The sequence below is a fragment of the Syngnathus typhle genome, linkage group LG11, assembly GCF_033458585.1.
Source record: "Syngnathus typhle isolate RoL2023-S1 ecotype Sweden linkage group LG11, RoL_Styp_1.0, whole genome shotgun sequence".
NCBI lineage: Eukaryota > Metazoa > Chordata > Actinopteri > Syngnathiformes > Syngnathidae > Syngnathus > Syngnathus typhle.
In genome coordinates, this window is record NC_083748.1 from 8987599 (window position 1) to 9261796 (window position 274198).

Sequence of the window (274198 nt, forward strand, 5' to 3'; positions counted from 1 at the left end):
ACATTAACTTCAAAAAATAGCTTTCGTTTGTGTCATAATCATGGCGCTAGGTCGACTGATATCATTTGCATGATCAATAGGAGTCATTTTGGTGTGCTAGGTGGCATCACTGGCAACCATCTCATCTGCTGGGCCGGTGACAAGAATTGTAATTTAAAGTGCCCCTGACTAGAGAAAGCGGAACAAAATTAAATCCGTATAACACCAGGGTTCTTTTTTTAGTGCCGGGCCCAAATTAGAAATTTAGTCTCTCATCCTGGGATACTGACTCATTAATATTTATTGGTACTTTTACTTTGTGGGAACACACTAAAAGCGAAGCCGTGACCCAATTTTAGGATGTGACAGTTTAAGAATACATATGCACATTCTCGGATCAGAGAGAAACACTATGTACACATTTAAATGTAAAAAATAATGAAGTAGCCGACTAATATCTCTCTGGGGGATGTGACAAGAGGCGCAGATGAGCGCTTATGAGCATCAGAAGTGATGCTCGGGGACAGCAATGTGTTATCAAGATAGCAGAAGGGCAATCAGCATGGCTGTCCAGCCCGTCCATATGTTCCTAAGGTGATGTTCCATGATTGCTATTCAGCGCAGGTGGGCAAAAATGAAAGCGAGTGAGACATTTTGGAGGATTTTGGGTGTAGGTAGATTTCAGGGCATTTTCAACGACTATAGTGTAAGCCGTTCGTCATCTGTCAAGAAACGATCAGCAGGCAAGACAAGGAGAGTGAAAAACAGAGGCAGAAAAAGAAAAGCCATTTTGTCTCTGTCGCCCGATTAATTTGAAGAGAACTAGGAAATGCCAGCAGGATTAAACGTGTTACTCCCACATCCAAACCCGCCTTTTGCTTTCTCTCTCCAAGTTCAAATTAAAGGATGGGGTGGAGCAGGGTGGTGATGATGGTGGAAGAAGAGAAGAAAGGTGTTAATTGCTGGCCAATCAATAATTCTATAATTACTTTGTGACAAATGACTGGCTTGTGGTGCTAGGGTAGGTTCAGAGGAGGGAGAAAAGGGGTGACGATGTTAAAAGGGAATGGCCATGATCAGGAACAGAAATATTTGCTTTTGTGCCTGCAGGGCCCGGTTGCCCCATGGGATTTGTGATAGGGAATTTACGTCAGGTTTAAACATGAAGCGGGGGCTACTTTGCTGAATGGGGTGAGGGGGTGGGGGGTGGGGGTGCAAGAGCACATAGGAAGAGTCACGTGCACACAATGTCACTCGTAATGCACACTTTGCCAGTATTTGTTCTCACTTTGAGTGACTTATAGGATTCCTTCTGGTAGACCGTGTGCAGAGCGAAGGCGTTTTTGAGCTCAGTTGGCAGATCATCCTTTTTTGCACCATTAAATTGTCAGACCATTTCAAAGGAAAATAAGGCAGTAAAAAAAATAAAAAATAAAGGGCACATGAAGCCGGTGTGCGATTTTGGCCGGACGAACTCGGGGCGAGTGCCGCCTGTCACAGTTGACTATCTTCCAATCACAGTTTCATTATGCCAGTCGAGCATGAAGTGATGGTGTCTCCTTTGGCCGTAGGGGGAGCTTTAGGGCTGACAGCAGGTGGGCTGTCTAGAGATCTGTCCGGGTCAGGGCACTGTGACACTCGGCGCCCCCTAGCTGCTATGGCAGGGCGGGGAAGGGTCAGAGAGGCCAACGTGAGATTGATGGACCGCCTTCACTCTTGTCAAATCACCTGTCAGCAAAGCCCTGGCACTGAATCCATTTTGTTCTAAGCCACCATTAACCTTGGACCACTTGGATTCATTTCCTTCCTCTACGGACGGGGCCCTTGCTACTCTGGTCGACTACAGCTGCCAAGCTAGTTACTCGCCTCAACTTTTGTCGTGTTTGTTGAACTTCCATCAACACAGCTGGGCTGACATTTAGGCACACGATGGAGAAACGATTGGTTTAACTTTGTTGAGCCGTCCTGAGGAAAATGACAGAATGAATGAATAAATCGAGAGCTTGGCAAACATTATGCAAATTAAGCTGTTTTCATTTCTGTTTCACGGTTGGACAGCTCACTTTTGAACTTGAGCCTATTTGAAGTTGGGTTAGATGTCATTGGTTGTTCTGTAAGTGTAGAAACAACTCTCAATATTAATAAATGCACTCTCTAAAGACCAATTGCTGCTCATTAGGTGCAGTAGTAGATTAAGTGAATTTTCTTTTACGTTAAATTGTGCTATTTAAAACAACCCAAATTGTTATTTTTTAATTAAATCAACGATCAACAAATTTTACAATCGTCGTCGAACAAAATCGCTTTGATTCTTCAAAATCATTTAATGACTTGTGTTGAAGCGTTCAGAAATGACCTTTGACAAGATCTACGGGAAGTCATATGAGAGCTCTTCCTTGTATTTGGCTTTGAAAATGATCGATCACCTCCAGAGTTACAAGCGACTTGAGGTTGTTCTCTTAACTGCGCCACAAATTCCACTTTGGCTGAGCAGCTAACATCCATTTTCTTGCACTTTCTTGCATCAATCAATATATGTAGTGAGTCCTTCCTTTTTATAGAAAGCATGTTATAAAAAAAAAAAAAAAAGAAAGTCAAATAGTGCTCCAGTAGCTACCGCTTTGGGACCCATGAAAGTCCATTCTTGATCCTGTAATGAATATGACCCGCCTCAAGGCTGCAAAAACCAAACAACGACACAGTCTCACTTTAGAATTTTAGCTTAACTATGGTTTTGTTATTTATCACAAATGATGTGGGATTTCAAACCATGGTGTATGTTTTGAAACATGAAAGGTGGTTATGAGCAGATGTTTGATCATTTCACAAGCCTATAAAAGGGCGATTGGTCTGCCACTGGCTGCTGTAATACTGATTGATGTTGGGCAGGTGGGGGCCACTGCGATGCCCTCAGACAGACTCTGTTTATTTATACAGTCTGCCGTCTGCCCACCTTACCACCGCGGGGCGACATTTACTGAATTTACAGTCGGCCGGCGAGGTGGAAAAAAAATATGCTAATAATGCGGCACACCTCCGAGGAGAAGCAAAAGCCTCATTTCAATCCGAACTTTCCACGATCATATCGGGATTTATCGGGCTGAATCTTCTTGGCAATATTGCTCTCTATAGTCGCCATCTATTACTTGCTACTCTGTCTCCCGGGGTGTGCGCAAATTGGATGCAACAATAAGATGGCGTAATGATTGTCTTTGCATATTTGGGCCTGATTTTCAATCATGTATTTCGGATATTATTGTACTGGATACTGTGCCGCTTAAATTGCACTCCCCCGCAAGAATGGAATGAACATGCAAAATGTACTGTAAAAAGAGCAGAACATTTCTGGTACATGTTGATAAACTTGATGGAAATTTTTCATAGGAAGTTAAGTGAATAGTTGGAACAAACTGAATATTGGGGGGGGGGGGGTACTGCACCATATACAGTGGTCTTCATATTTAATGTCTCATTATCTCGCATATGTTTTTTAGTCATAGTCCCATATCACCAATCCATCACAGGCCCGAATGAATACTTTTCTTTCACCTGAGAAGAAACCACACAAGCAAAGTCCACATTGTAAATCCAAATGCCAGTGTTGATATTCGAACACAAAACCTTCCTGCTGCGTGACTGTACCACCCTGTCTACCTGATCCAGCTGTTCATTTTGAACACAAGTGAAATACAATTTCAAATGTTCCAGTGCACAAAGAAAAGAATATCCGAGCCGCCAGTGAGAGGTTGCGGAATAGCGAAGGCCATGAAGTTCTGTTCCAATTTCTGAAGCTTTGAAGCGGTCAATTGTTGGATGGGAGCTGCCTCGCAGAGCATGCAGTCTGTTCCACTGAGCACACAGTAGCTTAGGGATCAGCCCGTGTCCCTGACAGGAATGTGTCACTGAGAGTTGGCCTGTCCACTGAACAGAGTGGCGAGCCTCAGATCACTGGCATTGGCCCGCCTACGGGCTATTCTTTATGGCCGTGTCGCTGAGTGGCTGGCTGGCTCTCTGCTGCCCCCCCCCCCCCCCTCCCGGATGGATGTTGGGACAGCGCAAGCCACGGGGCTGAAAATCCTATCAAGGACCAGTTCCAGGCCCTTGCACTGAAAAGATGAAGCGCACCGTCATGCCAGGGGACACAGGCCAAACCTTTCTGCACCTCCATCACCAAGCCCAACCCCAATCCCCTTTTCTCTCTCAACTCCCTCCTCTTTCTTTGCTTCTACGGGAAAAGACAGCAAGCTCAACCAGCCGGAATATGGAGTGTGGCCTTTGGGGTCTTGTGGTCCTCGCTTGTTAAATAAAGGAGTCGACCGGCTGATTGATTGACCCTCGCCGGTGCCAGCACCTCACATGTTCCCCCTGCGCTAGATGCATTTTTATTCGGCCTTTGTTGACCAGACCTGCGTTAGTTTCTCTTAAATGCGGCGTTTGATGGATGACACCAATTTTCTGTCGAAACCCGGATGAACAACCCGTGCACCCCGGCCCTTCCCTCGGTTTCTCCTCAGGTAACCTCCGTGAAGGAACAAGAGCTTGCAAAATATGGTGTCAATCGAAATGCCACCGTGGAATGTTTCCTTGGTGTCTTGACTTTTTGGTCTTGACCCCACGAAAACATTTGGGTCACATGGGCATTCACTCAAACTGGAGAGAAAAAAACGTCCTGCTGTGATGCTACAGTGTCAAGAACAATTTCAAATTGCTCATCTTTTGTCAACATCAATTCGTTGCCATTTGCTGATACGTGAAAGAAAGATAGTTGAAGGTACTTCACTGGCTCAAGTGCTGCACTCGCTCGCAGATGGACACACAGGTGGGGAAAAAAGTGGGGGGAGGGCCCTGCCAGTTTTGTTTGCTCATGCATTACTTGTGTGTGGTGCAATGTGTGTGTGTTTGTGTGTCTTCTCATAACATCTGGACCATCCAGACATGTCAGAGTGAGAAGTCATCAATGAAGCTGCACTGCACCCTCCTGGATATTTGCAGCATAACATGGCACCAACAAAACTGTTTCTCCATTTGAGAAAGTTTGGATACGACTTCATACTTCTTTTTTTATATCTACACACAAATACATGGATGAGAGGACTGAAGATTGAAATTGTGTTTTCTTTCTTTCCGTACCAAATTGTCCTCCAATAGCTCAGGAATAAATTATCTCTGCAGCCTCAGATACAAACAAGATGATTGCAGAAAGCAAACTGACAAATATTATTGATCACTGCTAGACAAGGACAGCTAATCGATGGGTTGTGAATCTTCCCCACACTGGGCTTCGCGACAAGATCAATTTGAAGAAAGACGAGGCATCGGCAACTCGAGTAAAATAGTTTTGAAGCATATCTCCATGTTGTGCAGCGGAATACATTTGGAAAACAAATAAAAAGACTGAAGGTGGCAGAAAGAAATGCAATGCGTGTCTGAGCATTTAAAAACTAAAGTGCCGCTTCTGAATTTTTTCAATCTCACTATCTAGCTGTACATTTTTAGTCTCTGGCCTCACACAGTGAAGCCTCAGATGATTTATTGATCTGAACAGTCTCCTGTGAACCTGTGAAATTGTTTCATCGTATCGCCATTATCGTCCCATGATGAGTCAGGCATCAGAAACTTTGAAAAGTCCCTCAAGGGCAAATCTTTCAATAGTATATTATTTTTCATACATTGCCGACCTATAAACGCTCCAGCGTTTTTATTGGTTCATTTGTTGTATCGCCTTTTGACGGACTTGAAATTTGGTTCTTTTATCTTTTTTTGATGCAAATCTAAAATTGTATTCTCTTATCTTATTATTAAAACTGCTAACCATAGAAGTAAATGCATTGATTCAATCACACTTCAAGAAAAAAAAATATATATATAATAGAAGTTTACAAGATAGACTACAGTTAAAAAGTTTTATTGCATTCAAACAAAAAAAAAAAAACATGACACGGTCTCACTATCAGTGACCCAAATTACTCACACACGCCAACACGGTCAAAAAGCAATAAGCAACATTCACTTCATGATAGTTCTTGTCATAAGGCAAGAGTGTCCGTGACAGAAATAGTAACTGAGTGAGAACTGCTAAATATAGGTAGCGCTGTTTGCATGCAACTATGTCAGAGGTACACACAGATCCCACTGAGGTTAATGTTTAAGCAAAGTCCACAGTACGCACGAGTCGAAGGCAGATGGCGTTAACAAATAATAATAATGCAATATGCATTTGTGGAGGTAGCCTGGTCCAACTGTATTTAGAAACATTTCAATGGAAGCAAAATAGATCACAACAAAACATCATTGCATGCAGTACTCAACATAATAAATATTCATAAATTTTGTAACATGTTATAAGTTTTAAAAGAATGAAGTTTTTGACTTTGCATGTCTTAAGAAAATTGGGAGAAATTTCTGGGGCATTCTGTCTGTTTTGCATCACTAAGTAAAATATCACAATGAAATGTGAGCAATACAAGTCCTGAAAAACAGTACAAATTAGTATAAGCCACTTCAAGATATCACAGCTTTCATGAATTAATACACAAATAATAAGCTTATTTTCTCATGATAGAAAGGTAAGTGTTAATATTGTTTCTTAACAAATGAAGCATAATCTTGGTGAGGGGGGGAAATACTTTTGTAAGATAATTAAACACTATAAAATAAACTAGAAAGATCCACAGTACGTTCACTCAGAGAAATGAAATCCTTCGCTATTAGCTCATCAAGATTTAGATTTTTATTTTATTTTTTTTAAAACTCTGTCGCCTTAAACTGAGCCTCAGCGAGAAGCAACCTGAGAAAGTGTATCACATGTTTTTTAGCCAACAACTGTTTTGTTGCTGACAATGCAAACTCCTGCGTGGGGATTAAATCATTCTGAGCTCAGTTGCATATCTGCTAGTCGACTAAGAAAATTAGTTAGAGTAATCTGATTGAATGCGAACACATACTTGGACCATTCCTCTTGTCTTCTAAGTCCTCATATGCTTTGATTCACAGTAAATTCCTTTTGAAGGCATTTATTGACCATACATTTTCATGATGTCTTTCACTCAAAAGTGCAGAGGGGAAAAAAATGAAACATCCTTTAAAGATTGATGGCTCTTGGGTAAGCTTTTTAGGTTCGCTGAGTGTTTGAATTTGAATCGAGACCTGTTTGAGCAGTCTTGATGATCAAATATGTATTCGGATTTTCGAAGCGAGCTCTTGAACTTGGCATACCCTCGCTCGTTCTACACCCAAAGAAAGTAAGCAATTTCATCCAGATCGACAGGATAGTCTGTGAGGTGCAGAGGCTCTTTAATATCAAACCTCTCCCCTTTATAGCTTTTCCAGCGACCAGCTGGGAGGTAAATATCCCGTTCTTGCTTTCCAGGCTCTAAAACAGGAGCTACCATGAGATCGTCTCCAATAAGAAACTGGGAGTCTATTTTATAGGCGGTCTCATCACCTGTGGCGATCCACCACAAGGGTCGTATAATTGGGTCACCAGTGTCCAGAACCTCACCAGCCAGTTCCAAGACCCGCGGGGCTACGATACTCTGATGGAGAGCCGTGTATTTGCGAGCAATTTCAACAACCTCGTTGTCGTACGCCCAAGGTGGGATGGAAAACTGCATGGAGGGCATGAAAGCTGACAGCTCCAGCCAGCGAATATAAAGTTCCCGGTCGGGTAATGCCCGATTTCCATCGGTGCGGTTGAGGTAGGCGTTTCCTCCTATCATGTCAGGTAGGATGAATTGATAACCCAGAATGCTGATGGTAAGCACTGTGGGGATGAGAGATTTGAGGCCCAATTCGTAGCCCCAAACAGAGTCCCGATCAATGGGCCGGAAGAAGCACGATATGTTCTGAGATTGGTAGCCGCTACGTAGCTCGGCTCTGTCGTTATAGGGAATGGCCATTTCTGTGTAGCGTCGTGTGAAAAAACTTGGATCCCGAATGGGAGTTCTGGTGCTGAATTTCCACGGCAAGTAGTTGGTCTCACCGGCGTCAAACTTGAAAGAAGACACTCCGTACCTGGAGCGAAGGGAACGCAGCTGCGAGGCAAACCAATCGCGAGCTTCTGGGTTGGTGAAGTCCACGATTCCACCGATGCCGTTCCACCAGCGGACCAAAGCTGGCAGCTGGCCTGTGGGCTCCCGTACAAACAGACCCCTTTCCACACAAGTGTGGAAGTTGTCGGAGTTGTAGTTCACAAAAGGGTGAATCCAGAGGGAGACAAGAAATCCATCGGATTTGAGTTTTTGAAACATCAACGAGGTATTGGGGAACTTCATTGGGTCAAACTCAAACTCTCCGTAGCGGCGTGTGTAGCGATCGTCCAGCTCCAGGTGGCTGCAGTTAAAGTGATATTTCCGGATGTTGGCGGCGTACGTCAGAAGTTTTTCTTGATTAATTTCTGTCTTATGAAGCGCCCATGTGGACCAGACAGGGTGTTGAAACATGGCTTGGGCAGGAACCTTGTTTGGTTTGTTGAAGTATCGACGAACCATGTACTTGTGGATGGATGTGACATCCAAGCCGACGCAAACTCTGTAGCTAAGTTCGGCACATGGCGCCTCCCCCGGATTTGGCTTGAAGGGACTATCGTTGTACCTCGCTTGGAAATACATGGTCTTCTCCGTGTCGTTCCAGCCCAAGTGGAACGGTACGGAATTATTAATTTTGATAGCTGTAGCATTAGACGAAAGCCAATAGCTTTCCAAGATCCCTCCAAACTCGTTGCGATTGGAGTAGATGTCACTCGTAACAAAAGGTTTGGGGGACTGTTGGCCGGAGACGGAAATAGGCCAGTGCTGAATAGCAGACACCGCACCGCCATACCAGTGGGCAAACTTGTACGTCATTGCGTGTGCCACCGAAATGTCGGGAACCAGCTCCTCCCAACGCACACGGTAGCACTGCACCGTGTCCTTGGGTCGCACTGTCTCAATGAAGAAGTTGAGGCTTCTATCAGTTGTGCGTCCACAGCTAAGAAGCTCGCCTTCTTTGGTGCAAGAGTCTAAATCCAATGTCCCTGACCTGCCAACATGTAAACACATTTGAGGTTTATACAGGGTAGCCTGTTCTGGAGTTCATCAATGACGCGTTTACCTCTCGACAAAGACACAACTGAGAACGGGCAATGAAATTGATTGACAATCCTTGATCAAGGTTAACTGTGTCTTGGCACAGTTGATATAAAAAGTACACATATGTAGAAAAAAAACCAACACTTTTTTTCCATCAATCGTTTCTGAAGTTTGGATATTCATGCATCACTTTTAACCAAAACAGTGGCATGCACTCAAAGTTAATCAGAAGCTACTCACCTAAAATCCATTCTGAAAACAATTGCTCCTGCCTGGTTACGGATAATGTAACCATCTTTATTCAGATCCAGCAATTGAGTCTTGAGCAGCTCAGCTTTTCGGAGTGAAGCGATGTAATACGACCATGCAGTCACTGCTGCGATCACTAGAATCAAGCCAAGAACTCCTGCTCCGACTAAGGGTCTAGTGTCCTTGCTGTGTTTTTGCTTGGGGATAACATCTGTTATGGTGCCGCCCGCTCCCCCGGGTACAACCTGGTACATGACTCGTGCTGTTTGCCGGACAAATCTTTGGCTTGACACTCAATAGATCATGGAATTGTTCTCAAGGGAATCCTTTTTGTTGCTCTCCGATCTGTCATAAGAGAGAGATTTGATGTCAGGGCTACATTATTTTGACAGAGGATTGATTTCTGATAACAATCTGTTACTTTTATACACATCATGTAAACTTAAAAGGAAGGTTGGAGATTTAAACAGATCTACTCCCAATTACACAAAAGAGGAAAAGTTAGACTTTCCCTGCTGAATTTTAATCATACAAGTTGAACTGAAGTAGAGGCAGTAAGGGGGGTTTTTTGGCCGTTTCAACCGAAGGAGGCAGAGGAAAGCACGCCAAACCTTCTGCTTCATCAAGCAAAACAAAGCCAAGCTGGAAGTAAACGGACTGCTTTTGGCCAATTGAAAAGACGGAAGAAAAAGAAAAACACACACCAAATCTGCACTTTGCATGCATATTTTCTAACACTGATACAGAGAGTATTAACTGTGGATTAGAATGCACATCAGATAAAAGGTAATCCAGTGCTCTCTAATTCCCTTTACTAGTAATTACCAATTGAATTGACTGATTCCGTGTTCAACCACCCTTCGTATGGATTTTCCCCAAGCAACACAAGTGATAAGATAAAGCCATCATTAATTAACTAGCGCTGAAAACTGGCTGCGGTACCAAGGCAGGAAGATAGACAAACTGGGAAAAAAAGGAAAAATACAGGAGACAAAAGGTGCCTTTGGCTATTTATTGGAGGTCTCAGTGCCTAACTACGATTAGTGCTTACATCACATTTCCAACCTACATCTGATCAAACTGTTTATATGTACAGTTGAACCTGCACAACCTGCATGTGAACCTGCACAAAAAGCAAAAGAAAATCCAATTGATTTAAAAAGAATCCATTTTTAAAATAATCATTAGTGAGCAGCTCTAAAAATTTCAAAATGTGCAGCTAATCCACGTGATCGCTCTCCGAATGGATAATCGGTATCTGAATTGACGGCATAAAATTCAGATTGAAACAGCCCTATTTAAATTTTATTTGTTGCATTTCAGTAAAAAAATTGTTTTTATCAGTTTCAAGTTATTTCTGTAACTATTGAGAAAACTATTTTTTCTGTAAAAGAACCATACAAACAATTTTGTCCGCGTGTTAGTTTGTCACTTTGCACAATTGCTGAGTTGTGACTTCAGAGTTTCATCGATTATCCACCATATTATCTTCATCATTGTCCACCCAGCAAAAAAAAAAAAAAAAAAAACATTGATTTGTGAAGCCGCTTAAACAAACGTGCATAACCACGTTTGTGCTTTTATTTTGCATGGACAAAACTCGAATTATTTATGTTGCTGCTAAAATGTTTTTTTTTGTCTCTCAAAGCCATTGCGCCATTGTTAATCGCTCGGTTAGTCATTGACATTGACAAGGGACTTTTGTCCTCTTCTTTGTAAGTGGCGTGGTGTGGGAGAGATCATCATCTACGTTCCCATCGATTTTGACAGTGACAGTAAACACAAACATGCTGATGCATTCACAACGCAAGCTTGACAGAAATAACTGGATTTGCACAATAACGTTGACGTCATCGTGATAATTAAAACTTTTTTTAATGAAAACATCACACCGATATTGAACAATTTGTATAAAACACGTGCGACTTCCCACATAAACATTTTTTGACAGAGAAATTGAGGGCAACGTGCCAAACTTAACGGAGAAGAAATCATTCAAACTCGTGCAAGAAATCCCCGACTAGTGCAAGAAATCACTGATAATCGCAGCATATTCACATGTTTTAAATAGTCAGAACTGAAAGTTTTTCCTACCGAACCATGCAGAGACAAACCGGGATCGACTTGTTGTGCCACACACACAATTCGAAGTCAGCAGAGAGGAAAAAAAAAAAGTTTCAAGACATGTTGCGAATCCGCCTCGTCTGCACGCATTGAACCATGGGAGATGTAGTCTGCCACATTTCTTCCATAAATAATAACAATAAATTCGTTAAGATAACTATTTATTTAATTACAGCAATACTTGTCATATTTAACTAATGTTCAATATCGTCCCATTTATTTTAGTAAGAAGCGTCCAATATGAAGCTGCAGATTTTTTTATTTGCACTTATACATCTCCATGCCCAAACTCTCAGAATCTTCCCTCAAATTGTGGTCATTTTTATAAGCTTCATTGATTCAAACAGCAAATATAAAGCAGTTAAAATGATAGACGAAAAAAATATTTCCCATAAATAATGATCAAACATTTCAGTAAAGTCCAAACCAATTCTCAAATGGGTCTTTTTTTAGTGATGCTTGTGTTTTACTGCTCCCTTTAATTTTGTGTAGGCATAGTCAAAGTTCTGCAAGAGAAAAGAGAAAGAAAAATACAACAATACAAACATATTTTTCATTAACCATAAAACAATAAGCTGCATAAAACAAAAGAAATATTTAACTACTATAGATATTTGTAAAATCAGAACCTTTAGTAAAATCCGTGTATCAAATCTTATTAGATTGCGCGTGATACCCAATGATGGGTTAGTAGCTAAAACAATGTGCTTACAAATACATCATATCATGAAGGTGTGACCATACCTGTATTGCATAGTAAACAATGCCCAAATATGCCATGATGCAGCCACCCAAGAACAGATCAAAAGCAGCAGGTTTCACCCTGTAACACACAAGTAACAATTTGGTTTTTAGCTCGCCTTATTGTATTAAAGACAAATAAATAAAAAACATATGCACCTGTACATCACTATGGGCTGGCTCATTTGATCAAAAAATGTTATATCAGGGTCCCTGCACGGAAAAAAATGACACTTTGTGAGTCAAATGCAAACCTGAGTGCAGGTGAGCACCCCAAATATCTTTTTTTACACGAATGTTACCTCTTGTCCTGTCTGAAAGTGTGCCTGTGGACTTGCTGTAAGTATTGTTTGAATTCATGCTCCAGCGAGTTGATGAGCAGGATGTGAGCAGGCTCTTTATCCATCAGCTGCGTGGCTCGGGGGACTGAAGTCAGGAAGGACATCAGACTGGATATTCGACTGTCGTACAAGTCCTGCAATAACAAAAGTCAAATATTGTATTAAATACTGTTCAACTGTTCCAGACATCCAAAACAAAGATGTAACGTTGCTTTACGAACACTAGAGGGCACACACTATTTTTATGAACGCTAGAGGGCAGCAATTCATGCTGTCAATGAAACGCTTACCAACCGGCCTTTGAAGAGCTGAACATCTTGTGGGGAATTCTTAAATAAGACCAGAATAACACGTTAATACTGTATATGTAGTGGACTATAATATTGAAGAGGATATCAATAATATTTAATAAATGCTAAAAAAAAGGGATCCACACTTTTGTCCAACACATTTTTCCTCACCTTGTCAGATAAATGGTACAAGTACCGTGCCAGCGCTTCTGCTATGATGATACCATTGCGCTTCATTTTCTGAAGGTCCACTTGTGAACTGTTAGAACACATTTTTAAAATTAAGAATACAAGACACTCAACTAGGTGAGTTATACCGGCCGGCACAACCTGAACTGGCCACCACCCGATTGCAGGGCACATAATAACCCAAGCACTTACATTCACACTAATGAACAGAATAGAATGTTCAATTAACTTATGGAGATAACAAAAATGGTCTCATAAATAAATAAAAAAAACTCAAGTGAATTTCATCACAGTGAATCTGAAAATACAGCCCAATATATTATTAACATGTAGCCTAAAGTGCTGAATTTTAATTATTAAATGAAAGGATTTTTCATTCTTATTCTCCAGCTGCTATGCCTTTCCCGAAGGACACAAAATTGACTCCTGTCACCCAGTTCTTGATGATCTCGCCGCACACATTATAGCCGCTCCAAATGATCATTAAAAAAAAATGAGAACCTACACAGTGTCAAGTAAGGAGCCCCGTAGCTCAGATTTGGGGTCTTCCAGGTGAGACAGAGTGAATCCTGGTATCCTGCGGAGGCTATAGCGCTCATGCTCCCAGGCCACCGTTGACTCGACAAGGTTGATCTTTTTATGAACCAGTTCTGTTTTCACCCACGGGAATCTGGACGAAACCACCTGAGTGAAAGGAACACTATACTTTACCCAAAGATACATTTAAAAATAATACTACAATTGATGGTAAACATGTATTATGATTTTATTTACCTGCTCCAAATGTTGAATGAATGCATACATGGGAGAGTCCGATTTAGGTGGACGAGACACGTGCATGTACAGTTCATCCCCGTTAGCCAGTGTATCCAAACACAGCACAAATGCCACATTGTCATGAAGGAGGCTAGATTCTGGTAGAAACGTGGATTTTAATTCAAACTCATGATAGGCTGTGTTCTATCAAAGCAATAAGGGGTCAAAGTTCACCACAACTCACCAGCATGGTCCAGGTTCTCTTCGATCCACTTCTTGGTGCCTAGGAAATTGTGTTTTCCTCCTCCGGTGAGAGAGAATAATAAATGATATCTAAATGACAAAGCAAGTAATTAGATTTAAATGTTGCATTCTTAAGGACAACTTTTGAATTCCTTACCGTGGTCTTGTGCTCGAGCTACTATAAAGTATTTGGAAGAGGCGTGCCAATTCCAACAAGATGATGACACCGCTTCCATTCGAGTCGGCTCCATATGACAACCACTGTGTAATACAAACACATAAAATGGCTTTGCATTGCCGATGTCCATTCTGCTCAGTTTCAGCGCTGGATTTTTTTGTAAATATTTACATTTTTACGGTAAATAACTCACCGGTGCCAGTCCATATGAATCATAGTGTGCGGTGATCACAATAGTGGGTATGTCATCACCGGCTCCAGGAAGCACTCCCTCAAAGACACAAGTAGAGTTTTATATTTTATATTTACAATAAACAGGATAAAAAGTTTAAAAAAAAATCTGCACCTACTTCCAGTGCAACCAGTGTTGTGTCTGTAATGGCCTTGATAGGGACGTTGTTGGTCACTAAGATCTGAAAGGCTGTTGCTGTTACCATACTTCGAAAGACTGTCACAGATTGAAACGGGTTAAAACTGGGTTTATTGTCAGTGCGTTCTGTTTTGTCCGTCACCTCGAACGAATATGGATGAAGTCCGTGCGGATGCGGCCTTCTTCACCTCTTCGTACATGTGGAGCAGCTGCTCATCCTCGGGGGCCACATACACCGGCATGAGAGTCTCCTTCATCAAGGCGAGTCTCTCGCTCATCATGAAGGACTGGAAGGCAGTTTACAGAATAAATCGTACGATTTTTGTGAGTAGTCTAACGAGGTAAAACATCTACCTGGATTACTTCGGGTGAAATATTCGACATATTTGTTGGTAGAAGGATCAGAATGGCGGCAGCATTTTGTCTCTGAGCCTCAGTGTATGTTTTGGAGGTGAAGTCCACTACCCTCATGATGACACAGCGCCGCGTCAGCACCGGCTCATCGGCCGCCCGGGCCTCTGCCACCACGATGGCGCCTCGGCAACCTAAATATGCAGGAAAACCAATAAATGTTCAGATATCTTTCCAGCGTTAATAGTCACGTGATCTTTACCGTGATTCTGTTTTGCCAGGTTGTATTGTTGCATCCTGTAAGCAGTGAACTCATAGGAGGATGCAGCAAAAAGAGCGGAGCCATGTAGACAGTTGACACAGAGCAGCAGCACTATGACAGCAAAGTGCAAGTCCAGCAGGAGCATGATCCCACCCGGTGCTCTTTGGGGTCTACAAAAGATTGCAGGCCAGGCTACGCATGCTGAAACGCCATTTGTAGAAATATACTAAAAATACATTTTCATAACCTGTCAGGGTTACAGAACGGGACGAAATGCTGGATAAACTTTTTAAAAAATTATATATATGTATATTTGGGTCATAGCGACACATTGCTCACCTTCAAAGATACAAAATAAAACTATCAAGAAGTTGCTCACCTTTCTCGTGATAATGTTCAGTGCTGTCCTGCTCAGTACAAACTATCTCCTCCAGGCTCCAGGAGTCGAGGTAAGCCACAATTTGCCATCTGCTCCAAAGGGATCAGCTCCAGGATAATCACACCGCCCCCCCCACCAACATGGACACGTGTTGCAGTATTCTGCTGCTCATCCATCTAGCCCATTTCACCATGAGATGGCCAATCACAATCAAATTGTTGATGGATGCAGAAAAGTTCAATATCAGTTCCAGAATGTGCTTATTCACGAATGTGTATCGATATTTTTATCCTTCACAGAATGGTAATACTTTATTGTAGTTGGTATGTTGTACTCCTCTGCAGCAGACTCAGTGAGATTATTATTTTTTTTATCATTTTGGAGGAACAGATGTATAAAGTGCAACGAACAAAAAGGTGGCATTTTCATATATTTTTATCATAACAATAACCAACAAAACAATCCGTGTCTCAGATAGCTGTTATTTATTTTTTGGGGGGGGGACATTTTGCACTTAACACAGAACTCGAACACTGTTTAATCTAAACGGAACCATTTTACAGTCATCATATTAAGCGTCCGACAAATAAAACAAAACTTGAATGAAAATATTACACATAGGTAGCTAAAAAATCATTTCAAATGTACAACTGCAAATAAATAAGTGTTATAAATGCATCGTTATGGACAAAACATGGTATCAAATGAGTCATAAATAGTGTTATTGTACTTATAAGAGGACTGACACATCTTTTACACAGTCTAATTGTTCGCTGGAGACAAAACTAACAAACCAGATGAAGTCAATCCCAGCGATTCCAATATTGGCACCTCACGAGTGTGATTCTACTCCAACGGCGATGACACATTCTATAATGGACTTACGGTATCGTGTAATGAATATTGGATTTGATTTTGCCTGTACATGCATTGCACTAAGTGCAATTTGTCGCTTTCAGTAGACCGCAATAAATGTCCGAACAGGTTTCCTAAAAAATATTGTTTGGCATGACGGTAAAACGGATTACCTTCACTATACGAGTTGTCGTACGAGTTAAATGGTCAAGAGGAGTTGGTGGGCAGGAAGTGGAATAAAATTGACATTGTTTTGGGGAAACTTGGAAGCCTTGGTCGTTCGGGTCATTTTTATCAGAAGGGTTTCCACACAATACTGCTAGCACAAATCAGGAAATTGCTTCAACTGAGTGTAAGTGGTAAATATAACGCGGACGTGTGGAAAAAGGCCACTGGCAGTGACGTCACAAAACTGTGGTAGGTGTTATGGAGGTTTGGCCAGAATATAGTGTACAAGTTGGATATGTACAAAATAACAACAAAATCACACTTGAAATAAAATCGAAGAACATATTCCTCAAAAAAGGAAAGCAAAAATTAAAAAGAAAGAAAGAAAACGGTGGCCACCGAGGTCGTGTGAATTACACGTCAGGATTCACAGCAGGTAAAACAAACGAACAATTTCCGAAAACCGGTAAGGTTCTCACGAGAAATTAGTAGGATTTGGTACAAAAAGTAAACCACAGCAACCGGTAGAAACCTCTTGAGACGAAATTACAGTTCAAATAAAATGTCATAAGCACGAGTAGCTTTGAAATGATAACATTTGTTTCACGAAGTATTGCCTATTTTCAGCGAGTCATTTTTCGGAGTTTTATGGGGGTTGTCGCATGCACACAGAACTCACGCGTGCATGCAAGTTTCAAATATTTTGTACCATTTCCTGATAAATTCTCATGACATGATTTTCCCTTCATATATTTGCTGCTCTGTGGCCAGTTCTCCAAAAAAATATGGTGGTGAATGATGTCCAATAGAAGGGAATAAGGAGTCAATACGAGTGACCATTTGACAGTTTCAACAGGCAAACATGCAAAACATATGTCTTCACTTCTTTTCTTTTTTTTTTCTCTTCAATTGCAACGATGAAACAGACACTACGCTGGGGAAAAACTAAGATTTGAACTACCTTCAGTGTTTTACAGTGAGAAGTTGAACGGTTGAGGCCTACTTCTCTGGGTATATTCTCACACATTCAGTAGACATCTTTAAATTGGACACACATGAAGACAAAGTACAAGAAATCGTTCAGATGATCCCTTATCGCCAGAAGAGGTTTAGTCTTTCATCCAACGGTTTCTAGTCAACGGTCCTAAATGGTCCATGTGAGTGCAGGGAAAAAACAGAAAAAAAAATCACTGTAGTGATGATCAAGTTTTCTTCAAGCTGATGTTTGTGCCATCATTGCAGTCCCAGTTGAGCACACAAGGCAGAAGGTGCACACATCCAACCATAGGAGGAACGTGCACAAGATCCATCGGTGGTACCTACATCCGTCGCTGACTGACATTTACAGACCTTTCCTTTTTTTTCCTTTTTCCTAACAATGGGCAAAGTGTTGAACCCACTCTGTATTTTTTTTCGACTGGGAGCGGGGCGGTGCTACTGGATCTGACACGCCGTGGAGGGAGCGGCTTGACAGCACATGCAGGTGGGGTTGACCGCTTTGGGCGGGATTAGATCCAGGTCCTCGTCATCTGGGATCTCATCCAGTCGGTAGCCGTCCTTCAGGAGCTGGATGTTGAGGTCCTGGTTGATTTGCTGCAGTAGACACAAGTGGGACTTGAACCATGTTTTGTCAAAGAGAATGAAAGCGATTCGGTGCCTTGACAAAGAAATGTGCATGGGAGCTTTGGAAGTCATGAAGTGTGGTAAGAAGAAGGACGGAGAAGTAGAAAGGAACAGTGGTAGACAAATACGCTGTATCCCACCACCCCCAGCTAGTCGGGTCGGTGGAACCGGTAAAGGGCTGAAGAGATGATGGGATCTGATGACCGGGTGGCGATGTCACCAAATGATGCGGCTAACACGGTGACACTACATGAACTCAAGTATAATGTGTGTATAGATACCTGGTCCCTCAGACATCTCACCTCGGCTGAGGAGTATCCCGATGATGAATACCTGGACATGTCGAAGTCGTCGTCGCTGAAAACCAAAGATTGGTTTTAAAATGTTTGCTTGCTCTCCATTAAAGAAGACTGAAGGCTTAATGTTACGTGTAGAAGGTACGGCGTTCTCAGACAATAAAATGGATTGAGTTTGTTTTTCAGAAGGTTATAGAGAAAACAGGACCAGTCTTGGAAATATTTACTGACGCACCCTCAAGTTCTCTCAAGTTGGAGCAAAGTGAGAAAACAAGACAAAGCGCTCCAGACCTGTGTGGATGCAGGCCCTCCCTCTGAGCTGCTTTTCCATCTCCAAATCCTCACCCCGCTATCCTCTAATCCTGAACCCTGAGAGAGGCTTTGCCCCATTTTCTGTGGATCCGACTGTCCCACCTCTCTCAAGTGGCTTTACCGACACGTTGAAAGCAACAACATCTTAATTCCCTCTTAAATTTGTCAATGCTGACATTTATATGACTAGAAGGTGAAGGGAATAATCGGTGCATACCTGTCAGTGTCCAGTGCTACGAGGGGCTTCTCATCTGGGCTCTGGTCTAATGAGGAGTAGCCTTTATTTGGCACAACCAACCTGCAGGCAAGCAAACAGCACGTTTATTTGTGTTCTTCTGTGGCCATTCTATTTATTGTACTCAGACAGCCAAGGGAAAATACAATTAATGAACACTATGACTGCTCCACTTCCTGTAAATCCTCGGTCATTATGAACACAGAACATTTGCATGCCACAAATCACCATTGTGTACTTTCAAACAGCTGCTTTTAGGTGTATGTTTATTTTTCCAGTATCTGGGCATTCAATTCAGTTCCAAAAAGGAAGTGAAGCATTCTAACATGATCAGTCTGCCTCAGAGAATTTGGCATCACGCCATTCGATAGCCTTTCATATATTTCCACTAATCCACCAGGGAGTGGGATTAGACAGAACCTGTTGTCGATAGTGTGATAGTTTTATGCGCTGACTCTCAGCTCAACATTTACTCACACGGAACACAAAAAGCTGGATGCAAACCTATTACGTGCTTGTGCGCTGTAGCTGTTATTTATTCTGGAGTGAATGGGAAGGAAGTTGTTACCTTGTCCTAGCATTCTTCTTAGGTTGTTGATTGACGGGACTGGCCACAGTGCCGTTTTTCACTGAACCCTTTCTGGCGAGGTCTCTCTGTTTCTCTAGGCAACCACACGATGCGAGGTCATCAGTAAGAGTGACAATTAATGGCGGCTTAATCGCTTGTAAAGATGGCTGAATGGATATCCAACGCAATGGTAACAAAAACTAATAACTTGGGAAGTCAGACGAGTCCTAGTAATGATTCCAAATGATGATTTGCACTGTGTGGTTATTGATACCTATTTGGACTTGCAGCGGCGAGGGTTTGTAGTTCATAGCCACTGTCTCTCCTTTGGCATCAGGGTCAGCTTCTGAGTGGGAGGAGGCTGCCGGATCCTAGAAAAATGATGGCGGAGTGAAGTATCCTGCTTTATTGTACGAGCACGCACATTTCAGAACATTCTGATGCAGCCTTCCACCAACACAAACATTGGTCCGGATGGTATAAAGCAAAATCAGCTTTCCTCAGATGCCATTGGTGTCCAACACCGCAGCACTAATTGCCGGAGGACAACTTTGGCCGCGTGGTGTGCGCCATCAATAGGCCCGAGTGTTCTGCTGCCTGCACACTCCTGGCTCTAGTACTTTCTCCGTGAGCGCTGATGGCATGGCGGAGAGGAGGCCGTGGGAGAACAGAGGGGGCTCCTGTTGCAGCTGAGGCGTCAACAGATTGGGAGAGGGGAGCGGGGTCACCCTTGGCGTGGCCTGCTCACAGAGTTGCACATTATGCTCATTCTAAAGCCTTCCACTGTTGCAACAGCAGGGGTTCCAAAGATCATTTGCATACCGCAAACAACACTGGAAGCCTCACGACATTCAGGAGTCATCACAGCTTTTCTTTTCTTTTGAATTGAAAAATAAACCAACGTCTGCTGGGATTACAGCCACTTTGAAACGGAAATGACACAATCTCCTCATGTATCGGTTTCATTACCGGGATCTTGCTTTACTGGTCTTCCACAAGGCTGCTGACACAGCATCAAGTCCACCGAGATAGGAGGATTACACATCATGGCTTCCCAGCAGCCTATGGGAGTGAGGCTTGACTAATCTGACCATGAATAGTAAATGTACTACATTATACTACGACAGTTTCCGTCCCATGCTTATGGATTTCATAGATGCAACATTTACTAAAATTGCTATAACATTGGCATATCCTGAAGATATACTCACTGTGTGTGTTTGTGTGTGCGCGTGCCCGTATGAGTGCGTATGTGTGTAGCAGATGTGAAGTTGACTCAGTCAGAATGATAATGACGTGTTTAGCATTACAAAGGCCGTGCCATATGTACCACTAACAATCAGATAGGGTAGGGATGTAAACTGAGGGACTACCTTATAAAATAACAAAAAATGCTCCGTTTGAAGAGTAACAAGCTACATGCAGTGCTTTACATCCCACACATTTTTGGAAGTATTTTTGCCTTAGTAAAGGTTGGGAAGATCTGCCCAACAGAACAGCGATCAGATTCTTGTGACTTCCTTCCTGTTACTAAATGAGATTTGTCATGTGACATATTTAAAAATGGAAACGTGGGCAGCACGGTCGCCAGCAGTCTGGAACAGAGCGCCTCTTCATCATGTGGGCTTGCACCCAAATAACACGTCACCAAATGATGAAATGTGGGCGCAGGCCATCAACAATGATGGACCAGCGTTGTTTTCAAAGACGCGATTTATGCCACGCTTAAGGATGAGCTCGGAACATACGTTGTTTACTCGTTCGTTGTCATCCAAGGAGGGGCGAGACTTGGCAGCGATGCTCTTATTCGTTTATCAATCTGACGTTATCGTTTCTCCCATCCCAAATACAACCGGAGATAAGCTGCAGCAGCGGTCGGATCGAAAGCTAGCATGAATATAATGCAAAAGACACAACTCGACAAGAACGTTTCCGATCGTATTCAATGGGCCGATTAGCATAAAGATGAGCTTTTGCTCGCTTACCAAAGGCTGCGTCTCTCCGTTGACAGGAGGCACTTGGAACCTGTCGATTTCTTCCATCATTTTTGCACAAACGTTTTTTTTGTCACGGATCAGTATTAAAGATAAATAACGGTGTGTGTCTAAGTGTCCCGATTTGAGATGCTCCGTTGCAGCATTATAGCGGCTCGTTTTCCTCCATCCCGACAGAGGTGACTCGACAGCAAAACAGCAGCACCGCCTAACTTCCGGGTTGTTTAAATATTCATGAGGATCCCACCCTATCAGGGACAAGTGCGCAGTGAATCCAAATGTCTCGGCGATATTATCTCTATTATTGTTTTTCTTTATTTGTTTGTTTATTTTAAATCTCTTTTACAATTTATAACTAAAGTAAATTAAAAATCCATATCTAATTGACACATCTATCAACGACAGAGGAAGAGGATTCGTAAATATCAGAAAATAAATAACATTGTTACAACAGATTTGATGTGGAACAACATTGCTTGTTACAACACAATTAGTGTAGATGTGCACTTATTGTGTTTGCTACAATGAAAAAGCTCAAATGTGCAGAAATGCATGACAGAACCATGGTTATTTTGAGGATAACTTGCTTAACCTTTAAGTGGGTCAAGCAGGGGAATTATCCACGGGTGGCAGTAATGCACACTGAGTTGTTTGCGAGCTGCCAGAGAGACACTCGAAGAAGCTCTATTGGGACCGGAGGTCGTCTTGGCAACCGGTATACAGCAGGCAAGCCAAGCCTGGCTTCACCTGGTGGAACTTTCCTCTAAAGTTTTGTCCAAGGTTGACTCTTTTGGAGATGCCAACCGATAATGTTGCAGCACCTGGGAAAAAGGTAAGGGAAATGTACAAAGAAAGAAAAAAGAAATACCAGCTTAGTTGATAAAGAGTGAAGTTACTAAGTAACAGTGTAATTGTATTAACATACTTTTATTTGTATATTGTGCAAATTATAATATTTGTAATCACATTATTTTTCATTTTACACCTCATCAGAAGGTACCTGTTGCAAAGTTACAAAAAGCTACCAATAAGAGAAAGGTGAGTCATCTAAAACACATATACTTCTTAAATTAAATCTATGAAAGTAAATGATGGGGAAAAAAATATTTCATTGCAGGATGAAGAAGATGACTATGGTGATTATGGCTGGGAAGAAAGGACTCATGGCAAACCTGTTAAACCCGCTGATCAACTGGATCTCACTGATGCTGTAAGAGAGTTAACATGTATACAATAAATAAAATTAAATGGCATTTTAACATCATATTTAACTTCATATTTTACCCAGGATTCCATGAGCTCTGTTTATTTCTGTGTAGGAGTTGAATGAGGAAGTCACAAGGATTCTGACAGCAAAAAATCCACACGCGCCACAAAACATTGTCCGATACAGCTTCAAGGTCAGACAGACACTACAGCAGACAATACCAGAATAGAATGGCTCTTCTTATTTTGCTTACTTTATGTTATGTTTCCAGGAAGGTGCTTTCAAGCTGACCAGTGTTGTTGATCAGCTGGCTGTTCACTTTGTCTTGGATGGTTGTCTCATACATCAGGACTCTGATGAGGCTCGCAGGCTGGCAGCCAGTGAAGACCTCTCTGAAGGTGCTCAAGAAAATCTTTTTGTCAATTCGGGTGTTATTACAACTGCAGGCGATGCTCCTTATGTTTGTGCAGAGCGCTTTATTGACTACTGTAGTTCATATGTTCTGCCATCAGGTGTCACTATCAACATGTTGTGAAATTTAAAAGAGAAATGCGTTTCATGTATGATTTTGTTTTTGACTCTGTGCAGCAACAGTTGATACCGGAACAGAACCGGATGAGGAGAAACCTGAAACATTGGTAAAATAAAAAAATATTTGAATAAATATGTATATTTTTAACTTTTGGTTCTAGTAATTTTGGGATCTATAATTGTGGTGAAGTAAACTGTAATTTCTTTGTTGGTTTTCTATATAGGATACATCTGGTGATGGAGGTGAAGAAGAGGATGCTGGAGAAGATGACAGACCAGACAGTGCTTCTTCCAAAACAAAGGATCAGAAGCTAAAATGTACAAACCAGTTCAATTTCATCGAAAGAGCTTCCCAAACACTCAATAATGCAATGCGGGTAGGAATTTAAAAACAAAATCGTCTCTGACAATGAAAGATAATGTAAAATGTAGCCAGCATGCTTCAAGACTTCAAGTTGTGTTTCCATGCAGGACAGAAGCTGCCAGACCGTACCACCTCCACGCTGCAATTATTCGGCCAGCGCTAATCAGGTCATACATTTTCCGACTTCAATCTGCAGCAGACGATGTTCTCAAACACTCACCTTTTCTTTTGTCTGTTCAGTGGGAGATATATGATGCGTACACGGAGGAGCTGCAGAAACAAGAAATGAAGAAAGAGAAGCAGAGAGCCTTTCAAACAAAGAAAGATGGGGACCAAAACAAAAAGAAGATTGTGAATGACACTCCGGTAACTCAATTTATTTTCTCTACATCTACTGTATATCCATCTATACTTATTAATTAATATATCCCTCGATTAACTATTTTTCTGTAACGGTCAGGCTAATTTTTATTTGCCAGTCAAGTGTGTTTTTATATCAGCAGAGTGACGACATCACCCAAATGGCCACGGCAGTCACACTATTGGAAAGAATGGTCAATCAGAATACATGTCATGAAATAGCGCAAGGTGCGTTTATTCTTTCACACATTGCAATATGTCACACTGCTACTAAAACGTTATCTTCTTCGTTATGTCCTTTCAGATTTCAAGTTTTTTGAGGACGCGGCAGATGAATTTCGAGACCAGGAGGGCACTCTTCTCCCCTTGTGGAAGTTCCAGTACGACAAAGCCAAAATGATGTGTGTCACGGCACTCTCCTGGTCAGTTTACTCACCAACACGTCAAACAGATGACGAAGCAAGATGAATCACCAATGCACCTTATTCCACAGGAATGAGAAATATCCTGACCTTTTTGGTGTGGGATTGGGATCTTGTAAGTCGGTGACACGAGCGAATCGATACTCTGACTTTCTGAGAAGCGTACGTATGACTCAAGGGACGTTTCATCTTTCCCGTCTATTGACAGATGACTTCAGCAAACAGGGCCGCGGGATGCTCCTCTTCTACACGTTGAAGAACTCCACATTCCCCGAGTACATTTTCCCGACAAGTACCGGCGTCCTGAGCCTGGATATTCATAAGCGACATTCCTATCTGGTGGCTGTGGGTTTTTATGATGGATGCGTGTGTGTGTACAACTTGAAGAAGAAAAGCGTGGAAGCTGAATACAAGAGCAATGCTAAAACTGGCAAGCACACTGATCCTGTCTGGCAGGTGAGCTATATCATATCCAAAAAGGTCAATCGGTAAAAAGAAAATGCATAGATATATAATGTACGGTATTTTGTGATGACTTTTCGATCAGGTACGATGGCAGAGCGACGACATGGACAAAAACCACAATTTCTATTCTGTGTCCTCTGATGGCCGTGTTGTGTCTTGGACACTCATCAAGGTGTGCTTAAGTTTTTATTCAGTTTGAATAATATCTGATGCAAATTGGCTTAGATGAACTCATGATCTGATCCTAGTCTTTGTTTCTTGTTTTAAACCGATGTTAGTTTGTTAAGTTTCTATGCGCCATGTTCTTCTGCTCATTATAACCCAATGTGCTGTTTCAAAAGTGTGAATTCAATTTGAAATCCCTCATCCCTGTTCAAAATGTTGATTGCTCATTGAAATTGAATGAGTCTGCATTAAAGCACTTCATTAGACCGTAGGGCCTCTTTTCTTTTTTTATGACAACTGAGCCAATAAATGTTTTTTGCAATGTGTGCAAGTGTTCACAATGATTTTGCATGTCTGCAGAATGAACTAGTCTTCTCTGACACTATCAGGCTCATGCTGGATGATGCTGTGTTCGATGGTCCTGAGGGAATTCGGGGGCGTAGCGCCGGTGAGATTTTACACTCTTGATATGGTAACTTAGCGGGGCTTGTTTTTTTCTAAATCACAGAATGCTTTATGTTCATTAGTCAGGTCATTGTGGACTGCACATTTAAGTGCTGAAATAAATCACATCATTCTTGTCTACAGTTGGCGGAACATCCTTTGATTTTCACAAACAGAACGAGTCTCTTTTCGTCGTTGGCACCGAGGAGGGTAAAATACACAAGGTGTGTTGAAATTCATTGCAGCATCCGAGATTTGGCTGTGGGTGAAGTGCCAATGGTTTGAAATACAGCAGTTGTGCACACAAGCCATAAAGCTGATTTAGTTGGAGAGTATGCACTTTCTTTGGCACCGCTCTCAGATTTGCAATCCTAACTGTGAAGTTCTTAAAATTAGACTTTTTTTACAATTCTGTTTTCAGCTATCTTTTGTATATGGTAGCTTGTCTCTTTGGAATTACGGGATTTATTCTGGCAACTGGTGATGCGTAGTTCTCACAGTCTCGCACTATTTGTTCTACAGTAAATTTTGTTTTCCATTCCCCAGTGCTCCAAGAATTATTCAAGCCAGTTCCTTGAGACTTACATTGCCCACAACATGGCAGTGGACGCACTCAAGTGGAATCCTTACCACCCAAAGGTTTTCATCTCTTGCAGCTCGGATTGGACCATCAAGATCTGGGACCATACTGTCAAGTAAGATGGATGAAAGATTCCAAAATCAGCGAAGCTGTATTTTTTTAAATGCATCTGTCATTAGCATCATATAAATTGGGCAAGCCAGAAAAAATGAGTGAAAGCAGATTTGTTAAAAATCTTTCATTCTCAGCTGGGATCACAAGGATTCTGATTCTTCTCATTGTTGCTCAATATATATATTATAAAGACAGATTAAGTTTGTAATGATTACCTGATTATTTTCTTCAGCACTGCCATGTTAACATTTGAGCTCAGTGCTCCAGTTGGAGATGTGGCATGGGCGCCGTACTCCTCCACTGTCTTTGCTGCCGTCACCACAGAAGGATTGGTAAGAATCATTCCAAAGCATCAATCTGAGATGAATATAACATTTTAGCCAGTCAGTCACCAAGTCATTCTTGGTTTGGTTGCCATTACCAAACATCTCCAAAAGTAAATATCCAACACAATTAAAAAGATGTGAAGATAAAACTGTAGTGGATGAAGGTCATTTTCACTGAAACATTGGACTCTCCCTTTTGAGCTGTTCCTCAAGTATAAAGGCCAGGCTGATATTGAGAAATTGAACAGTTCAGATTGTGTTCTCAAGATCTAATCCAGTGATTAGATTTGTAAATGTCATTTTCTGATCGAAATGTCACCCGTAAATCCATTAAGAATGAACTGGCCGCACAATCATTCTCTTGGCTGGAATTGAGAAGATTAGCTTGGGAAGATTTTGCTGAAAAGAAAAATAATAGAAGCCCATCCTTTACTTTCGAGAAATTCCATCATTTTAAGTTGCAAGCGCATAATGTCACCATATTCATGCATGACATTTGTCATTTCCTATGACATCACCTTGACTCATTCGGACTGATAGTTTCTGTGATTATATGTGTTTGTGAGGATAACAGCTTGTCTGCTGGCCTGAGACGTGAGAAAAAAATGCGTTCTGGCAACACAACTCGGTTCCTTTTCTTTTTTGTGTTGTTTTTGGCAGATTTCACATCACAGCTGACAGATGTGGAATTGTCACAATAAAATATCAGTGGGCCCAAGTGAGATTGTTCTGAAAATCCCGTTTCAGTTCATTTCCTTTTGGGTATCCTCAAGTTAAAAGAAAATGGATGCAATCACGTCACTGACCTTTAAACAATTCTTAGAAGACGTTACTAGAAAGGCACACATGAATTCACAGCTAAAGGGACACAAGTGATGACTGTGTGTGTAGTCAGTACTCACATCTCGTTCGCAGGCAAGTGACCCAGGCGCAATCATTCATCTGCTAGCTTGAAGGAGTGGGCCGCAGAGTTCACATTTTATGTCGTGTCGTCCACCTCAGATACTCTTGAGTCGTCTTTCATCCAGACTTGACAATTCAGTTGATTTCCGTCCGTATTGTTACGCTGTACAAACAGCTGGAGGAGGCGCAGTAAAAAAAAAAAGAATCATGGTGGTAGTCATTCTTTTCAGAACATAGGAGTAAAACTCCAAAGGCTAAGAAGATACTATATCAATGAGTCATTCACAATTGCATTGTCATTTTTGTTTTCATGATAGCTTTCAATCATTTTGCGTTATTGCGCAATACTGTTCTCATCATGTTTCAGGTCCATGTTTTTGACCTGAGCATCAACAAGTATCAGGCCATCTGCCGGCAGCCCGTGGTGGCAAAAAATAAGAGCAAACTGACTCACATTGAGTTTAATCCCGTCCATCCAATCATCATTGTGGGAGATGACCGAGGCTCCGTCATCACCCTCAAACTGTCCCCGAACCTCCGCAAGAAACCAAAGGTAACACTCAAAGAAAGACAAGAACAAGTGGTGCAATGGAAATAGATTCAATTATAATAATCCTAATGTATGTTCAATCTTACAGCACATTGTAGGCCATACTCATAAACTGTTCTCCTAAGCATCAAATACAGAATAGACACACACACAGGCCCATGGCACATCATTATTGACTACAGTCCTTGAGAATACATTTGGGGCCTAATTATAAAGTTCAGCACGGCTAACAATGCTCTCAGACCTCAGCATGGCAACCGGCCTTGAGACACAAGCACCCACTACAAATATTATTAACAATATGCTAAAAACCTTGACCGAGCGGCCCTTCAGAAATAAAACGGAAAATCAACATTGGAAAAATTCAGGTTATTCAGGCAAAGTGTGTGTCATTCAGACGCAATTATTTGAGGTTTAAACGGAGGAGATAATGAAAGAAAATGGGATTTAAATGAAGTTTGCAAAGTGTCTTTTATAATCTAATTATCTGATGTAGTAAACTAAGCTGGAGGGCTGAAGTCACCGCCAATGTTGTTCACAATGTAACGTGCGTCACATTCGAATTTGTAAGGATACTGTCATGCTGTGACGAGGGTAATTTGAAAGAAGCAAAAACAAATATTGGTAGAATATTGGAGCAAATATACACTGTGCGTGTGTGTACATAGCGATGTTGTCATGCCAACCAAGGCAGAAATTATAATCAATATTTTACAAATCCGTTTTTGATATGCGTTGTAGGTCTTGTGTTTTTTTTTTCATTGTTTCCAATACACTGACTACAACCAACTTAACTGGGTATGTCATCTTCTGGTGTTTACTTAGAAAAGGCCATGTGTGTGTGTGTTTGCAGGGAAAGAAAGGTCAAGAGCTGCCCGAAGGTCCTGAAGTGGAAGTGGCCAAAATGGAGAACCTACTCAATCTACTGAGGGACTCAGAGCAAAGCAGTGTGAAGTGACCTTCATGGTTTCCTGGGAAAGGTTCATTCAGTGAGTGTCAACACTTATCACTTTTGTTCCTGAGGGCAATTGTTGGTTTGTCTCTTTGTGAAATGGGGAAAATAATAGATTTTTTTCCACAAATGTCATTTAAATGATGCTGTGGAATTCTTGTGATTAAATTGAAACGTTTATAAGAAATTAATGATAGGGGCAAATAAGATTAGAAATGCTAGATGAATCAGAATGAGATTTTTTTTTTTCGTCATCGAAGAAATGACTCAGATTCAATTATAAAATACATTTATTTATCTACTTGTTACATTACACAGGCAACACAGTGGACTGCAGTGCACTTGAGCAGTGATTCACAAAAGGCAATTCCGTATATATTGTTATGTGTGGGAGAGCATTCTTCTAAGTGAGCATCAAAACAAATTCAAGATCTTCAGAACAAAACCAGGACAAATTATATGATTGACTTGCACGTGCAGTCCTGGGCAACATTCCAGTCAATACCCAAGAGTCTTTAGACTTCAATGTAGAGCTTGGCTTTGAGTCACCATGCTGCGGCTTGGTTATGACGCTCTTGTTCGGTGAAGCACCACTCAATGTCCTCCTGACATCTTGCCGTGGACACATGCAAGCACTCTGTCCATTAGCTGTGATTTGTTCGTTCCGCTGCTCGGATTTTGTGGAAGAAGGATGCTCGTTCGTGTTGCTTTGACACCGTGAAACCTGCTCTCTCGCTGTGTTTACTGTTTTGTTCTGTTTGTTTGACCGCGGCCACATTATAAAGACAAATCTATTTAGGATGCTTGGCAGCTAGTAAAAGGAAGCAAGCCTATATAAGTAGATGTTTTCTCATTCAGGTTAGAGTCAGTGGGACTTTGTGCAAGGTAGAAGCAGATGATATTGTGAGGAAAAGAGTACTCGGGCACCCCAACATCGTTCTTCAGTTTCCTTTCTATGGCACACTGTCTGACAAAATACTCATTCATTTCAAATGATCTTTGCCAATGTGCCAAAAATTGTATTTACCGTAAGTCCGGGCCGGACTTTGGACACGCCTGCTGCCGTGGCTCAATATTGGTCCCTATATAAGGCGCACCTGATTATAAAGCGCACTGTCGGCTTTTGAGAAAATTGGAGGTTTTTAGGTGCGCCTTATAGTGCGGAAAATACGGTACTTTTAAAAGTAGAGGTGGTCATTGATGTTGAAGAAGACACGGATATAGTGTGGCCTCTTCAAGCGTTATGTAACAGCTCCCGTAAGGAGTTCTGGCACACAGATTGCTTGGATTTATGAGTGACAATGGCGCACACGTCCCCGTTGTCAGCAATATGCTGAGATGAAATGACGGGATATATTTAGAAACCACCTACAGCATTCATTTCCCTCACTTTGTGTGTATTAAACGTCGACTTCTATACATCGGAGCTATTTGTTGGTGGTTTTAAATTCACAAAGGCATGCCTAATTATTGCTTTCCCCAATCGAGTTCGGGTGCTTCCTGGCACTTTTTCCTCATTGCTACATAAGACTCCTCCTACTGCAGTCAGGAAGTCAGGAGGTACTTTTCATTTAGAGGCCTGCCTTCTCCCTCACTGGGAGACAGAACCATCAGTCTGTCTGGGCTGGAAGGGACCCTGCATGCTCGATAAATGACAAGACACAAGAGGAGGAGGAAGAGGGCAGCAAATGCGTTACACACAATGGCCACCAATGCTGCTGTGGACAGTGCTGCCACACTCTCTTTAGATTCCATTGTAGGATCCATAAGTCTTCATGAAGCAGCCAGTTGTGATTGTTTGTTATCTGCAGGGTTCATTGTCCACATTTGATATGCTAATAAACAAAATAAAGTAATTGTTCTTCCAGGCAGGGCATTTTACTTCCACTTGATTGACAAGGTTCGAGATTTCAAATGTTTGCTGGTATGGCCGACTGCGCAGAGGCTCAATCGAAATACGGCAGCGGATGATTGCCAGTGTCTGAAAGTGATGGAAAAACATTAAGCAATCAGAATTAGGCTGGTATAGAATGACACATACCTGGAATGCTATTTCAGGAAGTCGGTAAAATGGGAATAGTGTCACTGGAGAGAGAAAGCAAATTGAGCAGAAAATGAGATGGCAAATTTGTGCTCTTTGCTTGATATTAAATTATGGAATAAAAAAAACCCAAATAGCAAATGCTCCTTTTATATTCTGCAGAGACTGCATGACTTGGTTTGCTTAAAACGTCTGCAGGTGTGAATTTCATCTTCATAGACCAAACTTGTCGGTCTTGCTTGAATAAATTAAGTTTATCTAACCTAAGTAAATCAAATCCTCGTTATTCAGTTAAATCAACCTCAATTAATTACAATGACCCAACTTGACTACATTTAGCGAGACCGTTCATCATTGAAAGAGATTTTCTTTTCCCCCCAGCATGACTCCACTATATCTTCCACATCACTATCTTGGGAGGAGTAATAACCAGACACAAGCAGAACAAATATTTTTTTTTTCTTCTAATTTTAGCAACCTGAACAGCTGAGTGAAATAGCTGTGGGTGCCACTGCCAACCACATGACGCTTTGAGTCAAGTATGCGTTTGTTATTATCGTGTTTTGTAGTAAGGCCATCGCTTCAATTCAGTGCTGAAATTGGGACTGGCCTAAATTGGAATTAAATTTGCACTGACTCCAGTTACAGCACCCTATACAAACATCTCAAAATGTTAATGAAAGTCAAACTGATTAGGAACTTTACCCCAAATCTGGTGTCATTATTTTACATGTGTTCTCAGCAGAGCAATTTGGTGTGAATTGTCATTAAAGTTATATTAAAAACAAATCAGGAGGCCTGCCTAATTGCCCGAGATAATTGGTTTTTGTCTGATAGTGACAAAACATGTTAACAGTAATTAGGCAAACCACTCGAGCCAAGAAAAAAGATCAAGTTTGCTCTAAATTCATGAGGGCCACTCACTCTGTAAGAAAATGTTCCAGCTACTCACTCCCATGAAAAGCATATTAGAAAGACGCATCCCCAATGGTCCATCAAAAATGATTTAAATGAAAAAATATTTTTTGCTGCAGATCATGCATCTTTTTTCCTTCTATTTGATCAAAAGCTAACTGCATATTTGTATAATAGTTGCTTACTTACCGAGCAGGCTCTTCTGAATGAACATGCAGCTTTTGCTTATGTTTCACTGGCCACCGTGTGTTCACGTGGATCCAAGTGCTCTTCGCCAGATTCTCATGCTCTTTCCGTTTGTGTGCTGCCCGCCCCCCATCTCCATCTGTTCATCAAACACAATCAAAGATGAGGCAGCATCGCTCGAGGAGTTGTGTGATGGCAGAGACGGACGGAGAGCATGGCAGAGAGAGAGAGAAAGCGAGAGAATGGGAAGCGGAGGCGGGGCTGAGTTAGAGTTAGTGGGTGTCAGCAGTGATATCAAGCGCAAAAGAGAAGGGGAACAGTTTGAATGCAATTACATCAGGATCCTGCTGCAGCAGTTGTTATGGCCAACAAGCACATTGCAGTGCAGAGGGCTGACAAAACAAGTTCAGCACAGCGGAGCATGTCTTTAGGGAAAACTGCAATTAGTGATGATTTGGATCTATATTTAAGACATACAAACACAACAAAGCTAAGAACTCATGATAATAAACACTTCTCTTCCTCAAGACAAAAAGAAGCTGATAAAAACTGCAAGCAGGTCACCCCAGTCACCATCTATCCATTTTCTACAGTCCTCCTCGGGAAGCGAGGAACTATCCCAACTGACTTCCAGAAAGGGAAAGCAGCCTACACCCTGTGCTGATCACTCCTCAATCATTGGGCACGTAGAGTCAGACTCATTCTGTCAGTGAATAGGAGCGTAACCCACGCTGTCAGACAAGTTGGACAGCATGAGTGGCCCCTGACTCATGCATTCCTAATCACTAATCCCTCACAAACCTGACACATCAGATGGATGGTGTCTAAAAATGTGAATAATCTGCAAAAGATGAGCTATTATGTCCAATGATAACTTCTATTTGTGTAGTTTGACAACAAAAAAGACAACAACAGAATGCAATTGTATAAAAGTTTGCATCATTGATGATGATTTGTATCGAGGTCACCAGCGCAGAACGCAGCGGTTATGTTTTCGGGTCACTTTTCTGCTTCGTAATCACACCAAATTATCCAGCAGGTCATGAAGGAGCAAAGCAGTCCCAGACCATTGGATTGCTAACACCATTTCTGACTGTGTTTATTTTACACCAAATGTAAGAGTGCAAAATAGATAAATAAATAAAATCCAAAATGAAATACACTAAATTGTGTCTGTATAAAATTCTGCCATTTTCTATAAAATGAACTGTGGCGGAAAAAATGCAGGCAAAAAAATGCATCGAACATGAATATTTTGCAGTATTAAAAAAGAATTGGCACTGTAAAATGAATATGATGACACAGCATACAGTATGGTAGTGCAATAAATAAAAGGTTATCCTTTATTTTATAGCTCGACTGTACCGTGGCCCTGGGGCCTACTGTACACTTCGATGAAGGGAGCGAGCGCCCTCCACTGGTAGATAAACACAGCCCTGCAAGCCACTGCATTGCATCTTCTGCCAAAATCATTTCCAGAAAAAACAAGACCTTACTAACATTACACTATACCAGCAACTTAAGTCAGAAGTTATACCATTGGGGAGAAATTAGAAGTATCAAATAAAAAAATATACAAATTGTTTTCACGTGAAATACTTTATTGTGCTGTTAAGGCTCAAGTTCTCTTAGCAGACTGAGAAGCTTCTCCATCTTCGCTACTTCTGCCTCAGGGCCTTCAACCAAATCGCGACCTTTCTTCCCCTACACATGCACAAGCACACACAGCCAAATAGACATATACAAATCGTAACACAACGTCACTTTTTTTTTTTTTTTATTCTGATATGGCACTTTACCTTTGGTTTCTTGCGGAGGTTCGGAGACAGTTTGAGGCTGATAACAATGCCTCTGTCATCACCAACTATGATGACGGGATTGACAGGGTTAAACTCAATGTGAGTCAGCCTAGTCTTCTTTTTATTGACCACCGGCTGCTGGCAGATAGCCTGATACTTGTTGATGGCGAGGTCAAAAACATGAACCTGAAAAATAATATCAGAGTACTTAGCGTGCTGAACAAACAACATCCATATTGTGTGTTTAATTAAGCGGGGTGACGTTAACCTTTAGAATCTGCGTCCAAATCGTGCAGCTAAATTTTGTGGTACACTCGTGAGGTCTGATGGAGTGGTTTCAAGTCATTCAGTGAGCATGTGCTCTTCATGGACTGTATGTGTGGGTGGGTCAGATGACCCCCGTGTCAAATGTGTTCCCGCTATCTGTGACGGGCCCGCTGCACACAAAGAATGTACTGTGTTTTGTAGAGTACAGCCGAGCACAGACGGCAGCTTGTCCAACTCTGAAACGATGTTGATGTTGTTGTTTGAGGTGAGAGGCGGAGCCATGCTAAAGCGTCCCTTCATCGCAGCCGTACCGCGCACAAAACGGTATAGTTTCAAATGACTCTTACCAAACCATCTGTGGTGACACCAGCAAAGACAGTAGAGGAATACGGCGCCCAGTCCACATCCCCAACTGGTGTATTCAATTCAAATGCGAACATTGGGACGCTGGAAAAGGAAAGAAAGCCAAGGTTCACTCCCTTCCATGAAAACTTCCATACTAAGTATCACAAATAAACTATAAACAGTGTCAATTGAAAGTTCCAAATATAATGTAGCATGTCATCATTCGTGAAACAACCTGTAATCCATGTCCCAGAGCTTCACAGTCCAATCCGAACTGCAGGAGATGAAAACCTTTGGGTGGTAAGGATTCCACTTCACCCTATCCACTGCCATGTTGTGAGCCTGGTATGTCTTGAGGTACTGGCTTGAGTAATTTTTGGAGCACTAGATGATGAGAGAATGATGACAAAGGGAATGTTGGATACTGCTTTTACTATACTGGAAAGGGAAGCCATGAAAAGATACGTATTGTTATCAATCCACCAAAGACACAACAGCTCTAAATATGTTGAAGAAAAACTCTATTTAAGTAATTTAAGGTTGAGTATCGCCATTTTTTTACTCTACAGTCCTGGTTGCAGTGACAAAGCCCACACTCAGAAGACTAAATCAACTTTATGGCCTTTAGGCACAGCTGCTGTATTTCAGACATCTGACAGTTCATCTCAGCCAAATCTCAGTGGGTGGAATGATTCCTCCCAGCCTACCTTGTGTATTTTTCCTTCCTGAGTGCCAACTACGAAGAGATCGTCAATCTGTGGGTGAAAGTCAAAGGATGTGCCACTAGCTGCAGACAAGAAGTATATGAGGCTTAAAAGAGCAATCCACGTGACAGCCAACAAATGGAAAGCTAATTCAACTTTGAGGAAAAATTGTGATTGCTACAATGTCTAGAACACTTTCAAAGTCACACAAAAAGTGAAAACTCACCGTTGGTAAGATCCTGAATGCCTTCTAGCCCATCAGACACAGTGTAATCTAGTGCTAGTCTGATAGCATCGGTGAAGACAAGCTCGTTCTGTGGACATTTAAATACATTGTGATGCACTTTAATGTCTTAATCCAGTTTTGTATAAATGCATGTGTATGCATTGTATAAATGCATATGTATACGTATATATATATATATATGCATGTATCATAGAATTTCAAATTCAGTTCAATATTTTTTCCAGTAATTTCTCTAACCTTACTGAGCGTCCATGACACAACTCGGCCATCCGATGACACTGAATAAAAATTGAGGCTCTTGTCATTCTGCCAGCGAACCTGATTTAAAAAAAAACCAAATGGCTGAATGACTATTGAAACAACTAACCAAACTTTTTGTGAGTTTGCATTTTTGATGCACTTCCCCTACCTGCCACACGGGGTCAGTGTGCATGCCATTGTTAATGGTGCTCTTGTACTGAGGGTCCTGTCCTTTGTTTTTCAAGTTGTACACACACACGCATCCATCATGGAAACCGACTGCCACAAGGTAGGAATGCTGCTTATGGATATCGAGGGTCATGACCCCAGACCCTGTCGGGAAGATGTACTCGGGGTAGGTAGAATTCTTCAACGTGTAGAAGAGGAGCATCCCGCGGCCTTGTTTGCTGAAGTCATCTGCCGTTGGAATGGATAGAAGTTGTCTTAATTGAAGTATGATTTAAAGATGTAAGTAACTTTCCTAGATTTTTTTCTTTGTCCCAATTTTGTTTTTCTCTCTAGCACGGATGGTTTTCATAATGATAGAACATTTGTGTGAAGGCCTTCGCCTTCACACAATTAGCAATGATATAATTTGGAAATATTCATATTTAGTCACATGTATGAATTTTGCAACAATGTCATAGCTATCAATTTCAAAACCTGGTGAAATCCGTATTTCTAGGTCAAACTTTAAAACAAAAAGACCCTCAGTGTGGGAAAATGTGTTAAGGGACACAAAATTCCATCTCTGATTACAATTTGCTGCTAACCAGAGTTGTTTTTTTCACCTCAATATTTCTTCTAGACTTACATGATCCCAGTCCCACACCGAAAAAATCTGGATACACGAAATTCCTACGGAAGAAGGTATATTATTAGTCCTCTTGAGTAAAGTGCTTACAGTAAAGTGCTTGATGATGTGAATGAGCAAACCTACCAGCAGAAGGCAGTGACGCACATCATTCTGGCTTTGTTATACTGGAACTTCCACAGTGGGAGAACAGTACCCTCCTGCTCCCTAAATTCATCAGCCGCATCCTCAAAGTATTTGAAATCTGAAAGGAAATACAAGGCGAGAAGAAATAATAGTATTTACGTATTTAGTAACGTCCATAGACAAAAAGAATAAACAGTGAACACCTTGTGCAACTTCATTAAATGTGTTCTGATTGACCATCCGCTCTAATAGCATGGCTGATTTGGCTACTTGGGTGATGTCATCACTCTGTAGAAATAAAAGACAGACCAAAATGGACGATAAACAGATTGCAATCAGGTCCAATGCATAGTTGGTGTGACTCACCGGTGTCTCAATGAGTATCTTTTTGTTGATGTCATTGTCCTTATTGTTTTCTCTTTTCTGCAGCTCTTCCATGTAAACGTCATATATGTCCCACTGCAAAGGCCAAACAAGAAACATCCCAATATTCCAAAAGTGAGTATTTCTAAACAACTCAGATGTATGAAATATCTTTTAAATGAAAAACAATCGGAGAATTCTCAACCTGGCAAGCGTTTGCAATGTAGTTGCGGCGTGGAGGAGGAATAGTTTGGATACTTCGACCCTGCAGGAAAATATGAACGGACCTTAATTGTGCAATCGATAGTTTTATGTACTATAACAAACCCGCAGGTTTGAAAAGTTAGATAACTGTTGGGAAATAAAGTGTTAATCAAATGAATTGTCCTTTCTATACCTGCAGTGGATTATTGAGGGTTTGAGAGGCTCTTTCGATAAAGTTGAACTGGTTGGTAACTTTTGGCTCTGCTGGTATGTCGTCTTCTACGGCCTCCTCTTCCTCGCCTCCATCGCCATCCGCATCGCCATCGCCAGATCCTTCCTGTACGGACAATCAACAAAGTTTGACCGAGCATCTTTAAGAGGACATTATTGAGAGATTAAAAAGTGAATTGAAGATACTTGACATCTGCAACCCAACAAGAACGAGTACTTCAGATCACATGACGCCTTACCTCATCAGCAGAATCTTCTCCTTCCTCTCCCGTTGCTGGAAAATCAGCAAATCATTTAATATAAATACATCAAGACATTATCACGGTACGCCGCTAATGGAATTTCCCACCGTCTTCGGTGAGTTCCTCAGGGGTTGTCACACGAGTTTCATCAATGTCTTGATGTTCGAGACAGCCCTCCAAGACAAAGTGAACCGCCAAGTGATTTACAGCCGTGGTCAGCTTGTAAGCAGCCTCCTGGAAAAGCGGCGATGAGACGATGGTGATGACCATGAAGGATAGAAAAGTAGACACGATAAAGTCACAAGAACCCTTACATGAAATTTGTAGTGGGCAAGATTTTGCGGGGCATGTGGATTTTTTGCTGTCAGAGTCCTTATTAGTTCCTCTTTCAGCTCCTGTCAGGAGAGAGGGGAAAAAAAAAAAAGCCAGGAAAATTCAGTACATACTAGACTTGAGTAAATTTGCTCGTACAAGTGATAAACTGGTCTTACAGCTTCCGTGAGTTCCAATTGATCTGGAGGCTTAATAAGTTTCCCCGGATCTTCATCTTCCTGAAATACATAAGTGATCAAATTGTTCAATATTTTTGTCGATGGCTTGAAATGTTAGTTGTGTTGTCAACAATGATAATCATCTGCAATGCATGCAACTCACCTTTTTCCTGTTTGATTTGAACGACTTGGCAGGGTGCTTCGGTCATGGCAGCACATTGCGAAAAACATCGAAAAAGACGGTTAGGAGTAGTGTTACAATTAGTCTATTTGTTTTCATTGACACTTTTAAAGGAGAGCATGTTAAAAGTCAAATAGAACTTCAAATAGACAGTATGGTCATCTGAAAAAAAGGCCACCACTTACTTGATCTTTGCTCATCTTTTCCTATCTGTATTTTTCCGCAAATGTACCACAGCCCGTGATTAACTGCAGTTCTTCCTTTGAACTCTTTTGAGGATGACATAATAAAGGTTTTGATGACATGCAAAGATGACATGATGTTGATGCCACTTTTTTGATAAATATGATGTAACACTTAGAATAATACGATTTGTTTTCATGTGTGGGGGAACCCTACTCGCCCCATCATAATTGACCCTGTAATTGATCATGTTTACAATGGATAACTGGTTGTCTTTCTGGTTCTATTCCCTGGAGACCCCTGAGGAACCCAACATGGCTGGCAGTGGATGCTTTAAGGCTGAAGGCCTCCACACCACAAGATTTCCATCTCTTATTTGGACTGCTTTATCTTACGTGGGACAAGAATTGTTGTAAGTTCATTTCATCTTTTTTTTCAATGTAACATTTTGTCGAGTAGATGCACTTACAGATAATAGACAACAGGACAGATGTATCTGTTTTGATTCGACCGGTGGCAGTTTTTAGATAATTACTCGGCTTGATTGATTCCATCGCTCTAAAATGAGACTCAAAGTTCAATCAAGCCTGACTTCTTGCATCTCCATGATGTAATGGGTCATTATTCAAAACACTGTTTCTATAATGGGAGGTTGATTACTGTTATTATTCAGTCAAGTTGCTGCTGCTGCTACTGACAAAGCTTGAGGGGGGCGCGGGGATATGCAACGAAAATCATGTGGCCCAAGAGGACATTGAGACTATAATAATGATAAATACGGTATACTTGCAAGATATTATACAAAAAACTTTATCACTGAATGACAATAAATAATCAACACAGTATAAACACCAAATAAACAGACAAACCTGAAATTAGAACTGAATCATTCATTCGTATTAGTTACTCAATGAAACATCAGATCAATAATGGCTTTAGAAGTGCTTTCCCAGTTCATGTTTTCCAGTAGGAGCAAACCACTGCTTACTGGCTGGAACGTGTTACGAGATATGTTCGCAAGAAGGCTCTATCTTGTGCTAATGGAAGCAGCTGCCTTGACTGACCTATTTCAGTGAGTCACAGTTGCACTCTTCCAGCACACTGGCTATTGTGCAACTGTAATGTTTCAGGTGACTTGAGGCAAAAAAAAGAAAAATAAATAAATCCTTCACATTCACTATGCTGGTTTAGAGCAAGACAGTCTGACCATGTTTCTTGAAAGCTGGAGGACACTTCTATAGGTGATAACTGAAGAGAAACACTTGAGTTTGATTTTATCAGACTGAAATCAGACTCCTATCCAGTGCTTTCAAAATTAAGACACCTAATCCTTGCTCTCGTCTTATTTTCAGCGTCTGCTACTTTTCACCTTGGTGTTACTTCCTTGAGACGGATTGCACCTTTTATGTCATCGCATCTAATAGTAGCTAATGCAACAAAACAACTGCTGGCAGTACCAACTTTTTGAAAAATTGGTTATTGGTATTTAAGAATAATTTCCCTCTCAGTCTCAAAGAAACAATTAACACCCTGAATGTCCCTTTTTCTTCTTGTTAAGAATCAGCTTTACCATCTGACAGTCCAGGCTACCAGAAAGAAAGCAAACAGGAAATGTGTTATATTTAGTCGAGGATATGATATGACATATCAGACTACTGGAACATATCTCAGCTAAGTTTGCAAGTTTGGCACTGGAGCCATTTTAGTCTGCCAGAATGTATGACGCTAATCAAATAGCAAGACTGGGATCCATTTTCTTTCATAAGCAATTGTTAATAGTGTAAAAATGTTCCTAAATCTTTGTCTTGATTGACAGCAGGGCGTAAAATACATTATCACAATACAATTTACAAAACATATTTATATCATCACAGTTTATTCTTCTCATTAGAAACAAAAATGATATATTGTACTCATGTTTTATCCACAGGCACACATTCTCGCTAGATAGTGTATATACATTATCAAAATATAATATACTATTCAGTCAATAAAATATCGACCCTGATATTTTGAATAAGATACTATAGGCAATGTCTTCAGTCTTCACAATATTCGGCCACAATGAACAACAAAAGGAGATTTGTGGACTCTTTCACATTCCCGCCAGCTTCCAAATATACTCAATGCTAATCATCAGATAGCCTAATAAATTAAATAAACATAAAACTCCTGTTTTGTCTACAAGGAAGGACGGGGGGGTAAACAGGATGAGATGTGACAGGTCACATGTAAACGTAAATGTAGCACCTCCAGCTCTTTTGAATCGTTGTGGATGCCATCCTACAATCAGCAGTTTTGTTTGTCCTGCTCAAGTGTTCCAAAAGTTCCTCTCCTTTATTCCCTCAGACCAAATGATTCATCTGGAACACAAACAGAAAGAAACACATTGCCTTATTATCGGAAATCAAAATCCCTACCTGCAGTCCATGTCAGCTAAATAAAATTCTTACACTGGTGAAATGCACAGTACAGATGATAGTGATGACGAGTAGGCCGATGATAATGGAAGCAATCGCCACATAGAGAGCATTCTTGCCCAGCCGCCTCGAGCCATCATAGTCACCATTATAATGGCTGTTCCTAGACTGAGGACGTCACCAAAAAATAATAATAATTAGAACATTTCGGGTTATACAAACACTAGAACATTGTTTGAGTTGCAAAAAATAAAACTATTACTTAAGCATTGTAGCTAATAAATATATAAATAAATAAGTGACAGCATAAGTGGATGAATGAACATTTACAATACATGTACAGTTAATAAATGAAGAGATGAATTACATTTCTATTAGGTTTTTGTTTGTATAAAACATACCATAATAGAGAAGACCAGAGCCACAACATTGACAGGATATGCAGGACAAAAACAAGCGAGCATAGTTAAAATGAGGTAACTTCGAAGTGGTGGTTCCTTTTCCTCTGTTGAACTGTTATCACCAAACTGACTCTCACTCAGTGAACTATTCACCTGCTGGTTAAGCACTCCAAGCGCCATTTTAACCAACACCTAAAAAAAAAGGTCAGAGGAGGGAAAAACCTCAGAGGAAATTCTCAATGACTAAATTCGAAAGTCCAATAATCCTGATATGAAAAGTTTGACGCCGCAGATCGAGAAATCTTGTGTTGACGATTCCGGTCCGCTTGTAACATAAAACATGAGAAGAGAGGGAGTAAGGACGGCTGAGGAGAGAAGGGTGAGGATCACTGACCCTATTGGCCTCCATCCAGTAGAGGAATACAACTGTCTACACGAGCGCCTCACACAGAGTGCCCACAGCATCAAGAAATAGTCCCCCCCCCAACAAATAATACAACAGAACCCACACAAATGCATACTTTGGAATAATTTATTAAGATTTTAAAATTGAAATGATATAGGGGGGGGTCGTAAGAAAAGAATTGTTGTAAAGCTTGGCTGAGCCAACCTTAATCTTTTGTGACCTCATGTAAGGCGCTACAAGCTCAATTCAAAGCATCGGCCCCGTTCCAGACATCAACACAAGACGATCGCCAATATACAAGGGGAACAAGGTGGCAACACAGAAAAATATATCTTTTTTTTTTCTGAAAATAAAATCTTAATGCCGCAAGATTATCCACACACCCCTGTTTCTACCAATAATAGCACTATTTTCATTTGTAAGGTACAAAATAACTTATTGCTTTATTGTAAGTTAAAAAGTTACAGTGTAGGTGTCCAGCAGTAGTATTGTGTCGTGTCCCAGATGGTTTGACAGGAATGACTGGCTGGATGAGGAAGTGGCTTCAAGTGTCTTGCTATGCTCAACATGAAACAAGGCTGAACAAACAGGTCACTTGGTTTTTTTTTTAAGTTTGCTTTTGTTTTTTTGCACGTTGAATTTGTTCCAGCGTGTGACTTTGCCTTCCAGCCAGCGTTTGTCTCCAACGAGACCCTTTATCAGAACCGACTGGGACCAGACCCTGTTACATTTCACGTTCCCTGCCCAAACCCCCTCCACCCAAGATTACATGGAGCAGCAACTGTATGTAATCAACAATTATGTGGAGAAGCACAAAGCCATGAATACAAAATAAGAGATGTGAGGGAAGCAGCGGAGACCAGTGCAACAAAATGGAACAGGGAGATCAGATCAGTACCAAATACAGGCAAGTGGAAAGCTCCATCGGTTGCCAAAAGTAATTCCATATCATATTTGATCTAATTCTCAATCACGCTCACTTCCACGCATTCACGTGGACCTTCAATAGTGAGAAGAGAACAGAACAGAATATTATTGAGATATTTCCCACATTTTGTTTCTCTCTATATTCTTCATTCATTTTCACGGTGCCTCGCCGTGTAAACACATAAAAAGGGAAAAAAGAAAAAAAAATTAAGAAGTAAATGGTGAAAAAAAAAGTCAAGTCAACCCAACCCAACAAAGCCCTGATTTTTCCGATTTAGGTTTAAAATAACTCCACCAGCTTAGTCCATTAAGTAGTTTTCATGCAGATGCAAGAAATCGCTTTCTCCACCATTAGGGCATAAAAAAAAAAAAGGGGGGGGGGGGGGCTTAACATAGCCGCTGCTACCAGAAAAGTATTTCAAATGTGATGATTTTGAAAAAGTATTTGTCTCATCATCGACAGTGCCACACGCCACGTCGATGCTGCGGATGAATGGCCAATAACGTACATAAGAGTCTTTTGTAATAAGTAGTGAGATGAGCACATATTTCATAATTGATGATTTCCAGTGAAACTGAAGTGACCCTCTGCGAACCAACCAATGACATGCCGGCTGGTTCAGTAGTCCCTCGCCCGCCCTTCCCCTTCCCCTTCCATCCAAAAGTCTATGTACAATATTTTACAGGAAGACATAAAAACATTGCTTTAAAACCAATAACAGAATAAAATACCTCACAGATTATCATATTATGTCAATAATAATATTACAAAGGTTTTTTTTTTTTTAAAGACTATCAAAATATACATTTTTTTCCGTATTTCCTTGATGCTTAGAAAAACGACTCGTCGTTGATTTGTTCTTTTTATGTTAAAAAGGATTTTTGAGGAAAAGCGTGCCCGGGTGGTGTTTTATCAGAAACAGCTGTCGAGGATTTCATGAAGCAACATAACACGGTGAGATACAATAAAAATTAGAAAAAAATAGTCCTCTCCGGCTTTGTCAAATGACAAAGGTTTCACCGGAGCCTTTTTTTTTGTTGCAGTTTTCTCAGTTTCAAAAGAATATTGGTGGGAGGCAAATGAAGATCCAGATGAGGACACACTGGGATATTATGTTCATGTGAGATTAGTACAGCGAAAAAAAAAAAAAAAAGTTTTTAAAAAGATATTCAGTCGGTGGGTTTAGCCACAGGACAGCCAGGCGGAGCTGCGGCCAGCCAATCAGGTTGTGCCGCCAAAGGGCACTCAGCGTTTGATTGGCTCATCAGCAGAAGAGAAGCGCCCAAATCATCGATGACTTGAGTCGTCTCAGTGGTAGCCGTTAGTGAACGCAGTAGCAATCAGAGGACCCTGAGGATAAACACATTGAATGCATACCAGTTAGCATCCAAATAAACAAAAATATAGTGCACAAGTTTTAACATGAATTAGTGACATACCCCGAGACTGTGGCCGAACCCTGTGCTGGGGGCGGGGCTAGCCGCACTGATGTAGCTGCTTACTCCTGAGTCCTGATTTGCTGCAGCGTACAAGTCAGCCATTGGTCCAGGGCTGCTGGTACTCAGAAATCCAGCTGTGCGAGAAGGGGTGGCGCCTAGCCAGCAGGGGAGATAGATCAATCTTAAACACTCATCAACGGGTTTAAAAACAGAACACACACCTCTAACGACTGCCGCTGCCGCCGCTGCCATTGGTCCGTATGCGGTCAAGGGAATAGCTGATGGGGACAGAAACGCACAGATTTGCTGAACAAGTTCCAGCAAGCTCAAACAGCTGCTCAAACATCAATCCATCAACAGATTTCAAACCGAAACCAAATTCAGCATCACTTTCTTAAAACACAACATTGAGGTGAAAGTGGCTTCTGAGTGAAAGGTGCAAATACATGTCATGTTCGCTAGAGGGCAATATAAACACAGTTGCCCTTATCCATTGGTTCTTAACATTTTGGAGGTTCTGGATCCAATGCTTAATTGATATAAAATCTGACTTCCAAATTAAATAAGGAGCAGTTTTGTAAGATGTTTTCGACCCAATAAATTGCCCCAAAATGTCAAGCTCTTTTCCCTTAATATTGCATCAATTGTAAAAGGGCTACAAAATAGGACCACAGGAATCTCTGATCACTAATGTTGATCACTGCTGAGTCAGCATGAAGTCAAATGTTGGGATTCGACTGTGGGCTGTTAAATATATCGGGTACCGACTGACCTGTCAGCTCAGGGGGATGGGAAGATGTCAGGAAGGGGGTCCTCTCTAAATGGAATTCTAGAAACAGAGAAGGTCAAGAAAGAGCGCTCTGTAAATATAATCACCATCCACAAGCCGCTACAACGGGACACTAAGATGAAGGCAAGATCACAGAGCATAAGCGTTTCACGAGAAAACATCTAGTGTGCAAGGCAAGGCAGGAAGGTGGGAACATAGGAAGAGAAGGCGCCATTCTGCCAAAGGACACAAGGTTACATAAGTGGAGAAAATAAACAGAGCAAAAGATGTGAGCAGATCCAAAAGAAACTGAAGACGTTGAATTTTGAAGATATTTATAGATTCCGTCACCTAATGTTAAAAGTGACCGTAAGCAACCACATCTGCATTAAACTGGAACACGCGTATCACGGCCGTTGTTGTTCAAACACATTTTATGATCTCAGTGCACTTTGCAGCTGAGTCAACTACATGCCGCAACCCGCATCCTTTGGCTTTTCTTCTCGGTGACTCGCCTGTGTAAAGTGAAAAAGGGTGTACACACACACACACACTCACCTGGGAACTGGTAGGCGTAACCAGGCGCAATTCCAGAATAACTACGGCTGGTGTAGGTGGTGGTCTGGAAACTTGGGTAGCCTAGAAAAGATTAAAAAAAAACAGAATGACTATATGACGACAATCTGCTAGTATGTGCAACTGGATTTTAATCAAAATTTATATTTTTGATTCCACAGCAACAACTCCGACTGTCCTCTAGAGGGAACTAAACACTAATATGTTTTGTATTGCATCGTACTCTTGCAGTGTGACCCCATGAGCATGGTTTCTTTTGTAGGTTAATTTGAAAAACATCAAACAAAACAAAAGAAATATGTTTTTCATTAGTATTACACAACTGTATTTTTAAAACCAATCCACACACTAAGTTTAAACAAATTAGTCTCGTACTATAAATGCAAATTACCTATCCATGCATTTTCTATGCTGCTTAACCTCATTAGTGTATATGCACAAAACATCTCGGAGGTAATTTAAGTTCTAAGTCGTACCAAGCATGCCAATGCCCAGCATGAAGGCGTCCATCCCATAGGGCATCACTCTGGATCGACCTCTGGCTGAACTTGTTGGCGTCATCACCTCCTTTGGCTGCGCTTTCTTACACTCTACCTATAGCACACAGGGGAATATGTGTTCAGTGATGCTCAAATTAAATGACAAAAGCATGTATTTTGGCATACAATATTTTTACAATCCAACCAAGATGAGTAGAATGCAATATTCTGAAAGCACGTTTGATATCGATTAGGAGTTATTTCTCTATGTTTGGTATAGTTGTGTATTGTTATAATAATTGTGTAAAATATAAGAATGATTCTAATTTAATTCATAATTCGAGATAAAACTAAATATTACTGTAGTGATGAAATTTGAGTGGCATCTATAGGAGTCAAGAAATACAACTGATTCATGAAGCAAATTTGAAGCTTTATTTTTTTATCACTACTCGATATATAGATAAATATGATTAGCCCTGGTTAAATTGTGCAGTTGTACCTTACGTTGTGGGTTGTGTGCGGATGTAAATGTTGATGTGTGTTATTTCTTTTCTTGCCTACCATTTTATTGTTGATCTCATGGAAATGAATCTCACACACTTTCTCGACCACATCTTCGTTTTCAAAGGTGACAAAACCAAAACCTGAGAGACACAAAAACACTCTTAGAATTCCATAGACTTTCTAAAATTGCATATAATCAAGATTACTTTTGACATGAATTCAATTTCTCAGTTCCGATGATACATTCGTGGAGCAAATGGGTCTCGATCTTGCTTGCAAGGAAGGAGCAAGAAGACTATTATAGGCTGATGACATACAGACAGGAATAGACTGGACAGGAGTGACGGCCGTCCATTAAAGCTGTCCTCGCCCTTCATCACAGCTCTTTGCTAAGGGAGGGAGGCAGCAATACGAAACCAACGTCACATTGCTCTCCTGTCAATCAGCTGTTGTTGATATGGTGCTTCTTCCACACCTGAATTAACCTCCACCGGCCACATCTATACCTCCTTCCTACTTTCCCTTCCTTCCCCCTTATTCCTCATTCATCTCATTAAGTCCCATCCTCTCCTGGAACCATTCTGACCCTTTATTGCGACCCTCAGCGGGCGCAGCACTTCATCCTCGCTGGGAGAGGACAGAGATAAATGAAGCAGGGAGCAGAGGAGGCTAGAAAGGCACATGAATATGCCTGGATATATATATTTTTTTCTCCTAGTCCCCCACAAGGACTCCTTATAAGGTCGTGCACAGCAATTACTTTAATTCGTGTACGTGTGTGATACTCTACGCACCTCTGTGTCTGTTGGTTGTTTTGTCGAACATAAGCATGGCATCGTCGACCTGCGAGAACAAAGCAAAGATTTGGATGGGCTTTGACATCAACACACACGCACACATCAATTCGCAGCATGGGGTGCCATTGTCCCTCTTTAGCATTGGAGCAAGAGGGGAAAACAGATGGAGAGGGTGGAGGGACAGGGGAGGGGTGACAGGTGACAAAGGAGAAAAGACAGAATGAGGTCCAAAAAAAAAGTGATGGATGCTGTGTGTCTAGCTTAAAATGCACACTTCTTATGACTTACCAGAAAGCTTCATGAAGAATCACAACAAAAAAATCTTCCCTCTTCTATCCTCTCATTTGCTGCTCGTCTTTCTCTACAAAGTTTACAATTGCCTTGGAGACGTGAAGAATTTCAATTAGAAGAACGCTGCTCCCCTAACCTCGTTACAAAAGGGGGGAGGGGTGAAAAACCCCAATGCTGAATAACGTGTGGATCAAAAGAGGACAAAGTTTTGACTGAACAGGGAAAATTTGCTGACAAACATTTTGCATCTGAAAGGGAGTGAACAAGGGGCTTTGTCAACATGCACTCCTTTTCTTCTCCCTCTACTTTCCTATTCGCGCTCACTCCACCGCCCTATTCATATTACTCCCCCTCCCCTTTTTCACCACCAAACCCCCAACCACCACCCCACCAGCCCTTTGCTGGCAGCAAAGTTTTGAAGCCCCTTAGTGTCAAGACCACTCGCGTAGTCTGATCTTAAGGGCGGTTTGCAAATAAGGCCAACTAAAACGAAATTGGTTTCCTATTTTGATAATATCCAGACCGAAAATCCATATATTTTTAAAAGTGAAAAAAATATATATACAAACAGCAGTGTGTCATAGTCACACGGCGACAGACGCAAGTGGAGAATGATCACATGCCTATTTTCATGTGGCAGCACTGAAACTCAAACCAGTGTAACGTGAGTGGAAGAGGCCTCAGGATGACCAGGCTGTCTGATTTCTAACCCTCACCACAGATGATGAACCCAATCGCCACTGGAGATTGAACTTGCCCATGTCTGCGTGTTTTTCATAACACAATTGAAACAGTTTGCGAGCTAGATGTGGTGATGATGCTAACGGAGAGGAGCAAGGTTGCTTCTGCAGTCTCCATGACCCCTTTGACTCCCATCCATCTCAATATATAGCACCCTGCGCTAACACACACACACACACACACACACAGCGCCCCCCCCCCCTCCCTCCCGCAGTCCTTCATTGAGTTTATTCTGTCCTCCCCTACTCTCCGCTCTTCTAAACTCAATGACACAGCAGAGAGCCCAGGGAACCGGACAGGCAGTAAGTGGGCAGCTGCAAGCCATGTTATCCAAAGACTAGAGTTACATGAGCAGTTTGAGCCCTCGTTAGCATGTGAACCGCTTATGCTAGGTTAGCATGACATGCTGATTTTAAGCGGAGGCCGAAATGATTCTCACACACAGACGCAAAAATGACATATTGATGTAAAAATAGCAAACCGCCGAAGATCACGCTGCACTATTTCATTTAAGGAACTGTATGATCTTACGGCGGCCCCTTGCCCTTGCCAAACCTAATAAGAAGATGATCTCCGATGTCCACTACCCAGGGTGCTGTAAGACAATCTGATTGGATAAACTGTGGGAGGACACAGATTGGCTTAGCAGCGAGCTAAGTCTCGCACGACTCAGCATTTTGCCAGCGTCATTATTGGAGAAGATCGAGACGTGAGGGCCACCTGAATTGTAGTAATGAAAAGTATTCCCCTTTCAAACTGAAGCTATTTACGTGAAGAAAAAAGCGTTCAACATAGAATATGAAGTGTGGTGTTCACATTTCTCCCTCTCTGCTCTCTCCTCACATCTCCCTCTTTCATCCTTGCATTCTCTCTCTGGACAGCTCTCCAAACAGGCCAGCAGACAAAGTGTTCAGTCAAGCCTCCTAATTGCTGGCTCATATGGGTGAGTGGAGTCCCAACTTTTCCCGTCTGCCCTGTCCATGCTGCATTTTTTTTTTTTAATCTCTGCCACTCTATTCTCTATCGACGACTAATGTGTATCCAGGGTTGGTTGTTGTTTTTTTTCCACTGGCTCTCTGGTACTACTAAAGCATTTTAGCAGTCATTTTGCCTCTGTGGTGCTTTAGAGAGTTCAGAGAGGAATGGTGAAAAGCCTGAAAGAGGGATTTCTTTTGGACCATAACCGCCTGTGTGAAATCTTAATGGAATTACTTAACTTGGAAATTCCAGTCAAAAAACACATCTCAGATCATACAGCCAGCCTTGGCAAAAGAAAGAATGCAGTCTCAACTCTCTTTTGGGTCGAGGCGAATTACAGTGCCTTCACCTTGGGATTAAGTCAGAATACAAACATGGCCGCTACAGACATACAGACTCGAAGTTACCAACATACAGAAGCTAACATTTGTTCAGTGTGGATACTGCAAATAAACTCACACATCCGACACATTCGATGAATAGCCATTTCCCTCCACTCTGATGAAGCAGAGTAGTATCGATGTGCTTTCAGAAGTGTACTTACAGAAACAAACTTCAGAATGCATCAAAGAGGTGCAGAAAATGCAGTGCAATCTGTGTTTTCTTTTCGAGGCGGTGCCACGGTATGAAAATAAACAGGACAGCGAGTCCTACTCCATCCCAACCTGCACCTTGTAACCAGGCTCAGATAATAAACAACAAATACCTCCTGCTCAGCAGGAATGCACTGTGGGATTGGCGCTACGCATGATACAGCTTTGCTCTCATGTGTCCAAACAGCCCAAATGTTCCCTTATTCTGTGGAGGTCAGTGCTGTCCCTCATACGAGGCGTGTGTAAAGTGATTCGTCTCAGAGCCGCGGACTTTTTTGGGAACATTCGAAAAAGCGTGGCATATGACACAAGTGCCTGAAAAATAAGTTAGCACGCATGTTGACCTACAAGACGTCTAACAATATTGGTATTTCTTTAGGACAATAATCTAATCTTGGGGAATTTAAAAACAACGGACAACACTGCAGTATATACACCAGGCCAGGAAGCCATATCGGTTTGTAAAGAAACTGAGCCTGCCTCTCAGTTGATCCAATACTTATCGTCGTTAGTTACACAATATATTGTGAAGGTTTCATGACAACACAAAACTCAAAATGAACGCAGAGTTCCTGTAAACATCCGAAAATGCTGTATTGTGCATGCTAGCTCAAAAATAAGCAATGTCACTTTGGAAAGAATAACCATATGCATGTACACAAACTGCTGATCCAAATACATTCTGAAAACACAAATTTGTTCCTAGCAAGCTCCTTGGTTTTTTTTTCCAGTTAAACTGTAACATGAAAGTGAAACTATATATGATACTATACTTTCTTGCTATATATATATATATATATATATATATAATTTTTTTTCTATATATGCGCATTCTTCCCAAATGTGTACCCTACAGAACTGAAAAAAATTCCTTGGTGGTGAAAAGGCCGTTGATGACTTCATTTGAATCAAATCAGCGCCTTAAATATGCTTAGAGCCCTGACTCATAGGGCAAGTGCAACAAACAACCTAATAGTCCTCTAGCACAAAACAAAATCCAATTTTAGCAGACTTTTTGACAACGGACTCCAGCAACATTTGTTGGCTCACTGACTACGAGTTCTGCCCTCTTTGTCTACACAAATGTATGCAAGCTCACCTCTGCTCGCAGCCAAAACTGTGCCGCTGTCACACACGCCTCTTTCCATTCATGCAAATACACACTTCTCAACCCAAAAAAAAACCAACAACGCTGGATTACTGTGGGACAATGGGCAAAAGCAGGTCACCACAGCAACAAGCCATGGCACTTGATCGTTGTGCGTGCGTGCGTGTGTTTTTGTGGAAAGGGGAAGGGCATCTGTAGTACTGATTTTTGGGGTAAAATGCATTTGGGGTGAGTGTGTGTGCGTGTGAGTGTCAGGGGGTGGGGGTTAAAGGAGCAGCTGTTGCATTTGGTAAGTTAATAAGAGAAAGCCTGAAGTCCTTAAAGAGTTTTTGCCCCACACCCCCATCCAAAGTACAGCACGCTAAAAAATAAAAAACACAACCTCTTACTGCACGCAAGCCTGATACTTTTGTGCATTTCTGGCCCATCGGATTGGTGTGTACGTGTCTCCGCCCCCTCCCTGCCCATTCAAACTCACATTTCTTCCTCACATCCCAACATTCCTCCTTTTCTCTGCCCTTCAACCCTTCCGAGCTCCCCTCCCTCTCGCTCCATAGGGGGTTGCTTCTTCCCTTTCAGTCCCCCGCCATCTCCCTCACCCTCCCCTCTCTGCTTTTTTACCCCTCTTCCTCGCTCTCCCTAGCCACGCATCTGTCTCCGCAGCATGTGTTTGCCTTGCACCAAATTTCATTCAAAGAAGCAGCACACTCAGCGAGATATGATTAAAAATTGGACAAGAACAGACAAATCATTAATTGTATCAAACCGCATTGACCTTATTCCCACCCGTCTTACTGATAGTTTGACAGATGGCTTCGAGATGAACAAAATAAAGGAAGCAAAGAAATGTAATGCAAATGTCAATTTTGACGGACAGAGAAAAGGTCAAACGTAGAAACAACGTCAAAGGAGAGGATGTTATCAATGACAATGCACAGTCGGCATCTTAGAATTTAAGAGTTCACCTTTCCAAATTGGTCAAAGTATTGCTTGACGTCTTCAACGGTGGTGTTGACCGACAGTCCTCCGACAAAGATCTTCTTTGTCCGCGTGACCAACTAGAAGCACAGAGAAAGAGAAAAGCATTCTTTTAATCACAAATGTGACTTTTTTTTGGTCCTTTTACTCACTGATCAAATTTCTGTTTCTGAAACCTTTACTTAATACTCAGGCTGCATGAGCTCAATTTGATGTGTGTATGCCCAGGTTGTGCACATTCTGTGTGTGCTCATTCATATAAGTGCACAAGTACGGTGGTGTGTGTGGGGGGGGGGGTCAGGGTGACAGGGTCACAGTGTCAGGCTGGTCAAGTGGATTGCTGCCCCTCCTCCATCATGTGACCGAGGCTAATCCTAACCAACCCGAGCTGACCGATTACGACTGACACATGACATCACTCGGGCTCGGCCTTCCGCGTGCACTCACCTTCGGCTGAGCACGGCGAGGAAAAGCCACTTTTGGGTCGATCTGTACAGGGAGACATAAGGGAAGATGGCTTGTATTTAGTCAGATACACATTGGCAACATGTTCGTAGATTCTGAATTTCAGATTCAGAGTCCAGTTTATTAGTAAACTGTGTAGGCTATGGTTCTACTGAAGCGGCGTACGGGTGTATTTGATGATTTGGAGCGGGTGACATTCCTCACTCTGTCATTATGTGGGGAACCATTTAGTCATTTGTGAAAATGTGACACTAATTACCATAAGTGACCTTATTAGCTCTCATTGATAATGATTTCCTCTTAGTGTATTATAATAGTGAATTTAAATAAGAAATGGGCCTAAAAACATAAATGACTATGAAGCTATTCTAACAAGCGAGGAAGCATTTTGTATGCAAGAAATCATGCCGCCATTCCACGGATAAAGATAATCCGATAACATGTTTTACTACTAATTATAATTTCTAAAATCGTGATATCACTATTTGGCAATTGAAAATTGTAGTGCCAACCGTTCAAATAGAGAAAATATTGGAGGTTTTTGACACCACTTTTGACGTCACCAATTCTTGATTCGATTCTTATAGCCATGCGAGGAAATAGAAATAACAAATAAAGCTAAAACAAGTAGACATTTAAATTTTCTACGATTTACAGTTCCAAGATGATTGCTCCTCCAAGAAACAAGCTGTAGCTAGCGCATATGAAGGGCAACACTTCCAGAAATAGAATGTATGCTAATGCCCAAGCATGTATAGTAGACCCTTGTTGATGCAAAGCCCCCCCAAACATCCAAACACACGGGCGTGGTGAACAAGATACACATTAAGGCATGAATAGATTGGCTCAACTGCTCATGTTATTCTCCCTAGTGTATTAATAAACAAATTCATCTTGACCCCTAGACAAGATGACATTCCAGGGTCCGAAATGAACACGCGTGTAATATTCCGATTTTCAGACGGATCGTTCACACTGACAAATCCAGACAACCTCCATTTAGGATTAACAAGATTTGATGTATCCATATTTTGCCCCCCTCTGGAATGTGCGAGCAGCTTGGTCAAGGTTATAGATAAAATTAGAAGCAAATGAGTTTTGAATGAGCCGGCCTGTAATAATGCTAAATATGCAAAGCCCGGTCTGGCATTTTAAATTTGCGTGGAATCTTGTGTTATTCTCACTCAAGCCAACAAGAGATGATTTTTAGGTCACAGAACCTTGTAGTGTATTAAGGTCTTAGGCTTCCATCTTTGTTCTAATAATTGGATGTGTGAAGAGAAAGCCCTTGTGTCTCACACAGGCGTTGAATTTATATTGGCAAGCAAAAGGAGCCTATCAAACAGCCAGACAACACGCACTCCAGAAGTGAGCAATGCGCTCCGTACAAGCTTTTCTTCAATATTCACACAATGCACTCATCTCTCTCCTGCCTTCTGATGCCAACTCTTCAGACCAAAATATCCTTGGAGGACCTTTAAGTGTCTTTGCGGCCACTAGGCTGGCTAACTACCATGCAGCAGCAGTGCCCTTGGGAGGGATTGCCGGGCGACTTTGCAGCTTCAAGTAAGACAAAGACGAGAAGCGTCGTGTCACCTCCAGCTGGTTCCGACCTTAGTGACAGCGTGCAGCAAAGGTGACAAGGACACAGACTTTTGGCAATGGGAAGTGACCACATGACATTCCTTCCAGGATTCAAATCTAATATTTAACGTGGGATTATCGGCTTTAAGATTACAGGTGCCGACCAACTGCTCATTTGACAGTTTCCCCCAAATATACCGTCCTTTTCGATATATAAATGGTTTGACCAAAATGACCCGAATTCAATATGTAACTACTTGGAGCAAAGGGCACGTGTACTTCTGAGTTGAAACACGGGAACACAATAAGTAAGTTAATAAGTATGTTTATGTGAATGAAAAACAGAAAGTCCCAATTGGAAGAGAGACTGGTCACAAGGCCATGTTTAGAGAAAAAAAAAAAAAAAAAAAAAACGATTTGTATCCATCCTATTGACAAAAGGAAATACTATTTGTTTATTCTCCCAAAAAATATTTTTAAAAAATTTATCTTTTCATTGTAACAACATTAACGGAAATTAATACCTTGTGTTTGGGACAGGTCTAAATTTATCTTAAATAAATGAATGGTAAATTTGATTACTTGTTACCTTTAATGGGATGGGAAAATATCTCTGAATATATTCATGCTTCTATGCCAGTGTTGTTTTGAGCAAAATAACATGAACGATATGGAGCTCTTACAGTACACACAGCCTACAATACAAATTGCAGGTTACCAACTATGACTGGGTTAGGCCTAATGCATTTTATTGTACTGCTACTATGACTACTACAGTCATGCCATGCTGTTAAAAAAAAAAAAAAAAAAAATCATTCCACTTCAGCGAGAAAACAGAATGCATCTAACATGTAATATCTACAACTGGCTGTACTCAAAGGAAGGCTACAATAAATGAAAACTACAGCATCTATTAAGACTCCCGAAGTAGCCTTGAGGAAGACAGACAGGCCACAAAAGCAAAAAGTAAAATGGCTTAGCCAGGTCACTATTTGCAACACTCAGAAATAGCTCTTCACATCTTGAACATAGAGGCTTGGCATTTGAGAAGTGTCTCGACCACGTAACGGTCAACTGGTGAAAATGTGTCAAATCATGTACACTGCAAGAAGAAAGCAATTCTTCTTCAAAAGAGTTATAACTGAGTGTTCCCGTAATGCTCTGACTAACACCCTGCTTCAGAACACCCAACCTGTGCTCTAGCTATGCAACATGATTTTTTTTTTTAGTAGTTTAGCTTTTAAGACTAATCTACAACCAATAGTCACCTCACATGGCCCAGCGCGTGTTCACCAGTGTAACAGACTGAAAAACAAAAACATTTTTTTTTTTTAAACAGAACCTCAAACTAACTAGCATATAAAATACCTGGTGTGGTGCACCCCAAAAAAAAAAAAAATTCCATCCAGTACCATAATGGGTAATATAAAGCGAGGGGAGTAAATAAATAAAAAAAAAATACACACACACAGAAAGAAAGGAGAAAGCATTCATTTGGAAAATAGAGTCGGCTCATGAGAAAGTGGGCCTGTCCGGTCTAGCGGTGCAGCGGGGTCGTCCCAGCAGGCAGCCCCTCTGATTTCATTAATTAACAGGACAAAGAGTACAAAACAGATGGGCCCGTAGAGGAACTAGGGCTCCCGTGCTACCCCCACAGGCCCACATACAGTATGTACATACATACACAAGCAACCTGATCATCTAGCATCAACAACAGCGCCAACGTACACGAACGTACATACCCATGCTTTAACTCGCTCGCTACTACAAGTATCATGTAAGCAACTTGTTAAGACCTGACTGTAGTATCACGTTCAATCAAAACTGCAAAGAGCTAAAGGGGTGCCGCAGGGTTCTGTATTGGGTCCCCTCTTATTGTTATTTATGTCAGTGATTTGTCCAAAGCAAAATTGCATTTCTGTGATGACGACATTGTTTTTTAGTCCTATGGATCAACTGTTTTTCAGGCCGTCAGATCGCAGCAGAAAGCTTTGGTAACGGTCCAGCAATCATTAATTCACTTGGAAGTATACTCTCGACAAGCAAGGCCTGCTCTGACCACTCCAAGGGTGAGTCACTGTTTACAGGACAATATTAGGACTGCTATCTTCATATGTTTGAGTCTTAATTACTTTCGAAAATACTGACTCGGAAATTGTCTTTGGTCACAAGATTATTAATTACTTTTGTTCCCCTATGCTCGTACGGCATTGGGTAAACTGGCTTTTTTTTTTACTCTGCTCCTTATGCTATGCCACAAACAGGCTGGAAGCTAACTTGTTAAATTGCTTTAGGTACTTTAAATCCAATTGGAGAGTTTTTGACACAAATTACACAATTTTTCATAATGTGTTTGTAAAATTCTGTGTTTGGTGTGTAAATGTATTTCAAGTTTTATATTAGTTGCTGCGTCTTGGCTAGGACACCCTTGAAATAGAATTCTTTATTTTAAACTTCTTGGTTAAATACAGTTAAAATGAAAACATAATGAGACAAAAGTATAATGAGAAACTTTGTTTGGACCCAGCAGCGTCAGTCTGTACGGCTCGACAATGGCACAAGTAATTGTTTAACAAAGCTTACTAATGAGGACCCCCTACCCAAATCTAGCAAACCCTATGCCCTTGTAAGCCAATGAGGTCTTTGCTTTGCCAGGCCGGGCTATCGTGTGAATGGTGGCGTGCACATGTAGTGCCTGGATCCACCTTCAGAGCCCCGTCCAGGCTTTATCCGCACATCTGAGGCCACGCATGGACCTCGGAAGCCCAATCCAGTTTGTTTCCTTCAATCCGATTAGTTGCTTTTCAGATCTATACTAATTACAGCAATCCTCCAACCCTCCTCTTCTCTTCCACCTTCTCCATCCTCCTTGTTCAAGTCTTGACCACGTCAGCATTAACCGCTAATCTCCAGTCCAGCTCGGGCCAACAGTCGGCCGCTGCTAACCAGGTGTTAGACTAGTAGAGAAGTGCACGGCAGCTGGTTGGAGCATATGCACTTTCGGCGCGGCTGCGGATGAAAGCATTTGTGTCGAACGGCCAATAGCAAACAAAATAAATAAATAAACACTGCACTTTAGTTGGTTTTTACTCCAATAAGCAAAAATGACCCTTTTTTATCATCCTAACATATTGCATAGGACGACTAATAGCAATAACTCAGTGGAATTCAAAATAATTTTGACTAAATCCACGTTGAGACAAAGTGGAGGGGAAAAAAACGGATCCCACCCCGTTCTTCTTTTCCCTAACTGCTTCCAGTGAAGTGTTTCTCTCGAGAAAACAAATACCAGTTGTGCCCTTCTCCTGTGTCCAGAAAACAGCACACCGCTGCCCCGAGGCCATTTTCTGCCCTGGCAGGAAATCTAACCAGCAACAACTTCTCTCTAAAAACAATACACGGCCTCCTATTTGTTGTCGTGCTACAGAACATTTACAGAGCTCGATTAAAATCAAACCTGTGGCCCATCTTCTAAAACAACGCTGGATGTTATCAAAACTGTAAATGTTTCATATGAAATGTAAGAAACCGTGTCAAGCAGGACCTTGCACCTGCGATTGTAGCCAACTTAAAAAGACAGCAGCATTCTGTTCACATCTCCTCTCTTTTTCATATTTTGTACCTTAAAGCATCTGTTCTCGCACAACAAAGACTTGGCTTCATTTGGAGACGGCTGAGCTTCAGATAAATTTTATCCGTTCCACTCAGGAATGTTTGTCTTTCATGTAATTCCCATCAAACTGCAGAGGGCTGCCTGCCCTGTTAGCGGCACACTGTGCATATAAAATGCAAATATTGATTCAGATAAATTGTCTAATATAATGTCTATTAGATTTCTTGACTTAGTCTCAAGTGGTAATATTAATAGTGAAGATGTAGCACTCATGTCAACAATGTTTTAATATCCCTCGCAAATTTGAGATGTCCATAAAACTCAAAAACGGAACTGTTTTTTGCATTCAAACACAGCCAACTATTTTGAGGCTGTGTCTCACAAATTAATTGTTTCGAGTTTTTGACATATTTTAGAGGACAACGCTTAGCAGCAGCAAGGCTCTGCAAGACTGCACATTTAAAAGCTTCCTCCTCCAAATAAGCAGTCTCATCACATCACACACATGGATGAGCGCTCCAACAGTGGTTTGAAATTTGAAATAACACTTCACAATTGCTTGGAAATTGTTACCACGCAAAAATACAAACTACTACTTCCCAATTTAATTTAAATACTTTCAAAAGAATTGTCCATCAATAGCCCTACTACTACATGCAGGCACACACACACACACACACACACACACACACACACACACAAAGTTGGTCTTAATGAATGCAAAATAGCCGAGATGTTGTTATGGCGACATAAATCCCAACAGGCTTGTGTACTTACAGCACTGTCTCCAGTGGCTGGCGTCACCCCCGGCAACAGGCTTGCTCCAACAACTAACCACCGCTACCTTTCTCCACCCTTGGGCCCATGCTGTGCCACTCATTTTCACTTTCCAATCATCCCATTGTTATGTTTGTACATATGGTTAGGAACGGCCGCGAGCTGACGACAGCCCATCTACATGACCAAGACAGTAACATTCGCGCCTTCACACAGATTTAAATGGAGTGTCACAGCATCACACATGTAGGTTGTGTGTGACACATTTCTGAACACTGTTGAGTGCCCACATGTTTCATGTGTAGGAGGGGAAATTACATGAACAGTGACAGTAATTAAAGCTGAACTAGCAAGCATTAATGAGCGTCACTCACAGTCACTCTAAACCTCTTTTCTTTTGCTCACTTTTTTTTTTTCCACAAGAAAACGTTTTCGGCCAAAGAGAAACTCTGCAAAGGTTTTGCATGGGGCTCCAGTGCGACCCCATTCAGGTCCCCCCAGGTAACCATGGCAATGAAGACCAAGAAAGAACGCTTTCATGTTGGTGCCGTGAACCAGGATTTGGAGGGGGAAATGAGCAGAGAAGGGATGAAGGGGTGGGGGGTGCTGCTCCAGATCGTACTCCTCAACTTTACAAGCCATACGGTGGGCGGCTAGATGCAGCGAGGTGGGAAAACACACAACACGCATTCGGAAAAGTTACTAAAGTCAAAGAGGTGGGACTCACTGTTTTGGAATCCAGCTCGTGTCTGTTTTGGGCCAGCACCTTTTCCACGCCGGCCTGGTCTGCGTATGTGACGAACCCAAACCCCCTGGGAGGGATAATAAAGAAGATAACCTCAATTTATATCTCCCCCGAGTGCAAGAGAGCATGTATGGGTGCAATCTCGTGATTGGGTGTGCAAACGCCTCCTTCTTACCTCGACCTTCTGGTGACAGGATCGCGCATCACCATACACTCCTTCACTTCTCCGAATTTGCAGAAGTAGTCTTTCAAGCCCTCTGTAACATAATCATTTTGATTGTGAGATGATAGGATGGAGGATTTATACTATTGTGATCATTAAACACATAGCAGCTCTTTAAGGACCTATACACAACCAACGTCGCACTTGATGTTAATTGTTGTTTGGACACCATTGCAGTCACTATGATAATAAGATTGGGGGGGGGGGGCATAGTGGCGGGAATAAACAGTGTGCAGCGCGCATGGCTCCTGTGAGGGTGCACGGAGATCTGCAGTAAGCAAAACAACACGCCAGCGTGGCCATCAACGTGTAAACTTGTGAAGGTAACATCGATCGTTTCATATTAAACATAACGTACAAGTCGCTCGGTGTGTCTGTATGTGTCTTTCAGCGCTAATCTCGAGTCTCGGCAAGACTAAATCCTAAATGCTGATCCTCATGGAACAGAAAGGCAAACACTGAACTATTTTACAGTTGATTTGCAGCTCGGTGGAATCCGCACACGTTCGTTCGACTGCTGTGTGCGTGCGTGCGAATAAAGTAGCGTGCGGGACATCTCACCTTGCGTCGTCTGCCAACTCAGACCCCCGATGAACATTTTGCTGAATGGAAGAAACACAAGCCGTAAGTCACATAGGGAAACACGCGTGTTCTAGAAAAGCACAACACGGCAGCGAAATGAGAAGTGAAAAGTGCGGTAGGTGCGAGCGATATAGCATCATTAAACTAAGACGAAAGCATCGGCCATGTTGCGAAGTCACCAATGGGCCAGCGGGGCCGTTATAATCCCCAAGAGGACGAGAAGGGTGACTGAAAAGAGAGCGATTTTTCCTCGCCGATGGTGCAGAAGTTGGAGCAAAATGTGGCCTCCCGGAGGAAGATGGATGTGGAAATAAAAAAGAGTGCGTCTCCTCCGCTTAGTGGATCCATCCCACACACAGAAACATGCACACACGGCGTGCTTGTCTTTTGTCTCGGCTCCGTTCCCGCACTCAACTCAACTTTAAAGTCCAAGGTGAACTCGAACCGGGCCGGATAGGCCTGGCGGAGGCTTTTTACCAGGGGTCGTGGGGGGAGTTGTCCATGACGGACGACAGGCTGCTCGGGCTCCCTTCCGTGTCCATGCCGCTCTCCGCTGCTGTATTCCCGCACTGAGAGGAGGCGAGGAGAGCCAGTAGTGTAGCTCCGCCGCTTGCTGCTCCAGACTCAGGGGCGGGCATGAGCAAAGGGGGTGGGGGGGGCAGGGGGGGTGGAGGAGCTTAGTAGGAGGAGGAGGGGTGGTGAGCGTCACACACACGCACACACACACAGAGGAGGAGGGGGGAGGCTCCGCCCCCCATCCTGCCTGTCTTTATTCACGGTGCCATTGGCGCGATCTCACTAGTGTTTCCCTCCGCTCACGTCATTGGCCCATCACAACGTGACGGCCCATGAAGGCGCTTTTGAATATTTCCCCTCTATCTATACCCCAGCCTCTCTTTCTCCCTCCCTGTGTAGCATTAGCATGAAGAAGAGGCCATCATTCCCCTGCATTATGCCAGAATAATCGAGAGATGACGTGGAACAACATAGTGGTGTGGACTATATTTAATACAGTTATATTTTTGTTTTGATGCATTAGAGAGGGAAAGTCATGGTTTCCTCTATTTCAAGGTCAAGTGTATGGTGGACCGAGGCTACTCTAGTGTGGTGTTTGTGCCCAAAGACAACATGACTCCAAAGGAAAACATCTCCTTGGGACATGAAGTCTGCCTTTATATGTCTCGAGGAGTGAAAAGGGTCCTTCTTTTTACATTTGGCAGCAGGTCCTGTAATTTCTTTCCCCCCAGTGATGGTTGTGGGCCTTTCAGTAGTTTCTTGCATAGCATTACATTCACCTTTACTTTAAAAAGAAAAAAAAAAGTACCCTCATGAGTAGCACGGTGATCTGGTGTTTAGCAGCTCTGACTCACACACTTTTGAATCTTGGCTCAAGTGTTCCTGTGTGGTGTAGAGTTTGCATGTTCTCCCCTGAGCATGTTCATTTGAGGACTGACAACATGCAAATGTTGCCCTGCTATTGGTTGTTGACCAGTCCGGCCTACCTCTCACCCAGTCAGCTGGGATTTGCGCCAGTTTACCTCTGACCGTAATGAGCAGTCACTATGCAATATATGTGTAGTTCTGGTTGAAATAATAGGATTTTTTAGTCATTCAGGTTTGGATTTTCGAGTCGGACATCATGCAAACCTTGGCTAAGGTCTGCGCTTTGTAAACAGATCTATTTTTTGCTCAATTTAGAGTCTAAGTTGTATCAATTGAATGTCTCGGCCAAAACTAAGTGGACCGGGATTAGTCCCCCAGCAAAATAACATTTGACATAGCAAACTCATGAGATCCAACACAAGAACAACATGGAGATTCTTGACTTTAGTTTTTAGTTTAACCTAGTGGTATAAATATACAAATGTATCAATATTATACCAAGCGAACAACACTTTCCACGCCTTATAGTATGATTCATAATTCTACACCATACGCAAACAGTATCGTGCTTTTTGGACTGATCCACCAAAATTCAGTTGGCACATCCCCCCCACATTTGGCGAAGCCTACTAGGTTGCTTAGTTGGTGTCAGTTGCTTTTATCAATTAACTGTCATTTCTGAGTGCCCGTTCATTCAACTTTTCTCTCTGTCATGTTCAACTCATTGATGGAACCTGCGTCATGTGTGTGGAATAATTCCTGCTGGCCAAATGTGTGCCAGGAATAGTATCCCAAAGTGTGTGAAACTAATTATAAATGATTTGTTGCGCCATGGAAAAATTTAATGCAAGTATGGAAATACATTTAGGTCAGATGTCCAATACCCGCGAGCACACCTTTTCAAGCTCCATCTCTCATCCACTACTTACACAGCCAAAGTTCAACCTAATCTAACTCCATTCCGGTCTTTACTGGTCCTTATTTCGTCTTGCATTTACTCCTGCGGTGTCAACCCCATGTGACGGGCAGCCCTAACCAGCTAAGTGGAAGATTAGCAGCATTACCTTGACGTCAGCTACTCTTTCAACCGGGGAGAGTTTGGTCAGCTGAGAGCCGAGCCGAGCCGTCATTTACCTCGGCTGCTGTGACCAAAGTCGAACAAATCACGATGAATTTAATTTTGCTCTCAAGACAATGTGAACAAAAGACCTAAATTAGACTTGGACTGAGTGTGCACCTGTCTAAAAAAATAAAGATAATCCTGTATTGCATGAATGTGTGCTTGTGCTGCTTAGTGCAGTGTGTGTGTGCGAGGCAAATCAGGGGGAGGGTGTGACTGTGGCCCGGTGGACCATAGCAAGGGAACAGTATGTAGGACAGGGCCTTGCACCATGCAGCTAACCTATCCTGTTGGCTGGCTGGGCGTGCTCAATTTCTGCATGCATGATCAATGGTACTGGATTAAAAAAAAAAAGGTGGGGGGGAGTCAGCAGGGTGGTGGAGTGGCATGAACAAGTTTGAGGGATTTGGAAATTATGGTAAAGTAGAAACTCATTTCTCTGTATGAAATTACCATCATAGGATTTTAAACTAAAATTTAGTTCATGAATTTACACAATTTATTTCCATTTTCAGACCCTTCCGTGGCTTGTGCTTTGTTGCCACTCCTCCACCTTAAAACACTGCGTTAGTTTGTTCAAACCAGTTCTTCAGACCTTTTTTTGTTTTCTTGACCACAACTGACCCACAGTGAGGACCCATTGTCTCTGTGTGAACTTTGACCTCTTAGTGCCTGGGACCTGTGCTGCACCGGCCTTAGGGCAGTTGGAAAGAGAGCTGAGGAAAAGTCAGAGAAAAAGACTTTTCAGCATGTGATTAGCCGGCGGCTGTGACAGAGTCGCTTCTTAACGGTGGTGGAAGCGGGAGACATCATTTGTGTGAGGAAAATGTAAATCGTACCTCAAAATTCAAATGACGCTAAATTCAGAATCTCACCAGCTCTCGGAAAAATCATATCTAAACTCGCACAAAACTTCAGTGGGCAAATCGTCACCATCTGAGACATCTGTTTAGTTCTATGTGTTGTCTCCCCAGGCACATGTAATGATCCTTCAAGTTATCGGTGAGTAAACAGTTGTTTTTAAGTTTTAATATACAGTGCAAGATAACACTTTTTATATTTCATATTTTAGTTGGGAAAGTAAAAGAAAAACAATGCATGAAGTCGCATCGCCTTCTGAAAGCGTCCCTCTTTTCTTCTTTATGTGTGACGCCTACATCAGGTCAGTAAAGGGTGAGTAGTTTTCATTTATTTTCTCTTATTGTATTATTATGCTCTTATTTTGCTTCGTTTTACATTTCTGTAGCAAATTTGCACTTGGATGAAAGTTGTAGGTATGTCAAGTATATAAAATTACCCGCACAGTTAAAGTAGACATGCCATACATAGTTTTGACAAATGTTAACAGTTCCCAAGCATCCTAAAATGTCTGTGCCGTGCTTTCATCAAAACACCACAAGGATAAAGAATTTTAGTATACTTTACACACCTTATTTTTTGCGTCGCTGAAATCAGACTGGGGTGGCCTATGTCACCATGACGCCAAACGCAAACGTACTTTTTGTGAGATGTCTAATTATAAAGTCTTATAAAGTTTCATCTTTATGTCCCAATGCTTCGCCCCCCCCCCCCCCCCCCCAAAAATGTAGTGTTTGAATGCAATGCAATACTGCAATATATACAAGCTGGAGGGCCGCCATTGAGTGCGCCATTTGGTGTGGGTATAGTTTCAAGCTGACAGGTGGCGTGGCCAAAAAATCATTACATGCGAGAGGAAAGGGGCGGACTCAAGCACACCTGTGCTGTAGCCAAGAACCCAACCTTGCCACTCCAACCACAACCCCACCACCCCCCAAGGGAAGGTGTGGCAAAGAAAGAGAGACAAAAGGAGGAGAGAAAGCGAGAGGAAGGAAGAGATTGTCAGAGAGCTTTTAACCGCCGATCGAGGGTTGAGTTAACCTTTTATTAATCATCTGCACACAAAACAAACGTCTGGAGTGGCGCTGCAGGAAGGCTCTGCAGAGACTTTGCAAGGTGCTTGTGAACTTCCTCTACTCATAAATACACAACAGCTCTTAGTAGAGTATTTACCCTGATGACACACCACTATTTCTGTCTGAGCGTAAGCCCCTGTACACTGTAATATCACACACTTTTGGGGAAAGCCCCCCCTCCCCTGACTTTCCCACATACACAATATATAAGCCTAGTTATAGATCAACAGAAAGTGCAATCTTTGCAAGTAACAAGGAAATAAGTGTCATAACTGTCTATTCCTTTTACGCATTGCTAAGTCACATTTGAAAAACTCAAATAGACTGCTGTTAGTAAATATTGGTTTTAAAAAACAAAGCTCAACATCTGAAACCTTGGCGTGATGATCGATTCAAACCTGACTTATCGCAGTCATATCTGAAAATCATATCAAGGTTCGCATAGTCCAAGCAGACCAGGAGAAGCTTTTTGAAAATTTAAAAGAGGGCAGAATGAGCCTCGTAAAATCTTCTTGATTTGGATGTTGTTTATTTACACTTGTTCACCCCTCTATGTTTGCTTCTGCCCTAAGACCTTTTTATTCCGAGGATGGGGGGGGGGTGATGTCACCAAATCAGTTGCTGGAAATGACATCATGATACATACAGATGGAGTCATGATGTTGGAGAGCATCGTGCTACCAGCCTGCGGTGATTCATTATCTCTTTATCGGAACATGCGGGTGATGTTTGGTTCAGTGGCTGTCATACCTGCACCTCTCTCCAAAGAACCTTACAAACACACAAGTGAAAGTGTGCTGTGTCCCTGCATCTCTTTTAATCCTTTTTCCACTCCCCCCCCCCACTATTTTTTTTTTCACTGGACCTCTCAACGCCATTCCGAGCGGCTATTTATAGGAACCTACTGCCCCCTCCCTCTCTGTATGTCTCCCTGCTTGAGTGCAGATCTACTTCAAGGAAGCTTCACCTGCTTCTCACTTCTAATCACAACAGTGTGTGAATCACTCAACAACATACATGAGAAGGTGTGTGTGCGTGTGTATAGTGGGAGGAGTGGGGGTGCAACTCATTTATCCCACTTGTCCAGTTGTTTCCGCCGAATGCGCGCCGACCCGCCACCGACTGTTATTCCACGAAGGCTTGGGAACACGTAAATCATCCCCGGGAAGTCGGAAAGAGTGTATTTATTGCCGTGCTTGTGTTTGTACGCTAATTTTAACGGACGTGATGTTTTTGTGAGATTGATATGCACAACATGTGGTTCGGTCGAGCGCAGCTGTTTTACTTGCGTGCTGCACTTTGTGCCGGGCCTCCAGCGAGCTTGATGAAAAGCTGTGGTTATTGATTTATGAGATCACACTGTAATGGTGCCCTGCTTTGTGGGCTAATTGGCAACTGACACGTTGGGCTTTCGCAGTCTGCCTAGTCATGCTTTATTTGAAGGGTCTCATGTTGAATTATGACACCGAGTACAAAGCCATGAAAAGGGTCCCCCGGGGACAAATGGCCGCCGCTTGTAGTGCTCCTCAGCGTTTCCAGGCAGTTTAATAGTTGTTGTTTTTTTTCCACTGTTCTCTGTCCACTACCTGGCCGGAAGCAATTGGCTCGGTTAACATAAGCGTGTTCAGCCAAGCAGCCTCTGGGGTCTTTGCGGAACATAGCAGAGCCAAATGGGATGTGCTACAGGCAATATACTGCACATGCTACAATCAACTCAATCATGATAATCATTAGCGTATCCTTTATGCACTCCTCGTTGTCTGATTTTATGCCTCACGAGTGATTACGGAAGAGCCTATAGTAAGTCTTATGGTATGGTGAGAATGTAAATGGCAAACTACCATGTCAGATAAAAAGGAAAGATGGGAGAAAAGATGAAAAATGAATTGAATGGGGGAGTGGACAGGAAAGGGAGCTTTGTCAAAGCGTATTTCAATGTGTGTAGAGGGAGGACAGAGCAGAGGAGGTCCATTGTGGATCTTTGTGTGGCTCAGATTGTCCTCATCTCTGGGAAAGTGGAAACTCAACCCCGCTCTCCAGAGATCTGGTTACCAGGTGAGAGAGGCCGGCAGCAAAGGGGAAAACAGAGCGAGAGAGTCGCACAGGTGGAGGAAGAAAGACAGAAAGGGGACCATGGGATTTCAGCCGTGAACACTGGCATGATGCAGGAAATTGAGAGAAACATGCACAGATGTGAGGAAACACTAGGAGAATTACATTTCAATTCCACGATGTCCTTTTCAAAAATATGTGCTAGGATGTCGTTGACTTGATGTGCCCTTTCTAAATCCAAACTGTGTGTACATATGACCAGCATGTCTATTTTTATTTCAACAAACTGACTACTGTCGTCTTTTTGAGACCCAAGCAAGAAACAGAATTGAAACCAAGTGCGCTCATAGAATGATTTGGAACAATACTCCCCCTGGTGGCCACTACAGGAATTGACCTTTCCATCAGCACCAGGAATTTATCCAACAACCTCCTCATTCTGTTCCACATCTATCAAGAGCCTTCAATGAGCCTAATATGCACTCTTTCTTCTTGAAATGTTCATTTATTTAATTCGATTTAAATGTCATTTGTAATCTGAAGACCAGCATATACATATAATAATAACGAGAACAGATTAAATTCTGACAACATATATTGTACACTGCTTGTAAATTTGTTATTGTGAGATACTTTTTATCAGGGTTGTTTAAGTCTTAGTATGTAAAAAGTACACAAGTAGAAAACATAACACTGACTGAACTCAATTGTCTGTGTGTGTAGCCTGTGTGTGCTTTTGTGTGAGTGGGTAAAAACACAATAAATTGCGGGCAGGGGGTAGCAAGACCGACCATGTGTGTTTGACAGCAGTTTTTTTTCTGGATGGCGTCTCTATTTTCCCCTTGGTATTGTCTGGAGTGGATTGTGGGGGCGGTAGCGCAGAAGAGCAGCTGCTTCTGACAAATACTGAGAACACACTGTGACACTTGGAGGTTGAATACATTGTTTTGGGTGTTTGTTTTGTGGGTGTATGTGCATGATTGATTGAAAGGACAGCTTTTCAAAAAATAACTAAAATGAAGCTTACTGTATTTGACACCTCAGTCACTGCTGTTCATATCCTGCGGGATCAAATGCAATGGATGAAAATGATAACCTCCGTTCAGTCATTAGCTAGACCACTTATCCTTTGCAGGGTCACTGGGGAAGATGGAGTCCATCCCATCTGACTTAGGTGAGAGGCGATTGCGCCTAGAATTGATCAGCCATCAATCATGGGGCAAAGTAAGACTGCAAGTCGTACGCAATATTGCCTTTTTATATTTACATACAAGTGCATCTCAATGATTAAGAATATCAGTTCATTTATTTCACTAGCTCAATTCAGAAAGTGAAACTTATAACTCACTGTGTAATAAATAAATATTATACATGATTCTAATTGATTGAGATATGTGTTTGACGTGTACATAAATGTGAGTGTGCATGTGTATCCCGTGCAGTGATTCACTGTCTTCTGTTATAAGCATAGTCCGCCTTGTTGTGCATGACCAGTCTGTTCTCCACAAAATAAAAGCTGTCAGAGCGAGTCTCGTAGGGGCAGTTCACCATCTGACGAACTGAAGGAACAAAAGACAACACGAGCAAATTAGCAAAGTCGCTACTTTCTTATTTCTGAAGAGAAATTCCGTGTGGGAAAACAAAGCAAAAGGAGGAGCAAGCGTGGTTTCATTTGAACAACTAAAATGAGGCTTTAAATTCCCCTCAGGCGGGTGTTGATATGTGCATGACGCGTTGGAAAGGTTATTGATCGCGCTGATCTTCCCTCCTCTCCACAAATGCGTTCCTTAGGGAAGCTACACTGGAATAATAAAAAAAAAAATCCAGTCAAGTGGGTCGGGTGTCTTCTGAAAATGACAAGCTGTTGAGTTCCCGTTTTTTGTTCGCTTGTTTAGAGAACAATATGCACTTTGAGTATCCAGCGACTTCTTTTTTTTACGAGTCCAAAATAATCCTACACGAGCATGAAGTGAGTCATTTGTTATGGAGACTTGTTACTTGGCTGTGACAACGATTATGGAATGGTAAGAAGGCAAAGGGATCGTCTAACAAAGCTTGTCAAGAAAAAAAAAACATGCAAAATGTTGGATGTCCTGTATTGTGACCCTTTTGTTTGCTTTGTCACAGTCCTCTTTTGTTGAATTCATTGGAAGGTTACACCACCACTTTAATGTTCCGATGATGTCATCCTATAGCTGACGCACCTATCTCCATCCCAACTACACACGCCACGGTGGAAACCCAACTCAGAAAGCCAAATACTGTCAAATATGCGTTACGGCTCAAAACAGTTCTGGAATCGCCGCTATGTGAACCGCTATATTGGCTCATCGCAGCAGTGCACTTACCCAAGCTCTCGGACAGCTGAGGAAACTCGTAGATGTGCTCACAAGTATTCCGACTGTTCGGGATGCAGAAGCCAAAATCAAAGTCGAAGCTTTTCAGTAAGCGATCTCGGAAGTAGTGCCGCTCGATCATTCGGAAATTGCTGAGAGGTCGGTTCCCGACTGTGAATTCCACTCTGGTGAGATAGAGAAGATGGCAGGCTAAGGTCACGGTTTTGTGCGGCAGAGTAGATGATGTAGTCGTCAGGTTTTTGTCGTTGATGATTCGGGCACTCACGTGGCTCCCACGGTCATCAGACGTAGAAAAGCCGGGGTGAACTGGTAGTGTGCAAAGCGGCCCGCGCTTGCATCACTCGCTCGATTTTCGTTGTCCTCTTCTGCAAGCCATTGAGGCAAGTTTTCATTACTTTGTGAATTTAAAAGTGAGGTCATCAAACACAGGCTGTGCAAACCTGAGTGTGGCGGTTTGGCGATCTCAAACAAAACAGAGCCCGTCTCCAGGTCTCGGATCTTGAAGCGTACAAAGTCGATGTTGTAAACATTGTCCTCGGGTTTACAGAGGTAGCCTGCAATTACAACCGACAGTTTTATTCAATCCACAAACCGCGAACATGTCATATGTAAAACTGGTCATAAACTTATTCTGCATAAAGTAGTACCTTAAGATGGATCCCAAGAATTTGGAATAAATGCCCACCCTCACCCATTACTGGGGAATTTTATTTTATTCCACACTTAAATTCAAACATGTTTTTTAATGACAAATGTTGTGCAATAACTCGAAATGGACTTTAATTTTCAACACTGCGAACAGTTGCTCATATTGGGGCGATAAAATGTCTAATTCCAAGAGGCTCTGCAGGGAGTCAAACCTTGTGTGGCCACCCGCAGTCCAAGGACATCCTCCGGCGTGACGCATCCGTTCCGCGCTTGCAGGTCCTCCTCAGTGACGGGCCTGGGGTCCACCTGATTCCTCCGTGACTTGAGCTTCTTTAGAACCCCTCCACCCGGCTTGCGGTCCCTTGGTGGGCCGGAGATATTGTCAGCTACTGGTGCGTCGCTGTGGGCTTTGGCTCCCTTCATTTTTCACTTTCTTCTTAAAACCTTGTCTGGATTTTTTTTAATTCCACACGAAGATGGCGTTGTAGATTGCGAATGTGGAGGGGACGACCAGGTTCCTGTGTTTGTATGAGCGTGCTGTCCTATTGCCATGACAACGCCAAAGCTTGGGGCCGGTGTAGAGGTTCTTGAAATGTCCAGCAGGGGGCGTTGAACATTGTTACTAGATGTATTATCAGAAATACTGGATTGTGCTTGGACTTATTTTTGTAAATAACATATTGCCTCAAATTAATCGAATGGTGCAACGTGATATATGTCAAATATTCCTCAATCATGGGTCATTTGAATTGTATCTGTGCGTTTGCTGCTCTTCTATGTACAAAAGGCAAATTAACCTTGTGGAACAAACGTGTGCAATGCAAATGAGGCCTTTGAGATTGTTGAGATGTTCCAGGTAGCCTGGACAGTCCCAATGAAGCACACATAATGGATGCATTTGATTTTCTCCTAAGTAGCAGTGAACCTTCAATGAAACCTGTTTATCGGGTTCACAAACCAGAGCAGTATTGTCATTTGAGAGCAAGAGAGACAACAGGAGACATCCAGTAAAACTATTAAAATAAAAATGTCTTTATTTTGTATGTAAAATATCATTGTGCATACACTAACATTTCTGGATGTTTCTAGTTATCTGAGCAAATCAGCTGGACTAATACAAAGTTACTGTTGTTGTGTGATGAGTCACTTGGCCAATGTCTTGGATCTTTGAGTTCAACTAATGAAAAATGGAGCAAAAACAAAACTGTTGTTCACGGTGTAATCCAAGCGACGGAATAAAGATCGTTTTTAAAATCATACTTTTATTTTGAAGTCTCAAACTGTAGTTTCCGCTCTCACCGCGCATCTTTAACCTCCAACGTTTTATTATGGGTCGAGCTCTCCGAGCCCGGGGAGTGCGCAGGAGGAGGAGGACGGGGAGTGTTTAGAGGCGTCCACACATTGTGACGCCTCCTTGGTGGGAATGAGGAAAAAACAACGAGAAGCAGACGAGACGGTGGAGAATAACGCAAGTTTATTTTGACCGTTCATAAATTCTTCCCACGGCCTTCATTCGGACCTATCTACATGATCGCGTGAAGGTAAATGTAACACGTTATTTACATCTATACGGAGCAGGTGCACACGTTATATTTAAAATTTAATTGAGCATATTTTGATGATTTTAACGCGTTGTCAGACCGGTCTGGTTGTTTAGCTAGCAAAAGTTACACAAACTTAAATGAGTTTCTCCACTGGTAGTTCAATGACCGATAGTTCACGGTTGACGTGTTTATCTGTAACTGATTAACCCACCCACAAAAAAAGCTCAAGCTTTTATATTAGTGTGTTACTTTTTACAATTGTGTCTTTATGGTCTTCTGAAGGGACTGCATCTCTCTACTAAAGCAGGTGAGCAGCGAGTGAAAAGACGGCAGGCAAACAAAGATGACGAAACAGAACGATTTCCCCGTTCCATGATTTGACTTATGTCCCGAATACGCATGAAGTATTGATCACCTGTCAAATTCAGTTGTTTGTTTCTCACGCTCACCTCCCAGATTTGATTTGGAAATGGGTGGCTGCTGTTGATGTCATGCACCTAAAAAGACACCACCTATCTCCATGCAAATCAAACAAAGCTCTATGTAATTGTGATACAGTGTTCAAAGTTCAGACACATAAATGAACCTTTTGGGTGGGGATCAGATATATCAGTCGCTTCCAAAACGACTGACAGGTCAAACCAGATGCTGCAAACAATACCTGCGGAATTTGTAGTGACACATTTGGAAACGCCACTTTGCACTCTGTGTAAGCACACCGTCACTCTTGTGAGGAGTGCCTGCTGTTGGCCAAAAGGTTCCCATGGCTACTGCATGGACCCTCACACCACTTTAGACGCTTAAACATTTGGATCTCTCACTAAACTGATTTGGTCGGACTGTGCGGGAAGCTGGTGAAGTGTTATTTTGTATTTTTAATAATATTCAGATATGCAATAGGGTTTGTACATACATAGGACTCTTTTTCATTACACCAAAATACTTTGCAAGCAAGAAGAACCGCTTCTAACTAACATACGTTTAACAAGCCTCAATTGATGTCACTGTTTGGCGCTGACCAGTAGAGGGCCCAACAAGTCTGTGCCTTAAATGAGCTGCAGAGGAAATCAGACAGGAAGTTCTGTCTGCCAAGTCTGTAGGAGTTCCTATAATGACTTCCTGATCTAATTGACACTTTGTATATGATGTCCTTCAGCCGCCGGTTTAGACAGCTCTTTGCTGTACGCTACACCATTAAACGTTACATGTTTGCGGGTTTGGTAACCGGCAGTTTCTTCTAGTCCTATATATGAGTTTTCCTCTTTGTTTGATAAACGCTCTCACTTTCTCTCCTTTTAGAAACCCAATGATGCAGAGCACAGTTGACTCGTCGCAGGTGATAGACGTCTCAAAATCCAAGCCCTCGCTACCTCCCAAGCCTCGACTTGCTCCCAAGCCTTTCTCACCACAAAATAACACGATTCACTCCGTAAATGCTCCAAAGGTTGTTAATCTTTCCGCCAAGGAAAAGGCTGGAAAGCCCTTGGCTAAAACTGCCCCTAAACCCTCCCTGACCAAACCGGCACCAAAGCCACCTCAGCAAAAGTCCACAAGTGTCAATACAAAGGTGCAAACCAAACCATCCAAACCTGAAAACACCCCGCTAGATCAGAAAGAAGCTACCAAAACGAACCACAAAACCGAGACGCAGGTGATAACAAACGCTAAACCGAATGATGTTGAAAAGAATGATGACAAATCTCCAGCGACCAAGATCCAAAAGCCTGAAGAATCAGAAGACAATGATTCCTCAAAAAACAATGAAGCATTGCTGTGGGGCGGAACCAGGAAGCGCTTGTCGGTGGAGCTGACCTCCAAATTTAACTCTGGCGGTATCCCTCTACCCAAAGACCTCAGCAGATCGGCATCTATAAGTAAAGGAAAAGAAAATGCAAACCAGCCAAAACCGAAAACTCCAGAGCCGTCCACCACCGAAAGTAATGACGCTAATCTGGTGGAAGACGGCAGCGAAGGTGGAAGCATTAAACGCCGGATCAGTCTTTTATTCGACTCAAAGCCAGAGGTTGCTGTAAGGCGAGTGCAGCCCGAGTTTGTAAATGAAATAGCTGGTGTCAAGGAGAGAATCAAAAACTGGACTCAGGAAACCAGGTTAGTAAGACTTCTTTCCTCTAGCTTGCCAGTTTTCTTGGAAAGCACACATCTAGTTTTAATGTCCTGATTTTTTTTTTTATGTCACTGGGAAAGTATTTGTACCTGTACAGGGCATCCCTTGTTTAAAAAAAAAAAAAGTAAACAGAGGATAACAAATGAGGTCAAAAAGTGGAATACGATGTGGACCATGTCGCAAATGTTTAGAAGACTAAACAACTGTATGGATGCTAATAACGACGTTTTAATTGAATTCATCTCGTTTTTCCTCTCCAGCCCAGGTCCACCAACTGTGCCAACATTAGAGAAGACTCCAAAATTACCAGTTGCTTCTGAAAGAGGAACCATATCGTCTGACACAACTGAAAAACCTCCAACAGAACAACTTCACACATCGGAGTTGGACCGCACAACATCAGCAGAAGATGATGATGAGGAGGAGGATGACGAAGCGCCTCTTGCCGTGGGAGCGAAAGCTGAAAGCAAATCAGCGGAAGAAATGCTTGAGAGCGAGAACGAGGACGCCAGTGAGGTGGAACAATTGAAACATTTGGAATTTGAAAAAAGGCGAAAAACTGAGGAAGCTGAAATGAAAATATTCCAGTTGCAGGAGGAGAAGAGACAAATGGAGGAGGAAGAAGAAGAAGCCAGGCATATTCGAGAAGAGGAGAGCAGGCTGGAAGTAGAGAGAGAAAGACTTCGGCTTAAGAGGAAAGAAGAGGAGAGGCAAAGAAGGGAGGAACTGGAGAGAGAGAGGCTGGGGGAAGAGGATAGGAAGGAGGAGGAGGAGAAAGAAAGATTGAGACTGAAAAGGGAACAAGAGGAGAAACGGCGAAGGGAGGAAATTGAGAGGGAAAGACTCAGGGAAGAGGAGTGGAGGGAGGTTGAGAAAGAAAGATTGAGGCAAGAAGACGAGAGGAAGAGGGAGGAGGAAGAAAGACTGAGACTAAAAAGGGAAGAGGATGAGAAGCAGAGAAGAGAAGAACTGGAAAAGCAAAGAGAGGAGGAAAAGAGCGCAGAGATGGAAAGGATGAGAGTGAAAAAGTTGAAAGAGGAGAAGCAGAGAAGGAAGGAACTGGAGAAAGAAAGCCTGAGAGAAGAGGAGAGAAGGAGGGAAGAGGGAGAAAGACTGAGGCTAAAGAGAGAAGAAGACGAGACTCAAAAAAGGGAGAAACTGGAGAAAGAAAGGCTGAGGGAAGAGGAGGAGGAGGAGAAAGAAAGATTGAGACTGAAAAGGGAACAAGAAGAGAAACGGCGAAGGGAGGAAATTGAGAGGGAAAGACTGAGGGAAGAGGAGAGGAGGGAGGAAGAGAGAGAAAGATTGAGGCTAAAGAGAGAAGAAGAGGAGAATCAAAAAAGGGAGCACCTGGAAAAAGAAAGACTTAGGGAAGAGGAGGAGGAGGAGGAGAAAGAAAGATTGAGACTGAAAAGGGAACAAGAGGAGAAACGGCGAAGGGAGGAAATTGAGAGGGAAAGACTCAGGGAAGAGGAGAGGAGGAAGGAGATAGAAAGGATAAAACTCAAGAAGTTGGAAGAGGAGAAGCAAAGATGGGAGGAATTGGACAAAGAAAGGCTGAGAGAAGAGGAGAGAAGGAGGGAGGAAATAGAAAGATTGAGGCTCAAGAGGGAAGAAGAAGAGAGACAGATAAGGGAGGAAATTGAGAGGGAGAAACTGAGGGCAGAGCAGCAAAGAAGGGAGGAGATTGAAAGACTCAAGTTGAAGAGGGAAGAAGAGGAGAGACAGAGAAGGGAGGAATTGGAGAGGCTAATGGAAGAGCAGATAAGGAAGGAGGAGATAGAAAAATTGAGACTGAGAAGGGAACAAGAGGAGAAACGGCGAAGGGAGGAAATTGAGAGGGAAAGACTCAGGGAAGAGGAAAGAAGGAAGGCTGAGATAGAAAGAATACGACTCAAGAAGTTGGAAGAGGAGAAGCAAAGATGGGAGGAATTGGAGGAAGAAAGGCTAAGAGAAGAAGAAAGAAGGAAGGAAGAGATAGAAAGATTGAGGCTGAAGAGGGAAGAAGAGGAGAGACGGAGAAGGGAAGAATTGGAGAAGGAAAGGCTTTGGGAAGAAGAGCGGAGGAGACTAAGGAGGGAAGCAGAGGAGAGACAGCGGAGAGAAGAATTGGAGGACAGACTCAGGGTAGAGGAGAGGAGAGAGGAGATAGAAAGATTGAGGCTACGAAGAGAACAAGAGGAAAGGCTCAGGGAAGACGAGAGAAGGAGAGAGGAGATTGAAAGATTGCGAGTGAAGAAGTTGGAAGAGGAGAAGCAGAGAGAAGAGCAAAGGAGGGAAGAGATAGAAAGATTGAGGCTCAAGAGGGAAGAGGAAGAGAGACAGAGAATGGAGGACCTGGAGAGGGAAAGACTGAGGGAAGAGGAGAAATGGAGGGAAGAGAGAGAACGATTAAGGCTGAAGATGGAAGAGGAGGAGAGACTCAGAAGGGAAGAGTTGGAGAAGGAGATTCTCAGGGAAGAGGAGAGGAAGAGGGAGGAGATAGAAAGATTGAGGATAAAGAGGGAAAAGGAGGCGAGACAGAGAAGGGAGGAATTGGAGAGGGAAAGACTGAGGGAAGAGCAGCAAAGAAGGGAAGAGATTGAAAGACTCAAGTTGAAGGTGGAAGAAAATGAGAGGCAGAGAAGGGAGGAATTGGAGAGGGAAAGACTGAAGGAGGAGGTGAGCAGGAGGGAGGAGATGGAAAGACTCAGGCTCCAGATGGAAGAAGAGGAGCGACAGAGACGTGAGGAATGGGAGCAGAGGAAAGAGGAATCGAGGGTGGCACAAGCCCTCAAGGAAGAGCAGTCGAGGACGCGACGCAAGATGGAGAAAATGCAACAAAAGGGAGACCTGGAGAGGATGAGGGGGGAAGAAGAGAGAAGGTGGCAGCAAGGCGTAGATGACAACGACCCTAAATATTTGCCTCCGACTACCGGCATGGTTTATGACAACTTCTCGGTCGTTGGGACGAAGCCTGCGGTGGACGTCGGACATTTTGATGATTTTTCAGTCAAGCCAACTCGATGGGGCTCACAGCCTAAAGTGGACGTTAACACGCGGGACACAACAGTGGACATTCTGATGTCGCGCAACGTCGGCGCTCGGGAGAGAGATATACGAGACAAAGTGAGGGCCGAAGGGCGTGTTGAGCCAAAATCAACCTTGGCGTTTCCGGAGGTGGAGGAGGACCACCGAGAGCCAGAAGAGGAGTCTCAAGAACAAGAGCAAGAGTTACCACAGATCGGAGGCAGATATTACAGGCATGAGGTAAATTCAAATTCAATTCTAACTTTGTTTATGATATGGTCGGATAAAACCGGGGTTAGGCTTTCCCCCCCATGATTCCTAAAAGTGTGTTTGCCACAAATAGAACATCGCCCAACGCCAGGTTGGGGGAACAATGAACAGTTTTAAAAATAAAATCAAATAAACTCAAGAAAGAGGTATTAGAGCAGATGAAGACGTTATGTAAGTGAGGTAAAAACGCAGAAATGATCATAAATATTTCAGCGCTTTTATAGACACCTAGCTGTCGTAGACATTAGAAAATCTTGTTATACTCGCTTCGCCTGGTTGCACCGTGTCCTAAAGAAAAACCTGTTGTGTTTTGTTTGGGTGTGAATGTGATCGTGACTAATAAAACCGCACCAGCCCGTAATGTACTCGCCATTTGTCATGGTAGTTAATGATCATCATGATGATCAGGATCATATGGTCTGTGTCTGCGGACATTTCTTTTCAAATAAATAGAAAAGAAAATTCAGATCATTTGTTATTCTCCACCTGGTTGACTTTTAAGTTATGGTCTGCATCTGTGTGGTTTAGACTTAGACATCTTAAAGGAAGTGGGTTTGGAACTTTTTTTGTAGCTGTTGCGCCACTGCTCTCCCTCGGTAAACATTTTGTTCAAGCAATTGTCATTTTAAGACACTCACTGCCATCGCTGTTATTGCCGTGCAAAATCAGATCTTTGAATTTTGTAGTCAACAATATTGTTTGCAATGAATTGCTATCTGTAGTCACCACAGTGGCTTAAAAGCATTGTACTCCTCCTGTCTGTAGGGGGCGCCCTGGAACAACAGGTTCTTCTTAAAAGGAGAAATATTTTTCCCCCATAATTCCAAACAGTTCCCATGTTTCTTTAAAATGTCTCTGTCAACTTTTCTGAACCCTTCCTAACTGTTGCCCGCTACAAAGTGTTGAGTTGAGTTTTTTTTATGAGCCTGGGAGAGATTTAACTCCGGTCAACACAATATTCATAGACGTGAAATCAGATCTATTGAAAGTTCAAAGCAAGCAGGGACAGATCAGCTCACCTGCCTGTTTGAACATGCATACGTTTTTGCCGAGAAAGCTGTGGGCTGTGCTGCACTGTTCTCTGCGGTTCTACACCATGTACTCTGCGTGTGCGTCATCGTGATACTCCCTCGGTCCTGTTTGCATGCTTTAGCAAACAAGCCCTAACCCATATATGCAGTCGGCTATTATCGGATAGCACTGCACATGTTGCATTCACATTTGATGCGGGCCGACACATTTGTAGATGCGGTAGAGCAGGGGTGTCAAACTCATTTTTATTGCAGGCAGCATCATAGTCATAGTTTTCTTCGGAGGGCCATTATGACTGTCAACCCAAATAAATGTACTCTACAAAGTAGTTTTGAAATCAGAGACAACTCAAATATTTTTAAAAAGATGAATGGTAATAAAACTTGGTAGCAACATCTCTATTAGTGAAGACAATTTGTAATTTTCGTATTGACACATAAAGTCAACGCAGAATTTGTCTTGGCGGCCCGTATATAATTACACTATGGGCCAGATTTGGCCCGCGGGCCAGAGTTTGACACCCCTGTTAGGGCGTCTACCTTATCCACATAGGGACCCCCAACCATGTTTGCTCCACTAGGGGGCAATGCTGCTCCTAAAACGAAATCTTTGCCTCCCACATCATTTTATTTGTAACACTTTTAAGAATGTCTCGCATTTTGTAGTCGAAGACTAAATTGCCTGTTATGTCCTGACTGTGTTGAAGCGAACCAAGAAAAGATAGAACAAGTTTTAATGAGCAAGGTGTACAGTTGAGTGGGCACTGTACATTCTTTCAGGCTACTGACATATAAAGAAAGACAGACAGACAGATAGGCAAGTGTGGTCATCATGTCCTCATTTGGATCTGGCTGAAAGGCTAGCGTGTCATTATGACCAAACATGGTCAACCTACGTGCTGTCTGTCCATCTCTCTCCTCTGCTTTGAGTCTGCCCCCCCCCCCCCCCACACACACACACACACTTCACGACACACCAAAGAGGATAGGCTTCGCTGCGGACAGGAAAGTTCACATGTGACTTCCATACTAGAGCTCCCATTTGCTCCAAGTGTCACATTCCAAGAGGATTGCTGGTGAAGCGTGCTCCCTTGAGAGAAGACCTGCTTCAAACAGTAAACTAAACAACATTAGAACCCGAGACTTTCATTACTTTTTGTAATCTCCCTTTCAAAGCATAGATTGTATAAGATAAGGGGATGACCTGACCTGGACTCTTGCGTTTGGATGTCTTGTTTTTTTTTTTTCCCCCCCTCCCAAAAGGATACAGAGTACAGTGTGGAATGCAAATGATACTGCCTGTTTCTAAAGAAGACTCAACAACAGATTCTGCTCTTAAAATGAAGACACCCTAGTTGCCGTGGTGACGCAAGTATCAGGGCAGCAAGTTATATGAGCTCTTCGACCATGCAGTACTTTGGAGGAAAACTGTCAGCTGCCCAGCTTCATGTGGCGGGCTGGGCGGGCAGCGTACGACGCTCCTATCAAGAGGCTTTGGCGTTGGTCTGGAGCGCTGCAGAGAAGGACAAAGAAACCAAAAGTGCTAGCGCCAAAGAGAGATTTCAGAGAGCAATTTTGCCTCTTCGTAGTTTTGCCCGCCGTAGCAGGATATCAATGCATCAATTGTCCGTCAGAAGTCAACAAAGATCCACGGACATCTGCTCTGTAAGAGTCTTGGGCCACCGATGATTTAGTTTTTCTAACCTTTTTAGACCGTGGCCATTTTGATGCAGGTTCTTAATGAGTGCTTCCAAAATTGTTCCATGTAGGGTACACAATGCATACCAATGCTAATGAAAATATGAAGCAGTTGTAGTCTGTTTCAGGAAAAGAAAACATTATCTGATCAGGTCTTCCGGATGTGCTCTTTTATCAGTTCCATGCATGGCCTTTCCCTCCCTGCGGTGTCGTGTGTGTGTGTGTCATAGATAAATCAGCGGACAAAGTGTAACAATGTGACAATATAGTGTCACACAATGATGGTAAAAATTGTGGCCACTAATATGGCTTTCTTTATTCTTCATGGCAAAGTAGATGAAATGCTAAACAACTGCGAGCTGGCATATTGAGCTAAAATAATTTAAATTGCTCTCTGATGTGAAGACGCTTTGTGGCAGTTCCTTAATGATAAAGTCAGAGTAATATTTTGCATTTAATTTTGGTGTGCTAACATTTAGCATGTGAGAACAAAGTGCAATGATCGACACACCCATAGTCATTGCGTAATAAATGGACACAGGTTGAAGCGCATAATCATACGGAGGCCAGGTGGTGTTTTGTATCCAAGTAACAGTATCACACAGCAAAACATTGCCATGTCCCCCCCTTGACAGGTTGCTTTCATTTGGAATGTGCACATGTGCACATACATTCCAGCTTGTGGGTGCGACACATTGGAACTTAAGGATGTGGATTTCTGTATCGTGTGTGTGTTTGCCTACAAACACATGCTGATGGGAGTTATAGTGAGCACAGCCTCGCCTCCGAGCTGCTCATTAAAAGACGTATGCTTGGCTGCTCCTCGGCCCTGTCTCCCTTGTAGTCTGCGGTTCTTGCTCCACACCTATTTCATTTTTTCTTTTCTTTTTCTCCTGTTCAATATTATACCATCCGAGTGTGACTAACACGGCTGACGTAATTTTGTTTTGCGTTTTTCTATGGCTGGTAGGCAAGGGAAACTAATTCACACACAAAACAATAAAATATCTTGCCCAGAGTGATCCTGGAGCCTTCTACAGCTGACTAGCCATTTGCACGGCAAACACACTGTTGATGTTTAATAATAATTTACTTCTTAGTTCCACTTACAGATATTCCTTACCTTTTCTTCACTTTTTCATCTTCTAGTAAACATGCAAAAACCAGTAAAACAGCATTCAAGTCATGCTAAGACAGAACCTCTCTACATCTCATGTTTGTCTTATATGAAAAGTTTACACAGCCCTGCAGTTTTTGCAGTATAAGAATAATACAGGCTTGGTGGGATTTATGACAGGGTAGCCACAAGCAGATGGAGCAATTGATCTATGACCGCTGTCTATACAATTTGAAACCACCGATATGGCACAAAAAACATCCCAAAACTTCCATCCAAAAAACATTCACATTTTTTTTTTTCTGTGTGTCCCTCAGGATCCTGACAGCAGTTATCGAACACTTGGACATGGTGAAGACACTGACGCTTTGATAGATGTGGAGGCAGACAGGCCGCATGCAGCCTATGACTGGAGATCTAAAACTGACAGGTAGTGTTTAGTACATTCATTTGAGATGAATTTGATGTGAACTCATTAGGGGAGCGGCAATTTAATAATATTTATGTAAATTATTTCTCAAAGAAAGTCGAACTCAAAGCTGAGATATTTCTGTTGATGCAGCTCATAAGTCACTCCCTGCACGTTCGAGCTCCCTACGCCCTCTAGTGGCTCCAAGTGGTTAGCAGCACACAACTCAAGTTGCAAAACGTTTGGCTTTTAGATTTGAAAATGAACAGCAATGTATGTGATTGCGTTGCAACAAATCATTTGAAGGTTTTCATTTGGGAGCACTCTGATGTTTTTTTTTCTGACTGATTTCCAAGGACTGCTTTTCAACCAAGTCCCAGGTCTTTCACTGATTCGTTTGCTGAGGCCTCTGACGATGTTGATACACCCAAACTTTTGCTGTCTCCTTTCCCTGAGGTTAGTGATGACTTTGCTTACACACCTTAAACTATTAAGGGAATCTAATTTACCAACTTTTTTGTGTATCACTGTGTATTACGATGAGAAAATCCTTTACAGGCAATATTGTATCTTATAACATGTCTGCGATACAACTTTCATTTTTTTCTTCAGTTGGTCCACTCCACGGAGTTAATCAACATATATTGAAGCAAAATGTCTTTTTCCATTGCATAGAGCTCCACCCCGCTCCTCGACACCAGTGCACAGAAATCCAGGGTCAACCTGGGCAAGAGGCGCACCCGATCGCATCCATCACGTTCAAATCGCTCGCAACCATCTGTGGTAGAGACTCCGGATTGGCGGTCTTGTGACTCCACAGGTCATCCTTAATCTCTTTTTCCATACATGCTTCATCATCATCATCATCACATGTCTCAACTTGTTCCTGATTTCAGAAGGCGGGCAAATGGAGTCCGACTCAGAGGAGCAACAACCAAAACAAAGGATACTCTCTTCTCCGTCTGTCTCCAGAAAGGTCCCTGTCTTTCCTGGTGTGAGCCCATCAAACCTCATTGTAAGTTCAAGGAGAGCTCATTTAAACGTATGTCTTCGGATTTCCGCTCTGTTAGCCAAAATCTGAACTGCACCGTGTTTGTCTATAGAGCACAAGTGAGTCAGTTTCCTGACGCTCACCAAATATTGTATGTTTTACAATATGTGGGAATATGGAATACATCTGAACTGCTGTGAAAACCAAAATGTTTTTCCTATCTATCTGTGTGACCCCAAACGTCCCGGGACACTTTTGGGCCCCAACCCACATGTTGTGAACCACTAGTTTCATAAATAATCGCGGTGTGATGCTACTGTACTTAACGCTCCTTCCTCCTCAGGCTCAGATGAAAAAGAGAGCAGAAGGACGAGAAGAGACTGAAGAAGAGAAGGAAAGTCCAAATGATGAAGTGGTGCCATCTCCATCTCAAGTGCCTCGCTCTCCCCGCCCTCCCCGCTCCGCCGCCCAGCTTGCTGGAGCTGCACGAGTACTTCCACCCATAGGAGCCACAGATGGAGGGTAAGCGCTGCAGAAAACAAAAGATAAGTGCTGAGTAAAGAATAGTTTTTTTTTTTTTTTTTCTCCTCACAAAATATTTCTGTGCGTCTCTCAGTGGGGTCCCTCCGACTTGGCTGAAAGAGCTGAAGTCTAAAAAGCGTATCAGTCAACATGAAGGGGAATGGTAGCTGAGTACCATGTGGCAGGTGAGGACTAAATTGAACGTAAAAAAAAAAAAATGCTGTCATCCTGGACGGTGAATATCTCCGTCATCTTCATTAATCAAATGTTTGTAAGCAACAAAACATATGTAGCTTCAGATTAGATTTAGAATCTTGATTGTATCTGGGCGTTGGTCATTTAACATCTTCCTGGACTGTGTTCCCTGTAGGAACCACCGTGCAATAGGGCCGAATCCATCCATGTCAAATGTTTGTGCCAAGAAACACTTCACCAGGGTCTATATTTTGCACTTAGGTGCCTTATTTTGTACATTTGAACCAGATATGATATGTACACAATGGAATTCAGAATTTTTTTGAGTCGTCACAAATGTTTTGCTAAGGTTGCGTGTCATTTTATACCAAGTACATGTTTGACCTAATGCTGCAAAGTCAACTCGTGATTGTCAGCATGACATAAATTGAGTCTTTTCTTTCTTTTTTCTTTTTTCTTTCTTTCATTCTGTTCTTCTTTGTTGTTGTCAACTTCTATTGACTGGGACCGATGCCATTGCTGCAGGCAAATAGAATCACTCGTGTTGTTGATAGAAATCACCCCTTGTTATTATTCGTCATTAGATATCTTAAGGTGAAATCTTTGCACTTAAAAAAAAATATGGGTCTGTAAACCCTTTATTTTCTTCTACACATAGAAGCAACCAGACAATCATTTTCCTTCCTTTCAGAATACAATAAACTCATCCAAACAACTCATGAAAACATCGTGAGCTTGCAGGAAACGGAGGAATGCTCTTATGCTACCACACTGTGTGAATATGTCGATCTACTTGAGATTTTTTCAAGTGTCTTTGTTTACTAATTAAAAAAAAAAAAGACCACCGGTCATTACTGTAATATGCAATGTGTTGCGATTTATTAAAAGCTTTTCTATAAAATATGTTGAGTGCATGTTGTTAATTGCAGCAAAACACACACATGACAATTCAGTAAAAACTTGCCACAGCGTGCAAGATGAAGAACCAACCATGAGGCAGGCAGATGTGGAGCAAGTTAGCTGGGTGGGGTTCAAATTGCTGAGTGAGACAACTCGACTCATTCTCCCGGATGGCTGGCAGAGCATGTGCCCGTCATAGGATCACGGTCGGGATGGCGGCACGGGCCGAGCCGGGCGGCCTTTGCCAGGGACAGAGGCCAAGCCTATTGAGAAGCAGTGTGATGGACACAATGGATGCGACAGACTTGCTGCATCAACAGGCTTTTTGCTGCTGTGGCCAGAAATAAACCATAAATACCCCCCTGGCCTCCACCAACGGCTCGCCAGGCCTCCACACCCTCACACTAAGACAGACTGACAAGAACAACGGGAGACGGCGAGACTGGCTTGTACAAGCTGCCCTGACACAAGCCATCCAGGTGAAAAGAATCGAGGTTCAAGACTCCTATAAAGTTTGTTTTTATTACTTTCATGCCTGCATTGGAATGCCTGCTTCAAAACGGGATGTATTAATATGTCATTTTTATTCTGCTAAGACGACTTGCACTATCTAATGAGATCCAATGCAAAAGCTGTATCAAAAATGTTGCCTTTGGAAATTGTTTTCACCAGCATACAGTGTTGTTAAATTCATACCGCTTTGACCCATGTCAATCAAAAATGAACATTATTGTCTGTTTCCACTCCATTGTTCTTGGTTTGGATCTCATGTAAGTGTAAATGACTGTAGTTTAGCTGAATTCACATTAGCCATCAAAAGCGTAATAGAATCGATATTGTTATCTTCCAGTATAATGCAATAAAATTAGTTTAGCAATTGCTAAATGCAACCATCATTGTACCAAGTATAAAATATCAGGCAGCAACAGTGTTGTACCGTTTGTTTATAGTTATATTGTGACACATCAAATGTTAAATTCTATAGCACCAAACTAAGGAAAATGACAGATCAACCAGGAAACCCAGACCAGTTCCCTGCAGAGAAGGGCCAAGGAGGAGCCGGAGCCTCATATAAGGTACCTAAATGACACAAACAGAGTAAACAGGACTTGCCCGAAAAGGACTTGGTCATTGCTGTTACTACTTGTATTCTAGCTGTCACTTTTTGAGTTTGAGAACTTTCGTGGAAAGAAAGTGGAATTGTCTGGTGAATGTAAAGATGTGCTGAAGAAGATGGAGAAAGTCGGCTCCATCATTGTGGAATCTGGACCGTGAGTGATTCTGTGTGTCCATTGAGATATTGAAAACACCTAACAAAAACATGTCACGTATTTTCTCTCGTGTTTCAGATGGATTGGTTTTGAACATCCACGATTTGTGGGAGAGAAGTTTGTATTGGAGAAGGGGGAGTATCCCCGTTGGAGCACTTGGACCAACTGCCAAAGTTACTTTTGTCTGAGCTCTTTCAGGCCCCTAAAAGTGGTCGGTATTCATAATGCCCATTAATATTGCAACGACAGCAAATTCAAACGTCTTTCTCTCCAGGACAATGCAGATCACAAGCTGCATCTGTTTGAGAACGCAGGCTTTGAGGGCAGGAAGATGGAGATTAATGACGATGATGTTCCCAGTCTGTGGGCTTATGGTTTCCAGGATCGTGTGGCCAGTGCTAAGGCCATCAGCGGCACGTAAGATACAATCTCCTGGTTTTGGATGGTTGCAATTGTTGGAGAGCTGTTATTCAGTCTGCTGTGCTTTGCCTCTTAAGGTGGGTGGGCTACATGTACCCAGGCTACAGAGGACGCCAGTATGTGTTTGAACATGGAGACTTTAAGCACTGGAATGACTGGGGAGCCACGGCGCCTCAGATCCAGTCTGTCCGACGTGTGAGGGACATGCAGTGGCACAAAAGGGGGTGTTTCATTGCAACTACTCCTACTCCTACTCCTAATCCCAACCCTAACCCTAACCCAAACCCTACTCCCAATCCCAATCCTGTTCCTAACCCTACTCCCATTCCTAAACCATCTCCAAACCCCAAATCACAAACCCAGCCTCAAGCCTAAACTAAGACCACAAATTCAGCACCACTTTACAGCTCCTGGGACAAGCCCAAGCCACTGTGAGATTACGACGACTATAATTACTGGCATTTGCAAGGATGAGACATAAATTTGTGATCACAAATAAAGTTGTTACCCTGAATTTATGATCCTTTGCACATTTCTGCATGCATTTAATTATATGAATGTATACGCTTCAATATAATTAAGTGCAACTACCACATTTTCAATCATAACATCAAAACAGTTTAAGAACAGTTGTAATTAAAACAAGTACAATGAAAACTAGGTGCATTGAATGACTATAGAAAGGCAAATAGCTTTTGCAATGTGGTACTGTTCAATAATACAATAATTCACTGTGGTTTCATTGTTATGCTTTTTATCGTTATGAATGAATGTCATTTCCTTGCTGCGAGGCGAAAGGACAACTTGATTGGTTAAGAATATGAGCACTGCCCACAAACAGAGAATTGACCAATCACAATCCAACCCATCGAATCACAACCCCCGAGATGGGCGGGGAACGCGCAAAATTTAAAAGTTTACCGGAAGCAATAACGACCAAGAAGGAAACAACGGATCGTTCTATATTTTAAAATGTCTGTAGTTCGTTCGTAAATCGGATTCCTTGCATGGAGGTTCCGTGAGTAGCTCCACGCTTTGCGTTTTATGTCTCTCAGTGTGAATGAAGACGAAAGTCAAACTTATATTTAGTTAGCTCATGAGCGTTTTCGATAACTTTCTATGCTGTGTTTACATCGGTACCCCTCGTTTGTTGCGCTTGGGTAGTTCATCGGTTGATCCACTTAAGCATCACATTTAAAGATAGCTTTCGTTTGATTGATACATTGGCTCAGGATATATATTACTGAGGATGTTGAAGTTCAAATACGTGAGCCAGGGAGGCCTTAAAACGACGCCGACCTCTGCGGACCCCATCACCATCCGAAGTTCAAGACTCAACCAGCTGTTTCAGGTACCCATCCTACTCAACTGCTCCCAAAATATGAATAATGAACAACCATTAGTAACTCGTCTCTATGTGTATTTCCACAGGGTCGCCTCAGCTTGAATGGGCAGCAGGGAGGATGCATCTTGAGTCGGGAGGAGTTTGTGGACTCGCTGTTGTTACTGTACCAAGAGTGTAAATCCCCTGAATTGATGAAGATACATCATGTGGCCAACTTTGTAAACAAGTGTAAGTGCACAAGTACCTCCACCTTGTATGATTGTCTTGGATTGACTGCCAGTCAATTCTAGACAAATAATCTTTCACACTCACGTTGAAACCTATTGGTAATTGAAACTCTTCAGTTAATGAACTGCAAATGTTTTTTTGCGTGTCGGCAGTTTCTGACGTGGTCTCGGAGCTCCAGTCCTTGCAGCCAAGCCTTGTCGACTTTGAGGTGCGCGCTGTGGTGGGACAAGGTCGCTTTGGCAAGGTTCAAGTTGTACGGGAGAAGGCAACGGGGGATTTTTATGCTTTGAAAGTCATGGAAAAGACAGTTTTACGCTCTCAGGAAAATGTAAGTACAGCGAGTCATTATTTATCTGATTTTACTAAACCTGGCTTTATAATGCTTGATTAGACATTTTTCTCAATTTGTGCTCAATTTTCAAAATTTGTCATAAAAATTGTGTCATCATTGAACCTCAGTCATTTGGCCTCTTATAGTTACAATGAAAAGCACTTTGATCAAGTCAAATGTTAAAAAAAAAAGTTGTTTTGAAATAAGAGCCACTTAGAAGCGATAATACAACCTTTATTCGACTGAAGGAGTCATTTTAGTTTTTTTCTGAAAAAAAGTGTATGAGGCAAATAAACACAAATGTATCTGTCGATTGTCTGGATTATTTTGGATGCAACAAAAGAATACAATAGTGGTGAAGTTTGCTCAGTTGCAGTCAAAGAAAATCCCACTGGAGGATGCTGTGGAGTTAAATACTTGAAAGTGCGGATACATCATTTCACAGCATGTGACTAACACAACAGCTCACAGACAGAATAGTACATGAGTTATGACGGGAAGAGAACTGAAGTGAACAATAAATGAGCAACAACTGTGATGTGTAAGAAATGCTTCTGTCTTCAGGCAATGGATGTCTATTCCTGAAACATTAAATAAAAATGCCACAAAAAATGTTGGCATTATGCAATAGTCAATGTTTTATTCTCAGTTTGAAGTAATTCAATGTGTGCATGTACTTTTCTTGTTGATTTGATATTTTTTGCAAATTCTGTCTACCATTTTGATTTAGATGGTTTTTCATGAAGAGGAGCGACGCATTCTGTCTTTGAACTGCAGTCCCTGGATCCCACAGCTCTTCTGTGCTTTCCAGGATGATGAGCATGTCTATTTGGTGAGATTGTCTTTTGAACCTCAGCTTCTACAACTACCATGACTGGTTTGCCATTACTATTACACTGAATTCATATATTCAGTTGCAATACATACAGTACATGATAAACATTTGATGTTGACGTTAAAAAAAGTAATTAAAAAAATACACATAAAAACACTCACACTTTATTTTGCATGAATACATGCTGTATCAAAATGTAAGCATCATGGTTTTGTGAAGGTTACTATTTTTCATTTCACAGCTGTGAGTTTCAGTACGTCAAACAACCAATAATAGAACAGCGAGATCAGTCAGAATAATACATGACTTGCTCCGGGAAGGAACCTGAAGTGTGCAGCGCGAGGAACAACTTGTTAAAAGAAGCAATGACAAAAATAGGCCCCCTGAAAAATGTAAAATAAACCTTTTCTTTTTTTTTTTAAACGCTAAAAAATGCTCCCTTGGTTTGGACGCCATAGGACACATTGATTAAAGATTAAAACAATTATGCTATTTGAAAAAATAAAATGTAGTAACGTGGACATTTTTACTGATTGTCAAAACAAATTTTTTATGTAGCCATTGAATTGAATTACAAAATAAGAGTGCAACCGTCCAGTATTTGTTAATCCCCGCCAGAACTGTTAACACCATTAAGACAAGTGAGCCGTCACGTGTTCCCCGTGTCTGCCTCCATTTTCCCTCCACTGCCCCTCCGTCTCACCCTGCTCCTCAGCAGAGCATGGAGGAAAATACAAAGCATCCGTCTCTCTCCGTGTGTTCGAGAGGCTCCCGGTCTCCCTGTTGCTAGGTAACACAGCAAAATGCTCCGGCTCATTCAGACTCGCCGACCATTCATGCACCAGGGGTTCTCCTCGTCTGTTATGGCTCTAATGCTTGCCGTCTTATATCTGAAATCAGCCTGGACGAAAGCCTTTCATCTCCGCTTGGAGACAACAGAGGCAAGAACAGGGGAGCCGCATTTAGATTTGCACTTGTAAACTTGAAGACTTTTTTTTTGTTGTTCACAGACAGGCTCGTTTTAGTTTTTTTTTTAAGAACAATTGTTTTGACTGCAATCTCACAGATCTTGTCTCACCACATCTGATGTTACATAATCAAAAATGAAAGCCACTCCAAGCAGGAACATGTTTTGATCACATACATGCTTCTACTGTTGCCCATTTTTCTAAATATAGTCCCGCTTAAGGGCATTTCGAGATGCATCCTGGAGATGCAGTCGCTGCATATTTTAGTCCCAAACAAACCGGATCCAAATCCCGTATTTATTTTCTGACTGCATGTAATTGTGTGTTAGACGATGGAGTACTTGCCGGGCGGCGACCTCCTGTCTCTGCTCAACCGATACGAGGAGCAGTTTGACGAGTCCATGGCTCAGTTCTATTTGGCTGAGCTGGTGGAGGCCATTCATGGTGTCCACCAGCTGGGCTTTGTCCACAGGTGAGCCGCCACATGATAAATGTCACCAGAGTCAAGGCCATAAAATAGAAACATATTGTGAATTTTCATATCCAGAGATGTCAAGCCCGAGAATGTTGTCATCGATCGAACCGGTCACATTAAACTGGCAGACTTTGGATCGGCTGCCAGGCTCACGGCTAACAAAACGGTGAGTTGCTTGTAATATTTGTCGCCTGTAATAATGACTGTTGTTGATGGGTGCATCTTTGTGATGAATTGATCTTCCTCCAGGTGGCCACTCCCACAGTGCCTGTGGGAACCCAAGACTTCCTCTCCCCTGAGGTATTGGAGGCCATGAACGAGGGCTCTCTCAGCACCTACGGCGTGGAGTGCGACTGGTGGTCCCTCGGGGTCATAGCCTACGATATGATTTACTCCAGGCTTCCTTTCTCTGACGGCACTTCAACGCGGACCATCCACAACATCCTCAACTTCCAAGTTCGTAACATTTGGAAACGTTCTGGCATTTGCCAAATAACCAAAATTATCAGGACAAGCCAATTGTTTGGATGCGTGATTCAACTATGAGGTGATCCTTATCTGCTTTTAGAATTTTCTGAAGATTCCAGAAGAGCCACCCGCCACTAAGCAGTTTGTCGACCTGGTGCTGAGTTTGCTGTGTGGAGCTCAAGAACGTCTGGGATTCCAGGGACTCCGATGCCACCCGTTTTTCTCCACGGTGGACTGGAATAATTTACGACAAGGTGAGGAGGAGATTTCCCCCCTGACAATGTGTTGATTTCATAGAGAGTCCAATTTTAAGTCTTTGAAAATAATAAAAATTGGCTAGAGCTTTGGATATGATCTCAACTTTCTCATGAAAGTGTAAGCAAATAATAAAGGCCAAAATATTGGAAAACAGTCAAATGTTTCGCCTGCTGGGACATGCTCCAGCTCACCGGCACCTCTAATGAGGACGAGCAGCAAAGAAAATTGATAAATGGATGACGTAAAAAGTGTGAGCGGTCGTCAAATATTGGAGATCGAAGTGTTTGTTCCGTTGTGCTCGGGTTTACTCACAAGCAACACACATTGCGTACCTCGCTGTTGGCAAAGATCCATCTTTGTCCTGAGAAGTTGGGAGGTGGAAGAAGAAGAGAAGCCAAGGGAATTAAGTCCGTCAAGTTTCCATGTTGACTTAACAAAAAAGAAATATAATAATAATCGACGGCTGATTGCATTGGCAAGAGAACATAATGCTGTTTTGATGAACAGAGAAAGACTTTGAAGAGGTTGACATTTTCAGAGATTCAGTGACAAAATCACACACGCACACATTTTCATTCAAGTGCGGTCACATTAAAATGCGCAATAATATTGTGATTCCCGAGCTATTTGCAGTGACGTACTGTTTTGAGATGAATCAACAGTTATTTTGGGCAGCTTGACGTGACTCCAACATTGATATGCCGCCCCTCCCCTCCCCCTTTTCCCCAAACATCCTCATTGCTGAATTTTAATTTGAACCACTTCATCTGAAGACTATCAGGCAATGTGTAGAATGATCATTCAGTTTGTTTTTTTATTTCTTTCATTGAATTCCGTCCACTGTTTAATAAACTAGAAAATAATGTGTATCTATAAACCGATTTAGTCTTCAGCTGTGGTTTAAGCTCGCTTGCTCGCTCTGCTGCAGTAAGAGAGGGCAAGTGAGCATGAGAGCGAGCGGGCGTGAGGAAGGAGGGACGAAGGCAGCATGTGCATCAACGTGCGACTTACCGCACTCTCGGCGCACACCGCTCAGCGAGCTTCCTCCTCCCCTCTGTCTTTCCTCCGTCTGTCTCCCTCCCCTCTCCATGCCCCTTTTTTTAACGAGCTTCTCCGCCTCTGAAAACATTCCCCTTGCCCTTTTTCGCTCCCTATTCTAATTCTTTCCCCCCTTCCCCGGCAGTTCTCCCACCTTTTGTTCCTGCGTTGCACGCTGAAGATGACACCTCTAATTTTGAGGAGCCGGAGCTGGCAGCCCCCCGGCCAGCCTCAGCATCCAAGCGAGGAGCTCCCCCTGTGGGCTTCCAGGGCAAGGATCTCCCCTTTCTAGGATGGTTCTTCAGCAGAGCACTGACAACATTGGCCAAATCTGAGTAAGTTCAATTTCTTTATTAATCTATGTTTGGATATTTTTGTTTGAAACACACACCCTATTTTCTCATGTGGACATTTCACGTACGCCTATTTGATACACCTTTGTTAATTAAAGACTCCATGCTGCCGTTGGCGTTTGCTTAGACTCCACATTTCTCATTACCTTGACAACACATTCCAGATAACATGCTTTTAGGTGACCGGACACTTGGTGTTATGCCTGTTGAGGCTAAATTTTTTTTTTTTTTTTTCGGGCCATATGCTGTGCATGAGGAGGATTCACGTAATCTTGCATGTGTTGCTTCCTTTAAAGTGGTTCTTGTCTTTTTTGTGTCTTGAGAGTACATGTGGTTGATCCAATGCCCGGCGAGTGCAAATTCATGGATCAGAGGCTGCGAGCTGGTGTTGTCTTGCCGTCGTTGCTGATTGGTATGCAGCTGAGTGTGTCAATGAGGTTCGCTGAAAGGTGGACCACCCCCCACCCCCTCCCACGCGTGCGCGCACACACACAGCGACATTCCCGCCCGCTCTGTTATTGTGCTGTTTAACGGCATTCTGACTCCAGCATGGGTTTTGGGACCGTAATTATCCCTCATGCTATTTGACTTCTTAACCTCCGCTAATAATCCAAAAGGACGTGTTTGGCTGTGGCTGCCCGTGCCAGCTTGATCATGCCGGAGACTGCGGATCATGACAGCTGCAGTAACGGAAAGGAAGGAAAAGGCGTTAGCAGATTAGACGGCAAAAGGGATGAGAGCTCAGATTGGGGGGGCATCTATTTCTATGGTGACCACTATTGCTATGGTGTTTTTCTCCCCCGATTCACCACCCCCATCTTTATGGGCTCTCATTGCCTCATCTTATTTTCTTCATCTTTAAATGTCTCCTTCCCTTGCCATTACGTCTCCTGCTGTAAGCTACTGATATATTTTGCTCGAGTTCAATTAAGTGGAGATAAGATGTGTCACATCAGTGTGTGGGCGCATGCACATGCATATAAATGCCCAGAAAAAGGAAGAAAAAAAAAAAGAGAGAATTGAGCCCAAGAACGCTTGCCACAAAGATAATGCTAATAATGTGCTTTGGGGGTTTGTAGAATCCTTCTTTTGTTGTCATTTTTGTTTTTGGTGAATGTGTCTGACTGCTCATTAGTACAACTCAGCAAAATCCCAGAAGCGCTGTGTCTCCAACTCCGAAGATATACTCTGTGTTTGACGGGATTTTTTTTGGAGAGGGTGGTGGGGTGAACAGCTCGTATGCAGTTTAATCTTCTTTTTCAAATGCTTAATAAGGTGGAAAATTTCACGACAGAAGACCAATATTTGTTTTATTTTTGTCAACGCACCTATGAATTGAATGTGGAGGGAAAATGTCCATGGTCAAAGTGGTTTATGGTTTACCGTCCAATATTTAAATGAAGAGCTCAAATTGAATGGACCATCAGGTCAAACCGCCATGAATGAACACAGCCAAGATGGCCCCACAGGGAATGATCACGGAGTTTTCACGTGGTCATACAAGAATCCTTTTTCCTCACAATGTCTTCACTTAATTGCCATGTCCCTGATATATGAAATGATAAAAGTGAAATAGATTTTTACGTCATTTAAATCAAACCGCTCTTTAAGATGAAATGCTGTAAATAAAACTCAACCGTACTTTGGCAGTGATTCTTTCACGTACCACTAGAGAGAGCCCCCGTACCACACTTGGAAAGTCACTTTGATGATAAACGGTAATGAATGTGATTTGTTTTGTATTTTTAAAGAAGCGTCGCTCGTTTCAGAGGATTTGAAATGAGATCTAACATCTGGTGTGTTTTTCATATGATCTATATCTATAGCTATCACCCACTATAAGCCAGCAAGTGGAATTTGTCTTGATAAGGAGTACTGATTTGTTATTGATTGGATGTTGTCACTGTCTTTTGGTGACTGTAGGGTAGTCTCTGCTGGCCTCAACTCTCCTGCTAAGACCAACTCCATGGAAAGGAAGCTCCACCTTAAAAGCAAGGAATTACAAGAAACCCAAGACAAATGTCACAAGGTGAAACGTTTTCTGCTGGTATCGTTCTATTCATTTACACTGCTGCCATTATAGTATTTACCCCCGATAATCATTAAATGTACAGAAAACAGGGTTGATGAGCATAGTCTAACAATAAATGAAGGGTGAATACAAGCCCCCATGTAAACTCTACAAAAAGCTGCAATCATTTTCCTTTCTAATAAACCAGGAGGGGCGGTGCAAAAAAAACCATACCCCTCCAAGCATTGGTGTTTACGGCTTCTTTTCTGTTTATTGTCACTGTGCCCCCTATAAATGGAGACACTCTTCTTCTAAAGTGGCCTTTATTAGCTATCAGTCTGCTCATAACTCAGCAGTAACCCCTCTAGACATCCTAGACCTCCTTATTGTTGAGTTACTCACATAAGAAGTGAAGACTGGGCTTACTGGGCAGATGCAATTCGGCAAGGTTACATAAAGGGCCATCACACCTGTGATCTAAAGACACATTGCTACGTTTTAATCTCCCAATATGAGATTTATTCATTGAACTTGTCATGTTTTCAGATGGAGCAGGAGATCTCCAGGTTCCAACGCAAAATGACTGATCTGGAGTCAGTGCTCCACCAGAAAGATGTGGAGCTGAAGGCCTCCGAGACTCAGAGGAGCATCCTCGAGCAAGACCTCGCCACCTACATTACGGAGTGCAGTGTGAGTCATACAGCACGCGACGGGAGATGTCTCTGTAGATGCGAGAGAATCCTTCGGGACGTTTTGCGAGTTACACAAACATCCTCCGACCGCTATCGTTACTAATCAAAAACAGAGGGAACACAAATGAAACCGAACCACGCTCTCTAAAAGTTGCTTCACAAAATGGCGTGCTCTGTTGCCCTGTATTAAATAAATATTTCTTTGAGCCGTGATCCTTGCATGTGCTGCGTTTGCAGAGCCTAAAGCGGAGCCTGGAGGAGGCACGCGTGGAAGTCTCTAGAGAAGATGACAAAGCTCTGCAGCTGCTACACGACATCCGTGAACAGAGCAACAAGCTGCAGGAAATTAAAGAGCAAGTATGTGTAGACGTTACATCATCGGGAGAAGCTCGGGATTCCGGTTTTTTTTTTTTGCATTAGCTACCGCAAGACGACAGAGTTCAAAGACCACAAGATTTCTCCATGTCACTGCTTGTCTTGTAATAATGAAATAGCTGAAGTGCAACCTTGTCAGCATTTCTCAGAGAGGCCATCACCTCTGAGGCTTCCCTTTGTTCTGCATACTGTAATCACAAAGGTCATCCCCGCAGATGGCATCCCTGCAAAGCACAAAATTAGAGACTTTGATCATTAATCATGACACAGTTGTCTCCAGGGGAAGATGGTGAGGGGAAGATAGTGATTCCACGTTTAGGATCAGCGATACTGTCCATATTTAACTGTGAAATACAAGACTTATAGTCTTGAAGAAAAACAACCTCTGAAAAATCATCACTGGTGATCAAGATGAAACAAAACGAGTGTTTCTGCCCGACTCCTCAAGAAGGATTAGCACCATTAACCGTTACAGATTATGTAAAATGTTTAATCTCTATGTTACAATCATTGCTGCAGTGCGCTGCAGCGTCTATAGCTTGCTGCACAGTGAAACATTGTCAGCACATCTTTGTCTGTAAAAGCAGGAGAGCAGCTCACTCGCTTTCATGCTGTTGCAAACAAGGCTCTGAAATTCCTTCAGATGCATAAAAGCACACAAAGCATTGATAAATAAAATAGTGTGGTCCCCTCCAGCATTTCAGTTGTTCTTCCCTGAGTACATGAAAGGGGAAAATTGCAGTAATAAGAATCCAGTACACGGAATGAATGCTTTTTGACACTTGTCACTCTCAACTAAACTTTTTCATCTCCGTGATTGCATAATGGATGTTTTTTTTTTTTAAAACTCCATGAGATTCTGTTAAGGATGTCTTTTTGTTAGGAGTACCATGCCCAGTTGGAGGAGATGCAAGTGACCATCAGGCAGCTGGAGGAGGACCTGTCGGCCGCACGCCGCCGCAGCGACCTCTATGAATCGGAACTTAGAGACTCAAGACAAACCAGCGAGGAACTCAAACGAAAGGCTGTAGAGTACCAGCAGAGGATTCAGAAGGTACACCAGCCAAGAAATGCTTCTCTTGCCATGTGACACTGTCATCATTGGATCAAGTGTGGTTCAACATTGTTTATGTTTGCAGGCTAAAGAGCAGGGTAAAGCCGAGGTAGAGGAGCTTCTGTCCAAACTGGAAAAGGTAACGTGAGACTCGGAGTGTTCTCCTTTAAAAGTGATCAAATTGGAGTTATATTTAAAACTTGTGTTTCCTTCTCAAGACAAATGCGGAGCAACAGGTGAAAATCCAAGAGCTCCAAGACAAACTGTCAAAGGTACATTGACAAAAGATGACTAGATTATTAAAAATTTGACCGGAAGTACATAACCAAGGTCTTAAATCCTCAGATACCCCACAGACTGTATTAGGAGTGCAAATGCCTGGTTCAAGTGTTTCAGGAACTCTGTCCACTAACAAGCCTTTAACCCCGTGACCTCCCTTTAGGCAGTGAAAGCAAGCACCGAAGCCACTGAACTGCTGCAGAATGTCAGACAGGCCAAAGAACGGCTGGAACGAGACCTGGAGCGCTTGCGAGGCAAAAGCGACTCCAGTGACACGCTCAAACGACGCCTGAGAGAGACAGAGGTACCACTTTAGACAAAAATGCTGCACTTTGCCCTTCTTATTGCCAAATATTTGTTAGTATAGTTCGACTTCTCATCTGACATTGCACACTTCATATTCCCTCTCATTTGGTTGTTTTTGGTGTGTAAGCAGGAGGGTAGGAAGACCCTGGAGAACCAGGTGAAGAGGCTGGAGATGGTTGAGCGCCGGGAGAATAAGCTCAAAGAAGACATTCAGACCAAATCCCAGCAGATCCAGCAGATGGCCGAAAAGATCCTGGTGAGAGACCTACAGATAAGGCTTCCTTAATACCCTCCCCCGCTCTCCACCCCACTGCCCAATTCTGGTTATCTTCATCGAACCTTACTGTGAGCACATACTTGCACACTGCACGGGCTCGCATAAATGGCAGCTTATCAATCGTGTACATAGACCGCAGCACTTAAACGGTCTCAGCATGAGCAGGCGCAGCTACAGCCGCTTTGTGGATTTCCATCTTTTCAATGTGAGTTTCTCCATTTCTTTTTGTTGTGAATAGTAGGTTTGCTTAAACTGGTGTGTGAATGTAAATCCTAACAAAATCTAATTGTGTCTATTTTTGATATACATTTTGGAAAATGGTAGCTTGTGTTATTGATTAACCTCAACTTTTTCTTTACAGGAACTGGAGGACCACCTGAGGGATGCCCAGTCTACAGCACAAAGGATGGAAACTCAGCTTGTCCAAAAGGAGAGGCTGTATGAAGACAAAATTAAGGTAGCGTTATTCCGATGCTGAAAGTAGTATCTCCGGGATTGAGCAAACGCTAATACACCGTGTGACTTTGAATGTGCCATGTACATGCATTGACTCTGTCTGGATCAAGGTTCTGGAAGCCCAAATGAAGGTGGACATAGCTGACAAAGAAAGCCTGGAGGCCAAAAGAGCGCAGCAAGAGGAGGAGTCGAGAGAGAACTGCAAACTTATCAGCGAGCAGAAAGCGGTATGAAAAAGGAATTTAAAACTGTTAGTATGAGTATTGGGTAATGTTTAAAGTAGCAAAAAAAATTGTGATGTGTTGGGTATACATTTTGCGTGTTTATAAATGAAAGTTGATGAACATTCGCAGCATTACTTCAGCCTTTCATTTCTTACTCTACACAATATTTTACAGTACGTATTGGAATGAACACTTTGAAGACCGATTAAATTGTAGTGTACATCATTTTGCGCCGGGCTAAGTCCTAATCTGGCTAATGTGGTAGAATTGAAGCAGTTAAGAAGCTTTTCATCTTCTGAGAGTAGAAGATTCAAGCCACACCTTCAATGAAAGCTAAGAAGATTTTACTCGAGTGAAACCTTCTGTTTCCTCTCCTCAAAAATGTTTCTGCTAAAATTTGGGCTGGCCAGAACTGATATGACTTTGGACGTGTCTGGTTTTTGTGTTCTTTGGCTTTTTTTCCTCTTTATATTGTCTCATCTCTTCCCATAGACTATTAACGCCATGGATTCAAAGATGAAGAACCTGGAGCAGCGCATCGCTGAGCTGTCAGAGGCTAACAAGCTGGCTGCTAACAGTAGCATCTACACCCAGAAGAACATGTTAGTTGGCAACATTAGATTCTGTTTTTAGATAAACAGTACAAAAGATATATATATATATTTTTGGTTTTATTAGGAAAGCACAAGAGGAAATGATCTCAGAACTGCGACAGCAAAAGTTCTATTTGGAGTCTCAGGCTGGCAAGCTGGAGGCTCAGAATGCCAAACTGGAGGAACATCTTGAGAAAATCAGTCAGCAGGAGCAGACCAAGAGGACCCGTTTACTGGAGCTGGAGAGCAGGCTGCGGGAGGTGAGCCAATAGGAAACAAACAAAATCTTTCTACTCGGGATTAAGTAATGCTCTTTAGCCGTCTCTCAATGTAGCATTACATTACAGTATTAATGTCCCCAAAGCGGATTAAAGCAGTTGATCGGCCACTGAGCCGATTCAAATCTTAGATCAATTAATATACAGTCAGGCTCAGTTCTGGCAATACAATAATGCTGATTTTGAGTGAGACAAAAACTGTAGTTTTGATCCATTCTTTATAACATTCCACCAAATTTAAAATAAGCAGCTTTAGTACCGGCTCTTTTTCCTGGTTACTGCAGACAACCTGTTGGTTGAGTGCTGCTTTTCTTCCTCCACACTTTCCTTCCAACTGAGAACTGATGCTAAGTGTGGTGCTGATTGCTTACTTTTCTGTATCGTCAAGCACATGTATACATAAATGCATAAAACCCCACACTCATTACAATCATATTTTTTATATGTGACTGCATGAAAAGGTGTAGTTGTTTTCATTAGTTATAATAATAGGGTTCATAAAGCCAATTTGAAGCTTCATATCCCCATCATTATCTTATTAACCACTCCAATACAACCACCACTTTCACATAAATTGAAACGTATTAGGAAACAGTGATAATCATATGCAAATATATTCCATCTCAGGTCATGGTGACACTGCAATAAACACACATTTCCTCATGTCCTGTTGCATTTCCAGATGGGCTTAGAGCATGAAGAGGAAAAACTGGAGATCAAGAGACAGGTGTCGGAGTTGACCCTCTCCCTGCAGGAACGCGAGTCGCAAATAAGCAGCCTGCAAGCAGCTCGTCTTGCTTTGGAGAGCCAGTTGCAACAAGCAAAGACTGAGTTGGAGGAAACCACTGCTGAGGCCGAGGAGGAGATCACTGCCTTGAGGGTAAGACGGCAAGTACACTTGAACAAATTAGTCACATTACCATTACATTACTAGCTACAATACATTGCACATGTGGAATCAGGCAATACGGGAAGAAGTACCATCACTATTCTCACATCGTAGTCCACATTTCAAATGTTGGTATTTATTTCCCTTTTCTCATAGAATCACAGAGATGAAATTCAACAGAAGTTTGATGCCCTGAGAGACAGCTGTTCAGTAAGTGCTGAGTCAAAAAAATATTTCAAAATCATCATGCTAAATCATTTTTGCCAAAATACAAAACGTTTGTGGTGGAATCTAGGAATATCACTTCATCGGTTGTCATCGCCGGTTATTTATTCCACTGCAGACTCAAGCTCTTTTTGTCACTTCAGGTGATCACTGACCTGGAGGAGCAACTTACCCAGTTGAGTCAGGAGAATGCCGAATTAAACCGGCAGAACTTCTACCTGTCCAAGCAATTGGATGAAGCATCGGATGAGAGGGAGGACCAACTGCAGCTAAGCCAGGAGGTGGACCGGCTGAGGAGAGAAGTGGCAGACCGTGAGATGCATCTCAACAATCAAAAACAAGTAATGTTGCCTCATATTTGATGGAACAGTTGTTGAGTTCACCTCATCGTGACTCTTCTGTCACAAGAAATGTTGGCAGGCCAGCATTGAAGTTTTCCCATCTGTCAGGGGTTTTAAATTAGTTTTGTTCAAGGGACCACCACCATTATAACCAAAAAGCATGTGAATGATGCTTTTCTCAATTTGCCATCTTGTTGACCTTCCCAGAACATTGAGACACTGAAGACTACGTGTAGCATGCTGGAGGAGCAAGTGGTGGAGCTGGAGTCTCTGAACGACGAGCTCCTGGAGAAGGAGAGGCAGTGGGAGGCCTGGAGAGGGGCCCTGGAGGATGAAAAGAGCCAGGCCGAAAGACGCACCAGGGAACTGCAAAGATTGCTGGATAACGAAAAACAAAACAGGTGATGGGACAACAGTCTTGAACGTATTTAGACTTTGACATCTCCGCGCCATTGGTGTGTTCCTGTGCTTTTCACAGGTTACGGGCAGACCAGCGCAGCACAGAGTCACGCCAAGCAGTGGAACTCGCAGTCAAAGAGCACAAGGCTGAGATATTGGCGCTGCAGCAAGCCTTGAAGGAGCAGAGACTCAAAGCCGAAAGTCTATCTGATACGGTTAGTTGGCACAACTGTATTTATAATATTGCCTACATCCAAGATGAACCTAACTTCTACATATCTAAAATTCAATACAGTCATTTCAGTTTTGCCTTTGTTGCTGCAAAAGTGTTGATATAGCGGGCATTGTCTTGTTTGCACAGCTCAATGATCTGGAGAAGAAGCACGCTATGCTGGAGATGAACGCTCGCAGCTTGCAGCAGAAATTGGAGACGGAGAGGGAGTTAAAACAGAGACTGATGGAAGAGGTAGAAATTTAGAAGTTTATTTCTGTTGCCCTTTAATCTCCTCATGGGCCACTACGAAAATATCAGGAAAGGCTTACCAGAAAGAACGTTTTTTTAATAGTGTCTGCCGCTATTTTCACAGCAAGGGAAGCTGCAACAGCAGATGGATCTCCAAAAGAGCCACATTTTCCGTTTGACCCAGGGTCTACAAGATGCTTTGGACCAAACCGACATGCTCAAGACCGAGAGGACCGATTTGGAATACCAGCTGGAGAATATACAGGTGCGCGGTGCAATATCTTGGCAATCGAATGAGATGCTGCTCGGGAACCATTACGGCTGGTATTGGAAATTCCAATGATTCCGAGGAGATCTAATGTAGCTCTAAATAAGAAAAGTGATCTGGGCAATGTTCTCCAAGGGCTTTAAAATGCAGCTTTATTTTGCAGGCTGTATATTCCCATGAGAAGGTGAAGATGGAAGGGACCATCTCGCAACAGACCAAACTCATTGACTTCCTCCAGGCCAAAATGGACCAGCCCACCAAGAAAAAGAAGGTGGCTACAAAATATTTAAGAACCATAAAATTAAAATAAGCTGTTTTGTTGCAAATGAAATAATCATCTCTATGTTCCCTGTGCCATCAGGGCATTTTCGGGCGACGGCGCGAAGATGTCGGCACGACCACAAATGGGGCATTGACTCCTCAATCTCAGCCGACAGTTCCCTTGCAGTACTGTGACATGAAGCTTGCTTTAGAGAAGGAGCGCTCGAGGTGTGGAGAGCTGGAAGAGGCTCTTCAGAAGATGCGAATTGAACTACGATCCCTAAGGGAAGAGGGTACGTTGTAATGTTTATATATGTTGGCTCACATCGGTGTTAATTAATCAGACCTATTATTAATTCCAGCGTTTCATAACACTATTTTATTTGTCTAGAGTAAGTGAGATGTTCAGTGTGTAGTCGCCATTTTTTTTTTTTTTAGTTGAGATGTATATTTCCTGAGTTATACTGCCTCTAACTACTATTTCCTTTGATTTTCATGAAAATACAGCCGCTCATTTCAAAGCGCAGGATCACATGTCGACTTCCACACCAGCCCAGGCCCGCCATCAAATCCTCATGTCGGCCATTGTGAAGTCCCCAGAGCATCAACCCAACCCTTGTGGGCTACTTAACCCCTCAACCCGTTCAAAGGAGTCTTCCACACCTGAAGGTGACACACACACACATCATCTATGTTACACCAGTTTTCAAGATCAATTTTAGACTGAAGGGGGAATAAAGTTTTGGTTCAGGTTCTAGTCGCTGTGATAATATTTGTAATCTTGCCTGGCTGGGCCCGTTTCAAAGGGGATGGACAATGGGTGGATCTGAACTGGTTTTAATGAAAATGCATTGAAAGTAGCCGAATGGAAATGTATCTCCTCCAACCAATCTGCTTTAAAAGTTCTATTTCTAAAGTTCCCCTAATGAGTTCTGAAAAATCCTCCTATTACAAGAATGTAATGAAAAGTGGACAGAGCGATGGGTGACGACTCCATTGCCCTTCTTTGGGATTCGGGGCTCGTACTGCGTGTGTGTATGTGTGGTGTGTTTCATTTTCACATAGCTATTGTTAGACTGCTATCTTCTTTCTGTCTCTTCCCTCTTATTCGTTGCAGAAAAGAGGAGGGTCACCTTTGAAAGTAAGTTAGCGGTCAGCCATTCCTTTCTTACGTTTTCTCAAGTGTGCCTCCGTGAATTTTTTTTCCGTACCTCCATACTTCTTTCTGTATGCATTCCATTCTGATTGGCATGCATAGTGCTAATTTTCATCAGTAGAGTTTTACACCCAAAAAACGTATCTTTTTTTTTTTATTTAATATTTTTTTTACCATGCCACCCCACCTCCCCCCCTCCCAAAAAAATATTTTCGTGAAATGCCTCCTTGCAATCTCTTTTTTTTTTTTTTAAATTGCAGAGTTTGGTCGTCGCGTGAAGGAGCGAATGCATCATAACATCCCCCATCGCTTCACTGTGGGTCTCAACATGCGCGCTGCCAAATGTGCAGTCTGCTTGGACACTGTGCATTTTGGACGCCAGGCTGCCACTTGTCTAGGTTTGTGTCTTTTCTTTTATGAAAGCAGAGAGGGATTTATTAGCCAGTCTTTTATTTTAGGCGGTTGTAACCAGCCCTATATGAAAAATCTTTTCTCGTCAAATATAGGAATATTGTTACAGAATTTACCATGCAAAATCTCAATAATAATATAACAATTATCTGAATGTGATACCTTGCTTAGTTTGTGCCTGACTTTTCTTTTGTCGTACCTTAGAATGCAACATGCTTTGTCATCCCAAATGCTCACCATGCCTACCAGCCACTTGCGGCCTGCCAGCCGAGTATGCCACCCACTTCTCGGAGGCTTTATGCCGAGAAAAGGCAAGCTCCCCTGGACTCCAGGTCAAGGAAGCTAGTGGGCATGTTCGCTTGGAGGGATGGATGAAACAGCCAAGGTTAACGATTCATTCTTCCTGACATATTGGCCCATGAACATTAATGTGCCACGCTATGTATTTGTATAATATTTCTATTAATTTTTTTTTTTTTGTGTGTATTGTACAGAAATGGCAAACGTGGTCAGCAGGGCTGGGAGACAAAGTACGTGGTCCTTGATGGAACCAAAATATCAGTTTACGACGCAGAGCCCAGAGAAGGTCACTATCATTTTCCGCATATATTATAGAGACATCAGCAATAAATCAGGACCCAGTACAAAACTGGTTTGACATGTTCCTTTTAGACTGTGTAAATGCGGAGGAGGAATTTGAGCTTTGTCTACCTGATGGAGAGGTAACTGTTCATGGAGCTGTTGGGGCCTCTGAGCTCATCAACACTGCAAAGTCAGGTAAGGGTTCATTGCCAGCTAATTTTCAAGTATATCTCAAGTATTGAATTTTCCGGCTGTTTGTGTCCAGACATCCCTTACATTCTGAAGCTGGAGTCACATCCGCACACCACTTGTTGGCCAGGTCAGTCGCTCTACTTCATGGCTCCCAGTTTCCCGGACAAACAACGTTGGGTGGCTGTACTGGAGTCTGTGGTGGCCGGTAGCCGCGGAGCTAAAGACAAAGGAGATTCGGAAGCTGTAAGTGCTAAAGTTCTTTTTTTTGTCATTTCTAATAAGCCAGTGCCTTTCTGTCTCCCCTTCCCTCTTCTCCCTCGCTATGCATGTTATCACCAACCACGTCTTCTCTTTGTGTGTTTTCATGGTCCTTGTTAATGTCATTATGTGCTGTGTGTGTGTGTATCCCCATTCAATGCGGTTGCGTGGACCATTATAGGCAGGTGTTTCTAAAAGACAGAAGAACCTATCGCCCCTGGTTCAGGTACAGTAAGAAGCTGCACGAATGCTTGGGCTTCAGTGATCAAACCGGCTGAGCATGATAGTTGCCGTACCTGTCCACAAATAGGACACCATCACGGATAACTCAGAACCAGGCTGACAAATGGTTCCGTAGTCATCGTTTGAAGTTGCCAAATGTGCACTTAAAGTAATACTGTGCCAAATGCATGGGCCTGAATGGAACTCTTCGACATTTTTGGCTGATAGCATGCCGTGGCTATGCATGCTTGTGCAAGAGCCGTGCTGCTTCAGCTATTCCATTGAAATACACTTACATACTGTTTGCAACCTTATTGTACCTCGGAAACAGATGGGAAAATAAAAATAGATGACATTATGTGGAAATGACAAAGTTCTCCCATATATTTTTGTAATGCTTGGACACTGCAGTTCAATGAAGAGACTAGATAGCTCAACATATCTTGAAAAATCACAGCTTGTTCCTGCGGCCTTTTTTGAAATGCAAATGTAGGCAACCTCCATAATTTGTTACATTTATTCATTTGAAGTAATCATCCATTAGGCTTATGTGCTAACTTAAATGCATGTGGCGTAAATGCGCTTGCCTGCTCATTTATTCCCTTTAAACTATGACTTTCAAGTCAAAGCCATCTATGATGGAACACTTCAATTCCAGCTGCTCCCTCGAGTTGCAGTGTCAAATCCAATTTGTATAATGTGCACATATTCGGCCCTGAGCAGAGTGTGTTGGACAGACAGCATTTCTGAACAAATGCAACCCGTATATAGATGTTTTTTATACAGAGCGCCAAATGTCTGTAAATAATGTCATCAATCAATGTCTTTTTATAAGCGCATATTGATCAATGGTCCCAGCCCTTCAATGCAGCATGCTTTGATTCATTTACCCCCCCCATATTGTCGTTATAGATGCTGCTGTAATGCTTTTGTGTGCACTTGGGGAACAGTTATAAAACTATAAATAGTCGAATGAATAATTGAAGTGCTGGAAATCGGAAGCAGCCCGACAACCGGATTTGTTTGCACAAAATGCAATGATACGGGAGAATTGCAAATTTTGTGTAAAATAATTGTGACCCATTATTTGTTATGTTCTTATCTGTGGCTGCATGTACTCAAACAACATGAAGCGGGGTCCTCTATTTGTTCATTAAAAATTGATTCGATGCCCGACTCGCTATCCCGCCTAACACCTCGTGCTTCGCTCTCCTCACAGAAACTTCTGGGCAACTCGTTACTGAAGCTGGAGGGTGACGACCGCTTGGACATCAACTGCACTCTGCCTCTCACTGACCAGGTTGAGCCTTAAACGTTTAGTACAAGCTTGTCGTGAGGCGCCGCGGCTTTCACGTGATTGACCATCCTTGTCACTCGCCTTAGATCGTGCTGGTCGGCTCTGAGGAGGGCCTGTATGCGCTGAACGTCATAAAAAACTCCTTAACGCACATCCCGGGCCTGACTGCCGTATTCCAGATTCAGATCCTGAGGGAGCTCGACAAGCTGTTGATGATCACTGGTTAGTTGCCTGACCCAGTCAGGAATTGTCTCTTAATAACCGTAATATATATTCATCCTGCAATGTGTATTTTATTGAGTGTACTGTAATGTATAGTGTATTTGAAGTGATTGTGTGTTCCAGGAGAGGATCGGGCCCTGTGTTTGGTGGAGATCAAGAAGGTGAAGCAGTCTTTATCACAGTCCCATCTTCCATCTCCACCTGACCTCAACCCCTTCATCTTTGAGACAGTGAAGGGGTGCCACCTCTTCTCCTCTGGAAAGGTCAATTGGATCATTTGTATCATATGGACTACAGTCATCAGTTTGCAAAATTCAAGTTAAGATGAGCATCACAAAACTTTTCATTTTTCTTTTTCACAGATTGACAATGGAATTTGTATCTGTGCCGCTATGCCCAATAAGATTACAATCCTGCGACTTAATGAAAGCCTCAATAAGTTCTGTATCAGAAAGGTAAGTGTGCATACAACCAATGCAATGTTTTTTTTCCCCTAGGAATGAAATGGGTGTACTTGATCAACTTTGGATTTTATTCACAGGAAATCGAAACCTCCGAGCCCTGCAGCTGCATCCACTTCACTGGCTACAGCATTATCATCGGCACCAACAAATTTTACGAAATTGAAATGAAGCAGTATGTGCTAGAAGGTTTGTCATCCACCACGGCCTCGCCGCTACCTTCTAGTGCTCTCGATATTAAATCGAAAGTATTGTGTGTTCGCTTCAACCTGACTCACGAATGCTTTATCTTCCTGCAGAGTTCCTGGATAAAAACGACGTGACGCTAGCCTCCGCCGTGTTTGCCGCATCCTCCCACAGCTTCCCCATCTCTATCATTCAGGTCACCACGACTCCTCAGAAGGAGGAATACCTGCTCTGTTTCCATGGTGAGGTGTTCTTTTCCGCGTGCGGGTGACTGTACCACAAGGCAAAAAATTGTGCAGTTGAGCAACTAGATTTCTCTCATCTGCAACCTGCAGAGTGCTCACAACATCCTGGAAGACACGCTGATTTATTTTGACTTGCCAATAAAAATGTTTTTATTGCAGAGTTTGGCGTGTTTGTGGACGCGTACGGACGCAGGAGTAGAACCGATGATATCAAGTGGAGTCGCCTGCCACTATCATTTGGTCAGTGAGTCTTTATTGGATTATAGCGCATTTTTTGAAAGGCTCCTCCAATGAGCATGTCACGTGACGTTAAGTGGGTGTTTGACTTTTTCAGCTTATAGAGAGCCATACCTGTTTGTGACCTACTTCAACTCTCTGGATGTGGTTGAGATTCAGGGACATTCATTTGGGTAAGCTTATTTTAAGAGGCCGACCACCACGTGGTTTCTGGGGCCGATACCAAGTTCTGAGTTTCTCTACTCTTTTCAGCTCCCACTCATACGCTCACCTGGACATCCCAAACCCACGCTACCTTGGCCCAGCCATTTCCTCCGGTGCCATTTACTTGGCCTCATCATATCAGAACAAACTACGAGTCATTTGTTGCAAGGGCAACTTGATTCAGAACCAGGATGGTGGAGGAGACTTGCAGTACTGCGGCTCAGGACGCAGGTAAGGACTGTTTGGTTTTACTTGGGTAATGGACTCACTGCACTATTTTTTTTTCTTCCTTTTGCACGTTGTACTGATGCAATGTGTTTATTACAAAGTCTGGGTGGGTTATTTGTAGTCGGTAATTAAAGCAACAACAAACATCTATTATTTGCAAGAGCAGCCAATAACCCTAAAATGAAAATGAGCACCTGTTTAATTAGATGAAAAGCTAAACTAAATTCATATAAACTCTCATGAGGGAAATCCAAGAGCCAACTCTCAGAGAGAAACCCTCGCAATTGTGCCGAAGGGAGAAAAAAAAATTGTGTGGGAGTGACCGGTAACGTTGCCTCTTTAGTTCGTCTCTTGTTTTTGTTGTCTTCACTCATTTTGGTGAGGGTCGGTCCGCCACAATGCTGACATTGGGGGATACTTGTGTAGTTGGCACTGCAGGGCACAGGTTGGCACGCACCGTTGGTGATGGTTAACTTTGGCCTTGAATTTTTTTCCCCAGTGACACCTGCATTTTTCTTTTTTTTCTTTTTTTTTTGCAGGAGGAAGAGATCATTTTTTATATGTGGTAAATAATGAGCTAACTTAAAAGAATCACTCTAAATATAAACTGTAAAGGTGGAGGGGAGTTAATAATCAAATAAAGACAACATTTTTTATTTTATCTGAGTGGTCTGTTACGACGTGATTGCTTTTGAGGATTCACATAGTGGCACAAACAGATGACTTGCAGATAATGTGGGATTGAGTCCTGCTCAGTGAATGGACACATGCATGTGAGTGTGTCCCTATCCCTTATAGCTTCTGACAATTTCAAAAGAAAACATTGAGTTTGTCAGTTGAATTGTTAGTCTTGACTGGTCCCCCAGGGTGCGCTTCCTTTTGTTACCTTCCTTCTCCTCCCTGACAGCCCTAACAAACGTGGGCCTCCTTCCTACAACGAGCACATCTCCAAAAGGCTGGCAGCCAACCCCCTCACACACGGGGAGCCCGGCACACCCCACCGCTACAGAGAGGCCCGCACCGAGTTCCGGCGTGACAAGTCCCCCAGCCGTCCTTTGGAGAGAGAGAAGTCCCCCGGTAGGATGCTGGAGAACCGGATAGTGGCGTCTCCCGGCAGAGCTGTGACCGACCCTCGATTAGAGCGCTCCCCAGCGAGGGGCATGGCGGACCCCCGAATGGAGCGCTCCCCGGGGCGTATGATGGATGTCCGCAGGGAGAGGTCACCAGGTCGTTTTGAAGAGCGCCAGAGGCTTCATACTGGTTCTGGACGCACGCCCATAAACCCCGTCACCAAGGTCCGTTGACACAAACACGATGACAAACTAGCTGCTTTAAAAGTGGCTTCTTTCCAGTCTTTATGGAAGGAGCCAGAAGCTCTTTGCAGTATTTATGCTAATTTAATCGGTCTCTTGGCTGTGTCTTGATATTTCGAATGAATATTTACGGATAGTCTCAGTCTTCTCATATTTGCAAGAAAGCACCCGTGTGTATCAGCCAAAATTCATAGTCTTGTTACTGCTTTGCGTAGCTGGCGCTAATTTACGTCTGTGTCCAACTGTGATGAAACTAGAATACCAAAACCCATGTGGTTGTTGTTGTTGTCGTTCTTCACTAATTGGATCCAATTATTATTAGCAGTCTCAAGACAAACTCATACAAATTGGATTAAAACTTACCAAAATTCTCAGTAAGATTCTGCTATACAGTGTCTTGCAAAAGTATTCACCCCCTTGGATTTTTGCGTGCGTGTGTGTATATGTGTATTTGACTGTTCTTATTACTGTTTTTATTGTTTTGTTTATAACAATAGTTTCGGAACTTGCACAAATCAGAGGTTGAGCACATGAGACTGGGTTTCATCACTGTATTGCTCATATTTTGTCTCAACAGGTATGGGACCAGTCGTCCGTTTAGGAGCCTCTTCTCCAACAGCAAAGTCTGTCTTGGGGAAAGGCTGAAGAGGATAAAATCAGAAAGAATGTCACAAGGAAACACTGCCACACGTTAGTTTTGATTGGCATCCAAGCAGGCAAGCCCGCCCAAGAAAGAACCAACAGATTTCGGAAGTAAGGTCATTTTTAGATGGATGTCCTAAATGCCATATGAACAACTTTTCAAGCAGGGTGTCTTTGCTGGGTTTTAGAGTAGCTCTGCTTTCAATTGAATGAAGTTGAAAAGAAAAAGAAACGAAATTTAAGGCAGTTCTGCTAGAAAAGCTCGGCCGTAGCAACGCAAACTCTCATGACCTTGGTAGCATTTAATTTTTATGAGCATCTGTGACTGTCAACACACAATCATTCAGAGCTAATTACAATCATTCACTACTAATCTTATGTTTGACTTTGCCAAATTGATATTTAAAAAAAAAAACCTGAACTAAATCAATAAAGCCGCAAAGCTGATGTTGTTGAAACCCCCCCTCCCCTTCTCTCCGAAAAAACAAAACAAAAAAAAAACTGCACTACCCGCAATGCCGAGCAGCCGTGGGGCAGGACCTTTCTAATCCTTCAGAATGCTATCTGACTGTAAATAGATAAGACATAATTTTATATACATATATGAATATATATTGAGAAGGAATTTCAAGGCTGGATAAGCCATGTCTATTTTTGTTAAAGAAAAAAAGTGATAACTTGCCTTCCTGAATGTCTACTAAATATTCTTTTAATACAGTATGTCCAAATGTCTCGCAAAGTAAGTGATCGCCTCCTGGCTCTGACTAGTGTAGCGCCTCCATTTGTCAATGGCAAACCTCAATTTAAAAAAAAAAAAAAAAAGAGGGAGATGAAAGCAGCATTTTATGATTCTCCCCTAAGGCCTATGAAACCCAAACTGGTAAACGTAGCATCTGAAAATAATATGATTTTGTGGCAATGTGAAATCAACCTATGTGTTTTCCTTCGCCTCTGCCTTGTTTGGGTTCTGTTTAAATTCCAGGATTCATCAAATGAAAAAAAACAAAAAAACACCTTTGCGCATTCTGTTTTTGCTGTTTTAAAAAGGCAATCCTGATAGTGTATAATTCCAGTGCAGCGCCCAAATCGAATATTATTGTGCTTATTTTTGATTTCCGTACGTGACCTGCTGTGATATAAGTTACATTGTGTTTACACAAAATAGATGCTGTATTCGATGTATTTTGACAAGTGTCAATTACTGAAGATGAAGACTCTTCAACTTCATGACGCCTTGATAGTTTTTAATGTAAAAGCTTCCTTGAATGTATTGACGTTGATGCAATTGGTCAAAATGATTTTTTTCTTATTTAAAGCAATTAACGAATCCAAACACACACATTTCCTGCTGATCTAAATACAGTGAAGCTCCGCTCTATGTGGGGGATTGAGACCGAGCACTACCGGGATTAGCAAAATTCCGTTGTCATACTGAATAAAATACTTATTTCCAACTGAAACTCCTTGATGCACGTCAACAGATTTCTTTGTCAACACGGCACCAAAGCAATAATGTTATTGCTTGCATCAATACTGATTGCTTTTGCCTGAGTACCAAGAAAAAATATTTTGCAAAATCCAATTTCCAAATTCCGACCACATGGGGTTTCACTGTTTAAAATAGGTTCTTTAGCCATCCTCGTTTTATTTTGATACTTTTAAGTTTTATATTTCATTTTTTTCCACTGAATCATAATTGCTATGATGCTGGGTATGATATTGATGTCTGCTAACAACAAATATTTTATTCTAGTTCCTTGTAGAGATTTGGTCACCGAATATTAAATATATTCCTTCACTTTTAACTTTGATTTGTGTATTCCTCTATTCCCTCACTTGGGCTTCCTTAATCACCTCAAGGCTTTAACGCCGTTGTGACCATTTGTCCATGTCCATTGTGTTTGAAGAGGTCGTTCTATTTATAGGCACGTACGTTCATCCCAGTACTCAGCCTCCGGGGAGACAATGGCCCTTCGTTGCAGCCACAGTAGCTGCTCTGGCTGCTCACAAATCACAAATGGAGGAGCTGCTTTCAACAATAGCATGCACCCCCACCCACCGCTCCGGGTAACAATAACTGTGAGCTGGCTGTCCGCATCATGCTTGTGACATGACACCCCTGACATCTGCTGCCGGGCCATCAACTGCGTTTATTTGACAGCAACTGTCGGGAGTGCCTGGCTTGAAATAGCTTGGGCACACATCGTGTCACCTCCTCACCTCGGCTTATTCTCACACACTGTCACTTTTCTTAACCTGGGAACCTTGAGTCGGTCTGAGAAGATCTGTTAACGAAGCGTTCTCACATTGGAAGCACGTGTTTATTCAGCTGCACGTACTCGAATGGCTACCGGTAATGTCGCCAACCTCGTTGGTGACTGCAAGCATGCGACTTGGGCCTCTTGATCTCTTTTGACCTTTTCAAATACAGTGGTTGTATAATTTTTCAAACCAAGTACCACCTAGTTGGTTCTCCCAAGTAGCACCATCAGGACCAACATGAAAATACAGTAGAGTAGTAGGCCCAAGTATTCATCAAAAACAAGATAAGGTGTTGATTCCTTAAAATTAAGCCAATGTTGGAATTTGAAATTGAATTTGTCTCAGGTTCAGATCATCAAAATGTACCTAATTAAATGCAAGCCATCCAAAAGACATCAAACAAAATGACCAACAGGGGGAGACAGAATGGAAACCTGATGGGTCACTAAAACAGCACTGCAATTTCTCTGATAAAAAAAAGAAAGAAAACGTACATAACAAATTATGCTGTTAAATTAAACTGTATGTTTCAAATTCTGGAATTTACTTAAAACCAATTTTATTATACTAGTAACAGCGAGAACTAAAATTAACAAAATCACTTGATCTTATTTACTGCAGTGGCAGATTGTGTTTCCGGCAAATGACACAAGAAACACATTTTTGTGTCATTTTAACAGTTGACATAACAACACCAGTGTCCTGCGGGCACAGAAGCTTCTACTTTAACCTTCAGTCAGCTTCAGATATTCTAATCCTGTTATTCAGTGCTCTGCCAGTGAAGAAGAAAAAAAATCTTGTGGCGGTGTGTCTATGTGTGAGAGTATGAAATACAGTATGTGGCCGACAAAGCTTGTCGACGCATCATTTACCTGTCACTTCCTAAAGAGGACATCGTTTATAAATATCATCCAGTGGAGATGAGAGCCGGGGGGCTACAAAAGGCCACCCACCTTCTCCCCATTGTTCACTGGCATCGTTGTTTCTCTCACCTCCCAGCTGCTCAGCCATGGTAAGTCACACTGTGTGTGAAAGGCGACAGATTCTGCAGATTTTTACACTGACAATTTAGCTGCATGACATTTTTTGGGCATTGATGATAAAATAGTCAAATTCAGTATGTTTGCATCATTACTAATGCTAATATGTATTATTATTTATAGAATGTAATTCACTATATCCCAGTTAAAAAAATCTTTATAACCCCAGTTTGTAAAAGTATCGGAGTATTTTCTATCATGGTGATAATAATATGCCTTGAGATTGGCTGGAAATTATTATGATATTTATCATCATTTCTTTTGGTTCACAGGCACCCAAAAAACCCAAGAAGAGGTCAGGAGAGGGAGCCAACTCCAATGTGTTCTCCATGTTTGAGCAGGCCCAGATTCAAGAATTCAAGGAGGTGAGTTCAAACTTCTCAACTAACTCCGACATGATGATGGTTGAAATGTTTTTTTTACTTTAGCCCATCGCTACTGATTTCTCAAAAATCAAAGTGTACTGCAAGCATGTTAAGATAAGGGGGGGGGGGAGGGGGCAGAGAGTTTTCCTGGCCAACGCGTAGCTCCTCCCCTGCCGTGTTTGGAGCACAAACACCTGTCGGCATTTCAGTCCATCCCAGCCTTAACAGCAGCTCCCTTTTGGTATGCGCTCGGCCATACATGCAGACGAGTGTCATCAGCGATTAAATTGCCCCTCGTGTGCTGCGTGCCGCGCTTAAGTCCTGTCCCCTGGCCTTTAGACACCAACCGCCACAATGGAGATGTTTGTTGCGTTGAGTTTTTATCAACAATCATGTGTGCGCACGGCAGGCATTCACCATCATGGACCAGAACAGAGACGGCTTCATCGACAAGAACGACCTGAGGGACACATTTGCAGCTCTCGGTGGGTTCTCGTTCATTTTATTTGGTGACTGAAAAATGTCAGAGTATGAGTTTTTTTAACAACTAGGGTTGAACTGAGTTGTTTTTTTTTATTGTTTGTTTTACAAATTCCTTTTCTAGTTTATTTTTCAAATACAAAACTCTACTTAATGTCCTAATGTCCTTTTATAGGTCGCTTAAATGTGAAACAGGAAGAGATCGATGAGATGCTCAAAGAAGCTCCGGGCCCAATCAACTTTACCGTCTTTCTTACTATGTTTGGGGAGAAACTGAAAGGTAGCAATTAAAATAAACAATTTTTTTTTTTGCATGTCAAATTGACTAACTGCTGTGTGTGTGTGTGAAAAGGTGCTGATCCAGAAGAGACCATCCTCAACGCTTTCAAAGTGTTTGATCCCGAGAGCAAAGGAGTGCTGAGGAAGGACCAGTAAGTGCTGACAAACCTGTGTGGAAAAAAAATAAAAATGCATTGCGTCATGTCTCGGCTGTCCACAGTGTGACACAGATGCTGACAACACAAGCCGATCGGTTCAGCCCTGAAGAGGTACGGCGACAATCCGCCGCTCCACATTGTGACCCGTTGAAGGAACATGATGCAAATGTGTTCTTTGTGTGCCTCAGATGGAGCAGATGTTTGCCGCCTTCCCTCCAGATGTGGCGGGCAATCTGGACTACAAGAATCTGGTGCACATCATAACACACGGCGAGGAGAAGGACCAGGAGTGAGCATCTTCTGAACGGAATGGACTGTGATTAGTTCATGCGGCGTCCATGCTGGTGTCGGAGTTCCTCTGCTGCAAGATAACGCGACAGGATCAAGACCAGAATGACCTTTAACACGCATTTCCGATTAGTCGCATCCTTCTCTTCTTTTTGTTATTGTTTTCAATGAAAATATCCATCCGGCGGTTGCTTGTTTGTCAAATAAAAGTTGTCAGAGGAATCATTTCTCAATCTCTCTATTTGAATCAGAATAAAATATTTAGAAATGTTGGCAATACAATAAGCGATATTTTTTGCCAATTTTCCAACATGTTGCAGCCCATACCAGTACCGGAAGCATAAGCAATTCACATTTGATTATTTTCTGCACAATCAATTTGGAGAAAAAAATCCTGTTTGAAAAAAAAAGAAATTGACAGACAAAATAACTTTAATCGATTACTAAAATAATTGTTAGTTGCAGCCCTAATATTTTTTGCAGTTTTACAATCAAATGCCAGACATTGTCATTTCCTGCTCAATGATTGCCTTGCACATTGATGGAATGAGTTCAGGATCACAAGGTCACTCGCGACAACTTTAACACCATGTTAGGTAGTGAATGTGCGTGAGGTAGCTCGATATTCTACAGAGATAAAGATGGAACCTTCATGCCCGCATTGATCGTGTGTGTCCATGTGTGTATGTTCATCGCAGAGTAGGAGGATGTGTGTTTTGTGTGCTGGGATCCAAATGTTTGTCTCCTGACGCAGAGGGGCTTTGGCTAGACAAAGGCCTGTTGTTATTTTAGTGCAGTGATGTGAGGAGGGTGGTTATACTAAAGGCGCGGGTGCAAAGCTCACAGCGGGATGCCACCCAGGCACCCGCTCAACCTTCTCACTCTTGCCTACCACACTAAAAACTGCATTTTAAAGGATTTTTTTTCTCCACCCTCGGTTGTTCCTTTTCTGTTTTCTGGCGTAGTATCAGAGCCATAACACGGATGGGGTGGGCTCACCTCCTCTGCAATGCAAGGACCAAGTATTTGGAAGACCATACTAAATTTTGAAAAGAATGATGCACCAAATGCTTCATTGTGTACAAATTATCTGTTGAATGTGTTCAGACTGAGTCAATATGGTAATTTAGGAATTATCGATTTATTTCTATAAATGTACTTTTTCGCACAAGAACCTTTACGACATTCATAGGAAATCACAATGTCTCATGTTTAGTTGGGAGGAAATTTAGGGAATAAAAAAAAGTTGCTAAAAATGTGCTCGATTTGGCACTAACGCGAAGCACGTCCTCAACGTGCCACTAGATGGCGTAGTCGCCTATATTTTCAGTTTATGGGCGGCAGCGGGGCTGACAGGGGGGCTGGCTCCTGCTCTCCTGTTCGAGAGCTTCTCCTCCCGGGGGCAATCTGGCCATGAGTGCTGTTTGGGAGTGTGCTCGAAGGAGGACTTGAAAACTTCGCTGCGTTCGTCCACCAGATTTGAGCGAGCGGACGCTACGTCGGAGGAAAGACCAACCCAAAATTGTGCTCGACGGAGGGGGAACGTTGCTGGGTTGTCAACAGCGTTGATTTCCGGCCAACATGGATGATTTAGGTAAATCTACTGCTCCGTTGCAATACCATGCGGGTGTGTGCGGGCGCTTTTTGCATCTTCTGCAGGCTTGTTTGTTTGAGGCAAAACGTGAAAATGTCTAAGTTTGTGTGCATGCAGTACGAGTTAACCAAGCTTAGAAAGGCCCCGTGTGGTCATTTAATTAAATGTTGCCTTCAGGTGCATTACGAAAAGTCCCCAAAATGTGCAGCCTAGAGTGGCCACTTAACGGTCCTCTAACTTTGAATTCTTACAGCGATTCATTATGACATATGTTGTTGAAGCACAAATGGGATGGCAAGAGTGGCATTTAAAGGGCGACAAAAACAATCAGGCATTTTAAAGTCAATAATTAACCAGACTGTCACAGCAGTGGTGCGTTTCCGTTTAAACCCAGCTGGAGTTCAAACCTGGACTTAAAATACGGCCCTGCACATTTCCTTTTTAGTCAGCTCCTTGCACCACATGTTCAGTCATTTCTATTTGGGCTCAACCACTAACTTGTGTGATCTTTCTCAAGTGTAAATATTGAAGTCAAATGCTCCCTCGTGTAATATAGAATCTGTGCTATAATTAAAAATGAAAATGTAAGCTCAGAGGTAAACTCATTAAGATCATCACTGCATGTTGGGACCTCTTTTTTTGTGGCAATGTAATGTTCAAGTCTGAGCTGTTAAGTTTAGAATTCATTTTAAAAGGAATTTGCATTCAACTATCAAACTATATCGCTCTAATAATTTGGATCCCCCCTCCCTGCCCAAGAGCAGAACACTTTGACTATCCTGATAAGGCCACGCCTGTAGTTGCTAACGTGGCAACTTGACACTTTACAAAGAATATTAGCCATTCTATATCCAGTCAATGTTTATGGATAGCGCCTCGGTTTACACAGCCCTCCTTGACGTGGCTGCTTAAAAAAAGAAGTGTCTCGCAACCCAGAAAACTGTCAATGTCGCACGATTGGAGATAATATTGTGGTTTCGGCTGTGATCTCAAAACCTTCACGTGTATCAAGCTTCGTGTTTCGTCTGCTGTCTGTTTAGAATGATTCAAACAGCTCCTTGGGAGGTAAAATTGTTTATTCCACCAGCAGGATGAGAACGCCTTTATGTATTTTTAGCAGAGAAGAAGACCCAGCAGCAACCTGAAACCTTCCAGGCCTCGGGACACCTCTCTATGCTCTCTGATCCCACCAGGCAGCTTTGATTTCTGTTCATCTACGAGCTGAGCAGGAGCACACGCTCCATTGTGGAATGCGGAGCCGTGGGAGCCAAGCAAAGTGTCGGGCCAACATGAAAGCATTGTGCCACAGCCAGAAATTAGAATTTGGGCTTACCCACTCGCTTCAATTGATGGTTTCAAAGCTAGCTGAATTCGCAGCGAGCGGATTGTAAATTTTGGTGGTCGGCGTTTTCTCTAGGCTGCAACTGAAAACATCATGATTTGAATTGCTTTGTTGTTGACACAGATGTGTTGAATCTTCTCGCGATGCTGCGACATTTCTCAAGGCAAACTTGCGTTGACCTCGCTTCCTCGCATTTTTTCTTTCCCCTCCCCAAATTGTACACAGACCGTGCACAACACACTGCTGTCAGACGACCTCCTTTCTTTTAGTTTGACGAGCGCTACTTCTCATCTCTGTTACTTCTCATTGTGATTTGCCACAGTCATTTTGGTGGCAGCGTTTTGAAGTTAGGCAACTCCCCAGAGCCTCGTCAGCTCAGACGCCGCCGCCGCAGCGTTGGAAATGTCACTCACAGAGGGGGGGTGGGCGATGTACTTCTTAAATGAGAACTGATGTAGCCTAGATACTCTTGAGTCTAAATTTAGGTTGAAATTTTGTTTACACCGATAGAAAAGCTGGAGAAATGACATGTGGTTACTTGAGATTACTCATTTTTCGTCTTATTGACGCTGACGTCTTTTCACGCATTCATACGTTTTCAATTTTGTCAATTTTTTTCCCCTCTTCACTTTTTACAATGCAAGTTATAATATCCACGCCCGCTAGTTTTTAAAAGCTTCTACTTTTTAATTCATTTTTTGCCATCAAACAAATGTAACTTGTGAGTTTTTGTCGGAATCCTTCCTGCAGGGTTTCGTCCATCTGTTTAAGTTTAAAGTAAACTCGCTGAAGGGCTTTGAAGCATATGTCGGTCCACACGCGCATATGCTCTTCAGATCACAGTTAGCTGGTGTGGACAGGCGCCTTGACAAGCAATCTCAGTGAGCAGTGACAGCTCCGCAGCCAGCCACGTCGTCTCACGTGAGTCCTCGGCACCTCCTGGTTTGATGTAGAGGCAGTCAAAAAAGAAATAACCTTAAAGATAACGACACTACATTCCAAATCCTGATATCCTAAAATCTCTATCGCTGCTTCCTTATATTAATTTTAAATGAATTAAGAATAAATAAATAAGGGTCTCCCACTGAAACACTTGATGCATCTGGCAGGAAATTGTTTGCAGAGACAACTCCTCATAGGTCAAAATCAATTTCTCCAATTTGTCATCACCTGTCTTGATTTCAGAGAGGATTTATGGCCACGGTGGTGTGCGGGTTGAGATAAGACGCTGCTCTTATATCAGAAAATGTTGGCAGTAAGTTGGCACACCTTTGATGAATGCAGAGCATTAAAGGCCTTTGACTCAGAGGGAAAGATAAGGCTTACCTCTGCCAAATGGTGAATAGCATTTTATTGAAGGCTTGTTGATTGTCCATACAGGCAAAGGTGTCCTACAGTATTGATTGAGATTTTTGAATACTTTATGTGATCTCCTGGGTTCCAATCTAAATTGTTTTTGTCCTGTTCTTAGAATCTGGCAGTTGAAGATAAGTCAGCGCTGTATAGTTTTTTAACCGTCCCATCGATGCGTGGTGGAGCTGACAATAGGCTCGTTTTCCATCGGAGTGATTTGCTTCTGCTTTGCAGTAACTGTCCTCTGACTTCACTTCCCCATGTCTGTCCTTGTCCTCCTGGAGGGGACAGAGAGCAGCTTGTTTCTCAGCCTCTGACCTACTTTAGTGGAGGAAATACACAAGCAGACCCAACTGATTGGATGTCGGAGCATAAAAAAAAAATATCAGGCCATCTTTCCACTCCCTTGTTCAATGCATCCGGAGAAGTGTTAGCATGAATGCTAAACAAATTGATTTAAAAAATATATACATGTTTTTCCAGTCTTTATTACCACATCAGAGTATGGAAAAAACATTTCGAACAGAAGCCATTTTTTGTGGTCCGAGCATACCATACAGAATAAATAGTAATTAAATATTCGGCGCATTTTTTTTTGTCTAGTTTTGCATGTAACTCCTGTATTTACTGAAATAAAAGATGGGAATTAATTATAATGTGTTTTTAAAATGCCATTTCTATTAAACTCAATAAGTTATCTGCCTCCAGTGCGGCGATGCCACTTATTATTATTATTATTGGCAGGAGCCAATTATTGATTTAAACCTCCCGTTTACTTATCATCGAGAGAAGCGACCTCAGGCCCCCTGCCTCGCACGAGTCATTGGGCGGCTTGCCAGAGAGACGATGTGAAGGATATTAGAGTGTCAGAAGGAGAGTTATTGCATCGAGGGAACGTCCATCGGTCTTCAAGACACATTATCCATTTGAGTTTTGTATTTTATGGCAAATCAACAAACGTCACTGCCTCGACCCACATGGAATTATATCAAATGCTAACATGTTACAAAGTAACCTGTGATTCTGTGGCTTCCTGTCCAATGTGACCCTCTATGATCTACTTAAGAGGACATCTTGTGTCTCCTGCAGGTTAAGGTCACATTGGGGAGGCTATTTTTAGCTCCTCTGTGTTTCATGTGTAAGCAGCGAGGCTCTTGCGCACTTTGTTGTTGTCTTTTTGTTGCACCTTGTGAGGGGCAAAGAAGCGCCGCCGTCCTCAGAGAAGCCCTCGAGGGAGCATCAAGTGCACGGCTCTTAGATTGTTGTGGTCCGAGCCCTGGCGGCGCTATCCGTTGCGTGTTATCACGCGGTACACCGACAGGCCTTCTCAGTCACAAGGCAACATGAAAGCTTGTCATATCGCATTAAGCACTCGCTCGCTTTTGCTCAACACGCTTCTCGCGCTGCCTCTTGAAGCGATCGTGTTCAGTTGTTCACCACTCGTGCGTTCACGTATGGACAACGAGCCGCGGCATGTCAGGAATTTCTCTCAGTGGTGTCGGAAATACAGAGAAGTGAAGGAAAGAGTCGTTGGTTGAAAGCGAGCAGCACCCATTGGGGAGATTTGACATTCGAGCGGTTTTTCCCTTAAATGTCATGACCTTTAAAAAGTTGAGACGAAGCTATTGTTCTTTTGGTTTGCCTTGAGCAAGAAAGGCAGCCCTCCTTAAATGTCTCAGCGCAATCTTGACTTCGGATCAGTCGAGGGCATTGATTTGTACGCACTGCCTCTCCTCATGTCCTGCACTTAATATTTGCAATTATCCTTCATAATCTGTCTTTTACTGTCGTCCGCCACAGCATTGTTCACAATGTACTCCTTATATGGTTCTCTTTCCATACCCTCCTTTGCTGCAGGCCACCGCCGCCTCCCTCCCTCTTTCTTTTTAAATCGTGTTGCTTTCATCCGCTCTCCTGCCGCCCAGATCTCGTCAGCCCCCTTTTTTATCTTCCCCTCACTTCCTCTTTCGCTTTCCTGTAATGAACCCCAGCACGAAGCAACGTCCGTGTAATTAAAATGCATACCATTCATCTCAGGAAGGGAGTCTCCTCAGTCTGCATCAACCCACATTCGAGCTTTGAGAGATGTGCATGGAGACAATTCCCAGTTTAGTTTCACTCACTGTCTCATTGCGTAGATTTCATTGTGTCGAGCACGCTGTGACCCGCCGTGTCACTTCCTCTGTCTTGTTTTACATTTACAATTTTACTGCTAGCCTTAGCACTGATTTCAAAGTACGTCTTATATATCTTAAGTCTTGTTGGTTTGTCTTTAGTTTGATCGTGAAGTCCAACTTTGATTTTCAGGTTAGAGATGTTTTTCCTCCCTTTACTGGAGGTTAATATTTGGACACAGGAGACGTGTGATTGTGGTATGTCCTCTTGGCAGAAGAAGCGGCCACACCTCCGTGTTTGTGTAGTTTCTGGATGGGCCAGAGCACGCCAAACACGCAGCCACCGTTCACCAAACGCACACATGCTTCAAAACATCCTCATCTCGACTTCCAAAATGCTCCATTGGCTTTGTTTACAACATTATTTGCACCACTTGGTAAATAAGCTGTATTAATATTACATCTGCCACCTACATTGTTCATTTAGGACAATTAAAATGGTGTGTAGCCTGAGGGTTAATGTTTTAGTACGAAGTTATTTCTGAGCTGAAAATTGTTTTCAATGACGGGTAAAGCCAGTTCAGACGCAGTGCTAATTTGATGAGCATCCCCTGTGTAAACCATCTGGACGAACATCTGTTGAGATGTTCAGCAGCTGCAGTTCAGCTTTGTTCTGACAGCAGCAAGAGTTGGGCCAAATCACACGAGGATTTTCCAATAAACAATGACTGCGTTGTCTTTTTGGCATTTACTCTTTGGTCCTTTTTAATGATACATTTAATCAGATAGAATCAACATTGAATTGAATGGCACAGGCACAGGAAAACCACACATGCGTAATGTAGCCTACTTGTCTAAAACCAACATGTTGACTTCCCCTTGTATGAGGCAGTACACATTTATGTATATTGCTCCTGATGTGAGCGATAATTTTATTTTGTCCACACTTATTTTCCTTTGGCTTCAGCATTGTATGCACTTTTGTATATTCCACAACAAAACACTTTACACTATGACTATCGGGGAATCTTTGCTGTGCGACCACGGCTGCCGGCATGTGAGCTATGCATGTTAATACTAACCCAGTTCAAGTCGATCTGCCACGGCTCAGCAGGACCTCTGCTTTTACTGATGATACCGTGCTATTCTAAGCGTTGGTTTCCAGGTCGTCAGATGTTCCTAACGTTACAGTTTTGATCTTGCTGTTGTATTTAAAGACCAAATTTGATGCTGTAGCCAGTGAGGATTCCATAGAAGGTCACACAGCAATTGTTGAACTACAACGGAGTCATACCAGGAAGAGGGGCGTGATACAGTGTTGCAAGACTCTTGTCGGTCATCTTTTCACATGCTTGTCGTGCTCATTCAAGGCAACTAGCTAAGTTGGTACTGGCATGTCGCTGCTGTGAGGTGAATGAAACCAAGATGCCCCTGCCATCAAATTGATCACCCCCAGACTCCAAGCAGATGAGGGTCAACGAATAACTCAAGTAGCTATAACAGTGTGAATGGTTCAAAGTATCATTCTTGTGTGTTTCCTTAGATGCTTTGTTGGCAGACCTTGAGTCCACGACATCCCACATTTCCAAACGTCCACTCTTCCTGTCTGATGATACGGGTTACGCGCTCCCTGTTGGAAGTCAGCAAGACATCTGCTTTTCACCGCAAGGCCCACCCATTCCCTCTGAAAAAACACTCAACGGAGAACAGGAAACAGATGTAAATGCTCTTACGTCTCATCATATGTAGCGAGATCAACTTAATTAATTCAATGTAATTTCGTTTAAATGGACAGCAGACTAACTTGTGACTTCCTCACTTTAGTCGAGAGATAACAGCAGCCCGCCTCAACCCACCGGCGAAGAGGACCATGTGTACAGGTAAGACACTTTGTTGAGCTTTTGTTTTGAAAATATTTGCTCTCTCGTAACTAATATGTTGCATGTTGGATGTTTCTGCTTTATGTGCAGTTTTCCTAATAAGCAGAAGAGCAATGACTCTTCACCTGCCATGAACCAATCCTTTGGCAGCAACCTGTCAGAGCTGGACCGCCTGCTGCTGGAACTCAACTCTGTCCAGCAGAGCACGCCCGCCTTCCCTGCTGAAGGTCATTACCTTTTTCCACTGAACAGCCGGTACTGACTTATTTGCAGTTTGGTGAAAGCATTAATCCCTATTTGTTGTCACTAGAGGAGGCAGCTCCACCTCTCCCTGCCAGCGTTGTGATCCAGAGTATTCAGGAGAACGGAGAGTTGGAAAAGTCAAAACGCAGCGTGGCAGTTCGAGGAATAGAAGACGCACGACCGAGTGTGGAGAGCCTTCTGGATGAGCTAGAGAGCTCTGTGCCCTCACCCACGTGAGAGAAATGAATCTGGACTAACATGGAACGTGGTCCTGACGAGTCGGCAATTGAATTTGAACCGTTCTTCTTTTAGTCCCGCTACCTTGTTGGTATCGGACGTGCAGATTGATGGACAAGAGGAAACACAATCACAGCAGCAGGCAAGAATGTCCGCATCCTCTGCCACACGGGAGCTAGACGAGCTGATGGCCTCCTTGTCAGACTTCAAAGTCCAAAGCAATGTGAGCATTTTTTTGTTATGTTGAAACATTAATTGTATTTTGAAGTCTGAAAACTAGATACATTTCTAAATCGAATGGCTCTGAGTTAAAATGGAACGTTTTAACAACCAATTCTGTGAGACCCGACCTTCCATTCTCTTCATCTCAATGTATTTTTCCTGCTCTTTCTCTTTTCTCCATCACTGTGTATGTCTCTGTTTCTACGTATGTATGTGTTACCGCTAGTCTGGCTCTCAAGTGTCAATGAACCAGGAAGTGGTTGACCCCTCATATCCTGCCAGCTCACCAATCATAACCTTCGACACTCAGCCCTCGATTCCTCACGCTGACTCTTCTGTGGATGTCGATCCCTTATCTAGTTCCACCACACCCTCTTGTACTCCTCTTCCGCTGGAACTCCACATAGACGAAGACGGCTGTTCAACCCCGACCTTTACCCCTAGCTCCACTGTCACGGTTATATCGTCTAAAAAACAAGGCGGTGGCATTGTCACCTCTGAAATTGCTCGTTTGGAGAGCTTGAGTGTCGCGAGTAGCCCAAAGCAACCCGTCGGAAGTGAAGTCGGTAGCTCATCCGGTCCATCAGTCACTCAAGCCTCCACTAGTAAAGTCTCAAGTTTACTGGAATCCAATTCAAGTAGTTTCAATTCAGATCCCGCTCCTCGAAATCCCATACCAAGTACACTTAGTTTGGCCAGTCCTAATCCGAGTCTTAGCCCCACCCTGAAAGATGACAGTCCAGCACCTGCACACCTCAGCCAAGATAGTATAGCCCAACAGGGTCAATGTGCAGTCACACCAACAACTCCAGAATCATTGCCAATGTCTTCTAGCCTAGTAACCGCTCCAAAACTCTCAGGTCAGATTTCAACTAGTGTTCCCAAGAGTCCGGTGTTAATTCCAAAGCTCGCATGTCCCTCTAGCACACAAACTGATTCACAGCCAGTAACACGTCCAAAGATTTCAAGTCCAGCAATGATTCGAAAAAGTGAAGGCACAAGTCCAAAGAGTCCCGCTTTGGTCATCAAAAAGACCTACACGGTTGCAGACACGAGTATTAGTCCCAGACATTCACCGGTTTCACCTTCTGCTGTACCGTCAACTAGCCCGCCGTCCTCCCCTCCAACCAAAAATGAAATCCTGAACTTAACCTGGCCCTGCCGGGAGCCTGAGTTGGATAATGCCCTGGATCAACTCTTAGCACCCGACTTCACTCAAGCGGATGAAAACCAAGCATTCGGATCTCTGGAGTACAGACCATGGGACGAAGACTATGGCACGTACCCAGATGTGAGCCGAGAGGGGACCCTGACACCCACGACCGAAGCCAGTTGGATTGATGAGTGTTTCACCCCCTCCACCTGCCCGGGGACACCGGATGCAGCGCTGGATCTGCCGACACAGCAGCCATCTGCCATTGAGCGCTTATCAGCTTCTGGCCAAGTAGGAGACGCATCAAATCAGCTCCAAAAATAAGTTGCTGGCATGAAGCAGATGTGGCAACTGTGGGAAATATCCCACAGAGAGAGAAGTTGCTATGTTTCGACACAAGCTGTAGAGCGTGTTTGGAATTGAGGTCATCGATGTGGTGTGATGCATGGAGTGTCAGTGCATTCGAATTGCAAAAGGCTCTTAAGGGAGAGGTTTCATTGCAAAAGGTTGACGGAATTACTAATAGGATGACTGCATGCTCCTACTCGCCTGAGTCAACAATTCTGTCGGCTGTAGGACCCCACCTGTGATGGTTAGGCAACCAGCAATGATGCAAACGTCAAGATTGAAACGTTTGTTCTGTGCAAGCAGTATTTTTTTTTTGCCCCCCTTGAACCTAGGCCTGCTTGCGCAAGCGCTTTATGATGGATCTGCGGTGTCTTGAGTCTCTGGCATGCCACGCCTGACTTATGGCTTTGTTTTGCTGTGATAGAAGAGAATGACTTTTTTTGTCTGCAAGAAATTCCATTCAGTGTGTGTGTGGTGCAAACGCATTTTGGATTACGGAGTGTTTGAGACCCGACATGGAATTGGGCGCAACCTCCACTATCATCTACTCTCCAGCTCAAGTCGGTTATACGTCGCACAAAAGAGACCGCCAACGTGCATCCCATGTACAAGGACGGAGTGCGGCGTAAAATGGGACCGGTTATCGTGAATAAGAGTCAGTCGCAAGATCGGCTCATTGAGGAGCTCCAGGGGAAACTGGGAATCGGCCGCCTGGAACGTCGGCGTAAACGGCAGCCGGACGACTGGCTGACGGAAGGCGTCATCGTGATGTCAAACCCGCAGCGAATACGTGAGGAAAGGGCCCCGCCGCCTGTGGATAAGGTAGACGTGAGAGACACGTAGCCGCATGAAAACACCCACTTCAAATCTAAAATTGGTAAATCGTCTGGGGGGACGGGACAAAAGTGGGAAATATTGCTCCGTAACTTGTGCACGTTTTTTTCGTGGCCACATGTGAGTTTTGTCTATCACTTCTCTATTGTTGTGCTCTACTTTTCTCCTTCTTTGCCGCATCCCCCCCTCCAGATCAACATCCCTCCTGAGTCTCCTGTCCCCCAGAGGAAAGTCCTCTCCCCTCTGAAGTCCCCGCCAGCCCCCAAAAAGATTCCCCCTGTAAAACAGACACCACCGCCACTACCGCTCCCTCCGCCCCCTCCGACGCCTCCGCGCCCCCGGGACCCTAGCCCACCACCTCCCAAGGAGCCAATTCCTCCCCCAAGGGAGCCCACGCCACCCCCTGTGCAGCTCCCTCCGTCACCAAGCCCCCCACCCAAGCCCATTACACCACCTCCTCCCCCCAAGGTCTTTGTAACGGTGTCCTGTCAGACTGACTATGACGCCGTCTTCCCACCTATGCAGGCACGGTTCTTTTTGTCTTTTCACTTCCTTCCTTTTTTTCCTCTTTTCACTTCCTTCCTTTTTTTCCACTCATTCTAATATCATTCAATTCACTGGCCCTTTAAGAGCCATCGCGAATTTGATGGATCATTGCAACTGCAGTTCATACCTTTTCGTATTTAGGGCAGCCACAGGGTTGTATGATCCTTAGGTCTGTTTTTGGCAGCAAGCTGGGAACGGATAACCTGAAACCCTGTCAGTCCAGGTTATGAGTGGCACTGACACCCAGGCTACAGAAACAGACTCCTTTTTTCTAATTCGGATGCATGACAGCACCTCGGGTTGTGCGTTGTGACCAGAGTTTAAGTGCTTAGAGGCAAGTTGAGCGTTGGCCCTCCGGGCCATGTGGAGGAATGGTTGGCTTGCGGTGCAACTGAAACCTCGTCTGCCGTATGACAGCACATTTACCATGACACTCAAAGCCTTCCCCACACGACACTCATTAACTGGTGCCATAGCTCAAAAAGAACTATACCAGTGTATCATCATCATACATAATGCACATTTAAAAAAAGAAAATGGTCCTTTGACCTTCAGCGTTCGAGATTTTTTTATATTTTTTTATTTGTCTTGACCATCAACACTGAACTGTCAATGCAACCAAGAAACCCAGAAAAAAAGCCTTTTTAACCCCTCGTACTAAATTTGGAAAACCTCTGTCAGATCCAGTCTCAGGGAAAGACGTCGCCAACCGGACCAGCCAAGCCCGCCAATAAACTGGACAACATGCTGGGGAGCCTGCAATCGGATCTGAACAAACTGGGAGTCCAGACTGTGGCTAAAGGCGTCTGTGGTGCCTGCAAGAAACCTATAGTTGGACAGGTGAGTCCATTATAGGACAAATGTGCAGAACTTGCATACGGTTAGTACCGACCCATTCGATGTAACTGCATTTATGTGCGCCTGTTGTAAATGTAAATGAGGTGAAAATAGGATTTTATTAGGTCCTCCAGTACATCATAATCTTAAAATGCTTGAGGATGCTGATGAGAATTATTTCAAGTAGTTGTTGACACTCCACTGCACACGAAGAATCGTCAAAAGAAACACTGTTACCTTTTGTGAATTTCGCTGAATCGGGCGTACTCCCTTGCAGCTCCTTTTTGATTGAATCCCTTGTGCGGGGTTAATCCCTCAGGTGGTGACTGCCATGGGAAGAACGTGGCACCCCGAGCACTTTGTGTGCACCCACTGCCAGGATGAGATAGGCTCCAGGAACTTCTTTGAGCGCGAGGGACAACCTTACTGCGAGAAAGACTACCACAGTCTCTTCTCACCGCGATGCCACTACTGCAACGGGCCCATACTGGATGTTAGTAGAACGCATACATGTACACTCCCGTACCATAATTTACTTACATATATACTCCATTGATGGGAGGATGTTGTTTAGTTATTTATTCATAGGCAAATAGAACATGGCCATCATTGAATGAGTGACTTTGTGTTTGCTATAGACAGACCCACTCATATCTTTTATTTCCATCATTAACACACACCCACACTTGAAGGGGAAGTGGACGAGTGGACTTGAACCAGGGAATGTCCAACATGAGTCACTCCCAAGATTTTCCAATCCACCGCCTCGGAGCTCGTTTGACACATCCACGGTTGACTTTTCGCAAAAGCACCTGGCATGAATACATTGAGATAATTATACATAACGGTATTGCTCAAGCTAATAATACCCAGTGCCAAAGATGAATCATTATGCTTTGATTCATATTTTTACTCGAATCATTACACATACAAGTACACACACTATTATCTTTATAAAGGCATTTTTTTGTTACAGCTCTTCTATTGGAATGTGTTGTAGTGTGTACACACTAATGTAATTTGTGTAATCGCTCTTGAGTTGGATTTCCATTGATTTCTAAATTCTGTTTTTCGTGCCAAGTCAGTCTTTTGTGTCCTTGCTCTCCCTAGTGGTGAGGTTATAAACTACACATTATTTATATTGTGTGTGTGAGTAATGTGTTTTATGAAACCTATGATGTATTTCAAATGATCCTGGCTGCCCAAAGTGACCATGATTATTGTTGTCGTCTCACAGAAAGTGGTGACTGCTTTGGACAAGACTTGGCATCCCGAGCACTTTTTCTGTGCCCAATGTGGAGCCTTCTTTGGACCAGAAGGTACTGGAGCACTCTGTGAATACTTCGCATGGGTAGATTCAGGTTGGACTTATCAATAAATCATGTCAAGGGTGTCAGCACGAATCGTTGCTTCCGTGCAGGGTTTCACGAGAAGGACGGGAAGGCCTTCTGCAGGAAGGACTACTTTGACATCTTTGCTCCGAAATGTGGAGGCTGTGCCCGGGCCATTTTGGACAACTACATCTCAGCCCTCAACTCACTCTGGCATCCCGAATGCTTTGTCTGCAGGGTGAGAGCGTCGACTCACTGGGTCTACTTGCAATTTACGAGGCGTCGGGTTTGATTGCGCTGTGTGTGTGTGTGTGGTTCCGCAGGAGTGCTTCACCCCGTTCATAAACGGCAGCTTCTTCGACCACGAGGGTCAGCCGTACTGCGAGGCGCACTACCACGAGCGGCGCGGCTCGCTGTGCTCGGGCTGCCTGAAGGCCATCACGGGCCGCTGCATCACAGCAATGGGCAAGAAATTTCACCCGGAACATTTTGCGTGTGCCTTCTGCCTCAAGCAGCTCAACAAGGGCACCTTCAAGGAGCAGAATGATAAGCCCTACTGCCACGGTTGCTTTATTAAACTTTTTAGCTAGACTGCGCACATTTCCTTGCTGGTCTAAAGGCACACGGTTTTTTCGTACCACTGCGACGGGGTCTGTCACTTTTGGCACCTAAGTGATTGATTTTCTTGCCTGTCCCAAAACTCTCAGGCTTTTGCTTATGGTGTTTTATCAGCCAGCCCAAAGAGATTTTTTTTATTTTAAGTATTAATCCTGTCAAGCAACAAAAGAACACAAATGATCTCTTATGTGAATTTCTGTACAGTAGATTTGAAGCCACACACTCCGCCTGTGTTCAAATAGTCTTGAAGGTTTGAGTCAGCTGTTTGACTGAACGGAGCGCAGAAATCAGTTTAGGCATTGGTGCGGCCAATTAGTGTGAACAATATTCACAAACCTCCAAGCAGTTGTTGTCTTTGTGCTCGCCAAGCAGATCTCTTGATGAGACTCTCACAATTGTCACATAGTGAATTTTACAATGTAGCGTGGCTTTTATTTTTCTACTCTCCACTCACTGTACGTACGTCGAAGAAAAAGATCAGATCTTGACTGGCTCCATGGTGCTTAGGTACCTTTTTACCCTATCGAATCTTTCTATTCTGCCGTTCAAGTAGAAATAGGCACGCTTAGTGATGTTTGACTTTTGGTGCATTTTGTAAAAAAAACAAAAAAATGCAGATATTTTCAATCTGTATTCATGCACAATTTATGGAATGACAACTAATGCATCAGTTCATTTGTTCCTATTTTTACAATTGTGAATTTCTCACTGTATTGAATACAAAAACCAAAACGGTTTATGCTAGCGCATGCTACTGTCATTTACATCGTTTTATAAGCACTAATGGCCAGCTGGCTTCACAATCTGAATCGACAGTAAATTTATAGCCTCTCGACCATTTGACAAAACTGTGTTTTGTTGATCTTTTGATGAAAATCTATATTTGAAAGTCACATTGCTGTGGCGAGAGCTGGCTCTACTGGCATGCAGGCTGGCGGTAGTCCAACCTGTTCTCTGCCATGCACACACTTTTACCAGCCTGTGGTAAACCACAAAAGTCAATCTATGATGTTGCTTCATTTGCCAAATGGTAGCAGTTGTTTGTAAGCCTCATGTATTCAGACATGCCTTTGTTTGACTCTAGATGCCGCTTGCTTGTTTCCCCCCTCCCTCATTGAGTATGCAAGGTGTTTCATGTGTGTTTTCTTATTGTAAGGTGGAGGATGCAACGTGCCAAATATGTCGATGCAATATGGTCGAATACACTGTGTGGTCTTTCCTGTGAGTTGAGCCTTTTTGGTGTGAATTCAAGGAGACTTTTGTCTGCTGTGATGCATCAACTTTCTAAATGTGCACAAGCACACTGTAGTAGATCAACAAAGGAGAGAAATGTAGGAAAGACCCTCTGAGCATTTGAGCTGACGGTGACTGTACACATCCTGCTGATTTAAAAGTTCACAGCTTTTGGAATTGTGTGTTTTCTCTTAGGCTGTTTGCATACAAATACTCACAGGAATTGATTTTTATTTTTCTCAAAGTTACCTCTTAGTTTCTGCCTGTCAAGGAAGACAAGCCTTCCTTTTTTTAAGTGAGATAAAACAATATATCAAAGAGATTTTGTGATCTTTTGGAATTTTATTTTCTAAGGAGCTTTGGCTTGCTTGGGTGCTATGTAAGATTATGATTACAAATTGACTGATCCAACCAACGCAAATAAAATCTGCTATTTCTGGCAAATCTTTGACTTTGGTCATGAATATTCTTATGATTCTATGAGTCTCAATATCAAGCTGATAAATACAGTGGATTGCACACAAACAGTCGGGCAAAAGATTGTCTACAAGTGCGTATTTAGAAATACTAGGCTCCATGTAAACCCGCTAGTGTCTACCTAGAGCTAGAGCGCTCTCTAGTGGACAAATTGTGCTACAACACCATTCTTAGTGATCCCAACACTGAATGAACATTTACTGTTTCTAGAGAAAGAAATGTTTGGTGTGTACAGGAATCGTAACTCTTTATTATTTTGTGACGGTCCAATATAAGCTGACTGCTAAATTGATCGGGCTCTGATACAAATAAATAATGACAGACGGATCGTGTTGATTTATGGTCATTTATTCCAAAAATATATTTCAGTCACACAGGTCATATGTCTGTGTTTTTCGAGCTAGAACATGACTAATAGCTGCAGTGACAGTCCAAAATGTTCCTCTGACGTGATATTATAACTTGGACTCGGGAGTTGGTGAGCATTTGAAGTTTTGAAGCCATCATAGAAAACTGAGGCCAGTTATCCACCACCTCCACATACCTCAGTCCCACCATCTTCTGAAAGCCCAAAAAGTCTTTTTCCGACACATGCTGACCTCGGATTTTGAGGCTTTGGAGTTTTGGAAAGAGTTGAGGGATTTGAGAAGGGATGGTTCTCAATGGTATTGGCCAGGTGTCTATGTGGAGATGGAGAAGATTGGGTACCTGCGACGCAACGGAAGTAAACTCTGTAGAAGTTAGATTAGGAACACGTAGCGTGAGCCGTCTCAGCGAAGCTGGGATGGAGTGGACGTATGTGTGAACGCTTGGACCCCTTTTAATGACTAATGTTGAGAGTCGAGGGAGGCCGCTCAGACATGCACTCAGGTTCTCCATGACACCATGATTATTGGCTAGACTATCAAAATAGACAGTGCGCCTAGTATAGATGAGAACCAGCGTCTGCAAGTTAGGGAGTATTTTCGTTATCCAAAGTAGGGAGGGATCACAGTGAATGAGTTCCAAACTGGACAGTGGATGTGTGAGTGAGGGCACTGGGAGAGATGTGGGGATCAAAGCTCTTTCCGCACAAGTCAATGACAGATGCTTCAGGCGAGGAAGGTAACAAAGTATCGAGGAAATCGTTATCGTACAGTGTTCCCTGATCCCAATGTCATGACACACCAGAGATGTCAGATTTGCAAAGTCCCTGATTGCACAAATCAAGTGTTGTAAGGAATTCGCGGGGTACAAAACTTGACAGATGCCGAGATGGGTCAATTTCTCCGCTTCACACACCACGGAGGCGTTCAGCAAAAGGGAGTTGGAGCTGCACCTCACAGCCAGATGCGTCAGTAGAGAAAAGTTCTTTAAATTGCCCAAGACCTCTTGAGTACTTTCCTCCATGAGCAACGAAGTAAGAGAGGGGAGGCCAAGAGCTAACTGCTTCCAGTCCTTCTCTCTGGTGCTCCTCATCACTACGTTACTGATTTTCCTTCGGCGCAGCGTCTCCCAGAACTCACGGTTGTAAGATCCTTTCGGGAAAGCCAGAACTATAGTCCAGTCTTTCCACAGCAATTCACAGTCGACAAGTTCCTTTAAGTACGTGCAAGTCACCCGCACGCTGTGCTTGTCTGTCACGCTGAGATAGCCCAGTACATGGACCCACACTTCTCCTGGAAGTTGGTGTAGCGTCATATTTAGGTTGGCGAATTATAAATTCACGAGCTGTATAGAATCTTAATGTTTTGGGAAACGCGTGTACGTCGCATCATTCTTCCACCCTGAGGCTCGATGCTTCTTCTTGTGTAGTTTATTTGGCAAACCCCAATGTTTGTTGAATTATCGCCATCTATCGGATGGTAGTATAGAGCAGTGTAATAGTATAGAGCAGTGTAGTAGCAGCATTTCTTTTTTATTATTGTTATACTGCATCTAAAAATCATGCAATTTGAATCTTTACTTTAAAATATATATATATATATATTTATTATTTTGAATTTTGGTGCAGCCTCAAAACTTTTTCGCCCTTCCTTACAAATGATTAACACTTGCATTGTCCAATAGTGGCAATGGTAGGCCCAAATGTCTGACGCGATTGGTCAAACACTTTTATATAAAAGGCGCTCGTTTCTTTCCGCTTCCTCTCTCTTTCACGCGACCCTCAGAGTAAGTCGCTCCTTACGTATTACAGACCTCCCTAAAAGAAAAATAACGTTGTGTATCCAAACACCCAGTTTATCGCCTCTCTTTGTCTCAAGCGTATATACATGTTTTTCAACTGCGTGTCGTGTTATACGGTCCTTCGTCGTTATGCCTGTTAGACACTGCTAGCACGCTAACCGTCGGCCAACCTTATTAGCAAGCGCTAGCAGTTAGCACGTGCTCTCCGTTTTACTTCGGTATTAGTCTCCATCGAAGTATTTACGTTCGAAAATCGCTGGTACAGAATAGGGACCGTGACATTTCGTCTTCCTAAATGAAAATGTATTTCTCATTTAAGTATTTCGTACAACCAGATAAGCTATTGTATGTGGCACAAGATTTAATGTAAAGAAAACCTCAAGAGTATCAAGTTCATGACGTTCATTTTAGTCATGCTGTAAATTTCTCTTAAAAATAGTAACACAAGCCTTGCAGTTAGTTATGTGATGACCCAGTTTAGAGTTACATATAACATGAAATGCAAGCTTTCAAACAAGCACTCTTTGATTGCAGGTAGTACCTTGTCTTTAAAACAGCTGTTAAGCGAATCCTTGGAAGCACTGCAAAGATGCCCAGGGAAGACAGGGCCACGTGGAAGTCCAACTATTTTTTGAAAATCATCGTAGGTATCCACTAGCAAGCTCTTTTATTTTTCATGCTGTTCAATATGCCTTTTCTGTATTTTGGACTGTGTTTAATAAAAAAAATTCATGTTATAGCAACTCCTGGATGACTATCCAAAATGCTTCATCGTCGGAGCAGACAATGTGGGCTCCAAGCAGATGCAGACCATCCGCTGTTCTCTTCGTGGCAAAGCTATGGTGCTGATGGGTAAAAACACCATGATGCGCAAGGCTATTCGTGGCCACCTGGAGAACAACTCCGCTTTGGAGAAGTGAGTTGTCCCACTTTTTGAATATCAGTTGCAGGACAGTTATGGTACAGCTTGTGTGGTGCTGTATTGTCGTTCCCCCTGCAAAAAGTAAACTGTTTCCAAGCTATCCCTGTTTGTCCAAACCTCCTGACAGCCAGGGACGCAAGGTCTCAGACATGTGTTTTTGATTTGTTCAATGTGAAAATACTTAACCTAACAGCAGTCTGCATTTAACAGGCTCCTGCCCCACATTAAAGGAAATGTGGGGTTTGTCTTCACCAAGGAAGATCTGGCAGAGGTCAGGGACATGTTGGTGGCCAACAAGGTAAGGCAAACACTTGCGCACACTTGCTCCTAAATTTCTAGCTATCCCTCGTCTGTCTGAACCTTCTGACAGCTGAGGGGTGCAAGGTTTCAGACACGCTTAAGTAAAGTTGCGGTTGGGCTTTATATTATTTTAGTTAGGGTAAAATTAACTTAAGTAACCTTTTTGGGATGATTCAGGTGCCAGCTGCTGCCCGCGCTGGAGCCATTGCCCCCTGTGACGTGACAGTGCCTGCCCAGAATACTGGTCTGGGTCCTGAGAAGACATCCTTCTTTCAGGCTCTGGGCATTACCACTAAGATTTCCAAGGGAACCATTGAAATTTTGGTAAGCTTGATTGAAGTAAATTGAATATATCAAAGTCGTGCACAAGTTTTAACTAACAGTTTGGTTTCCTATAGAGTGACGTCAGTCTGATCAAGACCGGCGACAAGGTGGGTGCCAGCGAGGCCACGCTGCTCAACATGCTGAACATCTCGCCCTTCTCCTATGGACTTATCATCCAACAAGTCTATGACAACGGCAGTGTCTACAGTCCTGATGTGCTCGACATCACTGAGGCATCTCTGCATGCCAGGTTCCTGGAGGTAAGAGAAAATGATTGCGCTAGCTCAGTGTGGTCAGTGTTAAATGTCTCTCATTGTCTCTTTAGGGTGTGAAGAACATTGCCAGTGTGTCTCTTGAGATTGGCTATCCCACGCTCGCCTCTGTGCCCCATACTGTCATCAATGGCTACAAGAGAGTGCTTGCCATTGCTGTGGAGACAGACTGCTCCTTCCCCTTGGCAGACAAGGTTTGTATTTAGAAAGTGGAGTTGGTGAAGGAGTGAGGTGATTCAGGTTTTTGTAAGTTCTCATGTTTGTCACACAGGTCAAAGCCTTCCTTGCAGACCCATCTGCCTTTGCTGCGGTGGCAGCGCCAGTTGCAGCTCAGACTGCAGCAGCTCCAGCTGCTGCCGCCAAAGAAGAAGTCAAGGAGGAGTCTGAGGAATCAGATGATGACATGGGCTTCGGGCTTTTTGACTAAGACCATGCTTTCAATAAAATGTCAAACATTGAGCCTTTTCATGATTCCTGTCACTAATGTGATCCCCCCCAAAGGAGCTCATTATTAGAGCTCTGTTTTTAAATGAACGTTTTGTGTACATGGACCCTCACTTCTCCTGGAAGTTAGTGTGGTGTCATATTTAGGTTGGCAAACTATAAAATCACGAGTTGTAAATCTGAAATTTTTGGGAACCGCTTAAAATGCTATTCAGCCTGCTGTCATGTCATTCTTTGACCCAGAGGCTTGATGGTTGTGTAGTTTATTTGGTGTTTGGCAAATCAGTGTTTGTTGCATTATCTTAAAGATTCAAATCGTATGATGTGCATTTAGATGCAATATAGGAAAAGAAAATGCTGCTTCTACACTACCATCCGATAGGTGGTGAAAATAGAATGCCCTTGTAAAATTACAATGGGGCAATAGATGAAAATGACAATAGAATAGAATGTCCTTTATTGTCATTTCACAAGGGCATTCTATTCTCTCCACCTATCGAATGGTAGTGTAGTAGCAGCATTTTTTTTCTTATATTGCATTTAAAAGCACATATTGTTTGAATCTTTGATTTAAAATATCTATATTTATTTTGAATTTTGTTGCGACTTCAAAACTTGGTTTCCACCTTCCTCACAAATGATTGACCCTTGCATTGCCCAATAGTGGCAATGGTACGCCCAAAGGTCCGACGCAATTGGTCAGACACTTTGCTATAAAAACCCACTCGAGCGTTGCCTCTCCCTCTTTCTTTCACACGACCCTCATAGTAAGTCGCTCGCAATGTATTGAGAACTTTGTGTACCTAAGTTTGTGGTCTGTTGGTTTTAAGCGTATTTGCATGTATTTCAACTGCGTGTCGTGTTATACGCCCCTTCGTATTTATGCCTGTTAGACACCGCTACCACGCTAACCATCGGCTAACCTTATTAGCAAGCGCTAGCCGTCTAGCACGTGTCTCGTTGATTTCCCCCCCTGTCCGTTTTACTTTGGTATTATACTCAATCTAAGAATGCATGCCCGAAATTCGCTAATACAAATTAGGAACCGTAATATTTCGTCTTGGTAAATGAAAATGTTTTTTTATTGTTTTTATTATTGTATTTATTGTTTTTAAATGTTATTGTATGTGGCTCAAGTTTAAATATATATATTTAAAAAAAACTTTGGGGTTCATGACCTACATTTTACAGTCGTGCTTTAGAGTTCTCTTAAATATAGATATAGGAAATCCAACTATTTTCTGAAGATCATCGTAGGCATCCGCTAGCTAGCTTTACTATTTTTCATGCTGTTCGTTATGCCGTTCCTGCATTTTGGACTCTGTTTAATAAAAAAATAAAAAAATCATGTCACAGGAACTCCTCTCCTGGATGACTATCTAAAATGCTTGATCGTCGAAGCAGACAATGTGGGCTCCAAGCAGATACAAACCATATGCTGTTCCCTCTGTGGCAAAATTGTGTGGCCACCTAGAGAACAACTCTTTAGAGAAGTGAGTTGTCCCACTTTTTGAATATCAGTTGCAGGACAGTTACGGTACAGCTTGTGTGGTGCTGTGTTGACGTTCCCCCTGCAAAAAGTAAACCGTTTCCAAGCTATCTCTGTTTGTCCAAACCTCCTGACAGCCAGGGACGCAAGGTCTCGGACACGCACTTTTGATTTCTTCAATGTCAAAATACTTGCCTAACAACAGTCTGCATTTAACAGGCTCCCGCCCCACATTAAAGAATGTGTGGGTTTTGTCTTCACCAAGAAAGACCTGGCTCTTGGACTGGGTTCTACTAAAGAAAAAGTCATGTTATAGCAACGCTTGGATGACCATCCAAAATGCTTCGTCGGATCAGACAATGTGGGCTCCAAGCAGATAGATGCAGACCATCCACTGTACTCTTCGTGGCAAAGCCGTGGTGCTGATGGGTAAAAACATCATGATGCGCAAGGCTGTGTGTCCACCTGGAGATCAACTCTGCTTTAGAGAAGTGAGTTGTCCCACTTTTTGAAAATCAGTTGCAGGACAGTTATGGTACAGCTTGTGTGGTGCTGTATTGTCGTTCCCCCTGCGAAAAGTAAACCGTTTCCAAGCTATCTCTGTTTGTCCAAACCTCCTGACAGCCAGGGACGCAAGGTCTCGGACACGCACTTTTGATTTCTTCAATGTCAAAATACTTGCCTAACAACAGTCTGCATTTAACAGGCTTCCGCCCCACATTAAAGAATGTGTGGGTTTTGTCTTCACCAAGAAAGACCTGGCTCTTGGACTGGGTTCTACTAAAGAAAAAGTCATGTTATAGCAACGCTTGGATGACCATCCAAAATGCTTCGTCGGATCAGACAATGTGGGCTCCAAGCAGATAGATGCAGACCATCCACTGTACTCTTCGTGGCAAAGCCGTGGTGCTGATGGGTAAAAACATCATGATGCGCAAGGCTTGTGTGTCCACCTGGAGATCAACTCTGCTTTAGAGAAGTGAGTTGTCCCACTTTTTGAAAATCAGTTGCAGGACAGTTATGGTACAGCTTGTGTGGTGCTGTATTGTCGTTCCCCCTGCGAAAAGTAAACCGTTTCCAAGCTATCTCTGTTTGTCCAAACCTCCTGACAGCCAGGGACGCAAGGTCTCGGACACGCATTTTTGATTTCTTCAATGTCAAAATACTTGCCTAACAGCAGTCTGCATTTAACAGGCTCCCGCCCCACATTAAAGAATATGTGGGTTTTGTCTTCATCAAGAAAGACCTGGCTCTTGGACTGGGTTCTCCTAAAGAGAAAGTCATGTTATAGCAATGCTTGGATGACCATCCAAAATGCTTCGTCGGAGCAGACAATGTGTGCTCCAAGCAGATAGATGCAGACCATCCGCTGTGCTCTTCGTGGCAAAGCCGTGGTGCTGATGGGTAAAAACATCATGATGCGCAAGGCTGTGTGGCCACCTGGAGATCAACTCTGCTTTGGAGAAGTGAGTTGTCCCACTTTTTGAAAATCAGTTGCAGGACAGTTATGGTACAGCTTGTGTGGTGCTGTATTGTCGTTCCCCCTGCAAAAAGTAAACTGTTTCCAAGCTATCCCTGTTTGTCCAAACCTCCTGACAGCCAGGGACGCAAGGTCTCAGACATGTGTTTTTAATTTGTTCAATGTGAAAATACTTAACCTAACAGCAGTCTGCATTTAACAGGCTTCTGACCCACATGAAAGGAAATGTGTGTTTAAATCAGACGCATATGTGCTCCTAAATTATGATACTGGATTTATTTTTAATCTGAGGTTAAAAATACTCTGACAATGAGTCTTTGGATTTTAAATCCAGTATGCTGTGCTGTTGTTCCCCAGGTTTATGTAAATCTCATTTGTCATACAGGTCAAAGCCTTCCTGCGGTGACCATTTGCGGCTGAGACTGCCAAAGAAGTCAAGGAGTCTGAGGAATCGGATGAAGACATGGGCTTCGGGCTGTTTTACTAAGACACCCATTTCAATAAAATGTCAAACATTGAGCCTTTGCATAATTCCTGTCACTGACGTGACCCTTCAAAAGGAGTTCATTATTAGGAGGTCAATTTGTAAATGAACGTTTTTTAAAATGTAATGTCATGGGGAAAATCACTACTCATTATTTGCATGTAACAAACTAAATTCTCAGGTAGATATAAGACTTATAAGTCAAAACTTTTAGTAGTTTACTTAGCAAAAATCATGACGTTATCAAACAAAATCAAAAACTGAAAATATTGTCTGGCCGTAATCCAGTCCATGGTACTAGAAAAATTGGTGGACGCCGCTTCATAACACCATACTCTTATTTTGAAGACTCATACCGGAAGTGGCGTTTAACCCCACACTGCTGTGACTGCGCAGCTGCAACACGGAAAAACATTCACTATGGCTGAGGTACGACGTTTTTGTATTTCTCTTCCTAGAAAAACAAACCCAAGAGTGGTCGTAGATATATCTTAGCAAGAGAACACTTCATTTTCATATATAGCTTGTGTAGGCAACTACGGTATTTACCTTAACTGTGTTTAATAACGAGCAAATTGTTTTACTAAATGTAAGCTAAGATTTATTAGCAAGGGTGAGGTGTCAACTCAAATAGTGCGATTTCTATGTGCTGCAATCAATGTAAACGAAGTTTTCGAAGGCTACTACAAAACATTTTCTATTATACTGCTTGTGTGGAAAATTAAACAAGTTGTGATTTGTTTGTGAAGACTCACAGTTTACAGGAGCTCCAGCAGCCTGTTGTCAGCACCAAGGTGTTCATTCAGAGGGACTACAGCTCAGGAATTCCTTGCAAATTTGTGACTAAATTCCCTGCCGAACTCGAATCCAGGGTACGTTATTGGCCTGTTTGGATGCAATCCATATTGAATCAACACTCACTTGCTTTTGTTCCTCTCTAGCTGGACAGGCAACACTTTGAGGAGACTATACAGACTTTAAACAACCTGTATGCCGAAGCAGAGAAGCTCGGGGGGAAATCCTACTTAGAAGGCTGCTTGGCCTGTCTTACTGCCTACACCATATTTCTCTGTATGGAGACCCAGTATGAAAAGGTAAGCTTGATTATTTATTTGTGAGTAATACAAGAAGCCATATCACAAGAATTTATCATGCAGTAATGGTATACTGATTTTGAACGTTTGAGCGCAGGTGTTAAAGAAAGTCGCCCGATACATTAAGGAGCAAAATGAGAAGGTCTACATGCCCAGGAACCTACTGCTGACTGACCCCATTGAGCGAGGCCTCAGAGTCGTATCCTGAGCTCATGTGAAATAATTGTTGCCAAATAGCAGGTTTTTTTTTTTTTTTGCAGAAAAGGCCTGTACTGTCGTGAAAAATATTTAAAATATCAACCTTAACTAACCATCTTTCAGGTTGAAATCACAGTCTTTGAAGACAGAGGTTTTGTCCCTACAAATTAAGCTCAGGGTATGTTTTTTTAAAAATATATGCCTATTTCTGGTTTAATTACAGTATTTCTAGAAACTCCAAATAATACCAATTTTGCAGATGCATTTGATTATACAATAATGTTCCCTCTAAATGCAATGGAATTAGAAATACATTGTGTTCTGCTCACATACAATCATGTTTCTTGTGCGCAGACTGGTGACCAACTGATCATCCAAACAAGCACTCAGATGTCTGCTTCTCCCTAATCAATGTATATAATAATTTCTTGCTTTCTTTTTTTATTTATATCCTGTACATTCCACTGACTATGTTCCTCTACTTTACTTTGTACACATGGTGATTGTTCTGTGCGCAAGGTGATGTATCAAGCTGATCCAAGACCGGGCCTTTAAAATAGTGCCAATGTGGACCATTAATATGCCTCCAATTCCTCCAATAGTTAGATCAGTGTTTTGTGTGTACCATCTTGTTGGTGAGAGTTGCTGTGAAATCAGATGCAAAATTAAGTAGTATGTAAATCGGGAACTGTGGTAATGTGTTAATTTTTAAACTGGAGATTTGTATGTATCTAAGTTGATATTTTTACAGTTTTATAAGCAGATCGTTAAAGGTGCCACTCTTAAATTGTCAATTTGTTATTGTAAATGTGGGTATGATCACCACAGAGCCGCTACTCATTCCACACGTGCTTGTTGATATGGGTGGTGTACTTTTCTTATCAACCGTTTATTTAAGTTTGTGTTTCCCAACTTTTGCAGCAGTATTCTACGGAATCTGGTTTCTCCACATAACCTACTTAACAAATACATGTGTGGTGTATTTTTATTCTGGAATCACCACACATGTATTGCCATAAAAGACATCTGACCTATAAAATAATAACGACAATATTTAAACTACATAGATACAATGGTTACGTCTGCCTTATTATCAATCCACACAAAGGTTTGCTTGCGAAACCTTGATCTAACTTAATGACCTTTGGTCTTAACACTTTTTACTTTCGTTATTAGTCAAATAAGCATTTATTGAATGTTTCTGTAATAAACAGTACATATACACGTAGTTTACGTTTTGATTGTGTTTATTTCAGCAAGACCTCCACGAGCACAAACCATACTTTGACATTTTGTTTGGCTTACGGCAGTCATATTTTGATATTTGGAGTGATGTAGTGCGTTTGTTAGATTTATGTACAACTGTCGTAAACTCTGTGTTCGCCTTTTTTCCGTCAGAAGAACTTTGGCGGCTCTCGGCACCCGTCTTATAGCTACCGTAAAAGACGCAGCCGGCATAAATAGTGAATATTATGGAAGTTAAGTCTGCGACTCAATCAATTGCTCTATCTTTTAAAAATAATCACATGTTTACGAATTGACATAACTTAATTGTTCGAGGGTTACGTTTAACGCCACTGTAGCGTAGCGTTAGCTACTCCGCTTGGTAGCTTCGCACGCTCTCAACTCAGTCATTTGCGTTTAGTTGTCTCGCTAAGCTGGTTTATTAACGTATTCAGTTCTTTTTATGCTCACACTGGCGTTCGCCTGCTATGATGGAGTTTATCTCCCAAAGGAAGAAAACACATTTGTGGATCAGGTCTTGGATGACCTGGAAACATACCAGAAGAGTAGCCCCAAAAGGTAGTACAGTTGGCTGTGTATTGTGACATGCATGTGCTGTATGACAATTAGTAATGTGTACTTATTTATATCACTAATAATGACTGCAAGCTGTTTTTAGTTTCTTCTTGTCAAAAGATCTCATGATGCCTGATCGTCTGACCTCTGCCTTTGGATTGTCAACTGACTCAAATATTCGTGTCCCCCTCTACTCCTGTAGTGTGCTCCTGTTCCCACCTCTATCCAGCAGGCTACGTTACCTGATTCATAGAACCGTCGAAGACCTACCGGAGCTCACCACCTTCTCTGTGGGGGAGAGCTGGTGTCGTCAGGTGGTGGTTTGCCCCTCAGCACTCAGGTATAACACAGGTCACAGGAGATCAATGAGCTGTTACATTGTTAGGCATTGCAGGTCACTTTGGCCTTTATTGGGTTTGCTTTTTTATTTTAATATATCTACGAAGATATGTTTTGTAGAGGTGAGGCTCAGGAAGAAGACGATGATGGAGAGAGCAGCTTCGGTCTGGACGAAGAGCCTGTTAAAAGTCCCAAAAGACAATCTTCCACCTCAACTCGAATCAAAGCACCCAGAAGGCCAGACAAGGCGCTTTACACGCCCAGAGCTGCTCGGCAGAATCTCCAGAGCCAAAACTCACAAGCCTCCCAAGGAGTCCAGGAGTCACCAACTTCAGCTTTCCTCACCAGTCTATCGAACTCCTCCTCCTCATCGGAGGGAAAGTCATCACTTGTATTAAAAGAAGAGTCAATTCCATTTGCAGCAGATGGCGCCCTTGTGGACAAAACATTAACGAAAGGAAACTTGAGTGCTCATGAGGATGACGTCACACTTTCCTGCCTGAGTAAAATGTGTCTTGAGGACAAACCTGCCAAATGTGACCTTAGTGAAGAGGTGGGACCATGTCGAATGCTTTTGATGACCTTCCTCTGCCAATGTGATTTTTCACGCCCCCATCCCTCTCCTCCTTTTACAGATCAAGACACACCTGCTAGAAGCTGTGACGTTTACCGTGCGGCATGTATGCAATGACTACTCCGCTTACGAGAATTTTCCCATCACCACTGAGGACTTTGCCCACGTTATCGAGATCTATGACTTCCCTGCTATGTTCAAAACAGATGACCTCTTGGATGCCTTTGCTGAGTACAGGTGGGGCATCCCTCATCTGTTAGGTCTGGATTTGGTAAAGTGGGCTAATTTAAAGCAGTATTTTTCTGTTTCTATATCAGTGATGGCGGGATGAAGATTACATGGGTGGACGACACGCACGCCTTGGGTGTTTTTGCCACTCAAACGGCAGGTGAGATCCTAAACAGTATGTTAAGATGATGCTATGTGGGAAATTGAATTCTGGCTCAATGCTAGCTTTTAAATAAAAAAAAAAAGTGAATTTGATTCTTTGTGTGATACAGCAGTGCACGCCCTCTCCATCTGCCACCCCTTGCTGAAGGTTCGAACACTCGCTGAAGGCAGCAAAATGGCCAAAGGCAAGGCCTTTAAACGACCAGGTAGAATTTTATTTCTCCTAAATTCCTTGTCTTATTTATGAAGTTTATCAGATACATTAGTTTTGTTCAAATGTTTTACCATTTGCTTTCCCTGGGCAACTCTGGTCCTCGAGGGCCGGTGTCCTGCATGTTTTCTGGATGTAGAATTATTGAATAAACTGACAATTGTGTTGTGCAGAGTTCATCCAGCCGATGAAGGAACGACCGAAGACAGACAGCGCTGTTGCTAGGCGGATGGTAGCCCGAGCTCTGGGCCTGAATAGACGAGGCCGAGGGAGAGGGCAGTGCATCTGAAAGCTTAAAGTGTGGGCAATTCAAGGTAACAAACAAATGTTACTTATTTGATTTGAATTAGAAAAAAAATAATTAAAAATTAGAACTAATATTTGAATGCTTAGCCATTATATTTATTTATCAAAAAAAAATTATTAAATAAAACATTTGTTGCCAGGGTACTTAGATAACGCAGCGCATGTGTAGTGTCACTGTCCAGTAAAAGGAATGCATCTTACAAGAGCAATCACATTTTGGTGAAGACACAATTTTGATTTAATAGAAGACTGAAGCTTTGCGACGTGCTGAACAAAATGACATTTTATTCAACGGCTCATTATTGATAATATCGAAGCACGGTGAATATTGTGACATTGAGATTTTTTTTTTTTATCATTTACAGGCTTTTTTATGTCATTGTTGTTGTTTTGTACAAGGCACTTTTCAGAGGAGTAAGCATAGAAAAAAAACCGAACATTAACTGCTGAATGTTCTGGGCTGGTTTAGTGCTCACAGCATTCAACACACAGCTTTAATCACAGAAATGCAGTTGTGCCTTTCACCATCTACCTTTACTATTGAGAATGTCAAATCTGGCAGGCAGCACGTGACTGACACCCTTACAAAATGAAGGGAACGAGTCACATTTACAAAATGACAACAAAAAATGCATTTTCACACAGACACATTTGAGGCTTTGCTACGGTCCCTGATAGCAATAATTTAACGGAGGTTGAGGGGATAAAACAGATCAGGGACAGTATGTGGAAAGTGAAAAGCAAAAAGTGAATAAATAAAACATTTGCAAAGGCGAGGTCAAGTATTTGAAATTCAAACTCCTTGGCAGAAGACACAAATACTTTAAAATGTGTCGCTTTTAAGTCCCCAAAGAAAATCAACTAGCATTACGTATGTTGAACTTTGACCTTTTGCGACTTTGATTGCTATTCATGTAGAACATCAATTCAAACCATCAATAAGAAGCAATGTAAGCGACAAATGTTTTTCCTGGACAAAATGGAGGTGAGGGTTTCTTGTGCTGACCACGCAAAGGTAATTGTTGGCACATTTCATTTACAAAAATATTTGGCTGCAATGTTCCCTGACGTAGTGATTAAAAAGCACCACATATTTAAAAAAAAAAAGAAAAAAAAGTACATTTCTACAAATACACCACGAAATAAAAGCTGTACTGCTTGTGGCGAATCGATGGAATAATTTACTGGATTGTTTTTCTCACAGTCAGTTTAAAACAAATATGGCTGCTTTTTACCACATTGTCAGTTTATCAGCAGCAAACCAGGATTTTATAGACATTGACATCTTTACAACACATTTTGTAAAAGGTTCTCTGTGAACTACTTAGTGTCCATTTGTCCCACGTCCTTAACTCTAGCCTCCTTTCTCCTTTAGTGGTTGTGAGACACTTTCTCCCCGCACTTCCTGAATGGCCGTTCATCTGTCCGTATGCCCATCCGTCCGTCTACCTGTGCGAAAGCTGATTGGTCAGCAGCCCGGGAAATGTTTCGACGCTTTCTGAACTCCGCGAGCCACCTGTGAATCCGGAAATATTAACAATGAATAGACGCCACTGATGAAGGAATCGATAAGTAATCGCTCACTCTGTAAATTTGTGGAATTATCGTCTGTACTTTGAAAATATTTTTTCATTCACTGTCAGTGTTATTCAGTTTGAAAAAAAAAAGAATGTTCTGGCTGGAAGAAGTGTTGGTTTCCTTGTCTTCATCGTGTTGACACGAGGTAGCAAAGAGCTCACCTATTTGACAGTTGTACATCCAGATGCGATTTCCGTCGTAGCGACTGCGGCACTTCATGATGTTGTTGGTGTAGTCGGATTCCGCAACCTCGTAGTTTGGGTTGATCACAACCTGCAGTATCGTGCAATGTCATTTGTTGTACAGTATTTGTGACGTTCGAGGCCATCATCATGCAACCACTTTGTCATCAAGATGACATTTCTGTCTTACCTGCATGATGTAGTCACCAGGTGGGACGTCTGTAATGTCGATCCACTGGCAGTCGATGTCATGCCTGTAGGTATCCGAGCAGCCCACCGTGATGCCCTGAGCTCCGAAGTTGGCGCATTCATATTTCTTCTCAATGCCTGTCAGCATTTAGATCAGAGTTGGTCATCATATGAAGTTGCTATGGCGATGTACTCATAGTTAGCATCGATAGATAAAGGGACATTTTTCGGAAGAAAGTTGTGTTTAGACAAGTTTGGGCTCATAGAACAAATTATTCTAAAGAAAATCTTTGAAGGCTAAAACAACAAATGGATGTACCTTCTGCACACCGTGTGTCCTCCAGACAGAAGCTGGCTTTGTGACCCTCTGCCACTTTAGTTCCATTAACAGTCATCAAGTCATAGTGGGTGAACACCTCCATGCTGTGGAAATGTCTGGATGTAGACAAGAAGAAAGTGTGTCAAAGGACCCGTGAATTAGAACCGAACTTGTTCAGTTGCGGCCTCACCTGTGGCATTCGTGCCAAGTCCACGATTGATGGCCTGCCCGCGGCCTGAAGTCTGACTGGCCATTGTTGTGGATCTGAGAGGAGAAGCGCAGCAGGCGGCGATAAGAGTTGTGGTCTGCCTTGTCGGCACTGCTGGACAGACACTTCTCCTCCTGGGCACACTGCAGGGCGTACATAGGTCTGTCCTCTAGGTAAGCCGTGTGCTCCACTTCCTGGGCGTTTAGGACCAGGTCAGGGGCCGCTGGAAAGGACACACCATCGGGATTAGGAATCGTGTGTACATTTAGCCAGGTTGAATTATTATGAATTATTCTTCATGCTGGACGTGTATGACGCCTCCTTACTCGGAGTACAGGATACCCCAGCAACAAAGCGTCCGCCCCCTTTAGGACATTGAATGTGTTTTCCGTGATGCAGGCACTGATCCAGAGCCAACTCAGTGCCTGAACATCTCACTCCACTCATCACCACATTATCAGCCGTACCATCGCTTTGCCAGAACCAAGTTTCCTGATAAAACAGAAGCACAGAAAATACCCATAATCTTTAAGTTGACACAAGAAGCTTCTGTTGTGGCTTGTTTTTTTGTTCTTCAAAGTGAAGCAGAGATGTTTAAATATTTATTTGTAAATTGTAACATATGACGCAAAGCTTGACTCACCTGGCCAGACATAAGACCACCCCCCCCCCAACCCCATATGGAAATATTTTAAGCCTTACTCAACATCTCACTGATAATGGATTCGCCATGAGGCAAAGCTCATCAAAAAGTAGACAACACGCGGCAAGGGGCGATCCGTTGTCCCAAAAATGCTGACTTTCCACGACCACATGGAAAGCGTCATTAACAAGTCAAACTTTCCGACATGACTGATGTGGAGGATTTAAGGCGTAGAAGGTCTGATGGAAAGGAAATCTCATTTTGCACGTGAGTTAAGAAACAGCACAGGCATGCTGTATCGTATCCCAGCAGACTGTACAAGGTCATTTTTTTAAACTAAAAAAAGCTTCCTAGATATAGTCATTCGTCAAACGCCGGGGTCAAGGGTCAGTTAAAAAAAAATTAAAAGCCTTACTAATAGCAACACCTGGATACTAGTGAACTGAAAATTTGTGAACTGAACTTTGAACTCATTTGTGTAGAAAATGAACTTTCCCAACACTGCCGGTGGTATTTGTTGTTCCAACTATTAACGGCGTGTGCATGTTGTAGCATTTAAAGTCCAGACAGCCAAAATGGAGCATGATTACCACCATAAGCCAAGTGGTGTTGCCTTGGTAATCAAGCTGAGTCACCAAGACAAATTAAGAGCACTGTTTTAAATTTAAACAACAGCAACATTAACTGCCTCTAACTTTGTTAACACTTGTGAGCTGGTTCGTGTTGACCTTATTTAATGCTTCAGCAATGCAGCGAATAGGTTGAGCTATGGCTGCAGTTATGATAATTTTCACCAGCAGAGGCTGCTGTTGCTCAGCAAAATTGAAAAGTCAAGTTCAAGGAAACATGCAGCCATTGCGTGCAAACTAAATGAGGGCTTGTCGAGAATGGAAGTGAGCATTACCTGGAAGGCGTGACTGGCATATCCCAAGCCTAGCTGTCTGCACACCACTATGGCTTCCATGGTTCCCCAGCTCTCACTGCACACTGCCCCCCACACCAGAGAGCCGTTCCTGTCTGTGAGAACCTCCACGCGGCCCTCGTACGGATTACGTCCGCCGGACAACCGCAGCTGTGATGAGGACAAACAGACACGTGTGTCCACAGGTTGCAAGTGGACGTACAAGAAGTCAAAAGTCAAGCCGCTTACTCTGTTCTGAAAGCCCATGGCAGGAACGTTGCACTTGACCGCAACGTCTCCGTCGTGGCTGCAGCCCAGAGCGTCCCGATTGAAACGACACTCCGTCAAAGATTTCTCAAAGCCAGAACACTCCACCTCGTTCATGTGCACGGGCCCGATGCCTGGAAAAGAAACCATGGGAAGAACATCCTTTTAAATCCAGAATGGGGACTATCCGCAATACGAATTGTAACAGCATTAATGGAAAGAAGAAACTTGATCTTTAGTTGACAGAAAATTCTGTATTATCATCGCTTGACTAACTGTTGGGATCAATTCAAAGACAGATGTTCAACTTTTTGGTAACTCAATTGTGAGAAAAATGCCTTATTGCAAAAAACATTCTTATTTTCAAGTAGAAAAGTGGAATTGCAGTATTCCACGATGTGTGCGAGTATTCCCAGCATGCTGGCTTTCTTCCCATGTGACTGAGAGGAATGTCCTTGGTGATGTGCGCTCGGCCAGAAATGTGCTCGCCACTAGAGGAAATAAATCAACGAGGAGTAGAACGCTGAAACTCAAAGTACACGACTCACTCGTTAAATTCCCTCCAGCCTGTCTTCCTGTCACCTGATTACATTTCATTGAGATTTTAAAGGATTTAGTTTGACACTAAATCCACCGTATCAAATAAATGCTTTCAATGTGTGTTTTCAGACACCCTCTAACAAATAAAACCACTCAGCAGGATAAAAAAAAAATCTTTAGAACATTTTTTAGCTTGTGGCCTGACAGACATGCGAGAGAGGTGTCTAGCTGGCTTGTCCAATATTATTATAAGAGATTACTAGTCTTTTAAAATGCTAAGGTTGACTTCTAAAATGATTATCAATTGCAATCAATGTGCAAATATGTATACATTTTGTTGTGGACTAAATTTGAAATATCTGCAAAGACGAAAAGGTTTTTGAGTTCCTCATCGCCCCAAACAAATACCAGCATCTAGTCTGTGTGTGGTTCCCTTTTGGAGCCAGAGCACAACTCAGGCAGTGTGTCCTGATATAATTCTTCCTCAGAATCTCACAACAGCTGCTTTTCTTTGCTGGAACATTTTGTACTCTCATCTACTCCTCCATTCACTGGGAGAACATGTGGATGACTAAGTCCTTCAGCAAATGGGATTCCTTTGCAATAGTATATTACGTTTCACAGAATCGGTTTCTGGAACACAATCATCTATTGTCATTTCTTGGCCTCTTATGCTGACTTCAGGTCTAGACTGCGATTTCATGAAGACAGCAGGTGGAGGGAGATTTTAAGGTTTTGTCCACAAGTTTCATTTTAACAGCTGGACTTCACTGGAACCCGTATGCATATTGGCCCTTTTTTTTTCCTTCTGGAAAAAAAAAAGAAGTGATTTTGGTGTGTACCTTGTCCCATGCTAGCACCAATCAAGGCCTCTTTGGCACTGCCGAAGCCCAGCTCCCGACAAACCACGGTGGCAGCTTGGATGTTCCAGTTGTCCTCACACACCGTGCCCCACTCGCCGTTCTTCAACACCTCCACGCGACCTTCCCCTATCATGGCTCCACCTTTCAGCCTCACTAGGGGTTGCTATGAGAATGGAACATTTTCAATTGGGGCTCAGAGCCTGAAAATTCCCATTTGAAGTTTACCTCCATTCTGTACGCCTTCCTGTAGCCCGTGCTGAGGCTGGGAGCAAAGGAACGTCCAGGAACGCAGCTGACCACGACAGGCATGCCCTGCTCACAGGTGTTGTTGCCCTTCAGCTCGATTTCCCTGCCCAGTTTGCAATCAGAGAGGTCGGCCTCGTTGCCAGTGCAGTTGACAGAGAAGCCCCAGTAGTTCTTCTTGCGTCGTTTCGCCAACAATCTGAGAGGGAAAAATACAAATAAATCATTTTATTTGTCATAGATGGATTTGCTCCTTTGTTTTCCCTCCCTGAAAAATAGTGTTGAATTTCTAACGTTGGCTCCGCTCAAATTCAGCTTAGCATCTCATTAAAAATTGCATGCATGTTTAATTTATGATCACTCACATTATTAAATTTATGGAGTGAAACCAATGATAATTAGAATAACCATTTATATTTCAGATGTTTCCAAAAAAACGGAAGAATTATGTCATAGTCTCTTTTAACTTTCTTTGGAGCGTCTCAAATAATTCGACAAGTTTGTGAGGAAATCGTAAATTGCTTTTGAGTCAGTTCACAGTACTGCTCTCCATATTCTGCATCTCAAGAGAGCAGTTCAAGTGGCCACTGCCAGGAGAAAAAAAGGAAATAAAAAGACCGAAAAAAAACACCGTTATGCAACATAATCAAATCAATTTGTTGGGCTGCAGCTTTTCGATGCGACGACATTTGAGGCCCAATAAGATGATGTTCTCGTGAAGACGTACTTGTAGGGCTTGTCGTTGTAGCGCTTGTCGGCGGGGAAGCCGTACATGCCGCAGATGACCCTGCTGTTCATCTCTGTCCAGTCCGCGTTGCAGATCTGCTTCCACTTTCCTCCGTCTTTCACCTCCAAAAAGCCCTCGGTGATGATAATCCTTTTTCGGTGAGAATACGTGGCCCTTATTCGCACATCCTCCACACTCACGGGTGAACGCTGATGAACAAAACGGATCACAGATATTAGTGTTGCATTCAAATGCTTCATGTCATGATTAAGCAACAATTTCACATTTCAATGATCAATGAGTTGCTGTCAGAGTTCATCAGAGTCAGTTGCAAGGTTGAGGACCATGTGTCCTAGGTCCTTCTAAATCAAGCTAACCACTGCCGGAGCTAGAGGGGGGCTGCAGTCGCCATTGTCCCCCCCGAAATGTGCCAGATAATTGACTTTAGGGCATTTTCCAATTTCTAAAATTGTTTTTCACATTTCCACCCATTCCTCATTGAGAACATAAACTCCGTTTCAATCATGTTTTTTTTTTTTTAAAGAATTATTTGTTTTGCAGACCCCTGAGATATCATTGGCCCCTTCATAATCCCCTTGGGCCTGTGACCTTAACCTTTTGGGTGGCTGTAACCTTTGACTTGTGACCCTGTTAGAAAAAAAAAAAACACCCTGCCATTGTTCATTTCCTTCCTTGAGCCTCAAGGGTTGGAGTAGGGTGTCTGCATATGGTTGAACCATAGGAGGCAAATTGAGGCTTCAGCTTTTTAGCTCATCCAAACTGCTGATCTTACTAAACATGATCCACTTTAGCTTAAGCGAACATCCAGGCACGTGTCCCAGAGGTCTAAAGCGTTTGCCCGCACAGTGGTTTCCTGAGATGGCGTCAGCCTCTAGGAATGTTCTGCTAACTCTTAGCGGATGAGGAGTAGGAGGAGGTCAATTAAGTCAGACCGTGACCTCGACCCTCCTGACTGCTGCGGTTTGAATGGGAGAAGCCGGTCTGTCATCAGGGGTTTCCTGCCGAACGTGGCATGACGTAAGGTTTTCCATAGTCCAAGTCTGGACCAAAAGGTGAAGACGTAAGCACAGATGAGTTTTCAATCCTTACTACTGTAGTGTTAGGGATGAGCGTTACTGATCATCAAGAGTAATGACCTTGGAATAATGAAGTTAATGAAGCTAATTGTATTGAAAGAAAGGCTAACTTCACGGCCATTGGTACCACATCAACTTTTTGTCTAACTTATTTTCTGCCCTTCGTTTTTTGGGGTCATGGCTTCAAATCTCCACAATGATTGATAAGGGTCATCAAATTGCCTGGTTTTGATGGATACGACATAAGAAGTCATTGTGCTTAAACATCAATGGTGTGAAATATTAGGTGTGAGGGCTAAATCCGTGACCAAAAGGCATTTGAGGTTCAGACGGGTGCTTCCGGTGTTACTTTTGGCTCAGGAGGAAGGAAACTGGTTGAAGCACAAATGTAGAGAGAGGAAACGAGCAGGACAGATACCCATAGCTGGATCCAGTTCAGACTCCGCCCCACAAAAAAAAAAAAAGCAGACCAGCAGACATAAACTCAGCCTAATCCTGTTTGGAAGAAGCCCAAATCTTCACACTGCTTATGTTCACTACTCACTCTATGAATGCTGAGAGAAAAGCATTCACACTCATGCTACTCTGGATCCAAAATATGATTACGTATGGGTTTTCCAATCATCCATATAAAGCCAAACGCAAACCAGATCAAAGATGAGTTGATGGACAGAAAAGCTATGGCACTGATGTCACTTTACACAACTCATCCCTAATTTCTGTCTTTGGAATTTTCAGTTATCCTGAATAATAACCAAATTATTATTAAAACTAGTCAAATTTATGTAGTGCACATCCAAAGGTCTGTTGTATGGCCCATGTATAGGCAAGGACGTAGTATACTAAACTGCTGACTCGGCATCTAATATTATTAATAACTATTCTAATATAAAATGTTAAGTCATTCTTTCATTTCATTATTATATCCATCTGCAATTATTTGAAATTGTCCAAGAAATTTAGGAAGGAATCGAAAAAAATAAAATTAGCAACGTGATATGATGCTCTCATCAGTATCAATAGTCATCTTTGTAATTCGCTGACTACGACCGTGAATCATTCATTCCAAGAATACGTCTTTTCTCCTCAAATACATTCCCAGTTTACTTTGGCCACGTGCATTTTTTTTTCTCTTGTGCCAGTCAGCTTGTGTTGCTCTACGAAGCCATTACTGAAATGTTTCCAAACTGTAGCGCAGACTTGTTATTTGAACTGCTCCGCACTGACCCCCCGCTGCCCACCAAGTACATATGCGGACATGAGACAGCGTCTCACGAATACTTCCACTACTCTTCGGTTCTTCCACTTTTTTTAACCACCAGACCGAACCTCACGTTTTTATGCACGTGAGATCCCATCACCGACCCCCCCCTCCCGAACACACACACACACAAACACCTACCCTGCCCCGCCTGCCCGTCCCCTCACTTACTCACTATCCCACCTTGTTTAAATATGCTCAATGCAAATCACCATCATACTATGGTGTAGCTGAAAAGCTCTCTTGCAAAGGCTTTCATAACTACGAGTGTCTGTGTGCGTGTCCGTGTGTGTGTTCTGCCATATCACTTGCATAACAGCAGTGTAAAAAGACACTGGGCAGATGATATAACTCAGTTTAATGGCCAATACATTTTACTTGAAATGTTTAGGCCAAACTCTGAAGTCTTCTGGAGCGCCTGCATATACAATTTATAGCAGTATTGCTCTTTTTCAAGGATTTGTCTCCTTTTTGTGTCCAATTCAGTCCACAGCATTTCTAACCAACAATTATGGCTGGTGTGTTACTTGACTGTTTTATGTTTACGGCATGATAATAATATCTCTCAGTATGGTTTATAAACAGCTTTTAGTGTTTCAACTAAGCATAGAGTGTAGGTATGCATGACAGAAAACCCAACTTTGGGTTGCCTAACAGTTCTGGGCCGGCCACCACATCTGTTGAACATGTGCTGATTTTGTCTATATATCAATCCATAAGAAACTTGGCTAGAAATAACATTTTCTTCCCTTGGGTAGGTTCCTCCTTACAAGCTTCGCACACTCATCGGACTTGTTGGAGGCATGTTCGGCTTTGACTCAGATTTCATCATTTGTTTGTTTTTTAATGGCAGAGAATGCCAGGATGGAGAATTTTTGTAAGCGGACACCATTGCAGCTTATGCAGGCGTGCAACCTTTAACCTCTTTAACACCAAGCTTTTAATGCCGCTTTCTATTATTTTCAGTGGCCCGTGTTTGGTTGGATCAAACACAATGAACGCTGTGGTGGGAACCCGCAAACCACTTTGGATGTTTATGTCTCTCAAGCAGACTCCATCTTATCGAAGGATGAGCTCATCGGAATTTGAGCCAAGCTGGGAAATATCTACTTTGAGAGGAACACTATAATAAGACAGTTAAAATTAGTTATTGGCAGGCAAGGGGCGATACATGAAGCTGACTTTCTGGAAACCAAAGTAAATAAATATGAATTGTCCTTTCAGTTTCACATTTCTAGGATTTGAAGGATGACAATGATGTGACTAATAGTGGAGCTGTGCCATGAGTACCACTTGCACAAGCAAACATGTTTCCTTCTTTCTCAGAGTTTTCCTCAAAGACCCCATCTGTTCTCATCTCCAACATCTGGAGAAACTAAACGGTGTAGAACTAGCTAACAAGTACATTGTTCGTGGAGCATGTCAAAGTCATTGGCTGTGATTCCGCACCTCGGGAATGCCAGACTTTGCTGAGGAAGAAAGTATGGCCTCTGTCCACTGAGGTCACAAAGATCCTCTTGACTTGAAGAAGTTGAAATGGTGGTGCTAATAAAAGCAGTAACTAACTGTTTCCATTTCAGAAAGAAGATGCTTAATGTGGTAATGTGGTCCTTTCAAAATATGATGTAGTATAAGGGCTTGTCAAATTCTGGAAATTATACCCCTCTAAAAAAAAATTCAAAGATGGATTAGAAAAAAATCATGACTAGCATGCATTGAGAAACCACTGCATGTGTTTGATTGCATCTCCGTGGATACAGAAGTTTGTGGCCGTGGAAATGATACCCACATGCTACATCATCCATCCATCTTCAGCATCATATTTCCTCACTTGGGTAGATTCAAACCCATACAGAGGAAGATACAGCTAGATCTGCTGTGGCGGCAAGCTCTCATATTTCACCTAGCCCAATTAGAGAAGAAGCCAAATTTACAACTTTCAGTATCAATCTTCTTCGAACAAGTCTTGCACTCGAATATGCACCTGACGGAGTGACTGGTTTTCTCCCTGTTTGCATTGACCTCCGTTTTAACTTTAACGTACACACGTCGCGTCCACTTTCCCGACTGAGCACAAAACGCCAATTCATGCGGTGAGTAAACACGCTGAAGGAACATGACTGGCCGTTGCTGCGGCACACGCTCAAAGAGGTGCAGCCACACTCGGGCCATTCCTTTCTCCTGCCACTTGAAAGGCCTCACCCAGGCTGAGGAAATATTTACAGGGTGGGGGACTTAACGGCAGCAACACCCCTGGAACTGTAAACACACAACAAATAAGGAACCAGAGGGTGCTGTATAAATACCCCTCCTGTAAAAAAATAGATAATTAGAAGCATTAGTAAGCTGTAAAAAATGGCCCAACTGGATATACACAGATTTGCTTCTTTGAGGTGAACAGCTGTAGCTGCTGTTCTAGACAAGCATTTCATTTGACATCTATTCTGGTGCGAGTGCCATGACAAACCCCGTTAGTCTGGCTCACATGGGAACCCCCTGCGTCAGAGGCTTTTCAGACATTTCCTCCCTGTCTTCTATCACGCCTACATTGACTTTCCATCTGGTATGAAAGGTGTTGACGGCAGCCAGACATGATGAGCTCCCCCTGCTCACAGGGTGGGAAGCCTTCTCAGTATCTCCAAAGAGGGGGGGTGGGAGGAGAAGATTATGGGCCAGGAACATGCCTGACAAAGTCATTACTTGACTTCGGCAGAAAATCAGACCTGCACGTGCAAGATGACTCAGACATTACTATTCTTACTCAATAGAGAATCTGGTTTTATGTCCTGACCAGTTCATCAAAAGCCTTGCTTGGTCATTTTAACAATGCATGACATTATGCAGTGTGTATCGAACCTACCGCATCGCTGTTGGCCTGATTCCGCATAAACCTGAAGCCCGGAATGCGCTGCTGGGAGCACACCACCCCGACATCTTCGGAATGTTTGCAGTCGCTCACACCAAAGCCGTTGTGGCGACACTCGGCGAGACTCTTCTCCCTCCCGTTGCAATCCACATTGTCGAGCCAGATTCGGCCTGCAACGGACACAAGCAAAGAAGTGATTAGATGGGGCTTCCAAAAGGTGACCCTGCTTTTACACCTATACACCAAATAGTTGACTGACTCGGGATGTTTGGTCACCTGCCAATACTTGCAGAACAAACGCAGCCAAGTTCAGTGATGGCTTATGTTGGGCAGCTGATTCATCTGAATCAACTAAACCATTATAAGCAAGCAAACCACCAGACCGCTGGTCATTCTGACAACAACAGGATGTCGTGAAACATCCTGACCATTCCAAAAACGTGACTCCATGTAAGACTGTCCGTCAACTGGAAAAAAATTTTAACGTCTCAAAATATGTCTGTTTCCCAGTTTGGCGTCCGTCAGTGATATTACTCTTAAATTCTTTTTGCAAGTCTTACGGGGATTGAATTTAGAGAGCAGTTAGCTTTTTATTGCCATTCTAAGTTGCGCAATGTTCCCAAAATCATCTGAATAACAATCAGATTCTGTGCCGTAGCAGCTTAAGCAAGTTACGACCTTAAATGGCTTCTCCAAAGTCATCTCCGTTTGTTTTACACATTGAGGTTGCAAATGTTTTATTGTTGGCGGCTAAAAAGCATGTAAACAACTCGACATGGGAAAACAATAACGACTACTGGTTGTCTACTTTTTTTTTACTTAATCTATTTAAAAGCATCTGTTTTTCTTCTCTTTTGGTCCGTGATGCATTACTCATAATGATAGGAGATGGAAAAATCCCCTTAATTACTTTTATGGCCTTGTGTTTCCAAAAACAACAGTAAGAAAACAGCTCAATTGTTTCCATGCAAACTGATACAAACAGCTTGCAGGGTGTTTCCATACACACCTCGCTACCTATTTTCATCCACCCACTTAATAACCACTGTGGCTTAAGTTTCGTTACTGATTGCTTTTTTAACGACCAAAGTTAGATCACAAGATACTTTGTTAGTTACTTTCAAAAGACTTTGACAATTCAGGTGAATACAAAAATAGTAACTCATTGAACAGTAATTTTAATCAGACTACTATACTAGATCAACGCGTTTGATTTCTAGTTACTAAAAATGATGCGAAACATGTTACTGGAACCATCACAATAAACAGCCGCTATCATTTAAAAATCATCGTCAAGCATATGACAATGATCAAAATATTTGGCTTCCATCTTGATACACAAAGCTTGATAGAGTCGAAAAAGTTACGCTTCAGCGGAGCAAATATGTAAGCAAGTACGTCACACGCAACTGCTATTGTTTATAACAAGGGCTCCACTTGTTTAGCTCAAAGTGTTTTGCATATATTAGGTGTATCATTTCAAGCATGTTATTTCAACATTTAAGCATGGCTGCCAGCTCACATTCAGCAGCAACTGCTCCAGAGGTAGGAATGTCATCAGTTTGTTTTTTCTTTTTTGCCACACCCTTAACCACACACACACACACGTATGGTCAGTGCTGATTGCCATGTCTCAATCGCTTTGCTTCGCTGATGAGACAAAGACAAAATATGCAAGCCTAACCAACGACATGCTGGCTCTTGGCTCCTGAGTGGCCTCCTCCGGCCTTTGGATTGGAAAATGTGAAATCAAATGCACGTGAAAGGGTCGGCGGGGATTTTGCTTACCGTGTCCCTTGCCATACTTGGCTGAGGGTGTCCATGACTCAGCGTCCACAAAGCCGAGTTCTCTGCACACCACCTGGGCAGCGTAGATGGAGAAGTCATCATCGCAGACTGTTCCCCACTCGCCGTTGTAGAGAACTTCTAGTCGGCCCTCGTGTTTCTTCCGTTTCGCTCCGACTAGACGTAGCTGGATAGCTGGCGTGCCTGACTCCCGTTGGGCATTGCACAGCAGCCATGTGCAGAGCATGATGCATAAGAGGCTGAGGTCCAAAGAGCTTATTGCTCGGCGCAGCATGATGCAGCTGATGGGAGAGAAAACAAAGAGCAAATTGCAAGATTGCTTTTACATTTGATAACATTTCCTAAAGCTCAATCTTTGATGCTTACTAACGTGCACTCTACCAAGGCACACTGAAGTCTGACTGTTTTTATGCTTGCGGGCAGTTTGTTCACATTTTGAGCCTTCTTTGTACACCTTCCAATCTATTGGATGCTATTTGGTGATGTTTGAATATTAATTATTTTCCATATGCAAAACGTTAAACTGAGGGCTAGAACGGATCTGGGCAAAGGGATGAGAAGAGAGCAATTTGTGGTGTGTGGAACTTTGAAGGAGTGAAGTTTTGTAAAAGTTATGTTTGGCTACGAGTAGCCTCCTCCTCAGGCCTCAACAGCTTCACGAGAATCACTACCAGATTTTTATCTCAATGTATCCCAAAAAATTACATGTGGCTGCAAGGAATATCTTTTTTGAGAAAGATTTGAGATAAGTAATCTCTCTTTCTATGACAGCCTAATGAAGAGCAAATGTTGGCTCCTGCAGAAAAAGTGCCACCCCTGTCATTTATCTCAACGACGCCCAGAGGTTCTGCCACTGAGGTTCAGTGGAAAGTCTAGCCTGCCTCATTATTTCATGACCAACCATGCAATTGTCAGGAGGGACACAGATGCCCTCAGGGAGGAATGTTTCAGGACTTCAAGGAAGGCGAGACAGTGAAAGTGGGAGGCACAGAGGAAGACCTCCACGTCACTTTTAAGCGAGGGGGAGGAAATGGTTTTAGGGTTGACGTCATAGCAACTGTGGGAGCACGCATGAGAGCGGAACCTGGAGAAGACATTCAAAAAATCAGACGTACTCTCTTTGGCTTCATCATCTTCTTGTGGGAGGACTGTGACACCTTTCAGCCATATATGGACTGTGAGCATTGTATTTTAGTTTCATGGATTTTGTATGATCTGCAGAGGGATTTTCTGTTCTGATACATAAGGCTTTTGTATTAAATATAGTCACATGATAGTGTTAAGCAAGGATACTCCAAATGATCATTGTAGGTGACAGCAACAAATGTGAGGTGATGTTTGTAAACTGTTTTACATTGAATTTATGAGTAAATAAATGAGTATAACGGTTGCGTTTAAAATGACCAAGTTCAGTGCGTTGTCCATTATATGATAATAAGTGACATAAGTGGACTGCAAGGAGTCCAGTTTGACCAGGTGCCACTAAGAATCTAAGTTTCGTGGGCTTCAATTTGCAGCTAGACAATTAGAATGAATAAATTAACAAAATATCATGCTATAAGAACGAGGGGCAAGCAGCAAAACTTATGCAATTACTTTTTGAGTAACACATGAGACATACAAAATGACCTCAAATATTGCAAGGAAGATCAATCTTACTTGTGCAGAAGAAGGGTCCTCGACTTGATGCGTTCACCTTGTGTGAGCCTTTGAGGTGTTATGCATTGCGTCTTCGTTCCTTTTTGTACTTTTGCTGGCGCTTCTCGCAGCTCCCCTCACAGCTGGCAGCGACCTCCCGTCCCACTCCTCACGCTCATGGCAGCCAATCAGCGGCGGCCTCAGCATCCTGACCCCGCCCCTCTCATCCCACCCCCGCTCCAAGCACCACCGGGGTTACACAAACACACCAGAACTTGGCCCTGCATCCATCATATAGGAAACCTATACTGTACTTTACATTCCATTCTCCGTGTAAATGTACGGCTTGTGTTTTTGTGTTCCTAATTCTCTGAATTTCAATGTCTGGGGTTTTTGTTTTCTTCAAAAAGACAGACTGCGGGTTTACAAAGTTTGTTGAAGTTAGAGTTAGACCACATCCCATAATGTCCCCACTAGAATCAGACATAAAATTATAGGATGTTGTGTTTTTGTGTGGCCGAAAGTTCAAACTTCCTCCAGCTCCCAATGTGTCCGATTTTTGAGAAATAAAATACGCTCAGATTATTGGCGTGTGTAACTCTCTTTAGCTAATAGGAGAGGAGAGGATTATTACTTAAAACATTATCACTCAACAAATATAAATGTAGATTCTTACCTGCATCCAAGACAGAGTTAATTGCATGTTTGTTTCTAACGATGTTATCAATGTGAGAGTTCAGAGGCCTCATCTTATCTGTGAAGTCAAGTCGCAACAGAATTGTAAAGGCTGCAACACATCACCAACCTTTCACAGGTAAGTGACCACCTTGCCTTTTTGTAACATTTCCAAATTCAAATACCTCAGACGTTAGTGGCCGAACAAGGCTGCGGCAGCAAGAAAACGTGGTGTAGTAGTCTGTACGATGACAAAAAAAAAAAAAAGCCATTGGCGGCTGTTGTTAGCTTAAAGTGAGCATCTGCTGGAGCAAAGTTGTGGAGTAAAACAGCAAACACTTTTTATTTAGGAATGCACAAAATATACCTTTGAGTATACAGGAGTACTAATTCCATATACAAACAACAAGGCTTTTCATCAAGTATAAAATGTACAATATTTTTATGTTCAAAAATTCACTGCAACAGAATGTCATTTGTCATTATTTTTTGGCAATAGATTGTGCTGAAAAGACTCTTCCATGAATCAGACCATCCATCCTTCCATCCATCACATGACTTCTTCTTCATCTTCCCTCGGGTTCAATCAGACCTGAGAATGCCGTCAATGCTGGAACGTGTTTGAACAGCAAATACACATTGCGTGCAATCACGTGGAAGTGGATGGACGTGCGAGACGTGCACTTTGGCCACAAGAGACGAATGACTGCATGAGGAGCTTACGGTAACACGTGTTTTTCTCTTTTTACAAAATAGACACAATAAAGGCACACCGTATTTGGAAAACATGATAGTGACAAAAAATGATGGTCGTGCTTGCAAACTTGTGAGCAAGAGGTTGCATGATTCAGTTTTTCCATGTGCTCTTCTTCTAAATGATCCCACAAATGTCGGTGGAATAAAACTCATGATGTCATTACTTTGCAAAGCTGTACACTCTGACTCAATAAAACAGACAACATAAAAAAATAGTCACTACCTTATATATGAAGTCTCTACAAGCCCACTTCAGCTCAGGCACTGACTGACTGACTGACATGACTGTATTTACAATCAGGCAATGAAAGGTCGTGACCTTTCATTACATATTTGGATGACATCATGGTGATAAAATATTTTTTTTTCCCACAATAGTCAATAACCTGGAAGTAAAACATCCATAAGCATCCATATTTCCAAATTATACACAATTTTGTGCTTAAGCACTGCTCTAGTTCAATATTTTAGTATGAGGTATGCAACCATGTACAATATTTACTCCAGATACTTGAAGTATATTGATATGCACGACAATGGTTTGTGTGCTCTCTTAGAAGCGGACATGACCTCTTATTCCGTTCCCATTTTGGCAATCAGTTCATCACAGATCTTTGTGAGCTCCTCAATCTCCTGATTCTGTGTACACACACAAAAAAAAGTCTCATACTTTTTACCGGAATACTGTAGCGCTCGTTAAATGAAATGCTGCCCTCTTGTGGTACATACGTATACTGTATCTTTTTTGTAATTTCTCAAAGCGGTCATAACTCTCAGTACATATAGGTAAATGAAAGGAAAATTTTCATGCGTGAGAGGAACTTATCGATGGAATTTTAACCTACCCTAATACTGAAGTTAACTCATAATTAAAGTAAATATTTGACCTCTAGGTCATAAAGATAAAGCATCATTGACATTGCAAGCTGTGCTTAACATTTTTTTGCGCCATACCTTCTGAAGGACAGCTCTCTCAAGCGAGTCCACCTTCATCTGTTCCTTCCTCAGGCTGGCGTTTAGTGCCACCCCCTCCGCGCTGGCCTTGGAACGCACCTGCGCTATCTCCTCATTGGCCCTGTCAGAACATGTAGAAGAATGAAAAATTTGCACAGCCAGAAGAAAAGATGATCTAACACACACACGAAGACTGAATTTGTGCATCTGACTTTGTAGAGGTGAAATTTAATTTTTACAACCCCCAAAAATCTTCAAAAAATGTTGATGAACATTGACTATAATGTTCCCTTCAGAGATGGATGGAAATATGGAAAACCATCTTGGAAAATAGGAAAATACCCAAAATTCAAGTCAATTATCTGTTCTGACACCTGCAGGGTCCAAGCACATTTCTAGCTCCGCCACTGGACAACACTAAACACAAATCTCACCGATCCAGTTTCTCTTCTGCGTGCACTTTGAGGGTTTGGTAACGCTGCTCTTCCTGCTTGATGCGTGTCAGGTAGTCCTGTGCACATTTCTTCAGGACCTCCTCATTCTGGAGACAACAAGCAGCATGCTGACGCAAGGGTGCGCTACTCAATATATTGTGACATTAAAAGCTCTACTGACCTTCTTGAAGCCCTCCAAGACCCCCTTCATGTTTTCATAGCGCCTGAAGAGGTCTGCGAAGGAGCGCTCTACAGAACTGAGGTCGGCCAGGGCCTGGTCCCTCTCCATAGTCAGCTGTTGGACCGACTTACTGCTGGACAGCGTCTTCTGCTCCCGCTCATCCTCTATAACAAAGATGATGATGTTGACTATATAGATTGGTTGACGACAACGGTGACATCACAGAGAGGTGAGGTACTACCTCTGGACCTGCCATGCTTGTGAAGGCAATACAAACACAACCACTAGGTGGCAGTGACTCACCAATCATCTGGGCAACTGTCTTCTCATACTCTGCAACAATTTTCCTGTCAACAAAAGAGTACAGCGTGAGCAGTGTAAGTCTTTTTAATTTGAGTGGATTTGTGCTTGGTACCTCATCTCTAAAACCTCAGCTCTGCTTTCCTCGTACTTTGTCTTCCACTCACTGGCCTCGATCTCTTTTGTGATTATCTGCGGCGAGCAACAAAGGGCATGAAGATGTATGATTATGATAATGCGTGGATCGAGTCTGACTCCAATGAGAGTGACCTACCTCCTCTCTAATGAGGGTCAGCACTGCAGCCTTGTCAATCTCAGTCAGGGAAATTTTGTCTCGGGACGGCGCCGCTGCGTCACTGCTGCATGTTGTTTGTGTCTCACACTGTAAAAGATTAAATATGAGCATGACTATAATGTATCTTCATGTTTGATCAGAGGTATGGGGAGCTTAAGCAGCATCCATCACAGGCCACATAAGGAGACACGGAAGTAAGCCCACGAGACTTGCAGGAAAGTTAGATGAAGCAGCGCTGCTCAAGTGACTCCAGCAAGTTCACGTTCATATTCCGGTTCACTGCCCCAGGACTTTTTTGTGATGCATTTGCAATCTAATGGTACTTAAATTTGCATCGATTCGCATATTCAAATCTTTTCAAATCCTCTGCGTGCAAGCGTGTTTGTGTTAGACAGACACTGAAAGAGAGCAACCATTATAAAAAAAAAAAAGAGTGACGCATCTCACTGTGGTATTTCTAACGACGATAAACATGAAAATATATTTCAACGATGACTACGGTTCACTTACTTTGTCATCCTTCATAATACATGTGTCCTTCTCATCTTCATGATCCACTGTCTCCTGAGCTATGAATGGGAACATAACACAGTTGCGAATAAAGTAAAAACATTGGACTAAAACATTGATAAACTAATGTACAACATATATGTATATATTTCACAATATAGGCTTGGTAACACTTTTGTATCAGTCTTCCTCATGTCTAAGTAAATGATGAGAAAAGGTATTGGTAGATAGTATTCTGTCATGCTGTGACATGTGGATGGAAGAAAAAGAAATCCTGTAAAGTTACCATCTGATACAGGTGTTTCCTCGATTGTCTGTTTTTTGACAAATGTATCGATACATTCAGACTCTTCTTTCCGCAGGTGCTCGTCTTGCATTGTTTGCCCCATCATGCCGGTGGATGCCAGCTTCTCCTCATCAGTGGCGTGGTGAACTGGTTGGGAAATCTCTGGTGAGCAAACGACCACCTCGTTCTCCTCCTGAGCACAGGATTGTTGCGATTACTATACCGTAACACAATATTCAGTGGTTGAGCTAAATAATGGATATTGTTGAAAGAGCTGAGACCCTCTCAAATGATCAAATTACCTGCTTGCACATGTCCCGCGTTTGCGATTGGCTCTCGTCATGTTTCTCAACTTTACAGGGATTCCTGTGAGACAAAAACAGTGCGGACAAACATGGTGAAGAAAGTTCTGATCTTCAAAAGTAGACCTCCTTAAGATACAAATTATACTTGTAAGCATTAGGTGCTTTGGAAATGGGCCAAATTGAAAAGGTCATGGGGGAATTAGTGGCTCCTTTTATGGTCGCTGACCAATCATGTTGATCATTTAAACTGTCCGCACGCATGCTTAAAAGAAAGCGGCAACGATAGTACTTACAACAGAAAACAGAGAAACTTGGCTTGTTCAGATGTCCTGAGGCCGAGAGAAGTATAGATGAAAAGAGGAGATATAGGGGTTGCGCAACCAGAGAGAGACAGAAGGATGAAGGATGGTTATTTTCATGAGGGTAGGGGGAAAAAAACAAATGTGAATGAGCCAAAGTGTTTTTCTTAGCATGGTAAATAGCAGAGGCAAAACATGCTGCGTGCAAAAAGCTCAAGGCGGCGTTTCCTAACAACAAAGACTTCCCACAGCCTAAATATAGACAAGTTGAGGAATCACACCAATGACCACTATGCAGCGCTAAGTGCTTGGAATGTGTCCAAAGTGTTATCTGCTACTCAACCTCCCCATGAGGTGATGTCAACAACAATTTAGCCTCAAAAAGGAAAGTAGGGCTAAACTTGAAAATGGAGGTTTGCTGGGATTCTGTTGAACTCTGCCACATTCATAGGTGAAGACCACTTACTCGGCTCTCCTCTCTTTGCTTTTCTTGGGAACTTGACGAATGCTCTTCTTTCCCATCGGTTGCTCTGTTTTCTGTTTACTTTGGTCCTTGGTTTTCTTCTCACACTGATTGGAACAACTGGACGAATCCTCGTTGCTCAAGGTGTTGGAGGGCTTGAAAGGGTCCACGGAATCGTCAAAATTGTTCGGGTCGAAAGTGAAAGAGCCTTTGGGGAGGACGGGAGAACTGCTCAAAGTGTTGCTGGTCCCGAATGGATTGAAGTTGGGGTCGTCCCACTGACTGGGGTCAAAGTTATACGATCCTTTACTTGGAATGGGAACGTCGTCCAGGTTGACAGGCACAGTGGTGTCTGAAATTTGGACATTTGTCTCTGGTGCGTTCTCAGAAGCCGATTCTGACACTGCAGGTTCCGGTGCCGGTTCGGAAGGAGTCTCTGCCACTTTGGGCCTCACTTGCTTCCTGGGTTTGCTGGTTGTTTTTCTAGATCCCAATTTCTTGGGAGGTGGTTTGCTAACCGCCCCCTCGTCCGGCCCAAACTCCAGCCTCACAGGTTTTGCCTCTGATGTAGATTCTTCTGTCGGTGCTGCAGCACTGTTGTCTTCAATTAAAGAGCTGCCGAGCGGCTCAGGTCTGGGGAAAGTTATTGAACTGCATGGTGGTGGAGAATTTTGGATTTTGGGTCCGCCGCTAGTGAAAGGATTGAAACTGTCATCTATCTGGTCAGGGTCAAATTTGTAGGAGGCTTTGGGAACAGGGATTTCCTCTTCCTCATTGGTTTGTGCATCCTCCTTCTGTGTCTGCTTTATTGACAGGGATGGAGGTGTCGATTTGCGTGGTTTAGTTTTTGAGCTGGATTCGGATTTTTTCGTGACATCACTGTGCTGTGGTTCCGACTCAACAAGAGGCTTCTCCTTTGAGTGCTCCAGAACATGGCTTGGAACAGCTTCAATGCTTTGGATTGAGTTTGCCACGGGAGCAGGAGAGGAAGCTGGAGCAAGATCCAGATATGGTTCATCAACCAAGACGGGATCTGTGTTTCGGGGTGGTTCTGGTGATGGAACTGTGCAGCTCACCACTTCAGGAACCAATGTCTCTTCTCGGGGGGGTTCTGGTGTTGGAAATTGGCAGACTTCAGGAATCAATGTCTCTTCCCGTGGGGGTTCTGGTGGTGGTGCTGTGCCCGTTTCTGGAATTGATGTGACTGGGAATGAATCAGGAGCAGGTTCATAGTCTAGCGGTTTTGATGGGTTTTGTTGTGCTTCGAGATGCTTGCTGCTCATTCCCAGGGGGTCTTGCATGGGTATGGCTGGTTCATCCTGACCCATGTCCAAGAGTAAATTATTGTGGTACCCGATTGGAGCTGTAACCATCAGATGCTCCTCCTGATCTGCATCTAAAACAGAATATTCAAAACATAGTTACGACTGCACATTTAGTTTCTCCAATCAGTTCAGAGCTCAGATGCACAAGATATCTGATTGGTTCTCTGAAAACAAGTCACTAGGCTGCCGACTGTTCCATTTGCAGCTGTTGCTATGGTAATGTCTTGCTATGAGATGATGGCTGTGACATTTAAATCAACTGCACTGGGCGATAATAAATAAAAACACCAGAGATAGCTTGCACAGAACAACAGCGAGCGAGAGAGCGCTTTGATGACGCCAAAGACAGCACATCAACATATTTGAGTATGCCTGTCATGGTGGCCATGTGTAATATTATGTTGCCAGGAGACAACAGCCTGCCCGGGTTTCTTCTACTTCTCTTCACCAGCTTGCCAGAATCATTTTTGCATTCCTAATCAAAATCCATGTCACGATCAGTCAAAGGCACACCGACGGACACATTGCAGTGATTTCCAATCTATGACTTTGCAAAAATAACAACAGCGGTCTTTCTGTTAATAAATATGCATGTAATATTTTGTCTGTAAGGTTGATTTAGTAATCATACACTTATTATTGTGGGGTACAATATTAAAAACAATTATGCCTGTGATTCCATTTAATTCTAAAACATTGCTAACTACAACCACAATGATTATTTTTTTGTTTTTATTTTAATGACTAATTATTCATTTAATTCCCAATTTATTAACCCATTAACTGACCCTGTCAAAAACCTTTTTGATTGTTAGTGTTATCCTATACAAAAAAATGAATAAAAAATGGTCATGTTTGGACCGATTAGGATGGCGTAATGGTAATTTTAGATGGCCACAGACAAATACAGTCCCTGGCATGACAAAGACGTCTTAGAAATGCTTTAGCTCCTGTCTACTCAATACAAATACACACAAACACGTGTGATGTATGAGGTTGTTGAGTCATTAGGAAATTCTCTCCTGTCATTGTCTCTCCTCACTTTGCAATGTACTCTATGAAGAAATGCTGGTTGACTGGATTCCTCTTTAAAAACAGTCTCAGGCGTGCACTGAACATAAAAAAATCAAAAGGCAAACAAGTGTGACGGAAGCCCCCAATCCTCATCCCCTCCTCCCGACCCCTGTCAGCGCGCAGGACAAAACAGGGTGAACTAAAGCTTTTGTTGAACCTGTTGAATTCCAGAGCAAAGGCGATTCCCACACTCTGTCACAGACGCTGCCTCTTGGCAATTCGTGTTAAAAAGTGACAACAGGTCTGCCAACCTTACTTAAACACTGTTGAAATAAAAACAGGTCCTAAAAACAATGACAGCACAGGGTCATTTGGTAGTCAAAATAAAGGCAGGTGAAAGGTAAATCCTTAATGGGAGCTGGAATGTGGTGGGCAGGTACATTCCTGACCCAGCCCGGCTTCACGTGGATCCAATTACAAACTTGATCCGCCGTGTGTGTGCACGGCGGTGGAGCTGATTCAAGTCCATGTGTTTGAAAAATAATGATGCTATTCTATGATGTCCAACATTTCCAGTAACATACTGCCAACACGCAAATGACTCGTGAAGAGCACTTTTTTGCTTCGCCTGCCAGCGTGTTGCGTTCCCTCACCTGTTTTGTTGTCAGCATTGCCACTTTCCAGCTCTTCTGGGATGACCGGTGGGCCGCGGACAGGAGTCGCCGCCTCGGGTGTGTCGAAATGACCGTCTGAGTCAGAACTGATGTAGCCAGAGGGGGAAACAAACAAACAAGCAAATGACGTTAGAATCAATCCATTCAAGACTGAAAGTTCATTCTGTACTGATCCATGTCTATATCAAATTTGCTCTTTCATCTATTCCGATGTCACAACAATGTCGCCATTTATCAGATTTGCCCCTGAGGAAAGCCTTTTGGCTAATTACAACACTTGGTACCATTTTCACGATACAAAATTATTTATGTTGCCAAGTTGTAAAATATTCAATGATACAAAAGCAGTAGCACATCAGGATCTAAACATTGCACCCTAGAAAATGAGTGTTTGTGAGACTGTGAAATTAATTGCAGAAATGTACTTGACTTCATGGTGACAGGAAGTAAATGCAGCACAGACAGAAAGAGGAAATTGGCTGACCTCCTCTCTTCCTGTCACACCGCATTCAATATTTTCCTTTCATTTCCAAAACATGAACCTTTTACTAAAGATTAGCCAGATTTGATATGTTCACCACCACATTGTGGATGTTGAAAAAAATAATAAGCGGACAATATCAGTGCCACAACGCCCAAAACGTGCGCCGTGTTTGTGTGAAGGATTCATACCTCTGTCTACACTGCTTACTTCTGTCGACTACAGAGAAAACATTGCGTTCAAACCACAGCCATGCCAGAAATGTATCAGCGATAATCAAACAAACGTGTTCTCTTCCTCAACAAACGTGAGAATGCTCTTCACTGTTTGTTGTTGAGGAATTCTCATCTAAATTTCCCTGACAGCACCCACACACAAACACACGTGTGTACACACGTGTCAATACACATCCCTCGCTGCCACAAGTGTCCAAAAGAACACTTGCCTGCAGCCTTGAGATCTCTCTTCATCCTCCTCCTCCTCCTTCTCCTCGCTCCCCTCCTCTGCTCCTCGCACCGCCGTCCACGTCCACTTGGCCCATGACACGGGTGACAACCAAGACGACATCTCCTTTCCCCTGTGGCACTCTCGACTCAGTGCTGGGTGGTGAATCGCTCACTTGGCACCAATCCCTTTTGCTTTTTAAATTTCCATCTGCCTTCTCATCGCCCTAGAAAGACTGTTTCCTCAGCATGGTCCCCACTGGTGGAAGGAACCATTTCTACTAAAGCGTTTCACCTCCACTCCCTGAATGTGCCTGTGCTTTTCTGATCAGCTGGTTCTCTAACTGCTCACTCCTGCTAACCCCCTCCAAGCTTGCACAGCAGGCTGCTCCATTGAATCTAAACCCGGGCGGGGGAGGCAGCAAGCTTTCAGTGCACAAGTCCATGTAGGTGTTCTTTACTGAGCTCCATGTGTTGCCCTGTGGTTGGAGAATGGTACAACCCTTCAGTTAGCCGTTTCTCTCTGAAGCAGAAGGAGGAGGGAGTCTGGAAACAAACAGTGAGGGAGGAGAAGAAGAAGGAGGAGCTTTGAAGCAGGGGTTCCTCACTCGGTTTCGGAATGTGGGGTTGCACCTAAAAACAGTTTTTGCAACCCCCAAGTGGTTTAACAGTTGACTGGCTTTGCTGTCAGGAGACAGACTGGAGCGACCAGTTTAGCATCACCTCAATAAATGCAGTGGATCAGCTCTTGCATATGAGTTCACCCAACCAATCAACGTATGTCCCTCTGGGAGTTCTTCGGGAGGATAGGGTATCAAAGGCTGTACATTCTCTGATGCACGTCAATTGTGGCCGCCGATGGACTGGCTGTTCGGGAATCTCCTGAAATTCCTGATGGCCACCACTTCTGTGACTGTCACAACATGTTGAAATGCAGTGTTTTAGAGCTTTGTTATAACAATACAAGTGGATCATCTGAGTAGATCACACGTACTAGGTAAGGTTTTAAATAGTCAGGAAAGATTTAGCCACGTATGGCAGCTGCGCACAAGTTTCCATCACTAAGCAAGAGGTACACGTGGCTCATTTAGAGGTTCCACTTTGGAGCACAGAGGGTGGAGTTTGTCTTTATTTACTGTCTGGGTATGCAGAGGCTTCAAGGCGATTGTCTAGAGCTTGTTATTGCTGGCTTGTAACAAATAAACACTTGAATTGGAACGTTAGGATCAATTTGTGACTTCATTTTTAGGCCACTTCCTCATTTGTGACTGGCGTAGTCATAACAGGGGAGTTTGCTTCCTTAGCGGTGTTTGTCTTGTCTAAAAATGGCATTGATAAACATGAGGAGGTAGCATAAGGAAACTGCGTGTGCCTCCTGATAAAAGACCTTAAAAGCTGTGTTACCAGCGCTGCTGTAACGAGTTGAGATCTGGCAAGAAATCTGGAGCTTGCACAATGATCTGTACATAACTAAAAAAAGTCTCAGATTTCAAATTCTGATGCTGTGGGAGGAACCCGTATGTTTTTGTTTTGTTTTTTTGAGGAAATAGTCGCCAAAGCCAACCAATTGGACTTTCTCTCCATTGCAATCTTTTCCCCAGTTGAAACAACCTGAACTGTGCTTGAAGCAGAACAAGAACAAAAGGCATATTCATGATAAGGCGTACAATGCAGATGTATTGTTGTTATAATGATTGACTTCACACTAAATCCACATCCAACATGCACAAAGCATTATTGTAGGCCTATATTTTTCCACACATTAGTGGAGCCATATCATATGTTTTCAGTGGAATAAATCAATAAAAATAAAGCAGACACACACAAACAGTCTGATCTCGGGAAATACACCGGCAGTGAGCCAACGTGAGATAATTTTAGGGGGTCAAAAAAATAGAGATGCTACTGAGCAAGAGGAAAGAATTGGTCAATATTCAAGGTATGTGTGTGGAACAAATGAGGTAGTATCTCACCAGAAAGTTAAAAAAAATACAGACTTATTAATAAAATGACAGTAACAGCTCCTTTTAGCAAGCTACGTACAGAATGGAAACTAATGAAAATTATATTTGATCAGGGATTCAAAAAGTAGGTGTAGAACAGTGTCCTCTAGTGGTAAGACAGTAACATCGCCACAAATAGCTCACAAAAATCTCCAACATTTATTGTTATCTTCCCAAATATACAGAAAGCGTCATGTGTTTGTAGTTTATAAACCAATAGAAGTTTGAAACGCAATTAACTTGAGATGCTTTTCAAGATTTAACGATTGCGTAACTAACACGTACAGTAAACTGAAGAGTAATAACGACATTGCTCGACAGATGGCGGTAAAGCCTTTGCAACATGCAGTTTAGCCGGGAAACGGATGTCCGCCAACCGCGAAGAAGAATAGTTTCCGGTGTGGGTGGTTTGTTTTCTGGTAGTTAATGGCGGTCGCGTACAGCGTTGTCTGTCCACATCTTCACGGTTTCCATTGTAACTGTCTAATTGTAATCAAACATGTACTCGGGTGTGTTGAGATTGCGGGCTAGTTACACGATATTTATGTTCAACTTTCAGGTTGGCTCACGTGCCGTGGGGTTTGGAAAGACACGGTTTAAAGCGAGGCGAAAACGACGCAAACGGTGAGACGGCATTTATGCAAACACTATGTTGTCTACGTCATTAATACGTGCTACCAACTGGCTTATTACATCCACTACTCCTACGTTCTTTATTTTCGTTGTCCACGTGCACGGTGCAAATATAATCCTTTCCATTCTAGAGGACCATGGAGGACGAAGAAGGAGAGAAAGCCAGCGGGTGTGAAGTAGCCGAGCTGCGTCTTCAGGTGGAGTCGTTGAAAGAGGAGCTGAAGGAGTGCAAAGCCGAACTGGCCAAGTTGCAGAAGCAACTGAGCAATTCCGAGAGACTGCAGAGGAGCACAGAGAGCTACAACGAGGATTTGAGAAAACAGGTTCGAATTTGCATTCCGTTCACAAGCTGACAAAAATCCGTTTTGGTTGACACTAGCAGAGATACTACACATACCCAATTGTTTGTTTTTGTCAATATAGAACTTCCAGTACATCACAGACCGATGTTTATCATTCTATACGGTTTATAAGTTTGAAAACACCTCATATGAGTCCAAACTTGTTACCACGTTCTTATCTTTATCACAAACATGCACAATTGATATTTGCAATGATCCGATTGCAGGTGGATCAACTAAGTGCAGAGATTCATGAGTGGAAGAAAAAAAACAAAGAGAAAGTTCACGTTGAAACTCAGACCGAAGAATATGTTTGGACTGAAACAGGTATCGTTATATCTTTATACTTAGTAATTGGCCTATCCCCAAGGGTTAATAAATTGTCTCAATTGGTGTTCCTTTTCTTTCCAGACTATTATAACTACTACTACGGTGACCACGCTCAGAACAGCGTGGCTGCGGTCTCCGAGGAAAGTCTGGAGACCACTCAAGCGGTGGCTGCGACTGGTGGAGGTGACTCGGCAGAGGTTGCAACAGTGGTGCCGGCAGACACTACAGCAGACACAACTGCGGATGTGTCTGCTCAACCCGATAGCAGTGTGGGAGTCACAACCGAGGTGTGTGCACGTGCCTCAAGAATGCTCATTTAATAATACTCAAACAGATTTTCCGAGAAAACAATCCCATGTTTCTCTTAGGCAGGTGATGCAGCATCCATTGCCGACATGCTAAGAGCTACCGCTGAGGAGGCCATGACACAGACCGGCTTTGTCTTCGACGAGACAACTGGCATGTACTATGACCACAGCACTGGCTTCTATTATGACTCGGTTCGTAAAGTTTTTCGATTCTTCAATTTACAATGCATGGGTTCAATTGAATCAATTATGATTTTACCCACTGGTGACATATTAGTCATGGCAGCGGAAAATCCATTCTCTGTCACTAACACGTTACATCTTTGGTTCGACTCATTTGCCTACGCATGATTCTCGCCTCAGGTCAGCCAGCTCTACTACGATTCCAGCACGGGCTTTTACTACTATTACGACGCAGAAAGTGGACGGTACCAGTTTCATTCCAAAGTTGAGGTTTCTGCTGCGCAGACTGGTGACCAAGATGATTGTATGAATGAAAAGAAAGGCAAATGGTTCAAGAGAGGTGGGAAGAAAAACACACTGTACAGTGATAAGGTGAGTGAGCGATCTGGGTACAATAAATACGAGTTGACTGCTGGCTTTTGAGTGACCATCGCAAACGGACCATTTTCATTTTTAGGATTGCCTTTCGGTCTCAGTCTTTAAATCATGCCGTCTTCCCTGTGTGTCAAAACGCGAGGCTAGCTGACTAAAAGACTATCCCTCCGACCCAGGTACACGAGCTGACTAACTCGTTGGCTAATATGAAGATTTTCTCAAACTGGAACACTGCTTGCCACAGAGGTACATATTTTCAATGACCAACACGAGCGTCAAAGTTATAGTAATGCATTTCTTGTCACACCACCTGAAAATGCATTTATAAAACAGGATGTGGCGATTTGTTAGCTCGTTAATTAATTTCCAGGGTCTTCCAAATATAGTGGTGTCGTATTAACACGCCATTGCTGAGATTCAAAAGGTAAGGTAAATAGATTGATATCACATTAGGTTTAAAATCTGGTTTCAAAGGCGAGGATCTCCAAAAGCCAGCAGTCTTCCTATCAGTGAATCTCATTGGACAATCTAATTGCTAAATATATTATGGCAGGAGTATGCATATGATGAGTTCAAGTCGGATGAAGAAGAGCATCAATCAAGGCGGGAGTCCCGAAAATCAAGAAGACGATCTCGTAGTCCCGAGCCACGCGAGAGAGACTCCAAACGGCGCGGGGAGAGAGACAAGTCCTCCTCCTCCAAGAGAAAGAAGCATAAAAGTGGTTCAAGCCACGATGAGAAGAAAAGATCAAAGAAGAAAAAGAAGCGATCCAAGTCGTCGTCGCGCAAGAAGGACCGAAGATCCCCAACTCGGAGCACCGACTTGGCGGGTAACAGCGAGGCTGAGGAAGGGGAGCTCACTGAGTCGGAGAAGGAGCAGTGGGAGTCTCCGCCTTCTGCGTCGCCTTCTCGGAGTTCACCTTGCAACCACAGCCCGGAGTCCGAGATGGAGACTCAGTGTCGGGCAGGTGAGCTAGCGACGAGCTACTTTGGCACTTGCGGCAGGCACCTTTAAGTCCACTGACAGGAACCAGGAAAACCTCATAAGTGAGGTCAGGTCACTTGGACCCACACTGCCCGGATGAGTTTAGTGTGGTGTTGTTGATGTGCCACTTCAGTAGGTGATTTAAAAAAAAAATGTATAAACTCTCATGCATCACTTTGTTTCTTTTTGTTTTCGCAGAGCTGTGGCCACCCTGCGTGAGAGTCACCGTGGTCCGATCTCCGGTGCTGCAGGTTGGAACGTTGTTTATCATCACAGCTGACTCTGCGTCCACCATTGGCAGGTGTGTTCTGTCTCATTAACAAGAGGGAAACAATCACTTAGACTTAAAGCGAAACCCAGGGAGATGCGCGCCTTGTTTCAAAAATATGAATTTTCTGTCTGTTGCAGAGAGAAAGACATGGATCATGCAATTCAGATACCAGAAATGGGGGTCAGCAAGGTGTGGTTCAGCCTTTTGAATGACAGCAGAATTTACAATGATGAAATTGATGTTTGACAATTGTTTGATTGCTCCTAGTTGCATGCTGAGGTGTACTTTGACCAGCAGCTGCAGAGCTACATGATCGTGGACCAGGGAAGTCAGAACGGAACGGTTATCAATGGCAACAGAATCTTACAGGTGAAGATCTGCGATTTATAGCCATAAGTTTTTTATGGGGCTTTAAAGATAACACGTCAGGGACTAAGCCCTGCAGCAAATAACAAGAAGAGACGCCCGTACGCAAAGGTTGGCAACTACCTTTAGATGCCACAAGGTGGCAGTAGAGCAGTTTGTCTACTAAACAAAGCTGTCGCCTGACTAAATGAAGCTCCTCCCTTCAGTTTGCTGTAGTTTTTGGGTATCAAGACGCCACGAGATGGTGCTTAACAGTGAATTAATGAATTTCTCAGCAAATAAAAGACACCACCACTTGTTCACTGCCGTCCGTCCACAGCCCAAAATCAAGTGTGAACCACACCCACTGACTCACGGCGACGAGGTGAAGATGGGAGACACGGTGTTGTCCTTCCACATCCACGCAGGGACCGATACGTGTGATGGCTGTGAGCCTGGCCAAGTGATGGCTCACCTCAGCAAGCACAAGAAAGAGGAGCCGCTAGGTGAGCTTTTTTCCCATCTGGAGAAACTGATTTTCTCTTTCAAATCATATCCATTTGTTTGAATTGCTGTATTTCCCCATAGGGCCAACTCTGACCAAAGAGGATAAAGAAGTGCTGAGACAGAAAGAGCTCAAATCCATGAAGGCTAAATATGGCCTCCAGGTAAAATGGTGCTACATCTATTTGACCGTTCTCATTTTTGTACACCATCTCAACTACTTTTGCCGTTAACAGAGTAACGAGTTCGAAGATGGCAAAGCTCTGAGAAATCCAAAGTATAAGGACCGAGCTGAGTCTCGACGCCAGACTGTGGGCAGCGAGGGTCTTTTCCAACAAGATGACGCGCCTGCTTCTGTTCATGTGTAAGTTTCCATTCACAAACTGCAACTTGTGGGAAAGCCAAATGTGGCTCCATGACTTATTTTGAATGTTGTGCTCTCAAAGGGAGATCAGCGAGGTCAACAAAGGAAGGAAGATGTTGGAAAAGATGGGCTGGAAGAAAGGAGAAGGGCTGGGTAAAGAGGGAACTGGAATGAAAGATCCGGTGAGAGATTGGCTCACATTTCTGTTTGATTTGTATACCCAAAGATTTGTTTATTGATATTCTGCTACTGCTACTTCTTCCTTCAGATTCAGCTTCAAATCCGAAAGGCCCAATCAGGACTGGGAGCGTGCACTGCCATGTCTGTGGACGACGCCTCTCTGACCAGAACCAAATCCCAGAAGAACTGGGAGAAGGCTCGCGAGAGATTTGCTGACTCGTGCCAGGCAGATGCGCCGTCATCCAAAACACAGTGTGCCTCCCCCAAAGCTTGGGTCAAAGCGGAGCCTGAAGCTGCCGGCCCTCACGCCGAGGCTCCTCCAGAGACCCAAAGTTAATCAGAGCAGACGGATTTGGAAGACACACATCTTTGAAATACTGCTATGTGCAAGAGAAGAACTCAGTGTAAGGGTCCAACTAGCTGCAGTGCAGAACTTCCACTTAGCGCTCGAAGCAAATATTGACACACTGAGGTTGTGAGGTCATACTGGTATGAGAGGAGATAACTGGAGACACTCTCAGATGTTGCACAGTCAACACTTAGGAGACAAGTTCTACAGAAGTCATGACAGTGATAATGTACTGTGTATTATTAGAAGTAATATGATGAAATGTTTTGCATTTATTGTAGGGTGATTTGCACACACAGCAGTCAGCTGCTGTGCGTCATCTCTGTGTTTATTTGAAGTCTTGCTGAGGGTGTGAGAATGGTTGCATGTGCTCACTCAAACTGCTCGGCCACACACACACACACACACACTAAGGTAGTACTGATCAATATCAGGACAGCCACAAGTAATGTGAAGTCTGTAAAGTGGAAGAATTGCGGTCTCATTGAAATAAATGAAGTGGTAATGCAAAGTAAGACCCATTCGAATGAGGTTCAGCATATGGAACAGGCGTCAAGGTGACCGAAAAGACTCACGTGACACTGTTAGTGAGAGTCTTGCCGCTGGGACCCGCCGTGCTCTTCTGACTTATCGTGCCTCCCATTTTGATCTCGCTGTCGTCCAACCAACATGGACGTAACCTCCGCTTTTCCTGACTTGAGACTGACGTGCGCTTCTATGCTGCTTGACGCTGCTCTCAGAACTCTCTGACACTTGACAGGTGACTTGCTCCCTCCCTCCCTCAAACAATCGCCTTCTCGAGTCTCCTCCCTTATCGTATGTGCGGCAGATAAACATATTACTGTTAAACATGGGCGGGACCATGGCCACACTTGCCTGACAGCCTTGCCGTGACTCACAAGATTAAAAGGGATTTTTTTTTTTCTTGTTTGGTGATGGCTGCCTGTGTCTTGGGTTGGATCTGGATTGACCAGTTTCAGACATTTCCGGAACAATAAGTGTCTGTTCTACAGCCTCTTTACAGTGAATTATGTTGTAAGATGATTCCTTCAGGACGACATCAGCTGATAGAACTGGTTGAATAACCATCCTTTGTTGCCGGAGATGGTTTATCCCAGTCACGGAAGCTATTGCTGTGCAGTTTGACTAACAAAGTCAATAGAATTCATTTGACACCTCTAAGTAATAATGTCTGACTTCCTGAGGCAATTTTGCATGTCTGCTGGAGCACAAACAATTTTATAATTAAAAATCAGTATACTTCGCTTGTGTCTTGCACAGGTTTTTACAGCTCCAGAATATCTCTAGTGCAGTGCTTCTCAAATAGTGGGGCGCGCCCCCCTTGGGGGGCGCGGTGCTATTCCTGGGGGGGCGCGTGTGACCCTGGGGAACAGGCTTTTTTTTTGGCAGTACTAGAATAAAGTGTAATTGCGCGTTTACTACAGCAGGGGGCAGTGGCGCTCTCATTGTTACTTCTGTCACGTTTGCGACAGTGCAACATTTTACGACTTACAAGACAAGTTAGGATAGTCACGGTGGGGAGGGGGGGCGCAAATAGTTTTCTTCTTGCTAGGGGGGGGCGTAACAGAAAATAATTGAGAAGCACTGGTTTAAATAAAGGTTAACCTAAAAAAAAAAAAAAAAAAAAAAAAAAAGTGAACCCTGAACTTTGAACCCGCGGTGACCCCGTGGTGACCCCGTGGCCCCGCGGTGACCCCGCGGTGACCCCGTGGTGACCCCTGGGTGACCTTTGAACCCTGAACTTTCAACTCTAGTAAAAAATCGAAAATGTGCACATGACCCCGTGAACTTTGAACCGACCTTTGACCCCTGGGTGAACTTTGAACCGTAAACTTTGACCTTTGACCCCTAGCTAATTACGTTTTTTTTTTTTTTTTTTTAAACCGGCATAGCAGAACGATCCATGGTCTTCATATGCCGCGCTGTCGCCATCTCCTGGTCAGTTAGTGAAATGCTTTTGCTGATGTTTTTTTTCTCTCAATTAAAACAAATCAATTAGCCAGTTGGTTTTCTTTATTTAATATCTATTATCAGACAAAACCAAATTGTGAATCAGTCACCTAGGCTATAGCAGAACAAACAATCCATGGTCTTCAGATGCCACGCTGTCGCCATCTCCTGGTCAGCTAGTGAAATGCTTTTGCTGTTTTTTTTCCCTCTCAATTAAAACAAATCAATCAGCCAGTTGGTTTTCTTTATTTAATATCTATTATCAGACAAAACCAAATTGTGAATCAGTCACCTAGGCTATAGCAGAACAAACAATCCATGGTCTTCAGATGCCACGCTGTCGCCATCTCCTGGTCAGCTAGTGAAATGCTTTTGCTGTTTTTTTTCCCTCTCAATTAAAACAAATCAATCAGCCAGTTGGCTTTCTTTATTTAATATCTGATATCAGACAAAACCAAATTGTGAATCAGTCACCTAGGCCAGTGCTTCTCAAATAGGGGGGGGGGGGGGGGGCGTAACAGAAAATAATTGAGAAGCACTGCTCTAGTGTGTCTTAATTCTTAGCTTTGAGGAATAACGCAGCTCAAAGGTCATGTAGAAAAAGCGGGGTCATCCCCTCTCATACCACACATAGCGTCACATACACATCCCTAACCAGACAAGGGGCAGTGTTGTTGTGCGAGACAAAGTAGATGAGCTTCTCCAGATAAGAGTACTCTGTCATCAAGTTATATTTCACTGATAAGTCCAGTGCCACTGCTGAAAGACATTGAATTTTTTTTTAATTGCTAAAACACACAGAAAATTACATTTTCCTTATCTGTTCTATGACCACCATGGTCAGTATGTGTTACAATATGGGAGAGAGCCATCAACAAAACATGACAGCACAGTCAGCAACGCAGACTCACAACACGGGTCATGTGGGCACTGACATCCACCAAGAGATGACAAAAGGCTACAAATAGAAGAGGGCGGGGTGAAGTTTCTGCTGTCACTGCAGAACTGAATCCTGAAATTTCAAACTATTCTATCGAAATCGTCTTTGAGTGACCCTGAACAGGTCACTAGCCAATATAGGGCAATAATTCTTGTCTTTTCCTTTATTTATTATTATTTTTTTTTTACAAAAATCAACTCAGTCAAAAATGTATTATGCAGGACTATGCTGGCCCTCAGCCACAAAAAAATAGACCTTTGTAGTAATAGGACAGTGTAAGACTCAATGCAAGCGCAACCAAACATTGCCACCCAGTGGTGAATGGTGATATTGCAGTTTTAAAATATACAGTACAACCCTGAGACAGAGCGCAAGAAAGAGGGAGAAAAAGAGAGAAAAGGGAGAGATTGTGGCTGTCAATTGGCCATCCAGTCGAGAGTCTGAAGTCTACAGAGAATTCAGTCCTTGAGCATTTGACTGCGGTGGGCAGGAAGTGGAAGGGAGGGCGTCGAGGTTTAAAGCTCCGGAGGTCACATGTTTTCATCCTTTTTTTGGGACGCTGAGAGGAAACGTTTCTCATTCCAGCTACATTCCAGCGATCACTTGTTTATTCCTAATAAAGCCCAATGGAAGTTTTTATTCATAGAACCTTGATGGGTGCAATTAAGTGTTAAACAGCAAACCATGGCACATGCGTGTAAAAATCTTTTTGCATTTATGTTATGCACATTCTAAACACACATTCTAGTATGTATGGCTACTGTAGAAATCTTGGCTTCAGTTGCTATGAGTAAGCGAGTGTGTCTGAGCTTCAGGGTGTGTCTCCCTAGCTGTGACCTCATCTTCCCAGAAAAGACTCCAGAAACCTCAGCGGCACACTCGCCCACATGATGCAGTCACAGTTTGCCTGTTCATTCAACAAAAGCATCTGAATGTGTGTATGCGCCAGAGGAGCATCCTGTTTATACAGCCCAAGTAGAACTTGTTCAAGTTCTACTGCACTTTTGTCCTGCAGTTACCTGTCAGTGTCCAGTCAGCTAATAAACACGTGCATACACACCATAAACTGGGTCAACTAGTCAAGGGAATTATAGCTTCATGAAAAGAAGCTTTGTGTGAAAACAAAATAGAACAGCTCCCACATTCTTGAAAAAGCATTACCAACAGTCCATCCAATGGATGGTGTTGATGCCCAAAAGTCATCACATCAGAACCAGAAGGCATCACATCTAGCTTGTGTAGCCAAATCAAGTGCCAATAGACCCTACCTTGGCTTGTCAGAGGACATCCGTCGAGAGCTTGTCTCGTCCTGGAGGGAGGAGAAAAAGTCCTCGGCGTGAGCTTCCGTCAAAGATGCGCTCCGTGTGCTTGTGTGTGGTGGTGGAGCTCGGTCCATGTGGCTGCAAGGGAAATAGGAAATGAAGCTTCTAGGCAACAAGCCACGGACAGAGTGGCCTTTAAAGAAACAGCAGTCACGCTCCTAACACACCTAATTGTATATAATAATAATAATAATAATAATAATAATAATAATAATAATAATAATAATAATAATAATAATAATAATAATAATAATAATAATAAAACAGCACACACTTCTAAACTGCAGGTGAATTCCGTGGTTTAACTGAATGACATTAACATATAAAGCACAGACCATTGCATATAGAGCAGTCACTGTCGCATCAATATCTAGTTGTTAAGTAACTCGAACAGATGCAGCTTACTTGTTGGTCCAGCAGAAGCACCTGTAGCTAGAACCAAACTGTGGAAGGAATTTTACTTTCTAATTCCGGATTCCCCGAAACATACGGTATTGTGAATCTAACGAAATAAAATGTGTTTGACACCGTTACAATGGCATATTTGATCTCGTATTGTTAAACACCATGCAATGGTGCTCCGCTGAAGTTAAAAAAGAATAATCTGGTAGGTGTCTCCCTCTGGTGGTTATATTCCAGAATGTATATTTGGCAGAACTGTGCAACTCTACTTCGAATGAAAGACAAAAAACCTCTCTGAACTCCAAATCTCAGAACTGTGAGGCAGATATGCTCACCACTATTCCACTGTGTTGCCCCCCCCACCCATAACAAAATAAAACTGCGCTAAAGTACAGTAATGAAATTAATATAATTAGGGTTAAACAATGGAGTTGGTATCAGTTTTAAAGGTATGGACTTAGTGCAATAATACAGAGGGTTTAATCACCATTAAAAAAACAAAAAAAAACCCCCGAAAGTTAGTTGTACAACATTATACTGTTCAATATGTTTCCGAATTGTCTCCCAGTAGCTCAATTGTAGCGTCCCAACTGGATGCGAGTGGGAAACGCGCTCGGCGGATGCAATGAAGACGTTACATCACTTGCAGTAGTGATGTGCATTCCAGTTCTTTTAAGTGAACTGAATCCTTAGAATCAGTTAACTCAAAAGATTTGTTCAAGCGAATCGTTCAACGAATCCCCCCCCCCCCCACACACTGGTCTGTTTATTTTATTTGTTTTAACTTCAATAACACACAGAACTAAGCAATACACCAGACAAAAACCAATCAAGTAAACAGACGGTAATGTCGACAACGGCAACGCACACATTTTTACAACATCCTGTGGGAACAACAGATGCATCAAACAATACAACTACCCCCCCCCCCCCCTCGTCCCCCCGTTCGGTCGTGAGTGAACGGGAAATGTAATTCACGACTCTTCGTGAACGGGAAGTTACATCATTTTCTTCTTCGTTTTGTTTTACGGCAAGATGGCACCAGCTTCAATGCGCATTACCGACACCTACTGGTTGAAATCATATGAACTGAAAAAAAGAACCAATCACTTTCGGAAGTGATTCGTTCACTGAAAAGAAAATCGTTCTTTTGAACGAATCGTTCACTCACGAGCCAACACTAACTTGCAGTGCAGCATGCAGCATGTAGAGGGGACTGAGGCAGCTTGGCCATATTGTGCAGCAGTTCCTCTCATCTCCTCTCATTCCTCCTCACAGCGGCTGCGTCACACGTTAAGGCGCTTGTGTGAATGACACAATCAACAACACACGTCCCCGTTTAAGGAGGGAAAACCACTGCAGAAATAAAGTCTATTTTTCAAAACAATTCGCTCGACTGACAAGGTGAGTGTTCCGATATTTTATATTTTTGTGGTGACGCGATTAATGTGATGATCCCCCCCCCCCCCTCCATACGGTCCACAAAGGCAGCACCTCAGATCACTGTAATGTTATTTATGATTCGTATATTTCGGAAGAAAAGCCAATTTGGATTCAGTGGATGATTTATATCACTACAATAGCATGTGATGCTTGATATGAATAATAAAGGCCGGTGCATGACTTCCCCCTCCCCCTCTCCTCTCCTCTTCATCTTCCTCCAGGTTGGTGTGCGCACAAAATGGTTAAACTGGGAAATAATTTCAGTGAGAAAAACAATGGGAAGGTGGCTTCTGAAGACGGATTTGACACAATCCCCCTCATCACACCTTTAGATGCCAGCCAGCTTCATTTCCCTCCGCCAGACAAGGTAAAGGATTAGATTTTATATAATAAACATTTCAAGTCATGGGTGGATCTTAGATATGTGGATATCTAGAGCTCTATTTCAGGGATGGGGAACCAGGTATGCAAATTAAAAATAAAATATTTACCACTCTATGTATTTATGAATAAATGTATATCTATGTATATTTTATCTATCTAAATATGCATAGCTTAATTATGCATATATTCTACCTGTATGTGTGTTTCTAGGTGGTGGTGAAGACAAAGGCGGATTATGACAGCGAGACCAAGAAGGGCAAGATCAGATCTCCCAAAATCGCAGAGTTCTCAATAAGCATCATCGAAGGGGTGTCCGAGCGACTCAAAGTAAGATTCCTGCTCTCTGAAATGTCCAAAAGTAAAAGTAAATTTGCTGTTTTTAATTATGTACAATACCCATTTTGATATGCAAAGTTTTCCTCGTTTATTAACTTGCATGAAATGCTAAATTAGTTAACGATAGCAACTACAAAATAGAAAAAATAAAAAATACTGGTATGTGATTCTTGGAAGTTAACCAACATCAAACAATTCTCTTAAATAAGGCCATCGATGGGAATAACTCGCTTACCTGTTGCATCATTATTTATACTCAAAGTGACTCTGACCCACTTCCAAATCCTGTCGTGCGACTTGACTCAACAATCCATCGTCCTCACCGATGATTCACCTGACGCTTCCTTTAGCCGCTCGCATTAAATCAGCTGCTGCCATGGTGATGGCCTCCCAATAGCAGTTTCTCTCCCACCTCGGTGGCTGGCAAACGTGCACACTCTTTGAATGGGAAAATTTGAACATATGCTGGAATAAAACAGCTCTGAGTCAACAGATGATCTTATAGTCAGATGTGATCAAAACCTCTTTTTGAGTTCCTGCGAGCTTTGAAGTGCTGCAGGGAGTCCTCGCCTCTTTGATAACCTACTGTTGCGTTGCTGTGTGTGTCGGAGAAAAAAAAAACAGTATTATGTGGTGTCAGTTTTTTTTTTCTTCTGAGGAAAACTAAAACCCAAAATATTACAGTATCACTGCATCTACCTGTTGTCTCACCTGTTGCCTGATGTCCTGATTGTTGTGTTCCTCGTCCAGGTGACCTTGCTGGTGATCTGTGCTCTGGCCTTCTTGGTGTGTGTGGTGTTCCTGGTGGTCTACAAGGTCTACCAGTATGAGCAGCCATGCCCTGACAGCTTCGTCTATACGGTGTGTAGAATAACTATTTAAAGATATTACGTGGTATAAATGTTGGGTCTCCTGAGCAAAGCAACAGATCCAGGTGTGAAATCCAACAGTGGCAAGCCTTCAGGGCAAGCGAGGCTTTCTCTGCTGACCTACATTCACAACCTAAATTCTATTCTTGGTTCCACAATATGGTATTCTTTTCTTCCCAGTGGTCTATTCTCTTCATTTCAGAGTTCCGCTCGACTGCTTCCAGTTAATGTGTGTTAAGCGTTTATGTCCAATGAGATTTCCGCCTCTGTGTTGCCATGCCAATCTAATCTGCCCACCCCCTTCGGGATTTGTATTAGCAACGAGATGACTTCTTTAATGAAAGGTTAATGTTTATGACTTTCTCTCTGTGGAGCAGCAAGGTCGTTGTATGCCAGCTGGGATGTACGGCGGCAACTTCCCCCACCAGGGCCCGGGGAGCCGCGGGCGCCTCTTCACCCTCATCAACCACTACAACATCGCCAAGCAGACCATCACTCGGTCCGTCTCGCCGTGGATGACCATTATGTCTGAGGAGAAGGTCACCCAACAGGAGACGGAGACGGCGCAGAAGCTGGCCTAACCGATCGGGCGTGGCCTCGCCCGCCGAGGGGGGAATCAATAATATGGTTGTGCCATTCAAGCAAACTCAAGTCCTGCTTCTAAACGTGCCCGAGGTGCTGCGCTGCCTTCAAGGTCGGCTGAATGTGTGGAAATTGGGGTCACGTTTACAGCAAGATGAGCCTTCAGCTGGCTTTGTGGTTTGTTTGAATAGCATATGCTGTTATTTATTGATACACAGCTGAGTGGCTTACATACATGTAAAATCGCCACACACGCGCACACACACTCTTGATGTTAACTTTGTGCATAAACACACGTTAGTCTTCAATTTAGTGAAATAACTGTGAACGATCTCGTTTGTGACACTTTTAGAGAAACATGCACGCGCGACAATTAGAATCGTACTTTGCTTTTATTGCTTTCAAATAGAACTTGTTTGGATTAATGTAGTTGTCATGACAACAGCAACGTTTGCAGCATAAATGCCAAATTCACAAGAATAGAGGGGGGAATCGTCGACACCACCCGAGGCACTCTTGACGATCATTTCAAAGCTGTATTTAATACATGTATTCAATAAGACAGCTTCTGCTTTCTGGTAATTACGTATAGTGCTTTTTAAGACCTACTAAAATGTTGTGAGAAGAACTGTCTGCACCAGCACCAAATGTATTTTGCACAATTCTAAGTTGTGCACTTTAACCCCAAACTGCTTTTCTTCTTTGTCGCTGTATCAACTAAGTGTATTTATAAAAGATGATCACCCTTTTTGTGAACACTTGATTGAAGCTAAAGGCTACACATAACTTTTACGCTGCTCGACCGAATGTTTTTTGGCTTTGATAGTAATGACGCTGTATTGTGCAACCGTGTGGATTTTTAAATGTCAACAGATGGCGAGTGGAAGCCATCGATTTACTGACTGTTTTAGTTGAACAATCTGAAAGTAGTTGCTTGTCCTGTTGTTTTGTTTTCCCGTACATCTGTTAAATGGTCACAAATGCCTCATTTTCATACAGTGTAATAAGTCAAGTGCATTTGCTACATTCAATGTGAAATGACAAATTGAAATAAAGTGCCCACCTTTCCCACCAACAAAAGGTGTTGAGTCTTTATGCTGATTTGTTGATTTGAAACTGTCACCATTTGCTGGAAAAACTACTTTGAGGTCAATGAAGTGCTTTTTCTGCCATCTTGTGGAATCAATGGGCAATTTCTTAGGGAGTGGTGGCGGCACTGTAGATGTACCTCAATGAAAACGTATCATCGTGATGAAATTGTTTCTGTCAGCAAACACTAACCAGAACAAGCCTCGTTTTTTTTAGCTGCTCTCAATCTTGTCTGAACATCTGCCAGTACTTGGAAATACCATCATATCACATTTAAGCCCTGAAGTCAAGAAAGATGGTAGAAAATGTTACAGGAATTATCTCGGAGATGACAATATGAGTTACGAGCTGCTTTATTAGTCATACGGTCTGCTGCTGAAGGCAAAGCATTGTCAGTATGACGGTGAATTTGGATTTATGGATGCATAATTATTGTGTGTGTGTGGGGGGGGGGGGGGGGATACAAGTGCAAATCTTGTCTGAGCGGGAACCTTTGCATGCATTAAAGTTGTTAAGCTGCAACGGGAAATATCTGTTTTCCAGACAATGACGTTTTCCTTTTATCAAGCCTGCCCAGATCACCGTGCCACCCGAAAAGTGTTCATGGTGCTGAGGTGCTGAATCCAAGTGTGGCTCCACCCACAGAAGCTGCCTTCCAACTTGTGTTAAGCAGATAAATAACTGGTGAAGAGGAGGCCACAAAAACCTGTCAACAGTCTGTTGTCTCCAAATCTAAAAACTCCGTCCGGTGATGTCATCACGTGACTGTGCCGGACAGCCTCCCGGTGTGCCCGTTAGCTGTCGTACCAGTCGAGGAAGAGCAGCGAGAAAGAGCACATGACCAGGAAGAAGAGGATCCACACGCGGAAGCCGGCGTTGTTTTTGATGGCCTTGTGACACAAACAGAAAATGGCTTTCCATTTATAACCCACTCGGCGCGAGAATATAAAGCACACGTGTTGTTTCTGTGAAGCTCACCTCCCGTATATCCTCGTTGCCTTCTTTAACGTTCTCTGTAGTGCCAACCACCAACTGATGAATGTTATCGATTTCAGTCTCCTGCCAGGACAAGCGAGGAGCAACATGTTACTTTAAGGAAAGAGAAAAAAAACTCATATGCAGGAACCAGTCGAAGTTGTACTGTCGCTTACTTGATGGAGAACTTTCTCAGAAAAGATTTCCTGCAGTCTTGAGATTTCTACAACCTTTCCTTCGATTTGCCTGAAGAAAATAAGAAGCTAGAATATTTTCCTCTACTCTTCATTATGGAGTGATCTATAACATAGGTAGCCATTTTGATATTTTTAAGAGGTAACAATAGTAGTTGGTGACTCACCTCACTTCATCTACCAAGTTGCTCATTTCACTGACCAGCCTCTGATTTTCCTGCTCAAACTGCACACATACAAATGAAAAACAATCAGGAAACCGTCCTGCATGCCGCAACAGAGAAATGATGCGAAATGAAATTTCAAATACTCTCACTGAAGTCTGAGGAGCCACATACCATTTGGATCTCCTCAGGAGAGAGCTCGTCCTCCACTTTGCCTTCGTCCCATAAATTGACACTTTGGTCCAACGCCTCTCTTGCACTCTTGTCTAAATCACACAAAGAGTCTTGACAATTGCAAAAAACATGGAGATCCCAAATTCCCAAACTCTCAGTGCAATAGAAAAAACAAGTATAACAAACAGAATTGAGTAACATACCACCAGAGCTTTCCTCCTTCACTGTCTTTTCATTCTTGGGCTCCTCATCTGCCATTTTCTCCACACGACTGTGCAGCTCAGATCCCAGGCGTGACCTGAAATCAAGACTCTCCTGTTTATAAATCTGGAAATGAGGATAAGTAACACTCGCAGGAACAAATACTCACAGTCTCTTCTTGTCCACCATTCTCTTGACTCTTATGGCTCGCTGCTCCGAGTACAGCTGACACACTCCTTTGAAAGCGACCCAAACGCGCACGTTCAGGCCAAAGCAAACATTTTAATGTTACGGAGAAGCAAACCTCTTTTTGGAGTGGCATCAACTCACCTTTCAAGTACATTTCAATGAGGTCCAAGACTGCACCCCTGTGCTCTTTAGTCTGAGCTGATGTCACCTGCTTTTCAGCTGGAAGGAAAAGTCATGTGTATTTAAAAAAACAAAAAAGGAACAAAGACGATCTAACATGAGCGTAAATGCAACGCACCATCAGTGCGAAGTTGTTTGATGGCCTCGGAACACGTCCTCATGAAGATTTGGGCATCCTGGTCAATCTGATCGCGTTCGTTGTCGGACATGCGGGTGAGGTCGGATGAGATGAGACTGCGAGATAGAAACACGACAACAATCCTCAATAGCGGAAGGTGAACGGGTCAGTCAATAAGACGGAAGCACGGAAGTCAGATAGCAGGAACATTTGTTGCTGGGGTTTTCCCACCGCTTTTGAAAACCAGGCTCCACCTAACTACCGTCATCTTGCGGTTGAGTTCATGTGTGGCTCTCGAGACTTGCCGGGAGGAAGTCGAAGCTTCAGTTTTTACGGGACGTTAATCTTTCTCCGCTCGGTCGCACTCGGGCGATTGACGACGACTAGACTGGAGCCGGCCGACTGCGACCACACGGCTTGATCGGGCTCAGCAGAAGCGTCAAAATTAGCGTTTTGTCACATTTGCTGACATTTCCCACAGTTGGAAGCTGAGGCTTACCTGGCGGCGCTCACATAATCCTTCCTGTGTTGCAGCAAGAAGTCTTTGAGCTTGGTGATGTTAACGATCTAGGAAAACGCAGTGAGAAAGACATAATTCGGTGTCAGTACAAACATGTCAAAGCAGCAAATTACCTAGAAGCAATTTTCTTCCAGCTAAGCGTGACTAAAACGTATAATCTTGCGCTTTATTGGAGATGACAGGTGACCAATGTCCGTCCGCGGCGGTGAAGTCACAATATTTACCTTTGACGATTCATCCGCGCACGGGCGCACTAAATTCAAACTTGCCATTTCCCCGTCAAACTGCTCAAATAAAAAGGCGAGCGCTGGCTGCCAGAGTGCTTGCAAATAAGCTTTAAATTCAGGATGTGTTTCTATTTATCGCCGAGTGTCTATGTGTGGAGGGAAACATGCTTCAATTCAATATTTGCCCCTGTAATTCAGTTAAATATGAAAAAAAGACTCAATTGCCTCCCCGTTTGCCGAGTTGTGCTGGTGGCGCTGCCCCTCACACAGCGGGCTCTGTTGGACCGCTCACAAGACGCGAGTCGGACAAGCTGAGGATTGAAAAATGACACAATGGCTTTGACTGTGACGGGGGTCTGCGAGCGCGGGAGATTATTATGATAGCATAATGTCGTCGGCCTTCAACCTTTCCGCTCTAACAACACCAATTATCTAATTGCCCGGGCTGTAAGCGGTAATCTGGCACCAGCTGTCTAATAATATCTCTAAACATCCATTCCGGCATCACATCGACTTGAAGTGAGGTTTTATTTGAGCTGACTCGGCAGGGGGGGGGAAAAAAAGGTGTCAGAATCTACCGGGCTGAGCAATTTGTTGCAGACATAGATGCCCTTTTCTTGCTTGCGTGACGTATGACACGGCTGCGGGTCGCCCGCTAACCCAGGCAGGCTGACCCTTGTAATGATACAATTATTTGGGGTCAGGAGTTAATTGTTGTTCGGAGCAGTTAAGCTTGGGAGGGAATTAAAGGGGGAGCTGAAACGGTCTTTTGCTTCAAAGACTTTCTGTGTTGCGGGTTGTCGACGGGGAATCAGAAAAGCAGACGTGATGCTGAAACTGGTATTTAGGAAAGCTCTCGGTGTTCTCACGCGTTTTTAGTTACTTAATAGCACAAAAGACACGATTCTTTGTTTTCTCTTAGTGCCTTTTGTTTTGAAGTTCAGTAGAACTGCTGGAAATTAAACGTTGCGTTTTTTAATATTTAAAACAAGGTCCAGGCTGTGTTATTGGAAAAGAAAACAAAAAAAACAATGAGAATATACAGGAAATTACATCAAGCAAGCAGACTTGCATTCAAAAGATGACTTCAGTGAAATAATCTAGTCCGGCGTGTCTGTATTCATTTGATGACCAAGTTAAATTTTGTGTTTTCAGATTTTACAGCGGTTCACTTCGAGGTGTATTTCAGATGGACAAGTTGTACTACACAATTAGGCCAGCAGGTTGTGCTAAATCCCCAAACTAGAATGAAATAAAAATGCCTGGCAAGGATAGTGCGTGTGAGTGTGTGCGTGCGTAAATGTGTGTGTGTTGAGAAGGGGTGCAGCCGGGTGTGTCAGGAGTGCTGCTTTGGGGGTTGAGCTGTCTCCAGTGTGTATACATTGGGGCTCGGATTCCCAGCACAAGCTCAAGGGCTTGCAGGGGGTCAGAGGGATCAATTGCTCTTGTAATTTAAGACTATAAAGAGCAAGTAATTCCTCAACAATGAGGAAGGAGGTGGCCGCATGTGTAGCGATGAACATGCAACACGGCGTGCGCGTTTGCGTCGCTGCGTGTGCACGTACGTGAGTCAGCTTGCAAGTCAAAGGAGACAGTCTGCCGGGCTAAATCTAATCTCGACATCATCAAAGACCCCCACTTTACCTCCTCGCTTTCTCGTTGGGCCTGCAGCCCTGACTGAGCCCAAACAAACCATCAAGAGGGATTATTATGAGCAAGACAAGAGAAAAGGCTTAGTTTGCATTTTTTTGACCCCCCCCCCCCCTTCAAACAGCTTGAATGTCTCTTTTGTTTTGTGAAATCCAGGTAATGGACACAATTAGATGACGACTAACTTGATTCAGTTGAAATCCTAAAGGCTATTTATATTGACGCCATGCTATGTTGGATTCAATTAAGCAGGTCTGATACAGAAGGAGACCTTAGCAGTGCTGACATGTTGATTTTATTCTGAAGTCTCCCATGGGCTTTGGCCTTTATTTATTTATTTTCCCCCCAACAACAACTAGTGAATTGAGCTCTTCGACTTTTCCAGCAATCTCCTGTGAGAATCGAGTTGTCATAGAGAGGGCACTGCATGAAAGGTCTCTAAATTTCTTGAAACTGTCCATCAAGAAAGATCCACAATTGGATTAAACATTGCCATCTATTTTTTTGGTCCTGCTTAGCTATATTATAGAACACTGCTAAAATAGAGATCAAGATTAAGTACGCCAAATATTTATTTGAAGAAAAAGACAAAAATCTATTCTAACAACACTTTATTGAAATCATAAGCAAACTCTCCCAATGTGACAACAGTTCTCCACAGACGGCCACAATGAAAGATGCCAAAGAGCGCCTGAGGAGCCAGTTTTGGAATGCCGATACTAAAAGCACAGCAGGGAAGCCGGCACTTCTCTCTACACACAATTTAACAATTTTAGAGTGACCTCCACCATTTAAACTTGAGAAGGGAAGCATGCTGTGTAGAGAGGGACTAGGTGAGCATTGAAACCAAGATCACAGTGGCCCAGAGCGACCCCTTTGAGGCCAAAGCCCCCCCGACCGAAGCCAAATGCACGCCTCACCGCGGTCGCTCTCGTCTAGTTAGGAATCCTGTTTGGTTACAATTTCTTTTTAAATGAGCTGCATTTTAGTGGAGAAAAGCGCTGTGCATTTGTCAAATTCAATATGCTCTTTCTATTTTTGTGACGCTCCAAAGGGCGTTCTGCATGTCTAGGAGGGCACCGACATCTGTTACACATTTGGTGCCGGCCGTCAACATTGTTGCCGGGGACCTAATTTAATATTTTCTCTGTTTTGATCTTCCACCTTTAATCACTGGCTCTCGGGAGGATCGTCTTTCCTTAAGAAATTGTTCGAGAGTAGAAAGCAAATGTTATTCCAGTATGTTTATGGAATGGCGCATGTGAAGAGAGGACTCGCACACAAAGAAAAATGCTTGGCCATGTCAGACGTGGGAGAAAACCGCAATGGAAGCGTGAGCAGTCAGAACATTCCGAAGTGGCAATTTAAATTTCTCCGCCGAGATGGTTGCCGATGATATGTGCAATGCGAGCGAAACAGCGGTAGGGGGGGAAGAGAGCGGGCAAGCCGCACCGCAGGAACGAGTTGGGTTTCTTTGAATCAGCATCACTCTGCTTTGCTTTTATTAAACCACCATTTCTAATACTGATGTAACATAACAAAAACTCGGTTGTTCGGGACCGAGGTGAGCCGGCTCATGTTTTCATGGTTGACATCAGGCACAACTTAAAGTCCAGACTCCCTGAGGGAAATGTAAAGTGCTTCTTCAAGGCGCCTTTGAAGAGGTTTGTTTTCACGGAGCTCATGTTAGGCAAAGGACTCCTTGCTGTATAAGCAGCCCTCGTGACATCCAGAAAATCCTTTAGTTGGGGGGGATGATGATGCCAATCGTCCTTTGCCAACCGTTGATATATGGCTGGACTTTTTGGCCGCTCACAACAAAATGGTTCTTGTTTAGGTTCCTGTGCTCACGCTTGGCTATGTTGCATTTTCTGTTGTGTTTTTCACTCAATGATGAAGACAAAGTCTTATTTTTAAAACTAAGAATATGACAGTAGACATATCACACAGAATAAACACAAGTAGTAGTATCATAGTGAAACAATGTTTCTCAAACTTTTTATACCAATTTCCACCTCCAAAATACTTAGCTCTCCAAGGAACCGCATTATGATTAAAATTAATACTGTAGCATAATAGGGCACATGTTTCTTCTTCTTTTGGGGTCAATACTGAATTGTGGGGCTTCAGGGAGATTTTGGTGCTTGAGGTGTAAGTGTCAAACACAGGTCATCAAATCAATATGCAGCTTTCACAGGAGGGTTCTGCAAGCCGCTTCCCAGCTGGAGAATGCGGCGGGTAAGTTGAACGCTGCAATAGCACAATCGGATCCAGTATTAACAATATCACCCGCCGATACGGATGGGGTGGGTGACTCTTCCAATATATATACTGGCCCACTTTTGACACTTTGATATTACAGGATATCTTTCCCAGAGATGACTTGACATAAGCTAAAACTTACTTTCTTGAACAAATAGTATCTCATAAAAGAATCATAGCGGGTGTCAGCCAAATAAAACGGATCTATTTTCAACAGACAATTTCAGAGCATTTATTTTACAAACATCTTTGGTCTTTAGCCATGACAACTTGTCATGATAAAAATCCCGAATAGAGTTGCTTTAAAATTGCCCTTGTGTGAAAAGTCATTGATCAATCAGGTCTTTGCCAGAAGCTACAAACTGACTTGTCACCTGACATCTCAGTACATGCGAGGAATGGAAGTAAGAAAACATAGAACAGGACGGCAAACTTCGTATTATCAACGATCAACATATTTTCCAAAGATTATCTGAGAGCGATAATAAAATGTAAATATTACTTGCAAATGGATGTTAGACAATGCAATAGCTTCTTCACATAGCCTAGAAAAGTTGAAAAAAATGCATTGCTATACTGAAAGCGTAAAAAATATCAGAATAAGTAAACATTAGTTTTGCACCACCTCTGTGTGTGCCTGTAAAAGAGCAGCGACTCCACGATGACGCTAACTTGAGCACGCAAACACCAGATACTCATGCAATGAAGATAACGTTTTAAATGTGCGTTAAGCAACACCGCGTGCAAATATCTAAACACATTTATTAAAAGAATGACAGTTTAGTCGTTTAATGTGCGAGTTTGTGTCGGCGCTTGCACGGTTAGCTTCAGTTAGCTCCAGCAAAGACTTACCACTTCTTTCGCCTTCAGAGAGAAGGCATTCTTGGGTCTGCTCCGCTTGAAAATTTCATCTTTGGTAGAATCGAAACCGATCCCTATCGCCTTGTTTCTGGTTTTGACTGTTTTGACACTAGCTTTGAAAAGTAGCGTTATATCTACAGCCATGTCTGAGCTGGTTGCAGCGCCGGGGAGTCCGCAAGTAAACAAACTGACACGTCGCCCGGATGTGACGTCATTACCATGCGACGACATTTACACTCAGCCGGAGGAACAGAAAGGCTTAAAGTCCCCACCAAGGAGGACATTATATTTGAATATTATATATGCATGTGTTTAGCCCGTTACGAAGATACGCATTGCCGTATATTAATTTCGAGTTTCTTACATTTTAAATATCAGTGTGGTACACGGGTACAAACTCCAAGAGATAAACCGATCTGGATTCGCGACTCAATTGCAGTGATTTATAGTTTTCTGTACTGTATTCCAGTCATATAAAAATCTTCTTGAATTAATTAATCATGCCACTGCAACTTGAAGCAATGTCAAGCAGGAAGCGTCGACCCAATTGGACAGACCAGGAGTGTTATCTTCTCGCTCAACTAGTCCACGAAAGAAAAGAAGTAATCCGAGGGAAGTGCACCAGTGGTTTATACGATAAGCGGCAGGCATGGGACGAGATAACACAAACTATCAACTCAGCCTTTCCACAGATGCAGCGAACTGTGTCAGACTGCAGCAAAAAGTGGGAAAATCTACTGGCAAAGTCACGGGAGGAGATCAAACGACAGAAGATGCACACAGGTACGGATGAGTAAGATGCGCAGCTTCTTGTGCACTGTGTTCCAAATTATTATGCATATTGCATGCATAATATGCATGCATATTATCATTTAAGAAGTGAAACATATGCGAGCAAACCTTTGCAGTGGTCTCAGAAATAGTTTTGAAAACGGTTTTGTTGATAAATTCTGCAGCTTTATAATGTCCAGATGCATGGTTGGTTATTTCTAACTGAGCTCATAAAATACATAAATACATTAAAAACATGGAGCACTGTTAGTCCTTCAGTATATCTGTGTATTTAGAATGCCACATACCGTATTCAGTTTACTAAAATACAACAAATTGTTTCTTTTTACAGAGGATGACCTGTCACTGAATCAGTTCAGTGCTTTGACCCAGATTGTGATTTCTGTGATGAACCCTTCAGTCCTACAACAAGATGACGACGACTCTCAACCCTTTGACTTGGTGGAAAGTCAACAAAACAGGTGTTCTATAAATATATTTGTAATAGTAAGTAATAACTAAAGCTGAATGTTAAATGGAAACATTCTTCTTTTTCAGTGGCACTAAAGATGGAAGCATGTTCACAAGTGGCGAACAATTTAAAGCCAAACATGAGCAGGCAGATTTTGTGCTCCCGGCCTATGGTGCAGATCCATCCTCGACGTCTCCGGGACAAAAAATGACCCCTTTTTCTAACTTTCCTAAACAACTCGCAGTGCAGTTTAGCCCTCATTATCCCGCCGCCTCTGGTGAACAGTCCAATTCTCACTCTTTTCCTTGCACACATGATGCACACTGCGCCACTTCACAAGAAAGGATGGATTTGGAAATGTCTGTGCTAAGAAGACAGGAGGCAGTCCTCAAGCTTCAAGAAGAATATTATACACTCAAAATTCAGCGGATGAAGAAGCAAATGGCAGAATCACCTCTACAGGACTGAAGAGTGGTGGAAACCTGTTGTCATTTTGTTGTGGTTTGGGTGCTGTAAATGATCCTGTTATTGTGGTCCGACACTAAATAGTGCACTTGTTTGGATTGTTATTAATAATTTGCCTCTGCAAATACGAGGAACACTCACGGTCTAGGGACCAAGCCCTGATTTTAAAATTAGCAAGTTGTGTAGTGTTAAAATGATTGTCTTTTTTAGGAACTCCAAATTTAAATTGTCTTTTGGGGCGTGATAGTTGGAAATTATAATAAGAATAATAAAATCATGTTTAAGCGCCACCAATAGTCGCTTATCCAAATCATATTTTCTAACAAGATACATTCAACTACATTATTTAATCTGTCATGTAACGATTACAAACATCTAGACTGACATCTAATATTTTGCGATATTTGGATTTTGCATTTTTGTTTTGTTAATGGCTAATAATTGGTTATGTAAAATGAAACAACTATTTTTATGAGAATATAAAAAGCCAGTCGGGTCACATTCAAGTGAAATCCAAATATATTTGCAATTTGTATTTTGAAAATATGAGATGGAAAACACCAATTCAACAGAATGTTGCACTGACTTATTGTGGCCTGGTGCTTTTCTCACGAGGTCTACTTACAAAGTACTTTTTTTGGTATGATATACATGCACATATTTTGAAACAGGAAATTGGGTTTCATGCTGCTTCATAGTGTTTACTGTGCAGTAAATGATTGACTTAGTATATCAAGATAAAAATTTGTTCCTGACAAAGTAAATGGAGTTGAAATTATGTCCAGTCTAGACAAAAAACTGTTGGAATTTGTGCGTGATAATTCTCATAAATCAGTGTATTTGTGAGTGGATGAGCCTCACACTCAAATGTAAGCTTTGTAGCCAAGACTATTTGAATAAAAGGCTCCCATTTGCTGTGCAGTTTGGTCATTTAATTTAATGTGTTAATGTTCAGTTATGCATAACCGAGTTCTGCCAGTGTTTCTAATTTTTTGCTTCTTCAACTTTTAAATAAAAAAGCAAGCAGCTCTTCACATACCAGAGTATTGATGTACATATATTGTATATTAATGTAAAATGATTTATTTCTATGTAAAAGAAAAGACAGAGGCCATTGTTCGGCATTCCTAGATGCTATCTCTTTCTGGATGGAGTGTCAGTGACAGTATCCATTCCTCCCATTCCTGACAGCTGAGCCATGTTCCGGGGTGTCCTCCGGGCAGCCCACTTAAGAGCCTCAAAAGAAAGCCCTTAATCTCCACTTTCTCTTTGTTTGCACTACCATCACAAATGTCCGTCAGGTCTGCTTTATCTTCACAGGGCCCGTCGAGTGGCTATCTGACGTTGTCTTAATGCTATCAAAGGTTCTTATCTCAGCTTTGCCTGAGGATGCGACAGACTCCCCTGAAAAATAAAACAGCTCTGCTTAGCGTTTTGTTAGATGAACATCAGGTCTTCACATATATGAGCGCTCTTGGTAATGGCATGCAGTTTTTTCCCATGGTAGGTTATTTAATAGGGGAAAATGAGACTTGTTCCACCAGTGAGACGGACACCCTGCTCAAGGCAGTTAACAGTCTTGAAAGAGTAGAAGAATGTCCCACAGCGCGGTCAAACGCGGAGTCATGACATGGGAGTTGTTGCCTTTAAGTTGGGAGCTTACCTGTCACACCCTCCGGCCTTCCAAACAAGCCCCCAGACACGTCCCTCCCTCGCTTTTTTAGGTGTACCTCTTCTCAGGGCCAAAGTTGAGGAAGACTTTGCCATGGAGTAAAAATGACTCATTTGGCTTGCTTTGCTTGGGGTTGATGTCAACAAGGCAAACCAGAAAAAGGCTCTTTCAGCCCTGAAGAAAATGAATTGAAAAGAATTGTGGAGGGATTGTTTTGATTGAGCTCCAACTCATCTAAAGGTCTTCCTTTGTCATTCAATATCATGCTGCTTTGATTAAAACGAGAACAAAACATGGATGGCGCGCACACGCACACAAACAGCACAGAGCATGGCTTTGCATGACAGAGTGTAATTGTTTTATACCACCATATTAGCCTGTACCCACTTTCCGGATCGGAATCAGTTTGTATTGCATGCAAGGTCACGTGCATCCAAGTTTCCCGGAAAAAAAATAATGTAAAACATATGCGACGATAGGTTCAATACACATGTTGCAATCGCAAATTAAGATTTTCAACAATGCATCTGCTGTTACAAATGTTCACATTTATTTAGATTAGAACGGGCAATGCCCATTACTAAAACGACCTCGGGCACAACACGCAGTGGATTAACCACAACTGATGCTTTTATTTAGTTGGTGAAAGGAAATCTGAGAAAGTTTTTTTTAAAGTCCAAGTCCCTTCTTTCGCTTTTTTTTCCAAATTAACTTATCCCTAACCACAAATAAACTATTGATTAAAAACTACGTTCAGACACGGACATGTCAAAATATGATCAGTTGTCTCTCATCCAAGCAAGACACACACACAATGCTTTCTTATTGATTGCTACATTCTGAAACTGCAATTGTGTGTTAGTGTTTCATATGGCCTCACTAATAGAGAGCCCACATTAGAACATACTGGATATGCCTGACTTGATCATTTTCCACAATGCTCTTCAAAAAAAAAAGAAGCCATTTCTGTGCCAATGAAACGGGATCCTCTTTGTAATTAAAGCCAGAGAAAATTGGATCATTTTTTGCCTGGACAGCTTTCACATTCCAACCTAATATGGCACTTGAAGCTTTTTGAAGTAGCTGTATTGCTTTCCAAAATTATACCTTTCATCAGTCAATCATTTAAAAAAAAAAAAAATGGCAAGTTGACATTTTTAGGTATACCCATGTTATCAAGATAAAACCAGAGTGATGGTAGAATTCAAAGTCTTCAATTATACCTTGCGCTATCTCGTTTTTCCGAAGATGACAAGAACATTTTAATGTCTATCTCTTGAATAGAACCTATTCAAGTTTGTTCTTGTGGAGATGAACCTCTGGTCTGTAAAGTCACAAAAAACTTCAAGAGCAAAACCAACACCATTTATCATCATCATACAGGTATGAGCATTCGTTACTAGTTTTGTGTTTATCTACAGTTTCTAATTGTTATTCAGTCAAACAATAAAAAAACAAAAAAACGAAAAAAGTGCTAAGAAGAAAGTTCGGTTTTAGATGACTCACAGGACAAGTTTTTCTTTTTGCATTTCCTCATCACGACTGTCATTAAAAGTTAGGTTGCTTCCCTTTCTCAAGTGGCTCACATTTGTTGGACGTTTACACTCTGTGATCTGTGCAGAATCATCCAGCTACGGGTTGTCAGATTTGATGCTGACAAATATATGTACACTGACACAAAAGGGTGGGAAAATACTTCATGGAAGTCGTTCACTGGGCAGGTCGCACAGCTTCCCATTGCCTCATCCTCAGTGGACACACGTCACGTTGACATGACTTTGGGACTTATAACGTAATGTGATGGAATAAATGCTCAGGGAGCATTCTTTCTGCAACACAAATGTAACTTGTCACCTTTGACTTTGCAATGAGGCGGAAAGCAAGCAATAGTCGCTCTCATGCATCTATTGGTCTTTGGCATTTTTTTCCTAATAATTTCTGTCGTCAAGCCAAAAAGATGACTACGGCCACATGGAAGAAGGAGAGACTAGTTCACTGTTGAGACAGCATAGCTTGACACTCCCAGCCGGTCCCTTGAGTCTGACTGTCTGAAGCTGGGAAGGCTGCAATAGGAGAAGGTCAAGCAATGTCTCGAGCCAAAATCCAAGTGATTGGTGAATTAGAAAAGTACATGCAGGATTTGAAGAGGAAATTGTTTTAATGGCAAACACTCAATAGCGTGTAATTATACAACCTTGGAAGATGGTTGATTCCGTTTTGTTAAAAGGTTATTTTGTCCATGTGTCATTAGAGGAGGCCAGGAAACCACCATCAACCCAAGAGAAACCACGTCAAACAAATATTATCTTCCTTCGTCCTTCAACTATTGAGCCAGCATTTCCTACTTGCAATTATAAACAATATCCTGCTTGAATATGAGAATATAAATGTAGAATCAGTGCAAGTAGTCATGTCTCCTTGTCACATTTGGAAAATATATAATTCTGAAACATGTAAATGTGCACAAACAGCATTCTCCGCTGTCACCTCACATTGGTTTGATTGGCGTGCTGGCCGATGGTTTATTTCCACTGAAACGTCTTCACACAGGACAGAGGCTTAGTCATTGCTTTAATACTCGGAGCTTCAATAGACTTTCCCATGCCTCGCTATAAATTCAGCCTTTTATAACCAACACATGGACGAATATCAGCCCACTCGGTGTCAGAGCGCGTGTCCCGGCCAACCAACACCACACCCCGTTGGAAGAATGAGAACTCTGTGTGATTGATAGTCACTTCTAATTTAGCTTCAGGCATTTTGTGTGTTTCCCCCGTTGAAATATAGGCCCCTTAACGAGACCGAATCACAGACGTGGGCAGGCCCAACGCTTTGAAATCCAGCAATCCTTGAACCAGAAAATAATCAAGGGGACTTAGGCACGCCACCGTGGCCGGAAATCCACTATGCATGCTGGTTTCAGCCGTGACCATTTGAGATCGCAAATTTTTGCCTTTTAAAATACACTCCAAGTCAACCACCAGTAACCAAGTATCCCACTTGGCTTTATGTAGAACACTCAATTTGTGCTTCCTCTAAACTAAAAGTGGATGAGTAGTCCCTCTGTTTTTTATTTTTTATTTAGGCGGGGGGTTGACTTTGTGACGCACACACACATATACAATAAGTCTCTTTTAGGCATGCGGTTTGCCATCATAGCTTAAAGCACATCATAGGCATGGCTACTTTTCTGCTCGTCCAGCACAAATTCTCTCGCGACATTTTCCCCCGTCTGTTATTTCTCCGTGTCCTCTTCCACTCCGAAGTAAGACATTGCGGTTGAGCGTTTACGCCAAGTCTCCCCACAGCTTGTCCTGATTACTAGGTAGACAAGTACCCACGGTACGACGCAACCAGAACCCTTTGGTCTACGTTTCCCTTCCCTCAAGTCTCCAACTGATCATCTCCGAGGGAAGATTTTAATTATTCCTTGCCATGGTGGTTCAGATGTGTTGTTCCGACATCGGGACTGTACACAATCTCAATCAGCTTGTGGGAACACGCAAAATCTAATCACATTTTGAATAAACAACACTGGACCGCATGTTTTTATAATCTTGATGTCTTCAGAATGCCAACCCAAGGTTCTTTTTGTTAATCTTCAGCTTTACTTTCCCCCCCAAGCCTCCGTTCCTTCTGATCACAGTTTTCCTTCTGATTTATATGTACAGTTTACTGCCTTCTAGCCAATTAGCAAAGGCAAACACAACAATAATCAGCCTCTTGGCTTAATGGACTCCACCTCTTCAGCGGTAAATACCAAGTGACTCAAAAGTGTATTGTCATTCAGAAAATCCTGCTGGCTTTAGTCTTTATCAAGTAGAAAGAAGACCTTTACAAATGGAAAACCATACCCCAAAAAGAAAAAAACACAAATTGTCAAAGTGCGAGACAAAGAGGGATACTACAATGGCTGATGAACCCTCAGGCAGATTATAGTTAACTGACCTAGTTAGTCATTACAGGTTTGTTGTTATACACAACATCTGTTGTGAGCGTACTGTATTATTTATATTTGGATTGCTTTAAGGAATCATACATTTTTTTGTCTTTCCCTAGAGAGAAATACATCAGTTATTAATGTAAAATGATGTCTTTCTGAGCTAGCTAGTTAGCAATCGAGGATCTAATAAAGTGACAATTGACACTTTTAAGTGACAGTTTGCCAGTTTTAAGTGACAATTGCCACTTAAAACTACAAACTGTGAAAATGATATAATGTAAAAAAACGGATAAATGGACGATGACCATGTCAATCAAAATTGAGGTAGATTATAATTATCTTTAATATTTCGCAAGAAACGAAGAGAACTTTTCAGCATTAAGTTGAGCTTAAACGTGTGTTGTTAAACGTGTTTGTACAGCATACTGTCATTACTGTCAAATGCATCCAAACAAATCCATTTACGACATTTATTAGTCAAGGTATTGTTCGCCAGCGGAGTAAATTGACTTTATTGCCTGCTGATAAAGTGAAGTAAAAAGCACGAGGGGGCATCATCACAATGACAAAGGCCCATCAATAGACAGTAGCATGACAAAGGGGGCATGCAGTAAATGGCGAAATGCTTTGCATGTAAATCATTCTAGTTTCCTTGGCGTCATGTGAAAGTATGCGAGAGCACGCAAAGCATCCCAGGCATGTTGCCGGTATGGGAAGGCCCTGACGCCAGACCGAGCGGCGGCGCCATTGTCAGTTTGTCCATCCAAGGAACACAGAAACGGGGAGGGGTGGCGACAAAGGGAGGGACAGGTCGCCAGACACGCCACAATAAAGGATGAAAGGAAAGCGAATATGATGTAAAGGGAGAAACGATGGAGCGAGGAGCGGCAAAACAATCCAAAAGGGGGAGACAGGTGCCTGGAGGTTACGTTGGAGACAGAAGGGTGAGGAGGGGTGAAGAAGGGGCAAGGCAGGAAGATGGATGAAGAAGACCCCCCGCTGGGTAACCGTCTCAGACTCCCGTCGCAGACTCCTCTTTGCTCCCGTGAGCACAGTGGGAGAAAGCAAAGAAAGCAGTTTTGGCCACATTTACACAATTTTCTAGTTCTCCGCCCCTCCCTTAGCGTTCCACTTTACCAATGGTTGGGTGCTGTGTTTTGTTAGTTTGCAGGATTCACCCCAAAAAATAAAAAGACACCAGCTAAATACAAATAAAATAAATAAAATAAAACTCTTGAATCTATCATATAGAATTCCACACAAACAACACAACACTTTACTTTTGTCTGCGGAATACGTACGTACATCTTATGTTTTGGCCATTTCAGCCGGAATAAATACTTTTCCCATACCCTCCACTAAAAATAGTATTTTTTTTTCCAACAGTTCAAACACTTTTTAAATTCTTTCTCAGTTTTCAGGGTCAATCTCCCGAAGCGTCATTCGGAATTGTGAGCATGAGGCTCAGGCTGGACATTGAAATGACTCATCCTAATTCACGAGGGCCTTTATGGGGTTTATCAACATTGATGGAAAGGATATCTGGGTCCCTGTACCTCTCCATATGGCCTCCCTCCTTTTGACTGCTCAACATTGGAATAAAACGGTGTAATTAAGTGGCAGTCAAAGTTATGTGGGTGACAGTCACGGTGGAGAGAATTGTTGTTGGTGGTGGAGGAGGGGGGGGGGGGGTCACCATGAGATGAATGATGAGAAAAACATGGGGAACTCCCCACTTTGCTCGACATAAAAGTCAATTTTCTCACAGCTATTTAGTGTGGAGTTGCGTGAAGGGCTGATCTTCATATGTATTCATAAAGTTGCCACAAACTAAGTACATGTGGGAGTAAGTTGAGACAAATCATGATTTCACTGTGCAATATTTTTCAAGACATTTTGGTTGCGTGCCTTAAGATTTCAAACATGTCTTGGGTCAACGAAGGTTGGCAAAAACAGATTTTTTTTTTTTATTCCATTAACTTTTCCTCCATTCTAGTTTTTCATTGGGGCACAAAGCCACACCAAGGCCATCAGCTTTGGAGGCTGATCGTGATGCTGTTACAGCAGGAAACATCACGAGGGCAGCGTGGCGTGCGGTAGGTCGACACTCAACTGCATCAAAACAGGAAACGACAATCACGCGACACATCTTCTCCTTCCACCACCAAAAACTTATCCAAGATGTCGATTTGTTTTTTTCTTTTTAAATGGGCGCTTCCAAAGCAAGGCCTCCCTCAAGTCCGTGCACCTCGGAGGAATGTGAAGAGTGTGCTGGTGGAAGCGAGCTGATTTAGCTGTCCTTTGATGCTCCCTCTAGTTAGCCGTCTCCCGCTGAGCTCTGACATCCTGTCAGCATGAAAGCTCTTCTCATCCCCCGGGTTTGTCACTACATGACCACAAAATGTTGTTCATGTGGGTATGTGTGTGTGTGTGTGTTGGGGGTGGCTGAACTAGAAAAAATGTTTCCTATGCAGAAGGAACTGAACAGAAAAAGGGACCCAAGGGGAACACAATCATTTGACTATGATCGAATGCCAAAAGCATGGGCCTGGTTTGACTTAATTGCCTGTGTTGCCTTATTATAGATGTATTACAAATAGAATGTTTCAATAAATAGTGGCCAAGGGGCGTTGGGAACGGAATGCGGTTATTGTCAGCGGTAGGTGGGGAGATGCAGCTACGCAGAGGGAGGCCTTTATTTCCATAAACACATTTTCAGTTAAAAATTGTGATCCATCCATCCAACTCTCTCTTTACCTTCCTATTTGTTTAAGGTTTATCAACATCGTCACATTTGCAGTATGCAAATTTCCATTAGCCCATCTATGGCATTTACAATAACACTGTAAAATATGTAGACTATTGGTAACATAGAAGAACAGTCAGCTTTACTGCACAGGTAAGTGCATCCATGGCAAGATGGAAGACAATCTAAAAAAAGGGCAAGGTTAAATGCAGACAATTTATACACTGGCAAGTGGAATACAAGTGGAGGCAATCCCCATAATGAGGAGACAAAAGGAAGTCAAGCTTCCGAAACAATTAGGCCTACTACAAAATAAAAAAAGACAGGAAAAAGAGCATAATTGCCAAAACATTCTGTCACTCGGAATCTATGTGTCCACACGACAAGATTCTGAAGGAACCGTGCCTCTGGCGACACTCGTACTAAACTTTTAATGCACACAGAGATGACTTCGATGGATTTGTTGACCGTGCAACATAGCGGTTAGCATGTCTGCCTTACTACGGTACACATGCATTACTTTAATTAAAGGGCTGTTAAATGACACCAAACTATTCACTAGGCTAACTTCAAAATAAACAATGAGCGATTTTTACATTGCAATCATTTCAATTATGTATATTTTGATGTTTTCATCCTTTGATCATTTTATAGTCACATAATTATCTCATGCTCATCATCTCATTTTGTTTTATTGCACTGTTTAGGATATCGGGACCTTTGAACAAAATGGGATGCCCTGGGGATTGGGTGGAATTGGAGGTAATTACTTTTTGAGGTCATTATGAATTCTAAAGTAATCCTCACAGTGATTGTCATGTAAATGTTGCATGAGATTAGTCCAAAGTGAAGTGAGGTCTCATGACACCTTAATTGTTCTGTGGGTTGAGGTAACACACATCAAGAAACAAAATGGGGTAAAAATGACGGATCATTATGTGCTTGTTTGAGCTTTGATCAGTCAAATAAAATCTCTTCACCTGTTCACATTAAATATCATAAAAGGTGTTGCATGTGATAAAAAAACAACTTTTGCTATTTTTAAATGCTGGCCCCACAATTCCACTTTTACGTAAATGGAGGGCATTTTGACATTTTATTTGTTCAACTGAAGCACAAAAGTCTTCATTTCAAAATGTTTTAAAAAAATATGATAATTGATTAAAAGTGTTTGGACCACCATTAAATGCCTTTTAAAAAAAAAAAAGTTCTATCCTTTTTCTCAGCCCAGCTAAAGGAAAAAGACAGGCAGAATCAGCCCTCTTGCTTTAGCGTTGCAGAGATTGAATAAACAGTTGTAATTGCCACCGAGGTCAAATTTTGTTTTGACTGCTTGTCATCCGTGCGCCGTCTGATGTGTTTTTGATCTGCAGTCGGGCTCCTTATTCACCCTTCAAATTTCAGCTCCACGCAGACAACAAACCACTGACTGCGCAAGAAACTGGGACACACACGCACACGTTCGCTCAAATGATGGAGTACACATTTGCTTTTGTTTGCTGTGGTCGCCCACTGACCAAATCAGACACAAAGCAGCATTTAATGTGTTAGAGGAGGAAAAAGAAGATAAAAAGAAAGAGCCATGAATATGCTTTGCATGCAATATGTACGTAAACATCTCGATCAAAGTCTCTGACTGAAAGAACGGAATAGATTGTTAGTAAAATGTAATTTGATTTCATTATCTCATTGTAATGAAAAGTTCAAGTGGAAAAAAGTCATAAAATTTTATTCTCCCGTGGTGGACAGCATGCATGGCCAGTAAAAGCAAACAACTGGAGTACGTTTATATTCGTGCAAACAAATCACATCCAGACCACGACAATAACGACGAATGCTACAGTGTCACGTGACTCATCTTGGTAGTGCATGGACAAAGTTTTTCAAAGCCTTTGAGTTAATGCTTTGAATGTAATGTGAATAACTACCGGCTGATGTCGTCTCGTGTTCAACATAATAGATACATTTTCAAAATTGAAATGAGGAAAAAAAAAAGAAAGAAATATCCACTACTAAGGTTGGAGACTCCAAACTTCAAAGCTTCTGTAAGGATGAGTGCCAAAAGTCACCCATTAGTTATAAAAGCAAAGCTCCTCCCGCCTAGGTTTAATTTGTTTGTAATTACTACGTCAGAGTTTTAATTAAATGGATCCATTAATTCATCATGATCCGCACCCATTGCTCCACCCAACTTATTAGTGGTTCCGTGTAATCCAGTCAACAAACAAACGGCAGTCAATTCGAGGATCAAAAGACAAAAATAAAACCAACACGTCTAAACAATTCTTTTACTAAATATTTTAATCACCATTTTTTTTCCATGCTGATTCTGAATCTGCTCTATTTTTCTGTCATAATCAAAATATGATAGGTAGCATAGTAAAATACTTATGAAATCAAAAACCAACAGGTAGAATGTTTTTGTGTGAAAAGTCAAAGCTATTAATTACAATGCATGGTAAAATCCAGAGGATGATTGTTGACCAAAAACCCCAAGTTCCATTTTCTATTTGAATTCAGACAATTCAGAGCTTCGTGATTGACTGGCGAATAACGCGTGAGATGGTTCTGTCAGTCCTGACATCATCTGACCCAGGTACATCTGACCTTGTCAGCAAGTTCCCGTCAAGCCCGTCGTTTCAGTAGCCGAGCTCGACCCGAGTCGAGCCGAGGTGAGGTTAATGCCTGTAGCGACATTCAGTCTGCTTCTCATTTTCAACCTGCTGGATCATCTCTCCGTGTTTAAAGGTTTCTGTCAAAAAACAAAGTCTCTTTTTCTCCCCCAAGTCATTTTGACATGTCAATTACTTTGGATTTACTGTTATTAGTGTGATTGCTGCAATAAATCCACCCTATGAGTTTCCCCATTCAAGCAGACTGTCGAGACTCCGGGATGCCTGACAGGGAAAAAAGTGCAAGTATTTTGGTCCCTCCCTGTCGGTGAAAAGAACATATTAAGAAGTTAAGTACACTTTGTGCGTTTGCTCTAAATTCTGACAATTTAATTCAGGCAGCATTAGGAAAATTCCATGTAAATTCATTAGCGATAATCTGCTGTTTAGTCTTTTGAGCGTTGCTTATCAACCAGCATTTACAGCCTGACGGGCATGAGAAGGTTTCAACCTCTAAATGAGGCATAATGACAACCTACGGGCAAGGCGAATGTTAATAAAAACGGCTGACAACGGCACAAGGAATGTTGCTACAATTAATGAAACTTACTAGCCTCTCTTCTGTCTGGTGCCAAAGCACATGTGGAACCTCTAAAAGCGTGTGTATCTGGCCCAGCGAATTACCCCCTCCAACCAGTCACACCGGGGTATCAGGATGCAGCCCGGACTGAAGTTAAAAGGCCCAATGAGGGCCATAATCCCCCTAAGAGCAATAATGTATACACACAAGCTCTCGGACGGGGCTTGTGCACGCCCAAACACAAAAATACACAGACAGGAACTAAGTTGGACTGGGAGATCACCGATAGCCTAAACAATGTATTGACAAAGAGGCTGAGGTCGCTCAAATTGCCTGTAGAACTTGAAAGTAGCACAGTGGCGCATTTTCATGAATCTTGAACTATAATATAAATAGGAAAAAGGAACAAGAGTCAACCCCGTAAAGCAACATGGAAGCAGACTGGAGGCCTTGACCCGAGCGGCTCCGGTCACAACAACCTCTGGCAGTGGTGTCACCGACTCTTGTTTAATTTTTGAGTGATTGTTTGGTGAGGAATGCGGAATTAAATAAGATGAAGGTTTACACAAACTGTGTGATGATATATGCATACACATACAATTACTGTATTGATGACTAATTACAGTTGCATAAGCCACGCTGGAAAGCACACTAATTATCATATGTCATTTTAACAGTACACTTTCACTGTGAATGACTAGCACACCAGTTGCTATGTAATTATCTATAATTGTGCAATTAAGAAGTTAGATTCGTTAACTGATGTTTATTAAATGTCAACTGTTCAGGGCAAATGCTGTCCACTTCTCTGGGAAAATACACATCACACCCACAAAACTTTCAAATTTACTTTGACGCTCCTATTACAAACATTAAAAATGTACCTAAATGTTTGCATGAAAAAAATAAAATAAGAATAAAAAAATGACAATAATAACAACGATCACTAAAATTGTCATTCTATTCATAAATATAAATGTATTGTAATTTTCCACAAGACTAAGAAAGGCTCATCTTTTTCATCAAGTCGTTCATTTAAAGATTATGATTAATGCTAAGCTTTTCTAAAAGTGCAGTATACTCAAGAGGACTGTTTGTTTTAAGGTTTCATTCCATTCAGCTCTACGTAAGAGGTCACACGGAACACCCACTCGATTATTATAATGAGACATATCAATTATCATAGAGACACAATGCTGAAACAATAACATTTTTCCCCCCTGTGAGTGCGATCACATAGCCGCCATCGTTTACCGGCTGAGTGAGGCCCACCTTAGCGACCAGCAAACAGAGCCCCGGTGGCTCCACAGAGGGTGGAGTCCTCAAACAACATAAGCGGGCCCCCGCAGCTCACTGCAATTAACCTTATTGAAGCTGTCAGTCAGAGCGATCCCACACTGACCCGGCGTGAACATCAAGGAGAAGGTGCCAGCGGGGCGAGGCGAGGCGAGGCCTCGGAGCCGTTTGGCCCTCATATGCTGTCTGCAGCTATCTGTTACGGCTTTAATAATAGTGCGGACTCTTCGTCTCTCCGTGGGTCTGAAGATCTCTTTTGACTACTTTACTTCTCAAAAGTTTGGACGTTAAAAAAGCAAATCAATAGATATCATTGTTCCAAGGAGTAGACATGTTCAAAGAGAATGGAAAGAAGATATTTTTAATGGAAAACATCTTCTAGCTGTTATATTTGAAAGACAAAAACAACAACAAAGAACGGTTTCATTGTACACAAACAAACGAGCCAAAGCTTTTGTGAAAAGTGTTTGCATGCAGCTAAAAGCAATAAAACGGCGTTGTTATGCCAGTCAAAGGTATTTGTGGGACTAATTGCCTTCATTTTCCTCCTGGCATTTTGATGGGCCAACACTTAGCTTGGGAATTTTTATCCGCTTTGAACACCATTGTCATGAAATCAACCCGTAATTGTTCTAACCCGTGGGCACTGCTATTATTATTTTCCAACACTCACTCAGTAGCCCTGCCAAAGATTTATGTTTTTTTTTGTCAGGCAAGTGCAGACCATGAGCGCTAAAATTCCTTCATAGATTATTTTTGAGGTTGCTGTAAAAGCTGAATCTGCTCTTTTTCCGTTTTTAAATAACATACTTTGTCTTGCCATTTACAGTAAAAACTGTGACCCAGTTTTGTGCCATTTAAATGTGATCTTGCGCCTCATCAAATTATTTCAGGGTTAAACCTATATGCACAATTAAAATAAATTGAAATACTGCTCCAATCTATTCTTAAGAATAGTTACGTCAAAAAGTACGCGGCTGCCATCTTCTCTGTTCTTCTTTATGGGCGCTGCTTTCTAGCACTCCCCATCATGTTGTGGTTTGGTAAGAAATGACTCTTACGTTACGAGTTTAAACCTTTTTAATTATTCTTTTTGTGCACAATCAGGAATTGTTAGTAATTTTGGCAACAAATTGCTGAGTTGTTTCCTTGTTGGCAATTCTCTTCTGTGTTATGACACATCATTGATGTGGAAAAAAACATTCAACTTGATCTTTCTTCTCTACTTTTAGTGTTCTGCTGTGACACATGTTATGTTTTTTTATGGACTTTTTCAGAGGCGAGATTGTGAGCAGATAATGTCGCATTGGAATCTCCGGAAGATTATTTAACAAAACGAATCAGATTTTATCTCCGTGCGATTCTGTCATGCCAGATTTGATGGAGATAGTAGTCGTTCTAATGCATTTCATTATTTTTCATATTTTTTTCCAGGAAGTGCTGTTTTAAATGAATCATTTTCAAAAATCCATTTTTACAATCACTCAGAATTCACAATGACTACAATTTCTGTCTTTTTGCGGCCGTTCTCTTTGTGAGGTCTTCGCCTCACGGTCTTATTTAGACGTACAAACACAACAAATCTAATCAAGATGCAAACACAACACTGTGTTATTGATGTGTTATGTGCATAAACACACGTTCCGCACATGGAGCATTCCCAAACCAAGTATATTTCAATCATATGTGGCATATTGAGTTCAATGCCTCTGTGATTCACAAAGGAGATCACAGGATTGGAAGATTTATTCCAGAGTGGCTTTTAATTTAACACAATGACCAAAACGACAAATCTTCAATCACCAAGTGGCTCGGCGGCACAAAAGCAAGCATTTTGTGCACAAGAGCGGAATCAAACGCACACGCACAATGCCGCAGCCACTCCGTCTCTTAGTCATGAGGCAGGGTGGTGCAAATCAAACGCTAATGACGATATAATGGTTCATTAAAACATGGCATGTTCTGTGTATGCAGATGTATGTTTGTGCATGTGAGTCACTGAAGGAAGTGCATGTGTGTTTTTCTTCCCAGACTAACCTGAATAGGTGAGACACTCTGGCACCAGCCTCCCTAGGCTGCCCTGAGGGGAGGTGTACAGTGTTGCAGCCTGCTAACTGAGGTATGCGCACGCACACATACACACGCACGTGCACGCACACATGCACGTCCGTACACACACACACACTCACACTCAGACGTCTGTTGTCCTAGTTCAAAACTCAAGTGATGCCAAGCTAAATTAGCACTTTTAAGTGTATTGTAAGTAATAATTACAGTAGGCCGGATTATATTCTTTTCAGCACTCAAGTAAACCTTTTTGCTATTTGCGTTCACGTGTATACACAGCACGTGTTACACTTCACTCACCGAGCGCTCGGTGCGGCCGTGGCAGACATTCGGGGTCAGGTCTCTTCATGTGTTTGACATTATTAGCAGAGCTACCATGTAATCCAGACACAATCCTCGGGCCAATGAGACTTTACTGGGGGGTATAGGGTGACGTTTATGGAAGCTATTAGGCAATAATGGAATAAACTCTCCTCTTGAACATATTTGGTCCCTGGAGGCTTGTCGCCGTTCACTGAATTTTCCTTAATGAGATACCTTGATAAATTTTCATCTCTGAGTAGGATGAATCCTGTTTTGATGTTTGATGCACATTACAAAAGAGAATATTCCCAGAATACAAGCAGCAGGAGGGACGGAATATGATCTTCAACTAATTTATGAGGGTTTTATTTTGATTTATTTATGAGGGTTTTATTTTGGTATTTTTGACTTTTAATCCGATTGTAACTAGGTCAACGGTCGCAATCAAAAGCCATCAATAAGGCCCAGCTATACAAGAACGCTTTAAAGCTATGAAGATTGCGGGCGTTGCGTCGTCCTTGCGACACCACAGCAATTATCCATCATTAACGTCTATTACACAATAAGTTATTGGACTGCTCATCATCCCTGAAGAGGCCAATTACATGGTAGCGTGCCAAGAAAGGTGTGTGGGAGACAATATGTTCTGAAGATGACAAATTTGTCTCCATTCCCTCTCGCCTGTCGTTCTTTTTTTTTTTTTCAACTACCGCACCTTATCTGGAACCTGACTCCTTTTTTTCCCCTTAACTTCATAAAGTGTTGTGCTTGTTTAAACGTGTGAGTAATACAAAAACATGGCTTAAAGACCTGTTTAGATTTGTGAGTAATAAGAAAATATGACTACAAAGGAATATCCTGCATTCTGAATCTGAAAATCTAAATATATTTTCTCACAGAAAATAATGTGAAAATAAAATATCCTAACATGCTATACTATAAAACGTTTTGTCAACTTCAACATTTAACATTTAAGCGGGTAGGTATGTGAGCGTCTGCGAGGGTCCATTCGGGGGGCTCTGTGAGAATATGGCACGGAGGCTAAGCTCCCCGCTCCACTGGAACGTGTTTTCCTTTCTCCATGTTTGGACACACAGCAGACAAGTGGAGGTTAGGACAACACTCCAGTAGGAGCCGAAAGACTTAGCCGACAAGTAATTAGGAGCGAGGTCAAGTTGAGAGAACTAAGCTCGGTAATTCCCGCTGCAATGCTGCAATGGGTGAGGTAAGGCCTGACTCCAAGAGGATCTGAGGGCAAGAGAAGAACACACAGCCCGAGAGAAGCATGAGGGAGATGAAGGACAAATACGGTAGAATGGAGAATTTGAACTAAATCATGAATAATAACATTTTACATAAATTGTAAAGCGGTCAAATTTTGTATGGAAATCAGTTCTTCTCATGCCTATGATTTACACACAACCGTAATGTATGGATTTAAGTAAGCAATCCATTACTAATACCATCATTATAAAAACAAACAGGAATAAATAATGCCAAAGTGATTTAGCCCAATTTATTTTAATGCAGGCTTGTTATTGTTGTCGTTATTAGGCGCATATATGTAATTTTATGATTAAATAAAGTATGTACTAAGGTCAGCAATTACGTACATCAGTCACATATTAGTCGTAACTACAAAATAGAGAAATTTGCCTCAAATTAAGGTTGTCAAAATTCTGTTATTTTAATACACACAAAAGAAATTGATCAAATCATTCACAAGTAATGACAAAATTAAAAAGGAGAATATTACTATTATTACAATAATAATTGAAAGAAAGAAAGAAAGAAATTGCACAGTCATGGACACTAGTAATAAAAATGCTCTCCTGAGAAAACACCTCCCTGCTAGCCCTACAATGACCCCAACTCCACTTTCATGTGGCCAAATCCAAAGCTGACCGCAAAAGCCACAACACGCTCATAAATCACATACTGATGACATACACAGAGATTATAGTTCATTCTTAAAACCAGAGAAAGAATAAAACATGGGCGGGAAAAATTGTGCATAATGTTAATGTACAGATTCCTCTACATTAAAATATATGTCAAAATGGCTTTCATCACTGCAAAGCAGCTTCGTGATCATTCATGAATAATCGAATTTCTCGTTGTGTTGACGACATGAAGATTTCCCGTTTCCTGTGTTGTTTTTGTTATTGCATCAATGGATTAAATTCAGAGGCTCCTCATTGGGGGAAAAATCTGGGGGTCCGTTCATTGGGTGTTCATTGATGAGGCTAATGTGTGTGTTTAAAGTCAATTAGAAGAGAGAGAAGCCAAGCTTTAGGGCAACTGTTGATGAAAGACTTGCCTGAAAGTACACGGGGGCGGGGGTGGGTGTGGGTGTGGGGGGGGCTGTTTTCCATTTGTTCAAATCGCTTTCTTACTCAGCATGCAAGGCACACACAGATACCTGCATGGATGTTCTTTATACTGCACGCACATACACACACACTACTCTCTCCTTCTCAGTGGCCTACACATGCAAGTCATATACTAAGGAGAGAAGGCCTGGCGCCCACGGAGAGCGGCCCTAAGAAACCAAATCCACTTTATCAAACAGCCAGATGTCATTCCCAATCCTTTTCGGCCGGACGCTACGTTCACCAGGCAGCAGCAGCAGCAGATGGCACGTCTTGACGTTCGAAATGATGTCCATTGCCTCGCTTTTGGGCACCGTGTTGCATGCCATTTGCATGTTAAACACGCAACATGCTACGAGGACTATTTTGTTTTGGTAATTTACAACACACACTTTAGTATAGATTTTATTTTCTCCCTATCAAAGAAATGGAACAAATGAAATCAAATGTACAACCTGCACAGCGAATCAGCTTCTATAACAATAACAATGTGGTAATTTCCTGCACAAATATGAATTTAATAAGGTATGTATTATTGCCATTTAATTCAATTATTTCTTAATTTAATTCATGCTCACTAACTAATAACAGTAATGTGATTGTGTTGATATGTCTTTTATATTGGATTGCACAATGTTGTGTCTAGGGAGGGAATGGCCCCTCTTTAAAAAAAAAAAAATAACAAAGCCTTTGGCTTTTCATTGTGAAGCCTAATATGATAATTAATGTTCTTGCCAATCCAACAGAGCCACTCAAGTGTAGCCCTTGCAAATAAGGCATGCAACAAAAGGAGCTTTGCGCAAACCATTCTTCATTACAAAAGGGTCACGAGATGCCAAGCTAAGCAAACACATTTCAAAGTGCAACAGCTCCCTTGACGACTAGATTGAACAGGAAGTTAGCGGTAATTTGCTACGGGTTCTGTCCAGTCTCACAACTCCCAGACGTTGTGTCGTCCAATTAGAGCGCACTCACAAAGTTGAAATGGATTCCTGCCATCCCCAGACACTTGATGATTGACTCCGCCGTCATTTGTTTACTAAAATCACTCAATTAAAGACACATTTCTCTTTTAATTTAGTAATGAGTGTGTCTGACTGCATCATAAATCCTGGCCATAAAAACATGGATGAATATCAAAACTAAATGCGAGGTTGCTTTTAGGGATTGGGGACAATGTGGTTTGAATAAAAACAAGCTTCTTTCGCGGTGATTGTGTAACGAATTACATTTCAAGCTTTCCCCATTTTGAAAATGAATGTCGTCTTCAGCGGGAGAGAGACATTTTAACCCATTTTCATGGCGTAATGAATTTGTTCCGCTTAATAGCTTGGCAAAGACTTGATTGTACCATCAACATGCGATCAAATCCACACACAATCAATTACTGATTGGTGGCCAAAACAATCCTGCCATTGTCTAAATAAGTTACATGGCTCCGGTTGTCACCATGAAGACAAATTTCACGTTGAGGTTTGCTTAAATGTCTTTTGATTTCCACAGATGACTACTTGGAACCGACTAGATAATTTCATGGGAGGAGCTTTGAATTGCCAGAATTTATTAAACTGAAGAATGCGCATTTGATTCTCTACAGCGATTGAGTCAAAAATGTTTTTGTCTGTGGTTTTTATGTATATATTTTGGCATACAGAGATATTGTAAAAAAAACTGGAATATTCCTTCCAGGCTGTTATTTTAGCCGTCGTTTAGCTGTTGTGCAAATGATCCTTCGGGCATTAAACATGATGAATGAGAGAAAAGTAAAACTTCCTAAAGTTGGGCAATTGAGAAAAGTTGAGGGAAAATATGCCAATAAAGTTGGACAAAAACTGTCAAGCCTGTATGTTGAGTTCTTTCTTGCATTTTAACATGTTTTTCAATCACAAGAAAAGTGACAACGACACAGCAAGTAAAGAGCACGACAGTCAGCTTTTGTTGACATTCACCGTATCGCCTCCAGAATGGTGGATGACGACGCGGTGCCGACGTAGCGCACGAGCCCAATTTTGCCAACGTGCACAGGAAACGGTCTGCAAATTCTGACCAAGCTCAAGGTGACATGCATGGCTAACATGGTGTCTCCTTACCACCTCTTCACATCTTCATCCCCTTTTTTTCCCGCTTTGTTTGTTTGTGTCCCTGATGTTTTTATTTAAGGCATCAAAAGAGACCCCCCCCCCGGCAACCCACACACCCCCTCCCCTTGCAACATCCCTCCCCGAGCCCCCGAGCAGCCACGATGATTTGTAAACTTCAAACGAGTAAAGAGCCCCAGCTCGGGCTCCTCTGCTCATTTAGGTAATTCAATAAGCCAGAGGGGACAGGAACAACGAGGCACGGCTGCCCCCCTCCTCCTCCTCCCCCCCGCTTGGCGGTGAGCCCCCACTCTTCCGAATGAAATCTCTGTAGACCGTCTGCAACAAATGTGCGAGCTGCGACCGTCAATGAGGAAATCATGATTCTCCGTCATGACCACAAACACGTCACATTACTGTCACATCTCTAAATGAGATGATGACTTGCAAAAATGCAGAACTTCCATACTGGGTGTCTGACTCACATGCAAGTTTTGACACACGTCCATGTAGGCTGCAGTCATTTACGGATTCTCCTGCCTTTAGTTTTCAAACTTCAGGCTGTTGTAGAAGGCCTCGTGAAGGGAAATGCCTGATATGGAGCCTCTCAAGTCCAATTTGTGGAGTCGAAGAACTTGTTCTGTTAAGAAACAGCCCATATGCGACCAAAGTCACAAATCCACCAGTCTATCAGCTCGGTCAGAACTTGGCGTGCTGATGATAGCACAGAAGAGGCGAGACCAAAGGAGATGGGCGCAGTTAATGATACAAACACACACACACACCTCACCCGCCCTGCTTGGCGAGACAGAGGACTTGTGTCGTAACACAATGGTCCAGCAGCAGAAAGGCTGGAGGAGCAATAAATCGCTATCGTTATAAAAATCACGCAGCAACATACTGGGCCACTCCCGTCACCTAGCAAATCTGAATCTGATAACACACACACACGGCCCACTACTCCACATCACACACAACTTAATGATGCCCCACGGAAGCATGCAAAAGGCTGCTTTTACTGGCACCACAGTCCTGACCTTGCCTGACTTTTCAAAAAATTGAAATCAGTAACCGAGCCTCTGGTTTGTGATGCACATATCAATCCCCGAAGCGAAGACGATTGCACAATGCATTTTCTGAGAGTTTTGTAAAAAGAGAAGCAATGTAGCCACTTGCTCTGGCTCCTCTGGTCTGGAGCAGCCCACCCCCAAATGAGTGCAGTAAATTGCCCATTTTATCTCTTTGCTGTCAACCATAACCGCAACAGCACCATAATCATCTGGGGAAAGGGAGGGGGAGAGAAAAGAGCAAAGAGCAAAAACAATTTAATTGACTTTTTTTTTTCACACAGTTGTGCAAAACCGGTTTGAAGGATGCAATTGCCGAGCGCCTTCCGCAGGCCGGAAAAGCTGACGAATTACCTCGGCATCAATGATAGTGGCTCATCACGGGCTGCCACGCGGACAGCGCCAAAGCGCGTGATTTGCTCTGAAGGGGAAAAACAACTCAGGGAGACGAAACCTATTTGGATTTTTGCAGTTCAAATATTTGGACTTTCTTGGCAAGACCTCCACCGACCAATCCTGGCAAAGCAGGGATCGAGGCTGCGTAATTGGTTTAATTGTCAGTGATTACTCCGCTGTTTTTGCGTGTACCAAGTCGGGGAGGAGACGGGATCTGGGTTAATGATGTGTTTCCATCTTAATTAAATGCTTTGGTCCGCTCTGCTTAAAGCGCAGGCTGGACGTGCACATGCAGAAGTCATTTGCAGGAGACTGGCACAGTTGGACGCGGAGGGTGGCCGTCTGACACGACATGAAATGAGTGAAAGGAGAGTTCAGTTGTAGATTTGTTACGTTTTGACATACTGCAACCGATGCGACAATGAAACTTAACACTGGAGTGCGTAAAAAGTGCAGTAAAATGAACATTTGTGGGTACTGTATAAAAAGTGGGGGTGGTTCGAGTGTTATGTTGGAGCCTGTAAATGTCATGTTTGCGTGACGGTTTCCTTTTTGGCCTTCTAATTGGTGTTGGGGGGATTTGGGTTTTTTAAAGAGGAGGAGGAGTTTAAAAAAAAAAAAAAAGTGGTTAAGGGGAGTGTGAGGTTGGGGGGGGGGGTTAAGCACACAAAACTGCCAAGTTGCTTCGAAAGCAAACTGGATTCTGATGTTTCTGCAGGGCTAGAGGTGGAGAAAATGGGGTCACACTGGAATAATAAAGCAAGATTTTATTGGAAAGCACTAAAACAAATATTAGCCAACACATTATAAGGGTTACACTTGATTGTTCAAAGCTGTCAAGGCGTTACAGGAGTGACCGTTAAAACAACAGCTTTTGTACAAAGATGGATTGTCGAAGATCTTCTCTCATCACACTTTTCGGTTTGGATTCTTTCACGACGTTATTCTACACGGCTACTGTCCACTTTGCTGCTGTAAAAAAACAATTTGCCCAATTATGGGACTCATAAAGGCGCATTCTATTCGATTTTAAAAGAGCTGTCAAAATGTTCTCGTCATAGTTATACTATTATAAATCTAAAAGCGTGTCTCTTTCACACTCCATCTTTCATCCTCTCTCCACCCAGCGAGTGGGTTACTCTACTGTTTACAATATTTCAAATTCCCACTCAAGTGTTTGGCTTGGCATGTTGCGCGGCCTTTTCCTTAGCAATTACAGGCTTGCAGGCTTTCTCAAATGGGGCTTTTGAAGAAATAACACTTTTCTCCCTCAGCGCGAGGGAAATAACGGAGACATTTGGCCCATAGTTTACGCAGTCAATCATACGCGTCCACCTCAAGCTATGTCTGACGCATTTGGCTACGAAAATAGTCCCGTAGCTTGTGACTCTGCGTAACTCTGTGAATGCTTGTGAGGGTGTGTGTGTGTGTCTGTCTGTCTGTCTGTCTGGGTCTGCGTTGTAGAACGCAGACACAGACAGACACACACAGACACACATAGACAGACACACACACGCTATGTTAGAACTAGATTAATAATGCAAGCAGTAACTAGAACTGAGGAAATGCAATGCAGTATTTAGAAACACACATTGACATCACAGTAAATTGCCCTCATAAAAAATAACATTATTCTCTTTACATCCTATCCTTGCATCTTTGTTGTAAATATAAAAATGTAGATGTATAAAAAATAACATTATTCTCTTTACGTTGTAACTTTGCATTATTTTTTTTTTGAAATAGCTGAGTTATGCTTGTGGAACACTATGTTATCACTGTACATATTAACGTGGGCACTCCCACATTCGTAAAACATGCGTTGTGGGGTTAATTGCAGATTCTCAACTCCGGGGTGTGCCACACCTAAAGCAACAAGTACTACGTAACACCAGATACACTAATTAAGCGTCGGTCATGCAAAGTATGTATTGAATGTTTGCAGAACAAATAGAAAAGCGACATCATCCACAGAACATGAGCACCGGGCGGGTGGGGGGGTGGGGGGGGGGGGGGTTGTAGTACATGAATAGTCTAAGAACAGTTGAATCGGTTGTGGTTTATATAAGTAAGGAGTCAAGATGAACTTGCACATCCTGTTATCAGGAGAGGAGAAAACGAGCGTCGAATTGATAAAGCAAGTGAAACTCATGTGACTATGAAGGGAAAGTGCTGATACAATACATTTCAACTTTCAGACGTAAAAGCCGAGCACTATTCTGGTCGACGGCATCAGCATAATTGCACAATTACTCAGCTAAATGTTCTCTCTGAAGATTATTTGATGCCGGGTTCAGATGAAAGGCACAATAACATCAACATTAGTCGGACTTGTATTGTCAGGGGCAGAGAGAGGTGGGGGACGCCTTTGGAGATGTGGTGGTTGTGTGTGTGTGTGTGTGTGGGGGGGGGGGGGGGGTTGAGTTCCTTAGCCTGAGGCTAAGAATGGCCCCTCCCTCCAGTCTTCCACCCACACAAGGGAGTTTAAAAATCCCATTTACTCTGACTGGAGCCAGGAGTTGGCTTGAAAAGGCCGCGGACAAAAAGCAATTTTCCACGGAACAAAACCATTACAATGGTTCCTCTTTGATCTGGGCCCCCCTCCCATTCCACTCCTACCAGTGCCAATTGAACTTTGTCACCATGCAACTGTCATCTGCCGAGGGAAAGACCTTCTAGGCTGAATGAAGCGGTCCACAGCAATTTAGCCCAGACAGCACTTTGAAGTGTCAGGGAAAAGTCCAACTCCAGTCCAGAGTCTTCTTTGAGTGGTCCGTCTCTCCCTTTGCGCTTTCTTTCATTCTCTTGCCAATTGCTAATATCCAGCACCAACAGTCCCGCGGGGCAGCCAAAGAAGAGCCAGGACATTAAACATCCAGCACCTTTGCATTCTCCCCTTTCGGACTCCCTCCCTTCCTTGCCTTCCAAGTAACAGAGGCATGCGGCGCTGGCATGTGGATAATCAGCCATGGGGCCCCCGCGACATCAAAAGCTCGGAGAGCCCCTAAGAATACAAATGTGAGGCCTAATGGTACACTTCATTAATGTCCTCCCCATCAAAGGCCACTTTACTGACTTGGGAGATTGACTAATTTACACATTGTGGGAAATTGCTCCCAGCCATGCGTAAAACTGCCAAGCATTTATATAGAGAGAGTCGGAGAGAGGCGGGAGGAGGAAAGTGGACGGGACGGCCTCTGGAGGAGCTTGGACTGAGTCAAGTGGCTCCAGGCCAAATCACACATGTACTAGTGTCGAGCAACAGCGTATAGCTTAAAGTTGACTGTTTTTCATCAATACACTTGTTTAAGGTTATTATTTTGTGGGTTGCTTTACTCGATCAGAAAGATGAAAAGGGAAGCAAGGGCGGTTCACCACAGCAAAGACACGCTATGAAAACAGTATTAATATGGCCATCCATTTTTATATTTTGGCTTATTTGTATCAGACACCCAAAATGTAAAAAAAAAGAATTAACTACTGTGCAAGATTAAATTAAACAAAAGCAAATACTTTGGTCCATTTAGCTTTAGGCTGTTTCCGAATGGATGAGTCATTCCACTTCTTGGTGCCCTTGAACTAAATTACACTTCGCACCACTTACATTTTTATTTATTATTTTGGGTAGCATTAATGGTTACAGCTGGGATAGGCTCCAGCTCACTTATGACCATAATGAGGAGAAACACTATAGAAAATAGGTGAATGGATATTTGTTGAAGGAATAAATAGCGGTGCTTAAAGATTAATGACTCTGGAAAAAATCTTGATAGCTTATGATCTCAATTATTAAAACAGAAATCACGTGTGAATTATGATAATCTTTCGGGCAACGTAGAGGCAGAAGATGTTAGATGATCTAAAATTCAATTGACGCACCAGTCAAAATGTCAACTTCAAGGCTCGAACACCAATAAGCGATGTCATGGTAGCGACATCCTCTCCTATTAGATGTTAAAGTTTATTCCCATGGGTGTAACCCAGCCAGAGGCAGAACAAATCAGTTCAAATTCACAGCATTGCTTTTGGAGTCAGTGTTCTGTTCCTTCAAGAAGACAAAAGCATGTTATCGACTTCAAAACACCCCCCCCCCCCCACACACACACACACATCGACTCCCACAAAGTCATATAGCTGTCATCAGTTATTATTACGTGCTGCAGCCCACCTGCATGGCCAGCCAGCATGTTTTATAACCATGTGAGCCTGGCGTTGAAGTGACGCCATCAAATATGTTTTGTGGCTGGCTTGCATGTATGTATGTCTCGTTTGGCTTACTCTCCGTGTATGTGTGTGTGTGTAGGCCGGCTTTGGATGCCGACACCTGCGATACAGTGAGCGTCTTTCAGCGGAAAAATTATATGCTTTTAATTTGTCTTCTTGAAACAGCCAAGTTCCGCACGACTGTAACGTTGAGGAGAATGTTAAAAGTGTGTTGAGTGTCTGTATATGTAAGCGTAGCCTTGACATAAGCAAACACAGCGCTTTGGGTGTAACACCTGTTTATGTTGGAGACGGAGCAAACTGACAGATTTTCTGAAGAAGTTTTCAATGTAGCCAGAAAGTGGTAATGAAACTTTTTTTTTCGTGGGGGAGAAGAAAAAAAGAAAAAAGTGCTTTGCTGCCGGACTTGGGGTTGCTGGCAAGAAAGGGAAAGCCTAATGTGTCTCCGCTTTGCATAGTTTTGTGGTCGGGCTCAGGCCGCAGCAGCACACACTTCACTCATTGGCTGGTCAACAGAGGCCATTTGAATATCGTGACTAATTCGACCAATTAAACTGTCACAGGCCTGTTTTCAAAGGGCCTTTTTCACAAGTTGCTCATCCATAATGCTCGCCTCTGTTGCCCAGAGCTTTGACTTTAACTCACTCTATTCACAGTGAAGCAGGATCACAGAGAAGGTAAAAGCGACGTCAGATGAAGGGACAGATTTACAACTCCAACATAAAAACGTCTGTACAAACACTCCAAGATGCTCTCAACTGCTCGTAAACCAAAAGATGTCAGTTCAGACACAAACTGACAAAAGGTAAATAGAAACTTAATATAACTTATCAATAATTTCCTCCTCATGTGTATCAATATCATGTACGCTGTACATAAGCGAGCACTCACTTTTCAGTTTGAACAGACTTTTTCTCAGCATAGTAAAAGAATAAAAAGCAGGATACATGCAGGAACTGTTCTGAAAATCTGTGTTCATCAGAAGCTACAACAGACGAGAATGGAATCGAGTAGAAGAACTGAGTTCAAGTTTTTATTTTAAAACGGCAACTTGGCTTAATCCACCTCAATGCAACAATATTTATATTAACACATATATATTGATTATATTCATCGGAGCGCCATGGTTAGATTAGTGAGGGCACATATTGTAAAAAAATATATGTCTTGAGATTAGAGTTAGACATTTTGTTAATGAATTGCTTCATTCGGGTTCACTTCAAAATGTGTGACAACAATGAACAGAAGTTAATAGTCACGTGAACATGATCACATGATTTTGCAGTTATTTTCCACTGTCAGAAGAGAAAAACAGCTGACAAGACTGACTGAAGACCAAAACTGTGCTGTGTGGCTTCTTGCCATTTCTGCATCATTACCCCCAATTAATCCTGACACTGTTAAAATTATTATAATTTTGGAACGCAAATTAGTGTAGATTTGCTGCCAGCGCAGGTGACTAATGATAGGTTGTTCATTTGATGACCTCGATGAACTGGTTACGTGACTCGTCACCCCCAACGGCTGTGCAATTAAACCGCTTGATTATCCAGAACAATCGCGTTAGCCTACCATTAAATAAATGCTGCTCGACTGCTGTGGGAAAGTTCAGATGAGTCATGCGAATGGATCACTCCTTCGTGATGACGCCTTTTTTATAGGACAGGTCCAACCAAACCCCCGCAACGGCTTTCCCGAGACACAACAGGCCCAATGGAGACGTTTGGGGGGCCGAATGAGGAGGCGGCATCAATAGACCGGACTCGGGTCTCCTGAAGCTCAAAGGGAGAGCTTGAATTCACCTTTTGTCCAGCCCTCAACGAGACGCTGGGGAGGCAGCGCCAATCTAGCCCGCCGATCTCCAAGCGAGGGAGAGCCACACTTGGATTGAACTAATGCGCTGCTCCTTGTTGAACAAATTCACCATTGTGGCTAGTTAGCCTGATACTATCCACATACCTGCACTGCTCGGGGGGAATGCATATGAAAAAGGCGGCCGGCAGTCTGTGCCAAGACGACGGATGGAGTCGTGAGGAAAAAGGAGGGGCTCCTCTTAATGGGTCACAAATTCACATTGAGAGGAGCCACATCTGCATTTTATCAGCAGGGCCCAGATAATGTTACAGGGGACGATTGTCTGCAGATTGCCCATTGGCTCTTTCCAAGTGGTAAATTATTGAGCAAAAGCAGAGCTGTGTCCAGGATGATGTCGCTATGGAACGATCGTCTGCCCCTCACGGGGGCTGTCAGACCAACACCGCTGGGGGCAAATCTTTTTCAAAGGAACTTTGGAGTGTTAAGCTCTCCAATCATCAGACTTTCCTTATTTGCAATGTTCTTTGTTTGTGTGTGTGAGCTCCTCTCAAGTGTTTTTGTCACACAAGAGCGTTCTCGGTTTATGATCCCACTGAGCGTGACCAGAACACCGTTTATGAAGGTACACAAGCTACAAAAGTAGGAAGAGTTAGCACACGCGACCATACTCTCCATTTTCGAATGTGTTTTCCGTTTACTGGAGATAAAAGATAAAATGCTCCAGTTTGAGATATTTTGAAAGCTTTGGCTTCAGTCTAACTGCTGTCATGTGAATGAGCGAAGAAAAAGACTTTATTTCCAAACAGTCCCGTACAAACAGCTCCGTGGAGAATACTTACTTTATTATTTACTTGAAAACATCAAAAGTAGCATTGCTAATTTAGCAGAAAGCCGTTATCTGAGCAGGCTGGGCCTCTTCCCATGCTTGACCCACAACATCCTCTGACACATCTTCTCCACAGGGAGCTGTGGACGTGGGGGCCAGCGCGGTCTAACAGTCAAACAAGTCCCGAGGGGCATGAGAGTCCCCGCCGAGACCCCTTGTCTCTACCCTCCACTTCATTACCATCCCCTCCCCGGTCTCCGCTTTCATCTGCGGTCTGTTCCTGGCTCCACGTCGCTCGCATCCGGGAATATGGGGAGGGAAACAGACTACAAACGGATATGGGAATCGGCAGAATAAACACTCTAACGAGAAGGGGATTTTCATATCACTTTTAAAGTCTTTCTATTACCATTGAAGTTGACCCAAATTCAAAGAAGACACAATGATGGATGATAAACTTGTCAATTAGGTGATTGAATCATTATGCTGTCAAGGGATTGAGTCAATACAATACAGTGAAACCTCTACAGGGGAATGCCCTAGAAGTGGTACAATTTGCAATTCAACCAAAATAAGTCACACTAGAGTTCAAACCGCCATTGTTGCAACGATGACGCACAAGATCGATCTTGTTCGGCAGACATGAAAGGATCTAAAGGGCATCTATTCTAGACTTTATAATTATGAAGAGGTTAAACATAGTAAAAGAAGACAATCCACAAAAAAGGTAAAACAATTCCATTAGTCTAAAATGGAGCTCTTCGTTTTATCTTAATGATGTGATTATAGTCACCAATTTAGAGTCTAATGGTGTGCATAGAAAGACACCGGAATAAACAAATTATGTCGGATGGACATGATAAGGCACACATACTCGTCCATGCCCATTTTCTCGGAGGTGACACGTATTCGATGAAGTGGAATTTCTCAGTCGCAACACTAATTTGTCGTAAAGAAAAGCTCATTCTCGTCCCGTAAATAACGTGAAGGATACAGTACAATTGTTTCTTTCCTCAAATTTATATTGACAGGGAAAAATATTTCTGGCCAGAGATATGAAACCAATTCGACCGATGAGAATTTGCTAACTGAGGATGAATGATTTACAAGTTTAGCATCTATTGGGGGCAGCTTTGAAACATATTTTCCCCTGTGATACTCGCCTTTGATTTGTCAGGCACGCATACATGTCATTATGTGTATTTCAACGACACACTCGTCACGATGGGGCTTATCGCCAGACTCTCATGCGCCCCCAGACCCCACTAATCAAGACAAACTCAAGCCATTGCCCCCCCTTGCCACTTCCATCTCCTCGACCCCCTCCCCTCTCCTCTTCCATCTTCCCTCCCCTCGGCTTGGCCTTCTGTGACCGCCGGCCCGCACCGGGACCCGCTGTAATTGGTTTAGACATAATTTACTGCCCACTTGGTAATGTGGCATTTCAGCATCTGATAAAAATCATATCAAGTCACAGCGCTGGCCACTGTGACTTGAAAGGAGCTCATTGTAATCATTTAGATAGGCCGGGAGGTTCCTGTCTGCTCTCCCGCTCTCATTCGCCGTCTCCACTTCTCTTTTTGTCTCATGCATGCACAAGGACGCTGACGTTTATTTTATTATTTTGCCTTCTATTTTACGATTGGAGTCCTTTTCAAAGGTCATGACAAAGCACAGTAGTTGTCTACAACCAGTACTTAAATAAGAAATGTACTTGTCGGCTAAATGCTAGACAGAAATGTAACATGTTTCCCATGAAGCCACCATTTTTTTTAAGCCATATGTATCGCCCAGTCAAGATACTTTTAAACCAAATTAGCATATCCATAATTCTGTAGTTTTTCAAAACAACAAGCTCACTGGGATATAAAATAGTATTATTGTGCAATAGCTGATCTAACTTGTTATTATCAACACAACTGTTGTGTAACTGTCTGTTTTTCCACATGCAGATAATGAGGGGGGGAAAAATATTGTTGTATTTCAAATCATTTTCACTTCAGCATCACTTGTACTTGAAATGACCCTGAGAGCTGAAAGGTAATTTGGACCTGTTTAATCATGTAATGACCTCGATCGTACTTGCAGAATCCTTTTGTGAGTCCGTCTGTATTTCGGCAGCACGTATTATCTTTTATAGCCAAGCTGTGGAAATATTTGGTGTCATTCTAAAACAGATAAATTGCTTATATTGAAGGAGAATATTCCACCGTATGGTCAACCAGTGCTCTGTTCTTTTAAATAAATTATCCATAAATCCTCATGATAGTTCTGTACCTTGGCAAAGAATATTAAAGATGTAAATGTCAACCCACATAGAGAGTTAAAAGGGCAGAAAGAATCACCATCAGTTGGCAGTGGTATTTGAGATGGAAATTTAGTGGTCCTATTACCGGGCCCTGGAGTAGATATAAGTGCACAATTAGATCCTCGCCTTGTGTTTTATGAGTCCCACTAAATCTGGCTTTTATCTGCTTTTCGAGACTGTGCGGTGGAAGGCTAACGTCCAACTCCCCACTCGTTCTTCAGGCTCATCTGCCGCACGCTTGGCTACACAATCCCAACACTAAACAGAGGCCTTGCGTGTGTAGCATTCCAGATAGGCAGACAGGTGATCAGCACGTGATCAAAGAGCCAACAATGCATCCAAAGAGATTCTTTGCTTTTAAAAAAATAAAATAAAAAAACACAACTGATTGTGCTAATTACTGTCTGCCAGTTCCTGTTCAACAAGACAAGCACTTATTTTGACATAAAATCACCAAATGATTACCGAGCGCGCCACCGCTGCTGCCCACTGCTCCCCCCTCCCCCAGGGGATGGATCAAAATCACACGGGGATGGGTTAAATGCAGAGGACAAATTTCACCACACCGATGTGTGTGTGACGATCATTGGGAGTTTAACTTTAACTTTATAAAATGTCTCAGAGGAAGTTGAAGGGTCAACTAAAGTTGTTCCAGCAACAAGACGTCATGGCAGTAAAAAGTGTAGGCCTACTATATTTTCCATAATGCATATCCTCTTATAGAGTGACGTGTAATTACTAACTAATAAAAATTAAAAACAAAAACGTTGTCTGTGATGGGTGAACTTGCTACTTGAAGGGAGAGAGAAAAAGATGAATTATATATATATATATATATATTTTTTTTAAAAACAGGCAGCATCTTGTATTTGAGTCATTTTTCTATTTTTCCAAATCCAGGTTGCGTTTTGGATGTTTAGTTTCTATTCATGTGTGTCTAAACTGTTTTAGCGTAACAAGTGAAGGCCACTGAATTAAGATGTGTGTGTGCGTGTACTTGTATAACAGCGGAAGCCGCCACAATGCCGCAGCCATCAAATGACGCCTCCTTCCGAGGTTATTTGTACTCATTCGGAAAAGCACGTCGGGAAAAGTAAGTGCCTTCTAAATTAAAGACAGATTCAAATCGCGCTAAGAAGAGAGACTTCAAATTAAGTGCGTGGTTTTCCTGATGGCTCCAAACGAAACAAGTTAGAAAACTGTTTCCATGCACTTTGGGAGGCAGGATGATCTGGGTCCTATTTACACGGTGAGCAATTTAGCCATCTCGTGGCAGCACATCCATGACCGTGTGCACAGCTGCAAGGTATCGTACAACCTTGAGAGAGGCCAAAGCTTGTCGACTTGGAATAACAGCCAATGGATTAACAATGCGTGTGGCTGAATGCGGTTGAACAGCCAACCTCTGACTTGATAGTCCTAACAACTTAATAATATGTACAAAAGGGGCAAAAGTGGAGCTTCCAATTATGGTGGGAAAAGGCGAAAAATACAATCTGTTCACAGGATGGCTTTGCAACTGGAAGCCATTTCTGAACGCAAACAGCAAGTGGAGCGTTTTAAGTCGCTTTGCCTCGTTTAACGCAACCTTAGAAATCGGATCCGGTGTCATTGGCGGACAGGGTAATTGCATATTAATCCCGTCTAATACCTTTGAAAACCGTAATAATCGTTACAAAATAATCATTCGCCGCTCCGCTCACACCGCCGCTTGTTACTTGAATGAAAGCTTATATGACTTTGCACTGTGGTCCTGAAATCATCATGCCACTGCCCGTGCGCGCTCTTGACATAAGAGCATGCACTTGATAAGACTCACAGAGCACTTAGGAGGCGTTTTAGGCTCTTGTTAAGAGTCAAGTGCAGCCCCCCGTTGGCTTTCTTAGAGCTCGACCCTTCTCACTGAGCTGGACTCTATTATCAAGGCATGGCGGATTAACTTCAGACCAATAACACGCAATTACATTTATTTTCCAATCCTAAGCCTATTAGGCTGCACCCAAGCAGGCCTCGGTCTCGCTTTAGCTGAATTTAATTGTATTCCTTATGCCCAAAGAGCTTTGTGCTGCAGGGGGTGCGTGTGTGGAGGAGGTCTTCAGCGGAGGCCCGCTTCAAGGCTTCACGAGAAGATCTCATCGGAGCGCCACTGAGACTGCCCAAGATCAGCAACTCTTCAAACTGTAAATTGAAAGTGACCCCGCCCGTAATCGTGTCACTTTGCATGCCGCTTCTTTCAAGGGCGTCATAATCCTCTTAGCCCCCAAATGAAGACATAAGCACATCGCCCTCTCGCAGCTCTCACGCTGTTGCTTTACTGTCACGAATCGGGGGGGGGGGAACCCAAGTGCAGGGGAGCAAGAATGCGGGGCTGTAGTCAAGAAATATTTCATCTAAATGAAACAAAAAAAGCAAATGCTGAAAAAAAAACAAAGAACATGACATTCACAGGGCGTGTTGGTTTTGTATACGTAGAGGGGTTAGTTTATTAGATTGATTTGAATTTCAATCATGGCGATGGAAAAAGTTATGTAAGAATAAATCAGATGGCAGGTTCTGCATCGAGAAGTACAATTCCAAAAGAGAAGCTAGCCTTTTTTTGTTACTGGACAGGGTCTATTTTTTATTCTTTTATTCTTCAGCCATTCCCCTCCAAAGATCATCTATTTCTGAAAAGACAAAGAAAAGGGTTGGCTTGTTTCAACATTAATCAGGAAAGACAATTAGTGGCGCTGACGGAAAGGATTTTGTCTGACAATAACGCTCAACATTAATTCCTGTGATGATGCTCTCAATCAAAGCTGGACTTGCCGCCTCCTGCTCTGTATTCAGCTAAACGGGATGTCTGGCATGTAGATAAATGGAAACTTTATCCCTCCGTGTCTGGTGGATGCAGTACCTGTGCTCACGAACAGAATACACTCATAAGGAGAGCGCTCCATCACATCAATCCCAAATGGGAAACAAACAAGACGGCAGTAGAAAATCCCGGGAGGAGTGCGCAAATTCCCGAGACAGATCATCACTAACCCTCCTTGTGGGATTTATTCCCAAACAACACACATAAATACACGCTTCATGTTCTACCCATGTTGTACACAGCCCGCCGGCACCGGGCCCGCGTTGGCCAACAAATGAGGGCTATTAAAAGTAGATCGCAGGGCACAGAGTAAGACAAGAGAGCACTCAGAGACGCATCAAGCTTTACGCGGTGCAATCAGAACAAAAACAAACATCTGAAGCTGCAAAGTCTCATTAAACCATCAGAGCCCAAGACCCCCACTTCAGTTTGAAACACTTCTTGATGGCTGAACTAACAAATCTGAACATTTCAGTGTTTGGCTTGGGGGGGGGCAGATTAGTAATCATATCTCTGTCCTGTTATTCTATGTCTAGGCTCAGAGGAGGGTGCGGGGACGGCTGGGCGGGGGGGGTTTAGATGAAGGAGCCATGAGTGAACATTCGCTGAAAACATAATTGGCATGGCCCCTGTGACACTGTCTGTCAGATTGCGAGCTGGGCTCTGTGTGTGAGCGTTGAGCGGGCCCCTGCAATGTTCATTAAACAAGGAGCGCGGGGGCCTCTGAGATGTTTGTGCAGCCTCCGTGGCTCCACCACACAGTGAGAGCGGCCACCGCCACAGACTGACGCACTTGTAATGAGCAAAGCATTTAGAGGGACGTTATTCAATGTGAATCAAATATTTTCAACGCATATACAAAAGGGATACTTGAGTATTTCGGACCAATATGATGTGAGATGAAAGGATAAGATGCCTGACTTATACTTCCAAATACATTGTTTACATAGATCATATTAATACGTCAATAAGGTAAGATAAAGTGCCTTACGTTGTTGACTTAAATCGTATTATTAAGTCAATTATGATTACCTGTTGGAAATAAAAGCAAAAAGAAATTGTTACACGGTGAAATCAAAAGCATAAAAGGAGTGCCGGTTGTTCATAGAAGGACTGCGGCCGCTGGTCAACAGAGATAGTCATCGGCAATATTGAATAAGCGATCGCGGAGATAATATGAAGCCTTCGAGGCGAGAGGGCTTCAAGCTGCCATATAAGGTGAATGGGAAAAGGTGGCAGGGGGCTTCATCTTTGGTCGGCTCTCTCCAAAGAAAGTGAAAAGTATAGTAAGAGTTTGCTCAACAAAGAGAATTCCATTGTGTCACACTTGGGTTTTATGAGTCACATTAGAGGCAACGTTCCTTCAAAATTTCCACCTTTAGATCCCGTTAAGGGGTGACTACGCCGAAGCCCCATCTCCGACACTGAATTGCCCCTAATTCCACCATTCAAGTGGCGCTCAGTATTTTTCCAGTAAGCCATCCAACCCTGCGCCGCCGCACTTTTCATTTACCAGCCCGCCCCATCTCTGAATGTACTTTTCACTATGCTCACGCGCCCATCACGTGAAACTCAATCATCATATTTGTGTAAGTCATTCTCAGCGTTCCCTTCCACTCAACAGAAGCTCCATCTATTGCACTCCGGCGGGCTACGCACGTTGTGTGCCTGTTAGCAATTAGCATAAAGGTTTGCACGAATGCTTTTGGTGTCTGGGTTAGGGTGCGTGCGTAGACTGCCGGGCTCTCCGAAAGATAATGAGCCTTAATGGGTGAGTGACGCGGTAATTGCAAAGGTGTACGGTGACACGATGGTCAGCGCAATTACCCAACTTTTGACATCAATTCTCAACTCAAATGATGTCATTGAAATGTGACTCATTGCACTCACACCCAGGCGGCCTTGGTTTTGCTCATGCACATATGCGGCCTGTAAAAGACAGAAGACCAAAGTACATTTATTTAATTGGCTCGATTTGCCTCAAAACTGCAACTCGCAGAAAGCTTTGCTTTCGCTGTGTCCAAGCCGTAGAAAGTGACTGCACTCGTCATTCCTGTTTTCATTTAAATCTGGCTCGGAATGGAATTTACAAGGTGCCCGTGTGAAGCGTACACAATATTTTTTAGTGAGTGTCAAAGGATACCAGTGTTTTAGTCACCACTTAAATATAAGCAATAAAAAAGTGTTAAGCAAATAGCTTATGACTATTTTTTTTGTTTTTTTATTCAGCCAAACCACTTTTTCTTTCACTGGACTAACTTTAAATCGGGTGGCTATAAATAACAATAACGAGAATGGGCTGTTTTTCTTCTTCTTCTACTACCCCACTTTTTTTTTTATTGTGTTTTTATCTGTCTCGTGCACACTTGCATCACCGCTTGAATTGCCGCACTGACCAGCCAGTGGTGACAAAAACAGGCACAGGCGAAAGGCCACCACCATAAATAAACACAAGAATTTGTAAGCTTGACTTTTGCAATTAGGACGGCATAGGAAAATATATGGGCAAGAAACATTTTAATGAGCTTCCACTTGGCAGTCATGCTGTCGAAAGCGAGCATCCCAATAGCGGTTCATCGCTCAAAAAGTGATAGCGGAAATTCTTAAGGGTGTGAAATATTTCCCAGCCCAATATCCCCGGGCACCATAAAAGCTCAAGGTAATTAAAAAAGGTTGTTTTTCATTCCGTTTTCTGAATTCTGTAGCAATTAATCTGCCCAATTTGATTATGAAGTGCACAAATTAAACAATAAAGAGCTGTCTAATGAGGGATTAATTATGGGAAGCGGGAGGGGAGAGGCGGCAGAGGCTTCGGCCGTACATCTGCGTCTCCGGCAGACAGCGCAGGCCCATAAGGAAGACAAAGAGGCTCCTCGTCCATGTGGTGCCGCACTGATAGGGCCCCCTCATCACAGATCAGTAGATCCACAGCCCATGGAGCTCATAAACTGCTGAGCCATAATTGAAAGTGCCAAAATCAATATCACTGACAGGCCTTAATTAAATTAAATATGTCTCCCAAAGGAGAGGGTTGGACTTTTGCTAGATGTGGGTGGGTGCCAGCATATGCGCTGATGCCCGAGTGAGCTCACGCCATGAGGCGCTCCCACTGCAGTCGATGCATAAGGCGGGTTTGACGACACCCTTTTTTGCCTTAAATCTCTGACTATCATGTCATTACAGGGAGGAGGATTCTCATACTGTCCTTTAAAATCGACTCGTTCTCCATGTCAGGAATGATCATGTATAACTGACCACTATAAATAAATAAGTAAATAAATACATAAATAAATACATCCTCTTATTTACTGTGTTATTTGTTTATTTATTATTTATTCATCACTCTTATTCATTGTTTGTGCCTTCTTGTTTTTATTTTGCGTTGTTTACTTGTATGTTTATTGTGTACTGTGTCTCGTCACCGTGGGATAGGGGAAACGTAATTTCGATTTCTTTGTGTCTCTTGGCACGAAGGAATTGACAACAAAGCTGACTCTGACTCTGATAAATAAATACATAAATAAATAGTGAGTGTCAGCTTCATTTCAATCTTTTCAAAGGTTCAATGTTGTATAGTTGTCGCACGCTTATCTTAAAACACTGTGGACAGGTCTTGCTCATACCTTGTTGAAGATGGAGGAAGAATGCCCAACATGCAAGCAGGCAGAGGTAGAGAGGCAATGTCAGGCAACGGTGGTAGGCAATGACAGGCATGCAAGGAGAAGGTAGGCAATGGCAAGCAGACATACAGGTGGCACACAGGTACAGCCAATCCATATTGTTTGTAATCCAACTATGGCTATAAATAATCTGAATCCAACATAAAGGGTTCCAAGAAGTATAGTAAAGTTTGTTTTCCAAGTTCCTAAATTCCAAAGGATACAAACTTGAAGCTGCAACAAACTAAGTCACTACTGTCTTCCTTTGCCTATACTGAGACTACCTAACTGAGGCTGACTACCGTGCAGCCATCTTTACCTGGTCAGGTGCCTGATCAGGTGACTAACCAGGTGACCAAAGGTTGTGTCAAAATAAAAGTCCATGGCCCAATGTTAACAAAAATTAGCTAATCACACACACACACACACACATACACACACACATGCACGCACACACACAAACATTTATATATTTATAAAAACAGTACAAATCAATAGTACATCAGGTGTATTTAAAAAAACAAACTAGAAGAATCAAAAGAAGGAGAGCTAGCTCCTCATCATTTCTGACTTTGCCTAATGTTTAAAGGATTAGACAGCCGGAGTCAGTTAAGGGTCACTGACAGTGCTGCTCTGGGCAGGAGGAGGACAGTGGTGGGCTCCCGATGGGAGCTGTAAGAAGCCCCTTTGAATAAACTTGGGCTGTAGACATTGTGAGATTAACATGGAGCCAGCACTGCTGTGGAGATCCCAATTGGATGTGAAGCAGCTCGCCATCTTCACAGTAACTTCCCACATGCACGGTCTCACTTTTTGCAAATTGGGATTTGCTTTTCTTTGCTGGGATCTCAAAGACGATGGGGGAGTCAAAACTGACGGGCTTAAAGTTTGAAAGAAAGACGGTTCATGTACATGGTGTCACTGGAAGAGCAAGGCAAAGGTTTCTACGGTGATATTTTTAATCGCTTCACCTCACACTGGTGCAGAATTTTAATCATCTTTTCTAAATAAAATTTATATTATTATTATTATTAGTAGTAGTAGTAGTAGTAGTCATTTCTCTCATAGTGAAATAGCTTTATTATTATTATATTTGTAAGAAATTGGTCTGTTAAAAACAATTAAGATGGCAGATAGCTATTGAAATAGTGTATCATCTGATATGAAATGGATTTGATATTATTATTATTATTATTATTATTATTATTATTATTGTTATTATTATTATTATTATTATTATTATTATTATTATTATTATTATTATTATTATTATTATTATTATTATTATTATTATTATTATTATATTTGTTTAGTGCTGTATTTTGTTATGATATCATTATTAGTGCATCATTAATTTGCTCTCTTAATTGCCTCTGGTTCACTAAAATGATGTGTGACCAAAATGATTGCTTGTTACGCGCTTATTAAGCATTTCATTCAAGACTTCATTTAATTTCTAATCAACAAGCCCACTCAGGCAAATGATGATTTTATCGACATAAATCATCGAGCCAGTCAATCGACTTGGAAGGAAGGTCTGTATATCTCATATTGTCCGAGCCAGTGATGAGCAAATGATTTTACTGTGCTTATTGTTTAATGGTGCGAACAAATAGAAAGACGATGACTCAATTTCACAGCAAATAAGGCGTAGCATTGACGATGGAAATCTTGCAAAAGGTACCTTTTTATCGAAGCTTAACAGAGGAATGCCCCAAAAACCTCTCACGCGATGGTATTTTGAAATTATTATTTAATACAGTCGTCTAGAGGTCAGGATATGATAGTGTGCGCGCGCATGCGCGTGCGTGGGCTCTTGCACAGAAGTTTTTTTTAAGCATCAACATTGTATTTTCGGACCTTTGACAATAATAAGAATATTAGTGATGGGCTAATAATTCGAATAGAATTCATCAATTAATTATCGTCACTCATATCGCAAAAACTGCCTTTTTGTATTTTAATCTTATTTTAACCAAGAAGCACTTGCTTTATAAGTGAAAAATTTTTCGGTGCCATATAGCAAGCACATAGGTATATTTTATGACAGTTTCACTTAAAAGGAAATTTTAAATACACTTCGACTTAAAATAATGTCAGTGAGTCAATGCCGCTGATAATGACGTGCTCGTGCGACCAGTCTGCCGAAAAAGACAACGGCATTTTAATTATTATTATTATTATTATTATTATTATTATTATTATTATTATTATTATTATTATTATTATTATTATTATTATTATTATTATTATTTTGTCTTAGACATGTGCTACAGTGAGGGGAAAATATATGCGCTGCGGTATGAGATGTAATTATTGCATAGTTCTGGAGCGCAGATCATAAAACTGCATGCGACAAGGGGCCAAGTCATTGTGTGCGAAGGACAGCCTTTCTTTTCGCTTGTACCAAGTGCAAACATTTAGCCTGCGGATGCCCTTTGGGGACCAGGCTGCCTCTTTCTAGTGCACACCGACAGTGGGTGCATGAAAGGGCTTAAGACAACTTGGAGGGGAAGCAACAATGGGCCTTTGTGCGGAGCCCTGCATGCCTCTTGACTGGGAATCAAAGCTAGTTTATAAGTCAAATAAAAGCCCGATGAGCCTTACAGTTTTCTACCTCATGTGATGCCCCGGGGATTCAACTAAAACGCTGCCTCTGAATGCAAAATCGCGTATCTTAAAAGACCGCTCTTTGTGTTGCTATATTGTCATCGAAAGTTGTTTCCAACCTCCCACGCAACACTTCAGAAAAAAAAGATAAATTGATAATCAATACAATTAAATTCATCCTCTTATTTTCTTTTCCTCCAAGTCATCACGTTAATGCATTCTCCCGTTTGTTTTCATACGCACGCTCCTTCAGCTTTTACACGGCCGTGGGATCCCACGGACTTCAAAAGGCTGCTCCACGACCCACGTTAGGGGGTTTTAATAAGCGTTTCCACACATGCAGCCTGCTAGTATATATTTACCTGCATGCAAACAGGAAATCACCAACAAAGACCAAAGCACTGGAGATTTTTATGCACGTCGCATCATTTTTACGCCGCATTTTGTTGCCTCTCCGTGTCAGAATGAAGAGACAGCTACGGACATTAATTAGGTATTCCCCAGAAGACTGCGCAACCATCACTTGGTGCGCAACCATCGCGCACATGCCGCTTACACGCATCGTAGATATATTGCATTATATAATAAGTTATAATAATGTCAGTGTCTCTTGTGTCCCAGAACCCCGACGCCTCTTTGGAAGCGGAGCAAGGAGAATCTTTTCTTCCTTCACTCTAGGGTTGACACTACTGTGGCGCGTATTTGAATAGACTCAAATGGCGTGCGATCGGCTGAGAAAAGGCTAATTTTTCAGCCTGAATGGCTCAGTGTCCCTGGGCGTGAGGTGAAGGAAGAGGAGGAGGGGGAGAAGGAGGAGGAGGAGAAAAGGAGGATGGAGATCAGGAGGAGGAGGCTGCTGCTCTCTCTATTCGACTTGAACGCGTCTCGCTGAGTCGAAGGCTTTGATCAGGCCTGCTGGCGCCTAAAACCAGCATAACTTGTCTGCCCATTAAGGTGACTGACAAATCAAAACAGATTGTTTAGGCTTGGTAATTAGCGAGCACGCAGACGCTTTCCTACAGCCGCTGCAAGGACCGAGGCAAATATTTCCAAACTTGAATTTTTTTTTTTAATTAGTAATAATCGGCCAACAAAAGAGCACACATTTATTTTAGTGTGCCTATGAGCTCATTATGTCATTATGTGTTATATATTAAATCTCCCCCTTGTCTTTTGCACTCCCCATCATTTTTAATGGATGTATAGTCAAAGGGAAAGAATCTCAGTGATCCCTCCCTCAAGGCCAATAATTAGCACTAAACGACTGCAAAGGCCTGTGTGCTGCAATCTGATTATAGAGCCCTGCAGCTATCAATAAACAGCATGCTCCAAGGGGCTGGGCCCATTAAAACCGAAGGACAGGAAGGTCTTCAGTCGACAACAGTCACTCAGCACTGAGTCACCGCATGTGTCGCAACGCTTGTTACCATATCATATAAATTTTGTCAAACACAGGCACACCTTCATGATTGCAAGAAAATTATACATATTACGTGTATTGCACACGATAAAGTCACGATGTTCTATAATTGATATAATTATAAAATGGATCAAATGCACAAATTATGGTTTCATCACTTCTGTAATTGTTTTTAATCGTTCCAAATCAATTTATGGAACACAGAATAACAAAGATAACTTTTTGATCGGAGGTAGGCATCAGCAAGGCTTGCGAGTAACAAAAAGATATTCATGGCCCATTAACGGTTTGTCGTGTTTATTTGAAGTTGCTTCGTGGGGGGAAAAGCATTGTTAATTCCCCCCATTGGACTTTTTTCGTCCAGCCCATGTAGTCGGTGATTGGTTGCCTCCCACTCCACGACTTGTTTTATAGCTGCGCTCTGCACTCAGCTCGCATAAACATGAGGATGTCGACACTTTGACGCACCAATTTCTTCCTTTTCTTTTTTTACGAAGAAAAAAAAAGTCACTTAGTTGTTTTTATTCTCTAACGTTTACCACGAGAGTCACCACCACAGCTCCGCGGCGTCAGTCGGACCTGTATGGCCCCATCGTCGGTGTCGATGTCAGTTTTGGCCGCCGCCACGGGTTTGAAAAGTGAAGCTCTCCCCCAACGCTCGGCGCTCGTCACGAGAGGCGACATGCAGACCAGCCTGAGCCCTGCAGAGGACGCCGGGAAGCCCAAAGTGGCCATCCTGCCCTTCAGCGTCGAGGCTCTGATGGCTGATCGCAAGCCGAGCAGAGACGTATCTGCCCCTGATGGCCCATCCGTGGCCGGGACGTCCCAGTCTCTGGGGAAGGGAATTCGGATGGGTCCGTTCGGAGGTCTGGATACTCCCGTGCCTGCTATCGCGATGGGTTCCTCTTTTTCAGTGGGCGAACTCATGAACATGCAGGAGGACGTGTTGATTAAACCCGAGAGTCCAGATAGCCAAGAGAGAACTTCTTGGATCCAGAGTCCTCGTTTTTCTCCCACACCTCCGCGTAAGTCCGCTTTGTTGTTTCCGGGTCTTGATGCGCTATTACGCACGGTGTACTCATAAAATGACCAGTCTGGGCTCTTTGCATGGACCATCGTATCCACGTTAAATTCTATTCGGACTATTTTGTTAATGCAAATGTACCGAGACTTCCCAACGGTGTGGATTTTTGTGTGATTTTGTAATTTTCAGTATCAATAAATAGCTCGACTGTTTACATCCAACGGTACTTTTTGCCTCCATTGTTGTCACTTTTGGCCAGTTGTAACCCATAAAACATTTTGTTGACATCCTTGACATTTAATGGGTTGAATCATACAATTTGGGTAAAACATCTTTCAATCTAGAATCAACAAATTAATTTATGTGTAGTGTGAATAAACTGGAATTTGACGGGAAGTAGATTGGTGTGATATTCCAATGACAAGAATTTATAGTAAAAATCCCGTTTGCAATGACAAAACATCAGCAATAATAATAATAATAATAATAATAATAATAATAATAATAATAATAATAATAATAATAATAATAATAATAATAATAATAATCTCTGCAGTCAAAAAGGCCATGCATGAACAAGCTGAAAGTGTCTAGCAAGATTAAAACCTATTTGCTTCTTTTTGTTTTTTCCAGGGAGGCTGAGTCCCCCTGCATGTCCTCTGAGGAAACACAAGACCAACAGAAAACCTCGGACACCTTTCACAACATCCCAGCTGTTGGCCTTGGAGAGAAAGTTCCGTCAGAAGCAATACCTGTCCATCGCCGAACGCGCCGAGTTCTCCAGTTCCCTTAGCTTGACAGAGACCCAGGTCAAGATCTGGTTTCAGAACCGGAGAGCCAAAGCCAAGAGATTGCAGGAGGCAGAACTGGAGAAACTGAAAATGGCAGCCAAGCCCATGTTGCCTCCTGCTTTTGGGATTTCCTTCCCGTTAAGTGCGCACGTCCCGGGGTCCTACGCGGGCTCGCACGCCTTCCAGAGGCACTCGCTGCCGGTGTCCCCCGTGGGACTTTACGCCGCCCACGTCGGATACAGCATGTACCACCTAGCCTGATGATGGACAGATGATGGACACCTTTTTTAAAATCATGCTCATGGGGTAAGACTCCTCTTTGAAGGAGTTTTTTTCCCCCCCTGCAGTGTCTTCTTTCGAGGACCTGATGTCTGATCTCACCAGTAAGTCCTCCCAAAAGATATCTAATCTTGTGCTCATAGTGATGCATCAGATTTATTCTTATTTTTCAGAACCATTAAGACAGGACATACAAGTATGGACATATAACGCAATTGTGCAGCAGGATTGTTGGGCTGCTGCAATACTTTTGTTAAAGCATTTTTGGATTCACATTAATATCCAACTGGACCGGATAACAGTGTCAATGCTTTTTGTAAATATGAAAAACAACAGCATTTAAAGAAAAGAAAAAAACAGCACTAGTGTCTGTTGTTGCAATGATTCCCTTCGCAAGGGATGCGTGTACTGTAAAATAATGTATATTTGGAAAAATATCCTCATTTATATGATGAATATATTTGTGACATAACTTAATAAATTGTTTATTCTTTTTCATTTCACTTGTCTTAATTGACATTATGTAATAACTGGCAAGCAAGAAGAAAAGAATGACGTCGGCAATATTCTTTTAGATTTATGCATGCAAGTTCTTGCACTACCCCCCCCCCCTCCTTTTTTTTTTTTTTTTACTTTCTCTACTTATGTTTAAGCAATGTCAACTTGTCACATGTTATTTGCAGGAATGTATTGCTACAGCTGTTGCCCATTGCTTTGAGACGACTAACCTAGATTGTGATGGCGCCAGCAGAGTTTAGGGGTGGGGATCATGTGGTGGATGGAGGTGGAGGATTGGGGTTGGGGGGTGCACGTTGACGAACCCACTTCAAAACACACTGATAAATATCGGGGCTTTAACTAGCCCTCGTGTATCATTAGCGTGGCTTAAAGGGGTGTAAAACGAGCCAAATGACAGGTCATTAAGGTGTAGCACATGAGTGTTAGGCACATTCCTCATGGAGCACCTGAAAAGAAGCCTCTGATCGAGTCATCCAAAAAGATTGTTGCAAATTACAGAGCGTGTAATCGCAGTAAAAAAAAAAAATCGTTTCTCTCTTTTTCTCCGCGTGAGCCAGAAAGGGTTAAAAAAAAAGAGTCAAATAATTGCTTGTAACGAGCGCGGGCGGATGGAGGCCCGGCCCGACCCGGCCCGGCCCGGCTCCAGAGCGGCTGTCGCTGCAGGCAAGGCGGAACTTTTATCATTCCTAAAATGTCAGCGGAGGACTGGGACACTCTGCTGCGGAGATTTCCTCCTCCGCGCGATGACAATATGCCAGACTCACGCAACAGGAAGTTTGTTTTTTCTCCTTGAGCAGCTCCAGCAATCAATATTTTTAAAGCGTTGCGTGAAATTTGTTTGTAGCCAGTAAAGAAAAAAAAAAAAAGTCACTTTTTGATTGTGAGTGAATCACACGGATGAACGCGTCATGTGAAAAGCGGCCGTGACTGGGATGCGCCTATTCTGCAAAATGCTTTTGTCTATTAAGATCTTTTGGCCCCCAGCAAAATCTCCACCACCGAAGATGATCAGCGGGCTGCTGTTTGATGCAATTGCTCATTAGATGCCATTTAGCATTCCCCGTGATCTACTGGTGGTTTGGAAATCATTCATGTCTAAAAGGCATGCCTGAAAAGCTCTCAGATGTGTTACGTGTGATGAGTCATGTGAAGAAATTTGGACATACTTAATATTGGTTGAAAGTAAGTATAAAGTATACACATACTATATCATTTAGTATTACTTAATATTTATAATATTCTATATTTTTTACTATTGCCCTGAAAATGACAAGCATAAACCGTTTACTATACAGAATCATTATTGCAATGTCGTTTTGTTTCGAACAGTCTCGCAGGTATTTTAAACCACTTACTTTATTTACTTTTTTCAGCTGTTTCTCTAAAATACACTAATACTTGTATATTGTTAGCTTTATTGTTATATGCCTGATCGGTTAGAAAAAGGCAGCATATTTTCCACATAAGCTTTATTTTCCTCCATTTGTTTTCCTTCATATGTATATACTATAACTGCAAGATACAGCTATATGGAAGCTATATGTTAAAACAACAATCTACTGTAGTTCTTTCAGCCGAGTTGAGTTGCAGGTTGCAAATTTGACATTTATAGTTTCTAAATCGAATAAACACACACAGACACACACACACACGACCGTTGTTTTGCATTTTGGTGTCACATGACACGGCTGCAGTTTTCTGTCCTGCATTTCGTTAGGGAATCTTTCACCTGACACATATGGACTGTATTTTACTACATTTCATTGAAAGGATGATGTTGAATTATTACGCAGAAAAGGTCAACTCACAGGCTGTTTCGATTTGTCTTTCACAATGTCAGCTCATAAAAAAATCATATTTCATCTGGACATCTTAAATGATTATAAATACCCCAAATTAAATCTTTGCAGTATGTTTTCATATTTCTCTTTACTGGCCGGCCTGTACTTGAGTCCTGTGATGTCAAAACAAAGCTACTATTAGTAATGGAGTAGCTATCTTATAAATCAATGTTCAGACATCTGCTCATAAAGACCTCAGCACAAATGATGCACATTTCTAAAATATCTTCTAAAAAGCACAGCACAACAGAAAAGCAGCTGTTCCTAACTTTCGTTGACAACCGCAATACATCAAGTTCTAATGCAGCACCACATGCAAACTAATTATTTTTAAAATGTATTCAGTGTTTTGTGTATATAATTACGAGATGAATGTTTTCAATAACTAATATTTGCTCTTGGTTTTTTCAATGGTTTCCCATCAGCATTAGCAACTCCAAGTGATGAGAATGTTATTCTCTCTAATTGCACAAAGTGTCTCTACAATATAATTTATTTCAAGTGGAAATATTGTATCACCATTTCTCTTTTGATTGCTGCTGTATGTTTATTTATTTACAAACAACATTGCCTCACTAGAGGAATGAGGGAGGATGTTAAACGTCCCCTCCACTACTTTTTAAGTGCAGTGGCTGACAGTGTCCACAAGAGGGCAGTAAAATACTGAAGCGTGAGCAAAACTGACCAATTAGTACATTCATTTCAAAACCTAAATGGGAGTCAGAACACACCACCCTTTAAAGTTCTACCAAATACTTCAAAATACTTTTGAGATGCTCTAGTAGGCTTTTCTTGACATTTGTCATTCTATCAGAAGCCTGAAGAAATTTCTTCAGACACTGATTGAAATTTCAAATGGCACATTGTACTTTTAAAATGATGGCCAAAGACATAAACTATAGTTTAGTTGAACCATAACAAATTTTCAAGTGACTGAAAAAACAAACAATGACTTGTTTATTGTGATAATGGTGGAAAAAGTTTTAAAATTATCTTGTTCCCATTTTAATAGCACAAAAACTTGGCATTTGAACATGGGTGTGTAGACTTTTTACAGCCATTGTACTTTTCCCAACCGACGCCATAGTTACAACCATCACCACTGTGAGAATGTTCAGAATTCCAAGTTGATAATAAGACTTACAGTCTTAATTTCTCATGAGCTGCCCTCAACTGACTGCCTCAAATGAGTAATTACTGACCACATAAGACGAAGAATGGAGCTTTATGTTGTTTATTAGTGTGGCATTTTTTAAGCATCTTTATGGTCGACAGGAGGCACAACTTCAGTCCACTCTGGGTAAAAGTATAGCCCTGGCATGTGTGGCCACATTGACTGTGCAACAGAATTAAAACTAGAGTGCCGTGTTTTCCAAACATCTATTTTAAGGGGAAACATTTTCTTATGTCGACTAATGAGGCAACACGTCTTTTTAAGATGTAATAAAAAGGGCTTAATGTGATGGAAAATTGCCCGAAAGCCCTATAAAGCAGAAGTGAATCACAAAGTGCATCAGTGATGCTTTAATGTAAATAGCTTTTTGATCTGTACTTTACAAGCTCATTTATTTCTACAAAGCAGAGAATGATTACTGTAACCCCCCCCCTAAGGCAAAGTTTTTATATTTTATGAGCCAGCGTTTAACATTTTTGGTGCAGGGTCACAGAACATTAAATTGGGAAATTATCTGGACACCCGCTGACTGAATGTTTTATCCTCGTTTTGCGTTAATGATACAAAACAATGTGAATTCTGCAGCCCTGTAATGATGATGATCAATAAGCACAGCAATTATGTTTTATCGTTGCATTTATTTTCAAACAAGCCTCATGCTGCTCACTAACATTTTGGTGTTGGCAGGGTTCCTTTATTGGAGGAGTTTCCCAGCTTCATGTGGTAAAGAGGCACATTTGAAACCGATTCTGCATTATGAGCAACCATCATGCTTGTTTTAACAGTAACTTGACTTCAACTCAAGGTTATACAGTATATCAAATATGAACAGAAATAAGCAAAAAATATATTCTAAAAAATGAGGTATTTTTTCTTTTTTAAACATAATAGGAACCAAATTGAGGCTATATTTATTGTGGCAGATTAGTCCAATAAAGATAATAAAATAAAATGTTAATGAAAAACGTTTTTAATAAAAGTCTAAACAAATCAAATGTGTTTTTACTATTGTTTAAAATGGTTCATGAAGATGTGAAACTAAATTGCAGTTACGTGATTTGCAACCTGCATTCAAACTGAGTTGACAAATGCTGACAAGCAACGCTACCTTGTGGCAACTAGCGGTATTGTAGCTTTTCAAACCCAAACTAATATTGAGTAGGTAAGTAATCAACCACGCTATCATGGTCATACTAAAAAAAAAATATTCAGTTATTTTTGGAGAAAGGTGTATAATCAAAACAAGGGCAAAAGAAAAATAGACGAGCTGCACTATAATGTAATGTAATATGACTTATTAGGGGATATTCGAATAAGCACAATTAAGTCTTGGCTTGTGGCAGTTTTGTGTTGTATGAGAGCGAAAATGGGATCATAGATTTTCTTACATAGCATTTTCAAGGAGTGGATTCAACTTTACAAATATCTCCAAAATGTTGTACATAGTGCTCCTTCAAGTTGTGTTTAGTCAGAGCAAGGGTTATGGCAACACAGCCAATTTTTGCTTAATGACACACAACACTTTGATCAGCAGCGCTAAGTCAACACAGGCAAAGGCGCACTCACAAGCATCTCTTACCGGTTTATTATTTTAAGGTTTGTCTCGGCACGGTTGGCATTCAGCAAATTTCCTGTGGAAAGTTCTGCCGTTTTTTTTTTTTTTTTTTGCAGGAATGCAACGATGCATATCCACTAAACACGAGCACGCACGAGTCAGCACAGTGTGCCGCGCTGCTTTCGACTGAATACACCGCAAGGTGTGGCGTTTATGTACATAATGCTATTTACTTTGGGATGCTTATTGCTGCTTTCGGGCGGCTACTTCCTCATATTGCTTATCTCTCCTCCTGCAAAAGCTGAAGTCTGTCCTCCGCAAAGTGAGGCCTACTGTGTCCAGTGTCAATGGCCTCGCAGTCGTCTGTGAAAAACACCAAGTCCTGCCAAAAGCAATAAAGACCCAAGGTCACGTCTGACCTGTAAAAAGTGTGTCGGAGTCCGTGCAGAGGTTTGAGATGCTCTCACCCGATAGCAAATTCTTGTGACAATGGTGTACAAATTCTGGATTTTTGTTTTCAGCAGAACCATCCTGGGTCGCTCTCTGCAGTACTGGCTGGGATGGTTCACAAGCACGTAGAGGAAGTCACGGAGTTTGGTTGTGATGCAGGCATTCTACAACGATAACGTCACCGCCGTTAGGCTGCTGTTGAGGCATGCTTACTTGGCCTCGCTTCTGAACACATTCATGACTACCAAAATATATTTTTTCTCCTTTGTTAGTCACACGACACACCTTCAGTGGTACACACCATTAAAATGAACCAAAGAAGGTAATCTCGTGACTGTTTTCCAATGACTGTACATATTAGAACAAGCCCAGACTTTAGTTTCGGGCCAATTAAAATCTCTCAACATGATTGTGACGTTAATCTGGCATGAGTGCATGTGTGCAGCATTATTAGCTCTGCCGCTCTTTTTCTCATGTAGAGTTGGACAGGTCAAGCAAGGTGACCTAGGCAAAATACTTTCAACTTGGAGGCACATACCTTGAGTCAAAAGTTTCCAAAATGTCATTTTCATGCTTTTGCCAAAAGAATTATTTTCTTCCAAATTACTCCTTTCTTACCATACAGATTTTTTGGGGTAAATTGTTCTGCTCATATTATCTTAGTTAAAGTCACTGTTTTGAAATATAGTCGTCGGTGACATTACAAGAATAAAATAACCACATCACAAAGTTGGCAAAGCTGCTTTTTCAGTCTGGCTTGCCTCAGGTTATGTTTGAATCCTTATTGAAATGCCTTTATAGAACTTACATGAACATCCAGGAAGATGGTTGGTAGCGCCGCAGCACACCCTTTCTGCAGGCAAAACAACAGAAGACAACCTTAATGAGAAACTCAAAAGAAGTTGACAATGCAACACAGTTAGGGGCGCTTACCGTGCGATGATAAGTGTGGATCTTATCCAGCAGCGTCATAATTTCTTTGCTCAGACTCAGCGACCTGGAGTAACAAGTCGGAGGCGCGCATTCAGACAGACACACAAAGCCGAGGAAACAGAACACGGCTGCCGAGACGACTCTCATGCTTGCGATGGTTCCGCTCGCTCTCTCGCTGGGCTGGTTCGAATATGTGCGCAACGCTTATACGCTCAGCAGCAAAAACTCCGGTTGCAAAGCGGAGGGCGACTTGCTGCACTTTAAAACGAGGGGGTCGAGGTTGGAAAAAAAAATGTGGATGACGTGGGTGCATAACAACGGCGAGGAGGAGAATATTAGTGTTTTGGAGAGCACACATCTGAAGTGGTCCAATTTGGAGCGGACACGTGCAACTCGATCTTACATTTGGTGAAAATGTCAGAATTTTGCAAGCATGTGACCTATGCCAGTAAACACAATTACGACACAGGGAATGCAATAATGCATGATTTGTGTTTTAAGAGTGTGGAGAATTTAGTCAGGATTTGCAGACAGGCAGGCACCTTGTGTAAGTTTCACACCCAAACCACAAAACCTCAAACGCCAAATGTTACACTGGAGCGTTTGGCACCTGCCTGTCGTATGGCTCTTTGTAATTTGTTCTTTTAACAAGAGGTCTGTTTGCAAGGAGTTGGAAAGGATAATCACAATGTTAGCCATCTGATGTTAATCAATGTTTTTTTTCCCCCAACATGTCAGAAATAGGGATGCATAAAATCCTAACGATATGCATCCCTAGTTAGAGATGATTCAAATCTTGTTTTTCCATAGTGCTTCTTCAGATGTCAGGATTGTGACTGATACCGTTTCTTCAGTAATAAGATGTTTTCATTACAATTTAATTCATGCTAAATATATCATCATCCATCTTAAATAAATAATGGAATATTTTGAGAGAGTGGCCAACATCATTTTCAATACAAAATTATTTTATAAAATTGCCAATGTCATATTTATTTACACTGTTTATGAAATCGTTTTAAGAAACATTCTAAACGTATCCTTTAAAGCAGCAAAGTTAGTGAAACAAATTTAATCTAGTGCCAAAATCTTTGGCCAAGACTGCTTATTATAATATTTATTCTGTGAATGTCAAGTTTGTGTTGATGGAGCCACACAGCCTTTCTTCAAATTGAGGAAGTTCCTTTTTCTCTTTCTCTTGGTAGAGTTGCTACTAATGTGGGATTGAGATGGCTCCCGAAAGACAAACAGCCTTTCCCCGTTGGCCTGGCAGATCACTTCCACATTGGCAGAGGTTGGAATCATGTCTTCTTCTTCTTCTACTGAGTTGTGCAGCGTTTCACTCCCTTTCTCCATGTTGCTTTGGTTGGGAGCCTCGTGTTGCTGCAGTGTGTTTTCATTGACGGCTGATTTATACTCGGGTAACTTTTCCTCCGCAAAGCTCTCCTTCCCTTTTTCCGCAAGCGGCAAACGAGAGCTGGGAAGAAGTCTTTCCATCAAATGTTGCCTCTTTTCCTGGAGTCCGTGAGATCTAACGTACAAAGGAGTTGCTGTTTGAAAGTCTGTCGGAGAACATGTGCTTACCTCACCCATACATATTTCCTCTTCTAAAAGGATCATGTATGTGACGTTCATGGCCACCGAGCTGATCGCTGCCCCTGATATTGGGACGTCTTAATCTGGCAGCTGCTTACTCACCTTTCCTTTTCCACACGCGGCATGTTCAGCATACTTCTGTGCACAAGGTCGTCCTTCAGTTTGACAGGAAGACGCAGATTAGGCCTGGTCAGAGAGGCATTAATGTGAGTAATGCGCTGTACTGGGAAAAAGCAGACATTCTAAACAACTTTGGAATAGGATAGGGAAAAAAAATAAAATAAAATACTGTACACTATGTACTGGTAGTTGCACATGAGGTACACTCATTTATTCTTGTACTTGTTCAGAAATCGCATTTTTTGGAGATAAACTAAAAACTTATATTCCCTCTTTATATGTAAAGCAGTCCGATTTCAGATTAGTTGAATAGAAATGTTTATTATCCTAATGCTTACCCGGAATGCTCCTGCTCCGTTGACGAGGAACCAAGATGCTGCTTAGGACAGAGGGCATCAGTGATGGAAAGAAGTTCACTCTCAGGCATCGTGGGGACCAGGAGACGCAGAAGCTCAAGGAGAACCTCAACCGGCATCCGACATTGTTTTACCAGTTCTGATGCGAAAAGCAGCTCCTGAAACACAGAAGTGACGACAAAGGATAACAAAGAGGTACACACACAGGAAAACTGCTTGGAAAGTGTTTGAACCTGGTCACAGTTTGAATAAAGTCTCTTGAGCGCCATTTTTTCTCTGAGATCTTCCATAGTCTGATTGCCAGCAGTCATCTTGTCCAACCTAAAAAATGACTTTTAATAAGTTAAAAAAAAAATTGTCCCAGGATCATGACAGACCTACCTAGCCGTCAACGCTGTGCTGACTTGCTGACACTTATTGAGCGCCCCCTGGAGGATGGATGACATTCGGCTCTCCAGTTCCAGGCCAAACAGCTCCTCCTGCCTACGGGCTTGCTCTTTCGCATCAGTGTCCTCTATGTGCGTTTGGGTTGACCAATGAACTGTTTCCAGCTGGTCCAGCTCCCCGTTCTCTTCCTGGAGCTGACGTTCTGCTTCCTCAAGGCCCTGTTGGTTAACCAACTACAATTAAGGGGCGAAAGCAACACAATCCCACAATTCTAGTTGACATCCAATTCCTCTTACCAGGCAGTGCCTCTTTATACTTTGGGACATTTCTTGTCTCGCCAGATTCTTCTTGGTCTCTCGAAGGTGATGACTTAGCAGGCCGTGAAAGCTGTACAGTGCTCGGGACGTCTCCAAGACTTTGGCCCTCCTCTCAGCCTTTTGGTAGTGCACGGCGGCCATTTGCATTGCCAGACTGTCGGCCTGAGAACGCAAGTAGTCTTCTCTCTCCTTCCTCATCTCCCCTTCTACCTGCATTTACAGTTCAGCAAGCATCACCTCAAATGACCTCATGATGGTTTTATACGAGATATCAAATTGAAGAACTGCACATTACCCTTTCCTTTGTTTCTTACCTTACTTATAACACCGTGATCCATCTCCCTAGCCGTCTCCTCTAACAGTTGGATCTGGTCTTGAAGTTTTTTCTGGAAGTGAACCAGATCGGATGTAGCTTGTGCTTTCCCGCTGAAATGTGGCTTTATCTGTAATAAAATAAGAAAATGGGCACTACGCAGTTTAGGAAGGAATCCAGGCCTCCTGTCCCGGGGTGATTAGAAATGAAAACACTTTTGCTCACCAGGCTCATAATTGAGTCTGATCACAGTGAGGGGGCAACATTGAGAAGAGGAAAAAAAAAATTCTCAGCCACTGGGCTTGAGCAGCAAATCACAAAAGCAAGTTTACGGTGCTTATGATGTGTTCACCATTTGTTGCCCACTGTCCTCCCTCCAAGTTCCCAGGCAGTTGTGGACTTTTGTTCTGGACACGGCGTGGGGCAGCATGAGGCATCGGTCCAACACAGAGAGACATTTCTGGAATTCAAGTTTCATTGCCAGGCGCTCATCGCCAGAGAGAGTCAGTTGGGCCGAGCACAAACATCTGACAAGGACACACACGAAGACAATCAGGAGACTGGATTTACAGTACACTGTGCGGTTCCACGATTCTGGTAAATAAATAAATTGAAATTTGGCAGTTGGATTTGTGGAGTAGATCCATCTGCACCGATGCCATATGACAACTTTATTCGACTAACCTGAAGAAATCTCTGCAATGAGCCCTGAGCTCCTTCTGCTCTTGCAGCTCCGTCCCCATGGCTCTGTTCAGGCTCTCCCTGGTGGTGCTGAGCGTGTGTAAGGCTGCTTTGCCTTCCTGATGCAGCATCTCTTGGCCCTGCAGGAGCGCGCTCCCTCCTTGGCTAGATTCTGGGTCGACTTGCAGCAGTGAGCTCTGCACGCTTGGCGGCAGGATTGTGAGCAGGGCCTGCATTGTGGAAGGCTGAATGGCTTTGACTTCTGCCATGGAACTCTGGATTACACGCATGGTCACCTTGACGACAGACAGGGGGACCCAAACAATGCATCGACTGAATGCCCCCTATGTGTGCTTTCCTGGAACAAGCATGTGTAGTATTATTTGTACCTTCCGAATATCAGCTGCCGCCTCCTCGTCCAAATTATTGATGAGCTCAGCAAGCTCCAAGCTACAAGTTGTCAGTAGCTCCTGCCAACACTGCAGATGATGGGCTACTTTGATGCTTCCATCTTGATTCTTAGACAGGCCAGACAAGTCCTTCTGTCTCTGCATGTGGACCCTGAGCTGAAGAATGGAGGACATGCTATTTGAGCCACATTATGAGTTGTAGGAAATTTGCATAATTTCATCAGTATATTTTTCAGTATCAAATAAAACGAACCTATATAAACTTTGGAAAGACAGATTTTTCTTTTTGAGCTCTTGGAGTACATAGAGTCAAATGACAGACAAAGGAACCAAACGCTCCAAACCATGTCGGAAATGAGCTCCCTCCGCTTCTTGATGAGACTGCAACGCATGGCTCTCCTCTCTTGGCTCAAAGCGTCATCTAGTCTCTGCCTCACCATTACAAGATCCTTCTGGGCTTTCTCCTGCAGCTGAGTCAGCTTTTCAGCAGATGCCGTGCTCCCTCTGGTGGAAAATATTCAATATTATGCATTAGCTGGACACAATCACAATGCAATGCAATTATGAGTCTTAACAGATGGTCATGTTGTAATAGCCCAACCTTCTGATGTGTGTGAACATGCTGTCCAAATTGCTGGAGGTGCTGGTGAAGGTGTCTGAAATGAGACTATTGAGGCTGTGCAGGCTGTGTAGCAAGAATTTCCTCTGTGCATGACGTTCAGCTAGCACATAACGCCAGTTGGCAAGGATCACATCCAGAGTTTCCTCCAGAAGATCCTGGACACAGATGGAACATGTACTTCCAAAAGATGAAGACGGACTGACATAAATGTGACCACAAAGTGACCACAGCTGCTGGTTGCTGACCTGACACTCAAAGTAACTGTGATGAAGACTACTGGCAGCGGTCTTGTCCAACTCGCCCATCTTTGTGGCTTCATCCAGTTCCTCAGAGAAGATCTTATGAAGCTCCACGCGACGCCATTCGATGATCTCCCTCTGGACTTTTGCCGAGGCTTCTTCGTGGCGGACCAACAACATGCGCTGCAGGTGAGCCTGGCTCAGTTTGTGCAGCTTCTCTAGCAGGACACTACATTCGAGGAGCTCCTAGTGGAGTCAACATTAAAATGAATTGAAGCAAATTGAACTGAAAGCAACTATCTGCAGACGACAGCATCCATCATCTCAACCTGTTGTTCGGCATGTTGACACAGCAGCTCAGCTTGGGCCTTCTCTGCAGCTTCCCTTCGATGCTCTGCTTCCATCTCCTCACGGGTCTCCAGGTTACACTTGCCTGCAAGCGCAGCCATGCGAGCGCCTCGTTCCTCCTTCAGCCGACCTTCCATACCCAGCAGCTGGCCATGAAGCACACTGAGAAGTCTCTGCTGAGCTTGGAAGCTGATCTGGCCGCGATGCCGCAGGCCTCCCAAGAGGACAGACAGAACATCCTTGTAGATCTGAATCCGAGTGGCTTCCAAGTTGTTGGTGGCGTGAAGCAGTGTGGACATTTCAAGACTATCACGAGCGACATGTAGAGAAAAAGACAGTCAAGTCAATTGTTCACTACTTTGATCAGTAAAACTGACCTCTCATTCACTTGTACTTCTTATGAGAATATTATTTTAAAAAGTGAATACATATAAATGCTTTATTCCCTTACTTCTCCAGCGCCTGATTCATGTTCTGCGGTTCCTCTAGCACCATGATGTCAACAATCTTATCTTCAAAGGTTGCCTCATCTTTAACAGTCTCTGTTATGTTACAATCTGCATACTCTGGGTCTGGGTCGCTTCTGTTTTTCTGAGGAACAAAAATACGACAAAAATTATTTTCTTCTTTGACCTAAATTTTTTTTAATGCAATTGTACAGTGATGACTGGTTGTCACGGTTGTAAAATTAATTTAATTCAATTTTTTTGTTTCATGCATACAAACATTCTACTCATTTTATGAGCACGGTATGTATGTAGTTACCCTTTGCTGAAGAATGTTAAGTCTGGTTCTTGGACCGATCATGTGAACGGCTAAAAAGCCCAGCAACAGCAGCACCAACGCAACGAAGAAGCCAGCAACAAATCCAGCAAAGTGCACACCATGGTTTGGATAAATCTAAAACAAAACAAAATAACTGTGGATACAAGAAATACATGCAGCAACTTCTGCTTATTTACCATGCAGCACTACTTACCCTGTCTGTGGAATTAACACGCAGTGTCAGATTAGCGGTCAAGGGACCAAACATGCTGACATCGTTCTGTGGGAAAAATAACAAGAGAGCATTTTATTGCTGTTTGGCAATATTGCAACAAAAAGGCAAACTTGAAGCTACCTGTGATAAGTTAGAGAAGGTGAGAAAAGCTGGAAGGTCCAGAACTCCACTCTTATGACTTCTTATTTGTGCAGTATAATTGAGAATCGTTTGGGATCCAGCTGAAAGGTTTAAATAAACTTCAGTACGGTTGTAGGGATAAAATACTTTATTTATTTATAGTTATGAACTAACAGTCAGGCATACCAGATAAAGCATCAATGGTAAACACTTGGTATCCTCTCTCCACAACCCTGCCTTCAGTTTTTAGGGGTACGATCCCAAATATAGAGTCCCGGATGGCCACCTGAGAGAGGTTAGTGCCACCCACTGGGCTTAGGTTGTGAATCAGCAGGAAGAATGTCAACTGTGGCGGGTCCACTTCAGCCAGCACCTTTGGGTGTGGTCACATGGGTTGATGGTCACTTCCAAAAGCGGATTATGATGAATACATGTAAACAATTTACCTGTGCACACTTGTGAAACTTGACCTTAAAAGCTGCTGGTGGCTTCAAACTCTGAAACTGCAGAAATCCAAATAATAGATTTATGTATAATTTGTTTTTTCCCAAATGGGCAGTAACAGACTAAATGTTCTAGTGCAAAGCATCACCTGAGGAAGAGTGTGACCAGGATCGTATCTGGTGAGTGAGCTTCTGCGATCTCGAGGTTGTAAAATGGCTTTCATCCGAATCAAGGGTTTGTAGAGGGAATGTGCCCATGGTTCAGGAGAAGCAGATGAAGGAACAGCTCTCACAGCTGAATATGGAGGATGGAAATCCATTTGACCTATGATGTCACAGTGCAGGAACATTTTGCTTAACATTAAGATGCTTGACCAATTAAATGTAGGCGTAATAGTCTTTTTTTACAATTTAAAACAATTGCCATGTCCATATTTTTTATATTCAGTGAACATTTGTTTACATACAGTGTGTATGCAGCTGCAGTCCTGTTGGGTTCCCTCCAAAGTCTTTGGTTTCAAGGTAGCTGGAATTGCTCTGCAACATGCAAAACACACAAAGTGAATGCAATAGACTCAAGTGAAATAGGTGCTCTTAAGACACAAATAGTCAAATATTCGCTAACGGGCTACTCACTGCATATTTGTTGCACGAATTTCTTGTCGGCAGTTTGCAGGACCAGCACGTATCATGACTTGATCCGTTGCATGGAAGTTCATTGCCTGGTGTCTCACTTTGGATGGCGATGGGACACCAATTTGACGATGGATTCGTCGGAGAAAAACACGACGCTTGGAGGTTGACTAAAACAGACCATATTGTCACATTTTCCGCCATCAAATGTACCGCAAGTATTTGTTTTGGCTGTCACTCGGGAAAGCCGCTCGCCAATGATCGCGTCGGCTCTGCTGCTGAAATGCAATCGGAAAACTCCATATTTTTGCAGATGGGTCAAACAAGTAGTTAATGAATAGAATAAAACTGTCAGTCAACATCCACTCTTCTGCGATTCCGTGCACATCTGCTCCGTTTTCCAAATCACTGCTCACCAAAAAAAGTTCCGAAAGTTTAGACGTGAAGGAGAGGCTTTTAAAAACTGTTGATTTCAGTGTCTACATCCTGTCATGCTTTTAAATTAAAACAGCACAGCCCGAAATAGTGCGCTAACTAAAGCTGAAGGGAGTAGATGCCAGCCCACATCCAAAAACAAGCGTTTAATATTTGGATTTTACGTAGTCTCACTAAACTTATCCATTAAAGTAGCCTCTATTTTCTGACGCGTGACCAAGAAAATGATTTTATTTTGAAAGCTAATGTATTTTATTTGCTGGTTGTTCGAAAACCTTACAGAGATTTGAACTGGTAAAACTGTTGTTGAAGATGCACATTAGTTTTGCTGGATTCTTTTGTAAGAATTTAACATTATGAAGGCGGGGATATGCTTAAGGTAACAATTAGAATCGTGATTTTATTGTGAGGCTTTCATCAATATGCTATTTTGTGCGCAACTGCGCCCACAGAGAAATGTCCGAGCAGAATTTAGTAGTCGAATGCGGTACTGACGTTTTAGTCAATTACGTTGAGTCGCTGCACGTCTACACAGGATTATTGACAGTGGCTACAGTTTGTGGTGGACTAACGGGAATATTAGCCGCTGCCCTTTTCTATACGTTTTGCCTGAAAACTTTAATTTTGACAAGACAGGTAAGCAACCGCCAACACTTTTCCCACCCATTTCACGCATTTCAACTTAGTGCGCGTTTATTGTATTCCACCAGGGGCACAATGCAAGAAGGCTACTTGAATCTGATGATGGAGAAGTGGAAAACATCCCCAGTGATCATGCGAGCAAGAACCGAAAAGAAGCCCCGCCTGCTGCAACTAATGACAAAGTATTATACGTCTTTTAGTTTTTAACCCGTCATATAGTCAACCGCGCGTCTCCATTTTATTTTTTCATTTAATATGGAACAGGAGAAGAAACAGGAACCGATGAACAGTGATGTTGCAGCATTTGCATCAAGAGCAAAAGTGGTCTACCCCATCAACCAAAAATACAGAGTAAGTTTATAACTGCATAATCTATTCGTACACTTAAAGACAGCCGCTCACTTTCTCTTTTTGTTTGCAGTCGTGCTTGTATTATAATATCTGATGGTGTCTTGTTTCATTTTTGTGGCAGCCTTTAGCTGACGGAGCATCCAACCCTTCTCTTCATGAATGCTCCAAGTTGCCGACAATGCCAAAAGAGGATTCGTCGTCGTCCTTCACAGAGGGAGACTCTCTAAGTCAAGATCTGGACAACGATGACGGCAGCCAGTTCATCTCCTCCTCATCGGTCCCCAAGAACCTGCAGAACCAGAGCTTTGTCAGGGTCTCCCACTACTCCTACACACTGACACAAAAAGGGTAGGTGTTGTGAGGCTTTCAGAATTAAAGATGTTAACATTCACAGGATGTATGAGTGATTTTGTCTTGCTAAATGTTTCTGTTGCAGTTTTGAAGCAAGGATCAACCTCCATTGTTTGGCCCTGAAGGATGTCGAACAGCTTTGCGCTCAACTTCTGGAAGAAAAATATACTGTGAGTGTTTGTCATTTTATTCCTATCACATAATTTAAGAGGCAGCATTTCATGAACATGTCTTAGTACTGGTGATATTTACATGGGATAACATTTTCCTGTCTTAGATTTACCTTCAAATGGTAAAAAAAATATTTTGCAGTCATTTTCCAAGAGACAGAAACGATGCAGACTTCACTAAGCGTATTCTTCAAGTGCAGCAAAAGGTAACCTTTTAAATTAAAAGTAATTCAAAAGGAATTGAATGTTTCAACAAATAACTGCATTTGAAATTGAAAGGATACAGGCAGGAATGACTTTTGAATCTGTATGAAAGCATGCACTGTTATTTTAGGAATTGGAGGAGCTAAAGAAACAGCTGCCAACAGCCCGTACTACCAGTGATGATAATTTGGATGCTCCTTGTACTTTGGAGGAAATGGAGAGATCTCAAAAGAATATTCTAGAAAGCAGCCTTCAAATGGTAATAATTAGTGATTCATATCGGAACTAGATTGTTAGTGATGTTCAAACCTTTTTGCAGTCCAAAAGTTTCAGCAAAGTGGTGGAGGAGCTCTGCCAGCATGTGATGAAGAGGACCAGCAGTTTCCCTGCAGATGAAGCACTTGATGCGACAGTCGCTCTCAACCAGACTCTTGTGTTGATCGAGAATCACCTCATGAAAGCTCAAGAAACTCAATTAATGGTTACCAGTTGGCTGTTTGTTTATTTATTTATTTATTTATTTATTTATTTATTTATTTATTTATTTATTTATTTATTTATTTATTTATTTATTTATTTATTTATTTATTTATTTATTTATTTATTTATTTATTTATTTATTTATTTATTTATTTATTTATTTATTTATTTATTTATTTATTTGGACTAACCTGGTGTTCTTCTTTTCCAGCAAATTTACCAGAAATTGTTATGGTGGGAGGAGCTGACGGGGCTTCTCCAGTCCCAACCTGCCTTGGTCCAGCAGGAAGCATCTCTGAGGCAGAGCTTGATGGCTACTGCCCTGGAGCAGCTGACCAGCGAGGATGTTTTGACTTTCAGCTGCATGGAAACGATACTTTCTCAAGTGCAGCACGCGCTTACAGAAAGTCTTCAACTGTGCAGAGAGGGTGGGGTGAATTCTCTGGTGTGCTCGGCATGAATTGTGTGTATGATCATAAAAATGTGTGTGACAGCCAAGGTTATTATAGTTCACAAAAACTAATACTGAAAAATAAATATTAATAAGTAAAAATGAACTGAAAGTTGAAAAACCCTCTAATGTATACGACAAAAATGACTTTTTTGTCTTTTTCAGTTAAGCTTTAATTTTTAATATATTTATTTCCAATTTGAATAATATTGTCATTCTCAATTTGTTATGTTCAATTTAAATCTTTTGGTCACAATCCAGATTACATAAGGAAAACAAATGAGTTGCTGGTTGAAAAGTGTAGCAAAATGGAGGCAAAGCGAAAAAAGCTTCAGAGGAGCCAGGACAAGGAGAGAAGTCGTGTACTGGAGCTAAGGCAAACTCACAGTGACCCAGAGCAGCTTTCAAAGGTAAGCACATATTTGGTCGGCAAATGCGCAGTCATGCCAGAGACCCATTTTTTTCTTACTTTAGACAAGTCGTCAAAACATAAATGTCCTTTTTTAACCACACAGCCCCAATAACTGTTGATATTGTATATATTTTCACCCTATTAGGAGTTTCAAGAGCTATTATTAAAACAAAGGCAGAAGCTTTGTGATTTGGAACTCCAACAAAACGACCGGATGGCTGACAACCTCTGCAACGTTTGGACAGTAAGTACTGCACAATATTTGTCACACTAGACATTTTATTTTGACCACATCTTCTCTTCAGAAACTCCGCAGCAGCTGGTCAAAGAGGCTCCAAGAACGAACCAAAGACATCTTTTGCACGTCTGTTACCGCCCAGTGCAAGCTGTCTGCTGAACGCTGCCAAGCGCTGTGGATGGACGTAGAGCAGCAGTTTTCTGCACATCAGCAGCGGGTGGAGACAACGGCCAGATTGCAAATGGAGCAAATGCAGGCTCAGATTGCTCAAGAACGACAGGTACAGATACCAAACTGCACAATCCGTATTTGTACCGTATTTTCCGGACTATAAAGCGCACCTAAAAACCTAAAATTTTCTCAAAAGCCGACAGTGCGCCTTATAGTCCGGTGCGCCTTATATATGGACCAAATTCCTAAATTTAAACTGGCCCGAAGCATTGTGTCATGAAATCAATCATAAGTGGCCCGCTGAAGACTATCAATCATGAATCAAAAAGACTATGGATCATTATTTTGTGACTATAAAGTAATTTGTTGCGTCTGAAGTTGAAATAAAAAAGATAAAATGGAGAATGATTTGATTTGGATTAAAAATCTGACATGATGCATTAATGGTGCGCCTTATAGTCCGGAAAATACGGTAATTGTTGTGCATTTTCTGCACTGTAGTCTGTTCTCCATAGGTTTCATTGACTCCTTTTTTTTCAAGGTATGGACAGAGTCCACAGCTCTAATGCATGCCAGCCTCAAGCATCTGAAGAACCAGCAGATGAAAATCCTACGAGCCATGGTGGTCAGTCAGAGCTACACACTTAACAGGTAATACTGAACGACCACTAAAAGAGAGACGCTCATGGCGTGCTCCAGGGTCAGTCCTTAAAGCTATGTTTTTATAACTGTCCAATCGGACCTTTTCTCAGTCAAGTGGGGGAGTTGCTGGATAAGAAACATGAGCACCTGCTGGCATGCGTGCAGCGCCACTTCACGGCCAGACACTTTTGTCTACACCTGCTTAAAGAGATGAGACTTTCCAAGCTGAAGGTTCTGTCTCAGACCGACTTTCGGGCTTTGCTGATGAAGGAGCCCGCCACAGTCCACTCCTGTGTTGATTCAGCTCTCAAGGTAGGGAGAATTTTGAGAAATCATCCATGACCATCTTGAATTACTTTTTGTTTTTGTGACCTCATAACAATAGGACAGCAGTGCTAGCCTAGCAGAGAAGCATCTGGTTCCAGAGAGTCAACTGGTGAGTCATAGTTTCCATCAGGAATTCTTGTCCGAGTTGGAAACAGGGACAGAGATTCTTCAGAATCATGCGCAGTTGGTGCTCGGCAACACCCTCAGCCACGCCATCTTGCAGCTGATGGAAGGCCGGGTCTCTGAATCACAAAGCAGCTCTACGGATGGAGACGACTTGAAGGTGTTTTCTCAGGGAACTACTGATTTTTTTTCCCAGTCCTGCCATAGTAACAAGGAATTTCTTAATACCGTTTCCCCTTTTAGCGTCATCTAACAGAGGCAGCTTCTGAGAGTGTATACGTGACCAAAGATTCTCTTACTGCTCTCGTCCAAAGCTACTATGCTAGCTTACAAGATATTGCTCAAAAACTGCAGCCACCTCAGTCAAACACGAATCTCGGTGAGACGACCACACTGCTAAATTCTTATTGCATCTTTTGCCATAAAATTTGGTTTGAATCATATGATTTCTATGCAGATGTGACCGAGGAAGCCTCCAGTAGCAGTCGGTTGAACAAAGCGTTGATACGGGAGCTGGAGAACTGGGGAAGGAAACCCACCTCTGCTAAGTTTCAACAGAGGTACAAGAAGCACAATAATTGTTTAAGTGGCATTTATGACGTTTTTTTTTTTTTTCCAGGGTTGAGGTCCACAAAAGGAAATTGTTAGAGCATTGCGATCTGGAGCAGGAGATGATGTGTGAGGAACTGAGACGAAGAAAAGTAGCCCAGACTCAAACGTTAGAAAGGATCAATGGACTACTACAGGTTAGTCAATATAAAGCAGATCAGACATAAGATGTTTGTCAGTTCCGTGAGCACCGTGTTGTCGTGTCCATTAGGAGGCAGAAAGAAGCTTCATAAGTGATTTGGCAGCGATGGCTCGGGTTTCCATCCATAGCCCAGACATAGAAGACAGCGATGAAGATGACAACGCGGGTAAGCCCATGTTCTCTGGTGGGGGAAACCACGCTCATGCTTTGCTTGCTCTTCATGAATTCATGTCTCACAGGGGAAGTGAACGCCTCTATAATGGACCTTCTTGCCCGGAACCCAGCCCTAGATCCGGCCTTGAATCCATCACTGACTCCAACTGTTGTTACTCCAGCCTCATCAAAACTGACAAAAAAGAAAAAAAGAGATCCAGAGGCTCATATCAGTTGAAAATGGTTTTATATATTTGGTATTGTACAGTCTACTTGGTCTTAAAGGGTTATGTTTTAAATACAATACAGTTTTCCCATGCATTTTGTTTTCCTATTGCTGTATTTCCATCCATCCTATCAATATAGAATCTATTGAAATGTCTGATGTTGTTCCTCCACACCAAACACATCCTTTATGTTTTTTGCTTTATGCACTGGTGGACAGCCATCTTGGAACAAAACAGTATTCTCTCAACTCTTTCTATTATTTCCGAAGCAGAGACTTGCATTATTGTATATATTGTCCTCATTACACATTGCAACTTTGCCAACATTTGTCTCATTACACAGCTTGTTTGCCGTATTGATTCTCCCATTGCTCAATGGATGTACTTCTCTTGAGTTACCAGGCAAATTAGCTATGTCAATTCAGATTGTAGGAGAGTGTAACCACTCAGATGAAAGCCTCGACCCTCCCTTGTCTTAATGGGGTTTTAAGTACAACACTTTATGGTCTATAATGCAGAGTAATGGTGAAGTCTGGGACGACTGGAGCAAGGCAGACACTTGTGTTTGGAGATGGCAATCCAGCAGGGCAATCTAGCCCAGATTGATGGTCTATTGGTGTGTAAAGTGTGTCAATTAGAAGACATCAAATTTTAATCTGCTCTTTTTATATTAGCAAATTGCTCGCATGACCTGGATGACACCTTGGAGAGATAATCTTTTGAGTAAGGCATCATGTCAGAGGGTGTGTCACTCTGAAGTCATCCACAGAGTGGTTGCACTGATTTTATAGGTAATGACACTCAATAGTGGCAAGGGAAACCATTTTAGATGTATATTGAGTTCCCGTAGGGGACTGCAGCGACTTGTGGGAAGATGACCTGATTTCTAATTTTCTCTCCTGCTTGAGCTGCGGACTCTACGGCAACAAACGCAAGAGACACACCAAAGAAGGAGGGTAGTATGATTTGGAGCGGATCTAATTGCATTATTTTTTCACTTTTGACGGACGAATGAGTGGCTGAAGTTGGTATTTAAAACATTCAGGTGAGTGTGGATATTCGTCTGTACGTCCTTGATGTTTACAACGTCGTCGTGTGTCTGGACGGCACTAAATGCACAATGCGCGTGTGGCAAATGGACTGCACGTATGTAGCAAATTTATATTATATTATGAATCATCTGCGGAACATTCAATGATATAATTTGCTGCACATACTTTTGCTTTCATGTCAAATGAAATGGGAATGTACCTTGCAACGCGTCACAGTGTTGGAGTTATTTTAGGGCTCCCAAATAAGGTCGTTGTCTAAATTCACACTAAAGGTTTTTTGAGGTAGTGCCCATTTTTCTATTATCTGATAAAAAAAACTCGACATCAGTTTAATTTATTTTGCAATTTATTCCACCAATAAATTTAAGTGGTATTGATCTGTTTTTTTTTTTTTGTTTTTTTTAAGAATCAACATATACAAAATGTATAATTTCTAACAAATGCATTTTTGCATTTCAAAAGAAAATAGTACACACAAGAAAAGTGGATTATCATTTTTAAATAAATAAGGCACATTGCTGTGAATAGTATTTAATTAAAAACATTTTTTTTTTTCATTGCTATGATCTATTTCTCAGGTGGGCAGCCATGGCAAACCTGCAGCAAGAATACCCTGGAGTCCTCATGGGGATCCTTGAAGAACTGGCTACCATGCGTCAGTGGTTGACTTTCCAGGACCTTTGTCGTATGGTCAGCACCCGCTTTGACTTGGAACACCTCATTGAGCTCCGGAGTTTGTTGTTTGCTGCTGCTAGCCGGGACCCCTGTTTTCCAGCCACTCTTTTTAGAGATCGAGTTTCCACCAGGGGACAAGGGCTGTCACCAATAGGTGTCGCTGCTGACATCGTGACAATTTTTAACCTTATTCAGATGACGGGTGGGGCCACTGATGACAGCCAACCAATGAGAACTCAGACGGTGCTGCCTGTGGACCAGTCCCCAGGTCCCAGTCTGCCCGGGATCCACCACCTGAACGTTCCGAGTAGAGAGAGAGTACGCACTCACTCTGACTCCAGTGCAAGTCTTATCGACAAGTACTTGCTCTTTCCACATTCCAATTACTCAGTGCGTAAGCGTGGCAGTCTCCCCCCCGATCCCATCTCACTTGTATCGCCCCCTCCCGTCAGGACGCGAGCTGTGTCTTTCGACTTGCCTCACACCACACTTTTGTATTCCAGCGGACAGATCCCCGCCAAGACCATGAAGGATATTTACCTGCCTTTGGAAACGGACAGCGAGTCAAGTGTCGATTCAGCCCCGGTTGAGGTGTTTGAAACCGAACAGGAGTCATCAATCGACCAGAAGAGAAACATCTTTAAGAAGGACTTCCACAATCAGCCGCCTCTCATACCACAGGTGACCGTCCACAGTGAGTCTCCCAGTCCCAAGGGGGAGAAAGGCTTTGACAATCACAACTTTGAAATGATCCCTAACCCTTACCCTTCGCCCACCGCAGTCCTGCAGGCTCCGCAAGAGCGGACCAAACATGAAAGTCTGGATGACCTGCAGGACTCCACTTATTTCGGACCTGGATCGATCCCAGAGCGGTCCCAGAAACACTTGAAGCCTCCCCGAGGGCAAAGGCCCATCTGGAGTAACAAGAGTCACAGTCTGGAGGACCGGATCAGCCCAGCCGGCGTTGGTATGGGACCTGAAACCCGTGGTGGAAAACTACAAAGGCGATCAAGGCCCGCTATGAGCAAAATGGGGGGTTCTTTGGGGGGCGAGATTGGGGACATTGAATTTGACGGAATGAAGGCTCAAGGAACCCAGACCGATCCTCCAGACACCCGGCGTCTCCGTAGCTTGGTCCATGCAGACCGCCTGTCCTTCATGACTTCTTTGGATGATCCGGATTTTGCCGATGATGACATAAGTGCCATCTTCCGCTTTTTAGATGACATAAGCATGTGTGGCTCCACGGCAGTCCTGCACCCTAACGATGGATCCGCGGCGCTCAACCAGGATACCCCGGAGGCCAGACGGGGCCGCCTAGGCCAACTCCAGAGGCTTTTTCATTCTCTGGAAAGCAGCGATGATGGACTAAAAGCCACCGTGTGCAAGCTGCTGCTCCGCATGAACCAGATCGAGCGACAGTTGCAATCACTAAATGATGTCAAAGCCGAGATCTCTCAGGTCTTGTCTGCTTTGCAGCGACTGGATGAAAAGATCCCGCAGCCCGCCGTCGATGGCGCACAGAGCAGCGGTGGCCGATGGCTGGAGCCTCTCAGCGGCGTGTCCTCCTTCATGAGCCACCCCATCACCCCGTCAGAATCATCTGAGCCTCAGCCTTTATCTGTATCCGAGCATCTCTTTCCTGCAACCAGCACTCATAGTCTGGACTGGAACAAATGGAACGCTCCTGGGGAGCAGACAGACAGTGGTAAATGTCAAGGTGAGACAAAATCGGGCAAAGACGGAAAAGCGTCTCGTCGCGCCTCGACAAACGAGCCCGGGGAGAAAGGGCCGTCGGATTCCAAGCGATCAAATGTGTCAAGCATGGCAAAAGACTGGATGGTGACTTTCTCCAAAATGAAAGGTGGCAAATCACAAGAGAAAACTGGACAGGTGGAGTATTTCTCTAACATACGCTACTTTCTCTGCATGTAGTTTGGATAACTCCAGTTCCCCCGTGACTAAATGGACAAGCGGTACAGAAAATGGTTGGATCGATTTGAACAGTATTAACAGTCGTAAAAGTGTAAATATACATCTATAGTATTTGATGACAATTTGAAGGTAATTCTGTTTCTAGGAAGAGCAGCCAAGCCGAAGTGCCAAACTTCTTTCTCAGAAGTCGTCCAGCTTGGTGGAGCAAGTATTTAGCTCGTCCTTGTTTGGGAACAAAGAAAGCAGCTTGACTGGGGGCCTCGCCGCAGGAAAAATGATGGACCCCAGACTGGCCGAAGCGAGAGGAAGAGCCGTCTGGACCGTAGACGAGCGAGAGTCACGAGTCTCCCCTTTGCAGGTACTTTCAATTGAATGACTCTGTCCAGATTGTTGTGTAAAATGAAATGATAATGTCGCGCAGGGTCGTGATTCTCTCAACCCTAACAACATGGAGTTCTGGATGGACGACATCTACACTCCGGGCTATGATGCGTTACTCAGGCGTAAAGAGGCTGGCCTCCGCCGGGCCAAAGTTTGCAAGTTGTTAGCGCTCATCGCTGTTGTACTTGTTATCATTCTCATCATTGTCATTCCCATTTGCACCATGAGATCATGAGAAATTGCGTGAGGACATTTTGCACATTTTTCTGCAAGAGGGAGCTTCCGCAACTAAGCGGAGGATGTGAAGAACAGCTTCTTTGGATTGCTTCGTTTCACCTACAGTTTTCATTCCTTTATACAGGCAGTGTACATTTTTCAAATATAGTATATATGCGATACTGTAATATATTTAATACTGAGCCGTTATCGCAGATGTATGAATGCCTTCATCAGCATGCGTTTCAAATATACAATTTTCTCTTTGTTTTGTGTTCATAGGCCTCATCTATTAAACCGGGGAATGCAAGTATTAAATCTGCACAAGGAATATTTGTATTTTAGCGTCAGGTTTCAAGAAGATTATGTCTTGCTGCTGTTGATGATGCTGCTGATAATGAATGGAAGAGAATAGGAAGTATTTTCCAGGAAACTCTCTTAGAGGGAGTTTCCACTTGTAATTCAATTGATGGGCTGTTTGGAGTGCATCCTGGCGCATTAGCTTCTCCCTCCACTCACCGGACCAAGGTTTTTCCCAACATGCCGACTCAATAACAATTTCATTTAACCTCCTCCCACAGTGATGAATGTGGTTTTTACTGTGTGAAGGTCCATTTTGTTAAAACGTCCAGTTAACCCAAGAGGCTTAGACTGACTTTCAGTGCCAGGCTGTTAATCGTGACTTAATGCGACCAACAAATGCACATGAATCTTGTACATCTTTTCCAATCATGATATGATTACAAACCGTGGTCTGTGTGTTTATATGACTAATTAATTTTGCATTAAAGACACCGTCATTTACTATTTGTTTATTGTATAGAAAGACAACAACATTTGCAAATGTTAATGCCACTATGTATCATTTGATATGACGGACTTTCTTTCTTTAAGAATGCTGTGCTGTATCCAATATTTTTGATACAACTATGCATATCAGTTTACGGTGCACATTTCCAAAACATGTTTTCTCTTTCCAGACTTAAAATGTTGCCTCTTGCTTTGAGTGCACAAATATGCACAAGGTCTAATGAGAGTGTGTTTTGCTTTAGCACATCCTCCTAAGTGGATGTGCGTCCACCATGTGTTCCCCCGTGAGAGTGTTTGCAGATCCATTATACCAACGTTGCCACTAAAGTGTAGTCAGCACAATATGCAGGTGCTTTCTCTAAAACTCGTGTGCATTAGTCTCTTATTGCCCTTTCTTCCCCTTGAGACGCTTTCATGAATTTTAGACATTGTTGTTGCAGTCTCAGGTAAATAAGCACTTCTTGTAAATGAGAAAAAAAAAAGCCTGTAAACAGAATATTGCAGCACAACTTGATGGTTGGCAATGCTTGATGAAAACAGCACAAATGAGTTCATGTTGCCTGAATGAAAATGCCTTTGCACTGTATTGAATGATATGATTCACACAAACAATAAAATATTGGTGAAATAAAAAAAAAGATGAAGGGGAAATTCGTCATGTATTTAAGATTTTATCACACAAAACAAATATTAATACTCAATTTCACACCTATGGACAATTTCTTCTATTAACGTAACATGTTTATGGAATGAGGGAGAAAGCCAGAGAACCCGGACTTCTCTACGCATGCGCATTAGCTACAGGATCATAGCCATTCTTGCTGTAGTTACATCAATAGACCTGGGCTAGCGCTAGAGTGCGCAAGTTCTGGTCTATTCACCGAAGAAGAAATCCAAAACCGGCGCTGATTTTGAACTTTGCTGAAGAATGCGTGAACTGCATCAGGCAGGTGTGGCACCGCAAAATCGGAGTGGGAATTAATTCCGTTTTGTGTTAACTTTTTTCAACGTTGGCTAGATCGTTACATGTCACGTACATTACTGTGAAAGATACGTTGCACAGGTAACTACTTTTATTTATGTATTTGTAAATCTGAGTTGCAGGTACAACTTGCATAAATGTGATTTAAAATAATGTCGATGCGGTTCTTAATCTTGTGGTTAAAACTGTGTATGTGTTACTTTAATGTACGCCAGAGTAGTAATTGCACTTTCCTGGTCAATTGAGTCATCGACTTACCACCTAATGTTGCGTTCATGTAGCCTAACGTTGCTAGCCGCAGAAGGAAACAATGGAGTCGGCAGTGGTCAATCTTTACAACCAGTTCCAAAGTTTGCGGAGCCAGATGGACGCCCTGAATGAGAGCGTAGAACCACGTAAGTTACTGCAACTTTTCTCCAGTGTCAACAACAAGAAATCTATATTTTCAATATTTATAGTACAGAGTAACACACAAATGTATTTTTGTGCATTCAATATATACAGCTGAGTAAACCTTACTGCATTGTTGTAATGCTTTGATTCTTACAGTCTTAAATTTAAGTTTATGTGCACGTGACATGAAACCAGCACCACTAGAACCATTGCTTCTTGCACAGAGGCTGTAGTCGCCACTTGTGACAGATATTCCTTTCGTTGTTTAAATAGAGTTTCTCCACATGGCCCTCAACTTTGAGGACTGCCGAAAGAAGTGGTTGCAGTCAGGGGAGGAGCTGCTATCCTGCAAAGAGATGCTGGCTAAAGTTGAAACCGAGAGGGGAGCTTTGGAGGTCAGACTGAAGCATGCACGCAACCAAGTGGACGTGGAGATCAGGCGGCGGCAGAAGGCTGAAGCTGTCTATGAGAAGCTGGTTTGTAACATTTCAATCATGAAGCTTGGTATGTGCAGTGAAACCTCCAAAGTCAAACACTTTCCAGCCTGAAACAGTTACCGTCATGGAACCTTGTGATGTTAAGGGCGCTATAAGAGTACCTTTTGGCTTTAATATAGATGTCTCTCATTACAATCATTTTTTGCCATATTTTTCCAGAAATATTGTGTAGAGCTCCAAATTGTACCTCTTTAAGGGGGCTTGACTTTGGATATTCCATTGTATTTGAATGGTCAAACTGCAAGAAACGCATTAATTAAAATACTAGATAAGTAGGTATCACTAAAAGGATACCTCTGATCTTGCACCAGGAACGACAACTACAGCTAATCCGGGACATGTTGACAACAGAGAACAGTAGCATCCACCTAAGTGAGGAGCAGCGCTCTGCCCTGGCCTTCCTCAGCGCGCACTCGCAGGCTGCACAGTCTGCTATGTCCAACCTTAACTCCAGCAGAAGGTTAGCTTTTCTATCGGTGTTTTGCCATTAAGAGTTTGTTTTAACAGAGACAAATGTGTGTTTCATTCTAAATGCCAAGCTATACATAATTCAGAAATGTTGATCAATATACGACGTATTGCAAGAATTCTGTCACTAACTACTGACACTGGTTGTCTTGCAGGTTGATGACCATTGATGAATCAACCTCCATCATGTCAGACATCAGCTTTGATCAAACAGATGACTCCTTGGTACATATATTCAACCTTATATGAATGAAAGGTTTCGACTTGTACATTCAGACCGTTAATCCCATTTTTTTTGTAGGGCTGTGATGCATCTGTCATGAAGACAGTGAGACTGCAGAAACGTCCGAAACGAGTGAGTCTAAAATTTGAAATCAATATAACAGTGTTGGTTTTTGTGATGCACCAAAATGACACCATGGATTGTTTGTTTGTTCGTTTGTTTTTTACATTGTGGGAAGATGTTCATAAACTCAAAACACAAAATGTAATCCTATTTACCTGATGCAAAATAAATAAAATGGTAAAACCTGAAAGTATTAAATGTACCAAGGTGAAATGTTAATTTTACAGATTGTTTTAAATTACCCAACACGGCTTCCCCGTCATTGTTTCAGCCTTTTAAGAAGGCAAACCAAATGGCTACTTTTAAAACATCCTTTGCATTCCACAGCGTTCCTCTCGAAAGCTTGAGGTTCCCCCTCAAGCCATGAAGAAACCACGCTCCGCGGGCCGACCATCTGATCGAGTAAGTGTGCTTCAAATTAGACATTTGTTGTGTGTCTGGTCTCTCTTTTAAAAACATTTCCTGAAAATGTCATTGGATCTAGATAAATGACTCCATCGTTGCCAAAACCACCATCACTGTGCCAGTAAATGGCGGTGCTGTCGAGGCTGTCTCCACTATCGAGACAATCCCCTATGCGACACGCAGCAGAAAGAAGAGTGGTGGGAAATTCCTGATGACTCGTTTCACTTGTGGTAACTGTGAATTCAAATGTAGTTTGCTCTTATAAAATCATGCGATGCGATTTTGCTTACAGCTGGCCAAGTCTGTGCTGAATCAACCTCCACTGAGCGGTCGGAAACTAACAGTGAAGCACCCGGCACACCAATCTCGGATTTTCCTGCTCACCTCCGAACCCCCAAAGCCCAGACAGGAGGAAAGCAGCACGTGTTTGTCTCCAAAACAGTGAGCCGTTACCATAACCTTGTATCCATTAAGCAATTAGCTCTGGTTCAGTACAACCAGTTTTTGTCACTGCTGAAATAAACTGCGATCTCTCGTTCCGTTCCTCTGGCTTTGTGTAACGTTTTTTTTTCTACCCACAAAGGTGATCAAATCAGAGTTCTGTGCACCGTGCGGGAGAAGAACCAAGTTTGGCAAGATGTATCTTCGCTGCCAGGACTGCAGGATAGTGACTCACCCAGAGTGCCGCGACTGTTGCCCCCTGCCCTGCAATCCTGTGCCCATCAGCACTCCCATCCGGACTGCAGAGGTAGGTGCAGCATGTCTTTCAGACAGGGTGTCTCTAGTCAGCAGTCCTCGTACAACTTGACATACAATTCCAACCATTCACGTTGTGTGTTTGCAGAGCACCCTGGCTGACTTTGCGCCAGCCACTTCTCCGAAGATCCCAGCTTTGGTCATCTATTGTATCAAAGAGATTGAACGCAGAGGCCTGCATGAGGTGAGTGAGCCTCTTTTAGATTTTGTTTTATTTTTTAACATTTTTTTTTTCATTCATATTTGCGTTAATTCCCCGTTCACTGTATCACAGCATCAGATGTCTTAACCTCTCCCAGGTTGGCCTGTACAGAATCTCTGGGCAGGAGCGTCAAGTGAAAGCGCTGAAGGAGAAGCTGATTCGAGGAAAGACCCTGCCAGCGCTAAGCAAAGTAGAAGACATCAATGTCATCACTGGCGTTCTCAAAGATTTCCTCAGGAACCTTCCTGAGCCTCTTCTCACCTTCCGCCTCAACAAAACCTTCATGGAGTCAGCTGGTCAGTGTTCTTTCTTACTCCACTGTGTTTGTAGACAACAATTGGTGTGATGAAGCGATGACAAATGACCAGGATCTTTGACATCTTTAATCAAAATACACCAAGGATAAAGAAATCAGTTAGCTCATACAATGTGAATAAACAAATCGTAAGTTAGGAAAGCGAAGAACATCTCGTTCACAGTCACATTTTCAGAAATAGGCATGTCCAGTACTCTATATACAACCATCTGTATACAATCAAACATTCATTTCCATAACATGTCCCCCACTGTGATGTCGTCATAGAAATCCAGGATGATGGGAACAGTCTTGCCTCGGTGTGCCAAACCATCAGCGAGCTGCCTCAACCCAACCGAGACACTCTAGCCTGCATCATGATCCATCTGCAGAAGTAACTTTCATTACGTTTTCAACTTTTAACTCTTCACCTGTGAGATTTTGTGAGTCCAAGTATTTTATTCAATATTCAAACCGTGAGCAGGCATGTCATAATTTCCCCCCCAGAGTGTCAAAGTGTTCAGATACAAAGATGGACGTGACAAACCTGGCCAGGGTGTTCGGACCGACCCTTGTGGGCCACGCTGTTCCAAACCCTGACGCAATGACTGTCCTGAGTGACACAAGCAGACAACCACGGGTAAAGTATATTCTTCTTTCATAAGTACCATACTCTAAGTGTAATTATTTTCTTCTGAATTCACTTGGACTCTTTTTTTTTTTTTTTTTTTTTCCACCTTCCAGGTAGTTGAGCGTTTGTTTAGTATTCCAGCAAACTACTGGAGTCAGTATGCGCATCCAGATAATATAGACATGGGGGATACTAACTTTCCAGAGACTCCAAATCATGATGGTAAATAAATCAGTACAGGTCATACGTGATGGTTACATGCTGAAACCAAATGTTGCCCCCCAATCATTTTCAAGCATTCATGTGTAATAAGCTGAACTGTCCCTTCAATTAGTATGAACTCACCCTAATGTGGTTTTGGCAGTAAGCATGCTTGGGCCGCTGACCACTCCTGAACACCAGTTGATGACCAAGACGCCCTCCTCCAGCTCGCTGTCAAAGCGGATGATGCAGACCCTGTCCAGCACCACCTTGTAAGTGCCAAACGTGTCTGTAACAGACAAAATGTTACTTCTATACATAACGTGCAGAATGGAGCAAAATATCATTAGGTTTAATGTGCACAATATTCTAAACATGTTGTTCAAAACCAATCCTTAGATTTACGGGCAAGAATAAAACAACTGCCAGCCCCCGACCCAGGTTCTTCGAGTCTCCACAACTGAAGTAACGGCCAACTGGAGTTGGCAAACAAAGCCGATGCGTGAGTTTTGTATTACTAGCTGCAATAACAAGCTCTGTTTCCACAAGAATGTAAGTAAAACAAACGTGCAATTTTATATGAAATATGCATTATATCAACCTGTTGTTGACTTTCTAATCAGATTTCTACTCGTGAAGAATTTTTCTACCTCTTTGGTCACTGCAGTAAGTCCTGACTTAAGGACCAAAACTGTGCTAATGAGGTTTTGAGGCTTTATTGACCGATCAATTGCAGCTCGAAGAATGTTTTCTTTTGTGTGCTCAATCATCCATTGATAAATGTGTGGTTGTAACCACAACCTCAGGGATGAAACTGAGCCAAAGGGAGAAAAAAAAAATCATTTATTTGATTTCAGAATTTTGTGTCATTGAGCTGAAACCTACTTTTAAAACACACTCAACACTGTATATTTTTGTTTATTTTATGTGGTAAGGCTGATTAGCAATCAGACTAATGTATATGCTTAAGTAACACTACTAACATCAACACTGATCTCGAATGAGACTCACGCAATATTTTGCACTGTATCTATGCAAGAAATTGAATTAATGTGCTCACCACTAGAGGCTGCTGTTGTATTACTGTTATGCTTCCATTATGATCGTGCAATTGTAACTACTAGCTATTGACGAGATATCCTCCTCAACCCTTAAGTGCCAATATCTTAACTACTGCATTTTTATAAGCATTTTAAACTTCACACATTTATATGCCAACTGTGCCTTTTTATGTTATAGTTTGATCAAAAACTTTTGATTCAAATGAGTTGTCATTCTTTTCAATGAAGTGTGTTGGGAAATCATGTCTGAGAAATTTAACTCCAGCAGGTTATGCTTTTTTTTTTTCTTCCAAATATCTGTTCTATACCCGCTTTTGCTAACTCTAACCGGTGTCGAGCGACACTCCAAGAAGAACACAATCCACAGTTTAGGTAAAAAGAAATAAAGCATTAAATGTCATTTGGTCTCGTCTTGGTGTTCATTTATTCTCATGCCATTTGAGGTGAGACTCATTATGATGTGTGAGCTGCACCACAACTATTGACTGGCATTTTTTTACTAATCTCATTGAATACTGAATTTCTGGCCCCCCTCTTAGCTGCGCCACGGAAATATTAAAATATGTACCAGTTTATCTATTTTTTTTTCTTTGCTGAGGAAACTCTTCAAAAATGTTTGCATTTCAAATCAACATTAATAGTTCATTAGCCTGAAATGAGGCCTCCTGTGTGTGGATGTGTCCCCTCATGTGGGAACGCTGTGTTTATTTACGGCGTACCGTGCAGCATAAGCCCGCCCGCTGCAGGCGTCAAACAGCTGGCCTTGTATGTGTGCGTGGGGCTCTCTCCATGTTCTAGCCAGAGTGAGCGCTGTTAGAGCTCCACTCTGCTGCGGGACTGCAGGGGCCAAATGAGAAACTAGTCCAATTAAGAGCGCTTAGATAAATTACATTGTAAGCTTGTAAACAACGATGACAGTATCAAAGACCTCTGTTTATATAGCGAAATGCGACTTGTGGAGAAGGAGGTGTATGATTACAGTTTCCAGGAGATGAATGCAATCAATGCATTATTGTATTCCTAAACTTTGCTTATTGCTCTTATCGACTGTTTGCAGATTGAATTTATGTTCATCATCCTAGAGCTCTCTATGGCTTGCAGTCTGTTGACTACTCGAGTTTAGAGCCGATAAGTCAGCACGTGTGACACGTCAACTCAATAACTGCCAGTCAAAGCTAGTTGATGCGGTATCCTACAGCAAACAGCCATTTTAACATTGCACAAACATGATCTTTCTATGCAATATGAGGAGCAACATGTATTTGTTGCATCCTTTGCAGGCTAGGCATGTCTCTGAGGAGGAAAAAAAAGTGCTCCCACTGATTTGTTTCTACGTTCAGTGAATTATGAAATCAATATACTTTCCACTTGGTGAGTTAAATGTACAAAATGCTGAAAAACCAAATCATATTTGGCACGCTAACCGCTAATACTGTAGATGTATGGCTTGTTTGCCTTTCAGTGCTCGCTCACTATCTCTTCTTAGGCCCTATCGCTCAACTGCCACCACCCCAAACAACACACACACACACACAAACCCCTTCTCCACGCCTTTGAATCAAACTGCCATCTTAGTCGGCTACCACGCGTGGTCGATACCTTGTTACCACAGAGAAATCAATTATCTCGACCAAGCAGCAGGCGTCGGCGGCAGTAATGAAAGAATGTTCCTTCTTTCCAGACAATGACCGTAGTCATTAAATATGAATTTATCATTGGCTGATGAGATTTATGGGCCCCCGAGTTCATGCTCTCTGGCTACTAGTGTAAACTATGATCAACTAAGGGAAACAGATTGTCACGACAATGATGACTGTAATGATGTGTGCCCAAAATGGCAGCGAAAGGATTCGGCCAGTAAAATGATGCCATCCTTTTAAGACTAGAAGAACGTGTTCCACTGCGACTGGCTGGCAACCAGTTTAGGGTGTGCCCTGTCTAAAGACTGGCGGGATAGGCGCCCACATCCTTCGTGAGGAGAAGCGGTTCGGCACATGAATGAATACGTTCCCACTTTTTTCTTGAGCCAATCAGTGCTTAATTATTTACAAGGAAACATTTGGAGATGCAGCAGTGTACATTTAAGCTTTACAAAGTAGAGCTGTGACTAATCCAGGAGGTCCCTGCATTTTGTAGTGGTATTTATAAACAATGTCTATAACAAATGTGAAGTTTTACCATGACAGTACAAAGAGTTGAATATGTCAGGTTAAAAGAGACAGTATAGAAAATGTATTTATGCTTAGCTTAGTCTAGAAACATGTTTTTTTTTTTAAAAATAATAAAAAAGTAGGCCATTTATGTTCCATGAAATCCAGAGTGACTCTTTTTGTCATGTCTGCTGAAAAAATTAGGAAAACGCATTTGGTTCAACATCACCAAGGACTTTTGCTACAAAATTATATATTTCAATGTAATGTTTTTTTTCCGCCAACATAAAACCTGCTCTATCGCATGACATCAAACCATCGGCCTGCCTCACATGTCAAAAAAATCTTTTTTATGATGACAAAACATTGAAGCAAAAATTACCGGCCTGTGCTGGGGAAAATAGTGGACATTAAAGCACAAAAAAAAAAATCAGTTGACATCTTTTGGGGCTATACAGCAAAGTGAGTGGCACTTGCGTTGAAATGCCTCCGCCGCCTACGTGGGCAGAGGAGGCTTTTTAGATTTGATGTTCAGGCGTCGTTCCTTCAGGTGACAGGAGAGATGGCAGCGATGCCAGGAAAGGCTGACGGCTACGTGGGCACGCCAGCCTTCCCAAACCGAGGCCATTTGGGTTTTTAATGAGCGCCCCCGACAACATGTCTGTCGCCTGCTGATAGAAGTGGCGAGGAGGGGGGAAAAAAAAGCTTCATAGCACGCCCATTACCACAGCCTGATAGAAAGTAAACGAGGGCTTGCTTGCTCTTAAGGCAGCAATAAATTCCATTTTAATGGTGGACCACAAGCAGTAGCAGATCCTCAGCACTCTGTTGTGTTTGATGCCAAATTGTGCAGAATAAACAGATTTGCTGTGTAGCTGCTCCATACACTCTGACTTTCTTTTGCACTCTTCCCCCCCATACACCAAATTTCCCATTTGTTGCTGTTGTGCAAAAATTTGATGAACTGTCACAAAAATGACAAGCGCTTTGATGTTTTCTTTTTTTACCCTTTGTTCAGCTAGCTGAGTGCTCAAATCAAAATGTCATTCAAATACCAGCATTTTGTTTTAAAGGGAAATGCAAGTTACTTTGAAATCAAGACATCGCTGTCCCGCATCGCTCCTTTTTTTTCGCACATGATGAAACTTTGATCATCCAGAGTCGTTTTTGCAGACAAGCCACCACCCACTCAAAAGCATCGAAGATGAAATACAGAACATTTTTACAATTGGAATGCCAGAATTTGCAAGTTATTATTTTAACTTATTATTAGTCATGGTTAGTTTATTTTTACCCTTGTACGTGGCTAAAGGTGTTAAAAATGCTACTTAAAGGAGCTCTCATTTTAAGACGCTATGACCTCACATGTACATAATGCACATACAAACAAATGCAAACCCCTGTAAGTGTGCAGGTGGATGTTTGCGTGTTCCTTCTTACATGACTGCTTCCCAGTCCTTGTGATTGAATGTGAATGTTTGTGCAGGCGTGCGTGATATGGAATAGCGGAGTAAGCACGAATGTTTTCTTTTCCTCTATGACAAGCATACCACTGTTTGTGAGTCTGTGTTACAGTGTTTTTTTTTCTGCATGGATAGACCCGGCCATAAGTAGCATTCTCATGCTTTTTTATATACATCTATCTTTAAAACACACATACCAATCGCCATCATATTATTTTTAGCAGTCTCTTTTCGTTAGTGTCACTTGTAATGCTACAACCGCACTACTGCCATTACCAATGGCTGATGTCAGTTTGGCTTAGCGTTAAAGTCTGATGTAACAAATATTCCTTACACAGTGCGTAGGATTTTGAGCTCTTAGTGTGACAGCAAAGCAGGCTCTCGTGCTAACACACGTCTTTAATGTCTTTTAGCAGAAGTCAAACAACATTGCATCCAGGCAAGAAGCCCCGCATGGCTGCATTACCAAATTAGTAAATAAGCACCAACACTATTATTTCGGTAAAACAGTCTCCCCTTTATTCCCAGTTGATGAATACTTGTGTAATTTCACTAGTGGCCACTAGAAGACACTGTTGCACCCTGTATTCCACCCAGTAGTCATGACTGACACAACTTCTTCCTCCGCCTCCCCCCTTCTTTTCTCCCCAACGCTATCATTTACATGAAAGTGGCAATGGCAATATGCTTATCGTTAGTCCCAAATGAAATTTTAATTAGAAATGATAACATTTCCCTTTGACAGACTGCAGATATGACAGGTGTCAAGATCTTTCCCTGAACTCCCCTAGGAGGAACTCTTGAAATTAGGTAGTTCAGAGAGCATATTTGCAGCCATTTCTGATTCGATAAATATAAGAATCTTGCTCACACTTCAATCCAAGCTGTCTACAACCATTTTGATTTGTGGGTCTATATGGGATTCTTTTTAGCATATCCCACATCCACCACATGACTGACACTCAGCTATGGTTATTTACTTGGTTATTTAATTGTGGGCAGGGAGTCCATAGAGCCAACTATACACGTACAAGTCTTTAAAAATAATCAATGTCCCCTTTAATTAGTGGTTATATTCAAATCGACATTCCTGTCAATAAAATGTAATTGTGAAGTCTGCTAATACAACAGCACCATGTGTGTGTTTGTGTGTGTGTGTGACTTCATAGTTTTTTGGAACAAAGTGTTTGTGTGTTGAAAAGTTGTCAAAGACACGAGAGCGTGGTATCTTCACTAAGATGCAGCCTTTGTTTTAATGAAGCGTGGTGACTGACACCTATGTTCCCGCATTCCACCCTTGTGTTATCCTCCTTCCCAGCTGTTGCGTGTCAATCATCTTTTCTTCTTGCCTCCGCGTCTCAAAATAGAACCTCATGCGTACGGCCGCCTCGGCTGTTTGGTGACCCGCCATGCAAACGGCGAATAAATTATGTTCCTTTCATTTTAGGTTAATCACTTTGACACTGAGAAATTGTGTTGAAGACTTGGAAAGGGGAGCTGTAATGATGTATTTAGCGTAATTATGGTGATTTGAAAAATCGTTGCACTTAAACGTCAATGTATAGAGCGCAGCAATTCGGCAGTTTCCACATGGAGCTGAAATGATACGCTTATTATCGCAAGGGTGGAAGGAAGAAAAGTGCACTTTGAACACTAGCATACAATAACAATACAGCCAATTAAGTTCACTCATATCTATTGTAACCATGTCTTTTTCTGTCAGCGCCATTGTAATTTTCTTACAGCCATTTCGGAGTTAAAAAAAATTATTTGACAGTTTCTTTTGTGCTTCGTCTGTTTCCATTTCCAAGATCTGAAGTGTGGGTGGAACGAGCTTAGTGTGCTTATGTGTTTTTGCGCTCAATATTTTACTGCACGGGGCTCCTTTTTTTTCTATTGTAACTGTAGTTCGAAGCTATTTAATGCATATGTGTAGAATTGCGTTATATACCTCTCATTTGAGAATAATAGATTGACTAATGGTCTGCATGTTGAAACATAAATGATTTGCAAATTCTGTTGTAAAATGTAAAAAAATACATATAATAATATGTAAACTCTGCTATGCTGTCCAAATGTCTGTGCTGAGGACCAAAACAAAAGAATTTTAAACAGATTCAAGACCCATCCATCCACTCAGTCATATCTGGAAACGAGCAATTCACCTCTTCTCCCCTTCCTATTCCCTCTGTCAGAAATGTCCAAGCACTGAGCAGAAATTGGCCCATTTGTGGCCTCTGATGCTCGTGTATAATCCTCAACTGTAGACAGGAGGAAGTACAATATTTCGCACCAAACCTAATGAGGGCTCTCTGTAGAATGGACGTAGGGCAGACAAGGTCAGAGTTCAACCTTGGCTTTTCAGCAACTAATTGGCTGCGCTTGTGATTCCTCCCAGAAGGGCTTCTCACTAGTGTCTTTAACTTTCTGCGTTTTGTTTTCTTCTGGTCACGGCGTGTAGAGCGGCTGACTGACCCCGATCCACTCTATGTGTCAACATCACCAATTTAACACAATTTCATTATCCATTCTTTCATTTAAAGCGACTAATCCAATGAAATGTACTGTAAATTGGCTCTACTGTGTTTTTACTCTTCAAAGACTGAACTCATTATCAAAGTTGTGTGTCTCTGCAAGGGGAATTTACTTAAATTAAAAAAAGGGAATAACCTTTACCATATCAGCCTCAGCATTGGGAAAACATGGTTAGAGCCCATTCAGAACCAGATTAATCTCGGCTTACGTTGGGCTTCTTTCCGTCTTGGCGAAAAGGAAATTTTGAAGCGAACAAAAGGTCTGGAGGTAATCCTCCTGCAGTCATGTTGCAGGGACAAGTTAGGAGATAAGACCGGGAACACAGATAAGGCCCAAGACCCCAGAAACAGAATCACAAGCTATAAAGGGCAGGAGATCTATGGACCTGATAGAAATTGAAAGGTTCTGCAGCTCCAGGGGCCGAGCCTCCAGGAAAATTAATCACATTGAGGCCCCC

General features: G+C 42.5%; 28 protein-coding genes, 6 long non-coding RNA genes and 2 other non-coding genes across 53 annotated transcripts; 22 read left to right on the forward strand and 14 right to left on the reverse strand.

The window, feature by feature from the left end:
• Window positions 1-5868: 5868 nt before the first annotated feature.
• Window positions 5869-11489, reverse strand: myorg (myogenesis regulating glycosidase (putative)). Of its 2 annotated transcripts, none has more exons than XM_061290646.1 (3): window positions 11391-11489; window positions 9288-9641; window positions 5869-8997 (listed from the first exon to the last, which is right to left on the reverse strand). In XM_061290646.1, exons 2-3 carry the CDS (start codon window positions 9548-9550, stop codon window positions 7206-7208), a joined length of 2055 nt encoding a protein of 684 aa, XP_061146630.1. In that variant the 5' UTR covers window positions 9551-9641; window positions 11391-11489; the 3' UTR covers window positions 5869-7205. The 2 variants fall into 2 exon arrangements, with proteins under 2 accessions (XP_061146630.1, XP_061146631.1); XM_061290647.1 differs by lacking the exon at window positions 11391-11489 and adding an exon at window positions 10366-10453.
• A 221-nt stretch (window positions 11490-11710) lies between these two features.
• zgc:109965 (Nicalin-1-like) lies at window positions 11711-15286 on the reverse strand. Its single transcript, XM_061291217.1, has 15 exons — window positions 15142-15286; window positions 14883-15073; window positions 14671-14815; window positions 14509-14606; window positions 14352-14429; window positions 14138-14241; window positions 13982-14070; window positions 13756-13895; window positions 13487-13665; window positions 12964-13051; window positions 12793-12831; window positions 12464-12636; window positions 12321-12374; window positions 12165-12243; window positions 11711-11926 (listed from the first exon to the last, which is right to left on the reverse strand). The coding sequence occupies exons 1-15, from the start codon at window positions 15284-15286 to the stop codon at window positions 11870-11872; spliced, it is 1659 nt and encodes a 552-aa protein (XP_061147201.1). The 3' UTR covers window positions 11711-11869.
• A 2140-nt stretch (window positions 15287-17426) lies between these two features.
• On the reverse strand, window positions 17427-21784 carry fam219aa (family with sequence similarity 219 member Aa). Of its 2 annotated transcripts, none has more exons than XM_061292056.1 (6): window positions 21563-21784; window positions 19852-19948; window positions 19578-19671; window positions 18992-19072; window positions 18469-18523; window positions 17427-18136 (listed from the first exon to the last, which is right to left on the reverse strand). In XM_061292056.1, the coding sequence occupies exons 1-6, from the start codon at window positions 21620-21622 to the stop codon at window positions 17978-17980; spliced, it is 546 nt and encodes a 181-aa protein (XP_061148040.1). In that variant the 5' UTR covers window positions 21623-21784; the 3' UTR covers window positions 17427-17977. The 2 variants fall into 2 exon arrangements, with proteins under 2 accessions (XP_061148040.1, XP_061148039.1); XM_061292055.1 differs by having other exon boundaries at window positions 18448-18523.
• A 227-nt stretch (window positions 21785-22011) lies between these two features.
• Window positions 22012-33184, forward strand: dnai1.2 (dynein, axonemal, intermediate chain 1, paralog 2). Of its 3 annotated transcripts, XM_061291214.1 has the most exons (21): window positions 22012-22403; window positions 22565-22609; window positions 22689-22781; window positions 22891-22971; window positions 23050-23176; window positions 23367-23416; window positions 23534-23686; window positions 23781-23840; window positions 23914-24039; window positions 24174-24261; window positions 24338-24455; window positions 24527-24570; window positions 24664-24911; window positions 25003-25092; window positions 25446-25533; window positions 25674-25753; window positions 26076-26224; window positions 26456-26555; window positions 27820-28005; window positions 28856-28991; window positions 32625-33184. In XM_061291214.1, the coding sequence occupies exons 1-20, from the start codon at window positions 22368-22370 to the stop codon at window positions 28958-28960; spliced, it is 2067 nt and encodes a 688-aa protein (XP_061147198.1). In that variant the 5' UTR covers window positions 22012-22367; the 3' UTR covers window positions 28961-28991; window positions 32625-33184. The 3 variants fall into 3 exon arrangements, with proteins under 3 accessions (XP_061147198.1, XP_061147197.1, XP_061147200.1); XM_061291213.1 differs by lacking the exon at window positions 32625-33184 and having other exon boundaries at window positions 28856-30571; XM_061291216.1 differs by lacking the exon at window positions 32625-33184 and having other exon boundaries at window positions 24177-24261; window positions 28856-30571.
• Window positions 30796-32651, reverse strand: LOC133162200 (uncharacterized). Of its 2 annotated transcripts, XR_009716195.1 has the most exons (4): window positions 32432-32651; window positions 32100-32235; window positions 30996-31039; window positions 30796-30935 (listed from the first exon to the last, which is right to left on the reverse strand). It is a non-coding gene; the product is annotated as an uncharacterized LOC133162200 (long non-coding RNA). The 2 variants fall into 2 exon arrangements; XR_009716194.1 differs by lacking the exon at window positions 32432-32651 and having other exon boundaries at window positions 32100-32362.
• A 353-nt stretch (window positions 33185-33537) lies between the features above and the next one.
• Window positions 33538-38550, reverse strand: LOC133162388 (dynein axonemal intermediate chain 1-like). Its single transcript, XM_061291540.1, has 20 exons — window positions 38536-38550; window positions 38333-38368; window positions 38170-38229; window positions 37993-38073; window positions 37786-37912; window positions 37676-37710; window positions 37399-37542; window positions 37207-37266; window positions 37005-37097; window positions 36842-36926; window positions 36639-36756; window positions 36513-36556; window positions 35868-36115; window positions 35696-35776; window positions 35438-35525; window positions 35215-35294; window positions 34743-34891; window positions 34510-34609; window positions 33896-34081; window positions 33538-33800 (listed from the first exon to the last, which is right to left on the reverse strand). Exons 1-20 carry the CDS (start codon window positions 38548-38550, stop codon window positions 33708-33710), a joined length of 1923 nt encoding a protein of 640 aa, XP_061147524.1. The 3' UTR covers window positions 33538-33707.
• Window positions 38551-40392: 1842 nt separating this feature from the next.
• LOC133162199 (transmembrane protein 233) lies at window positions 40393-41752 on the reverse strand. The gene is made up of 3 exons (XM_061291220.1): window positions 41355-41752; window positions 40987-41121; window positions 40393-40896 (listed from the first exon to the last, which is right to left on the reverse strand). The coding sequence occupies exons 1-3, from the start codon at window positions 41532-41534 to the stop codon at window positions 40879-40881; spliced, it is 333 nt and encodes a 110-aa protein (XP_061147204.1). The 5' UTR covers window positions 41535-41752; the 3' UTR covers window positions 40393-40878.
• Window positions 41753-42308: 556 nt separating this feature from the next.
• Window positions 42309-60573, reverse strand: LOC133162198 (RNA-binding protein Musashi homolog 1-like). 2 transcript variants are annotated; one of them, XM_061291219.1, is made up of 14 exons: window positions 60411-60573; window positions 59913-59953; window positions 59304-59385; window positions 59111-59195; window positions 52392-52433; window positions 51932-52024; window positions 47253-47301; window positions 46516-46598; window positions 45949-46066; window positions 45455-45535; window positions 44900-44956; window positions 44349-44405; window positions 44128-44282; window positions 42309-44038 (listed from the first exon to the last, which is right to left on the reverse strand). In XM_061291219.1, the coding sequence occupies exons 1-14, from the start codon at window positions 60569-60571 to the stop codon at window positions 43997-43999; spliced, it is 1146 nt and encodes a 381-aa protein (XP_061147203.1). In that variant the 5' UTR covers window positions 60572-60573; the 3' UTR covers window positions 42309-43996. The 2 variants fall into 2 exon arrangements, with proteins under 2 accessions (XP_061147203.1, XP_061147202.1); XM_061291218.1 differs by having other exon boundaries at window positions 44128-44405.
• Window positions 48576-57420, forward strand: LOC133162201 (uncharacterized). Its single transcript, XR_009716196.1, has 3 exons — window positions 48576-49230; window positions 55961-56062; window positions 56649-57420. It is a non-coding gene; the product is annotated as an uncharacterized LOC133162201 (long non-coding RNA).
• Window positions 60574-66582: 6009 nt separating the features above from the next.
• Window positions 66583-69963, reverse strand: LOC133162390 (protein unc-119 homolog B-like). The gene is made up of 5 exons (XM_061291542.1): window positions 69640-69963; window positions 69220-69333; window positions 69045-69144; window positions 68771-68943; window positions 66583-67981 (listed from the first exon to the last, which is right to left on the reverse strand). Exons 1-5 carry the CDS (start codon window positions 69848-69850, stop codon window positions 67869-67871), a joined length of 711 nt encoding a protein of 236 aa, XP_061147526.1. The 5' UTR covers window positions 69851-69963; the 3' UTR covers window positions 66583-67868.
• Window positions 69964-70773: 810 nt separating this feature from the next.
• Window positions 70774-83241, forward strand: tnks1bp1 (tankyrase 1 binding protein 1). Of its 3 annotated transcripts, XM_061290457.1 has the most exons (11): window positions 70774-70968; window positions 72271-73080; window positions 73357-73612; window positions 73685-76345; window positions 80539-80651; window positions 80987-81086; window positions 81306-81450; window positions 81527-81645; window positions 81965-82143; window positions 82238-82328; window positions 82514-83241. In XM_061290457.1, the coding sequence occupies exons 2-10, from the start codon at window positions 72278-72280 to the stop codon at window positions 82308-82310; spliced, it is 4449 nt and encodes a 1482-aa protein (XP_061146441.1). In that variant the 5' UTR covers window positions 70774-70968; window positions 72271-72277; the 3' UTR covers window positions 82311-82328; window positions 82514-83241. The 3 variants fall into 3 exon arrangements, with proteins under 3 accessions (XP_061146441.1, XP_061146438.1, XP_061146439.1); XM_061290454.1 differs by having other exon boundaries at window positions 73357-76345; XM_061290455.1 differs by having other exon boundaries at window positions 73357-76345; window positions 81530-81645.
• A 115-nt stretch (window positions 83242-83356) lies between these two features.
• Window positions 83357-85443, forward strand: crybb3 (crystallin, beta B3). 2 transcript variants are annotated; one of them, XM_061290459.1, is made up of 6 exons: window positions 83357-83732; window positions 84224-84314; window positions 84394-84509; window positions 84588-84720; window positions 84784-84926; window positions 85007-85443. In XM_061290459.1, the coding sequence occupies exons 2-6, from the start codon at window positions 84240-84242 to the stop codon at window positions 85302-85304; spliced, it is 765 nt and encodes a 254-aa protein (XP_061146443.1). In that variant the 5' UTR covers window positions 83357-83732; window positions 84224-84239; the 3' UTR covers window positions 85305-85443. The 2 variants fall into 2 exon arrangements, with proteins under 2 accessions (XP_061146443.1, XP_061146442.1); XM_061290458.1 differs by having other exon boundaries at window positions 83357-83717.
• Window positions 85444-85850: 407 nt separating this feature from the next.
• Window positions 85851-110280, forward strand: cita (citron rho-interacting serine/threonine kinase a). 5 transcript variants are annotated; one of them, XM_061291549.1, is made up of 49 exons: window positions 85851-85947; window positions 86162-86280; window positions 86361-86502; window positions 86655-86830; window positions 87564-87665; window positions 88966-89108; window positions 89184-89277; window positions 89361-89567; window positions 89680-89833; window positions 91021-91210; window positions 93152-93257; window positions 93786-93929; window positions 94169-94288; window positions 95190-95360; window positions 95446-95499; window positions 95579-95632; window positions 95803-95943; window positions 96073-96201; window positions 96584-96679; window positions 96789-96905; window positions 97395-97504; window positions 97581-97755; window positions 98456-98653; window positions 98819-98872; window positions 99031-99228; window positions 99436-99629; window positions 99707-99842; window positions 99989-100093; window positions 100215-100355; window positions 100522-100629; window positions 100720-100912; window positions 101127-101288; window positions 102036-102173; window positions 102391-102571; window positions 102681-102772; window positions 102859-102963; window positions 103034-103203; window positions 103400-103444; window positions 104660-104740; window positions 104824-104959; window positions 105083-105222; window positions 105322-105414; window positions 105501-105609; window positions 105720-105848; window positions 106011-106091; window positions 106186-106261; window positions 106341-106523; window positions 107428-107815; window positions 108411-110280. In XM_061291549.1, the coding sequence occupies exons 2-49, from the start codon at window positions 86179-86181 to the stop codon at window positions 108432-108434; spliced, it is 6387 nt and encodes a 2128-aa protein (XP_061147533.1). In that variant the 5' UTR covers window positions 85851-85947; window positions 86162-86178; the 3' UTR covers window positions 108435-110280. The 5 variants fall into 5 exon arrangements, with proteins under 5 accessions (XP_061147533.1, XP_061147532.1, XP_061147534.1 ...); XM_061291548.1 differs by having other exon boundaries at window positions 85851-86280; XM_061291550.1 differs by having other exon boundaries at window positions 85859-86280; window positions 96076-96201.
• A 1322-nt stretch (window positions 110281-111602) lies between these two features.
• Window positions 111603-113574, forward strand: myl2a (myosin, light chain 2a, regulatory, cardiac, slow). The gene is made up of 7 exons (XM_061291553.1): window positions 111603-111749; window positions 112050-112142; window positions 112552-112627; window positions 112798-112902; window positions 112975-113053; window positions 113122-113170; window positions 113248-113574. Exons 1-7 carry the CDS (start codon window positions 111747-111749, stop codon window positions 113350-113352), a joined length of 510 nt encoding a protein of 169 aa, XP_061147537.1. The 5' UTR covers window positions 111603-111746; the 3' UTR covers window positions 113353-113574.
• Window positions 113575-114716: 1142 nt separating this feature from the next.
• LOC133162059 (uncharacterized) lies at window positions 114717-129681 on the forward strand. 2 transcript variants are annotated; one of them, XM_061290973.1, is made up of 14 exons: window positions 114717-114941; window positions 121294-121481; window positions 121575-121630; window positions 121721-121857; window positions 121941-122106; window positions 122186-122333; window positions 122559-123776; window positions 124389-124655; window positions 124860-125192; window positions 125895-126053; window positions 126370-126543; window positions 127288-127369; window positions 127471-127619; window positions 127705-129681. In XM_061290973.1, exons 1-14 carry the CDS (start codon window positions 114929-114931, stop codon window positions 127969-127971), a joined length of 3357 nt encoding a protein of 1118 aa, XP_061146957.1. In that variant the 5' UTR covers window positions 114717-114928; the 3' UTR covers window positions 127972-129681. The 2 variants fall into 2 exon arrangements, with proteins under 2 accessions (XP_061146957.1, XP_061146958.1); XM_061290974.1 differs by having other exon boundaries at window positions 121294-121469.
• On the reverse strand, window positions 116950-118169 carry LOC133162060 (uncharacterized). The gene is made up of 2 exons (XR_009716169.1): window positions 117610-118169; window positions 116950-117222 (listed from the first exon to the last, which is right to left on the reverse strand). It is a non-coding gene; the product is annotated as an uncharacterized LOC133162060 (long non-coding RNA).
• A 2077-nt stretch (window positions 129682-131758) lies between the features above and the next one.
• Window positions 131759-134152, forward strand: rplp0 (ribosomal protein, large, P0). The gene is made up of 8 exons (XM_061291945.1): window positions 131759-131860; window positions 132410-132518; window positions 132616-132791; window positions 133008-133095; window positions 133275-133421; window positions 133496-133681; window positions 133747-133887; window positions 133965-134152. Exons 2-8 carry the CDS (start codon window positions 132465-132467, stop codon window positions 134118-134120), a joined length of 948 nt encoding a protein of 315 aa, XP_061147929.1. The 5' UTR covers window positions 131759-131860; window positions 132410-132464; the 3' UTR covers window positions 134121-134152.
• Window positions 132820-132948, forward strand: LOC133162927 (small nucleolar RNA SNORA63). The gene has a single exon (XR_009716305.1). It is a non-coding gene; the product is annotated as a small nucleolar RNA SNORA63 (small nucleolar RNA).
• A 709-nt stretch (window positions 134153-134861) lies between the features above and the next one.
• LOC133162217 (uncharacterized) lies at window positions 134862-137252 on the forward strand. Its single transcript, XR_009716197.1, has 5 exons — window positions 134862-134904; window positions 135494-135630; window positions 135846-136117; window positions 136333-136605; window positions 136821-137252. It is a non-coding gene; the product is annotated as an uncharacterized LOC133162217 (long non-coding RNA).
• Window positions 137121-137249, forward strand: LOC133162928 (small nucleolar RNA SNORA63). The gene has a single exon (XR_009716306.1). It is a non-coding gene; the product is annotated as a small nucleolar RNA SNORA63 (small nucleolar RNA).
• A 676-nt stretch (window positions 137253-137928) lies between the features above and the next one.
• Window positions 137929-140110, forward strand: LOC133162216 (golgin subfamily A member 7-like). The gene is made up of 6 exons (XM_061291244.1): window positions 137929-138019; window positions 138340-138462; window positions 138532-138684; window positions 138782-138883; window positions 139006-139060; window positions 139237-140110. The coding sequence occupies exons 1-5, from the start codon at window positions 138011-138013 to the stop codon at window positions 139051-139053; spliced, it is 435 nt and encodes a 144-aa protein (XP_061147228.1). The 5' UTR covers window positions 137929-138010; the 3' UTR covers window positions 139054-139060; window positions 139237-140110.
• Window positions 140111-140283: 173 nt separating this feature from the next.
• r3hcc1 (R3H domain and coiled-coil containing 1) lies at window positions 140284-159424 on the forward strand. 2 transcript variants are annotated; one of them, XM_061291240.1, is made up of 8 exons: window positions 140284-140685; window positions 140885-141022; window positions 141142-141574; window positions 141657-141832; window positions 141913-141983; window positions 142096-142191; window positions 142370-142510; window positions 152487-159424. In XM_061291240.1, the coding sequence occupies exons 1-7, from the start codon at window positions 140570-140572 to the stop codon at window positions 142483-142485; spliced, it is 1146 nt and encodes a 381-aa protein (XP_061147224.1). In that variant the 5' UTR covers window positions 140284-140569; the 3' UTR covers window positions 142486-142510; window positions 152487-159424. The 2 variants fall into 2 exon arrangements, with proteins under 2 accessions (XP_061147224.1, XP_061147223.1); XM_061291239.1 differs by lacking the exon at window positions 152487-159424 and adding an exon at window positions 143878-150752.
• Window positions 142768-156466, reverse strand: LOC133162210 (lysyl oxidase homolog 2A-like). Its single transcript, XM_061291236.1, has 13 exons — window positions 156175-156466; window positions 154381-154556; window positions 149163-149371; window positions 148418-148634; window positions 148172-148355; window positions 146772-146923; window positions 146526-146693; window positions 145305-145470; window positions 144961-145201; window positions 144771-144886; window positions 144453-144589; window positions 144242-144353; window positions 142768-144018 (listed from the first exon to the last, which is right to left on the reverse strand). Exons 1-13 carry the CDS (start codon window positions 156464-156466, stop codon window positions 143948-143950), a joined length of 2241 nt encoding a protein of 746 aa, XP_061147220.1. The 3' UTR covers window positions 142768-143947.
• Window positions 158822-178718, reverse strand: LOC133162208 (transforming acidic coiled-coil-containing protein 1-like). Of its 3 annotated transcripts, none has more exons than XM_061291233.1 (13): window positions 178576-178718; window positions 166281-166387; window positions 163292-164684; window positions 162524-162587; window positions 162222-162414; window positions 161936-161994; window positions 161405-161512; window positions 161246-161322; window positions 161134-161177; window positions 160831-160994; window positions 160650-160756; window positions 160216-160336; window positions 158822-159900 (listed from the first exon to the last, which is right to left on the reverse strand). In XM_061291233.1, the coding sequence occupies exons 1-13, from the start codon at window positions 178701-178703 to the stop codon at window positions 159835-159837; spliced, it is 2631 nt and encodes an 876-aa protein (XP_061147217.1). In that variant the 5' UTR covers window positions 178704-178718; the 3' UTR covers window positions 158822-159834. The 3 variants fall into 3 exon arrangements, with proteins under 3 accessions (XP_061147217.1, XP_061147219.1, XP_061147218.1); XM_061291235.1 differs by lacking the exon at window positions 178576-178718 and adding an exon at window positions 174972-175222; XM_061291234.1 differs by lacking the exon at window positions 178576-178718 and adding an exon at window positions 167228-167752.
• On the forward strand, window positions 160302-162384 carry LOC133162218 (uncharacterized). The gene is made up of 2 exons (XR_009716198.1): window positions 160302-160436; window positions 160596-162384. It is a non-coding gene; the product is annotated as an uncharacterized LOC133162218 (long non-coding RNA).
• On the forward strand, window positions 169613-175661 carry aggf1 (angiogenic factor with G patch and FHA domains 1). The gene is made up of 15 exons (XM_061291237.1): window positions 169613-169852; window positions 169993-170184; window positions 170430-170529; window positions 170614-170819; window positions 170901-171032; window positions 171204-171395; window positions 171952-172366; window positions 172582-172684; window positions 172792-172843; window positions 172922-173023; window positions 173340-173505; window positions 173588-173667; window positions 173740-173867; window positions 173950-174049; window positions 174136-175661. The coding sequence occupies exons 2-15, from the start codon at window positions 169999-170001 to the stop codon at window positions 174382-174384; spliced, it is 2211 nt and encodes a 736-aa protein (XP_061147221.1). The 5' UTR covers window positions 169613-169852; window positions 169993-169998; the 3' UTR covers window positions 174385-175661.
• A 1521-nt stretch (window positions 178719-180239) lies between the features above and the next one.
• On the forward strand, window positions 180240-183885 carry LOC133162215 (neuronal vesicle trafficking-associated protein 1-like). The gene is made up of 5 exons (XM_061291243.1): window positions 180240-180435; window positions 180696-180841; window positions 181069-181185; window positions 181945-182055; window positions 182441-183885. The coding sequence occupies exons 2-5, from the start codon at window positions 180713-180715 to the stop codon at window positions 182642-182644; spliced, it is 561 nt and encodes a 186-aa protein (XP_061147227.1). The 5' UTR covers window positions 180240-180435; window positions 180696-180712; the 3' UTR covers window positions 182645-183885.
• Window positions 183886-184071: 186 nt separating this feature from the next.
• stx18 (syntaxin 18) lies at window positions 184072-191658 on the reverse strand. The gene is made up of 11 exons (XM_061291241.1): window positions 191441-191658; window positions 186429-186496; window positions 185930-186045; window positions 185773-185850; window positions 185612-185678; window positions 185445-185539; window positions 185242-185333; window positions 185071-185129; window positions 184886-184955; window positions 184713-184793; window positions 184072-184624 (listed from the first exon to the last, which is right to left on the reverse strand). Exons 1-11 carry the CDS (start codon window positions 191591-191593, stop codon window positions 184529-184531), a joined length of 975 nt encoding a protein of 324 aa, XP_061147225.1. The 5' UTR covers window positions 191594-191658; the 3' UTR covers window positions 184072-184528.
• LOC133162214 (uncharacterized) lies at window positions 191654-194070 on the forward strand. The gene is made up of 3 exons (XM_061291242.1): window positions 191654-192232; window positions 192573-192702; window positions 192779-194070. Exons 1-3 carry the CDS (start codon window positions 191950-191952, stop codon window positions 193158-193160), a joined length of 795 nt encoding a protein of 264 aa, XP_061147226.1. The 5' UTR covers window positions 191654-191949; the 3' UTR covers window positions 193161-194070.
• A 40365-nt stretch (window positions 194071-234435) lies between these two features.
• On the forward strand, window positions 234436-236600 carry msx1a (muscle segment homeobox 1a). The gene is made up of 2 exons (XM_061292108.1): window positions 234436-235033; window positions 235666-236600. The coding sequence occupies exons 1-2, from the start codon at window positions 234592-234594 to the stop codon at window positions 236082-236084; spliced, it is 861 nt and encodes a 286-aa protein (XP_061148092.1). The 5' UTR covers window positions 234436-234591; the 3' UTR covers window positions 236085-236600.
• A 3080-nt stretch (window positions 236601-239680) lies between these two features.
• On the reverse strand, window positions 239681-242721 carry LOC133162163 (cytokine-like protein 1). The gene is made up of 4 exons (XM_061291171.1): window positions 242575-242721; window positions 242450-242494; window positions 241659-241805; window positions 239681-241573 (listed from the first exon to the last, which is right to left on the reverse strand). The coding sequence occupies exons 1-4, from the start codon at window positions 242719-242721 to the stop codon at window positions 241472-241474; spliced, it is 441 nt and encodes a 146-aa protein (XP_061147155.1). The 3' UTR covers window positions 239681-241471.
• A 96-nt stretch (window positions 242722-242817) lies between these two features.
• On the forward strand, window positions 242818-247016 carry LOC133162164 (uncharacterized). Its single transcript, XR_009716189.1, has 2 exons — window positions 242818-242982; window positions 243780-247016. It is a non-coding gene; the product is annotated as an uncharacterized LOC133162164 (long non-coding RNA).
• LOC133162161 (limbin-like) lies at window positions 243522-250629 on the reverse strand. Its single transcript, XM_061291168.1, has 23 exons — window positions 250163-250629; window positions 249994-250063; window positions 249676-249851; window positions 249530-249586; window positions 249270-249456; window positions 249084-249184; window positions 248943-249008; window positions 248729-248863; window positions 248415-248554; window positions 247945-248269; window positions 247622-247861; window positions 247356-247531; window positions 247099-247258; window positions 246734-246910; window positions 246348-246640; window positions 246016-246190; window positions 245665-245793; window positions 245330-245560; window positions 245028-245251; window positions 244880-244967; window positions 244629-244804; window positions 244273-244356; window positions 243522-244105 (listed from the first exon to the last, which is right to left on the reverse strand). The coding sequence occupies exons 1-23, from the start codon at window positions 250361-250363 to the stop codon at window positions 243706-243708; spliced, it is 4011 nt and encodes a 1336-aa protein (XP_061147152.1). The 5' UTR covers window positions 250364-250629; the 3' UTR covers window positions 243522-243705.
• A 216-nt stretch (window positions 250630-250845) lies between these two features.
• On the forward strand, window positions 250846-256438 carry LOC133162162 (evC complex member EVC). The gene is made up of 20 exons (XM_061291170.1): window positions 250846-251230; window positions 251305-251418; window positions 251501-251587; window positions 251709-251935; window positions 252024-252108; window positions 252216-252314; window positions 252443-252571; window positions 252632-252793; window positions 253004-253220; window positions 253505-253653; window positions 253801-253899; window positions 253961-254173; window positions 254606-254715; window positions 254817-255018; window positions 255092-255316; window positions 255400-255535; window positions 255614-255716; window positions 255776-255902; window positions 255977-256073; window positions 256147-256438. Exons 1-20 carry the CDS (start codon window positions 251051-251053, stop codon window positions 256296-256298), a joined length of 2913 nt encoding a protein of 970 aa, XP_061147154.1. The 5' UTR covers window positions 250846-251050; the 3' UTR covers window positions 256299-256438.
• A 1489-nt stretch (window positions 256439-257927) lies between these two features.
• On the forward strand, window positions 257928-261932 carry minar1 (membrane integral NOTCH2 associated receptor 1). The gene is made up of 3 exons (XM_061292205.1): window positions 257928-259907; window positions 260095-260307; window positions 260371-261932. The coding sequence occupies exons 1-3, from the start codon at window positions 257928-257930 to the stop codon at window positions 260563-260565; spliced, it is 2388 nt and encodes a 795-aa protein (XP_061148189.1). The 3' UTR covers window positions 260566-261932.
• A 322-nt stretch (window positions 261933-262254) lies between these two features.
• On the forward strand, window positions 262255-267987 carry LOC133162779 (rac GTPase-activating protein 1-like). The gene is made up of 17 exons (XM_061292207.1): window positions 262255-262419; window positions 262620-262733; window positions 263005-263207; window positions 263540-263688; window positions 263852-263921; window positions 263998-264051; window positions 264370-264444; window positions 264527-264644; window positions 264740-264888; window positions 265031-265195; window positions 265292-265387; window positions 265503-265701; window positions 265989-266094; window positions 266208-266340; window positions 266445-266553; window positions 266696-266804; window positions 266932-267987. Exons 2-17 carry the CDS (start codon window positions 262649-262651, stop codon window positions 266999-267001), a joined length of 1890 nt encoding a protein of 629 aa, XP_061148191.1. The 5' UTR covers window positions 262255-262419; window positions 262620-262648; the 3' UTR covers window positions 267002-267987.
• Window positions 267988-274198: the final 6211 nt, after the last annotated feature.

What these genes read in the sequence shown, in the direction of transcription:
- dnai1.2 (XM_061291214.1), top strand. Translation starts at nt 22,368, where the DNA reads ATGCCAACCGATAATGTTGCAGCACCTGGGAAAAAG. An exon ending in ATGTCATGAAATAGCGCAAG is followed by an intron (nt 24,262 to 24,337) that starts GTGCGTTTATTC and finishes ATGTCCTTTCAG; the next exon opens with ATTTCAAGTTTTTTGAGGAC. An exon ending in ACACTGATCCTGTCTGGCAG is followed by an intron (nt 24,912 to 25,002) that starts GTGAGCTATATC and finishes CTTTTCGATCAG; the next exon opens with GTACGATGGCAGAGCGACGA.
- LOC133162059 (XM_061290973.1), top strand. An exon ending in CCCCGCCGCCTGTGGATAAG is followed by an intron (nt 124,656 to 124,859) that starts GTAGACGTGAGA and finishes CCCCCCCTCCAG; the next exon opens with ATCAACATCCCTCCTGAGTC. An exon ending in AGAAACCTATAGTTGGACAG is followed by an intron (nt 126,054 to 126,369) that starts GTGAGTCCATTA and finishes TTAATCCCTCAG; the next exon opens with GTGGTGACTGCCATGGGAAG.
- LOC133162163 (XM_061291171.1), bottom strand. Translation starts at nt 242,721, where the DNA reads ATGAGAGTCGTCTCGGCAGCCGTGTTCTGTTTCCTCGGCTTTGTGTGT. An exon ending in TCCACACTTATCATCGCACG is followed by an intron (nt 242,495 to 242,574) that starts GTAAGCGCCCCT and finishes TTTTGCCTGCAG; the next exon opens with AAAGGGTGTGCTGCGGCGCT. An exon ending in TCACAAGAATTTGCTATCGG is followed by an intron (nt 241,574 to 241,658) that starts GTGAGAGCATCT and finishes TGCTTTTGGCAG; the next exon opens with GACTTGGTGTTTTTCACAGA.
- LOC133162216 (XM_061291244.1), top strand. An exon ending in TGGAGACCCAGTATGAAAAG is followed by an intron (nt 138,685 to 138,781) that starts GTAAGCTTGATT and finishes GTTTGAGCGCAG; the next exon opens with GTGTTAAAGAAAGTCGCCCG. An exon ending in TTGAGCGAGGCCTCAGAGTC is followed by an intron (nt 138,884 to 139,005) that starts GTATCCTGAGCT and finishes ACCATCTTTCAG; the next exon opens with GTTGAAATCACAGTCTTTGA.
- cita (XM_061291548.1), top strand. Translation starts at nt 86,179, where the DNA reads ATGTTGAAGTTCAAATACGTGAGCCAGGGAGGCCTTAAAACGACGCCG. An exon ending in CTCTGCCTCTCACTGACCAG is followed by an intron (nt 104,741 to 104,823) that starts GTTGAGCCTTAA and finishes CACTCGCCTTAG; the next exon opens with ATCGTGCTGGTCGGCTCTGA. An exon ending in GAAGCAGTATGTGCTAGAAG is followed by an intron (nt 105,610 to 105,719) that starts GTTTGTCATCCA and finishes ATCTTCCTGCAG; the next exon opens with AGTTCCTGGATAAAAACGAC.
- crybb3 (XM_061290459.1), top strand. Translation starts at nt 84,240, where the DNA reads ATGACAGATCAACCAGGAAACCCAGACCAGTTCCCTGCAGAGAAGGGC. An exon ending in GAGCCGGAGCCTCATATAAG is followed by an intron (nt 84,315 to 84,393) that starts GTACCTAAATGA and finishes CTTGTATTCTAG; the next exon opens with CTGTCACTTTTTGAGTTTGA. An exon ending in GCTAAGGCCATCAGCGGCAC is followed by an intron (nt 84,927 to 85,006) that starts GTAAGATACAAT and finishes TTGCCTCTTAAG; the next exon opens with GTGGGTGGGCTACATGTACC.
- LOC133162208 (XM_061291233.1), bottom strand. Translation starts at nt 178,703, where the DNA reads ATGGACCGAGCTCCACCACCACACACAAGCACACGGAGCGCATCTTTG. An exon ending in TGACCCTCATTAGAGAGGAG is followed by an intron (nt 161,323 to 161,404) that starts GTAGGTCACTCT and finishes TGCTCGCCGCAG; the next exon opens with ATAATCACAAAAGAGATCGA. An exon ending in GCTGAGGTTTTAGAGATGAG is followed by an intron (nt 161,178 to 161,245) that starts GTACCAAGCACA and finishes TTTTGTTGACAG; the next exon opens with GAAAATTGTTGCAGAGTATG.
- myorg (XM_061290646.1), bottom strand. Translation starts at nt 9,550, where the DNA reads ATGTACCAGGTTGTACCCGGGGGAGCGGGCGGCACCATAACAGATGTT. An exon ending in GTTTTCAGAATGGATTTTAG is followed by an intron (nt 8,998 to 9,287) that starts GTGAGTAGCTTC and finishes ACATGTTGGCAG; the next exon opens with GTCAGGGACATTGGATTTAG.
- LOC133162215 (XM_061291243.1), top strand. Translation starts at nt 180,713, where the DNA reads ATGGTTAAACTGGGAAATAATTTCAGTGAGAAAAACAATGGGAAGGTG. An exon ending in ATTTCCCTCCGCCAGACAAG is followed by an intron (nt 180,842 to 181,068) that starts GTAAAGGATTAG and finishes GTGTGTTTCTAG; the next exon opens with GTGGTGGTGAAGACAAAGGC. An exon ending in CTGACAGCTTCGTCTATACG is followed by an intron (nt 182,056 to 182,440) that starts GTGTGTAGAATA and finishes TCTGTGGAGCAG; the next exon opens with CAAGGTCGTTGTATGCCAGC.
- stx18 (XM_061291241.1), bottom strand. Translation starts at nt 191,593, where the DNA reads ATGGCTGTAGATATAACGCTACTTTTCAAAGCTAGTGTCAAAACAGTC. An exon ending in CATTGAAATGTACTTGAAAG is followed by an intron (nt 185,679 to 185,772) that starts GTGAGTTGATGC and finishes TCGCTTTCAAAG; the next exon opens with GAGTGTGTCAGCTGTACTCG. An exon ending in CTGAGAAAGTTCTCCATCAA is followed by an intron (nt 184,794 to 184,885) that starts GTAAGCGACAGT and finishes TTGTCCTGGCAG; the next exon opens with GAGACTGAAATCGATAACAT.
- LOC133162779 (XM_061292207.1), top strand. Translation starts at nt 262,649, where the DNA reads ATGGAGTCGGCAGTGGTCAATCTTTACAACCAGTTCCAAAGTTTGCGG. An exon ending in AAGCTGTCTATGAGAAGCTG is followed by an intron (nt 263,208 to 263,539) that starts GTTTGTAACATT and finishes ATCTTGCACCAG; the next exon opens with GAACGACAACTACAGCTAAT. An exon ending in AGAGACTCCAAATCATGATG is followed by an intron (nt 266,554 to 266,695) that starts GTAAATAAATCA and finishes TGGTTTTGGCAG; the next exon opens with TAAGCATGCTTGGGCCGCTG.
- LOC133162199 (XM_061291220.1), bottom strand. Translation starts at nt 41,534, where the DNA reads ATGGCGCTTGGAGTGCTTAACCAGCAGGTGAATAGTTCACTGAGTGAG. An exon ending in CTCTGGTCTTCTCTATTATG is followed by an intron (nt 41,122 to 41,354) that starts GTATGTTTTATA and finishes TGACGTCCTCAG; the next exon opens with TCTAGGAACAGCCATTATAA.
- msx1a (XM_061292108.1), top strand. Translation starts at nt 234,592, where the DNA reads ATGGCCCCATCGTCGGTGTCGATGTCAGTTTTGGCCGCCGCCACGGGT. An exon ending in TTTTTCTCCCACACCTCCGC is followed by an intron (nt 235,034 to 235,665) that starts GTAAGTCCGCTT and finishes TGTTTTTTCCAG; the next exon opens with GGAGGCTGAGTCCCCCTGCA.
- LOC133162198 (XM_061291218.1), bottom strand. Translation starts at nt 60,571, where the DNA reads ATGCCCGCCCCTGAGTCTGGAGCAGCAAGCGGCGGAGCTACACTACTG. An exon ending in GAGTTGGCAGACGACGCAAG is followed by an intron (nt 59,386 to 59,912) that starts GTGAGATGTCCC and finishes ATTATGTTACAG; the next exon opens with AGGGCTTGAAAGACTACTTC. An exon ending in GGTTCGGCCACAGTCTCGGG is followed by an intron (nt 44,039 to 44,127) that starts GTATGTCACTAA and finishes GTTTATCCTCAG; the next exon opens with GGTCCTCTGATTGCTACTGC.
- LOC133162162 (XM_061291170.1), top strand. Translation starts at nt 251,051, where the DNA reads ATGTCCGAGCAGAATTTAGTAGTCGAATGCGGTACTGACGTTTTAGTC. An exon ending in TTCTGGAAGAAAAATATACT is followed by an intron (nt 252,109 to 252,215) that starts GTGAGTGTTTGT and finishes TTCCTGTCTTAG; the next exon opens with ATTTACCTTCAAATGGTAAA. An exon ending in TCTTCAACTGTGCAGAGAGG is followed by an intron (nt 253,221 to 253,504) that starts GTGGGGTGAATT and finishes GTCACAATCCAG; the next exon opens with ATTACATAAGGAAAACAAAT.
- myl2a (XM_061291553.1), top strand. An exon ending in AGATTCAAGAATTCAAGGAG is followed by an intron (nt 112,143 to 112,551) that starts GTGAGTTCAAAC and finishes TGCGCACGGCAG; the next exon opens with GCATTCACCATCATGGACCA. An exon ending in GGACACATTTGCAGCTCTCG is followed by an intron (nt 112,628 to 112,797) that starts GTGGGTTCTCGT and finishes GTCCTTTTATAG; the next exon opens with GTCGCTTAAATGTGAAACAG.
- LOC133162388 (XM_061291540.1), bottom strand. An exon ending in CCCTCAATAATCCACTGCAG is followed by an intron (nt 37,267 to 37,398) that starts GTATAGAAAGGA and finishes ATTTTCCTGCAG; the next exon opens with GGTCGAAGTATCCAAACTAT. An exon ending in AGATACTCATTGAGACACCG is followed by an intron (nt 36,927 to 37,004) that starts GTGAGTCACACC and finishes TTATTTCTACAG; the next exon opens with AGTGATGACATCACCCAAGT.
- fam219aa (XM_061292055.1), bottom strand. Translation starts at nt 21,622, where the DNA reads ATGATGGAAGAAATCGACAGGTTCCAAGTGCCTCCTGTCAACGGAGAG. An exon ending in GTAGCACTGGACACTGACAG is followed by an intron (nt 18,524 to 18,991) that starts GTATGCACCGAT and finishes TTTGGTTTTCAG; the next exon opens with CGACGACGACTTCGACATGT. An exon ending in TGAGATGTCTGAGGGACCAG is followed by an intron (nt 18,137 to 18,447) that starts GTATCTATACAC and finishes TGTCTACTGCAG; the next exon opens with CAAATCAACCAGGACCTCAA.
- LOC133162214 (XM_061291242.1), top strand. Translation starts at nt 191,950, where the DNA reads ATGCCACTGCAACTTGAAGCAATGTCAAGCAGGAAGCGTCGACCCAAT. An exon ending in ACGACAGAAGATGCACACAG is followed by an intron (nt 192,233 to 192,572) that starts GTACGGATGAGT and finishes TTCTTTTTACAG; the next exon opens with AGGATGACCTGTCACTGAAT. An exon ending in GTGGAAAGTCAACAAAACAG is followed by an intron (nt 192,703 to 192,778) that starts GTGTTCTATAAA and finishes CTTCTTTTTCAG; the next exon opens with TGGCACTAAAGATGGAAGCA.
- tnks1bp1 (XM_061290454.1), top strand. Translation starts at nt 72,278, where the DNA reads ATGATGCAGAGCACAGTTGACTCGTCGCAGGTGATAGACGTCTCAAAA. An exon ending in GCAGATATTACAGGCATGAG is followed by an intron (nt 76,346 to 80,538) that starts GTAAATTCAAAT and finishes TGTGTCCCTCAG; the next exon opens with GATCCTGACAGCAGTTATCG. An exon ending in GCGGTCTTGTGACTCCACAG is followed by an intron (nt 81,451 to 81,526) that starts GTCATCCTTAAT and finishes TCCTGATTTCAG; the next exon opens with AAGGCGGGCAAATGGAGTCC.
- LOC133162210 (XM_061291236.1), bottom strand. Translation starts at nt 156,466, where the DNA reads ATGCTGCGCCGAGCAATAAGCTCTTTGGACCTCAGCCTCTTATGCATC. An exon ending in GGAAGGCGTACAGAATGGAG is followed by an intron (nt 148,356 to 148,417) that starts GTAAACTTCAAA and finishes CCATTCTCATAG; the next exon opens with CAACCCCTAGTGAGGCTGAA. An exon ending in TGGGGTATCCTGTACTCCGA is followed by an intron (nt 145,202 to 145,304) that starts GTAAGGAGGCGT and finishes TGTCCTTTCCAG; the next exon opens with CGGCCCCTGACCTGGTCCTA.
- r3hcc1 (XM_061291240.1), top strand. Translation starts at nt 140,570, where the DNA reads ATGCTCACACTGGCGTTCGCCTGCTATGATGGAGTTTATCTCCCAAAG. An exon ending in AATGTGACCTTAGTGAAGAG is followed by an intron (nt 141,575 to 141,656) that starts GTGGGACCATGT and finishes CTCCTTTTACAG; the next exon opens with ATCAAGACACACCTGCTAGA. An exon ending in GATGCCTTTGCTGAGTACAG is followed by an intron (nt 141,833 to 141,912) that starts GTGGGGCATCCC and finishes TTTCTATATCAG; the next exon opens with TGATGGCGGGATGAAGATTA.
- zgc:109965 (XM_061291217.1), bottom strand. Translation starts at nt 15,286, where the DNA reads ATGCTCCTGCTGGACTTGCACTTTGCTGTCATAGTGCTGCTGCTCTGT. An exon ending in ATTCATATGGACTGGCACCG is followed by an intron (nt 14,242 to 14,351) that starts GTGAGTTATTTA and finishes TGTATTACACAG; the next exon opens with TGGTTGTCATATGGAGCCGA. An exon ending in GGCTCCTTACTTGACACTGT is followed by an intron (nt 13,052 to 13,486) that starts GTAGGTTCTCAT and finishes GTGTTCTAACAG; the next exon opens with TTCACAAGTGGACCTTCAGA.
- minar1 (XM_061292205.1), top strand. Translation starts at nt 257,928, where the DNA reads ATGGCAAACCTGCAGCAAGAATACCCTGGAGTCCTCATGGGGATCCTT. An exon ending in CACAAGAGAAAACTGGACAG is followed by an intron (nt 259,908 to 260,094) that starts GTGGAGTATTTC and finishes TTCTGTTTCTAG; the next exon opens with GAAGAGCAGCCAAGCCGAAG. An exon ending in CACGAGTCTCCCCTTTGCAG is followed by an intron (nt 260,308 to 260,370) that starts GTACTTTCAATT and finishes AATGTCGCGCAG; the next exon opens with GGTCGTGATTCTCTCAACCC.
- LOC133162161 (XM_061291168.1), bottom strand. Translation starts at nt 250,363, where the DNA reads ATGGCGGAAAATGTGACAATATGGTCTGTTTTAGTCAACCTCCAAGCG. An exon ending in ATTCGTGCAACAAATATGCA is followed by an intron (nt 250,064 to 250,162) that starts GTGAGTAGCCCG and finishes TGCATGTTGCAG; the next exon opens with AGCAATTCCAGCTACCTTGA. An exon ending in ATCACGGTGTTATAAGTAAG is followed by an intron (nt 245,561 to 245,664) that starts GTAAGAAACAAA and finishes CTGTAAATGCAG; the next exon opens with GTAGAAGGGGAGATGAGGAA.
- LOC133162390 (XM_061291542.1), bottom strand. Translation starts at nt 69,850, where the DNA reads ATGAAGGGAGCCAAAGCCCACAGCGACGCACCAGTAGCTGACAATATC. An exon ending in CTGATGACCGTGGGAGCCAC is followed by an intron (nt 68,944 to 69,044) that starts GTGAGTGCCCGA and finishes CTATCTCACCAG; the next exon opens with AGTGGAATTCACAGTCGGGA. An exon ending in TCAGCTGTCCGAGAGCTTGG is followed by an intron (nt 67,982 to 68,770) that starts GTAAGTGCACTG and finishes TTGTTCCTTCAG; the next exon opens with TTCGTCAGATGGTGAACTGC.
- rplp0 (XM_061291945.1), top strand. Translation starts at nt 132,465, where the DNA reads ATGCCCAGGGAAGACAGGGCCACGTGGAAGTCCAACTATTTTTTGAAA. An exon ending in ACTATTTTTTGAAAATCATC is followed by an intron (nt 132,519 to 132,615) that starts GTAGGTATCCAC and finishes TTCATGTTATAG; the next exon opens with CAACTCCTGGATGACTATCC. An exon ending in TGCATGCCAGGTTCCTGGAG is followed by an intron (nt 133,682 to 133,746) that starts GTAAGAGAAAAT and finishes TTGTCTCTTTAG; the next exon opens with GGTGTGAAGAACATTGCCAG.
- aggf1 (XM_061291237.1), top strand. Translation starts at nt 169,999, where the DNA reads ATGGAGGACGAAGAAGGAGAGAAAGCCAGCGGGTGTGAAGTAGCCGAG. An exon ending in CTGGCTTCTATTATGACTCG is followed by an intron (nt 171,033 to 171,203) that starts GTTCGTAAAGTT and finishes TTCTCGCCTCAG; the next exon opens with GTCAGCCAGCTCTACTACGA. An exon ending in TCTGCGTCCACCATTGGCAG is followed by an intron (nt 172,685 to 172,791) that starts GTGTGTTCTGTC and finishes TGTCTGTTGCAG; the next exon opens with AGAGAAAGACATGGATCATG.